This window comes from Neolamprologus multifasciatus, chromosome 11 (assembly GCF_963576455.1).
Source record: "Neolamprologus multifasciatus chromosome 11, fNeoMul1.2, whole genome shotgun sequence".
NCBI lineage: Eukaryota > Metazoa > Chordata > Actinopteri > Cichliformes > Cichlidae > Neolamprologus > Neolamprologus multifasciatus.
In genome coordinates this window covers 21,556,809-21,816,379 of record NC_140449.1, presented here as the reverse complement: position 1 = coordinate 21,816,379, position 259,571 = coordinate 21,556,809, and the positions used below count along the sequence as shown (strand labels likewise).

Here is a 259,571-nt window from a genome sequence, read left to right as displayed (position 1 = left end):
AAGGAGTGGGACTATAATTTAAATCTCTTTTAAATAGAGTGATTCAGATCACACGTGCAGGCTCTACAAGGTCCGTTTGACCATGAACAGCTATTGGGTGGCCCATGAGATGACCTCTACAGTCATGTGACCTAAAACTAGCTGAGATGCTTTGGAATTAATTGAATGGCACCTGAAAAGCCACCAGTGGGAATGCTTTCAACACCTGCAAAGCCTCCAGGTGATGATCTGAAGCAGACATAGCCAAATGTGAAAAACTGTTATAAAGACAAACAGTAGTTACTTTGAAACTTTGAAGATGTAAACAAAATATGAAACATATTTTTGTTTCTTTTCATTCCTGCATACCTAATATGCACATGTAACTGTTTTTGGAAACAGTAAAAATAAAGGAAGAAAAATGAGTGAGTCACAGTGTTCAAACCTTTTCACAGGTACTTGTTTATGGTGTGTTAATATGAGTTTTGAGAGGCGTTGGACAGTTTGGGCAGTGCATTTACTGATATCTACAAACAGTCAGATGATATTATGTTCTGTGTTTTTTTGTCAGTCCTGTGTAAGGCAACAGAAATAGCTTTAAGGGTGAGTTACAGTCTGAGCAAAGCCTTCTTGCACAGCTCATCCTGGAGCCACTGAACCTCCTGCTGGTGAAATGTGCAAACTACGACTCTGACGCATCAGAGGCAGATAGTGCCTAAATCAAACATAATCATTTTTGTGCCCTCTTGTGTAGCCCCTGCAAGAATTATTTCTATGTCAGCACGGTGGCTGTTATCTGCCCCTTCATACATCTCAGTGCAATAAATGTATTCACAGGAGGTTTTAAATATGAGCTGCGGAGCCCTTGTTTCACCATAGGAATCCAGCACATCCAGCAGTGATATAACTTTGCAGCCCAGACGATCTCGAGCTGTAAATTATACGAAAACAATTCCACCTTTTTCATTTTATTTAAAAGTGCAGCTGTCCGCTCCCAGTAGCACTGCATAGCCATACTGCAGCTTATATAACATCTCACAGGCAGATGATATGGGATTTTATTATACAACCAGTCTGTGTGCTCACTAACCTACTGAACACTAAAAGGGCCTTTTTATTTCCAAATATAGGAGGCGCTTTTAGTTTGATTCCTTATAAAACACCAGTTTGCCTTATGATTACTGTTATGATAACCCATATTTATTAACATACTGATGCTGAGCAAGCCACTGGTGTCAGATCTGGTTATTATCTTAAAAGTTTGACTCACAGATTGTTACAAATCAATAAATAAATACACTTCAGTGACAGAAGCAAGCTTCCATAGCAGTGTTTTATTTCTACTCCACTAGATTTGATCAGGTTACTAGATACATGTAGATTTTACGTGAGAAACAATAATCTGTCGCAGTTATATAATATATAGTGCAATGTTATACTGTAAATATGTCAGAGCAGATATTGTTTATGATAATAACACACTTGACATTTTCATCATCGAAGACTGTTTTTATATTGCACTATTAAGACATTCGTGCAGGTAAGAGCTCTGAAAACAACTGAAAAGTAGCTCGTTTATCTAAACTACAGAGCTCATTATTCACACCTTGTCTTAGATATGATTTCATTGTGCACCCAGTGAGCACACACGTCAATGTGATATATTGCTAAGTCTTAAATAGGGTTGAGAAAACAGGCACTCGAGGGTGTTTTGTAGGTATTATGAAGTGCTTTGAAATGCAGAGGAACAATGTTTACCTCGGGGATTAATAAAGTATCATTTGAAACCCAAGTGCGATGCTGATAACTCAGTTTACGGTGTTAATGTATTTACAAGGAAACTGAATGCTGCTCATCTTTAACATGTCCCATGCTGAGATGACTGGGAATGCAGATGTTTTTTTTTTCTTATGATTTAATGACAAAAGAAAAAGTTGGGAAGCACTTTAAAGTATGGTGCAGGTGAAGTCCTGAATTCACCCAGACAGAAGAGTTGAAAAGATGAGCATTAACGCAAGAAAAGAATCACAGTTTTTTTTCCCACCAACTTTATTATACAAATTCTTTGTAAGTCACTGTCGTATCCAAGGGGATCAATGCATTAAACAATAACAAAAGGGTCGTTTCGAAATTTATAGGCGTCAAAATAAATCCATGAATTTTTTTTTCCCCAATACTGGACACTGTCCCTGTCCGTTTCAGATGGCCATTAAAGAATCTGCACTCTAAATGAATTCATAATGGTTAAAAACACACACCATATTCATTCATTTCCTTCTGAAAAGGAGCTTTTCAGCTTCACTCGGCTGTCTATTCGCTCTCCTCTGTGAAAAAAGTAAATAACCCCTGTGGCCATCTAGGAGGGTGTGACGATAAAAAGACAACAAAATGTTATGAGTTTGGCACTGTACAGTTCATTAAATACTAACACAGAATTTTTCTGAATCTTCAAATTAATGCCGAAGAGATCACTTAAAATATTCTGATTGTACTAGCTATACAAAATACAATACTTGCACAAATTAGATTAACCATTTATAAAATTGTGATAATGAGCTTCGATGGATATGGCTTGTGAGATATTACAGACTTTGCTACAGACCTTTTGTGGCTCTATTAAAAAAGTCTAACACTACTGTATGTCACCTGTCCTATTTCCCTGAAAAAGACACTGCACTCAAAGCAATCAGGTTTCCATTAGACGCCTGTTTTGTCTCCAACCTGTGTAATAAACATTCATTCGATACATACATACATTATGGCATCATGGGTTCAGCGTGTACAACCCATTTTTAAGTTACTGGGGCAGGCTGCCGCAGAGGAGACAGCAGACTGCGTGTGATGTTAAAATCACTTCTGGCCCATCCCAAACTCATCTATCCCTCGCCGTCATCTACGCGTACGTTTAGAAGGCTGCAGATTATTCAATACCAGAGTGGAAACCTAAGTAATCACTTAAGATCAAGAAGTCATAAGGCCGATGTCTAGGCACAGTACATACAGCTGGAAAAATGGCCATAAAGGCATCAATGACCCTAAAATCCAGGCATCCTGTAAAAATGCCTCTCAATGAAATGGAGCTGGCATGCATCAAGATTTGGAATGTCTTAAAAACTCGAGTTTATGACCAGATGTATGAAAAACCAACTAGTCGCGAGAATGCTAGTTATCTAAAAACAATAAACACTTAAATCCCACCAAGTAAAAGAACATCACATCGTAAGATAATTGTTAATAATAACCATAACAGTTATAATAATTATTAATAATAACACTCCATCATATTCATAACAACTACATTTAGCACTGTGTGTAGGAAGATTGTCCAAATGTGTTTCTGTTTATCAGCATTTCATCTCTGTAGCTTTTCCACATGACTGAACACAAAAAAAAGAGAAAAAAGAAAAGAAAGCCGGCGCAAGTTCGTTCTTTGATCGGCGTTATTACCGACGATTTCTGTTTAAAAAAAGAAAAAGAAAAAAGAAAATCCTCTCTCAGTATAATACCTTCCATTGTTTGGTCACACGTTCAGCCGTGCTTGTACAGAATGTAAACCTTGAGGACACGATACAAAGTGTGCTTGTATCTGGTGCAAATATCAGGGGCTAGATTTGTGCAAAGTTTAGTCTCTGATTCTCGTTGAACTGTGCTTAAATTTCTCTTGTTTTTTTGTACACATTAATACTTAATACATCATGACAATATCAACACAAAATCAATAGAAAGAGATAGCATTTTATATGGACCACAGATATCACATACTACAGTATATAGGATAGCCCTTAGTATTGAAAAGCGTTGTTATTGATGAAGATTTTTTTTTTTTCCGTTTCTGTTTTTTTTTTTTTTTCTCATACTGGCTGAAGTGCGTTATGATACAGCAAGGTCTTTGTCTTGAAGATGGGAAGGGCTTCCTAACCATCCGAGTCTCTTATATGGCACACTGGAGCCGCGCAGGAGAGGACCTCAGGTCGCCCTCGCTCTTGACTCTGAGGGTTTCGGCTTGCTCTGAAGCCAATCCTTCTGTCTGTACAAAATGTTGCTGACTTTTTAATAATTTGTCACCTGGTGATAATAATTAAATGGTGATTGTCAGACCAGCTTCCTGTGTGGGATTTTCTTTGTATCTCCATAAATGGCTTGTAAGGACAGTTGTGTAAGTGCAACCTCTGCGTCATGGTCTATCGTTTGTGCTCTGTGGAGAAGCCTCTGCTCTTCGTTAGAGCGAGTTGCCTCTTTATTGGTAAACTGAACACATAAGTCTGTTCTTTTATCTCTTGATTTTGTATGTGTATGTCAAGAATTTTTGGAACGCCGTGACTGATGGCTCTATAATATTTGGTAGCCCGTCGTTTTTGTTTTTTTCAAACAGGTAGGTCCTGATCTATAGATGAAAACATTAAGAAAAACTCACCCATAATCTTATATCAGCTTACGCTCCCGTAGTGTAACAGTAATGAGATTGTGAGTTCCTCTGGAGGTTTAATCTAAGGTCACATGGAAAAGTAGGCAACCCATGGAATCAGATCAGTAATGTGGATACGTCCTCAGTTCCCGTCGGGCGGTGGCGTTGTGTCAGACTGCTGTGTGTCGCTCAGAAACAGAGCCTGTCTTGTCCTCTAGGTTATACAGGAAGCAAGAAAGAAAAAGTCAGTTCTGTCTCACTGCGTCAGCACGAGGTCGGTGCAGAAAAGTTCAACAGGCGCACAGTTCATCATTCAGCCTCGTCTGGTCCACCGGGCTCCTCATCTGAGAGTCAGTTTAATAAATCTTCGTCGGTGAGGACCGAGCGGAGTGGCAGTCCAGGTAGTTGGCTCAGTTCTTTGAAATTCTGTGACAGGATATTCCACACAGGCCTCCGCTTCCTTTACACTGTTTTTTTCATTAATATCATCTGGTTTCCTATCTAATATGGCTCCTGAGTACTTTTTGAAAAAAATATATAAAAACTAAAGTATGAACGGCATTTCTGTTGGTTTTATTTCACCCTCCCAGTCAGTCCTTCTACAAGTAATGGCACCTCTGTATATGGCAATGCGGCAAATTCAGATACAAAATATGGCTGATGTAGGCTATCACATAACTGGAACAGATGTCCCCTACCTAATTTTTAGTTTTTATAAGTAAGTCATATTTAAGCTATTTAGTTACAAGATAACACTAATTTGAATAGCCTAAACACATTATACTGTTACAATACTTTATACTTCTAGTTGTATTTCTTGTAGCTGAATGTCTAATAGTTAAATGCAGAAGGGTGATATATTCCTGTCCCTTTAATCTAAACTCTACATTAGGCACTGACCTCACACCGTCACCTCATTTTTACTCCCCGTCCTGATCCCCTGACTGCCTCCTCCCCCACTCCCTGCTGACCCCCCACCGCCCCCTCCGGGAATGAAATGTAGCTGCTCAATTGTGTTCTGCCGTTTTGCTGCGAAAGCCATCCTCCGGGCGCTGTGGCCCCCTAGTGTTCCCGTTCCCATGACTACTCCGGCTCCGGGCCCCTCCCCAGCCCAGCCCATGCCCCCGCTCATGTGCCCCGTCATAGGCGTGGTCCTCTCCTGCTCCCGTCCGGACGTGGGATGAGAGTTCATCTTGATCATGTGGTGCCGGTCGAGGGAAGGCGTTGCACAGACGTTCTGCTGGGACTGGGCCTTCTGCTGGCGAGGCAGGGTGGGGACGATCCCGCTTCCCGTGTGGGTGTACGGATCTACAACACCCATCCCACCGACGCCCATCCTCTCCTCCAAATGGTCTGGGGACATGAGCAGCCGTTCCTGTCTCTCCTGTCTCTCCTGTCTCTCCTGCCTGTCCTGCCTGTCCTGCCTGTCCTGCCTGTCCTGCCTGTCCTGGGTCTTCCTGGTGAGCGTCTGCGTGTTGGAGTTCTTATTGGAGGCAGCCATGGCTTTGTAGTACTGGTGTTGCTGGTTCTTGGAGAGCCGGGACAGGGTCCCGGTGTTTCCAGGGACATCACCCATGTTGAGCAGCTGGTCGGTGGACTTAACTTTTCTCGGAGGCTTGGAGAGAGTGTCGTAGTTGGGGTTGTGCTGGGGCTCCGGGGGATCCAGAGGGTAAGGATTGGGAGTGGGTGAAGCAGGCATGCCAGAGGGCGGCGGTGGGATCCAGGGCCGAGCCGCATGTCTGGGGAGGGTCCCTCGTCCGCTGAGGGTGTAGTCTCCACCCCAGTGGAGGTGGTGCTGAGACGACTGCAGGGCCGGCTGGGCTGTGTGAGGCCGGCGCTTGGTGGTGCAGTACCCAGATGAGTACTCGTCAAGACCTTTCTCTGCAAGCCAAACAAAAGGTCTCTGAATTGTTTATCACCACAGTAAATAGCGTGAGCACATAATGATGCATCGTGCATTTCACAGCACCCGTGTCAAGAGTGTCGCTCTGCTTCAGCACTTACGAAACAGCTGCAGAAAAAGCAGCAAAAGGGGAGCGCAGCTTAGACGGAACATGTCTCATTCCTGGAAAAGCGCGATACTCACCGAGCCGTTTGAGTGAGGAGTATCTGTTGAGCTCAGGCTTGGTGGCGCTCTCGTACGAGGGCGGCAGCTGGGCCAGGTTGTGCAGGGAGTGGTGGAAGGAAGGCTGCGATTTGGTGTTGTTGTGCTTACTGGAGAGCAGGGTGCCTCCAGCTGCCAGCTGAGCATTGTTCATCCGAGGTGTGCGTTCTGCAGAGACCAAAGGGAGAAGACGACGGTGTGTTAAATGAGATTTGCTCCTCTGGATATAGCGCGATGCACATAGCAGAGTGTGAATCTTCTAACATTCACTGAAAGCTAAGATTTGAACTTGCTTTCAGCACTAACACAAGCAACCAAAAATATGATAATCATTATTATTGTTGAAATGAATGAGTCTACTTTTGAGCTCCAAACGAAGCTGAATGAAGTAAATGAAGCATCCAAGTGATTACATGCAATTTACATGGGAGCCCAGCTTTCATCAGCTGCCTTACCGATAGTTGCAGTGTGCTTGGGACTGGAGCCTGATGAGTGGATGAAATTGTGTTGCAAATTGCCCACTGTAAGTGAAAAGAACATGAAGTAATCAGCTCACAAAATGGATGTCAGGCAGTTGAGCGGTGTCTTCAACTAAAAGGAATAAGGAAACTTTACGTGCGTATCAATTCATTTTCACATGATCACATAAGCACCCATCTCCACATTCTTGTGCAATTAACTACTTTAATACTGAAGTGGAGAATTAGAGACACAGAGGACCCCAAAAGAATCATTTATAGATGACCATGGCCCTCGCAGAGAAATTACCGAGGTTAAAGATTCATTTTTTAACACATCACTACTGAAAATTCTTAATTTATTCTCTCTCATAAACAGCGGCAAAGATATCTTGATGGAGGAACACAGAAAAAAAAAGCTGCATCCATTTACAGACGTGACGAGCACAAAGTGCCTCTGCATAAAGAGAGGACGCTGTTACAAAAGTGCACCTCTGATCGTGCTATTCACTAACGCGCTACGAGCCCTAGACTCTCACATCTGTTGTCTTTGCTGGGCAGCCCGGGGGCGTAGAGATTTTTCGGCGGTCTCCCCAGTGTCCCCTGGCCATCTCCTACAGCCAGAGCCACGCTGTTGTTTCTCTCATCCTGCTGGACTGGGCTCGACTGGTGCCGCAACATGTCCACCAGAGCTCTAAAGATGCCATAAAAAAAGCAATAAAGGAAACATGAGATAAAAATGGCAACAGGGTATGGGCACTAAATTCTTCCCCCCATGAATCCTGTTTTTGGATTGCAAATAAACAACATATCAGCCATCTATGTGAGGATGAAGGCTTAAATATAAATAAATGTGAATGTTAATCTTGTGGTCGGACATTAGGGTTTACACCGTCTTTCATAATCACCAGTTAACTGTGTGTATAAATTTAAGTACAATGATGAATAAATATGGAAAACATGAAACCAAAATAACATGCAGGGCTTCCCTGAGGGGATCAACCAACACTTCGTTTTGGTCTACAACTGTCATCTTCCATGACTGATGCAACTAGTAAAAACACCAAAAGGCCCATCTTTATTGCCAAGAGACGGCCCATATATGAGATAAGAAAGCCAAGAGGAAATCAAAACAGCCACGATTTCCGCAGCAGTCACTCGATGAAGATCAAATATGTTTCAGCTGATGACTAATAACATTTTTCTGGGCCCAGAATGATGAATGTAGGCCATTTATGGAGTCCTGAAAACCTAATTACATTACGATATTCATACATCAAAATATACTGAAGTACTGAATTCAGCAATGAGATGTGATGAAATTAAAAAAAAAAAAAAACGTGTAAGCCTCACCTGGGCATGTTCAGGTCCCTTTGGTTGGCTTCCTGTTGCACCTTGTTGAAGACCACCTTGATGCCTACTGCGACAGCCACCATAAACACAACCACGCCACCGATGACAAAGCCTGTGTTGTGGCTCTGCTGCTTCAGTGGATCAAAGTCTGGGTCAGAACCTAAGTCATCTGGTGTAATCATGGGCTCCGTCTGTGGCTTGGCCCAGTCTGGAGAGTCGTAGTTTTTACAGTTGTCCTGGTCCAGTTGGCGACTTCGGTCTGGACAGCAGAAGCGGTAGTGGCAGGTTCCGCAGCAATAGATGAATGTGTCCTTGGAACAGTTGAATGCGCTGTCAAAGTGTCCCATTACATCGTAATATCCTCTGCATCCATCCACCCATACATCCATTACAGGTGCCACCTGGGCTGCACCTAGAGGAGGTGCGAGGGCCTCTGCTGAAGTTACATTCTTGGGGAACATTACCTGGGGCAGGGGTCTCGGAGGAGTCTCTAGAACTTCCTCTGCGGTTTCTGGGAGTGTCCCCGGAGTTTTTGTCCTTCCTTGGAGAGCAGCTGGCCTGAGGTTGGCCTGGATGGCGAGGAGTATGAGCGAGGAGCTGGAACCAGTGTCGGGCTCCTCCGTGAACGGTCTCCCTGATCGGTCTAGGTGCTGAGGAGGTGGGGACGGAGAGGCCTCCACGACGGTAGCAAGAGGGGCAGTGAGGAGGGAGAGGAGGGAGACAGCGAGGACTCGGAGATTGGTGGTGGGCGGCATTTTTACATGACTAAGACATCTATTTTCTTTTATTGAGTCAATGCAGTTGCAACGGTGTATCCGCTTCTGCAATTTAACCCACTAAAATGGCATGTGATGCATTCAGCATGTACTGAGTACTGGAGTTTCATTCACTAATGCTGGCTGATGAAATCTGAAATTTTTTGTGTTGTTCGTATTTATAAGGTGTTATAATAATAGAAAAGGTCGGGAACAATAAAAAAAAAAACGGTACAAACAGTATCAAAATGTTTTTGTAAGTTTCAATAATTGGTGATAATGGTATTAAAATGTTTTTAATTTCCTGTTAGAAGGGAGCTCTGAAAGTGTAATGACTTCATCTCTTGCCCTCTAAAAACCCCTCTCGATTCGAGAACGCTCAAATGGATGCAGTTTTGTAAAAAGCACAGATTGAAAACAACAATCTTCATGCTTTTAGTCCTTAATGCCTCATCCTACATGCCCTACTGAACAAAAGAACAAACATCTCATTTACTACCAGGGGTGAAATTACGCATTGCAACCACAAAGTTAGGAGCAAGTATTTTTAATAGAATATGGCATTCCTGTACATTCCTGCGCTGATGGCACTTAAAGAATAGACTATGGCCAGTTTTTTGTTAAATGTAAACAAGTTTATCTGTTCTCTTCATTCCTTTTACAGTCTGGCACTACGTACATTCAGAAATGGCACTTGTTTAACCTGTAAGCAAATCTTTTCTGGGGGAAAAAAATAGGAAAAAGATATTAAATCTATTTTGTTTTTATATATTCGACACTTTTTGCCATAGTAAACAATCAAATGGAAATAAATGACTGCACCACTGATAAATACTGTCCATTAGTGTGGCCTAGTTTCTATAGAGTACCGCATTATCTCCACGTTAGCCTGTTCTCGGCACCCATCACATCTATAGATACACTGTGTACTTTATCTCAGTCTTTTCTATGGCTGGATTATTGTGCTCAGTACTCGCCTGGCACGGACCGTTACTGTGACTGGGCTTTGGGTGATAATGAGAATGGCTCTGGTTAAGTGCTAGAAGACCGCAAGCACTGAAAATTGGGAGTAATCATAAAGCAAAGAAACGATTCCCAGCCTGTAAAATACATTGCAGAAATGAGGCAAATGTCATGATTTTAAGTGCTCTGCCTTCAGCTTGTAGGCACAAAATGTTGCCCGTGTCACTCAACTGTGTCGCTAATTAGATATGAAGTGAATGGCACATTGCTTCTCCGTGTGACATGTCTCTCTAAGTAAAATTATTCCTGATTTGTCTCCGATGTTGAAAGAATATCACTTTTGTGGAGAAATATGTAAATGTGTGAAGTTATTGTGTTGGAGGTGTTGGCAATAATAGACAGAGGCAGATCTGTCTCCCACAGAAATTATAATTATATGTAATTATCAAAATGTCCCTATCTGTAGCAGAGAATGTAGGCACAGATGGGGGAGACAGAATGCTGAAATCACCGAGGGCTCCACTTGTTTCAGTTACATGCTCCTCTAACCTTCTGAGGAGAGTTCAGTGGAGGAAAAATGAGAAACACGAAGCACAGCAGCTCTCCCACTGACTAATGTTCCAAAAGAGTTCTCCGGGTGATTTTTTTCCCCCTTCTTGTCGTTTCTAAGCGTTCTGCTTGATTTCCACAACTGTCTTCGGGTTTACGTACGGACAAATCTGGAAAATCGTTGGCCAAATGTCCACTGCAATACAAATGAGAGACATTAGATTAGAAAGCAGCTCTGCAACCTCTTCCCCACACTTACTGACCCTCTTTGTGAGTGTGTGTGATCATTTAGGGTGCACACACGCACACCACAGTTATTTTTATTAAATGCGCTATGTGCATCGTGGAAAGCTGCAAGTGTGTGTGCGTGTGTTTTAGTGTGCCTGTTTGGTTGCAGGAGGAACACTCTCCTGAAAAGCCAGTGATAGAGAACGGGAGCAGAGGGATAAATGCAGGGTAGGGATTTAAATGAGCAAAGAGATTGTGGCGAGCGGGAAGAGCCAGAGGTATAGATGCAGAGACGACCATGAGTGGGAGGGCAGTGTGTGGGTGGCACAGAATCAAGTACATTTCTCCCAGCACTTACCAATACAACACATCACACAAACAGCACCACCAAACAGATCTGCAAACACAGTCCATGCCACACGCAAGAGGAGAAGAGAAGTGCTAATCAGAACTGCAAATCAACCGCTGTTGGAAGAGTAAGAGGGAAAGAATGTGAAACAGTAAAGAAACCCTTTACTGTGCGAGTGTGTACATGTGAGAGAATAAAGCTGGCATTCTGTAAAGCCCTCGTAGTCGGTCTCTGCCTCTCTCCTTTATTCCTCTTGCTCCCCTCCTTTTCCTCTTTCTGCCTTTCTCTCTTTCTCAGATTCTGTGCGTGGGTTGTGGCAGCTAACTCTCTCAGAATAGCACTGCAGCTCTGTCTGTGTGTGAGTGAAAGAGGCAGTGAAAGAGAAGGGAGGTAGAATCCAATCTAGACCCATTAGCCAAACCAGATTTCAAAGTCACATCTGCACGTCTCCTTCTCAACACGATGACACCTGATGCCTCGCACCGTCATCCGCCAACGCTGCCCAACTCTCCCGTCACCGTAATGTCTGCGCTCTGCTCTCAATCTTTCCACTGCATGAGGATTTTTTGACCAAATCCTTAAACCGCTCCTGCTAAACGTGCATATGCAGATGCCCAACATTGAAATTTTCACCTTGAATGTATTTAAACTACAGAAGACTGATCCATGGCAAAAAAAAAAAAAAAAAAACCCTGCTATTATTCATAAATCTGGTCCTCTAGATGTCTGTATAGTGTGGTGCTGAAGCAATGCAGCAGAGAGGGAGGGAGAGAGGAAGAACTGTACCAAAGGGGTGAAAGGCACACATTCACATGTGTGAGGAAGCAGCCCTGACTTGCATGGCCACAGGAGGGAGGACAACCCAATCACTTACAACTCCAAATTCCTAGATTTGTCAGTGTGTCAAAGCAAACGAACCTTGGGGCCTCTTTCACTGCAGGAGCTGTGCAAACGGCTGGGCATGCAATCATTTCAACAGGTGTTTGTTGAAAAAATTCAAACAAAATGGCCCCTTTTTTTCCCTTCTTCTTTTTTTCCTCTAGACGTGCTGTTGCAAAACGCACTGTGGTGTGAATCCTTTAGGGGGAGGGGGGAGAAATCGCGCAAACAAGTCGTGTGTTGCGTGTGCGCAAAAAGACGTCTAATTGCAGCGAAAGCCGCGCGGAGCAGCGGCTGCTTTTGGTCTCACCGGCGAATATATGCTGCGCAATTACTTTGCATCAGACGAACGGATGTGGACACAGACTCCTCAGACTACACTACATCCTTCATTGTGTTAATAAGTTGCAACTTGCAACAAACAAGCATGCGGGTTATGGACATGACTTGCATCTATCAGTAGGCTAAGAGTTCGTGGGTGTATCCGTGCCGGTGTGTGTGTAGTCCGGCTGGATGAGTCGGTGTGTGCGTGTGATATCAGTGTTCTTAATACCAATATGGTTATAATGTCGCAGTTTGCTGCCACTTGTCGATTAAAGTGATTAAGAGGTGGGGGAAAAGACGTGTTCGCGGAATAAAGCCCGCAGATGTTTTGTGTGGCGCAGATTTCATTCAAATGTTTTTGTTTGACAGCCTCCAGGTCAGCGGATGCGTCTAAACTGATGCCAAACTCAATTTTCATGCACGCACAAACACACAGAGGACTTATCAATCAGCTTTGATTGCAATTCCGTAATTGGCGTTGCATTAATAAAAGGTGCATAATGTCGTGCCTTACCTGTGCGCTGCTCTGGGGGGTTTGATGCTGAAGAGGAGCGCTGGAAGAGCCTGCGCACTGTATCTCAGCGGTTTCTCAGATGGCAGCCTGTTATTGTAGCAGAAGATGGTGAACTGTTGCTGGATGCGCCACTTATTTTAATTGCCCGTGTGTTTTAGAAGTGCAGCAAATCTCGATCGCGCTTGTTGTGTCTCCATCAGGCTATTGATAATCCATCATGACGGCGGAAAGACGAGGGGGGGGGGGGGGGGACGCGAGCGGGAGAGGAGGGGAGAGAGAGAGTCGGTGAACAACGAGATGTTCTGAGATTTTCTGATACATGTGACAAAGCACTTCATCTACACACTACGTCGGAAATTTCCGCCTGGTGTGCGGCACAAGTTAGCCTGCAGAGTAACTATCCCGGACAACACGCAAAGTAGCCGGATTCGCATGTCAGGTGCGCAAAAATGTGAAGCTTTTCACCAACAAAATATCCGCCAGGCTCACTTTCTCCATCTAGAAACTGACTGAGACTGGTTCAGTTAATCGTCTCCACGCGATAGCCTATAGGTTACACCGCCTAAACTGCGACTGGCCTCACGGAGGTCCACCAGTGGGGGGGACGCTGTGATTGGCCGGTCAGACAGGCGCTGATGAGACTCCGCGCTCCGCTCGGCGCTGATGGTCAATAGGCCCATTCAACTGGTGGCGTTCATCTTTACTCTCCTCCATTTAATTTCCATCTTTAGTTGCGCGCCCCTGAAGGCCTGCATACGTTTTACTGGCTCTGATAAAATATAATAAATAAACATACGCGGGGAAAAAAACTGTCGGATTTGACTGATGTTCTTCCCGAAGAAGTAAAAAATATATAACGAATGAAAAAAAAATGTATAAAAGCCTCCCCGAAAAAACGGAAGAAAACTTGCAAAATTTAAAGCAGCCGGTAAAGTGAGGGGAAGATCCAAAGTGTGTGTTTGTGTACGTGTGTGTGCGAGAAAGAGAGAGAGAGAGAGAGAGAGAGAAGAGAGACACAGACATGGTTGCCACAGCAACTGTGTCATTATGTTGGTGGCAATTATGAAAGCGATGAAAACGGGGAAGGGGAGATGATTGGCGCAAAAGCCTTAACACTGAAGCGTGAACGAAACTGTCAATTAGACTCAAACCTACACTGACAAGTCTTGATTTCTGTGAGTGTAGGACGAGCCGGGCAGGTGGAAATCCAGAGAAGAAAAAGAGAGGATAGTTGTATGAGAGGTAACGGTAGTTTGCGCCGTCTTACAAACCTCGCGATCCTCTGATATCACCACCACGCATGAATGAAACCGGGTTTAGGGTTGATCCCCGACGATTGTCCTCCAAATAAATGCAATCACTGACTGCACATCAGGCCTACAGGATGAGTCACGCACTTATGTGACAGAAACACCAGCATGCATTCATATTACACCTGACCCAGACTACATATCTCTCACACACGTCAAAATCTTGACTGTGTTTATGATTAATAGCACGGTGTGGGTTTTCACCGCATGGATGTTTATACCAGGTGTTGAAGGAGGTAAGCACTTCCAAAACGGGTCTTGAGGAAGGTGTAAAGGGTTACACGGAGCCCCAGGTGTCTAAGAAGGGTCTGATAATTACCTGCGTGGCAGGCTGCTATTTCTACACAGGTGGGTGGGCTGCTGCATGTTGGCAGCAGAGGCCAGTGGAGCCCTTCATTAGATGGCCCAATGACACTCTATCGGGTGCACTTCGACTCACTGGTTTGCTGGGGTGGATGCAATTACTCGTTTTTCCTCATAATGGTTATTCCATCACTGCGGAACAGGAGACCACTATAAACAAAATGTGCTAATACACGTCACTGGAAAAGCCTCATTTGCATTTGTTCTTAGCATTAATTTCAACATTGCAGGACCAAAGAAAAAACGCAAACAGTTGATTTTCCATTTCACTTCTGGTATTTCAACATTTTATTAATTTAAATAATTTAAAATGGACACAAGCTATCCAGCCAGACAGTGTGCACAGTAACAGGAGTTTCAGAGGCACCTTTTCCATCCAAATTAAAACAGCGCTTCAGTGTGTTTCCTTGGGAAATGTAGGCCCCGCATGCATTTAAGAACGGAAAGAAAATCTGCCCGAGAAACCCTGCAGTTGCCACGGATGGAGGGGCAAGTTGGTTCAAACTAGGCACTTGTCATCTCTGGTACCCACGCGGCTGGTCGGCGTGCGGTGCATCTGAGAGGACATGCTGCTTTTGTTAGGAGGCAGGGGTAGTTGAAGCGAGTCACACCACAGTATGCCTAAATACAGAGAACAGTTGAGGTGGCATGCGCATGCCATCTACCCTGTTCCCTTACAGCCACTGAGCTACATCTTCACACACAACCACAAGACAGCTGAATATGGACGTGTCGATTAAAAACAGCTTTTGAAAATACTGGTCAGTGAAACAGTTTTAAAAAGTCAGAAAAAAAAAAAACAAACAAAACAGCAGACTTCCTTTACTTGAAACAATCCATACCTTTACACCTTTACCTAAATTGGATCACAAAACAAAGAATACAATTTGGACGTTGCATAATTTTAGCGCCTTCTTCCATCATTTCCTTTGAGCTGAATTTAAAAACCTGACTTTAAGGTAGCATCGTGGTTCAGACTCGACAATGAGTCAGGCTGTGCAGTACACAGTACCATCACAGTTGCTTTTACCAAGAAACGCTTTAAAAAATGGCTGCTATTAAGTCTGAGACGACAGGAGCTATATCTCATTAATGGACAAACATCAGAGGCCGTGGTTTGCACAGTGAATCGCATTAAGTATCATTCATTCACAGTAGGCCAAAGGAAAATCACAACTGATGGCATGATGTTTTTTTTTGTTTTTTTAGACTGAAAGTGTATTCTTTCATTTCAGAAAAGCAACAATTTGTCACTGTCTTCAGGTATGGGAAGAATTAAACCCGTGACACCAACAGGACAAGACAGAGTGATGGAAAGACAAAGAATAAGGTATAAGTACAAAGTGGGAAGTCTGGATTTTCAGGGTATAAAGAGTCAAAGGGAACAAAAACATCATCAGTATACTTCAATATTTAAATTTACTCTCCCACATTCACACAAACACACACACACACCCACTGAGAATTTCTATGGAGGTATTAAAGTCGCCTCAACGCACGCTTTTTATCTGCTTTCTTCTTCCCTGCTACATTATTAGTGCTACTACTACTGTTGCTATTGCTGGTGGTGGTGCTGGCTCCGTTGGCTCCATTACCCAAAGCTGCTGGCACAGACGCCGCACTGGGTCCCGCTCTCTTCATCGGGTCACCTGCATGCTTCTTTGGCTGGGGGCCGTCATTAGGATCCTGAGGTGCCCCAGAAGTGCCGCCCATGGCGTGGATCTCTGTGAGCAGGCGGGCCCGGGACTCGTACTCAGCATAGTCCTCTAACAGCAAGCGGCCGGCCTCTTCGTTCAGAGCCGATTCTGGGTTCGGATGGATTAGAAGACACTTGATTGTCTGTAGGAAAGTGAAGGAAAGAGATGTGAAATTAGTGGCCTCAACACAAGCGATACTGAAACAAACACACAGATCATCCGTCTTACCAGTAAGACATGTTTGAGGCCGAGTTCTGCCTTCCAGTCCCTCTTCAGCACGTTGACACAGATCTCTCCCTTATGACCCACGTTGGGGTGAAAAATCTTGGTCAGGAAATACCCTTTGGGTGGAACCGCAGGGAAGTCCTTCCCGAGGACCAGACGCATTCGGAAAATGCCACCAGCAAATGGAGTTCCCTCTGTTGAAGTATAAAGAATTCATCACATGAACATTATGTCCTGACTCTGCCAAACTTCATCCAGAAAAAGAGGGTCACAGAGCTGCAACCGAGTCCTCTGACAACACACATTCAGCACATACAAGTCAGTCAGTCACAGAGCACATTAACTATCATTTCAAATCTGTCACATAACAGCAAATATTTCAAAGCTGAAGAAATACCACCTGACACTTTTCCTTGACACCTAGTCTTGGTTTAAAAAAAAAAAAAAGGTTCCAGAATGAAAACTGTGCCAGCATCGAAGATTTAATCTTACCATCTGTTAGACTGGTTTCTTAAAGCGAGGAGACTTTTTAAGGAACAGGAGATTTGTGTACAAAAATCATCTAATATTATCCTTTCATCAGTGGTAACAAAGTGAAATAAACACAATATTCTTTCGAGAGAGAAGAGTAAGGAAGTTTACGAGGCCATTTCAAATCCTTGTCACTTGCGTTTAAGCCAATTTCCTGCATTTATCAGTTCTATCAGTTTCCAATGAAATAATCTGATATTTGATCTGATATTTCTTGTTTGACCATCATCCCCATCTGTCTGTGTACGCTTCAGCTTAGGGCTGGGCGATATATCGATCTTTTAAAAAATATCGATATATTTTCATACGAGATATAAGATGTGACAATATCCTTTATATCGATATAGTCTATGTTACGTTATAATTATACTTGTGGAGCCACACGTTTGCCTCTCTTTCGTCCACTTTTGTCTCTACGCAACGTTACTCGGCCTCGCCCCTCCTTCACTGAACACAACTCCCCCTCCTCCCCCATAGCTTCACCTGCAGGCAGCGACACGATGGACACGGCAAATCTCCGTTAGCGAGTTGTGGGGCTGGACGGCGTCAACGTGTTAGCGAGCTAACCGCGCTAACGAGCTAACCGCGCTAACGAGCTAACCATGCTAACGTCAGCCCACAGGGGCTGCACGGCCTAGAATCCCTTCATTTTCTCAAAAGTTGACAGCGCGGCTTATGTATGAATTCTGGTTGTGCTTACTGACCGCGAACCGATTTTAGGTGGTACACGGCGCTCAGCAATCTGTCAAAAAATGTTTTAGTACGACTTTGGTAAGCTAAGGAGATGCAGCGCTTGATAGATTGTCGGAGCATTACGGCTACCGTAGTCTGGAGCCTCGCGGAGTGATACGTACTGTGCTTCAACGTAATATTACCGTATTGTGTGTATAAGGGCCATAAATGGCACCTGTTAAGAGACATGGTTACAAAGAGGATTTCAAACTCAAGGCTGTCAGTCACGCAGTAGAAGTTGGGAACAGAGCAGCTGTGAAATCTGTCTTTGTTATTATGCTCAGCGTCTGTTAGTTTACATTTTGACTGCACAATTCTGAGCTTTTTGTTATGCACAAAAACAACATTGTTTTCTTTTATTTATGGAGCATGATTATTTAATAAATGCTCATAATTTCTTTTTGAGTAATTTCTTTATGTAAATCTATGCTGTATGTAAATAAAAATGCCTGTGTGACATCTGGGACACAGTGTGACTTATGGCTTTAAAAAAATATCGAGATATATATCTTATATCGCCACCCAGCTAAAAAATATCGAGATATGAATTTTGGGTCATATCGCCCAGCCCTACTTCAGCTTTTAACCAGGTATGCCAAGTAGCAACGACAAAAATTTGACATTATGAAACACACTGCACTGCCGCTTTAACATAATAAATTACCTGATCTGAAATCAGATATAAATGTCAGTGCCCAATAAATGAAACTGATGCAGCGACGGGGCTCTGTGGAGGAGTAGAAAATGTGGACAAGTGTCTGGCTCTTCAAGGCCTACTTAAAAATAACATCTGAAGCAATAAGTGCATAGTGGCAAGATATCATGATACTTTAAAGTGACTTATGTGTCTCACATGACATTAACAACACCCACAAAACCCATAATTTAAGTGATTACACAACAGTATAAATTTTGAAAGCTCCACGAAGGAGGAAATAGAAATGTAAAACAGGCCTTGAGGATTTATTATTCTACAAATTAACAGCACAAAAACTAAATTATGTACAGATAGTAAAAGATTCCATCAAAGCTGATGGCTTCCATTTAAGCTTCAATAATACCTAAAAATCATGGAGCAGACAGCTGACTCAGCTCAGCCATCACCAGTCATGTTATTACCTTGAGCTGATAATACAAAGTTGGCTATCAATAAGAAACTCACAGACTTTAAATATTATTGTTTGAAGCTGTTTTTCTGGATGTGAAGTGGTGAAGTAACTAACACACTGTAAACGCACAGTTTGCTGCGAACATGACGCAGAGCTCGGGGTTTTTCCTGGACACTGGTGACCCTTTGATTAATGACTATAACACACTAGCACAACTGACTGGCACACAGTGAAGGCGGCGAGTGTCTGTCACCTTACTTAACAGACATCTGAATTTATTTCTGGACATTTTCAAAAACAAGAATGCATGTAATGTTGAAGGAAAAAAAACAGCCTAAAAAGAAAATGGGCTAAAATATTTTTGTTAGAAACCTAGAAATTTTTGCATGCAGGAAAAACCCTGAGAGATAATATATTTAAGAATACACAAAAAAACCTTGAAAATACAAGCTGCAAGGTGACTAAACTAGGATATTTTATCGCTGATTTTGAAAATAAATTTCCACATCAGTTATTCGAGGACAGAAGTAATATAATTAGTATGGATTTCGTTAAGTTTATTTTACTCATCAGTCTCTGACAATTTGTCTATTTAATGAAATATGAAATGCTCTGTACTGATCTTTTATGATAAAATATTTTAAGTCGGGACAAACTCGACAAATCTGGTTCAAACTAGAGATCTTAAAGAAACTTTTGCGACTCTAAAGCCCTAAATTATGCAAAGACCATACTGCAAATACACATGGTGAGTTTACTCCCAAGAGTTGTGTCGGTCCTGCTCTAAGTGTGAAGTGATGACACCATATCATAATCCTTACCTGGTCCCTCTATTGCTGTGTGAAGCTCTGTTATGTCTTCTTCGCTGGGATAAATCTTAATGCCCTCGGGTGGATCTGCTGCTAAAGCTGAAACTTCTTTATAGACCAAGCGAAGAACATGAGGGGGCAAATTCTCCACATTGGAGTTCTGGAGAGACATAACGATAGTTTAGCACAGCGCTAACAGGAATGACCAAGCTGTACTCTTACTAAGAATGAGGAAAAATGAAGGCTGTAACTTCACCTCAGGTACTGTTAAGATAAAGCTTTACATTTAAAGCATGTAAGTCAAAGCAGCTGAAAAAAAACTCAACAAATAGAGGATCACCAGATTCAGAAAAAAAGAAAAGAATATCTTTGTGTAGGACACTGGGACGTGTTACTAATGCTGAGAACTAGACTTAAACAAATTACGCAGTTTTGACATCAAGAAGTACAGAAAAAAATGAAGCACATTTCATTACACCCCCCCCCCTCCCCATTTGTTATGTGATAGTTTGTACAATGTAAATTTATTTTCCTTTTCTATAGCAACAATTGTCCTATATTATTCAGTGTTATTTCAGCTGACTTTGGGACTTAAAAAAAACCCCCACTAGTTTATATTTTTCACATGTTTTGACTTTTTATTTTTAAGCATTCAGCATTCATTTAATTTCCAGATTGGGTTCACTCATTTTAGTTCATTTTTAATCTTTGAAAATATTTAGTTTCAGCATTAGGCAGTTTATGTTGACAACCAAACTGGCTAAAGCTATTTCCTCTACATTCTGATTTTCACTTTTTTTTTTGTATTTCAGTCTACTCAAATATTTATTTCACACTTCGTTTTTGGCTTACTGCAAAAACCTTTGTCTCTGTAGATGTACACATTTTACAGCCACGTGTTTACTTTCCTAAACTTGGACTAACAAATAAATATGACACTGCCTCAACATGTTGGTCTGTTAGCACACTGGACACGTTTTCTTTAATATACAGCGAGTGTGAGTGAAGTAAATTTAACATATTATCAAAATGTTTATTATGTAGGTAGGTATCGACTCATTACACACTAAAACATATTTTTTGTATGGTTTTGATGATTTCGTTCCACACATTTTAATAATGTGTCGATCGGCCATATGGCAGAAGAAAAATCTATCATCGGCACCACCTGAGACCATCTACATTTTCCGCTGCGGATCTGCTGTCATTTTACACAAGCTTTTCTCTGTAATCTGCGCTTGCCAGTCATTATCTTCCTAATTTTAACACGTATTTACGTAATGAACATGAGCTGGAGCTCCTCTGGGGGAACTACGGTTTCATCATCGAGCCAGCGGTCCCCGCACCACGTTAAGCATCCTCACAGAAGTCAGATGAGTTATAACTTGATCAACTTGAAGTATGCTTTAAAGGCACAACAGTAGATAATTAATACCAGTTAAACAGTCGACGGGCAATGTTAACTTTATGTTACCGTTAGCATACCTAGCCTAGCAAATGCCTCGATTAGATTTCGTGTTAAAGAAGCTTTTGGTTTAGTGGTAATAGTTTCTATTGTGTATAAAGGTACATATTAATTACACCAATATACATCTGAAGACTTTAATAAACGCATTAACTTTCAACAAATAGACACAACCTCCCATAAAAATCGAAAAATAAAAAAAAAATCGACAGCTAAAATCGGTTAGAGCTAGCAGTGTCTCCCATTAGCTGTTAGCTAAGAGGTTGATCTTACCATCTTCAAAAAGGAGCTCTGCTTGGGTGGTGGGTGTCTGGCTGGTGTCAGATATAAAGAACCGTTTCTAATAGAGTCTAGAGGAGTGAAAAACTATATTTGATGAAAACTTAGCCGACTGGCTGATGATCGCCGTTCTTCTTTTCTTCTCTACGTTGACACAGGAACAAAAATACAATCCTCAGTTGAACCTTAAAGCACAGACCAATGACCGGCATAGTGGTGTGAAACGTCAGAAGAGACAGACCAATCGAAATGCAGCGATAGAGCTGCGTCACATCAAAAAGCCCTATCAGCCGCATAGAGTGAAATGTACATCTGATACACGCCAGCGATAGGTCCATTTGAAAAACTCACAAATCTAATCGATACTGAAAGATCAGCACCAGCTACATTGAACACCAAAGTTAAGAAACGCCCACTGTTTAAACCAGCCAGCCTAATTTATTCAATAGATAAATACTTAACTTAATAAGCGGGGTCACTTTTGTTACGTTGTATGATAGATTTATTTTAATGATGGTTAATTAAGTTCACTCTAACTGGCAATAACAATAACTGAATTAAATTACACTCAGTTTTTTTCGTATTCGTGTAGTATAGAAACGTGCCTGAGCAATACACCACCAAAAATAACAACACAATTAACATTTATTCATCAGACCCTCTTTTAGGTGACCTATGCCTTGTTAGTACTGCTCTGGAGCCGTTTTTGGTTTCAGAACTATTTTAATTCTTTATGACATTCAACAAGGTGCTGGAAACATTCCTCAGAAATTTTGGTTCAGATTGACACAATAGCATCACACAGTAGAAGCAGATTTGTTGGCTGCACATCCATGATGTGAATATGCCTTTCCACCATAGCCCAAAGGTGCTCTATTAGACTGAAGTAAACTGGCTGTGGAGGGCATTTGAGGACAGTAAACTAATTTTCTTGTTCAAGACACCAGTTTGAGATGATTTGAGGTTTGTGACATGGTGTATTATCCTGTTGGAAGCAGCCATCAAAAAATATGCACACCGTGGTCATGAGGGGATGGACATAATCACAGATAGGCTCAGTTGGTACCCAAAATTGGCCAAGAAAATATCCTCACACTATTACAACACCAGCAGCAGCCCTAACCATTGGGACAAGGCAGGATGTCTACTTTCATGTTTAATGTTATAGCAGAAATCAAGACTCACAAACTGGGCAACATTTTCCAGTATTTGATTGTTCAGTCATTGTGAGCCTGCTACGTCCACACTAGCCCGGATAGATCTGAAAACGGCGTTTTCGTCTGAAAACGGCGTTTTCGTCTGAAAACGCTCGGCGTCCATGCTAGTGTTTTTCAGTCGTTTTCACAGAGTTGCACCTCCACATTGAAACGGCTGAAAACACTTACGTTCCAGTAATGCGCATGCGTGAAACGCAAGAAGATTCGACCTGCCTTATTTCTGTCTGCTGCTTATTTACTTTCCAGCTCTTTGAAACATTGCTGCAAAATGTTAAGGAAAAGCACAGAGTTTTTTAAATGGACTAGCAATGAGGTGGAGCTGTTACTGCGAGTAACACAAAAATGCAAAGTTGCAAAACGCGAGTGAGATTTAAAGAATTTGAAGAAAAGCTATCTGAGGATATACAAACTGATATTAATCTTTAATAGGGCTGTCAAAATTGAGAGCAAACAAAAGAATTGCTTTATAATGCCCTCTGCTATCTTAGTTTAATTGGTCACATGACTGCATCACATGACTAACATGCGTCATCGTTTTAGAAAGTCTCTGTTTTCGCTGTCCACACCGTTTTCAAATGTATGCGTTTTCGAGAGCGTTTTCAAAACGCTGCGTTTTCCATGAGCGAAAACGCCGTGTGGATGGGAGAGAAAACGATGCGTTTTTCTTACCTGGCAGGAGTGGCACCCAGTATGATTGTAGCCCTGTAGCTTTAAGCATGTTGTGCTTTCAGAAATGCTCTTTGTGGCACCCTGAGTATTTTGAGCATTAAGAACAAGTCTCAGATGTGTTCCTTATCTGTGGGTAATGCTAGTAACGTTTGTATGCTAGCTAAGTCATGTTAGCCTCCTGCATTAATCTCTGTAACCGTGTTGTTCCATCAGTAATGTGAAAGGAAACTGTTAGCTGGTTTCAGTTAAAGTTATAGGAAATAGACCAGCCAGTATATGTTATGTTGTCTATTGTTTACTGGTCATTTTCTCTGTGTGTTAAGGGCTGATTAATACAGGGTCATTACACGTAATGCTACAAAAGTAACGCATGCCAGTTATTACAATGGAAGCCGCCAGTAACACTGAATTGTTTTGCTGTGTTTCAGTGCAATAAACCTTCATGTGCACCTGAATGAACCCTGTCGTCCTTCAGTGTGTAACATAATTTGGCGAGCCAGCAGCTAGGAGCATATTTCCTGCTCCAGACAATAACCTAGAACACATTAAATCAACATCTGGTAAAGATGGAACAACTACAGGATGAGATTAGCACAGCATTGTGGACACTTGGGAAACCCGAACTCACCAAGGTATGCCAGCATCTTAAGTGCAGCAAACCAGCAGGGGTGGGTTTTAAAGGACAGTCCCGACATCCTCTGATTCGGCTGGCAGAAAGTACTCTGGACGAGATTGAAAAAACAGAGGAATCTGAAGTGTTTCAGCAGTTCATCCGTGATCTCCAGTCATTCATACAGTCATTACAAGAACATCCTGTGACTGAAGTGGAGATACAACGAGCAGAGCTCAGTGAGATAGAAAGACTGAAACAAGAGTACAGTCAGCTCCAACAAGCTCAAGCAGAAGCACGACGTGTTCTGGAATAAAAAATTGAAGCGTTGGGGACAGAGTTTAGAGGTGCAGCTGGGATAAGTGAAAAACAAGTAAGTCAGCCTGCACCCTTTACTACACCAGAAGTGACACTGAGAAAAGACTTTTGGATCTGGGGTCAGATCGGGGAAGCAGGACAAAAAGACAAGTTATCTTTCACTAGCTTGACCAACCAAATTGATTCCGGGCTTAAGAAAGGCTACTCAGAGACTGAAATCATTGAAGCTGTGATTAAGGCAGTAAGCCCTGGCCTTCACCTTCAAGACTTGCTGGAAGTGAAACGTGACCTCACACTTCCCACACTAAGAACTATATTACGGGGACATTACAAAGTAGACTTGTCAGCTGACCTGCTTCATCAACTCATGAGCATATCCCAAGACCCCAAAGAATCTGCTCAGTGCTTTCTGTTCAGGGCAATAGAACTCAGAGAGAAATTGCTCTGGAAGTCTGGTGATGATGAGGAAGGGGAGCCGTTCAGCCCAGACTTAATTCAGCGCAAGTTCCTGCGCTCATTAGAGACTGGCCTCCTCAGCGAAGCCATGAAGTTTCAGTTAAAGCCTTATCTTAGCAACTACCAAGTAACATATGAGGTTCTAATTGAGAAGATAAATGAAGCAGCCAGCCTTGAATTAGAGCGACAAAATAATCTGAGGAGAAATACTACAGTAAAAACACCAAGGATAAATGAGGTACACACAGAGTCACAGCACAACCACACTCAGCCACCTTTGAACAGTGAACCAGACAGAAAGGATGAAACTCAGACAAAGGGGGGTGAAGGAGGTGCCACAAAGAAAAAGCAAGGACAGAATAAGGGCCTGGATTCAGAGACAGCTAAGCTGATTGAAGGCCTGAAAGCTGATGTGCTTGAAGTAAAGAAAATGTTTAATGAGACTTTAGAAGCAACAAAAGTAAGGTCAAGTATGGACAGTCGGTTCTCTCCTACAACAAGACGTGCTAGAGGTTGCCAAATGTGCAGAGAGGCTCAGCTTGGTGACCTGTGTAGACACTGCTACCGCTGTGGTCAGGAGGGTCACCTTTCCTGAGGGTGCAGGCAGGCTAGGATCACCCAGGGAAACGGGAGGGGGCTACTGAGCCACACAGTAGCCCACTCATCACCCAGGTCCCAGGTAAATCCTGTCTATGTGCAAAACACCTCGCATCAACAAGCACCACAAAATGACTCCACACGCACTGAAACTGGCCCCAAAGAGCCAAACAGCAACAAATTGACAAGTGACACATCTAATGGCTATATACCCTCATAACGGTAAACCAAGCTCATCAGTCTCATTGGGAAAATATGCACAGTTCAGTGCCACCTAGATAAGGTACCAGTAGAGGCCCTGTGGGACACCGGAGCTCAGGCAAGTCTGACTAACAATGAATGGCGAGAACAACACCTACCACACAGCACTGTCAGGCCACTTGCGGAGCTGTTGGGAACAGAACCTCTAGTAGCTTTAGCAGCTAATGGTAGTGAAATCTCATATGATGGGTGGGTAGAGACAGAATTCTATTTGGACTGTAACCCTGAAAATTGTCTTCTAGTCCCAATGCTTGTATCCAGTGAGCCCAATTTTGCACAACTGCCCATTATTGGATTTAATGTAATAGAGGAAGTTGTGAGTAAATGGGGCAAGCGACAACCAAGATCACGCAACGTTCGAAAAATCAGCCAAATCCTCTCAGTATCAGTACACACTGCTAAATCAGTACTAAAACTATTGCAGTCACCAGACCAAAACCAAAGTGTGGGCACAGTACTGGCAGGAAAGAGGGGACTATGTCTGGCTGCTGAAGAGATTACCACCACATATGTCCGTGCACACATTGGAGCCCAGTTTTCAGGACAGAATCTGTTATTTGTCCCGAATGAACCATCGCAGTTGCCTGAGGGTCTTGTCATTCAAGAGGGACTGGTCACAATAATGGAGGGCAGGTCAGTGTACATCCCAGTCGCGATAGCTAATACCAACAAGCGGGATGTCAACTTAATTCCTCACACTGTTCTGGGACATCTGGAAGAAATAAAAGCAGTGTACCCCATCACCCCTGAAAAGACACAAGACTCAGTGGAGCAGATTTCGTCACAGCCTCCTATACAGGTGAATGAGGTTATGAACACACCCTCCTCCAACCATAAGCCACCTCAGTGGGACCCTCCAGTTAAGTTGGACCATCTCAGTGAAAATGAACAACAAATGGTGAGACAGCTGTTAAGAGAGGAATGTCATGCTTTTGCTTATGATGATAAAGATGTTGGGTGCATCCCCAGTTTAAACATGCACATCACATTGCATGACACAACACCTGTTCGAAAGACCTACATATCTGTGCCAAAGCCTCTGCACCAAGAGGTGAAAGACTATCTTCAAGACCTGCTGAACCGTGGGTGGATTTCAGAGTCCAGGTCACCCTACTCGTCTCCAATCGTCTGCGTTCGGAAGAAGTCAGGTGAATTGAGATTGTGCTGTGATTACAGGGAACTCAACCGGAAGTCAGTACCAGACAGACACCCAATTCCCAGAATTCAGGATATGCTAGATTCCCTTCATGGCAGCTCCTGTTCTCTGTTCTTGATCAGGGGAAAGCATACCATCAGGGGTTCCTGGACCCTGAAAGTCGCCCCCTGACAGCCTTCATCACACCTTGGGGCTTGTACCAGTGGAACCGCATACCCTTTGGCCTCAGCTCAGCCCCAGCAGAGTTTCAGCGGAGCATGGAGGACTGTTTAAGGGGACTGCGGGATGTAATCTGTCAGCCATATTTGGACGACAACCTAGTCCATTCTACTTCATTTGATACTCATCTTGAACACATCAGAGCCGTCCTTCAGAGATACCAAAAACATGGTATCAAACTCAGCCCACAGAAATGTGACATCTTCAAGAGAAAGGTACGTTTCCTTGGTTGGATGGTGTCCGAAGAGGGATATACCATGGACCCAGCGGAAATAGTACCTGAGTCGGGTCATAGGATTCCTGTCCTACTATAGATCCTATATTCCAAACTTTTCAAAAGAGGCAAAACCCCTGTACCAGTTGCTGACACTGCCTCCAGATAAAGCACCGCCACCAGTGCCCAGGACAAAGGGGAAAGTGGTTAAGACAAAACTGAAAGGTCGACCACCGCCTAACACACCCATTAAATGGACTGAGAGCCATCAAAATGCCCTAAATTAGTTGACTGATTGTCTAACACAGCCACCTATTTTGGGTTACCCTGATTTCTCAGAGCCCTTTGTACTCCATTGTGATGCCTCACAACAGGGCCTGGGAGCTGTGTTATATCAAAAGCAAGCAGGCAAGATGAAGGTCAATGCATATGGCTCAAGGACATTAACACCCCCTGAGAAAAACTATCATATGCATTCGGGAAAGCTGGAATTCTTGGCTTTAAAATGAGCAGTCTGTGAACGCTTTCGGGACTACCTATATTACGCCCCACATTTTGTTGTCTACACAGACAATAACCCTTTGACATATGTCCTTACGACAGCAAAGCTGAACGCCACAGGCCACCACTGGGTGAGTGAACTGGCTGACTTCAACTTTACTATCAAATACCGGCCAGGGAAGAAAAATGCAGATGCAGATGGCCTATCCCGCTTACCGCTAAACATTGAGCAGTATATGGCACAGTGCACATCAGAAATCAAACAGGGTGTCACTAGAGCTGCTGTTGAAAGTGCAGTATTGCAGAGGGAGAATCTGCTGCATGAAACTGTTGTTGTCAGCCTGAGTGCCGTCAGTTTAGTGCAAGACGCGGTCACACTGTCTGCTGGAAAGTCTCTGTCACCAGAGGAAATCCGAGTGAGTCAGGAGAAAGATCCCATCATCGGTCGCTTTTTACAACACAAAATCAACAACTACTTACCAAAAGGTCGTGCCCTAACAGCAGAACCCCCTGATGTCAGAATCTTGCTGAGGCAGTGGAGCAGAGTGCACATAAATGATGATGGAGTCCTCTATAGGAGAGTGAAAGGCAGAGATCAGCTCCTTCTCCCTAAAGAGCATCGTGATACTGTGTTCAGGGAACTGCACAAAGAGATGGGACATTTGGGGGCAGAAAGAACTCTGTGTTTAATAAGGGACAGGTTCTACTGGCCTCGAATGCAAAGCTATGTGGAGCATTTTGTAATGCATGCCTGCGAATACCTCAAGAGAAAGCGGCCAAGTAAGATTACCAGGTCCCCACTGACCACCATTACAACGACATTCCCATTTGAGCTTGTGTCCATAGACTTTTTGCACCTTGAGACTTGTAAACAGGGATATGAGTACATACTGGTAGTGATGGACCACTTCACACGTTTTGCACAAGCTTATGTAACAAAAAACAAATCTGCAAAAACAGTGGTGGATAAGGTCTTCAATCACTTTGCTCTGAACTTTGGTTTCCCAGCACGAATCCACCATGACATGGGCAGGGAATTTGAGAATCAGATGTTTTCCCAGTTGCAAAAAGTCTGTGGTTTACGTGGCTCTCACACTACCCCATACCATCCACAAGGAAATGGGCAAGTGGAGCGTTTCAACAGAACTTTGTTGTCCATGTTGAGAACACTAACTGACCTTGAAAAAGCAGACTGGAAGGAATCATTGACAAAAGTGGTGCACGCCTACAACTGCACTCGGAATGAGGCTACTGGGTTTTCCCTGTACTATTTGTTGTTTGGCCGTACTCCAAGACTTCCTATAGACATCTTGTTCAACTTGCCTTCACAGGAACAGCAATTAAGCTTCGAGGATTATGTGACAAAATGGCAATCCCGAATGAAGGAGGCCTATGAGATTGCATCTATGGCAGCCCAAAAAGAAGCTTCGAGGGGTAAACAGTATTACAACCGTAAGATCTACGGAGCTCAACTTCATCCGGGGAACAGAGTCCTGCTCCGCAACCTCAAGGAGAGAGGAGGCCCAGGCAAGCTTCGGTCATACTGGGAGGATACAGTATATGTGGTGGTGAGTCAAAAAAGCCCTGATATCCCAGTTTATGAGATCAAGCCAGAGAGCGGAGGAAAAAGCCGCACAGTACACAGGAACCTGTTGCTTCCATGTGACAGTCTACCTGTAGAAAAACCACACAGACAGGAGCAAAACGAAAGAAGAAAAAGCCTGAGACAAAAGGGGGTAGAAGCTCAACAACAGCTACTACAACAAGACACAGACATAGAGAGTGAGGATGAGGGTGAGCTTGTGTGGAGGTTTCCACAGCAAAACAGTACCACCACCATTATCCCTCCAACCCTGGAATCGCTGGTGGGTGAACAACAACTGGGGGAGCCTCAAACAGCTGACTTCGACCCTTTCTTACAGGACCGCAGAGAGATACACGAACCTGAGTTGCAGACAGCAGAGCAACATTACAACCACCAGGAGTCACAGGATGAACAACAAGATGAGCAAGGAGACAGTGACTCCAACAGTGAACAAGGGTTGTCACCTGTCTTCAGACACCCCAAGAGAGAGCGACGTCAGCCCAAAATGCTGACATATGATATATTAGGACAACCCACAGTCAGACAAGCTGATATGGACAGTGTTAAGATGGGAGCTATTTGCACCCAGAGACTGTGGAGGCCTTGGTGGCCTGAAGATATACCAGCAAGGTGTGAGAGACAGTAATAAGAAACTGATCCAAAATGAAGACATTAACATGAACATTGTGACAAGCAGAATAGAGCAAACGTAGCACCAAAAGACAATGGATAGAATCTACCACTCCTTCTTATGGTGTGTGCTAACTTGTCACATGCTGAACATATGATGATGATGACCATCTGTAAAAAATGCCTTTATATGTAAACAAAGTTAAGTGTGGTAACAGACTAGTGTATTGTTGGCCGAATATTGAGTCTGGTTACAGTCAGAAATTCAGAGTAACATGATGAACTTGTTTACTAACCTTGAGGGAGAAAAATGGTTACTTGGCACAACATGATTCATGATTAGCTTCTACCATGGGGTGGCTGTAGCTCAGGTGGTAGAGCAGGTCATCTACTGATTGGAAGGTTGGTGGTTCGATTGGCTGGCTTCCCCTAGTCTGCATGCCAAATATCCTTGGGCAAGATACTAACCCCAAATTGCTCTCCGATGCATCCATCGGAGTGTGAATGTTAGCTATAAAGCACTTAGAAAGATGTGCGAATGGGTGAATGCACAAGTTATGTAAAGCGCTTTGAGTGCTCAGATGAGTAGAAAAGCGCTATATAAGAACCAGTCCATTTACCATGACTTTTAATTTGCTGAATGCAAATTGTTGAATTGCAATGTTTCATTGAACAGATGTCAGAAGTATGTGTAACCATAATTGTTACCCAGGGATAGGTGTACTAATAGTACATAAGAAATGTACTGACAACAGCAAACATGTTCAAAGAGTTTAGGAAAAAATAGACAGAAGCCTTTTTTTCCCCTCTTTCTTTCTTTTTTTATTAAGTAGGGGAGGGTGTGGCACCCTGAGTATTTTGAGCATTAAGAACAAGTCTCAGATGTGTTCCTTATGCGTTAGTGCCCACCCCATCATCTTTTTTTGCTATTTGTTGTGATAATAGTTTGCATCATAACACAGAGCGAAAAGCTCATTTGCTCCCACCTGATGTGATGTTAGGGCAATATTTAGTTTCGCCAGTAGGTGGCAGTGGCGGCTCAGCCAAACGGGTAACTGGCAAAATATTCCTTCACAAAAGTAACGCAGGCCAGTTATTACAATGGAAGCCGCCAGTAACACTAAATTGTTTTGCTGTGTTTCAGGTGAGAGCAATATACAAGCACTACATACATTTATGTAAAGTTGATGCTTATTTAACATGTTTGGAGTGTAATTCTTGTTTATATGGTGTTTAATGTGAGCGAATAAGGGAGTTCACCAGTACCTCCTGTTTGACTCCCATCACCCTCTGGAACACAAACTTGGAGTAATTAGGACCCTACACCACCGGGCAGAACATGTTCCCTCTAAGCCTGAAGGGAAAAAGAAGGAACACACACATGTAAAGGAAGCACTCAAAACGTGCGGCTATCCTAAATGGGCGTTCTTAAAGTCAGCAAAGAGGCACAGAAAAGAAGATCAGACACCAGCGAGGGAGGATAAGGACAGACGCAACAACATTGTCATCCCCTATGTAGCCGGTGTATCAGAGAAACTCAGGAGGGTTTTCTCCAAGCATGACATCCCGGTGTACTTCAGACCCAGCAACACACTCAGACAAAAACTGGTTCACCCGAAAGACAAAACGGCAAAACACAGACTTAACAATGTGGTGTATGCTGTACAGTGCAGCGAGGAATGCCCAGACCTCTACATTGGAGAGACCAAACAGCCACTTCACAAGCGCATGGCACAACACAGAAGAGCCACCTCCACAGGACAAGACTCAGCTGTCCATCTGCATCTTAAAGATAAAGGACACTCTTTCGAGGATGCCAATGTTCACATTTTGGACAGAGAGGACAGATGGTTTGAAAGAGGAGTGAAAGAAGCCATCTATGTCCACTGTGAGCGACCATCTTTGAACAGAGGCGGTGGTTTACGACACCAACTCTCTGCCATCTATAATCCAGTTTTGAGATCCCTTCCCAGACGCCTTAACGCCCACTCACACCCTGGGCCATCTGACCTCAGGAATTCGCATGATAAGGTGGGGCCAGGTTTCACAATGAACTCACCCGAAACTCTGGCTGATTGGGACCCACACCCAGTTCCACACCTTGGCTCAGGCGATTAGAGGATCATCAGGGGGTCCTTTTGTCCCTCTGTTGGGGGACACTCCCACTAGGTTTATATCTGGGACTCTCCACCATTTGACCTTAGAACTGAAGAAGCTTCTCGGATGAGAGGTGAAACGTCTTCAAGTAACTTAAAGAAGTCCAGACGCTTTTCTTTGCAAGCTCCTTTGACTACGATGACCTGGATGACTGAGAACCTTCACAGACGAATAAGGGAGTTGTTTCACGTTATCTGTGGGTAATGCTAGTAACGTTTGTGCGCTAGCTAAGTCATGTTAGCCTCCTGCATTAATCTCTGTAACCGTGTTGTTCCATCAGTAATGTGAAAGGAAACTGTTAGCTGGTTTCAGTTAAAGTTATAGGAAATAGACCAGCCAGTATATGTTATGTTGTCTATTGTTTACTGGTCATTTTCTCTGTGTGTTAAGGGCTGATTAATACAGGGTCATTACACGTAATGCTACAAAAGTAACGCAGGCCAGTTATTACAATGGAAGCCGCCAGTAACACTGAATTGTTTTGCTGTGTTTCAGCGCAATAAACCTTCATGTGCACCTGAATGAACCCTGTCGTCCTTCAGTGTGTAACATCTTCTGCATGCTTTTGTTGAGTTGCTATTGCTTTCCTATGTGCTTGAAAAAGTCTGGCCCTTCTCCTCTGACCCCTGACATTTGAGCATTTGAGAAGTGTCGATCACTAGATATTTTCTCTTTTTTAGGATCCTCTGTAACCCTACAGATGGTTGTGTGAGAAAATCCCAGTAGATCACCAGTTTCTGAAATACTCAGACCAGTTTGTCTGAGACCACACCACCAATCAATGTTCAATACCATGTTCAAAGTCACTTAAATCACCCTTTTTCCCCATACTGATGCTCGATCACACAGGTCATCATGACCAAATCTTGACCTTTTTGCCAAAACTGTCCCACTGTTTATAATCAAGTTTAGAGAGATCTTTTAAGTGATTCCAAAACACTGCCATATTTTATGAAATTTTGGGGTTGATACCTTATGTATGCCGCTAGAGGTCACTTTTTTTGGTATGGTGAATGTATTTAAGGTAGACACACGTAATTAGCGGCAAGTGTGTTGTTGATCGGAAGGAGGCAAACAGTTTGTGACCGCTGCGCTGCTTTGTTAAATCGTAAAAATAAAGAATCTAAAGGACAAGGTGAGTAAGGCTGGAGTTATTGGACTGTATCAAGTTTAATATATTCATGCATACCAGTGACATTGCGCGTCATCCCTGTCAACAAATACCTCAGTGGCTTCAAGCGTAGGCTTAGCCTCTACAGTAAGACAGAGCTTGGACTTTGTCACCCTAACAGTTACAGTAATTAACAAATCTATTAGATTACTTGTCATAAAGTCTGTCAAAAAATATTTCAAAAATCTGTTTAAAACTAAAAATTATTTTGTTATCTATTAGACACACATTAAACAGAATTAATTTTCCTACGCTGGACTTCTTTAAGAAATTATTCAAGTGCAACATCCAACCATTAAAACTTTTCCTGTTCAGGAATGCAAATAAATACATTTATCTCAATTAAAAAAAACAGACAGATTTAACATTTTTCTGTAATAATGTAAATTTTGAAAATGTACAGTTTTCAGTTTATGGATTATTTGCTTCTGTTTTAATTGTTTTAAGTTCTAACTTTCTTATTATAATATGGAGAATATTTATTAAGAGCTAATAATAATTTGCTAATAATTTCAGAATATATACATTTTTCAACTCCTTCCTTTAGAGGTCGTTACATCAGATCATCTGCCTTCATTTCACCCTGCCCCTAACATCCTCCTGTGACACACCAACGCTCTGCTTGCCCTCCTTCACGACATCCATGAATCTTCTTGGTGGACTTCCTGTTTTCCTCGTGCCCGGCAGCTGCACATTCAACATGCTTTGTCCAATACATCCACCATCCTTCCACAGCACATCTCCATTTGAGCCTTCCCTCTCCAGCTCAGCCTCCTGTCTCTTTGTCGGTGGCACCGTCTCCAAACTAGACATCACAGCAGGTGTCACAACCATCTTGTAAGCCTTTTTTTTTTTCACTCTTGCTGCTATCCTTCTGTCACAAATCACCCCCCACACTTGTCTCCAACCACTTAACCCTGCCTGTTCTCAACCTCTCTTATGCACTGTTTGTTATCTTGGATGAGACTCCAGGTATTTAAACTCATCCAACGTTGCAACCTCTGCTCCTTGAAACTTTACCTTTTTACCTGTCTAGTCTAGTTTAGTCATGCTTCTACTGACTTTCTTCAGCTCTTCACCCTACTCCTGGTTTTTACTACAAATCACAATGTCTTCTGCAAACATCATTGTCCACTATTTCAGAATAGAATAAGGCAGTCATGTAGAAATCTCAAGTCTCACCAAACAATGCATCAAAGCCTTAGTCGGGCAGGCTTTGAAAACAACATTTCCTACATATTTTTATTTATTTATTTATTTCGTTTATTTCAGTTTCGTGGTTGTACAACTTAATTTCATTTAGTTTAGTTATAATTTAGTTATTTTTTTCCTAGAATATAGTTTTTTATTTTTATTCGAGGCTTAGCTCACTTCATTAACTTCAGTCTGTATCACCGCAGTCAGCAGTAATCAGGCTCGTCACTAGGGGGCGCTTCAGCATCAGCTCAGTGATTAGACGCGGGGAAGAAGCGTGTGTGACACCATTGGTGAGTTGAAGATGAGTTAATCCTGACATTATTATTACTTTCCTCTATTCAGCATAATTAGACTGTTAAACTGGCGGGGTTTCCAGCCCTGCTGTGAAGGACGCATACGGACGACAAAAAAACCCAACACCATCTCAACAACAAAGGCTCAGCTTCCGGTTTCTGGATGTAGCTGTCAGGCTCCACCATCATTTAAACGGGGCATCGCTTTATCAGCAGGTTGGTAGCTTCGTTTAGCTATTGTTGATTAATAATAGTTTATCGGGGCGATGTTTTTCCAAACTGCCAGCAGTCATAAACACAGTGTATACTCAGATTTTTCAGCTTCTTCTACAGCGAGCAGCCGCTAGCCTGAATGGGCTACAAACTGCTAGCTAGCAGATGTAATATGACCGTTAATTAACGAGACTTCTTGTTTGTCTGTGAAGCTTTAGTATGAGCGAAGGAGAGGTGTTTCATGAGAAGCAACGATTGGAGCTGTGCGCAATTCACGCACTCAACAACGTGCTCCAGGAGCGGGTGTTTACCAAAGAGACAGCCGACGATATCTGCAAAAGGTAGGGCAGCCTCTGGGTGACGTGACGGTGTACGGAAATCTGTACACAAACCAGCGAGAGCATTCAAACGATCCATCTGCTAAACTCACCAATGATCTGACCAGTTTATAACCTCAACATTCCAGACAATACTCCTTAATTGGTTTACCCTGTGAACACACTGCCATTTTTCTGCAATGCAGCAGCTGCTTTTATCTTCTAAGGCGTGTGTGAGATGCTGAACATGACAGGTTTTCATGTTTAGCTTCAGTTATGGCAGTGCCGAGCAAGGCTTTTACTGGGAACTCCAAGACTCAAGCAGAAATGACTGAATTCCCTCATTCAGCCATCATGTCTTCCACCTAAAAGTGAAAAATGCCAAACATTTATTCTTAACAAAAGCTTTAATTTGATCAGGAGTGTGTGGGTGTTTGTTGGTTTTTTTACACTCACTGTTAGGAAAATTTAACATTAAGTTTTTGTGGGGAAGGAGCAGCGGGTGCTGTCCGTGTAGCAGAAACCATTGTTTTTCAGTGAGGCTGGCATGTATGTCAGCAGCCATTAGCTTAATTGAACATGAGGCCAGATGAATCATGATCTCTGTGGCTTTTGACAAACAACATTTATTTGAATGCAGAGCAGCTCAACCCCACAAAAACACAGCTTTTTCATATCGCTGTGGTTGTTTTGGGACAACAGTTATGCATTGTGATGATATTTATATGCAAGAAAGTAAAAAAAAAAAATCTAAACAGTTTTGTAAAGAAGATGCAGTATAACATTTGGTTTTTTAAAACTGCATTTCTGTGCTTTTTTTCTCTCGTGGCAGGCTGGCTCCACAGTGTGTCGTGAACCCACATCGGTCAGTGTTAGGGACGGGAAACTATGATGTCAACGTCATCATGGCGGCACTACAGAGCCGGGAGTTGGCTGCGGTGTGGTGGGACAAACGCAGGTAAGTGAGTCACACTGAAGTCTGTGAAATGAGAAAGTCATTTTGTGTAGAGGTCCTGCCTCTGTGCTCATAATGTTGGTGTTAAATTTGAAATTTACTTTTTCATTTACACTATGTCTCCGGGCTGTTTGTTCTACCTTTCTCCTTAATCTCACAGTCACGTTTTTTAAGCCATACCTATACAGCTGGTTGTTAATAAAAATATCCAATTAGACAATTACATGGAAGCAACTCAGTTCGTTTAGGAATTTAGGCATCAAAACACAGTCAGGATGACCTGCTAAAGTTTAAACTGAGCAGAATGGGGAAGAAAGATGATTTAAAGTGATTTTGAACGTGGCACGGTTGTTGGTGCCAGATGGACGGGGCTGTTTATTTCAGAAACTGCTGATCTTCTGGGATTTTCCCAAGAAACCATCTCCAGGGCAGAACACCATTTCTGAATGTGCAACATGTCAAACCTTGAAGCAGATGGGATACAGTATCATAAGACTAGACCGGGGGCCACTCAGGAAACTGAAATTACAACCAACCAACCCAGTTTTAGCAAGGTGTACCTAATAAAGTGGCTGGGACTGTATACTGCAAGGGGATCCAGAATATTGAGATAAGCTCTTAGTGCCAGGCTGTTGTAATAAAAGGAAAAGGGAATTCTTGAGACTATTTTCAGACACAGATGGGTTTTTTCCCCTTAAAACAACATCTTAATTTTAAACCACTTGTGTTGTAACCCTGAGGCGTTGTTGAATTACACATATAAAGCATATTGGCAGTCTTACCAAACCACAGCTACATGTGAAAAGGAATTTTGTGCTTTGATAGATTTACAGACTCAGTAAGTGCCTCAGAAGTAGGCTATCCAGGTCAAGGTCATTCATAATGAAAAATGCCCTGAGATGCACTGCGCGTAATAACTGGTTAAGTAAGACTATCTTAAAGTGGGTGATTTAGTGATTTCTTTCTCCCCTCTTTCAAACTGCAGGGAAGTTGAGAACCTCTGTATGTCAAAGGTCCAAGGCTTTATTCTGAATGTCCCATCACGAGTATCTTTGGGGATTGTATCCCTCCCGCTCCGACGGCGGCATTGGCTCGCAGTTCGGCAAGTTAGCGGACAGTACTACAACCTGGACTCTAAGCTGAAGAGTCCGGTCTGCATCGGCGGAGAAGCAGAGCTACGGTAAGAATTGTGCACGTATACATCCAATGTTTCCCGGACTCTCAGGAGCAGAGATGTAATCTCGGTGTGAGTGATTCTGCTCTGACTTCGATCTAAACTTGGCTTTTGTGTGCTGTTTGAACTCATTGAGTGAGTCATACCATGTGACTGGTCACATGGGAGTGGGGGTTAGCTCATTGTTTGTTTTGTGTTAGGACACTGTGCTCTATTAAAATCCCCACTGTCTGTTCTTCTAACCTTCTCTCTCTCCGCTTCTGTTTCAGCACATTTCTCACTGAACAGCTTTCTCAGGACGTGGCAGAGATGCTGCTCGTTGTCCGACGGGAGGTGGAGGAGGACGGCTCGTGGCTGAACGCTGACAGCAAGAAGTGATGCCTTGGAACAGAATATAACTTTGCAAAGCGTGGGGGGGAAAAAAAACCCTCCTCTGGGGAAATGACAGACATTTTGAAAGAGAGAAGCAAACACCTCGTTAAAAAAATATCTTCAGGGAATGCACTAAAATACATTTAATATCTACACAAACACACAAATTCCAAAGAGAAGTATAGGTGGGCGTTTAATCCTGAAATGAAGAACTGCTTGATTGTAACGGCTTAAAAAAGAAAACCATTGCTCTGGTATGACCCATCTATCTGCAACGTCAACTATACTCTTGTACTTTTTGTTTTAACTCTTTGAGTTGACAAAGTTGCAGGTGAGAGGCAAACGTGTGCTGATTGTGAAATGTTACTGTGTTTTTGGTAACTGGGAAAATTTGATTACTTAAAATGCTATCAGGATGAATTCGCCACTTAGGATACTGTTGTCTTAGATCCAGTTTGTTATGTGCTACGTGCGTTATGGTTATGCCAGAATGCGTTGATTATGAAGGAGCGCCATCTCTTCCTTCACCCTTGTTATTAACCTTCTATGCACTGCAGCGTTTGAGTTGTTTGCACTGTTTGACTTTGTTAGCACTCATGCAGGCACAGGAGCCTTGAATGCATCGCCTTAAAGAGGCACCAGAAGACTGCACCAGTGTCTTTGCATGTGTTCATCCATTTACTTGACTTCTTGCGTTCTTTTTAGTCTAGTTACACAGTTGTGATCAGAAGTTTACACGCACTCTTCGTGGGCACGAATGTTATGGTAATTTGGGGCTTTTAATGATTTCTTTGAACTTTTTTTTTCCAGGGTGGAATGATTGTACAGCATACGTCTTTAATGACTTTTAAAAACAAGAATTGGCTGTGCAGGTTTGAAACTGGATTTTCTCTAAACCACACAGGGTTAAATATTTGCATACACCCACACTAATATTTGGTTAAATTTCCCCTGGCATTTTGCACCTCAGCCAGACTCTTTTGGAAGCTTGTGGCTGAATAGTTGACCACTCATCCTGGCAGATATGATGGAGTTAATTTAAATCAGGCACAGAGACAGCGTTTAAGCATAATCCATAACTTTTCAGTAGGTTTTTGGAAGGCCTTTCCATTAGTGGATTTAAACCTCTGACCACAGCTGTGTTATAGTTGTGTGGTAAAGTTGTACAAGCCACACGCTGAAGAAGCTCCCTCAGTCCATTTTTCTTCTGTTTATCCAGTTCAAGGTTGGGGTAGTTAGGGTGGTTGGGGGGGGGGGGGGGGGGGGGGGGGGGCTGGAGTCAATCCCAACTGTCACAAGGTGAGAGGCAGGGTACACCTTGGCCATGTTGCCAGTATGTCGCATGGCCAACACAGAGAAACACGACCGTTTACACTGACAGTAAATTTAGAGTCAAATAACTTAACCCTATGCATGTTTTTGGACTTTGTGAGGAAGCCACAGGACCCAGGGAGATGATGCGAAGAGTAAAGTAGCTGACATCACGAAGAGTTAGCGAGTGAATCCAGGTTTGGGGTACAGAGCAGTGTTAAGTTCACTAATCTTGAAAACATGCAAAAACACTGGACACGTGACTGTATGTAGGCGCTACACTTGTGTTTTGTCTCCCCTAGTGATCTATGCATATCTGAAAGAATAGGAGCGCTGTCTCTGATACACACTAGTGAATAACTTACACATAAACCTAAGCTCAGAGGTGAATAATATTTTAATTTATTTATATTAAACATTGACCTTTTGTTTTAAGTACAAGTCTCTTGCAAAGTGTGCTGTGTGTGTTTTATTGGCATTGTGTTGACATGAAGATGAGGACCAGTGTCGGGTTATTGAAGTTATTTTTATTTATATTAGACTCTCGAGTGTAAAAGGATGCCATTCAAAAGGAGCATTGATAACCATACAAACTCAATTCAAGGGTTAACGGGGTCAGAGAGGGAGGGATTCGATGAAATCTCACACCGGTACCATATATACACAAAAACTTCTTGGAGAGATCTCAGAAATCCAACGCTATACATAGTTATTATTGCTAGTTATGGTAGGGCTACTGCAGCACCAGTAGCAAGATTCATATTGCTATGTACCTGCTGTCATGGCGTGGGATTTCTAGTTCTCCACCCTCAGAGATTGAGTGGCGGTTCTCCGTTCCGTCATTAAAACAGAGTCACGGCAGCCCTCAAGTTTTTTTTGTTTGTTTTTTTTAAGGAGCAAAGATTCATGATTATTCAGATATTACAGACAGTGAGAGATATACAGAGTACCATAAGGTAATACGAGGAAAATACAGAATCGCCACCTATAAAAAGTAATTTAAAAAAAAAATCATACCAAGTGAAGGAACTGCATAACCATTCACAGAAAAAAATGTGTCTTGTTGCTACGTGCCAGTGCTTTTCTACAACAATATTTATATAAAAACTCGAAAATAAAGTGGTGGTACAGATACATTTAAGAATATAAAACTACAACGTAGTAACGTCAATACCATTCTGACTTGGCTCACCACAGTTTACACAGTTTGGACAAAAGGGAGGGAGGAATTTAGGCCAAGCACACTTGGTTTAAAGCATAACCAAGCAGCAGAATCACTGTCGGCTGTATCTTTTAAGTGCTTTTAAAAATAATAATACTAGTAATAATGATAATACTCAGTGGTACTGACGTTACGCACTTTGACACCTAGCATTCATTTTATTTAGATTAGTTTCTTTTTCATTTCATTAAAGTGTCCATTCATAAGAAAACTAAACATTTTTTTTCTATACATTTCCTAACAAAAAATAATAATAATCAACGTGAATACAGGTTCCTCGAATGGGCGGGGTTGGGGTGTGATTGACTTCCCCCGTAACCAGTCAGCATGCTGGGAGAGTACTGCGCTTCCAGAGAACAGGACGGGGTTCAACAGACGAGAGGTCAAGATGGTCCGAAGTTTCAGGGAGAGAAAGTAAAAGAGAGAAAAAACACGTTTGTTATTCATTCATGTGAACATTGGCTGATCCAAAGCAGAACACAGCACCTATTACGCTCATTTTACTATATTAGGCGCATTTTACAGAATTTCTCAGAAGCTGAAGTCTGCCGAAACATCAAAGAATTGCTTAAGCTGTCATTATGAAAGTGAAAGCTTGCTCACTTGTTGAAATCGAGTCATACAGTCATGTACAAAGGAAAGCTTTCAAGTACCTCCCATGATAAAGCAGCTTGTCGAAGCACTTTTAGCAGCTCTTTCTGCATGACTTTATTGTTCCCTCACATCATTATGGAGCCATTTTGCCCCACTCTTCTTCACAGCGTTGTTTCACTTCATTGAGGTTTGCAGGTATTTGTTTATGCAAAGCTCTCTTAAGTTCCCACCACAGGCACCACCTAGATTCTTTCGTTTTTTTCTGTTCATTCAGATGTGCTGCTGTGCTTGGGATCATTGTCCTGTTGCATAACAGAATTTGGGCCAAGCTTTAGCTGCTTGACAGATGGCCTCACATTTGACTCTGGAGTACATTGTTATACAGAGTTCAATGGTCTGTGTTTGGAAGGTGTCCAGGTCCTGTAGCTGCAAAATAAGCCCGTATCATGCCACCTGGACTTTCAACCCTATCTTACAGCTTTTGCCAGGAAGATGGAGTCTGATTTGAATTTTCAAAGAATTACTTTTGCTGTCATTATAAAAAAAAGTCTGTTCACCTGTTAGAGCAAGGTTATATGATGGTAGAGATTGCAAGTCTGTACTCTGTGCGCTCTATAACTTAAGCAGAAACCTTGTCAAAACATTGTAAAACTGCTGAGCATGACTAACTTGTCGTGATCAAGGTCACTTAGTAGATTTTTGTGGCACCTTGATCTGCATCTCCTGGTCTTCCTTGACAGATAAAGGTGTTCAGGAGGTCACATTTGAGGGGGAGACGCTATTAAAGTCATGCAGTGTCTCTGACAGTATCATAAACCTGAAACCTTCCTGTGTGCGTTAAAATAACCAGAAAAACCTTGTGAATTGGTTTTAGTTCATTTCTTTTCCCAGCGTTGATAGTTTTTGTTGTCAAAATGGACAAATGTTCTTCCTGATATGCTTTGCACTTTTTAAAGGTTTTAAACTGTTGAAGTAAAAGTGAACCACGTTAGTCCGTTTGCTACTTGTTATCAAAGCGAGCGTGAGCACTAACAGCAATGAAAAAAATGGCACAGAGTGCGATGGTGTCACAGGTACAGAGGAACTCACAGAGGGGGGTGGGGACTGCCTGTCAGTCAAGGGTAGGCTCTCATAGCCAGGGTTGCCATTGGAGGAAACGTTTGGAGTCCTGTATAGAGATAGAAAGAGACAAGGACAGAAGAGAGCGGGAGAAGACGAATAGTGGATAAAGAAGAGAGGGAAAGAAGGGGTGAGACACATTGAGAAAGACAGAAGGGGGGTGGGGGGGAGGACCGCAGGATGACGAGACCCATGGACAGGTAAAAGGAAAAAAGGAGAAAGAACGATTAGAGAAATAGTGCAGACAACACAGCACTCAGCAGAGCTATTAGTACTACTGGCACTCAGGCAGGACACTGTGAGCACCAGTAGCAGGTGTACAGTCCACTCCTGACTGATGCACAACAGGATTTGCACAATAATCTGCAATTACACGCATTTAGGACTGGGTATGAATCGCCAGCTGCATTTCAGCCGTTATGTTGCTTTGTTAATGAATTTTTTTATCTGCACGATAAAACCCAGAAAGCTTTTAAAGCAGTCCTGAGCAGCTTCCATTTAAGAGGAGTGGACTGTATTTAGCTGAGTTTCTTTGTATTTGTGCGTTAATATCACATATGGAGTCAAGACGATCCACTGCATTAGGATAGTAAGTAAAATTAGTAGTACTAACTATACTTTGATTTTTGCATAAAGGAGTAAAGGGAGGGGGGGCAAAACAAAGTAAGATGAGAAAATTGAAGGTATGCAGAGGACTGAAACAGCCAAAAACAAATATAAATAAGGAAGTAAATATATGAGTATAATAATAATAAAAAAAAGAAATGCAGACACCGATTAATTTACAAAATGCGACAAATTGATGTTCATATTTCTATTATGTACTTTTCCTTTTTATCTATTTCTTTATTTTTCATTTCATTTATTTAACCAATTTAAAAAAAAAAAACATGAATTTCTCTTGCATTTATACATTTGTTTATGCCTACATTTCTCTTAAATATTCCTTTTGTATAATCATTGATTTTCCGAGTAGTTTATTTACTTCTTTATGCTTATTTTATTTTGGCTGCTTCAGTCCTCCATATAGGGAGAACTAATCGGGAAGCAGGAGGAATTATGAAGAAAAAAAAGGAGCAGGACAGAAAGAGAGATAATAATCTGAGGGGTTTGGACACCACAATGAGGTGAGAGATGAGAGTGATGCAGGAGGGTGTGTGTGGGAGGGGTTACCTATAGTCAACCTGAGCCTCACACCGCCGGAGTTTTTACGAGCGCATCCTCGTCAATGACACCCTGCCCCCCACCCAACACAGCAGCAGCGCACTGCTAGGAGACAGGACGCCATTTGAGACGAGATCTGTGAAATGACCGAGTGGCCTACGTCGTCTGTCCCGAAACACTCGACAGACGAATAGACAGACACACAGACAGACAGACCTCTGGAGTTGTGTCTGTTTCTCTGCCTACGCTGTAGTCCATAATGACCTGTCTGTGTGTCTGTCTGCAATGCATGTGCTTAACCTGACAGCTCTGTGGATTCAGCCTAATCCTGTGTGTGCATGTGTGTAAGGCAGGAGAGTTTGAACCTGGCTGACTGTCCTGCACTCATCAGTATAGCTATAACTGTGCTGTAATAATGTTCTGAAGGAAGGCGGGATGTGATTTCACACTTCAGCAAAAAGACTATGTGTCTGCACAAAAACAAAAACAGTGCTCCGCCAGTCTCTGAATTTACTCTTTTGTTTTATATTTTCTTGGACTTTTACAGTCTGGGGCTCGGGGGGAGACACCAGTGTAAAAAGCTTTTCATGGATCCAGATGTTGAAACAGAAACATCTGTTTCAGCAACTTCCTCCTCTTGTATTTAAAAAATAATAATTTTAAGGTGTGTGTGTGTGTGTGCGTTCTCTCTGTCTGTCTGTCTGTCTGTGTGTCTGTGTGTCTGTGTTACTCACGGGAGGGGCGGCGCGCTAGAAAAGGGGGGTGTCCACCCTGCCCCTGGGTAATTATAGAAGGGGGCCATGGCCCCTCGCTGAGACCCCGAGGACGTCTGTCTACGTGCCTGATGGGAAGTGAAGGGGTCCTCACTCTCGCTGTCTGAGTCTTCGTACTCCTCTGATTCACTGTTGGCAACCATGAAAGAGAGAAAAAGAGCAAAAATATGATGATACCAAGCTACTGGATTCTGTTTTGAACTTAAAAAGACATTTAATTCTCTCATCTTGCGATCCTGAAGAACTTTAGAAGCATTTATGACTTCTAGGCTGGACTACTGTGATTCATTATTAGCAGGATGTCCTAAAAACTCCCTGAAAAGCCTTTAGTTGATCCAAAAATGCTGCAGCGACAGTACTGACAGGGACTAGAAAGAGAGAGCATATTTCTCCTATATTGGCTTCTCCTCGTTGACTCTCTGTTAAATCCAGAAAGGAATTTAAAATATTTCTCTCACATACAAGATCTTGAATAATCAGGCCCCATCTCATCTTAAAGACTTCATAGTACCGTGTCACTCTATTAGAGCACTTCGCTCTCAGCCTGCAGGTTTACTTGTGGTTCCTGGAGTATTTAAAAGTACAATGGGAGGCAGAGCCTTCAGCTTTCAGGCCCCTGTTCTGTGGAACCAGCTCCCAGTTGGGATTCAGGAGACAGACCCTGTCTACTTTTAAGAACCTGTTTGTTACACTGTAACTGGTCATGACAGATGGTTCTTAAAAGGGAGTTTTTCCTTCCCACTGTCGCCAAGTCCTTTTTAACAGGGGGTTGTGTGTGAGGTTTTCTCTGTATCATTGTTCTTTACCTTACATTATAAAGTACCTCGAGGCAACTGATGCTGTGATTCGGTGCTATATAAATAAAACTGAACTGAATGGAATTGTAATAGGTAATGCTCCAAATGGATTTCATGTATTTAGAGAAAACCAGCTACCACTTCCACCATCCACCCACCCCTGCTCCTGTAGGCTTGCTAAGCACAAAAATACTAAACTGAACCTATCTGCACAAAAATAAATAAATAAAAATGAAGTTTTATTTAGCAGGAGAATAAACTGCAAAATGTTTCGTGCTTCAAATATCAAACAGCAATATTGGCTACAGAGAAACACTTCTAGAGGAAATGCATTACTAGGCAAAATAGGCAAAACTGAATGACAACACTGTGAATCAGACAAATGTAAATAACTTCTACTAAAGACCAGTTCTTAAAGACATAACAACAATGTACTACTTTTACTTGTGCTCTCAGTGTCAGTATTTATACCCCACATTTCTATTGTGTTATACTGGAGACGTGCACTTTACTGTTTTCTTTTCTCACCTGGGGAAGCTCCTCCAGGCACCAGGTAGAGAGCAGAGGATGGCAGTGAAGGCCAGAGCAGAGAGAAAAGAGTAAAGGGAGAGGTACAGCAATCCCTCCATCCCATCATAGCACAGGCCTTTCAGCGAGTCAATGTAGTCCTAAAATAAAATGGCAGAAAAATACAGAAATGAATAAATGAGAATAGAGCAGCACAGTAGCGAGCAGTGCCGAGTTCTTCTGATCACCTTATTCAGACCCCGGCAGTTCAGTAGTGCCACCAGCTGATGAAAGTTGCCCTCTGTTGAGTTGAGTATCTGTTGAACATCCCTGAGTGATTTCTGCAACGACATAGAAATTCCAGAATGTGAGAAAACCACTGAGGAGGCGGTCCACGTGCAGAAAATGTAGTATTTCATAAAAGTAAGTAGTCCACATACCTCAGCTTTGGGGAACTGTGTGAGAGCATTTCTGTCCAGACTGGAGAGATGTGTGTGAATGTTTGAGAGTGCCCTCTGTGACTGGGTCAGCAGCTAAAGCCAACAAGTCAATATAGTCAGTGGAAATCAGAGGTTTTATTTGGCATTGTTTCTCAAACATAGCATTAATGTGCTGAGAGTGTAGCTACTCGTCGAGGGACTAAATCATTTAAGGACAGGACACGTAGCAACAGCTGCGCATCCTGTCCTCAGTTTTTTTTCCCCCTCCAACTGCCCTTCAGAAACTTTGACATACTATCTGCTCACTCCCTTTGAATCACTCTGGGTCAGAGAATCAGCAAATGCCTGCAAATGTAATACGCTGACTGGCAGAGGTGGCATTACCTGCTGGAATGGACTGTTCATGCGCCTGTTGCAGGTCAGGTAATAATCCAACACGTCTGGGTGGCCAACAAAACAGCAGTGCACAAAAGATCAATGCACAATAGGAAAAAATGTGGAAACAGTCATCTGTCATTATATTGGATTCTGCTAGCAAAAGCACATTTGGGGCAGGGGGTAAATCAAGTGCATGGCAGGCATGGAAAACAACTAGATTTTCCAGAAAGTGTTGCTCAGAGAGGGAATCTGTACCTGAGCTGGTCCCACTGTTGAAGTGGGTGGAGTTAAGGACAAACGCGTTTGGATCTGAGCAGAAGTCACTGAGAGCCTGGCGAGAGTGACGGGGAGAGTGAGAGAGGATGACAGAAGGATAGCGAGAGTGAGGGAGAGGTGATGTGGAAGAGGGAGGGCAAGAGAAATGATCAGATAGGAAAACATTTGTAGACACAGTGACCAACTGACATACTTGTCTCTACAGATAACTGACAGCATCAGACAACACAGCAGCAAATATAGACACCCCCCTCCTCCTCCCATGCTCTCCTCTTCTGCTGTTAGATCACTCTTTCATTTAGCCTCTTTTTTAATATCATCTGTGTTTTTGAGGTTGGCGCACTTCGGTTCAGAGAGTGTACTCCCACAAACTCTCTCAGCCTGAGATCGCCCGACCAGAAGAGGGTGCAAGAGCCACACAGGGAGCCTGCTGACGGAATGAGAAAGCGACGATGGTGGCCAGAATAAGGTTGAGAGGCCCACAGCTGGCCTATTGTTTCCCTGTCAGTGACCAGGGACAGAGCAGCCCTGTGTGGACCCACAGGCCTTGGGACATCTCCCGGCAGCCCCACATGACACTGAGACTCTTAAACTGAGCAGCCATGCAGAAAAACACCCACCCTTTACTCTTTTTTCACACGCACACCAACAAAGTCTCCTCTTCAAAGAGAATGGGCGCTTTTAAAAGAGAAATAGTTCATATGGACAGCCCTCTGTTTTGGACATAAAAATGCTCTTTATGCTCTTTGTTACTGGTAAATGTCACCATCTAAAACTCGACTGCTGATGATAACAAATGGCACATTGATGCATTTTCTATACAAGTAAAAAGTAGACCTTCAGCCAAACACTGTCCATTTAAAACTTTATTTTACAGTACAAATTTTTTTGTGTATGCTCACTGTAAAGACTCGTGGATCCAAATGCCTTCGCAAGCTGACGGTTTCCCCACTCTCTGTCTCTCTCTATCACTTACTTGCTTGCTCTCGCTCTAAAAGTGATCTCAAGATGCACTCTCCTGCTCCTCCTCTCCCCTCCTCACTCTTGTTGAAAGCACTTCTCTATCTTTACTTCTTGAAGCCAACAACCCACACACTTGCAAACACACTTGCATGTAAAACACGCACTTTGCTGCATAAACACACTTTGTTCGCAAACACACTTTGTTCGCAAACGCACTCGTGCACACGCACATTGAATCTTTAATCTCTGCCCCATTTTCCTGCCTCCTTGGTCCTCTGCAATGACTGCAGCGTTCCCTAGGAGGCAGGTCTTTTCACAGTTTAGCACAATAGGCACGGAATTCACACATAAGCACATATATGCACATTACTTTGGCTTGCCATCAGGGGTCGGCCTCCTAAAGCTCTCTTCTCTCCACTATAGCCAGCCTGTATCGCAGTTTTACTGAGTCTACTCACCACCACAGTGGCTGTCTCCAAACCCAGGGAGCCCCAGCTTAGGAAGAGGGCCAGCCAAGCCAGCACTGTCATCCTGTGAAAAGGGGGGGGGACAGAAACTCTTCAACCAAGAGGACACCCATTGCCATCAATCCAGTTTTTGTGTGGTATGTGTCTAAAGATACAAATGTGTGTGTACTCACAGGATGAGCAGCCAACGGGCTTGTTTGGCAAGTCCCAGCAGGATGAACAAACAAACTATGAGGTCAAGGAGCAGCAGCAACACATAAGACAGCCACCTACAACACACACACATATTACTGTGTGTTAATTACAATATCAATCCTTGCTTAACAGCAACTTGACCAAAATTTTACTTAAAGTCCAATCAACATTTTTCTAATATGGGATATCTATCTATCCATCCACCCATATCTACCCATTTATACATTCATGTACCTACATCTGTCTATTTATATATCAGTGTATCATCTTTCCACCCATCCATAGATTCACACCCTACCTATCTACCCATGATCCACCCATCTATTTTCTATCCATCCATATACCTTTCTACATGTCTGTGTAAGTACATATCCATCACCATTTATCATCAATCCATGCTTGCATACAAGCTACTTAATAGAAAACATCACATCTTACTATCATAGCACAACTGCTATGTTGTGCCCATTAATCCCACAGAGTTCCTGAAAGCAAATTTCTGTTTTCTCAGTGGTTTTTTTAGTAGCAATTGCAATGTTTTTATGGATTTTGTATCCTCTGGCCATGATGATTTTGCCTCAACAATGGGGATAAATGCAGTAGCAGTGTTTACAATAGTGTTTACAACTAGAAAAAAAACATGTGGAAATGTTTTTTTATCTTCCTGGTAAAGTAATGATGCTTTATGAACTTGTTTACTTGCGATGGAGCTAGTTGCATTTAATATCTAGTTTTTAATTTAAAAGTCCTGGTTTTACTGGGGACGTGAATTATAAGATCATCAAGAAATAAATAAAAGTGATTTTCACTTTTATTTGAGCAATTTTTGAGGGTGAAAGAAAAATACTCTTTGAAAAATAAAATATAATAATTTAACCAATGTTATGTAAAATTCGTGAATGTGTCTTTTCCCCAAATCACCACTGGGCAGATCTGATCACATTTCGATTCTTCCGCCTGATCTGATCTTGGATAAACATTCAGTCACCAGCAATTGTTCCCAGAATCAAAACTGCTGCCTGTGTAAAATGAGTCAGGAGGAGCTTGAACTTTCCTTCCCCTCTCCCTGCAACAAGGGAACAATCTGCTTTGTTTATGAGGACATTGTTATTACTTGACTGACGTTATTTATCTAAGATAGGATATACTTGTTAGCTTTTATTTATCAACTGAAATGTTTCCAATATGGAATATAAAAGCAGCCCATCAACATAATATAACTGGGGGGGGGGGGGGGGATGGCATTACATCAACAAGCACATCTTAATAAACATGCAACATTTATGAGGGGCTGGGGCAGGACGTCTGGCAGCCTCTCACAGCATCGTAGGAATAAGAGTGTGGCTGTGTTTGCAGACAGCTTATGGAAGTTTGTAAGGCAAAGAGCTTTTTGCAGAAATACATAAACACCTTCCAACCCTGACAAGGTAACCTGAAAGGTAGCTGTTAATTTCTATTTTTAAAGCACTGGGTATAAATCTCATGGGCTTTTCTAACTGTAACAAATAATTCTCTCATAAACAAGTAAAAAAAAAAAAAAAAAGCTCACATTGTCACATTATCTCAGGCTGTAAAAGCACTAGTTTGGTATTTGAACTGGTGTAAGAACTGCTTCTTTTCACCCCGTGAAAATGCTGCATGAATAATAGATTAGTCATTCAAACTGATAAACTGTATTATTAATTTATATTATCCTGAACTGTGCAGCCTTACCTGTAGTCCTCATTGACCATCAGTGTGTTGGCCGCCCAGCCAGGTGAGAAGGGGCTGGCCATTAAGCCGCTGTTAGGCACCACTGTAGGCGCCACAGAGGGCGGTACCGGGGTCAGAGGCGTGATGGATGCCCCGCTGATACTGCTGTCATTCCCCAGCCCAGTGTCAATGCTGGACCGAGCCAGGGAGATGGAGGAGAGGAGGTTGATGACGTTCTCAGATAACCGCCGGCAGTTCCGCGTCGAAACCAGGAAGGGTTTGCTGCCAGTAAATAACTCCTCCATCGAGGCCAGTGGTCCAGAGATAGACAGCTGAAGTCCAGTAATTGTATCTGAAATCTTGAGGGAGGAAGGAGGAATGTGAGGGGAGTAAAGTAGGACTGAAACCACAAAGTGAACTTGATGATGCTCATAGGGTCATAAAATCCTGCTGTAGGAAACAGAGAGCTAAAGATGTTGGACATCCTCGGCGCCTCACAATGGCTCTCATAGTCTATAATGCAAATTTACACTTGTCAAACTTCTGAATACTTCACTACTTCTCATATGTGTTTGCTATCTTTATGTCTCTGTCTCCATATTTTAAGGTCTTTTCGGGACGGTTGTGGTTTTCATCCTGTTAGCAGTGATACGCTGCAGAAGTTGGAGTTTAATTTGAAGACCGTGCTGCTCTTTCATCATCCTTATCCTTACCTAATGTTTTTGGGACATCATCTTGCTGTAGGGTGAACTGATGCCCCAGCCTTACTTTACAAAAGCACTATTTCCTGCAGTACAGTACTGCCCTAATAAAGAATGAAACATCACATCAACATAGTTTATCCCTAAAAGTCTTTGTGCAAAGGTTGAGGCAACTGTAGGAATAGTTTGCATTATGTTTCTAGTGGTGAAGGAAAGCTGTCATGTAAAACAATTAGTGATTCACAAAAAAGAGTTTTTAAAGTTACTGCAGAAATTAGATTTTTTTGTTATTATCCAGGTCATAAAGTAATTAATTTTTTTTATATTAATTATTGAATCAATTCCTTTGTATTCTCTAACATCCCCACTTTGGTCTCATCCAAAGGACATTGTTCCATGAGTCTTGTGGTTTGTTGAGATTCAACTTTGCAAACCTAACCTCATAAAAAGACCTTCTCCTGCAACCCTCCAAACAAGCCACACCTGTGCAGTCTTTTTCTAATTGTACTACCACCAACTTCAACATTTAACATGCTATCTGATGCCTGTAGAGTCTGAGATATAGCTCTTTGGGGGTTTTGTAGTTTCTCTGAGCATGCAGTGATTCTGAGCCTGGAGGTAATTTGGGAAACAAACCTGAATTCTCCAATTTGAGGAAAACTCAAAATCGTAATTTTATTTTTTAACCAAAATCAAAAGATTTTGTAAGCCTTGAAACTTCGCTTCACTTTTCCACTGATCATATCAATCATCACTAGAAACACTGCTTATAAAGATTAATTCGTTGAAGGTTAGGAGTAGATTGAATAAAGTATCTTTCTCTTAACTTTCTTCACTACTTCTCTAAACAATTTCAAGTGTGTAATTCTTAGAAGTGTGGTTGATTGTCTCATTTTTTAACCACATATTGTATATATTTTTTTCCATATCTTCCTACAGTTTCTCAGGTGTTAGTTTAAGAGCTGATGTAACTCTTTATGTATATTCTTTGCATCATGCAGTGGTATTTCTCATGCAATGCAGCAAATCTGCCTTACAGAGAGTAATCTGTTCTCTCATGTAAACATAAATCTGCACTGTCACACCACGTTATTGCACTGTGCACTACACTATTCATTTAAATGGATTGTTTTTTTTAATGTGATAGTTTAAGTATTTAAACTATCACAAATAAGGTCAATTGTTTCAATTGACCTTATTTCTCAGCTTTGCTGAGTTTCTTTCTTGTATGCAGTTAGCCATGCTGTGTTGTATTGAACTATAAAATGCCATTTAATGTACTTATTAAAGTTATTTTGTTATAGGCTTTCAATTGAGCCAGCATTTAGAATGAATAGAGTATATCTTCTCTAATTCGTGTGTAATATGCACAGATTTGCTGGCTTGTGCCATTTAGTAGTTTGACACATAAACCACTGTCTGACCACAGAGATCAATGAAACAGAAGTTTGTATCTGATTTTCTTTCCCTCTCTGCAGACCTCATGAACAAATTCACCCCATCTGTCTTCCTCTCTCTCACACTCTGTCTGTCTCTCTCACACACACACACATATACAGGGTAGATACTTTGCATGACATTTTACTTGCAGAGAGCACCACTCACCAGCAGATCGATGGAAGCTAGCGTATAATTGGCTGTGAGAAGAGACGAGGTCAACTGATACATCCCATCATTAGCCTCACTGTTGCCATAGAAACCGATGCCTATGGCAACACTGCATGAGAGAGGGGGGGGGGAGGAAACATGAAAACATTGTGGGAGGGTGACAGGGAGAGAGAAAGAGGGGGACAGGAGAACAGATAGCAGAGGCATAAATGTAATGTTTAATTCAGCGTGGATGTACATTTTAAATGAATGTGACAGGAGGAGATAGAGCTGGTGAGGATGTCATATGTGCGCTCTGGATGAGCATACCACCAGTGGTGAGCAGGGGATGGAATAAACAGTTGATGGGAGAAAAAAAGATGACTCACAGCATCGGCAAGGAAAATATTCAAAATGTAAAACATAGCGACGTGTTTACACATTTCTCTGTTATTCAAATATTCAGATTAAGGCCCAGGCCAGATGTTCATCAAATCCCCTCAAACCCAAGAGGAATGGTATGACCCAATCTCCCACAAAGTATGTGACCCAGATTAGAAAGCGGAGGGGGGGGAGAAGGAATGCGTGGCTGTGTCTGTGTGTGCTTTGCATTTCAAACTGTCAAACCTAAATGCTGTCTAATGCAGCTGCATTTTAAAAATGACACACGCTTGTTTCATACTGGAGGCCAAAGGTTACCATCTGGAGAAAACAGGAGGACAATAAATATTTGTTAACAGTAAACCGCAGCACAATTTCTTCATTCAGTCCAGCACAGAGAGCCTTATTGAGCATCAGAGGAGACGATGACTATGACATCACATTATGCTCCATAAGGGGGAGACACGAACCAACTCAAACACCTACAGTCTGCATGTGCTGAAATCATTAAAGCAGCCGAAATCAAATCGGCAGCACATTATTTCCTGTGATGTAGTCTCAGTGTATATAACTAGGCAGGCAATGGACTGGAATATAATAACAAGTGCTGCTGAAGCTTTAAATGGCACTATAATTTTCTTATGCAGCTGGGATGGAGCTTCAGACTTAAAATGTCTGATGGGGAGCAGAGCTTACTCTGAGTGACTCACACTTCCGTTAAACTGCAGTGCTTTGGACAGATGTCAGGCAGCAATTTTGTGCAATATACACTGAACACAATGTACTGACTTGATGACTGCATGGTCACCGGAGCTGCAGGGAACACCGGTGGGTAAATGACTGCTGTACCATAGGTGGGAGAGCTGAGATCATCCACAAACACACTTTAATGCCAAAACACACACAGCTAACAGTGCAATTGTTGCCCTGTGGTTGGGAAACAGCAACGTCACATGACTGTCAGCTGCTGTCTGGGCCAGTCTTTATTATAAACACATCAGTGACTGAGTGAGAGACGGAAAGAACACATGACGATGGAGATGATGGAGGTGACAGCTTGTGATTCACAGCTTCACTGCTGTTGGAAAGCAAAGTACATTTAATACAGTAAGTTTAATTCCACGGGGAGCTTCATTTCAGTTTTCTAGTTTATTTTATCATATTTAAGGCAATGCAATTATTTGATATACTGCATAGAAGTGGATGTTTTCCCTAAAAAATGAGGCCAATGCACAAGCACTATAAATCTGCATTGTTTCTGATGGCCTGCAGGAGGCGATCTAAGTGGCTGCAGTCCAATATTATTTAAGACTGTGAGAATATTACCCTAATTCTAAATTAATTTAACACCTCAGGAACTTTCCTGACAACTTTATGGTCTCAATTGATATTTTCAAGTCTTCTTTAATAGAGCATGATTGCAAATTATGGTCAAATTCACACTTAAATAGACAATAAATCAGAGAGTGGTTTACTGTTGGAGTGGCTGATAGGATATCCTAGTGTGTATTTATAATTAAATAGCTGTGAAATTGTTTTTTGCAGTCTTAAACCTTTGGGTTCATGATGGTTAAAACATTATGGTTTAAAAACCAAAAGAAATATTACAGATTAATTCTGGTTTGACCCAAGTGTGCTGATCTATATACCGTCGCACAGATTTAACTGCTGTATTTTTAGATGGTTGAAAAACATGTTTTAGACTCCATAAATGTATCAATGAAATGTACAAAGTAGTTATGTGTTTTTATCTCCAATTATAATTAAAAAGTAGAGTTAACTGTTGTGAATTATTTCTCTCTAAAATGTAGTTAATGAAAAATTATGATGCATCAAAAATGAATGAATGACTATGTAGGTGTGCAACTTGGCTCTGTGCAATTATTTGATGTAAATTAAATATTAAATGGATGGATGGATGGATGGATGGATATAGATGAAAGAAGAGGGATAGGCAGACAGCTGCATGGATGATGACTAACCCATATCAATAAAGATGTGGTTTGATATCCATTAAAATAGTTTCTGGGTTTTTCAAAGGTAGCTGCAAAGGCAGAGACGACCCTCACTCTGACACAAACTGTTTAGTTCGAAAAGAGCTTCAAGGGTTACTCTGAAGCATTCAGAAGGTAAAGAGCTAAAGGGAAGGTGCCCTGAAATAAAATTACTTTTTCAATGAGAGGATGAACTGGAGGGCTGCACCAAGGCCCAGTTTTTGATAGATATTGGTTTGAGCTGTGAATGATGCAAACTGACTCTAGAGGAGTCTATAGATAAAAAAAATAATGAGCCAGAAATGAGTGTGATTGGTTCTGTTTGAGAAAAACATCCGAATACTTCTTCAACTACTGCCAAAAGGCGTCATGTGTACATTTGCCAGGAAGTACAGTGACGTCTAAAAACTCTTTCTCACCAGCAGAGCGTGACAGCCGCCACCGCCACCCACGTGACACAGCAGATTCCCCGCCCCTTCTTCCCACTGTAACCATGACCCGTGCTGCCATCCTCATCCTCCTCCTCTTCTTCTGATCCTTCGTTCCGGTCACCACGGTGACAGCAGCAGTAGTGTATGAGGAAGGAGAGAACCACCAATAGGGAGATAACAAGAGCGATGGCTGATAAACTGGACAAAACCAGCAAAGTCTGAAAAAAGGAAGAGGAGGGGGAAAATATCAGAGGATGAGTCAGTGAATATAAAAAAAAAAAGAAAAGAAAAATGGCACTTTGATTCCATTTTTACAAGAATACTGACTAATCCTGTTAAATTTCGGTGCTTGTCAGATTGTCCTGCCTCCACTAACAGCAGGAGATGGTTATAAAAAAGGTGTGAGGATATAAATCAAGGATAAAGACACATATAACGCATACCCCACAGGATTAATGCAACTTGTTTCAAAGATTTTTACCCCTGAATTCCCATCAGTCTGCGCACCTTGCTGGATTCTAATGTCACTGAGCCATTTCAGCCTTTTGCTTTTCATCAGGCTTCACGTCATAAAATCAACACAGCTGAAGCCACATATCAGCCACATATCTACAGTATTATCCTCCATCCATCTGCCCCATTCCTCCACCTTCCCTCCATTCTCACCTCATGTCCTCTGAAGCCCGTCCCCTTCGCTCCACTCCCCCAATCCCTCTTTCCCCACGTTCTCACTCGTTCCCACTCTCTTTCTCTCCCCCCTCTCTTTCTTTCTATCCACACCACTGAATCTCTATTAATAATCTGTGACCTACTTAAATACATTCACTGCCAGTCTCTCTCGTTCCCACTCTCACTCACTTTGCCTTCCCTCTCTCTGTCTCTCTCGTTCTCTCTCTGCCCGGCTTTCTCTTCGGAAAACCTTGCATTACTCATTCCCTCTCTGAGCACTTTCAGTTTCTTTTGTCTTTCTGTTCTGCAGGATAATTTGAGTCCCCCCCTCCACCTCCTCTTTGTACCGCAGAGAAGTCACAAACACTGTGAGACATGGCTAGCTGGAGCGCTTGCATGAGCGCTTGCTGGAAGAGAGGGATGAACCTTGCATTTTACAGCACAAACAGGACCATGAGCACAATAGCAGCTGTGGAAACCTTCCAGCAGGTTCCCGCCATGTTGAATATCTCGCACTACCTGATACCAAATTGCATAAAATAGCTCCAATCGATATGGTTCAAAAGGGGGATTAAAGCATCAAAATCAAGGTATAGAAATGAGGAATGACAAGATCTGACATACTGCACCAATAATTGTGCTTTTAAAGGCCTGTAAATGCCATTATCATATTGCTACAGGTTGCTCTGACATGTAGAAATTTGTGGAACAATTTATATCACAATGTGCCACAAGTTGTAGTAAAATATCAATTGTATCTGCAACTGCAAATTGAGTAACAGGGCTGTAATTATTATGCGATCTGGCACCTCAGACTGGACAGCCACAGCACAGCATGTGGTTACAGTGTGGCACGAGTGGCAGGTGTCGGTTACCTGCTGGTACTCCCAGCTGACAGGGACAAAGACGTTGTCCCTCATCTGCATGGAGAAGTCCAGCCGGGGCAGGCCGTGACACATTCTCACCCACAGCGAAGGGTTATAGCTGGGTACCGTAGTCATGGTAGCCATTTTCTGCTGCCACCAGTCCCCTCCTCCACCCTATAGGAGGCAAGAAAGAGGGGTCAGAATAACCAGGATGTGAAGAATGGAAGAGAGGAAAGAGGTTCAGGAGGGATGAAGGTCTTCCTGAGCACAGGGTGAATCTGAGAGGAAAGAGAGGTTACTATTAATGTCTTCAAGCATCATTTGCAGGTGATAACTAGACTTCATGACAAACGATTGCCTGAGATGAGTAGAAAACTTGATCAGTCCAAAGCAGCTGTGATTCCAAGCTGTGACACAATCAGTCTCAGCATCCGAGATATTCTACTTTTTTAAAAGAAACGTATGTTTCTAGTGTTGCTTTTGCTTAAGATGCCTCATCGTTCGTGTTGCTCTTAATTACCTCCTAACCATTGCTGTTGTTGGTTTTTAAATTGTTGCAATTTTATTACACTTTTATAATTTTGTTGATTAGTTTCTAAGCTTTGCTAAAGATTTTTAAAATGTTACTATTTTGTTGCCAACTTTCTCTTTTTTACCTTTTATGTTTAAGTTTAAAACATTATTTGTTAGTTTCACTGGTCTATTAATCAAATTAAATGTTAAATAATTCCATTAATACATGATTAGGAGATCTTTCTGTGTTTTATAACATCTTAAACTGGGTGGGATTAAATAAGTGTGTACTTCCTCCCACTAGTTTTTTGATCTGTAACAGTTGAAGCAATATTGAAATGCATTAGCTTTAATATGTATAGTATTTTTTCTCTTCTTTTCTTTGCTAAATAAACTTTGAATATTGTTTACATGGTCGAAATAAGATGAAATCAAATTTTCTTAATTTTTTTGCCTAGTTGCAAAGAAAGGGATCTTTCATAGGGCCAACTGGCAGTTGTTTGGTTAGCCACAGACCACATGGGCATAAATTCAGTCAGCGCTGACTCCCCGGTTCAATATCTGGCAGGCTAAACTTTTATGCATACTGACTCTCTTTCCTCACATTTATTTTGTCTCTCTCCACTTGTAATAGTGAATAAAGTGTAAAATACGATCAAAAAGCAAATACAATTACATTTAAATGCACTGACTTAAAGAAACATAGATATCACTGTTATTTATGCCATTCCTTTCTCTAATATAATGAATAATAGTATGTGACAAGCCTCTGCATGCAGGGAACGTATAGTTTGGGGTTTCTGAAGTGTGTTTTCTGGAGTGTAAAGTAAAGAAAAACCGCAGACAAGGTACAGTGAAGGCTATGAAAGAGAAAAGGCTGCACAATTCTTGACCATCTCCCCCACTGTTCAGTGCATCTTACTAAAGCTGGTCAAGGGGAGGGGGTGAAAGTAGGGTAAATACAAAGGGCAAATCCGGTTAGCTAAAACACACACTGGAATACTCATTACAATGAAGGAGCAGAGATGGAACAGAGGGCAAGACAGAGTCTGGTAGGCTTCTGATACCGGCTGCCCAGATTAAGAGACCGTCAGAGCTTTACTGTTCGACAAAGGAGCATTTTTAGGAGGCAGGAGAGACAAACATTCACAACAACAGCACTGTCACTTAAATATAGAGGCTATACAGAGCAGCTCAATGCTGATATCACAGACAGATACGACTCTGCCTCTAATCACTATTCAATAATAAAAAAAGAGACCCTGAACTGATGGCCTGTGTTGGATTTCTGTGTTTTAAAGCCACTGTGATTTGTCCAGTAGCTTCAGCTAGCACAATGTTCTACTTAAGAGAGACTTTTTTCACTCTTCCCACCCACACAGTGGCTCTGATTCTTACAAGCCACTGCACATAACTGTACTAAATACTGTGCGTGATAAAAGTTTGGATTTTGCCACATGTCACATTCAAAGCCCAAACAGTTTGGCCATTCAGATTTTTGCGGCCCAGAACGAGTTAACGGCTCACCCACGGGGCAGACAGGGCTTCTCTAAGCCCATTACAATAAGCCTGTTCACCTTAATGGTTCCAGCAGCCCAACTGTCACAAATCAAATCACAGCCAACACTCCATTTCCCTTATTAAAACTGTGCTGAACATAATGGTTCACACACTGTGAGAACTACATCCATCCAACACAAATCAGCAGTGTAAACAGACTTCTGTACTAAGTCGTCCAGTATTACATTTTCTACGGTACCATTTATCTTAAGTGTGTTTATTAGGTTATCTATATTGAAGCATGTCTATGAGATGCATTTATCAGACTTTGAGGGTAAAAGCTCTTTGAGATCCATAACAAGTAAGGGACTAATTCAACATCAAAGGAGAACCTGATGAGAAGTGGGTCAGTGTGGAAAAGCACTTCCTTTGACGAACAACAATGCAATGAATGTCACTGTGAGGCCCATCAGTGGTAACAGAAGCAGAAAACCTCACATAAATGCCATTGCTGAATAGTTAATGGTAAAGCGATATGAGTCAATAGCCTGAGAGCGCAGCTATCTGGATCAATTCATGCACAAAATTAAGCCGGTCAGGGTGTGAGAAAGAGGAAATGCACAGTTATGACAGATGTCTGGTCAAGGTTCAGGTAGGATTCTGCTGCAAAACCAAAAAGTAGAGGAACACCTAACGAGGCGCTGATGGAAGTTTGATGGGAGGGGGTGGGGGGTGGTTACAGTCCAGGAGGAGCTCCAGTTACTCAGCAGTTGTCATAGATAAAAACCCTCAAGTTGACATGATGTTTCCTGCCAGCTTGTTATTATGCCAGCTACCATTGCGTAACTGAAGGCAAATAAATGTGATTTTAGGCACAGTTGGTGGAGAGAAAAGATGAAAAAAGGAGAAGGAAAGAACACGAGAGACAATGAAAGAGATGGAGGAAAACCACAGATTCTCACCATGGCTCTTAGCTCTGAGAGATAAATAAATAAATTAATAAAACGAAAACAAAGCAGGAGAACAAATGTATTGTCTTTTGTCTGTGCAGAGCTCAGAAAACACAGAAGATGTACTCAGTTGGTTTATACGAGACTCCATGATGTCTGAATTTTTTTTTAAAAAGGGCCATTTTGTGAGGCAGCTAATGGGAATAAGGCTGAAGCATCTTCTGTCAGCTGAATTTAGGATCATCTTTAGCACGGGGAAAATCATTCTGCACCTTTTCTTTTTTTATGAGGCTACATCTCTTTGAATCACAAGATATAAATAATGCTGTTGGCTTGCTGCTGGAACTATGCTCGTTTGCAGTCTGGGCTCATAAAACCTGTTATCGTTCACATAACAGCCTGTGCGTGGAGCTTCTTAAAACCAACCTTGATAACCAGAATTTATGACACAACATTAAAAAAAAAAAAAAAACCCTCTTGACACTTCATCAGCCAGAAGAAATTCAGTAACATCTCTGTATAGTTGAATTCCTCTCCCATGTAAAAGCCGAGGGACAGTCAAACCTCAAAATAAATTTCTACCTCACATTTATGTTCAAAATTAATGTTCAGCTGCAACAATGAACCTTCAAAGTCAGCTGACCGAAGGTAAGCGAGTGCAGCTCGTACTCAGAAAGTCAGTGCAAATCAAAGCTTTGATGTGTGCGAGGGGTCCAGCATGGCATGAAGTTGAGGGTGACACAGTGTGTTCCCACTGATGACAGTAAATTATCCTGCAGATGGTGAAAATCATGAAAAAAAGAAAAGCTCCAAGTCATATGAAACTCCAATTAGGTGGAAAGCATAGGATTTCCCTGAGAAACTGCAATAAAACTCATTACAGCATTTTCACATTACTCTGATAGGCAGCAGACCCCTATTAAGTGTCGTGGTTGGAAAAGATAAGCATGGATCTCCTTTGGCAACACAGTCTAATGGTGTCATGATCATCCATTAATCATATTTGCCAAGATAAGCGTGAGCCCAAATTGGGAAAACACTGTGATTTGGTGTAATGTACATTTTTAATTGGCCAATCTCTGCATGTACATCAGCAATTAAGCCACTAATCGACAAAGAGAGGGGTCAGTCTCTTACCTCTGTCGGTTGTGTTGGGAGGTTTCTCTCTCCTTCTGTCTCTTCTCTCTGCCGGCGTCCGTGAAATATTTAACCACTCAGAGAGGTATACTGCCAGCCATCACCGCCTGATGCTCTTGAGAAAACATCATCCTGAAAAAATGGCTTGGAGACATGCCAAAAATATGACAAAAAGCACAAAAATGAAGACGGCAATTCTGGTAGTTATTTAAATATTAAATGGCCGATAAGTGTCTGGTCGTCTGATGACAGTAGAGAGGTGCTTGTGTTGATGGATGGGAGAGGATCTCTGAGTGAGCGCGAGTGAGTGAGAGTGGGAGAGAGTGAGATAGATGGAGAGAGGGAGAGAGAGAGAGAGAGAGAAAGGGGGATTAAGATTGAGGAGACACCCCTAAGGGACTCTTTATCGTTGCACTGTAGCCCTTCATAGCCTAACACCCGAGTGACTTCACAACACCGCAGTGACACGATATTACCCAAAGATAATTAATCTGTTAACGCGGATTAGCGGAGTCTAACCCCTCGCTGACTTCATAGCTGGGGCGCACTTCTAATGCCGACCCCCACCAACATCAACCTGACCAATCTCTCTCCAGAGCACCAGACTGAACCCTGACCAGATTAACAAGAGAAAGAGTAAAAATGCAAAGCTGCCAGCCAACTGTGTGCACTAAACAAATCAGGAAAAAGAGATTTTTAAAAATCCACTCACACGCTGGATACACAATAGTGAACTCCTCTCTCAGTCTGATGAGGGCTAATGAGAGGAAGAGATGCACAGAAAAATGGGGGAAGAGAGGCACATTGAGAAGAAAACGGGGAGTGGGAGATGCAGAGAAAGGCAACATGAAATACTGAGTAGAAGAAAAAAAAAGTGGGTTCCCAGGGAGTGATGCTGAGAGAAAGAGGAGGGAGGGAGCCAGAGATGGAGTGAACAATGAACAGAGAGGGGCAAAGCAGCATGCAATGGATTTGTAGGCAAAACCAGTTTTCAGCGGAGGCTGCAGGACAACATCAACAGTGATTCAGAGACTGGGAGGCAGCGGAGAATGTGCAACAACGTGACACAAGTGATGGGAGTGCACGGATGGAGATGTTCTGTTGGGTCGCGGGTGGGGGGGATTGGACTGGACTGAGAAAATGCAAATTGACGACATAATGTTGAATTGCAGCGAGAACGAGTTAAAAAAAAAAAAAAAAAAAAAAAAAAAAGAGTACGGTGTTTGTCTGCCACTGGAGTAAGGGGGGCAGAAGCAGGCAAGCGAAGAGGGAGGGGGCGGCGTTAGTTTTTCTGTGTCACTGAAAAAGAGTGGGGGAAGGGAGATAATGCAAGCGAGGGAGTGCAGACACGATTGAGAGCCAGAGAGCATACTCACTGACTCATATAGTCTATGTATAGTGTTTATGTATCTGGGAGGAAGAAGAAGGGGGAGCAGAAAGGGATGCATGTAAGATTTCAGCTCAGGGAGCGTTTCCACATCCTCGGCACTACAATGAAGGCATTTATAACGGCGCTGGCACATCACCACTCACACGACTTTAAAATAACCAATTCAATATTTAATCCACATGATAATCTAGTGGTCATAATCATTCGTAAAAAGAGTACAAAGGGATCATTCTGTTGGAGCGCAGTCCATGCAACATTCCTATAAAACCCATTGTACAAGTCCCTGAATTACGAACAGCAATTATTCAGGCCTATAAAAAGAACACTTTATGTGTCCATAATCAGCTTCAAATTTATTGTCTGTGCAGTAGTAAAACAGTGTAAATTAAGCATGCTTACAGGTCAAAGTTAACCCCAATCATTAGGCCCATCAGATATAAAGTATAACAAGCATTTCTGCACCAAGAAAAACAGATGACCAATTAAAACATTCTTAAAGTTCTTCATAGCAATAAAAACAATATTAATATTATCAAACTCATGGTCCCGAGTCAATTAGACATAAATATTATTGAGCTCCAGCTCATGTTTGCACAAACAGTTCTTCATGGTTTTTACTGTCTCTACATAAAAGGCTCTCCAAGCAAAACATTATTTGGCTTATTGATTGTTAAATAATTATGGATTCGTTTCTGGATTTTCCCAAATATGATTAGCTGTAGCAAATAAAACATCACAACCACCGAATTCACCAGTGAACCACAACTTAAGCAGGCTGATGACACTGAGGACACTATAACATGAAAACTGTGCAGTAAAGATCCATGGCTAAAAGAACCAGAGCTAACATTTTTAAAATGGACTGCTGCTCTAAAAACTTCAGCACCTTAAGCAGTTTTTTTTAAAATTGTGGATTAATTGTTTATATGTTGTATTGTAGCCAGGATGTTATTTTAAGCTTTAGTGATGTTTACAGCCCATCCTCGCCCTTTTCTTTCCTCTATATCTCATCTAGAAATATGAAACATGAGATTTAGTACCTTAACACAGCGGTCCCCAACCCCCGGGCCTTGGACCGGTACCGGTCCGTGAGTCGTTTGGTACCGGGCCGCAAGAGTTGAGGCTCAGGTGTGAAATGTATGGTTTTCAGGGTTTTTAAATCGGTTTTCAGCGTTATTTTGTTATCGTTTTTATCGTTAACTCTGTTTTCCTGGGTCTTTTCACGTGTGTTATGAATAAATCTTCTTTTTTTTCAGTACCGGTACTAGTTTTATTTTGTTGTATTTATCCGCAACACTTTAAAAGCCGGTCCGTGAAAATATTGCCGGGCATAAACCGGTCCGTGGCACAAAAAAGGTTGGGGACCACTGCCTTAACAGATTCAAATGCATTAAATAGGAAAACAAATATAACTTTGATCATATTTTTAATTTAAATGCAGTATTTATATCTAATAAATTTAACGAAATTCTATTTTTACACCTTTTACGGCCTTCATTAAAAAATGTGCATCTTATCTGAATAAACAAAACTTCTTATAAAGTTTAATTCAGAGGCATCAGCTTTGGTAGACGAGGCCACGTGGCTTATTGCACCCAGTAATGTCTGCAAATCTGACTTCTTTATCGAAGTGTTACCGAGCACACCCTCTCATAAAAGCCGTCTACTTTAGAGCCGCCCATGGCACAGAGGTGTAAGGTGTTAACTGGCAGACGCCCAAAGTTTAAGCCCTTTCCCACCCTCAGGTCCCCCACACCTTCAAATATCCTCTCGCCCTCCCTGTCCAGTACCCTGGCCAGACTGAGGTGGTAGCGTGGGTTGTAGGAGTCCCTGTGGAGAAAACCCTCTTTCCTGTAGGCCTCCTGCAGACCGCTGTTGAGCTGTTGTAGGTGGAGCTGAGGCTGAGGACTCAGGTACAGCACCTTCCCATTGAAATGTTTCAGCTTCACAGGAAAGGTCACAGCTACCGGCGGGTTTCGGTCCAGTTGTGCAAACCGTTGGAGGATCTCCCCAGCAGCCGCCACCTCAGCGGGGCTGTGCAGCACCAGGAGGCACAGGGTGACGTGAAGGCTGGAGGCGGTTTGCCAGTGAGGAGCAGAGGAAGGTATGAGGGAGGTGAGCTCCTTCTGCAACTGCTGGAAACAGGAGAGGATGGCAGGAGTGTTGGCCCGGAAGGTGATGAAGTGTGTGGGTCTCTTCTTAGGGGGGCGACCACCACGCTTCTCTTCTCTCTGCTCCAGAGGTACAGATGGATTCTTGCTAACTTGTTGGACTGCAGGATAACTCTGTAGTAGAAAGGGAACATTCAAATAACATAACATACAGTGTAAAAGCAAGATTTCATGGCAAGATGTGCTGTACTCACTATACAGTCTTCATGGCCTTCCCAGCTTTCCTCCCATTCTGGCAGAATCTCCCCCTCACCATCCTCTTTTACACCCGGTGCCTCCTCTTCGGTTGAGGAACTCTGATCTGCTGAAACCTGATGTCTGAAATCAAAGCAGGTGAGCAAAATCAATAAAGAGCCAGCTGTAAACACACATTTTGAAAAATCCATTCTCTAACTTCTAATTGCAAGTTCTTTTCATTCTCTTACAGCTTGTTACATACCTAACATGTGTCACAAAAGGGTTTTTTTGGAGTTTTTTTTATATTAAAAGCCCATGTTTTTTGGGGGGGTTTTTTTGTTTGTTTGGGGGGGAAGGGGGTATATTGCCTGAATGAGGTTGTTATTTCAGGAAGGCAAGCTATAACTGGAGTGCATTTCTCAGCTTTTCTCTTATTCTCATCTTCCTGATGCAGAGGTGTGAGTGAAAGAGATGTGGGTGGAGGTCCTCAGACCTCTAGATAGTAACATGCCATTTGAATGCTCCAATCAGAAAGGGTCTGATTTTAATCTCTTACTATAATATACCCCCACCCTTATATTCTGCCTCAAATCACTGATGCTGAAGATCCTCTAGCATCGTTTTCATTTTAAGTGTTTTAACATTTTGCACAAAGTGATTTGGAAAAACAATGTGTAGATGCTAACAATGATTTTGGGGGGGTGGGGGTTGTTTTACTTAAGATCTGTTCTGAGTTATATTTAAACGAGCAACACGAACACCAGACCTATCTGCAGCCTCCTCCTCAACACATGGTCCTCGTGACTCCTGTTGTTCCTGAGAAGTGTTTCCTGTACACTCTGGTGGTGGTGGTGCAGACTCAGGGGTGTGAATATTTGTCTCATTCTGCTTCTCTACCTCTGCAGGTGGCTGCTCGTTAGTTGTTTCAAGCACTGCTGTATTTTCTTCTAAAACAAAACGTAACATTCAGTCATCTTGCAGAATACATGTGGTCACATGTAAGGTCTGGCAGCACCAAAGCTGCTTGTCCTACCTCTTACTTCCTCTTCCCCTCCAAAGGGGGGAGCCAGAGATTGACCTGTGGAACCGAAAACTCGGTCAGTCCTGGTGTGGCGGTCCCAGACACGGTGCCCTCTGTAAGTGAAGTACTGGATCCTGTGTCTGGGCAAGGCCAGCTCAACAGTGTAATCACAGTCACACGGGTTGGTCTCCCAGTTGAAGTCACAGAAGGGGCGCTCCAGCACGCCGAGGAATCGATCCACATAGCCCACTACAAATTCTGATGCGTCCACCGATGGGTCCCACAGGATCCGGGAGATCACTTCATCTGCTGTGCGCATACGAGGCTTTTTGTTCACCTCTGCTGAAGAGAAACAGTTTAAAAAAAGTGAACGGACAAGTTCAAAGAGTATAAAGCGGAATTGGTCTCATGAAAGTTAAATAAATGCGTCACCTCTTCTCTCGTTGTGCTTTGGCACTTTATTCACACTGCCCTTCTTGTTCTTGTGTTTTTCTTGTGTCTTTTCTTCTTCCTGTTTTTCATCCACACCAGGACTCAGAGCCCCTGAATCATCCTGTAATGGGTCACTAAGAAAGAGAGCAGCAGTGGAAAAAATGCAGAGACAAGGAGATTGAGACAGAAATTTCATCAGTGAGAGTATTCATCATATCTAGCCAACTGTTCTGCAGATAAAAAAAAATGCAGACAAAAGGTCATTCCAAAGATATTTACATCCATGTCTCTCTGTCTCCAAACCAAGCTTCTAACATCTGTGATCTGAAGATAAACAGCAGCTATTCTACAATAATTTCCAAAGTCTTTTGTGTTAATTTTGAAAATAAATCCACAAAATGTCAAGAAATTATCTGGAAAAAAAACTATAAATCCTCATTTATGCTTCTGATGACTTTTCTGAATAAAGTAAGGAGAGCAAACCTGTGAGCTAAACGGCATCTGAGGCCAAAATGACATTTTCCTATCCGGAAAAACTGGCACACTTTGGCTCCATCCTTGCAACGTTCTGCTGACTCTGAAAGACAGGGCGCCAGAGGGAGAGACAGAACAAAAGGTTAAAAATAAAAAGAGCCAACGTTTAATAACACTGAACAGAAGTCATGCAGCATTTCACCCTTTCTTCTGCATTCAAACTATGTCAGAAAAAAAACAATGTAATGGCAGAAGAGATCAACAGGTTTTGTTTAAAGCAGTCCCAAGGCATGTTACAGCATCTTATATGGTCACTCGTAATTTTAGGTACCGGTCTTTGCTACAATAAGCCAGTACTCAAAATAATGTTTTTCGCCATTGGACCACTAGAACCGTAGAGCTGACTTTTACCCCGGCCCCTTGTTCATTTTCACAGGCCAAAAATGTCAATGTGAGAAACTTGTAATCTTCTGCTAAGATTGCTGCATAATTTATTAGCATAACTGACATTAGATTTATATTATGAATCTATATTTTTTTTAAATTGTAGCTGTAAAAAGGATGTGCCCCTCTTTAGATCTCTAAAAAGAGACAGTGTGGCTGGTGTCAGTCTGCAAGTTCACAAGAAATCTGCCAAATTTAGACAGACACCTTTCATTTTAGCTTCTTCCTGATTCAGTTGTGCTTTCTCTTTGCAAAACAAGCCAGGGTTTTACTTCACATTTAACCGATCCACAGAGGTGATGGTGTTTTAATGTTAAAACAAGTGAGTTTCATAAGAAACAACATCACTACCCAAATGTATTTCCTTGCTGACCCTGTGTGACTGGGTCATGGGCTACGCTGAATCCTACAAAAAGTCCAACTTCCAAAAACTGTGAGTTCTAAGATTGTATTTCTTCACATTGATCCCAGCTGTAAAACAGAGGAAATTTACACCCTGTTAGTTTATAGTAGTTTTCACTATCAGTGAAACTATCTGTAGTGACTGTAGTGGCTGTTAAAGTGTTCAGCAAAGCGATATGAATGATAAATTAACAATATCAGATCACACATGTGCTACTTATACCATACTTTTAGAAGATGTAGTATGTTTCTACTTAGAACAAAATCCATGAAAAATTTATAAAATTATGTGGTGTAATTGTAACCACAGAAAACAAATGAGACACTTTGGCCTCTGGTAAAATGACAAGTTTTAAGTTCATTCTTAAAGTAAAGTGGAAGAAAAAAATCTGAGATCCTGATGAAGTACCACAGGGTCCTTGCACCACATAATACTGAGCAAGTTCTCTTGGATTTTGTTTTTTCTACTGCTACCACTGATGAGCACCTGTCAGATCACCCATGAGAGCCGTGCAGTACTTTTCTTTCTGATTTTTGTTCATGTATATTTTCACCGTTTGCTTCTGCGTGTGTTTACATTTTGGCTGGTGTCTTATATGAGCTTCCGCATCAGTCTATGTCACCCACACAGACATCTGGAAAAAGGATTCCTTATCGTCTGTTCATTTATTAGAAAACCCTCTTATCATTCCCGTTACCATGCTGTGTCATAAATAAATGAGTGAGAAAGAGGCATGGGGAAAATGACGTGTACTGTCCATCTCCAGTCCACTTCCACTGAGTATTATCATATGACAGGTGGCAGTGACTCAACTCAGAGGACTCAAATGTCAGCCAAGTATGCTGTACATGACGAAGTTGCCTTTACACCCAAATAACACACATCCTGCAATACTATTTAGAGACAGGAGAAATGGATGTGACTCATGACACAAATACTTTACTCATTAGCTCTGAGTTATTTCTTAGAAAGGGAGATGGTTGTCTGGATCAGCCACAAATTTTGGGAGAGTTTTCAACTCTCTCAAATTGAATGCCTATAAGTAGGGATGGGTACCGGTATCCGGTGCCATGATGGCACCGGTTCTGACATAAACGGTAGTAACCAGACCGAAAAGCAGCGCACATTTCGGTGCTTTATTTCGGTGCTTTTTTTTCCTGAGATGTGATACACTTTGAATTCTAGCCAATCATTTTACGTTTCCGGGGATAGTAGGCGGGTCCAGGTACGTACGTTCTTTTAGAGCAGAGCTACAGATTAAAAATGCCCAAGGCGAAGCGGTTAAAAGTCTTGCTGTACTTCACAGCAAAAGATGCAAACTCAGCAGCCTGCAACAAGTGCTTTAAGGTGATACTGTGGAAAGGAGGTAACACCTGAAATCCGATGAAACACCTGGCGACGCATAGCGTTTTTTTTAAAAGCCGAAAAATGCGCCGTATTTGATAGCTTGCTGCGAGACCTCACACCGAGCGCATCTACTGCAGGTGTGGTGCCTGTTATCGGACGAAGAGTTAGCAACATCCCCCAAAAAGCTGAAGAGTAGAGTCCTGGCCCCTAGCCCTGCCAGTGTAGCAGAAATGATGAGGATGATGATGGCAGCAGCAGCCGTTCTTCTCTGCGTGAGTAGCTTAATGTTGTTCGTGTATAATTTACGTTGAGTAGGCTAACCACGTTATTACATTAATGTATCTAAGGTGAACTAGCAAACACCATCATAGCTACATGCGGCTGTCTTCTTGTTTGATGGCAGATACTCCCTTCACCCTGGCCAAAAAGGCAAAAATGACCAAATAAAAAGTGGGAAATAGCTGCAGAAAAGGCTAACATTGTTATCTTTTTACAAAAAAAACAGCTGAACATGAGAGGTTTTTGGACCAATTTTGTGTTCTCCATTCTTTAAGCACCGGTTCGAGCACCGTTTAAGCACCGGCACCGTTTCAAAAGTACCGGTTTGGCACCGGTATCAGATAAAACCTAAACGATACCCATCCCTACCTATAAGTAAATGTGTAAGCATAAAAATTAAACATTACAACTTTGAAATTCTTTAGTAAATATAAAGTTAATCCACAGATTAGTCCGCTGAAGCGGGCAGATCAGAGTCAGTCAATCCTGAAACATTTCCAGCTAAGCAGAGTGGCCTAGCAGGACGTGAAAAATGTAGGAAACAGTTCAATACAGTACTGGACTCCATCCTTCAGCCCCCCCTTCTGATGATAAGAGGCTCCGGCCACGCGATTACAAAACTAAGACCTGGCCAGAACTATTGCCCAGAGTAACACAGAAACACACCACAGACTGAACAATATGATTTATAAGTGGATTACTAGGAAAATAATAAGCTGGTGTAATCATATGAGTCAACCAGCAGGATTTTGATGTACATGTCTAATAACAAGATGTGTTTCAAATCACCTTAGGTTTCACAGACTCACTTTAGATTACATATAGTAAATGTGCGAAACTGATTTACCTTCTTTGGCTTTTGGGGTGTCTTTGCCACTCTGAGAGTCAGCGGGGACCCCTGCCTGTGGACTCGGTGTGTCATTCGGGTCGATGGGGGGAACTCCTGATCCACCTGAAGCCATCCTAAGATCTGAAATTTAAAAGTCAGAGAAATCTGCCGTGTCACTGTGTGCAAGTTATCTCTTTGTTGACCACTTAAGAGTGACACACCTATAAAAATTTCATGTTTTAATGCGGAAGTGACGGATTAACGTTGTACAGAGTTAAAAGAAAAGCTAATAAACCAGCTAGTCTGCTAAAATAGTATATTCAAACCATATATACGCTTATAAATCAACCGGAACATACCTTTTAGTACACAAACCTTCAATGAAAACAGTCCCGACTTTTTTTATTGCCCTTTAACCCGTTGTTTGTTATACCAGATTGGGTTATGGGTAATGTAGTTCCACTTTTTCGTTTGCCGAGGAATGCCTCGTTTGTCGAACATAGAGACTGATATTGGAACACAGAAAAGTCGAAAAACTATTAAATATGTTCGCGTGCTTTCGCGTCACTGGTAAAGAATTAAAGATGTTTTTGATTCGACGGATAAAACAGAGAAAAAGAGCAGCAGTTGGCAGCCACGCGTCATTTGTGCCCGAGCGCGTGACTCTGCATCATGTGACGAGGTCTGTTTTTGTTGCCTGCTGGCAGCTACACAGAGGACAACAAAGTGTAGAAAGCCTCAATTAAAATGTTAGGAACGATGGCTTTTTAAAATACAGGCTCGATGAAGATTTGATTTTGTTTCACGGCGCTGTTATTTTTTTTAACGGCACGGCTTTTTGAACACTACGTCCAATGAATGCCTCTTTGTGAAGTGTCACCAGTCATTTGTTGAACTTGGTTCTGCACTGAAGGTAAGACCCGTCTGATACTGCCAGCTGTACCCGTATTTTAACCCCAGTGGAATCTGGCAACGTCAGTGATTAACCAGAACTAGATGTGGGTGTCATGACTGTAGGTGTTCTGATCTAAATCAGACATCTTTAGCACAGTAAACATATGAAAACTTGTCTTGTTCTTTCAGATGAATGCTCTGGTGGCTCTCTGTCACTTCTGTGAGCTCCATGGCCCTCGAACCCTGTTCTGCACTGAGGCACTACACCCGCCTTCCCCATCCCCTTCATCCCAGGTAGGTGCCCAAATGCCAGGGGACCGAGATGGTGACCGTGATGGTGAAGGTCTAACCATGAAGGCCAACAGCTCAGCCACACAGAAAGAAATGTGTGAGGTGAGTAGAAGAGGCCTGACTGTGACCTTATCAGATGCTTGGATCCCTCGCTTTATTTGTTCCTTCATTAATTTTCAGCCTTAAAGTACTGATTTCCTTTTTTCTTTGTCTCATAGGGTTGCCGATCCTTGCCTGCATCTCACCCGGGCTTTGTTAGCATTGATGATGAAACAGGCATCCGCTTCCTGAGCCACCAGCACCCCAGACAGCCCCAGCTTTTCAGTGTGGTCCGACAGGCTTGCGTACGCAGTCTCAGCTGTGAGGTAATTAGTGACATGTTTATGTGGGTGTTGTCTGTGGGCTTTAATCGGCTGATTACTGACATACTTCGTTATGTTTTCTGTTTGTTTTGGTGTCAGGTGTGTCCCGGACGTGAAGGGCCCATTTTTTTTGGAGACGAGCAACATGGATTTGTGTTCTCACACACCTTCTTTATCAAAGACAGTCTCGCTAGAGGCTTCCAGCGTTGGTACAGTATTGTTATGGTAGCCATGGACAGAATCTACCTTATAAACTCCTGGCCTTTCCTGCTGCGTCACCTCAAGCTTACTATACAGAGTCTGCAGAGCACAGCTCTAAAGGTAGAGCACGTATATAAACATAATAAACTCAGCAGACTTATTAGTGCTTCTGATGTCTTTGGACTGTCCTTTCCATTAGGTGTTTGACAATGAACAGGGAGTTTGTCCCCAGCGAGCTGTGAGGATGAACAGCGCATTTTCACCTGCAGTTTTTCCACACCAAAGGAGTGGCAATGCAGCCCGATCGCTGACTTCGCTCACCCAGCATCCTAACCTCTGGGCCAGCCTGCACTCCTCCTTTAGCTGGTGAGTCATTAGGTTCAAAGAAACTGTTCTTCTTTTTCCAGTCAGTCTCTCACCCGGCTAATGAGTGGTCTCACATCACTTCCAGGTTACTTAAAGCTTGTGGTAGCCGTCTGACGGAGAAGCTCCTGGAAGGAGCCCCCACCGAGGACACTCTGGTGCTCATAGAGAGACAAACGGGTAGATGCATTGACCTCGATTAAGAGGCGTGATATTTATTTATGTATATACAGTTGTGATCAGAAATTTGCATACACTCATCATGAACATGAATCTCATAGTAATTTTGGGCTTTAAATGATTTGTTTGAACTGTTATTTTTCCACAGTGGAATGACTGTACAGCATACATCTTTAATGACTTTAAAAAGCAAGAACTGAATGTACAAGATTGAATTTATTTGGGATTTTCTCTAATCCACACAGTGTCAAAAGTATACATACAGACTCAAATATATACATACACTCCCTCTAAAATTTGGTTTAATGTTCCTTAGGAAGTTGCACCTTAATTGCTCAATAAGTATCTGGCATATTTTGGGGGCTGGGTAGTTGACCCATCTTCATTTAGATTTGTTGGTTCGTTGAACCAGCTCAGCTTATAAGCATAGTCCACAGATTTTCTGAGTGAGGTCAGGGCTTTGGGAAGGTCATTTCAGATGCTTAGTGTTAGCCTGCTTTATCCCTTCCAAAACCAGGTTTGATGTGTTTAGGATCATTATTCTGTGGGAATGCCAACTGCGTGGAGTTAGTCATCCTTCTTCATTATCCTATCCACTTTGTACAACATATTATTTGACTGTCAGTCAAAAGGTCTTACAGCACAATGCTTGACATTTCAAGGCAGACTTGAGCCTTGGTGCTTCCTGGCTCAAGTCTTCCAGTATCAACTGACGGTGACAGTTTGGGTCTTCTTACAGAACCTGGTAAAGTGGTGACATATCTGAACAATTTGTACTTGCATACAATGGTTTTAACTGATAACCTTCAAATCTGTGTATTTTCTGATCTGTTGGTTAGAATGGATCCAAGAGACCGTCCCAGCTTGTGTAAATCTGCAGTTCTTCTTCTTAGATCTTCCCTGAGTTCTTTTGACTTTCCCATTGTTCTGAGTAGTGGTTAATCCAATGAGTGCTGTCAAACAAATCTCTTTATGCTGGCAACGAGAGAAAATTAATAGGCCTTTGTCAAGTAAAGACTTTGTAGAACCTTCAGCACAACAGTGAATGTATGTTTATAGCCAAACTGGTGCACCCAGTTCTTATTTTTTAAAGTCATTAAAGATGTTGGCTGTGCAATTATTCTACCCTGGAACATGAACCGTGTTCCAGGGCAGAAAGATATTCTAACCAGCAAATTCTTGTGGTTCTCTGAGTGAATTATATGTCCCACTGGTGGGGCTCAGACAACCAGATGAACAATATGAAGTTGAAAAAATGCATTTAAAAGGATAATAGGCGAAAAGGAGTTTTCTGATGTAAATTGCTGAAGCTTTTAAACAAAATTCAACATGCATCCGTTTTTTCTTGTTGATGACTGGTTTAAAAAAATGTGCAGTGTCACCTTGACTCAGCTTCTGAAGTGGAACGTGTGTGAAAATGTTTAAAAACCACTTCTTTTAGATGTGGTTAGGTTCATTTTGTTCTTAAATTAACCTAAACTCATGACAGCATGTCATTAGTTTGAACAACATGCTTATGGTTTTTATCATCTGACTGAGAAAGCTCTGGTGAAAGTGTGAATCACCAGACGAGTCTGTGGAGAGACGCCAGAAAAACAGTGATTCACTAAAGCATCCCAACTTTCCAGAGAGTTTACACAATTCCAGTCAGTATTCAGTAATATCATGTACAAAAAAAGAAACCCAACATTTACAGTGAAACTTTCTCTGACAGTATTAGCTCTGGAATTTTAAATCCTATTCTGGGTCATATGACCAAGAATCTGTTAATTTATACACCAAATGGACACTCATTACATAGACTTTGCTAGGAGATGGTTGAGTCCTGTTTTACCTTTAGAAGTGCTTTAATTATTTGTGACAAAGATTCATCAAGGTGCTGGAATCATTCCTTAGAGATTTTGGTTCATAATGACATATGGCAACATCACACAGTTGCTTCAGATTTATGACAATGCCGATCTTTGCTGTGGCAATTAAATGGTGCTTTATTGGTACTAAGAAGTCCAAGAAAATGTGGGCCAAACCACAAGCAGCTGCCTGAACTGTTGATGCAAGACAGGATGGATTCATGTTATTTATTCCAAATTCTGACCCTACTATCTGAATATTGCAGCGGAAAGTGAGACTCATCACTAGGCAGTATTTTTCCAAGCTTCCAACTGGAAGTTGTCCAGTTTTGGTGATTCTCCTCTGATGTCAAAAAGGCATTTTCACCTAGAGAACTGCTCCTTACTGTATATTTTCTTTTCTTTTTTTCCTTTTTTATTTACTCTGTATTTTCTTCTTTTTTTTTCCATTCTCTGTAAACTCTGTGTAGTTGTGTGGGAACATCAGCAGAACTGCTAAGACCAGGCCATAGCCCACCATGCAACATTGAAAGTCTCATAAATCACCTTTCTTCCCCATTATGATGATCACTTTAAACGTCAGCAGGTCATGTTGACCATGACTACATGAATAAATGAACAGGGTTGCTATCATGTGAGTTGGCCGGATATTTGTGTTACCAAGTAGTTGAAACACTGTACTTAGTAATGTGGTCGCTATGCAGTGCAGGTCATAGGTGTTACTAACAGAGTCTGTTTTTTTTTGTTTTGGAAACAGTGGGTAGCTATCCTCATGTGTGCACTATGATGATAGTTGTGTAGGTATGACTCGTGTGGTGTATGAACCGCCGTTTATCACAGTTTCCTACGGAAATTCCCCACATTTGTAATGAACCTTTGCTTGAAAGCATTTGCTATTTCTGTTTTTTAATGTCATGTGTTTTAAAGAGCAAGAGGAGGAAATGAGCTGCTGGGAGGGAGCAGAAGGAGGTGCTTCAAAGACGCAGAGGCACCTGTCAGAGACCGAGCTGGCCCACAACTTCCTGAGCGATGATACAAAACTGGATGAATTACCTGGTCCAAAATTTAGGTCATTGAGGCATTTGAGACAGGTGAACTTAAGCACATTTGTAGTTTGCTAATGTATACCCAACTTAAACATGAACAGCAATAGAAAACTGAGATTGAATGAATAAAGAAAAATACGTGTTTTTGCAATCATTTATATGGTAAAGTGATGCATATTGGTTAAAAAAAGAGCTCATACACTGTATGTGTGAGCTGTTGCTTGGTAAACATTGTGGTTTGTTCGGCAGGTCCTCGGGGCTCCTGACTTTCGACAGCTAGTTTGGCACGTGCTCATGGGAAATCAGGTCATATGGAGAGGTGCAGATCCAGTTCTCATCCAGTCAGCTTTTACAGTGCTAAAGGTACTCTGCTCCAGTGGTGTGGCCTTTGTAGATAGAGCGTTGTATTATAATATGGGTAAACATGAACTTTTGGGGCAGGGGAGCGCGCCTACTATTTGTGTGAGGGTGTAATGCTGTTGTTATTGCACAGTTTTGACCTTTTCTTTTGCGACTACATGCTCTCCTGGGGTTTTCTTTGTGGTTATTTTTTTATTTGAATACTTGAAAGATATATTTTTAATGTTATCAGTATATAATTTTAAGACTAGTTCATACTGTAATGTTTGTGTTTCTTTACCACAGTTCTTTAGTAGAAAACTCATTAATGAGTAAGCAGAGACAGCGAGGCTGTGTGAATGTTAGCCAGATCAAACAGTGTATCATCACGGCCATTAACTCACTTCTCTATTTTCCCATTAGTCTTTGCTCCCGGTAGGCTGTGTGCGCTCCATGGCGTACAGCTCTCAGTACGAGGAGGCCTACAAGTGCAACTTTCTGGGTCTCTGCCCCGATGTGCCTATTCCAGCTCACGTCAGCTCCTCAGGTGCAAGAAGCTCTTTGAGATTTGTAGATCGCTGTGTGAGATTCTCTGTCAAAAACTGTAGATGTGTATTTGCAGTTTAAACTGTAATAATTTTGCTTTGATTTGCTCTTCAGAGTTTACGGTGCTCGTGGACGTCACTTCAGAGAGAAGCTGTCACATCCCAGCTGTAAGAGAAGACGACATCAGCTCACTTTATCAGTTCACCATCACCAGTGCCAACACACAACCTATAGACAGGGGTGAGTGCATCGGTCTTGATTTAATTTGCTGCATGTTTGTTGCCTCTGTTAGCGTTGCACAATTTACAGTCTGGGAACCCATCAGCTTGACTGCTGATTAATCTTCTGAGGCCAAAGGTAACGGCTTCCTATGTAGTCGGCGTTTTTCTGTTCGTTGCCTCCTTTTTCTGCTTTTTGCTCATTCTTTACAAAGTCAGGTAAATTAAAAGACCGATAATAAAAAGCTTCATTTTCTACGGCAGCCGATGTTTTCAGGTTTCCATCTTGACAAATGCCATCCTTCCTTTACTCTTCACACAGAAAGCTTACAGCCATGTAACCCCAGCCTGCTCTAGCCTAATTGATCGATACCACTTGGACTAAAAGCAGATTACAAATAGACGTCTTTATATGTAGAATCTATTTATAGAGATTACAAATTTACATTTATCATCACCTGACTCGGTATCAGTGAAAAGGATAGATTTTTTCCCCTCCTGATTCATTAACCCTCGTTTAAGTCAGAACAGCTGTTAAAGTGAAAGTAGAAAAATGCTCAGACACAGCAAGAGCGTTAAGGAATCCATTAAAAAAATTGAAGAATTTGCATCGAAAACAGAAACTAGTTGTTTCCACAGAATATATATCAGAGAATCCATCTCACACGCCTTCAGACTTTGTGCCAGTAAACAAACCAAACTGGTTCTGGGCAAATCGGAGTTCTGTGATGAACTTGGAGTCCGAAGGTCATGGCTACAGGTGTGTTTTAGGTTTTACAGGTGTACCGAACATAGTTTTTTACAGCGATTCCTACTAATAAATTTCTATTAATTCAGTAAAACATAAATGAAAAAAGTTCCCATTAATCACTATCTATTATAGAAATTTCTTGCCTTTTTTTCTTAACATTAGATTCCTTTACAAAAACAGGGCCCCATTACTTTATTATGTCAAAAAACTTATACCAACATATATCAGGGATTAAACGTGAAGTTAAACTTCTTCGCACATACAGAGAGGGGAGTTTAAGATCAAAGTAGGCTGTATGTCGCCCGCATTGTGAAACGAGTTTGACACCCCTCCTTTAAAGGGTTCTGACTATATAGGAACACACACACACACACACAGCAGAATACACAAAAGCAACAAACATACCAGCATACCTGAGAAAGGGTCAAAAACTAAATCCAAATTATAAACTTCAAAGCTACAGAAACCTAAAACATGATAATGAGTAACCGTTCGAGTAAACAGCAAAACATTTGTTGCGTAGCTGGTTGCAGCGACTGCTTGCAAGCTCATAAAGCTACTCAGACCGCGGCCTGTTTTTCCTTTTCGCGCTCTCTGCATCCTGTGGTTCATCAGTCTGATTTGTTGACGTTTTCTCACTGCAGACGGTTATACACAAATAGTTCAACCAATCACCTACTAAGAATTTTTAATTTTCTTTTGCTTGACTCTTTTCTTTTTTTTTCTCTAAACTTTCCCACATGGTTCTTCCACTGACTAAATCTTTGTCCTCTTTCTCCAGGTCCAGCATTACTGAACAAGCTGGAGGTCGCTCTGTGCAATGAGAACCTGTCGGTGGATGTTGTGTCTCACTGCCTGCTGTGTTTGAAGGAGGAGTGGATGAAGTGAGTAAAGCTCCTTTATGCCACGTTCCAGATACTTCAGAACTCGGATGTCGGAACAGTGCATTTTACAAAAAGCCAGCAAAAACAGAATTTGTTTAGGTTCTCATTAAGGTAGAGCCATTCAGGGAGAAACAGGAAAAACACATTAATGGATAGAGCTCGATCACTGCTCACTATTTAATGAGTCAAAAACACACAACACTTGCAGTACAGATTAAAAGTTTATAATTTTACTGTTGTTTACATTCAGTACTGCCATCTTGGATTGCTAACTTAGGATATTTCCAAGTGGGAAGTCTTATTGAGAGGGCGTTCCACACAAAGATTCCCACTGGAAACTCGGAATTTCCAAATTCTGTCTTCTTCAGGAAGGCATAATTAGTCTTAAGTGTGATCTATTTGTTTTTTCAGTAAAGTCAAAGTGCTGTTCAAGTTCTCCAAAGTGGACGGTCGAGGAAGAGAGGACACCCAGAAGGTTCTGGCACTCCTCGGTGCTACGGGGCCCGGGGAAGAGGACAACGTCAGGCTGCTCAAGTACTGGATGACTGGACTTAGCAAAACATACAAGAGCCATTTAATGACAGCTGTCCGAGGAGGGGAGAGGGAGCCCAGCCAGTGACAAAGAGGAGGAGGAGGAGGAGATTAGGATAAAGAAAGGGGAGCTGAAATGAGGGGGAATGCCATTTCTTTGACATTCCCCTTGTTTTGTTTTGTTTTCTTTTATTAATTTGTTTAGTTTTGGGGGTTTTTTTCTTGTCATTTAATGACAGTACTGTGAACGGATGACACAAAGGGTTTCGCTCGTCAATTATGGTTGTTTTCAGTAACTGTTGTGTATCTAACGATGATAATTATCTTGCTCACTAAACAAGTAGAATCAGTTTGGATAATGCATGAGGGCTTTTATTATTTGCCAAAGGGAACTCTTATAGGAGACCTTTTTATACAGATATGTAAAGCTTAGCTTATTACAAAAGAAGACTTTGCACTTTGTTTACTCCTGCTGATGTTTTAAATTAAAATAAAACCAATGTAAACTTTGAGCCTGACATCCTTTCTCGACCCATGGTTGGCTCCACCTTGTGGTGAATAGAAAGAAAATGGGAGGGAAAGTGAAGCGGAGGTGGAGACCTTTTGTTTCTCCATCACCTCCCACTCGTTTGAAGGCCTTCCTGCGAGCAAGCTTTAAGTGGTGTAAGACAGCACTTTAATTTTTTTTTTTTCCCCCAAGTCCTGAAACATACAAAAAGTGTTGCATAACAAGGACCCGGGACAGAAGACCACATCGGCAGGATTTGGGGCTTTTAATAAGCCAGTCACTCTGATCTGCTTTTTTGTTTTTTCCATGCCAGTTATATGAGCCTGTTGATGTGCTGAAGCTCGCAGACTTTACTCAGTAAAATGTGGCTTTGTTTAAGTTGGAGGTTGTTTTTGAATTTTTTTTTTCATGACCCCAAAATTTTAAGTTTCAAACTTGTGTTTTAGTCCTAATTATGAAGGAAAAAGTGAGTTTGCATATACTGGAGTGACTATTTTTTTTCCTTTTTAAAGGAATGCACTTCTTTTGTTTTTATTAAATCTGGATTTCATTTGTTGAGCTACGCTCCGACATGTGTGGACTTCATCTGCAGCAGCTTCACAAATTTTCTGCGTATTTACTTCCCTCTGAATTTTAAATGCAGTATGAACCAGGAAGACGGCACTCTGATTAGATATTTCTGTCTATCATTATAAACGTAGCATAAGTGAAGAGGTTTTGATTTAGTCATGCTTTGGGGAATATGGAGCCCTCGCTTGCTGCGGCTGTCTGGTTTCCTTTTCCTGTCAGTAGAGATACCTCTCTGGGAAATTTTCCTCTGTCCTTTGGCTTATGATCCAACAAACATGAAGAATAACGACTTCCTTCCTTTCATCATTAATCAACTCCTCTGTTGACATTGACTGATATCCAAAACCAACGTGATGCTTTGCATAACCTGAGGCCACAAAACAACACTTTACAGACAGGATGATGACAGCTGTGCACAGTGCTCCGCATCACAATCATACCATCCAACTCTGCAAAGCTAATTTTAACATTAATGACTAAAGAAAGCAGTCATGTTGGGATGACTTGCATCTTCTGGCAATTCAGTGTTGCAATCTTTCTCGTTAGCTCTTCGAGGAATGTAATGAATGTGATCCTTATTTCTAAAAGAAACTGACTGTTAATGGATGACTTAATGGGATGATACTGCGCACTGACTTACGGGACAGAGACTGATAGAATCAACAGGCAGAGAGGTGTGGGGAAGAATCCAAATGAAAAACATATGCTCTGACTGCATAACTAAGCCTCTTCGGCCCTGGTTGGGAGCGGGAGGATGGGGGTGGGAGCGGGAGGATGGGGGTGGGGGGTGTTGGGGAATGTGGGAAGCAGAAGGGAGGGAGACGGGTCAGTCAATAGTGAGGTAAAACGTGTGCCTGTGGGAGTGGCCGACGCATAAAGGGAGAATTGAGCGGAGCACTTTCACTTTGAGCTGTGCCTGTGTCTGAGTAGGATACAGAGGGATAGGGAGAAATCCAGGGGAAGAGGTCAGCTCTGGCACTTTATTCATTAACCACTTTTAAGGGACGGAGACAGAGTGGCTTAAGGTCAGGAAAATTCTAGGTCAGTAGTGAGAAAGAGAAAGGAGAAAAGATTTAGAAAGGAAAATAGAAAACAAGGCTTTCAAAGTGAAAGGCTGCAGCCACCCTGGCTTCAAGTGGGAAAACCCAAAGTGAGAGAGCATGTCGATGTGAGGTGACAAGTGGGGCATGTGCATGGAAAGTACCAAAGGACCCTAAGTAAAGAGAAGGGGATGATCTCAGGGATGTGAACAGGAAGACTAAATATCAAGCAGTGACGAAGAAGAGACAGAAGCCTGCTCTTTCAAAGACCTGTAAAAAAACCACAGGAGGAAGCTTCGCCTTTTACAGAGTGACAGTGAAGCTTGCCTGCAGAGTCACTGCTGTCAACAAGAGAAATGGACATGCAGTCAAGATAAAACGATGACACTGCGAGGTGAGAAACTATTATTTTCATGTTAAATTTTTGTCTGTTTTTCACCCTTTTTAAATGTCTGTGGGATTATAGTGAAACAGCAGTCCTGGTTAATGCACAGTGAGATTTAAATGGTGAATCAAAGTTGATTTTTTTTGCGCCACTTTGAAACATTACAGCCGTTTCTGGTGCCCTAATTAAATTAGAGATGTTGCAATCGTAGCCCAGTGTTTCTTGCTGTTTTCTTTTTTTAAAAAAGAAAGAAATGGCTAATTTACACAGGAAATGATGTCATGTTCTTTTTAGTAGCTATGCAGTTTGAACAAGCTACAAACCACAGAAAGTTTCCAGCAATTATGTGACTTGTTTTCTGTGGCTTTCCCTCTTATCATGTCTCCAACAGTTCTACTGTTGCTGTCATTACTAACTGCCCCATGTGGTGGATGTGAGTTTGACCTGGAAGGTGTGAAAAATATCAAAGGGACCATCGATTCGAGTTCAGCAGGCTTTGTAAGTGAAACTCTCTTTACTTTGTTTCTAAATATTTACTTCTATGTCCATGTAGACCTGTGTGGTCCTTCTGGGTATCTGGCTTCTCATCTTTGCCTCTTTTCTCCCTCCTTCAGCGCACAGTGTTTCCTAAGGATTACTATGTGGTGCATCGATATACAAGACACATGCTCTGTGACACCGATCCGGTGAGTTGTTTATATAGGAAGTGCTCATATAGATCTTATATATCCTGTTCATTTTAACCTTCTCCTGAAGCCCACTTGGGTTTTTTTTAAAGAGAATAATTACTTGCTTTTTTTCTTTGGTCGTCTTCCACTATAACAAGTCACATGCTCTGTTTAATAACAGTCTGTTGTCCCAAGTGGCCTCCAGCCTCTCTCGTAACACGGTTACTTGTGTGGCTCTTGCGGTGATTTGTCATGTGTTTTACATGCTAGTCCTAATTTTGGGGTTGTTGTGTTGCTCCGTTTTTCCTCGCAGTGTTGCGTGTTCCCTGCTGCGTATGTCCTCCATAATTCTTGGCAAGTGCTCCTGACAAACCTCTGGGAGGAACACTTAAATCACTCTCTTGTTGTGGAACTTACACGGACACTGGATAAAATTATTAGCAAGAACAGAAACATGGAAGTACGTATTCTCTTTTTCTTGTCGTGACATTGCTCGCTTCAGTATCAAGTAGCTGTTTCAAACATGACTTTGTTAGTCAGAGTTGTTGTCTTGATAATACTGATCTTTCTTTCTTGTTTCCTTGCTGCAGATGTTTCGGGAGGAGACAGACTTATCCCAGTTCTCCTGGGTGTCTTCCTCTCCAGAAGAACTCCTAAAGTTAACATCAGAACTTTTTAGCCGGTGGATTCAAATTGGGTGCCCACCTTCAATTGAAACATGCACCCTGCCCAACTTGCCACCGTCTGTTGAAAGGAAGGACTACAGCCCATCAAGGGCCAGACTTTTAACCACTAGAGCGGTAGACAATATGGAATCTGGCAGGATTGTAGACACACCGCCACTGTCCAGTGGGGTTCCCCCATCATATTCTGCATTTGTTTGGAGCTCCTTATTATTAAGACTCTACTGGTGTTTGCTACCATAGTTGTCAAAAAGGGTCTTTTTTATAGGCACTGAAGACTGTTTTCTTAAGTTTTTGTCTTTGTGTTTCGGTGTGGTAAGCTTTGTGAAACTCAAGTGTTACATCTGATGCACAAAATTAGAGCAAACCACCAGTCTCGCCGTCCAACAGCGCTCTGTAAGAGGTGATATCGCAGATGTAATCCAATAGCATCACTATTTAGAGCAAGCTATCTATGGTTTATGTTCTTCTTGCTAATGGGCATTGCCTGCCACTGTTTACAAATGGATGTATATGTATTTACTTTTGTACAGAAAAATAAATTAAAGACATTTAGATATATGCATCGTTAGCTTTTGGTGTAACTTGCCAGTATCCAAAGTCTGTGTTATATTTATTACAGTATTTTGAATGTAAATTTACAGTTAGGCTACTTAAGTAAATGTGCTTAAGTGTTGGGATATACATATTTAATTTTTTTTTTCATTTAAAGACACTTTTACGCCACATTTTAGAGGTAAATACTGTCATTTCTCTCCACATTTGTAAAAAATGATTATGCACTGTGGCACACTGAAAAACTCAACAGTTTATGAAGTTGTTAAAATCAGTGGACCGCCAATTACAGCTGTAATGCTTGCATAATGATACTGTAGCCTATGATCAGCACTAACTTATGATATTAATAAAACTACAGTTGCAGAGCAATCACAGGTACAATGCTTGCCAAATTTGCATTGGTAACTTTGCAGTGTGGTACTGCTATTTGCAGCAGCAAAGTATTTAATCAGTTGGAGTTATATGTTTACAGTTTTGTCCCTGCTGCTTTTAAGAGATTACGTTTTGTGTTTAATCTTGCATTCCAACTGCAAGAGTCTGCATTCGTGTGAACTCAACCGTAGATTTTCTTGTAAAGAGGCAGCCTTTGTGTGCAAACTCTTCAAATATATTCTGCAGCTTTAGTTTAAAAAAAATTTTTAAAAAATAAATAAAAAGTCTAAGAGATCAGTTGCAGATGACAGAGGAATGTGTGGTGGAACAGCCCGGGATGTTATGGCTCTTGTCAAAGACCTCGATGAGTATTAAAAAAGCACTTGTCTCTACTTGTACTCAGCTACACGTGAAAGAAACACCTTTGTCCTGACAGAACCCCCCGAGTAGTTTCACAATCTCTTAAATGTATATGTGAGTGTTTGTTAAAAGAGCAGAGAAGGTTTCAAGAGAATCTGCCATAATTTTAATAATGAAATTCAAACACAAATGTAAAAAGAAAGAAGGAAACACGTGCTTAGACAAACGTGTATAAGAGAAATTGCCCAAGTATTCTTGTGAATTTAGCATAGCAGCTTTTATGGCAGTTTCCCAACACCCTGATAGAATCAGTGCAAAACTATCTATAAATTATTGCCAGTGAGTAGCTGTGAGTCAAAGTCTGACTTCCCATTAGTGGTGCAGGGGCTGCTGAGCCCCCTGTCAGTACCAGGCTGTGCTGCGTAAGATGTAGTACAGCACATTCAAATAAATCTCATAAAATCACACAATCATGACTCAGAGGAGAAGACTCTTTACTGATCGGTGCATGGACACGATCCCAAATGTTCTTAAGCAAAAGGCTAATTATCTTTCAGGGAGGAAACAGAACATTTACATGTAGCTAACGCTAACAGTGTCCACGCTAATAATGTTCACGTGATCCTCTGGGCTTACAGTGTGAGACAAACAATTGCAAGCCTGGTCTTTCCTGGCAACAGGGGCTCTTTTGCCAAAGAGGTCAGCTGAATTCCCGTAAACAGGGAGAGAGGGGCGCCACTGGTGAGGAGGGTGAGCGGCGTTTAAACCACGTGGCCGCTGCCTGCACCGGAAGTACGCCACACCGTGCCTCTGCCAAGATGTCTGCGCCCGGTGAGCACGCCGTGGAGGAAAACGAGATGGAGGAGATGGACGAAGCGGGCAGCGATGAGGACGAAGGGGTGGAAATGGAAGAGGAAGGGGCAGAGGGAGAGGAGGAGAAGAAAGTGTACGTGCCCGGGATCGAGCCGCTTGAGCCCGGGGAGGAGCTGGAGATGGACCGCTCCGCGTACCGCATGTATCACGAGTGCCAGACAGGCAAGTTAAAGTCATCATTACTCCCAATGAAGTTCACGCTTCCACCATGTGGGATCTCTGGGCTTAAGTTATCTTGTTGTTTATGTTCAGGTGCTCCATGCCTGAGCTTCGACATCTTAAGGGATGGAGATGGAGACAGCAGGGAGCAGTTTCCCCTGTCCATGCTGCTCTGTGCGGGCACGCAGGCGGACACAGCTCTGAAGAACAGGTACAGGACCACTGACCTTTAACCCACATCTTCATTACTGTCGGCACTCAGCATTTAATCCGGAAGCACCATTTTTAAAGGTCCTGCCGAATGTCCTGCACCTCCGTGTGTTTATTTTGGTCGTTTAAACTGGTGTCAGTGGTTAGTTTCGCAAATATATTTTAGAATGATCTGTCATGTTTGGCCTGGAGTAATTTTACCCAGCTGACATTGTGCAAGAGGCAAGTTAAACCCATAAACTCCCCCCATCCCCCCATTTTTAAATACATATTTATTCGTAGCAGACGCATTCAGATGGCAGTTGCATAACAACATTTAGGCAAAGTTAAAATGAGCAAACACAGCACCAGAGGATAAAATAATGGCTTGCAAATATTATTTAAGAGCAAGACTAATTAAGTAAAGTGATTGCAAAAGGATATTTTTTAAATTTAACAAGAGCAAGTACAAAAACCATAAGCAGAGGGAAGCATTTTTGCAGTGGGACGTGTTCATTTTTGCGTGAGAGGTTGGACTGGACTGTTTTCCACTAATGCTAAAAAGCTTGGTTAGGAAGCTGCATCCATTTGTGTGCAACCCTCCCAGACAAATATAATTCCTTATTATTACTAATTGGGTACTTTGAGCCGCTCCATTTTTCCCAAGGGGTGTGAGTATGCATGCTGATTTGGTATAGCTTTTAGCCCGGATGCCCTGAGGTAACTTTCCAGTTTATCCAAGCTGAGGAATTGTGAGACCTGCAGGTTTAAATGTGTTTACTACTAATTTGTTCTAAATACTAGAATTTTTCTCCCTAAAAATGAAGCATACAGTTGTTGGACACTCCATACCACACAGCGGATTGTTCTATTAAAAATGTGCCAAATGGCACGAACAAGTTTGGCACACAGCAGCTGGCTGCAGCTGCTTGATCTTGGCACAGCTGGGAGTCAGAGTTATGAAAAACATCCAAATGAAATCCAAGTTGGTGAGTTATTAAATTAACACACACTCCTCTACAGCTGTTATAATGGGAGAGATTGGCTGTAGAGACCAGTATGTAACCACGGTAGCTTCATGGCTGGATTTGGGCATTTTAATGCTTTGGCTAGCCTGAAGCGACTGTTTGAGCACCTGTAGTTTTTGGCACTTCCATGGTTTTGTTTTTTTAGCTGTGGAAGCTACAGAGACAGACACCTATTCATGCTCATATTCACACCCAGCTTTAAGTCACCAGTTAACTGTAAGCCGCTCAACTGTAGGAGAAAGTGAGCTAAAAGAAAACACAGAGCAGCGCCACCCAGTCTGTTGGGAGGTTCAAATCCCTGAACCTTCTAGCCGTGAGGCCACAATTAATATTCCATTTTCTCCCTATTATTACTAGGACAGTTCACAGAATAAAGGCTGGCTTACTCTAATTTTAAAAGTCACATCACTGTAACGCAGCTAATCAGTAGCACAAAGTGAGCGCTTGGTCTGTTTACTCTGGAGTATTGAGTAGGGAGAGTTAAAGAGTTCAAAAAGCTGAAAGCAGGCATTAAGCTTCACTACATTAAGAAGCAACAGCAGCTCCGCTCTGCTTCAGCCATGTGCCGAGCAGTAGAGCTGAACACAGGTATTTGTAGTTGCATTTTTATCCTAATTCATGGCAAAGTTGTCCTAAGACAATGAGTTTGTGTAACAGATTAAGTTGGTCATCTATAGTCTGACTATAGTTTGATCACAGTGTGGGATAAAAAAAACAAAACGTGTAGATGTTGTAGAAACTCTGTTCACTCACACTTTCTCATTCACACAACAATAAAAGAATACCAATGCCAGACACGGTGGGCCACAAGCCAGGTTACTGCAAGTGCTGATCCCAAGCTCGAATAAAGGCTGAGGGTTGCATCAGGAACGGCATTCGGCAAATCAAATATGCAGATTATCAAGAGAGCTTTTTATGTACTGGCCCGGTCAAGGTCCGGGTTAATGACAGGCAGCTGGCGGAAATTGTGCTACTGTTGGGCAAAGAAAAAGGAGGAGGAGTAAGGAAGGTCTGCTTGAAGGCAATGAAAAAGAAGGAAAGGTACAAGCGAGGGTGCTAAACTGCCAGGCAGGAGGAAAAGAGGAAGACCACAGAAAAAGGTTCACGGATGTAGTGAAGGAGGACATGCAGACGGCTAATGAGATAGAGGAGGAAGCCAGAGATGGAGGCAGATGTGCTGTGGCGACCCCTAAAGGGAGCAGCTGAAAGGAAAAAAATAACCATAATTAACCTTAATAATAAGTAACAATAAGTAATACCTGTGAAAGATCCCTGCTTGGATGCCAGGAGGAGACACACATTCATTCAGGTTCAAGACCTCTAATTAGATAAGAGGATGGATGTTTTTACATTAGACCAGTATTGCAGGAGTAGTGGGCAAGATTTTAATTTCTTTAAATTTAAGACCTCCAACAACTTCATTCCTTATTTAAAAAGCTGCTTTGTGCAGGTGTCCCCAGCAGGTGTCCTTTCATCCAAAATCATCGCATTATTGCCACGTTTCCATGTGTAGTAATGTTAAATTCCCCTTATTTTCCCATTTTTCCTATTGTACATGTTTATTATTATTATTACCAAATGTGTTGCTTATAGCAGAGAAAAGCAAACTCTTTAATGTCTAAGGGAAGATTCTTTTCGATGCTAACATTAAAGCATTGACTCTCTTCACTATAGACCACGCCACAATGTTGTTTTTATTTGTTTGTTGGTTTAATTTTCCTGTGATGCACAGTTTCAGTTTTGTTGTGATGTCAGCTCTCGTTCTCATCCCCTGAAAGGTCTCCTTTCGGTGGAGACTTCAATGGTCAATTAAAGGTTATTGGAAAATCTCAAGCACTCAAAGATGAAGCACACTGATACAGGATAGTTTGATTTTTCTTTTTGGACCGGGGTATGTCCCAGAAATCAATGCCAATAAATTAACTGTTAATTAATTGTTTTTTGGCAGACTTTTGGTCATGCGCATGTATAACCTTCATGGAACAGAGAAGGACAAAGAGGAGGAAGAGAGCAGCGATGAGGAAAGTGATGAAGAGGAGGAGGATGAAGAAAAGAAACCACAGATGGAACTGGCCATGATGCCCCACTATGGGGGGATTAACAGAGTCAGGGTATGCAGATGTTTATAAGTAAATAAAATCAGTATCTTGTGCATCAGTTTTTCTTAATTCTCTGATGATTCGACTAATTTTGCTTCTTGGCGTCCAGGTGACTCAGGTTGGAGAGCAGTCATTAGCCGCTGTGTGGTCAGACAAGGGACAGGTAGAAATCTTTGATCTCCGATCCCAGCTGGAGGCCGTCCACAGTTCTGCTGCTATGGCTGCGTTCATCAAACAGCAGAAGGAGGCAGCAGCGCTCTTCAGTTTCTCAGGGCACATGACTGAAGGCTTTGCAATTGACTGGTCGCCTAAAGCTCCTGGTACGTGAGGCTTATCCTGTAAGTCTGCTATACAGATGTGAAAAAACAAAAGCAAAGCAAAACATGCATCCTTTCAGCTCACCCTGTGTGGCAACATTGTTTTGTGCAAGCAGCCAGGTCCCCGATTGCACCTGGACTACTTCGTTATCTGATTGACATGATAAAAACAGTCTCCACCTTGTGCAAGATATTTTTGTTCCCATGTTCTTAACACCGGTGTATACGTCAGAGAGTGATCAGCTACGATTAAAAACGTGCAGTAGTTTTAGTGAAAAGATGCCAGTGTGGGCTTTTATAAGAATAACGCTGGAAGGAAGTCCACAAAGAAGAACACAAGTTCCTCTTAAACATGTAAACGGGTTGTTTTTATTTGCATGTCTTTGAAAGCTGCGATTGACTGAGATAAAGAATTGCATAGATGTCTGTCAAAGATTAAAATGTTAATAGTTTTGTGTTTTGTTGGCAGGTCGGCTTGTCAGCGGGGACTGCAAGAAAAACATCCATGTGTGGGAGCCGCGGGAGGGGGGGACTTCCTGGCAGATTGACCAGCGACCTTTCAGCTCCCACACAAAGTCTGTGGAAGATCTGCAGTGGTCGCCTACAGAAGCTACAGTATGTTTGTACACCAACAGTGACGTAGTGGCACAAACTTTGGCAGATTGTGCTCGCTCGCTTGTTGCACCCTTAACCGCAGCGGTAACATTAGTAGGAGCGGCTGGTCTGAATCTTAAGAATTGTGATGTCTATACATTTCTAAGTATCTTCCACTGAGGTTAAGTCCCTGGTGATGTGTGGGTAATTCTTTGAAAAAATTGGGTGCGGTCACGGAGCAGAATTGTGGAAACTTGCTGTTAAATGGCACGTGGTAAAAATAGAATATGGTAACACTTGCTGTGTGGCACCACAGAGTTGTGACATAACAAATTACAGCCCAAACTATGTAAATTACGCGAGTCTTAGCGCAGCAGTTAGTCACCAAACCAGTTTGTGACATGTCAATATTCATCCTATAAGACTGGGTGTTTGCATTTATGAAAGTATTCTTTATTTATTTTTTGAATCTCGGGGCTTTTCAACTTGTACAGTCTTGTCTAAAACTTCTTGCTGCAGTAAGGATCATTAAGCATGCAAAGCCCACCAGAGCCCTCCCCTAGTAAATTCTTAAGAGGAAATAGTTCCTTGTTTGGGAAGGCTGTTGGATCTTATTGTGTTAATAGTTATTGTAAAGTAAACTTAAAGTATCTGGACTCTCTTTTACCAGGTTTTTGCATCTTGTTCAGTGGATCAGTCTATTCGGATCTGGGACATCCGCGCCCCGCCCAATTCAATGCTCTCAGCCAATGAAGCTCACTCATCGGACATCAATGTAATCAGCTGGAACAGGAGCGAACCATTCCTCCTGTCAGGAGGGGACGATGGACTCCTGAAAGTGTGGGATCTGCGACAGTTTAAGGTACAAAAGAATAAATGGAGGCAATACATCTAAAGATAATTATGCAAGTCTAATTAAACACACATTGCACTCACAATAACAGAGCTATTATCAGTGTGCCAACATGTCACTGTGACCCACGATTAGTGTTAAATGGAAAACAATCTTAAGGCTTGTGCCGTCAGATTGTCTCTCCTCTTAGTGTTCCTGCCCCACCTAATATTAGTTGTACAGTTGAGTAATAATAATAGCTTTAGCTGTTGCCTCCCTTCTAAATCAGGAAACTATTTTAATATATTTGGTGAAAAAACATTTACATGATTTATTACAGAGAGCTGAATGAAACTTTCACAGCACACGAAGTCCTAGTTGCACCGTATGAGCGACATATTTAACCCTTTCCCCCATAATGACGAGTTTAGCCACCTCTGTGTACATCGGTAAAAACATGAGCACAGATCACCCTTCTGATGCACACCCAGTCCTTTTGTTCTTCAAGCAGGCCCTGAAGCATGACAGTAACTGCTCGGTTCACAAAAAAGCTTCAGTGGTTGCTCCTAGTATGTTTTCAGAGTGAAACCCCACTGAGCTGAAACTGTATGAACAGCTGTCACACCTCACTGCTCTCCTGTTCCTGTAGACCGGGTGTCCCGTGGCCAACTTCAAGCAGCACAGCGCTCCCATCACCTCGGTGGAGTGGAACCCCGTGGACTCCAGCGTGTTCGCCGCCTCAGGCGCCGATGACATCGTCAGCCAGTGGGATCTGTCTGTGGAGTCGTGCGACGTGGGCGCCAGGGTGGAGGCGGTCAGGGACCTTCCCCCTCAGCTGCTGTTCCTGCACCAGGGTCAGTCTGAGATCAAGGAGATCCACTGGCACCCGCAGATGCCGGGCATGATGGTCTCCACGGCTCTGTCGGGATTCAACGTGTTCAGGACGATATCCGTATAGCATTTGTGCGTTTTAGAGACAAATGGATAGTTTTGCATTTACATGACTGATACATGTGTAACAAGCACTAAGAAACTTGTAATGTATATAAATAAGCTGTGTATGTAATAATTCAGCTTTTTGACATTTATTTTCCAACAAAGGCACCACATTATGGTCCCGTTTAACTTTCAGCCTGTATGTTTACAGACTTTTGAACTCTTTTAGGCATCACCTGCATGCTTAAAATACAGTTTTGATAACTTGACTGCTCTGTCATTTACTTTTTGAATTGCTAAAGGAAAAAGTGAGTTTCCTGTCAAACATCTCTAACCTTTAATATAAATGGAATCATTATGAAAATGATAAAATAAAACACTTTTATTTCAGTATTAATGTGTGTGAAATTTCACTCTCACCAGCAGCTACCTGCTATAGTTGGATCTCAGGCATTTAGCTTTTCAGCAACTTTCCTTGAAACAAAAGCCGAGGCTGGTTTCTATCTTTTTGAAGTCGCTTTATTCTTTTCACTGTAATCTTTGTGAAACCACAGGCTAACGAATGTGTTAACCAGCATTTTCAGCATGAGTTGAATGGTATTTCCCTTTTACAGCATTATGAAGTAACACAACAACAAAAAAGCAAAAATATAGCAAGTCCACTGCTGCTCCTGATTTAAAATCACATGATTGTCTTTGCATTTTAGTGTTAACCCAGCCCCACGGCCTTAAAGGAACAGCTGTGCTAAATAACTGCACTCTGATATCAAGTCGTATTTGGTCTGAGCCGTTGTAAGATTTGGAATGTGACACATTCACAGTAATTATTTATAGACGCCGTCTCTCGCAACCCTTTGAAGACCTTTTCAAAGACTTTAATAAACATGCAATATGATGAATGTAAGTACAATAATGTAAGTGTATAGCTCCCTTTAAAGACATCAAAGACAAAAGAAATTAATTATCGATGCAGTTTAATTTAGCTTCAATCAAACTTTCCGCTCAGCTTTGATTTCTAAAGCAAAAACATCCAGGAATGAAAAGAAATAAAAGTGTCGCAAACTTTTCACTTTCATTACCAAAACGGCTCACTAATTTTTGTTTTCTGATCAAATATCAAGTCTTCTGCAAATCTGTTACCCTGGTAGATAAAAACAATGTCTTTTCCAGTTGAGCAACATCGTCTCATTGAGTTCTGAAAAATCCAGTTTGAAGTCAGATATATTGTATTTAAACCTCCCATTCAAAAGCTACCGAAAAAGAAAGGTACTCTGAGAACGCAGTCCTCCACCAAGGCCAGCATCCTGTTCTGTAATTTGAAACGAGGTCATCTGGATCCATATTTGGTATGTCCTTTGCTCGTGTTCCAACTCTCCGCAAAGTTTAATAACATTCAGCTTTGTATTTTTTGCGTAATCTGGTTCATGGCCAAATCAACATCTTTGGTCACACATGGTATGTCCTTGGTGGAGGAATGATGAAATAAGGAAAATACAGTATACTTGATTTACTTGACAGCAAAGATTTGTTGGTGTAGTTTATCCCCTATAAACCAATTTCATCATCAAACTCATCTTCAAATGTGTAGCCTCGTCCTTCTTCATCCACCTCCTCCTCCTCCTCCTCTGAATCAGTCTCTGAATGGCAGCTGCCAACCCTCCTCCTGTCCAATGGAGTGACCCCTTCATACTCTGAGCTTTGTGACGAGGCAGGACTGGGCGGCAAATCTGCATTGTGATTGGTGAACTCAATTTCACCTCCATCAGCTGGACTTTTGCCTTTCTGGCTCTCACTCCTCACTGGGCTATTACATGCTTCCAGATCCTGATCCTCTTCCTGGAAGTCAAACCCTTGACTTTCTTCCTCTTCCGATGCCTGACGAATGATCTCCTCCCGTTTATCGCTGAATCTCACCTTTGGTCGTAACCCCTTTAGCTTCATCCCGTTCACATCTGGTATCCTGCTGTCTTCCACCTGGATTCCGTCATGCTCTGCCAAGTTCTTCCCATTCAGCTCTCTCTGCCTGTTCACAGACATCCCCGCAGCCCCTTTCCCCTGCTTTGTTTCCACTACCTCCTGATTAGAGTGGAGCCCCAAACCATCCATTACGCCTAGTACATCTCCAAGCATAGATGGACCCAGGTCCAGGTCTAGGTCCAGGTTTAATGAAGACACTGAGTCAGAGTGCCGAAGCTCATTGTTCTGCGGGCTTTCTGGTGCATCTGCATTAAGATCACTGTGGTAGGAAGAAGAAACAATCCCAGGACTCGCCGGGTCAGGTTTGGGTGAACTCGGGCCAAGAGTGGACAGGAAAGAGGTATCGCCAAAGGCGTCTCCTCCCCTGCCGATGTGCATCGTGTGACGAAAATCACCGAGCGGGGCTGAGATCATGGTAGGGTCCAGGCGAGAGGCCCGGGATGATTTGTGGAGTGGCATGACTGTGAAGAAAGGCAGGTAAAGGAAGGAAGAAGGCAAAAATTAAAAGGAAGGATGAATTATTCAATTGTTTTGTTATGACAGCACTTCCTGAATGAAGACACAAAAAGAACAACAACTAGTGAATGAACAAAAAGTTCAAAAAGCACGTGTACAATGGAGACTCCAGTGATAGGACAGGCCAGTCTGAAAATCCACCATGTTGTGCAATATTGTGGGAAACCAGTGAGCGTTTTGGCACTGGTGCAGCTGTGAAGGCCATGCTGAGACTTGTACTTGAAGAACACTATGCAAAGTTAGCACATACTTTTCTCTGCCCTCAGGGGTGTTTGTAGACGAAACCACGGTTAAACAGTTTCTACAAAAGTAGATCTCTAAGTTAAAAACAACCGGTGGACATTAGATTAAACCCTGCTCCTGCTGAGATCATTATAACATTATTTAATTAAAAAGAAGGGCTAATAATGGAATAAGCGCTAGCCATTACTGCACATTATATTTGTTAATCGCTCGAGTCACCTTTATAACATGTTATACACTCTGACTGAAGCGTCTCCACGTTTGGCTGCAGTTATGGGTTTTGCAGGGGAGGGGGGCTGCAGGCCTGTAAGCCCAACCCTCAAAGTTTTCCAATAACAATTCAAAGTAAATGTTCTTTAGATAAATATCCAGCTCTAAGAAGTATTGGTAATGGGAGATGCGGGTATTGATAAACCAATCAGAGAAGCGTGTGGATCAATGTAAAACTCAGCTTATCAACTGAGTGTGGGCGCCACCAAAACATGTAAAGTATTTAGAAAAAAAAACTTACTTTAAAGCGTGAACTCTGGTCTTTGGTTGGCTCCCTCTCCACTCTCCAGCTTTTTCATCTGGCTTTTCGCTTTCGCTTCCCTCTCAACTTTTCCCTCGCTCTTTTTTCTCGCCGTCGTCCGCCTGTGTGAGTTTTCTTTTTCTTTTTCTTTTTTTTCCTCCAAAGGGATGGGCACGGGCTGAGGAAGTGACGCGCCAGTTATTGGAGCGAGCTGGATCAAAGTGCTGACGACTCTATCGCGCAGTGTTAAATATAAACCAGACCCACGAACGTGACCTCTCTGCTGCCCGGTTTGTGTTCACAGTTAAACTGATTCAGAGTTTCTGTGAATGAGTGAGTTTAGTTACAAATGTAACGAATGGCTCCTGTCACGAGGTGTGCGTGTGTTTGATCTTTTTAAGGGAATGTTGCCAAAATTTAAATACTGCTAAAAAACAAAAACCCAAAAACATCCGAGTCCTGCTCACTAATCACACATTTTCTGAATTACTTCAATTTTGGGGTTCGTTTCTTCTCATTTTACTTGAAGGACCACCTAACTTTTTAATAGCTCGCAAATTGCTTCTGTAGCTTTATTTACTATTTAAAATAAATAAAAATGTAGAATATAAAAAATATGAACGAAATAATCGTTTTATCTTTTTTTTTTTTTTACATTTATTGTGTTTTGTGCTATACAAGACTATATACATTATATACAAAAGATCTTTAGTTATTAGCTTATTTATTTTTGTTTTATTTCACTTTTTTCTATTTGATTAAGGTCATTTGTTTTATTTATTTATTTATTATTTTTTAACAGTTTATTTATTTTTTTACCCTTATTGAGATTCTTTTCGTCATATTGAATTTTTTCTAATTTAGCTCTATATTTACTGATTTCAGTTCCTGGGTTATGGATTGTGTTTTATTTTTGGCTGTTATAGCACAGTATTTTCCAAACTTTGGGCATATCTTAAGTCTTTTCTCATCTTACTCTCTACTGTCCGACTTTCCAACCTTTACCATTCAACCCCAACCATCTCAACCTCACGAGACGCCAGCTCTTATTTGTTGTTTCCATTTTTCGTTTCTCCTAGCTATTTGGGATTAATTGGGTTTGATAAGTAGAGAAACAAAGCATCATCTAAGTAGTGCAGTTCTTTGGCTTCATTTCTTAAATGTGGCAGTTCTTTCTAGAGAAATCAGAAATTACTCATGAACGCAACACAATCCAATTAATAGACAGAGCTGTCTTCATATTCCCTGATTAAAGATGAAAAGCTCTTATTTATCAATGTAAGTGTGACATATGCTGCTGTAGTGCTCTGTCGACCAATTAAAAATTGTACAACTTTATCAAAAAAAACCTAAAATGCTTCAATTCCTAGACAAACAGCACCTCAGTTGTACCTTCCCTGTGCTGTGTTGACATCTTGCACACTGTTTTAACTCAGTTGAGCTACACTAGCAAACAAACAATTTTGATGTCATGCTGAATGATGTAGGGTGGACAGAATACCTGCAATTATGTCTTCAAAGGAATGCAGTCACACAGGCCGGTTGACACACTCATATTTTTTGAAGGGTGTCCACCTTATAATTATTTCACATAGCTAACCACATCATTTACATGTGCACTAAGTCAGGATTCCTCTTTTTTTTTTCTTTTTTTTTTAAAGGCCGGGCAAACCCTGACTTTGGGCCGACAACGGGAGTAGAGCAGAGATGCTTTTTAGGATAGTATCAGACTTCCTCCCCTGGGTAAAAGCAAACAGAAACATTACCACAGCAAGGTATTCATACAATAGGACCGGTTACTGAGTCATTGTGAGTGATTTCTCGTCACAAATGCCAAACATAGTTTGGTGATGATGTAGCCAACGAGCTGCTCACTCAGCCTTAGGCACATTTTCCTTCACTGTGAGAAATGAGAAGTGAGGTATTTGTTTTCAAAAGCTGCACCCTTAAAATGAGATTACTTGTTGAAGGCCTACTTTTTACTTTACATTTAAGATGAAAAGGAGCACTTCTGTTTTTTTTTATTCATGTGTCAACAATAAAAGCAACGCAGCAGCATGTCTTTCTTTCCTTATCAGAGTTTAATGTTTGATAGCGTCACGCCCCCAAGATTAACCCTATGATTTCTCCTTTAAAAGACATCACAACTTCATTGTATGCTGACATGTATGATGATTTTCAGAAATGTTCATTTCCGAAACACGTGTGTGTGTGTGTGTGTGTGTGTGTGTGTGTGTGTGTGTGTGTAGTGGTGGGGGGATTTCTGGAAACGACTAAGGCAGGAAATGACTCGCCTCCCCTCAGTAGTACTCACACTAGCACAAACACACATCCTGCAGCTGTGTGTGCTTCACGGGAAGTCAAAGGGGAAAAATGGATCATGAGAACTGTAAAAAAAAATAGCTATTGTTGCCCATCATTGATTAAAATAAGAGCTGCCCTCATTACTCATTGCCAGACACGGTCAACTGTGGTGAAACTTGTTGAATGTTGTGAATAAAAACTGACACTGGTGCTGATAATAGGATTAATTTTGGGGGCTCTGTATAAGTAATTGTTGATTGATATTAGCGATGACTTCTTCTTTCAGATGCTCCCTTTAGGGGTCGCCACCTCTGCCTCTGCCTCCATGCAGGGGGTACGTCACACGTACCCCCTGCATGTCCTCCTTCATTACGCGTCTTCACTGTGGCCTTCCTCTTTTCATCCTGCCTGGCAGCTCTGTATTCAACATCCTTTGTCCAGTACATCCAGTCCAGTGTTGCCTGAGCTGTCCCTCTGATGTGCTTGTTCTTTAACTCTGCCAACTCCAGCTGTCTTTGTGTTAATGACACCACCTCCAAATCACACATCACAGTAGGTTTGACCATCACCACTGCAAACAATAAGGGACTCGGAGCAGATCCCTGTTGTAATCAGCAAATGTAATCTGCTGTCCTCATACATGCCCTGCACCACCCTCACATACTTCTCTGCCACTCAGGGTGGCAGCAGGCCATGTGAACTGGACGGGTAACCGACTTTGACTGGTAGGTATACACATAGTACACTCACAGAAAAATGTTGCCACAGTTGTAGTGCAGAAATATCTGTTAGATTACAGAGACAAATAGGAGAGACTTTTCTGCAAAAGTGGGATCACTGAAGTCACCACAATGTCCTCAACAGGTTTCCATTTCATTTGTTTTGCAGTTTTCGATAGGCTCATGCTTTAAAACCTGCGTGCAAGCTCATGAATGACCTATTTATAGTTTCAAAGCAACATGAGGGGTACTTCCCCTCAGCATGATGGTTGCAGAAGGACTAAACTACTGTTAACTGAATAATTATACTGAGCTCACACTAACATCCAGTTAGTAATATGGATGTTTATGTTTTCATTACCAAACTATATGAATAAGTGTAACTCATTGTTGAAGTCAGTGACTTTAATGGACCCCTGAGACCTACTGACTCTGGTGACAGACTGATGTGTAAATGGAGTGGAGATGGACACAAACTGTGAAAAATGTCTCAGCTCCTTGTGTTGACCCTTACATCTATTTTATTTATAGCCTCTAGTACATTTAACCAATAGAAGTTAATAAAAAGTGCTTTAAAAAGTGCTTTAAAATAGGCCCATTTATATTTCAGCCCCCCCCCCCCAAAAAAAAACCCCAAACCGTTTTAAAATACATGCTGAAATATATGTTTTGCTGCATTAACTACCTTATGTGAGTTATTAAAACGTGTTATTAAAACGTGTTCAGAATTTGACACACTGCCTGTCCCTACATAAGCTACATAAGCTACCTTTATGGGCTAAAAGTATCTGTTATTGGTATTTACGTGGTGGCGGATCGATACTAAAATTCACAGTTTCGTACAGAATTAAATGAGAGTCTAACCATAATCCGGCTTAAGGTTTGATTGGTGTAGTTGATAGAGAAAAACGTTGCGTGTGCTCAGCACTGCAAGGCGTTACTCTTGGAAAATTCAACCAATAACAAAACAGCAAGGTGTCACGTGACTTGGCAGGTTTCGACTAGCTGCCATTTTGTATCTCCACTGTGCGGTCAGATGAAGTTGGTCGTCAACGAACGAGGGACGAAATAAGATGAAATTTATGTTATTTTATTAATTAGGACATCTTGCAGAAGTATATTTAAGTGTGATATATTTAGTTAGGTCGTGTTGTTTGAGGTCGACCGGCTGTTCTTCTAAGCGGACCGTTGGCCCTCGCCTCGGACTTCATCTTGTTTACATTCTACAGCGGAGAAGCTAACGCTAACGCCGTTAGCCAACCTGCTAGCTTAGCTGGCAGACAACTTTCCCAGCGTTAGCTTTCTAACGCTAAACATAGCGAAATGGCGGCCAACACGACACAAGCAGCCCCTACAACTAACTGGTAGGCAACACTCTTTGAACAGATTGTGATTTTAGGCTAACTTGCTTTAATGTATGCCTGAAATAGGTATTTGTACCCTAATCTTAAATTCGTGGGAAGGATGTTAGCTTAGGCCTGGGTGTTGGCAAGTACTAGCAGGCCGTTGGAGTAGTTAGCAGAAAGGTGATTTGTTAAGATGCTTGTTTTTTAATACATTATTTGTGAACGTGTAATATTTTTGATTGAACGCCGGGGTTTGTTGCAGCTCACGTTGTTGTAGTTGTACGTTGATGTTAGCACGCGACAGTTGAAGTTTTAGGGTAGGCCTTAATTCATCAGCTGTTTTGGCTGTTAGCTGTTGCTTTAAACGTAATGATTTAATCATCTGCTTGAGATGATCTAATTAGCTGATAGATATCCGGTGTTAACAGAGGGAGGGTAGACTTGTTGTGTAAACGGGTAATGATTAAATGGTCAACATTTTGAGCACAATAGTAATCGTCAAGTAGGCCTTCAATCTATTTTCTGAAGCGAGTAGTTGTCTAAACGAATATAAATCTCATTGCAGACGGTAATTGGGCTTACTTCTGTTTTTCTGCTGATTAAATGGGTTTGATCATGTGTTCTTATCACTAGAATAGACTTCATACTTGACCTTGTGTTGATGGCAGGTCCTATGGTGCTGCTGCAGACGGCCAGGTCCATGAAAATCCCGAATGGGAGAAGGCAAGACAAGCATTAGCATCCATCAGCAAGAGTCAGACCTCTGCTAAGACTACGCAACCTAACAGGACCGCTGCAGAGGTTTGTCTTTTTGTGCAGTCTGTTTGTTACACCTGAATATACCTGTACCATATCATATAGTCCCCATTATAGCTATATAAATTTCTATATGATACAAAAATATTAGAATATTCATATTCTGATATTGCCTTAGCAATCTCATGCAGTTATATTACCTAGTGAACATCAGTGAGACAAGCTCCAGGCACGTCTTGAGAGCCTGAGCTGCATGACAGCCTCCAGTGATCTAGCACCTACAAAGCGAGCCACTTAAACATCCTCCAACAAGCTTAATATTTGCAAAATATGCAAGGATATTTTTTCTTGTGAATTTGAAAGCTACAAATGTGTTTTATTGCTTTAGACAAAAATCCCAAGTTCGAGTTCAACCAGGCTGCGAAGGAAGATGTACTAGCAGCTGGACCATACACCCATTATTTTATGGTCTTCACCTTGCAATATAAAGTGCCTTGAGGCAACTGTTGTTGTGACTTGGCGCTATATAAATGAAATTGGATTGAAATTTAAATAAATGATTTCACTTAATAAAACAATTTTATTTTTCAGTTTTAATGTTGTGCAGCTCTTGAAGAGTTACAAGGCTGTTATTTTAGTTAAACCAAAGTGTTTAATAGTTATTTTATATCTTGTTGCATGCTCAGTCATCCATGTAAAGAAAATCCAGAAAGTTGATTCTGTCGCATTTTCATGAGGACAAATGTTTTGTCACTCATCCAAGTGACTTCCTCAGTCTCGGCTGAATGCAGGTTTCCCCCACCTTATAAACAGCACATTTGCATAATGACCAAATCTAGTGCCTAACAATAGGCTGTGAATTCAGTTGGCCATTGGACAAGTACCATTCAGACTTCACATGAGTTTGTCACTTGAGACTATTATCATGTAATTTGTGGCTGTTTCAAAAACCAGAAATGTATGTTAGGATGAGTAAAGTAAAATCCATTTTAGTTTTTGTCACAGTCCTATTGATCCTCCATTGGGGGGAGGCCAAAACCTTCCATTTTTTTTCATATGCAGGACAATCCTTGTGTAAATAAAACGATTGATGAAAAGTAAGTTTAGAGTGCCAATTGAAGGGGGGGGGGGGAATTCTGTGAAGAAGAATGGGGTATTAGCATGAATACTAGCAAGGATGTCCTAGGTTTTTAGGGTTACAGTGGTGATCACTGATAATGACCTAATTATGTTGTTCACAGCAGATAAAGCACTGAAACCTACTTACTGACCTAATCAGATTTAACTGTGAGTTTATGTGTTTATGTTGTGTTTATATATAGAAATACTTTCTACACATAGCAAAAACATGAGATAAGCGATACTAGATTGTAGTTCTAGTCTGACTTATGTGTTGTTAATGATATATTAGAATATATTGTTGGCTTCTGCATTTGCAGAAGCCAACAAAAATATTATATGCAAAAATATTGCTCCCTAGAAACAGTAATGGCCACAGTATTCATCCAGTAGCACAATCCTACTTGATTAATGGTCTTATTAAAACTAGACAACATAAAGATGTCTTATGTATGATGAAGCTTTCTTGTAGTACAGACCCCAGGTATTAACCTTTTAAAGTGTCTTATCAACTGTTTTATTGATTTCACAAAGGTGAAGTTTTATGTTCACACTGCATTATAATTGCTGTCTGTGTTGGACTGTGTTTTCTCAGTTCCTGATGGTAACACTGAAGCTATTTTGCATGTGTCTGTTATTTCAGGCTGGCCAATTCCAACCAGCAGCAACTGACTCTGCTGCTATGCAGCAGCAGCAGTACTATCCGTGGTACCAGCAAACTCAGCAGCACTATCCTGGATATACATACCCCTATAACTACTACTACCCCATGGGTCCAGTAAGTAAAGATATGAGCACTGCTGCTTTCAGTTGGAGACGTTTTGTACAGTTACACTTTTTACAAAAACTGAATTTAAAGTGAGAAATATTATAAAATGTCCTTTTCTGAATTTCCAGTATGGTGGTGCTTATCCTCCAAATCAGTATGGTGTACCCCCAGGGCCTTACCCAGGAACTCCTACGTCTAATGGACAGGTACAAATCTACATTTTCTTAGTAAAGCAGAATATTTATATTTAGAAATAATTAATATGATTCATGATACTTATCTGGGATTAAGAAACCTGAAAAATAAGCACATATTCAGGCACCACTGAAGATGTAGTAGTGTTACAGGTTATATGGTTTTTTGAAGTATTGCGTTTACATGTGATACATGTGTAGCTTGCTTGTGCTTGCAAGGTTTAATTTTTGCTGTAGTGCTGAAACAGGTTTTTCTGTATTTTTACAGCCTCCCCCAGTGCCTGGAATGGAAGATCAGTCCCCCAGCTACACCTCCCCAACTCAACCTCAACCACCTCCCCCTGCTACTCCTCAACCACCCCAGAGCCCAACCACCTCAGAAAACCCCCCTCCTCCACCACCCCCTCCCATTCCCCCACCACCCAACTCCCAGTACCCCCCTCCCCCATCACAAACTTCTTACAATACCAACAACAGTATGACATACCCACCTGGAGACCCCAACCAGATGCAAGTCTACAATCATTCACAGGGAAGGCCTAACTATGGGCAAAACTTCCAGGCTCAGAATGCCTATCAGGCATCTCAGAATAATTCCCAGCAGCAACAACAGCCTGCTCAGTATGCAGCTGGACTGGGCAGAGGAGAAGCCAACAAGAACAAAAACCAGAAGCAAGGACAGCAACTCTGGCACCGCATGAAACGTAAGGTTTATTCTCTTGCTGGGAAGCTTACATTCCTAACGTTAACTTTATTGATTTATTACAGAGTTTAATGGATGTGTTGCTGCTTTTGTTTTCATTCTATCCCCCTCTTTTCATTGTATTCAAGTGCAGTGTATAGAATGCACCATATTCAAACAAGTTAAAAACTTGTTAGGCAATTAAATGCAGAAATAGAGTAGGAGAGGAAGTGTTTGTGGTGATCAGTCTACCAGTGTTCATCCAAATTCAAAAATATCTAAAAGGAATAAGTTGCTATTGCTATTATGAGAGTGAGTTTCAGTAACGATTCTATGATTTTTACATCTTGTAGAGGCACCTGGCACAACTTCTGTGAAGTTCAATATTTCCAAGAGGACCTATCAGGTATCCCCAGTTTCCAATCAGGCTTTCCCTCCAGGCGAACAGCCCTCGGGGTTGAATCCAGCACCTTCATCTCCTGCTACTGCCAGTGCTGCACCTGGAGGTCCTCAGGCACGGTGAGAAAACTGCTCTGTCTACAGTAATTCTTGATGTGGGAATGACTTGATGACTTTAAATGTAAATGCTTCTCCTCCAGACCGCAGGACTGGCCGCAAGCCATGAAGGAATATGTGCAGCGTTGCTTCACAGCTTGTGAGACCGAGGAAGACAAAGATCGTACGGAGAAGGTGCTGAAAGAAGTTCTACAGGACCGCTTAAAAGATGGCTCTGCTTACACCATTGATTGGACCCGTGAGCCACTGCCAGAGTGAGTTCAGTAGTGGGTTGTGGTTGTAACTACTTTAGGCATTGGAATTCTGCTTTTGTTTTGTTTTTGTTGTGCATTCAAACTGTATTTGCCTTTCTCTTCTCCTTTTTTAGGTTAAAGGTTAAGCAGTCTCGTTGGGAAAGCATTGCACCTCAGAGGACAACAGATACCTCAGTTGGCTGTGGTGGAAGCACAGTGGCTGGAGCTTCAAGAGGCAGAGGTATTGGACACAGATTGGGCAACTACAGGAATATCTTTTCTCAAAGGAGTCCAACTTCTAGTTCATCCGATTCCTCCTCCCGCTCACCATCACCTTCGCACAGCCGGCACAGGGACCGGAGCAACCAAAGGCACAGACGCAGGTATGGAACATTTCTCCTCCTCTCTTTGGTTATTGTAGTTTTCCTGCATGCTCCCAGCTCAAATGTTCTCCTGTTTGTTTCCTGCCAGTGATTCGGACTCACAGTCAGATAGCAGCATCTGCAGTGACCTCCGACCTCAGCTTTCAAGGCGAGGTCAGAAAGGAGGCCGTGGTCGTGGCAATGATCGGGATAGAGGGCGTGGAGGTGGTGAGAGAGGACGAGGAAGAGGTGGAAAAGGAAGAGGAAGACGGTAAATTTATAAAGTCTTGTATCGTTGTTTAGCAGAAAATTTTTTTTTTTTGTTTTGTCTTTTTTTTTTTTTTTTTTTTTTTGTCTTTTTAAGTTGCTTTATGGTGCTGATAGTTAGTATACCTTATTTTCCCCAGAAACATGGATGATTCAGCTGTTGGAAAGAAGAGGAAAGGTGGCAGTGCTGGTTTGGATTTCCACGATCCCAACAGAGAAGCTAAGAAGCAGAGCCGAGCAGCCCGTTTCCAAAAACAGCTTCGCTCAGAGCCTCTGGTTCTCTCCATCAATGCCCTGGACCTGCCTGATGGAACACAAGAGGGCCTTAGTTGGGAGGACTGCCCCATTGTGGGAACATGTCAGGACATCACAAAGCACTACCTGAGGCTCACCTGTGCCCCTGACCCCTCCACTGTGCGCCCAGTGCATGTAAGTGTTAAGCTTTTTTTTTTAATATAATCTCATTCTACTTGTGCATTTTGCTTTTAAATTCAGATACAATGTCCATTTGCATTATAAAATCATTTTGTCAAGAAAACAAGGAATTCTTTTGAAATATATTCTTGAATATGGATTTTTTTTTCTTACAATATTGAAGAAAAATCTCCCAAGGACAGAGGAAGGGGGATTGAATCTGTGCACTACATGTACATACTCCTAAATCCCTGCATCACAGGGCATCAAGATTCAGGCTTTAAATAGTTTAACTGTCATTCTAGGTGCTGAGAAAATCTTTGCAGGCTGTGAAAGCCCACTGGAAAACAAACCAGGACTATACATATGCCTGTGAGCAGATGAAGTCCATACGACAGGACCTAACGGTTGGTTGTCCTGAAATACTATTTATTTTTTCAAAGTTAATTTATGTCTTTGTTGTTTTATTCGTTCATTCATTGATTTTATTCCTCTTACCTGCACCTAGGTTCAAGGAATTCGTACTGAATTCACAGTGGAAGTGTACGAGTGTCATGCGCGGATAGCTCTAGAAAAGGTGAATCTGTTCGTCCTCAGTAATTACAGACTACTTAAAAGTAATAAAGTGGGGTTTTTTTTAAACTGGTTGAATGCTTATCTGTTTGTTTATTTATTTATTTATTTTAGGGAGACCATGAAGAGTTCAACCAGTGCCAGACCCAGCTGAAGGCCCTGTATAAGGACAATCCCTCGGAGAACATTGGAGAATTTACAGCATATAGATTGCTGTATTACATCTTTACTAAAAACTCTGGAGGTATGCTCAGATCTCTTTGGAAGTCTTCACCACTGCACTGAACATTGTGGGATTTTTTTTGTTGTTGTTTTGTTTTAACTATATTTATAAGTTTCCCTGTCTCAGTTTCTGACACTGGCCATTCATTCATCTTCCCCATGCAGATCTAACCACTGAGTTGGTGTATTTGACCCCAGCACTACGGGCAGATGATTGTGTGGCTCATGCCCTCTCACTTCGTGCAGCTTGGGCATTAGGAAACTATCACCGGTTCTTTAAGCTCTACCTGGAAGCCCCGCGTATGGCTTCATATCTCATTGACAAGTTTGTAGAGCGTGAAAGAAAGGCGGCACTTAGGGCCATGGTCAAAACGTAAGTTATGCTCCAGTAACATGCTAATTGTAAATTTTAGCTGCTTCATTGCTGACCAGTTTCCTGACCCGTTTGCCTATTTTCTCTGTCCACAGGTTCAGACCCGACTTGCCAGTGCAGTATGTGCAGTCCACCTTAGCCTTCTCTTGTTTAGACTCCTGTATGGCCTTTTTAACCGGGCTAGGAGTCACATTCACACCTTCTGATCCCCAAAAAATAGACTGCAAAACCAGCACAGCCTCTTTGGCTGCCTCCTGAGAGGGGTGGAAGGGTAGCACAGTGAAAGGAGTGGCTAAGGGACCATCATGGATCCTTACATATTCAATGCACTGCACTTCAGACACCACAGCGAGTTCAGATAAGAGCAGTGGCAGACTAACACCCATATAGAAAGATACTGGCTAGTGTATTACTCTGTCAGGCCAAAAAATGCAGATCTGTTTTTCTGACACTAAGAACTGTTCTGAAAATGCACAGAACTGCACATACTGTCACTCACATATTCTAAGTTTAGCCCATCTCATTACATTTATGATGCCACATAAGTGAGGGAACAGATTAGACCTGAGATCAAGTAGTCTTAGTGACTGAGAAGTCACAGAACCAGATCACGGTTCCTGTTCCGTTACCACCTTCAGATTTCAACGCTAACAGTGTTGTTATGTTTTTTCCTTCCCCAAGTCAGCAGCTCAAAGACCAGAAGATTCAACTTTTACCAAAAGGGAAACGGCTTTTCAAGTCATGCATCCAGCTCTTCACTGTCTGAAGTCAGACCTGCAAAATCAAGTCAAGTCTAGTTTTATTCTTACAGACTCAGAGAAGATTGAGCAATTTACCTGAAAGAAGAGGTGGTTTGTATGCCCTTCCCGCATCTAGTTTCCTCCTCAAATCTACAGCTGGCTGTTCCTCCCATTTGTCTCTACAAGGTCTGTGAAAGAAACTGAAGTCTAAAGTCCCGTTCCTGATTTAGTATTATTCATCCACTGCTCATGTTTATGAATTGGTCGATCAGCACTTAAACAAGTCTCGGATACGCATTGACTTTGTAACGGATAAGTGTTCCTCATCAAGATCAAGTTCCATGACCTGGAAGCTGAGCTTCATGTTCCAGAGTAGCCCCACGCAGAGTGCAGTTCTGCTTCCATCACCCTCAGGTAGAAGTTCCTGCCAGCACCTGGTGTCCAGCTCACCCTGACAAATGCAGCAGTGCACCTCTGTATCCTCACCAGCTGTTCCTCAGAAAAGAATGGTGACGTCACAGCTGACACCTTGGATGTAGCTGAAAGTTAGTTGGGGTTTTTTTTTTTTTTTTTTTTTTTGAGGTGGAGCATCAAAGGAAGACCTGCAGCTTCTTCAGGAAGGCTTGAAAAGTGGTTTGTATACTACACGCAAGGCTGGTAAGAGAAAGGGACTCTTCTGGAAGGAGGTGGATGACCGCACAACAGAGATGTTGCCTCAAGTTTTTGTTTGTTTTGGTTTTTTTCCCCAACTTGTTTTACATCTTGTGGGTTTATCACTTATATCAGTATTTGGCATTGTCTTGTGCAAAAGGAAAAAAATTATGGCGGTGGAATCAGAATTTTATTTTTATTTTTTAAATTATATACTTCGTAATGATTTTTGGACAGTCCACGTGTCATTAAAAAATTGAACATCCTAAAATCCCAGAAATTTTACTGCACAGATGGAAGCTGCTGTCTCTGAGTATTACAATCAAAACATGAATTTAAAGTGGTACAGACAGCAGTGAAATAAAGAAGTAGTTTGAGTCCAGGCAAGTGCTTTTATGTCCATTTTTTCCCCCCAGAAGATATGAAATTTTTAACAAAAAGTTTGAAATGGGAGCCTCAGTTTAGTATTTAAAAAAACAAAAGATAAAAACAGGCTCTCTAAGTGGCCGTGGAGTTGATTCTCTGTATTTTGTGCTTTTTAGGACCCAGTGTAATATTGATGGTATATTAACAACCCTTTAGACAATGAGTGGGAAAATTCAGTTACACTGAAAATGGCGATTGATCAGCTCCTAAGTGTGAGGAAAATAATCCATGTGTTGCTTTTCACCAGCAAAACATCTGTTCCTAATTGAGTTGTGCTGAAAACGTGTAGGTGGTCAACATTGTTCCTCTTTTTTTTTTTTTTTTTTTTTCTTCTAAATTAATATCAGTATTAACCGCTGTAGGAACATTGAGTCTGACATTGAGTATTTAATCCTGTTTTGATTGATAAGAACAGGAATGGATTCAGGCTTAATGTAAAACCTACACGTTTACTTATCAACAAAGTATACTTTGTAAATACTGTATGATAATTGATGTGATTTCTTTTTAGTACACCGTGTAGGTTTTTTTGGTTTGTTTTTGTTCACACATGGGTAAGTGTGAAGTTGGTTTTTTTTTTCTTTGATTCATAAAACTTTTGAACAAATTTGTGAATATGTTTTAAAAAAAAAGTAGAATTTGATTGTATGCAGTGATCTCAGTGTGGCTATATCGGAGAAATGTCAGTTAGCGCTGTTTCCGAGTGCAGCCTGAACACAGTCGCACAGGTTGTCAAACCCAATTTTGGCTTGATGCTCAGACTCCATTGGTCCAAAAAGGAAAAATAAGTTGTTTAAATTTTTCCCCTTAGGTTTTGTGCCACATTTTCCTGTTTTGTGCTCTCTGATTGGTTCCTGCTGGTCTCGTATATATTCAGTGACAAATCAGACCAATGTGGCTAAAACCTTGCCTCCTGACCAATCATGTCGACAAATCACGTGTGACCCTGGATTATATATATATATATATTTTTTAGATGTGTTCGTTGTTGACCTTTGATTTCAGCATATGTTTTGTAATGACAAAGATCTCAACATGTTTCCTTTCTTTCCCCCCCTCCCTTCATTTACCTTACTCCCCTATCCTCCTTACTGCCCCCCTCCCCCCTCACTCCTTAAACCCTCCTCCCACATGCCGCCAGACTTCTCGTCCTTCAGCTTGCAAGGCTGCTGCATTGCAGGAGCACACGGAGGGATAAGTGGGCGAAACTCCTCCAGATGCCTGCCGGAGAGAGTGAATTGTGAGCACTCAGTCTCTGTTTGACCCGCCTGAGTTGAAGCCATACAGCTCGTAAAACACGGGAGCATCGCATAATGAAAAGTTGAAAATGTTGAAATGCTGCTAATGGGATTTGCTGCTAGCCCTTATTTAAAATGGTTTTGTGTGCAACATCGTACCTGTTCCAGTTTTTAAAAACAAAGCTCTTGAGTCATGTTTGCCTTGTGCTGTGGGGTTCTGCGTGTCCAGATGCATTTGCATAGTTGTTTGCTGATAAGACTTTTCATATTTGGTTAGGTTGGATTTTTGTTTTTTTCAATTCCTTTCTCTCCACCGATTAGAAATGTTTTAGCTTTTGTTTGTTATACTGGCAGGCTGCTTCAGAGTTGAATTGGCATTGAATAAAATGTCTGGACATGCAGAACATAGTGACCTAAAACTCACCAACACTTTTTTTTTCTTTCTATTTTTAAGTATAAAGTTTGTAGGTTTGTGTTCACATGCTAAGCAGTGACTCTTCTGAAATGATGTGATTTTTTTTTTTTTTTTTTTTTTTAATTTAATGCAGGCTTGTCTTGTATACATCTGATGTCTCAGATTTTCAGCACTGAAACAGCCCAGGATGTTTGTCTTTACATAGAAAAATCATCCAAATAACTAATGTACACATTTTCATTTAATACCCCACCCCTCCCAATTTTTGTGTATTTTGCTCCTATGTTGGCGTATACCTCCATCAGTCTTTGTAACTGCTTTTTTGACCCTTGAAGAACTCCCATCTCCCTCTTTCCCTCCACCTTTGGTCATTTTTTTTAAACTAGTTTTTCGTAGAATCTTCTCACTTTCTCTTCTTCACCCCTCCCTGCATGATGTTTCAACCTCTCTCCTCTCCCCCGACTCTCTAACCAGTATTTCTCTTTTGTCATTCTTACCCTTTTTTTCCTCTTATGTTGGGTATGTTTGTGACTGCCGTGTGCAACTCTCACTAGTAAGTATTGTATCCTGTCTGCAGTGCTTTTAATAGTTTGTGTTGCAGCACTTTAACAACTGAAGCTGAAGGTCTATCTGCAATGCGCCCTCCCTATCCCTCATTCCCATGGCTACATAGATCTCATAGGATAAACTGCCATTTTGTAAATATTGTGTACATATCTTTTGGAAAGACATCTAATAAAAAAAAATAGTACAGAGAGCACATACTGTCTTGTGTTTTTATTGGAGTTGATTGATTGAAATCTAGCAGTTCAGTGGAGCACAGAGTTGGTTGCAAACAGTTTATTATGAAGATGTTGAATGATGGCATCTGTGATAAAGCAGATCAGCTAGCTGACTAAGCATGATGGTTTAATGTTCATTCATATGGTGATAGTTTTTTACTTTAACCAATGCAGATTAAACAGCCTTGAGAGCAGCTGGAAAGAAAAGTTAGTGTGGAAGGTTAAAGATGTAGAAAGTGCAGCAGGAAAAAAAATCATTTTGTCATGCAAACAGCAGAAGGCATATAATGGCAAAGGACAGTTCAGTTTAAAAATAGCAAGAAAGCTGGCAAACGAAAAAGACTAAACGCTAAAAGAAATACTACTAAGAAGAAAAAAGGCAGAAGCAGAGCAGCAAAACGGTACAGAAGAAATTCACACGAAACAAACATGGAGTAAAGAAGTTGCATAAAACACTGAAAAGACTTGATAAGAAAAGATTAAAATGCATTGCTGATCTCACACATGAGGTGAAACTTACAAAGGAAATGAAATAAAGGCCAATAATCTGGAAGTTTAGAGAGTGCAGAAAATAGAAAACAGGCCCAGGACGGTTTTCATACATGTAGAGCATGAATACTGGCACTGAGTGTTAGAAGGAGGAGGGAAAAATACGAGAATGATGCAACTAAACAGTAAGCAGTGAAATCACACAAAGAAAATAAAAAGGGTTTGTTTGGTTTTTTCTATAGCATTGCCGATGTAATGCCTGATGGTATCAATCCAGACTCATTCCAACTACACGTGTGATTTTCACTTTACAATGTGTGTAGGTCATGTTGCCACAGAAGAAAAACCAGAAACCCAGGGAGTGAGGAGAAGCAGAATAAATAAAGAACAGAAGAGATAGAGGAGAAAAAAGTCTGATTTATTCAGAGGTAAACATCAAACAAAGCAGAAAAGAGTGAAACAAAGGCAAGAAGAACTAACCGATACAAGAAAAGAAGTCATTTAGCAGTAATGAAGGAGAAAAGAGGGAGAAAATACAGGACAGTGACCCTCCGGTCATCAAAGCTCAAGCAAGGCAGCGAGGAGTGAAGCCAGAAAACAGAAACTACACTGTGTTAGGATTCATGAACAGAAAGGTAGGAAAGGACTCAAGAAACTGCAATCAAGGATTAAATATAACGGCTGTATGAAAAGCTAAACATGTAGATTTAGAGGTAGATTGTTAGAAATAAAAATAAGTCCAGCTGATAAACATTATTTCTGTGTTTTTAGTTGCAATATCAGTGTCGCAGCCAAATCTCTCTCTTGATGTTGAAACTCACAGACATTCACACTCACACACACACACACACACACACACACACTCAGTAGATAAATGCCAACAAAAATAAATCATTTAAAATTGTACAAAATGTTTTTTGCACAGTTTGACCCCTGAAAAAAAATCCCAAATTACTAAACACAAGAATCTCACAGTATTTTTTAACCACCTATCCATTCTTAAAAAAAAAGAAAAAGAAAAAGCAAAGCATTAAAAGGTTTCAAGCGACAGCGTCTCCTACGTATTCTCCAGCAGAGCGGATGGTAAGTGGGTCCTACAGTATTTTAACCTTCAGTCTGTTTAGTCTCCCGAGTAGAGGTTGTGATGGAGACAGGAGGTGACACCACGTGTGCCACATTTCCGAGGTTGTTTTTAAGGATTATTGTAATCTGCCCTGCAGTGTCCCAAAGTTCAACAGAGATGCCCGACGACCCCGCCCTTCACCGGGCCTCAGTAGGGGGTGAAGCGGTTGTATCCTCCTCTGTACAAACTGGCCTGTCGACAGTGGTAGGGTGAAAGGTGCAAGTTAACCACCGTGATGTATTTTTCAGATTAAGCTTTGTTTACTCTGATAGCTGCTCACCATTGTACCGACCCCATATGCTGTTGGTCCGACTGAGTGGTGATAGGCCTCTGGAGCGTAAACCCGTCCATATCTGTTTAAAAAAAAAAAAAAAAAGCAGAAGCAGAAGCAGATACATCATAATATCACGACTCCAATTAAACTGCCAATTCTTTATGATTAATGAAAGCCAACTGAAGTCAGGCATGTATGTGAATTTTTTACATTATGTGAATATTCTGCCATGATTAATGTGAGCATCCAGCACTGTAATACGTTATGTGATGGAAACCAATCAAAAGCACATTTGGTACTGAATAATATCTGAAGTATCTTACAAAAACAGTACTTTGGGTGTTATTATGATATTGTTATCCTTGGAAGAGCCACACATCCCTTTGAGGTTGTGTTTGGAAGGCCATCCGGCATAAAAATCTGCCAAAACAAACATGTGGATCTGCCCACTGTGGCGACCCCTTGTGACTAAGGGAGCAGTTGAAAGCTTCTTCTTCTACTAGCAGTTTGTGTGTTATTGGTTAATTTAAAGCTGCTTAACAAGGCCCATAAAATCCTTGAGATAAAAACAAGAACGTAATCTCAGGTGGGACCTTTGAGCTACACAGGAACAAAAAAAAAAAGAGTTTTTTTTATTTTACATACTGTGTCCACTCACAGTAAATGTTACAAGATAAATTCCTGACTGTTTGAGAAAATCCAGATCTTTACTTCCTGGCACAAAGCAGAATATTTTCAAAAGCTGTGTTTATCTTGATAAAAGTTACAAAAGCCAAGTTTGAGTTCAAAGGGTGAGCTCTGTGTAGGTAGGAAGACATTTTCATGGGAATAGCCGAAATGCTCCAAATAAGTTTTGTGTGTCTGCTCAGGTAAAAGCGGTATATACTATTAGGCACACAGCTGCTCAGTGGTACTGCTGAAGCTCAAACAGAGCATCAGAATGAGCAAGAACATTCATCTTTGTGTGCATTGTTTGTCTGTTTACCCATCACTGTAGGTCGCTGTGGCAGCAGATGCTGACTGAGCCACTCTGTATGCTGCAGGGTATCCGCCCTGCATGGGAAAGATGAAGCAACAATAAAGCAGCAGCAACTGATTGACTGATTAAAAAAGTAAAGATATGAGTAGAGTTCAGCTGCGTACATAGACTTCTGCTCCATACAGTCCATCCTGATACACAACCCTGAAAAAAAAGAATGAAACATTATCAAAATGAAAGTAATTGGATATAAAGCGGACACCGGTGCTCAGAGTCTTACCCAGGGTAGGTGGGGACAGCAGCAGGTGTGGTTGCAGTGGAGCGAATTGTGTTGTAGACAGCTCGACCCCGACCACGCAGCGCTGAACCGCGGTAGGCCAGCGTAGGAGTCGCTACAGGGTACGGAAAACTGGCGACTAAAATAAAGGAGAGGAAAAAAAGCAGCAGGAGGAGTGAAATGGCAGTGCTGATCATCTCTTCAGAGCAATATGTCAGCATGAAAGAGGGAAACGTTTAGTTACCTGTATAGAGCTCAGGTGCGTACATGGCCCCCATGACCGGGTTGATCTTCCAACCGGAAGCTGCAAAAACAAGACCTCTATTAAACACAAGCTCCAAAGATTAGTCAGGACCCAAATATTAATGAGAAGTTTCTTACTTGAGATTTCACCGTTCACGAGAGGCGTTTGGGGTTTCTTGGTAACTACTCGTGCAGTGGCATTATTAACCTGGGGATAAAATAATAAGGATAATCATGGAATCGCAGGGATAATCACAGAAACAGAAAGTTAAACCTAGAACACAAAAGCTGGGTGATTTCCACCCACGTGATCAATAAATATCACTTAGGTATAATGTCCAAGGGAAGTTACAGGGTCATAAATACATTTATAGTGAGGTGGCCATTTTTTTTCTCTCTCCCACTGCTGTCACTCATTCAGGGAGACTCTGCCTTCACTGTACAAGGCTCCCATGTCCCTGAAATTGGTGGCCGGAAGAAAAAGATCCCAATTCCATTTTTTAAATTATATTTTATTAATGTTATTTATTATTTTTAAGGATTTTTTCCCCTCTAATTATTCCTTAATTTTTCACTAGTTTAAGAGCCGTTTTATAGTTTCCCCTCGCCATTATATGTTGTATGGGGGAAATAAAGAAAAGTACTTCAGTTTACCATGTATTATATTTTTGTGCCTGAACATATTTTTATGTTTTATTGAGTATATTATATTGGGTAAAACAAAACTGCACGTTTGTTTTCTAGTTTTAAAAAAGAAATGGGGAAATCTCGCTTTACCTCGATCTTCCTCCCTTCCACGATTGTCCCGTTCAGCTTTTCTCTCGCTCTGTCAGCCTCGGTAGCATTCTCGAAAGTGACGAATCCAAAGCCCTGTGTGTTTGCATGGTTATATGTTTACTGATGAATGATTCCCACGTTGGTTTAAATGCACTGATCATATTTCTGAGCTGCTCACCTTTGACCCCCTCTCATTGAAGATAATCTCTACATCGAGGATCTTGCCAAATTGCTGAAAGTGTCAGAGCAATTTTTACAGAGTGGAAATTGTTGGATTCAATATGAAAACATGGGCTCTGTGTATGTGTGAAGCTCAGAAACGAGGTGACTGTCATACCCCAAACATCTGGCGGAGGTCTGGGTCTCTAAAGCGAAAGGGGATGTTCGAGACGTGGAGGCGTTTCGGTTGGGTTTTACCTGACCCCTCTTCCTCGCTACCGCTTCCTGCCCCGCCCCCCGATGACACGGACACACTGAGAGACTGGGGGTCAGAGGTCACAGGGACCAAAGAGTCCTCCTGACAGTGAGAAAGCACGAAACAGGACAAGGAGGCAGAGGAAGAGGAGGAGGCAAGCAAGTGGATAGAGGAAGAATGGACGGGAAGAACAAAAAAAGATGGAAAACAAAAGATGGAGAGGGTGTGAATGAGGTGGGACAGATGTGAAGAAAAATTGGGAGAGGGCATCAGTAGAAAAGCAAAGAAGGAAAAGAGAAAAACAAACAAACAACAAAGTAAATTCAACAAATTCAACATGTTCCAGAGAATTTCATGTTCAGGTAAAAACTCCAGTTGCGTAAGCATCACATGGCATTAAAGCTCAAAGATCACTTTCATGAGATCAAGTGAACCAAACCAAGTTCAACCAGCATTCAGCAACCAGTGAACCTTCTCAAGCAAATGTAAGGAGGCGTGGAAGGGGCTCCAGTTTAGTGAGGCGTCGTTGAATACATGCCTGTAGGAGATTAGGACAGTGACGCTAACAATAAATGCCACATGTGTGGTATTAAAACTGCTCATTCCAGCCGTCGTGAAGAGTGAGAAGTTGTTTTAAGCTGTTTTCAGACTCTAACTCAAAGTTTCCCACAGTGGCTCTAACAACTACTTGTTTTACCTTAGCATTAAAGACATACCTGTGCTAGATTAACTTATATAAACTGCCCCATGCAGAAAAATTCAAGAACTAATGTGCCAAAACCAAAACATTCACTATCCCACAATGCACCACGATGCTAGTGTGTGTGCATGTATGTGCATATATATATATGTGTGTGCAGGTGTGTTGGCCAACCAGCATTGTTCAACCGTTGCAAGAAAAGTGGTTAAAATATATAGATTTGAAAGAAAATCTGCAAAAAGGGCAACAAACTAAAACCAGTGAGCTTCAGCAGCAAGAAACAAAAGGAAGAGGAGGAGCAGGGAGCACAAAAATTAACGTGAAAAAGAAAAATTACTGGGAGATGTGCTACTCTAATGGAAATAAGATTACACTCCCAAGCCCTGAGTATTAGCAGTCTAGTACCACGAGGCAGATAAGGAGTGAAAAAGGCTTCAGTAAACAAGGCAAAGAAGGTGCACAGAAAGTTTAAAACTGAAGGGTCAGTCTGGGGTGGGGGGTCACGGTGCTGCTTTTTTGCCAAAGGTTAAAGGTCGTTCGTCAGGGGGCATCATTAATAAGAAGGAGACAGACAGAGAGAGGTACAGAAACACATTCATACAGACATATAAATGCACACAGGCTACTAGTGGAGTACACTACACTGGCTCGATGTGGCTTCAACTGTAGACAGCAGACCCACACACGCACACACACACACGCACATACAGGCCAGAGTGGAGGGGGGGTACAGGGGGACAGAGGGTTGAGTTGGGTGGTGGTGTCATTGTCACGATGCAGGATTGAGTTCTGGACCTGAGCGATATTTCAGACGGGGGAAAGGGGGGGGAATCATCTGGTCAGCCTCACCCCGCCCCCCCCTTTTTGACCCCCTCCCTCCGTGGCGACGTCTCAACTTTCCCCGAAAATCATCACGGACCCGAGTATGTCTGGGACTCTAGTGATAAAATATATAAACGGGGCCATAAAACACCATTTATGAGAGGAGGAAGGGAGAAGCAGGACACAGAGCTGACCTGCCACACAGATCAGACGGCTCTGCGTGTGTCAGAGTAGATGTTTCCATGTCTGAAGGAGACTTCTGCACTGCAAAAACAAAACAGTCACACACATCTCTGACCACATAACTCATGTCTTCATGAATAAGAAAAAAAAATCTGTTAATCCGTTAAGAATATTTAAACCTGTTCCGAGGCAAAATCATATCTTCAAGTAACCACTTCTGCAAGGACCCAAAAGGTTGGTTCTGTTCATCTGGATGAACCGTTTTCAGTGGGAGAAACGTTTCATCACTCATCCGACTTCTTTAGTCTCAGTTGACTGCAGGTTTCCCCAACCTTATAAACAGTACATTTGTATAATGACTGAAACTAGCACCACTGAATAAACAGTGGGCTGTGATGTCAGTTCCTTGAGCATTAATATGCAAATTGTCATTGATCAACAACCACTGATCAAGGACGAATGATCAATGGTCATGAGTACCATTCACAGAGTTGGGGAATGTCTGCAATCACAGCCTGATGAATCAAACACTGATGCACTAAAAAAATAAAATATTTTTTATATTTTGTCAGGATGTTCACTAAACACTCCAGTTTTTAGAAAATAGAGTTTTAAGGGTAGTCAAAGGAGCTTGCAAAGAAAAGCGTCTGGACTTGCTCAAATGGCAGAGAGTCCCAGATTTAAACCCAGTGGGAGTTTTCCCCCAAAGAGGGACAAAAGGACCCCCTGATGATCCTCTAATCACATGAGCCAAGGTGTGAAAACGGGTGTGGGTCCCAATCAGCCAGGGTTTCGGGTGAGCTCATTGTGAAACCTGCCCCACCCTATCATGTGATTTCCTGAGGTCAGATGGCCCAGGATGTGAGTGGGCGTTCATGCGTCTGGGGAGGGAACTCAAAACTGGATTATAGATGGCAGAGAGTTGGTGTCGTAAACCACCGCCTCTATTCAAAGATGGTCGCTCACAGTGGACATAGATGGCTTCTAATTTTAAGGGTAATATTTATTTCAGGCTTTACACGGTTAAGATAAGTTTTTTTCAAAATAAAAAAATAAATACATTTTTTCAATTACAGACCTGGGAAGTGACAACAGGTCTCTGCAGGCAGTGTGAGTCAAAATATTACATTATTTAAAAACAACAAACTTTCTCTTGTGTGTGTTGCTGTTTTTTTAATCAATTCAGTGAGAGTGACATGGTAAATTTTGCTTTTAAACTGTAAAGCCTGGTTCTGCTGGTTGTCTCTTCCTGCTAAAAAGGTTTTTTCCCTCTCATATTGCAGGGTATTTAGCTTACAGTATTAAGGCCCTTGACGCAACTGTTACTGTGAATTTGTTATTGTAAATGAGCTTGAAATTGAATTCAAATTGCTAATTAGGAATAATGCAAGTAGCCTACAGCTTACTGGTGGTCATTATTCTGCAAGTAGGCTAACTTGTGCTCACGAGAAAAACATCACCTAACGAGACTTGGGGTCTTTCCTCTAATCAGTATGTCCTCTAAAAACCCCGAAGATTAGTAGCCTGTGAATTGTAACAACAATTCCTCATTGTTTTATCAAGTTATTTCATTCAAAATCAAGAGGAAACATCAGGCAGCTCATAAAGACTGAGGCCAGTGTGGCCTGTTTGTGCATTATTGTGTTCTCTGTTATTGTAGGGTCTTTATCTTACAATACAAATGGAAATTAAAGACGCTCCCACAGTGCACCAATGCTGAAGTGGTGCAGGCCACACGCAGAAAGAGATCAGCAGCAACCAGAGACCATAGGGTGTCAGTGAAATTCATCAATGTGGGGTAAAGGACACTGCTGCCACACCACCGGCAAGATTACACCGAAACATTTGAGGTAATAAACAAGAGGGTTATCTACGCAACCAGCCAGGAACAGCTGCAGAGCAATGACTTTAGATTCAACTGAGGCTAAAATTATAATGCAGGTTTCTTCCCTTGATTTAATAAAAGATTCATTTGGTTTTTAAAAAGAATATGTAAAGAAAATTTGATGGTAAACAGGTTGAAATAATCTTATCGCAGTAGCAGAATGAAGACACAAATTATCTATTAATAATTCTCTTTAGTTTCAAAAACCATTTGTTGATACATTTTTAAAGATGTAATCATTGTTTATCCTGTACCAGAAATGATTTCATCAGACAAATCACAAAAGCCTGACATGGACTTTATAAACATCCTTCAGATAGCTTAAACTGTAAAGTGTACGTATCAGCACAAAGTTCGAGCGGCGATCTGGAAAGGTGATCACTTTTATTGACACTTAAATGAGACCTGGGGAAGGGAGAAAGAAAAGTGGGCATTTATTTTCATCAATAAATCCCTTATCAGCTGCCTCGACATTTTGCTCCACAGAGGGTGACAGGCATTTCCATACAAGGACACCGCGGTGGACATGGGGCTCTAAATATAGAAGGAAACCCTATCTGGGCCTGTTGCTCTGCAGAACATGTGAAAGTGCTACCTGTCGACTTACTGACGATCATGTTTTATTGGCCTGGAACATCAACATTTGTCGCAGACCGCTCTTACCGTGTTGCCAGATGTCAGAGAGTCGCCCCCATCGTGCTGAGGGCCCTGATAGACTCTGAGCTGGGGATGTTCCTGGTACTCTGAGCTCGGATGTGCAGAGCTAAAGTCGAGAGTTGGCAGTCTGCTGGCGGACGTTGGGGGACCTTGACCTGGTGGGGGGTAAGAGGGAGGCGGGGCATAGACCTGAGGCAGGGCAGGGTCTGCGCTGCCTGGGGCAGCCTCCTGAGTGGGGGCCCCCTGAGGAAAAGAGGAAGAGGGAGACGAATGAGCCACTCATGCCAGAATATGACCGCGTAGATGTAAACAAACGAAACACAAGATGCTGTTGTTGATCTTCTGTTTTTACAATAAAACAAACTGCATAAACACGCTGCAGTGACACTGTGATCTTTAATGAAGATGACAGATACACAAATACCACAATAAATGATTGTTCCACCCAATTTTACACATTAGTTTAACTGTCAAAAGGAGTAAAATGCTGTGAAATCTCTTAAATAATCTGATAATAATAATCATAGCAAAAGATGTTTTTAATAGTAATAGTAAGACAAAATACAAAGTTAAATAAGCTTGCTGGTAGGTTGCGGTGTTTGGAAGATGTCACTAAATTACCTTATATATTTACTTTTTTAAAAAATAACTGTCTTTTGTGAGTTTGTTTTTTGTGTGTGGTAATAAAGAAATAGTAAATTATCCTTGAAAAATACATCTGATGACCAGTCCTAAACTCTACATTTCTTTTTGCTTATCCAAAGCAACATCCAAGTATAGATATAATTTAAAACATCTCTAATATTAAGACATTTCTCACAATTGTAATAACTGATTCATTCTTAATGCCAAACGTGGAGCTCATTGTTAAATTGAACTCTTTCTCTTTTTTCCCATTACAAATGACAGATTTGGCACTTGAAAACAATATTTATGTCCAAAATGTTGACTTTATGTAGTACAATGTCATGTAAAATCAGTAAAATTATTGGAATCTCATCAGATTCAACAGCCACAGGTATGTTTTAAGTCTCATAGACTTTAGAATCTCTAATATCCATTTTAATTAAACAACAAGCAGAGCAGACAAAAAGCACAGCTGTTTACTTAAAAACTTTTTTTTTTTAAAAAAGCGTAACAAATGTTTGTCAGGAGCACATTTCTACTAAATATAGGGACCGATAGTATGAAACAGACCTTCTAACCCGCTGCTTCATAAAACTACCTTTAATGAGAAAAACAAGATTAAACAGGAAAACAGGACCTCCTCCAAACCAAGTGTAAGCAGTGGTTTGGAGGAAACTCCTGCGCAGTTTCCATTCGAGTGAGGTAAAAAGCAGAGAAATAAAAGCGGTCTTACCCCCTTACTGCATTCCTCGATCTCTGATGCATTGTCTAACAACTGCCGCATGTTTTAATGCCAGCTGACCACCCGCCCACCACACCATAAGTTCTACCCATCCACCAATCACATCAAATGATTGCTAGATGAAAAGTGACCGGGGGTGGGGGGTGGCTGTGGGTGGGGGAGGTGTTCCACACCAGCTGTGGACATCTGTAACTGTCAGTCACCTTGTTGCTCCCACAAAGAGCCCAGAGGGCCCCTCTAACCTACTCATGAACACAGAAAGCGTACGGAGCTTCCCCCCCAGGATTAAGTATTTATGAATGTGTGTGCACCTGCTGAGGGTGCATCGCGCTAAATGTCGCCTCCGAGAATATCGGGCCTGACAGACACGGTTTTATTACCTCAGAGACATTTTCATGAACATCTACTCCTCTTTGTGTTGTGTGGAGTGGCTCAGTTGCCTTTTAAGAAACAGAGGACTTTACAAGCACAATAATGACATCAATGTTTGGGTTGGATGCGAGTGAAGTGCTTCGCTGATCTTACTACATCATGACCACACAACAGAAAAAACAACAAAGTGAACACATTTACCCAGCTGTCAGACTACAGCATACTTATACTGCTTACACTTGAATTTCTGATGTTGAGCTTGTTTTATACTATAAACCTACCGCCGCCTCGTTTTGGACCCAACCATGCTTCAGGAAGGCCGAGATGCATCAGTGATTCAGTAGTGTTAAAGATCCCACCACATCAACATGACAGTCTGCACTCCCTGACAACGTCTGGCAGGAGATATGAGTCCACGTGTCACACACCAAGAGACTAAGAAACACAGTCTGTGCAGCCTCACCTCTTCACACTGACTGTCTACGTATATGTTGTATATATGCCGCCTTCTGTACTGTTATATATGTATTTAAACTTTCTGATTTATTGCTTTATATCTTGTGTTAGGACTTCCAGCTGAAGCATTTAACACAATAGTTCTTGTATAAACAGATGAAATATCTGTGACGGGCCTTCTCAGACTTTCAGGAGACAGGGAGTTCTTAGAGGAGGGAAAGTTTTCCAAGGACCTCATTGCAACAGTAACACTGAGTGGCAGATTCTTACTATTGGAGCTGTTCGTCCTCTAAACTTTTCCATCTTAATACTTCAGACACATGTGACATGATATGTTTCAACCACATGAAAGTTTGTGCTGATCATGAAGATAATGTAAAGAGCCCGTATGTTCATTCTGATGGTGGACAGTCCTCATTTAAAGATGTACAATAACGCTGCAGCACAATGTTCAGATGAAATTATTTTGTCTTGGCTTCCGGATACAACTTCACAAATCTAAGAACATTTATTCTGGAAGACAATCCTGGAAAATACTCACATTTGTGAGGATTCCCCCACAGTAACTGGGAATATTTCTATTAGAGCACTGATACTTTCACTTAATCACCGGATCAGAGGATACTCTGAGTTGTCTCACAAGCAAAATACCACAAGTGTGTCAGCTGCCTTCAGGATTTAAAGGAGTCATGATTAAAAAAAACCTCTATCCCACGCCAGCTCATAATGGCTGGCATAGCTCTGCTGGCTGTTGTACTGAGAGGTGTGAAACATTCAGATTTGTTGACGCAAGATTTGAGATGAAGGAGAAACTGGTTGTATAAGCAAGGAAATGGTTGTCAGTCAGAGTCTTGTTGGCTTGGAGGATTTCATTTGACCATTCTCTGTTGGTTTGGAGGAGGATATTTAATAAAGTGTGCACTCTCAACAAACCAGATTTGACATTAAAGCAGGCTTCACCCTGATGACCGCTGAATGAGGAAAAGTTGATGGAGATGATTAATCTGCAGCTCTTACTCGTTATTCAAGAGAAATATTTACGTTTGAACCAGAGCTGAGAGATAGTGAATGAGGCGCCGTCCAACTCTGAGGCCGTTCTTAACTTTCGCACTGGAGCTGGAACATGTTTCCAAATATGTCGACACAACTTGCACCTGCACTCTGTCCTACTTATCAGAAGAAATGACCTGACCTGCTCTGATCCTCCTCCGAGATATAAAAGCGATGTTGAGCGAAGAAAATGCATCTGTTAGATATCACTGTCAACTCTCCCCCCACCTTACAGACTAACTAACTAACCAGCCACTGTGTCTGATTCAGCACCACAGTCTCAACCCGAGACTCCTCACGGGCTTGTTTTTTATTATCATTTGCCATTTGTTCCCCCTCTCTCGCTCGTCTCCTTCCTCAGCTGCTTGCTTGCGGTCAGAGGTTGACGGCTCGGAGCCAGGTGCTTGCTGGGACAGCTGCCACGGGATTTACACAAGACGAAGCTGACTGCAGATGTGGCCTTTTGGTGCTGGCCGAGTTACAAATGTTAGCAACATGTAGCTTATTAAAGTGTAACACAATATTCGTTTTTTTCATCTATCCATCTGCTCATTCTGCACATCCTCCTATTGAGAGACACGACAGGCTTTTTGTTTATATTGCTGATAAAAAAAAGAAGAAAAGATTGCTGATAATGAGGAGAGAGGAGTTTTACAAGCTGCCAAATGTTGTGTTAAAACAGATGCTCCACATCAGTCATAAAGGAATTTCCCCAGCACTTGGAAATATGACATTTTTAAAAAGGGAACAATTGCTGGATTGAAGTGAAGGATTAGAGCATTCCGGTACGCTGTATACTGTGTATATCGTTGTACTGACAATAAAGTTCTTGAATCTTGGAAGATCTAGCCGGGGCTTCGGACTATTTACTTCAGTGCCAGTCACCTTCAAATAACAATTCTTTCTGCATCCGTTTTCCATAAACAGCTCTCTGAATCTTATGAAATAAGTCAAGGTTACCCCGGAGGAGCCTAATATTCAACATTTAAATGCACAACAGGCTGGTTTCACACATTTATCTTAAGCACAGCTCACTGCAGGACACAAGACAGGTGACAGACCCTCTTCCTGTGATTATCTGCTCAAGAGAGGAGGGCTAAAAATACAGCTGGTGTGAAGCACAGAGACAAGGTAGAGAGATACTAAATGAGCTGTGGCATTAGTGGCATGTCAGGGACACTTGCTGGTGGACTAAAGATAACCACTAATATGTCCTTACTAGTGAATAAATAAGACATTTCAAAACTAGCACACTTCACACAGATCCTGTTGCATATTAAGCAACGCATCGATAGACTGAATTAGATTAAACTGTGACTTAGGGCCTTTTGGCTTCTTCTGCTCACTGGAAAATGTTTTAAGTTTTACAAAATACAGGCATTTTGTCTGGTAATAGGAATAAGATCTTTTTAGTTTAATCATTAAGCAAAATCATACAAACGTGCTGATTTAAATGTCCAATTATTTGATTATATTTCTTAATGTGAGTATTTGGGTAAATAAAAGAATAAATATAAAAACCAGAGCTCTAGAAATGCAAAATAACTGACACTGAGATTAAGAATTGTAATAATAAATAATATTATTTTGTTGCATAAAGTTATAGTTCCCCAGTAGATGCTTTCCGGGCTGTATTTATGTGATAATGTCTGCCCACAGAGTAAATCAAGAGGTTTACCTGAACTATGCTGGGGTAGCATGTGGTTGCCTGTGGGTAGACGGGGAGTCCATAAGGCTGGAGGATCACAGTGGGTGAGGAGAGCATAGCCCAAAAACCACACACGAGGAGATGAGGAACGGAGGAAAATGGGAGGAAAAGGAAAAGGAGAGCAAGGGGAAAGGAAGGGTTGATGTACACACAGAAGAGCAGGCGATCAGGCTGGAAATTTTTTTAAAAAAGGGAGGAAAAATCCCAAATGAAGGAAACAGAAACTCCAAGAAAGTGAGGAAGGTGGGAAAAAAGACCACGCTTAAGACTTTTGCTTCACCTCGAAAATGAAGTCAAGCAAGAAAACACAAGGGAAACCCCCAAAACACCCGGAAAAGATGGGATTTAGAGCAGTGAAAGAGAAAGCCAGTGAGCTTCTGTGTGTCCATCAGTTGATCATGCAGCCTGACAGACAGAAACACATGGTCAGGGTCCCATTTCAGAGTTATATAAATAGTCACCCATGTCCTTCTCTCTGAGTTTACCACCTTACCTCCCTCACTCTCACTTTGTAAGAGGAGATCTGTGACCACTCAGTCAAACCTCTGTGCAGAGTGAAAGAAGCAGGCCTTTTCCGCCTCTCTGTGCACAATGAAGCTGTGTGTTACACCATCTATGTAATGACATGAGGCCTGCTCGTGATTCAAGCGCATAAACAAACTTCATCTTAACTTCTTCCATGTGTTCAGGTTGTGCTCTTCGCTTTGACCAACAGAGAGCGACAAACCCAGCGGGCCCGACTTCCGTTTGGACGGTGAGAGGCATCATGGGATATGTAGTGTGCTCGTAGGCCCTATAAATGATTATGGACTTCCTTTAACTTCCTCTTTACTGCGCGAGCCTGAGCGAGACAGGTACGGTTACCATCCTCATCCTTACCAGCAATACAAACTTAGTGTATTTGGACCTCCACGTTGAGAAACAGTCATAGGACATGAAACTAAACTCATGCCTGTGTCGATTGAAGACCTGCATGTGTTTTTTTAACGCGTTTTTAAACGAAAAGCGGCTAAGCTAATGCTAGCTGCTAACATTAAACAACGTGGTGCGGTGTAGCTGCGGCCTAGTCCTACGGATGCCCGGTCTGTTAAACGTTTATACGCGATTTATTGTAGTTTCAGAAACATTTAATGAAGCATATCCGATGTATCAGTGTTTCTAGTCAATTCGGTCCTTACACATTACCCTTGTCTTCATAAACCATACGATCGTGTGGCAGATCTGACCGATAGAGTTGAAGCATGGAAGTAATAGTGACAGTTGTAGGACCCTTTAGCCTGGTAAAAAGTTAATGTCTTTTTTTAATTATTCAGTAAATGCTTTGAAAAACGAACTAGACTGACAGATGGAGAGCCTATTTGGCTTAATTGAACTGACTCTACTTTTTGAGGTTGACTTGATCGTCTTAGTTGTAAATTGTAACTTGAGTTATTGCTGAACATGTATAATGTTTGCCTTTAAAATGTCTTCTGTGCACAAGATTCAAATAACATGTCAAACTTGAATAACCTATTAAAAGTGTAAAATGGTATAAATCTTATATGTAGCGTCCCCCTCATTGTAATTTCTTGGTTTTGCAGGCACTTATAAGCCATCATGCCCGTTGCCAGAAGCTGGGTTTGTCGTAAGACGTATGTCACCCCCCGCCGCCCCTTTGAGAAGTCCCGTCTCGACCAGGAGTTGAAACTCATTGGTATGTTTTCATTTTCATAACTTCCGTCCATATATATATATATATATTTCAAGGTATACCCTTTAATGAGCTATACTAACCTGATTACGGCGTTTCATCTCCCTTTAAGGCGAGTATGGGCTGAGGAACAAGCGTGAGGTGTGGAGGGTCAAGTTCACCCTTGCCAAGATCCGCAAGGCTGCCAGAGAGCTGCTCACTCTGGATGAGAAGGACCCAAAGCGTCTGTTTGAAGGTGGGTAGGATGAGTTAAAGCTTGTTTGTGTTGGCCGATGATTTAAATATATAAAGTGTCAGACTTCACCATGGTGTCACGAATTCCTCGTCAATGAGGCCAATATTCCTGCTCTGCATAGATTTTTGAACACGTCTCTGTGGTTGTATGTTTAAATGACCTTTTGTGTATATGTGTGGTTTTCCAGGTAACGCTTTGCTCAGGCGTCTGGTGAGAATTGGTGTGCTCGATGAGGGTAAGATGAAGCTCGATTATATCCTGGGCCTGAAGGTCGAGGATTTCTTGGAGAGGAGGCTTCAGACACAGGTCTTCAAGCTTGGACTTGCCAAGAGCATCCACCACGCTCGTGTCCTTATCCGCCAGAGGCACATTCGGTAAGCTCAAAGCAACACTTAACAGGCTCAGTGGTTCGTTTTTTGTTTCGTTTTGTTTTTTTGGATGGACTCATGAGAACCTGTCAATGCTTCCTCTTCCATCAGAGGACCACCAACCTGTAACACACCCTGTTGACAACAGTTAAGATTTTCATCAAGGTCAATTCGGTATCAAAACCGTATACCTTGTCAGTAGACATTGCCCAGAGCCAATCCTGCCGCCGAGGGCGCAGACAGTGCCACGGTGTTGTGGCCGTCAGGTAAGGTATGGGGGATTGCACCTCGGGCAATTGTAGTATTCACTACAGCATTGGATATGAAGTACTCAGGCTGATGATTTAAGTCATAAGTTCAGATTTCCTGTGGTGTCAAGAATTCCTCGTCAATGAAGCCTGCAGTAAATTATACATGTCAAATATTAAAGATTCACACTTTTTCCACCCAGAAACCTTGTGCTTTTTCAGCTTTTAAACTGCAAAGATGACTCTTAAGTGCAACTGGAAGATGCATCAACATTTTCTAAAGTCCTCCTTTTATTGTCTGTCTTGGCAGTGTGCGCAAGCAGGTGGTGAACATCCCCTCTTTTGTGGTTCGCCTGGACAGCCAGAAGCACATCGACTTCTCCCTGAGGTCTCCGTACGGCGGTGGACGCCCAGGCCGCGTCAAGAGAAAGAACGCCAAGAAGGGCCAGGGTGGAGCTGGAGGAGCTGACGATGAGGAGGAGGATTAAGAAGGATGTTGTACAGGAGTGTTTCTTGATACCTTCTGTTGTGACAATTCTCAATAAAATGTTTGGTTTATCCAAAAAAAAGTAACTGACTCTATGCACTCTATGCAAACTTAAGTTTAAGAGCTTTACTCAAATGGTAGCAAAGTGCTGTACACAAAGAGTCAAATAAGGACATTAAATAGAAGAATACGTAATATTACAGGATACAGCTGACATGTTGTATCATGGTGATTAAAATGTATTCATATAGCACATTTCAGAAACAATCTAGTGTTTTTGTATCATCCAGAGAAGAAAATCCCTAAAAGTTGTATCTGTTCATGTGGACCTGTAGACTGGTTAGCTGAGCCTCAGCTGAAGATCGCGTGGTTACTAACAGGGGTATACTTCTATGCAAGTGTGAAAAGTCAGTGACAAAAAATCTTAAAATAAATTCTAGGTTAAATAGGAATAATACATTTTGGGGGTTTAGTAGAAAGTGTGGCTGCTGGATTTTTCAATCAAGATAGTGTATGAGATTCAATAGTATGTACTGACTCTAGATTTCTTTTCGTTTGAGCTAATTTTACTAAATCTCTTTAACTGTGTGAAACAAAACTTGACACCTGAACTGACATGCTCATTTATACTGAGGTTTGAAAAATATTTTAACTATACAGCGTTATAGACATAGAGCTCAGGTATGTAGCTGTCAGTGTGCTAGATGCCAGATTAAGCTGACAACTATTACTTCACTCTTATTCATATTTAGCAACATGGAAACAGGAAGTTGAGTTTAAGATTGTTACTGAGGTTAAAGAGCTGTAAAGCTTTGTGTCATCTCTATAGGATTGAAAACTCAAACTAGGCCTGTGGATGACAAGCTCAAGGTCATAGGTCTTATAGTTTTGTAATCTTAACATCAGACTTTAATGATCCTATGGTGAGGAAATTTGTGTTACCTCAGCTCAGGTACAGATGGCAGAAGAAAAGTACAAAAAATACAAACAAATACGAAATAAGTAAGATTAAACACTATATCCAACAGTAGCATACACAGTATGTGATTATGGATAGAGAGTTGTGGAAATATGCAAGACACAAATTTAACTATTCTACCACTACTATTACTATGTAAGTAATGAATATATATAAGTATAAACATGTACACGCACACACACGTACACAATAAATATACATATGGATGATACACATGCATGAAGTGTGACCGTGGATGTCAACAATGTCCAGTGACTCATGACATTGTGATTGAGGAGTTGCTGTTGGGATGAATGATCTGTGAAAGTGCTCCTTCCTGCAGCAAGGGTATTTCAGTCTCTCACTAAAGGAGCTGCTCAGCACACTCACAGACTCATGCAGAGGGTGATGTGGGTTGTTCATGATGGATGTCAGCTTTACTAACATCCTCCTCTCGCCGCCTCCACAGACTCCAGAGCACATCCCAGCACAGAGCTAGACCTCTGCACCAGTTTGTCAATCCTGCTCCTGTCCCTGTCCGTGCATCCGCTCCCTCAGCAGGCCACTGCAAAGAAAAAGGCAGATGCTACCAGAGTATCATAGAATGTTCTTAACAGAGTCCAGCAGACTCCAAAGGACCTCAGTCTCCTCAGCAGGTGGGGTCGACGGTGGCCCTTCTTATACAGGACGTCTGTATTTGTAATAAATGAGTTTTATTTTCTCTAGACTTTTTGTGAGTGAGTGAGTGAGTGAGTTAGTTTCTCATTTCAGTTTAGCTTTTATTTTTTCTTTGAAAATGTTTCATTTTAGTTCAGTTTCTATTAGTTTTAGTTTTTATTAATTATTATTTCGTGAAGGGAATATGTCAGGGGCCAGATTTAAGAAACGCAGTACAGGTAATACAGTAAAAACACAACTTTATTTTAAAAGCAGTTGACTCAGTCTTGTAGACATCCAACGTCTCACTAAGGCATCTATCAAAGCCTTATATAGCAAGTTTTAAATATATATTTGATCTATCCTTCAAGCTCAGGAGCTTGCGGGTCCTGCACAGAATCTTAGCTGCTCCTAAGACTGCAGTCTTCTGGACAGAGATCTCAGGTGTTGTTCCTGGGATCTGCTTCACTTGTCTACCACCACTATGTCCGATTGGTTAGCCTCCAACATTTTGTCCGTCTGTTTCTAGGAGTCCCACAGAATCTTAGCTCAGTCATTCTTGACCACCCATTTTGACCTCAGCACTTCCAGGCCATACACTCCACAGATGGTCCTGTGTACTACGCTGACCACTTGGTTATAGCTTTACATGTATGCCCTGCCTGCTAGCATCTTACACCCTCCTGTTATGTGCTGGATTATCTCAGAGGCATCTTAACACAGCCTGCACCTGGGGTCTTGCCTGGTGTGATAGACCCCAGCCTCTGTGGATCTTGTACTTAGAGCTTGTTTCTGTGTTGCCATGATTAGTGCCTCCATACTGGATTCCTCGATTGTCTGTAGTGCTGTATTGACCTCCTCTAGTAGACCCTCAGAGGGTGGTGGTTACTTCTACAAGATTACTTCACATAATCTTGGTAACCGGCTACCGAGGGTCCAAGTTTCCAGGTTGGCGATGATCCTATCTTTCAGGTCAGTTCCTCTTGCTCAGTTAGCATGTTAAATGTTAACATGAACTCCCTCGCTGAAACAGATCACATACAGTGGACTTGTTCCCCACCCTTCTTACTACTTTCAGTGTTTCTTTTTCATTCTTGCTTATGTGACAAAGGCTTCTGACTCTCAGCGCTCAATAGCCATGGGTCATACATACATACCGACTTCAAACTTTTCCACAATTTCTAAATAGTTTTCTTCCCTCTGGTCACATCTCAGAAAACTTTTGTTAAAACACCTTCCACACTTCCACTGATTTGTGGATGGGGAGAAACGCTTTGGGGAGAGACGTCGGGTGGCAGCGGCGGTACGTCACAGGCTTAAGGACTATGTCGGGAGGGTCTGAGCAGCTCGACGGTTTTTATGTGAAATAAATTATATTTTAGAACCCTATATTTTATATTTCCTTGGTACCGCCACTACTCTTCCCGTTTAAGAAGGGTTTCCCTTTTTAGACTTAGAAGAGACTAATAATTAAAAACAGAACATATATAGTCTTTATCCCGGGCCTGATATACTGATATATGACTGAGCGTCAGCATAGAGCACTCAGGTGTGTGTTAACAAAATGCTACACCTCTCAGGAGAGGATTTCCCAGCAAATTTATCCCAACGCCAAATGGTGCAATGTTCGGAGAAAACGGCAAAACACCTGATGGCTACATCTCAAACTGTATAGGCCCTTGGTGAACTGAAGCAATATTGTGGAGTATAGAAGAGTGGATCAAAATTTCTCCACAATAATGTCACAGACTGATATCGTGATAAAGAAAACTGGCTTACCGAGGTTCAAACTATATGTTCGGGCACCATGTCTCGCATATATTTTATTAAGGTTTCATTTTTAAAAAGTCAACACTTTAAATCAGGGGTCCCCAATGCCAATCCGCAAGGGCCGGTGTCCCTGCAGGTTTTAGATGTGTGCTTGCTCCTCACAGCTGATATAAATGGCTAAATGACCTCTTGAAGTGCTCCAGAGGCCTGGTAATGAACTAATTATGTGATTCAGGTGTGTTGACCCAGGGTGAGATCTAAAACCTGCAGGGACACCGGCCCTTGTGGACTGGGATTGGGGACCCCTGCTTTAAATGTTTTCGCTTTTAGTGGCATCTAAAGTAGGGTGACCATATTTTGATTTCCAAAAAAGAGGACACTTGGCTCAGTCATGAAGAACTTGCTTAAAGAAACATAAAATCGGCCAGGGCATTTTGACTAGAGACCGGCCCACCAGGTATTATAGGAAAAGCCATAAAGCCTTTGAATGAAAACAAACGCTGTTGTAACAGTGATGTACACTGTCTTGTTAGTATATGTATGATTTCTATACATTTTACATCAGATGAAAACTTTGGTTGTAAGATTCCCTGTTAATGCCCTACCTGGCCCCCCTGACACATCCATGCATTTCAGACTTATTTTACTTTGTATCACACAAACTGTTGTCTGTGAATTCACCTGTAAATTTCTCAAATATAGTAGCTGATCTAGAGTGTAGAAATGGTTAAAAAAAATAAATAGAAATAAAAACCTGTAAGCTTTAATTTCAGCCAGAAAGTGAAGATCACAGCACGCAACAGGACTCCATGTACATGTAGTCTCACTCCTAACTATATATGTCTGTTTACAAGGCACGCCCCAGCGCTGAGCCTCAGCTGGACCTTTCTCTACCTCCTCTTCTTCCGCCTGGTCACTAAGGTTGGTCTGCCATCACCAACACCTTTCGCCAACGCCGTCCAGCTACTTCTCACACTCAAGGTATGGAAAGTTAAAAACACTCAAGTGGAGAGATCAGTTTAAAATTATACTGCAGTGTATTTCAAATGCATGCATCCTTATCTTACTGTTAATGTAGATGGTGAGTCTGGCCAATGAGGTGCGCAGCTTCCACGTGGAGAAGAAGAAGGACGTGAGCTCCTTTGCAAAGTCCCCCGTCGTTGGCGGTCTGTCGCAGGAGCCTTCCATCTACGACATTTTGTCATATAGTTACTGTTATGTCGGTATAATGACGGGTAAATAACTTGTCTTAAATGTTCAGAAAAAAGGAAATTCTGATCTTACATGAACTGTTTTTAGCTGTAAATTGTAATTAAGTGTTGGTGTTCATTTGCTTTTGCATGAATTTTAACTGTTGTCTCTCTTTGTCTCACTTTCTGCTACTTGTCCAATATTGTGAGTCCATGCTTTCTTTTTGGTTGTAAGATTCCCTGTTAATGCCCTACCTGGCCCCCCTGACAAAGCTTTGCTAGACCCGCCCCTGCACAGTTACCAGCTGTCAGCTACATAGAAAAGGATGCTGGTGTTATTTGTCTCTCAGAAACAGTTCATAACTTCCCTTCAACTCATTCATGTCACCTAAAAGGTAAACCTGTTTCTCCATCACCTGTTCAGCTCTGATGATTCAGTAAGGACATCTCCTGGTTTCATCTTCATGTTTCCCTCTCACCAGGATATCCAAACTGACATCATGACGAGCAGCGTTTACAGCTGTGGCTCCAGCAAACATCAGCTGATACTAGAAAGTAATATTAAATACATTCTAACAACAGCTGATCAAGCTTAAACGTGCTGCTGTTGTTTAGTGCGACATCCCCTGGTTTCTTCTTTCTGGCGCAAAGTGGGCGATAAACAAACACGAGAGAAAAGCCGATCAGCTGATCATTGATCAGTTTCATGATTGAAGTAGCAACAGGAGAGGGAGGGGGAGAGAATGAGAGAAGAAGAGGCAGCTGACAGCATAAAGACACAGAATAACTCCAGCTTTGTGTCTTTTTCATTGTAGCTGAAGTCCGGGACAAACTGTGTTCATATTCAGCTCAATACGAAATATTGAGTAATATTTTCTCTGAATACGAGACGATTCTGTTTTTCTCTACTAACTAACCTTGTGAATAAAATAAAGTTCACTATCAGTAACATTATAGCACCCACCCAGCTGTATAGAAACTCTGTCATGCTAGCTAGTACGCAGTACGAGTTATTGTAACTGACTGTAAAAAGTCAGCCCAACGAAAATAAACTACACCTAAACTTGGTTTATATCTGACCCAGATAGACTCCAGGTCATAACTTTTTATCTGAAGTTCAGTTCACCTGACACTTGGACCTGCGGCCTCGGGTCTCTCCTCCTAATGCCTCCACTTTCCGTCATCCACTTGCTGGCCCTCTGGGAGCTCTGCCATAGCCACCACCAAACAACTGAGTTATTTTACACATTGGCCAGCATCTGGCCAATCCACCACCTTTCATTGTTTACACCAGTACAAAAACAACAACAACAAAAAATCAGTCCTTAAAAACAAAAAATCACCTTGCCAGGTGGGCCGATGGCCAGTCCAGCTATGGTCATTACGAGGGAAATTTCTAGAGATTGACAGACCACATGACTTTCGCGCATTGCATGCCGGTAACTCGTGGCAAAACAATCCAAGTACCGCATCAAATGCAAGCATTTGCAGCACGCAAAACGTTCATTCTCCGGTTGCAATACCTTCTTGCTTTTTCTTTGCCCCCCCAAAAAGGTTATGTACAAAACGAAGGAGAACAATGCCGGTCCGTACAAAGACAGACTTGATGAAAAGGCAAAGAAAAGATACGAGGAAAAAATCAAAGGAGTGAAAGGGTTAGACCCTTACGAGCACACAGAGTGGACAAAATATGTTAGCGTGCTGCCCAACTTTCACCACGCTCATATTTATAATTATACGGTTCTTGAGTGAGTGCATACACTCATGAAGTTCAGTAACTTCAGGTCACTGCAACAAGCCCAGGTACAGTTTACCGACGGATGGGTACAGGACCATGAAATGCACCGTGTAGAACGAAAGACCATCGTATGTATCATAAGTTTACCAGTCTCACAAATCGTCTTCATAAATACACATTCGTTAACCGTTTATTAATAGGACCTTTGAGCTCAACGGTAATTAATTAGTAGTGGAAATAATTTCTGGTTCGCATTACAGAAATGTAGCAGTGACAATAATATTGTATGCTGTAAACGTACTGGGCAATTAGTGATAGCATAGCGCCACAATTTCTGTTCAGCGCCAGACTTGCTTGTAACCTATATGAAATGCTTGGAGCAGACTAACCTGTGAGCTGGAGTGTTCTGGGACGTTATATTTGGTCTTTGAATGGCTGCAATCCAGGCCATCTGTCGCCTCTTTTTACTTCGGAAACATGGCTCGAATAATTTCTCTTCAACGACATAATCCGATAAAAAAAAAAACGATCTCTTTACCCGTCGGCTTCATGGCTGTCATGCGACCGGCTATTGCAGTTAATAATACAACAGCTTCTTGACAGTTTTTTGTGTTTCTTTTTATTGCTGTGTAACTGATTTCAATTGAAAACCTGCGTGCGCTAGTACCTCTTGCCACGAGTTCCCAGAATTCTTTGCGGTTTTACCCTTGAATGACGTCACATTTTCAATCGCTTCGGGATCTTTTAAACATCATTAGGCGCGTTGCTAAGCGCTGTCTGTCCTGTCTGTGAGCGCAGAACAAGCGGGGTGAATGACGTCACACACGGGTCTTCTGTCGGAATATAGTAAAACCTCAAAGTCCTCCTTTGATCGAATCAAAGGATCAAAGAGCTGATGTCACGGCTGATGTCACGTTCGCTGCCAGAAAAATCTTTAAATAGACCCCAGTTTCTTTAACTCAGTATTTTAAGAAACAGCTAGTTGTTTTTGCAAGCCAGGAATCCTTGGGAAAGAGAATAGTTTAACATTGAAATTATTCAGTTAACGATTTTGTTTTGTTTTTTGCATGAAACTTTTATAGAAATGTCACAGGAACCGTCCAGCAATTCAGTGTCTCACAGAGAAACGAGAGAGGAAGGACCGCCCAACTCAGGGGAGAGAGGAACAGCCCAGGGCATGGAGCCCAAAAAGAAAATTAGCATAAGCGAGATAGAGGGGGTGCCCGTAAAGATAACATTGCAGATTGGAGCACTTCAGCATGATGTGTATGAACTTGAGGAAAACCAACAGTTTCTCCTTGAACAGAACAACACCATTGTTGCTCAGCTGTCCAAGGTTGAAAGCGAGAAAAATGAACAAAAGGCAGAGAATGCAAATCTTCAGAAAGCTTCAGAGAATTTTGGGAAAGCTATAGAAAATCTTAATAGCCAAGTGGAAGGTTTATATCGTTTATTAATCCAAAATGCTGCCGAACCCGAATATGAGAAGCTGCGTGAACTTCAACAAAAAAAGCTAACGTTTCTCCTTGAGCAGAACAACAGGATTGTTGTTCAGCTGTCCAAGGGTGAAAGTGAGAGAAATGAACTAAAGAAACGGATTGCGAATCTCGAGAAAGCTTTGAAAAATATTCAGTGTCAAGTGGAAGAATTACAGCGTTCAAAAACCAAAAATGCTACTGAACCCGAGGGACTTGAGACTCCTGTTGCTCAACCACCTCAAGATGAGGTTCAGGGTACTGGTATGTGGCATCGTGGTGCCAAATGCCTACTTAAAGTAGGTTTAGGTCTTGCCACAGCGGCCCTTATTGTTCCTGCAGCTTTCTGGGTCTTCTCAAAGATGTTCACCTGACGTGAATGACCCAGCTGCTCCCTGTGGCATTGTGTTTATAATCAGGGGTGCACATAAGCGGTCTGCAGGTGCGCATGCGCTGTCAAAATAAAAGACGCGCACCAGATAAGAAGTTGCAACGCGCGTTTGTGTACACAAGATTTTCTGGAGGAGGACGGACATTTGTTTAGAACGCTCAAAGATGTCGAAGAAGCAAGCTCCTTTAAGCAATTACTTTGGTGTTCCTCCACCTCCAAAGAAATTTCAGAAGGAGTCCGAAGCGCGTATTCTCAGAAAAGTTGTTGCAGGAGGTGAGCTGGCTTCAAACAAATGATGAACGCACAGAGATGTGGTGCAGAATATGTGATGTAAAACAGTGCCTTTTATATAAAAGGCCTCCAGAAAATCTTATGTATGCAAATGTTGCAACTTCTTATCTGGTGCGCGTCTTTTATTTTGACAGCGCATGCGCACCTGCGGACCACTTATGTGCACCCCTGTTTATAATCTTGTGAAAGACGCACGACAGACCTGACCATGTACTCATGTTTTTCATCATCTACTTTTATTACTACAGGTTTACCACTACAGATAGCTGCAGCTTTGCAGCTCACAGCCACACACAGTAACAACAACAACACAGCAGGACCTAGTTCAGCCTTTAAACCAGCAAGGAATGATTGCAGATTGGCGCTCAGGTGTGTCCACCTCCCCTGCTTTCCAACCACGGTCCACCAACCATACCAACCTCCGATAACTATGCCGTGCTCTCCTTTAAGTTTTATTTTGCCCCTCACCCCCCAACCGGTCATGGTAGATGACTGCCCCTCCTTGAACCTGGTTCTGCCTCAGGTTTCTTCCTGTAAAAGGGAGTTTTTCCTGGCCACCGTTGCCTAGTGCTTGTTCATAGGGGATCATTTGATTGTTGGGGTTTATAATTTAAAATGTAATTTTATTTACATTTTTTCAGGTGAGGGGTTCACTTGATAGGGAGCACAAAAAGCTGCAAATATAAAAAAAAACAACAAAAGTGTATTTAGCAGCAAATCAAAAATAAAGAAAACAAATATTTAAAAATTCCCTACTGCTTTGTTTATTTACTTAAAAGAACAGTTTTAAATTTTGTGTGATAGTGTCATGGCCCTTGGTCAAGTGATCCAGGGTTTATCTTTTGGACTGTGTGAATCTGGTTTAATTTGTGTCCTGTGATTTAATAGTATTCATGGTTCTGTTTCTCGTCTCCCATGTGTCCATGTTGCTTTTGTATGTCGTGTCTCTTTAGCCGGCGCAGCAGTGGGCGGGCACATCCACATCATCCACGTTGCCGCCAACATACGCTGTATGTTTAGACCATTTATATCATTTGACATCCACAGGACATAGAGGTTCGAAAGACACTGAGTCATGCAATACCTTTAATGGGAATACTGTCAGTGAACACTGATGAGCTTCTGCTTCTTTAATGAGCCATAATGCTCATTAAAGAAGCAGGTTGGCTTATAAAGTGCTCTGTAGTTATCTAATGCAACTGCCATTTGTTTCAGGACATAAATAACAATCTGTAATCAACACAGGGTTTATTGAACTGTCGGGTGTGCAGACAACATGGCACGCATGAAAAATGGGTAAGGAGATTTTGTGAACACTCATAGTTGATGTCTTAATTATGGGAATAGCTACTATGTAATTGATGCTTCCTATTCTATCAGATAAGGTGCACCTTATGTGGAAGTGGGTTCCAGTGGACCCGTTTTTGTGAAACATCTGTTGAGGGTGATTTTTATTTTTTTTGGCCTTGCCTGTGTGTAAAGACCAACCATCTAAAATGTTTTGCATTTTATTTTATGTTCTGTGAAGAATATACTAGCAGTGATGTGTGATGAGATTTTGTTTTCCTGCTGAAGTCCATCATTATTGCAATCTAAAAATAAAAGGAGAAATTTTAACGCCATAACCTTCAGGTGCTCAGAAATAACCTGATATTTTATGTCAGTTTTTGTTTGGATGGATCTGCGTCTTACCTGAGCCCTGTAGCCCACCAGATCTTCACAGCTGTGTTGTAAATGGGTGTGTTGAACAACACCTGTCAAATAAATAAGTTACTCAATGTTACTTCAGTTGATTCTCATCAAATTCTTTCAACTGTTGAAATCCTGTAAAAACATAATAATAATAATAATAATAATAATGATAAAGTCATTAATTACTAGGGTAATTGGGAGCAATTCTCTGGTGGGTCGGAGGATCGTACATCATACTTCAGGTTCATTACGTTCTTCGTGGTCTGAACCTCAGACATGAACTGGTCAGAAGAACTGAGTCAGTTCTACAACAGAAAGAGAACTAAGACAGCCACACCATCTGACAGCTGTTAATGATTTGTCTTCTCAGTGTTTTCATAATATTTTCAGTCACTGAATACAATGAAAAGCAGAAAATTCTGAGTTGAATATTCAAAACTAAAGTTCCAGATCATGAAAAGTGACCCCAAACGGTATATTTCTTTTTTTCTGTTCACCAAAGTAAATATGATTCAATAGATTTTTGTAATTCCACTTGTCCAAAAAACAAATAAAGAAAATAAACAAAGATATTAAATGACAGTAAGAATGACCACAGTTAAGAGCAGGTCAGTTTGCTGAGTTATGTTTTTTTGTTTGTTTTTTTTGTTTTGTTTTTGTTTTTTGTTTTTTTTTTTTTTTTGGGGGGGGGGGTGTTCCTGATAGCAATCAAAAGTTCCCAGTAGAGGTTTTAACCTTCAGCACCACACAAAGCTGTGGGTTTGTTTTTATTTTCAATATCCTACACACCACTGCATATTGTAATTACTGTACTTTTAATTTCTGAAAAAAAAAATACTCTACAGCTTCTTTTAATGTTTCAAAGTCTATTTGGACAATTTGGACATGACAACCATTAACTAAGGTATAAAAATATATATTCCAAGGTTCACGTCCATTGCTCGACAGTTTTTAGTAAAATACAGTGAGCCACAGCGTTAAATGCAGATAATATGGAAATGAATCGCGTTTTAGACTGACATCCAATCCACACCCCTGCCGTTAAAGTGGTAATGGTACAATCCGAGCGCTTGTTTAGCTCAGTTGTTGAAAAGGCTGACTGTAAAGGTGCAGGTTCGAGTCCCCAGTCGAGGCTGTTTATTCCCCGTCTTCTTCCATTTTCTCTTTTCTGTCTCTAATAAAATAATATAATTTAAAATATAATTTAAAAAAATGGTACAATCCATCTCTGACGCATCGCTCGTCAACCAGGAAGTGAAAACTGATCCGGTGTTAAAGTGTGAATGGCTAGTTAGGTGTGTTACCAGTCTTCAAACGGACAGGTATCCCGCTGTATAAATGTAAGTAACAATGTCTACTGCTCTAACGGTGTTCAATCCGATATGAAACATTAATGTGGACTGATAGTTTTGCTTTCTGTCTCCTTCCTGCCTGTTAACGGTTGTGGAGCCATGGCTTAAGCTCCTGTTACGTGGGTTTTATGCGTAATCTTGTGTTTTTAACCCAGTTTATTCAGTAAAGCAGCACCGCACACACAGTGCTGTTACTACTCACTAACACTGCACCTATCTTGTTGAAGGTGTGCATACTGATGGTAACTGACAGCAGCCACGTTTTAACCCCGGAATATAATCAACAGTGGTTACCACACTAATAAAAAGAGAAGTGCGCTCTTGCACAAGGGGCTCTTCTTGTCTTGTCTTGTCACCGGACGTTACCTTAACATGGATAATTTCTCCTTCACATGGAGCAGATTTTCTTTTTTTTTTCTAACCATGTGAGGGGTGTTACAGACTACTCTTGTGTTCTCACAAGGGTTCGCGGACGTGTACAGATGATGTTAAAATGGCTTTTTATCATTATTATTATTTTAGACCCTATTGTGTTCCTGTGCAGCACATTTGTGGAGAATATAAAAAGTATATAAAAAATGAAAAAGCTGGGATATAAAGATTCAGGCATTCAGGCTGCATAAGTGCGGGCTCAATGTTTGTAACTATTCATTTTTGTTCAAATGGATAAACTATTACTGTACTGAATTTCGATATAAACTATAGGAGACTAGAAGGGCTGTTAGGATTACATTTTGAGCTGACACAAAGTATACCAGTGCATATGGCACCACAACCGCTGAAGTTCAAATTCAGCAAACCTAATAATTGCTGGCGAGATAATTTTACACAAGCACAAGTGATGTGTTGTTACTAAAATGCAGAAAATAAATCTGTCCTTAAAATGGTGTTTAGAGGAGGTTGTAGTATTTATTGTGTACTTTAGGCTCCTTTCCTACACCTGCATCTACAGCTAAACAACACTTGTTTAGACTTCCTGTTGCTAACCACTCTGGCCTCAGTGGTCTGTTTGTGTAATTCACCGCACTGTGGCGCCCCTTAGAAATATCCCTCACTCTCAGCACACAAACTTTATTTCTGAGTATTTGCATGGAGTGTTTCTCTCATGCTTTACTTTGCATGTGGGTTGCATTATAAAAGTGTGTGTGTGTGTGTGTGTGGTTTTCTGCATTAGTTTGGATCTGATCATTGTGTGTGTGTGTGTGTGTGTGTGTGTGTGTGTGTGTGTGTGTCAGCAGAGCAATGTCTTCTGATGAGCTGGTGTACCTGGGAGTCATTGCTGCTTCCATCCCTGTTGGGTTCCTCTTCCGGTACCTCAGTGAGTATTTCGATCAAATTATGAACACATTCATACATAATTTATATATTTATTTTTATCTAATGCTGCTTGCTGGTGATTGTTATACTATGAGATGAAAAACTGACACAACCATAATTTACTATTTAAATGCAAAAGGGAAAAAAAGTCTTACTTTGAGAGTTGTAATTATTCAAATAAGTCCAGATTGCATACATGATACTTGGTTAGTAAAGGGTTAAAACGGGATGAATTATGTTGATTTTCAGTGCTCTGTAAGTGCTCGGAAAAAAATATTGGCGCATCGGATCTTGATGAATAAAATCATGAAGATGAAAATCTTCAGTGGGGGGGGGAGTCAGTCCTTTGAAGACTGGATTCAAAGTCACACCAAAAGTCCAAGTTAACAAACAGCACTGAAGTTACAGCAGCACAGCAGTGTGTGTCACTTTGTAACAGGAAATCGTATGCATTCAGCTGGTGCTGCAGAAACCATTTTAATTATTTTATTTTTGGTTGTATTCTGCTGCAGAGTCTGCTTTACACTGCTGGTGTGTGATCAGTTAAATTTGTAGACCATTTATCTGCAAGGATATTGATCAATCAGTATAAGTTGAATAAAAAAGTGAAGAGACTTTCACGTCTCCTCCAATCAATAAATTATGTTTGCCCCAAAGGCAACCTTTACCTTAGCTTGAATATGTGAAAAAACGACCACATATTCAGGATAAACACATGGAAATCACAAAAAATGCTCATGTTTATATTTTTTTCTCTTTAAAGGTTGTCACTAATTAGCTGATGATTTTATTTTTATTTTTAATTTGCAAAAAAAAAAAATTACATTTCTCCACCTTTTATCAACAGGGGCTGACAGCAGTGGGTGGGAAGAAACAGACTTATGTAACATTATATTTTTCATGCTGTGTCAGGCACTTTTCCTGCCCCACAGTAGACACTTGTAGGTGGCTTCCACTCTGCAATTTTTCTGTCACTTCAGGTCCACCTGTGAAGCAGGGTGCAGCTCTTCTTCTCGGCCTGTCCATCACTATCGCCACCTGCCACATCCACACACTCCACTCCCTGGTGACCGTGATCGGAACATGGATTATTATCAAGAGCAGTTGGAGGTGAGGAATGAACATCCATGCATTTCAGACTTATTTTACTTTGTATCACACAAACTGTTGTCTGTGAATTCACCTGTAAATTTCTCAAATATAGTAGCTGATCTAGAGTGTAGAAATGGTTAAAAAAAATAAATAGAAATAAAAACCTGTAAGCTTTAATTTCAGCCAGAAAGTGAAGATCACAGCACGCCACAGGACTCCATGTACATGTAGTCTCACTCCTAACTATATATGTCTGTTTACAAGGCACGCCCCAGCGCTGAGCCTCAGCTGGACCTTTCTCTACCTCCTCTTCTTCCGCCTGGTCACTAAGGTTGGTCTGCCATCACCAACACCTTTCGCCAACGCCGTCCAGCTACTTCTCACACTCAAGGTATGGAAAGTTAAAAACACTCAAGTGGAGAGATCAGTTTAAAATTATACTGCAGTGTATTTCAAATGCATGCATCCTTATCTTACTGTTAATGTAGATGGTGAGTCTGGCCAATGAGGTGCGCAGCTTCCACGTGGAGAAGAAGAAGGACGTGAGCTCCTTTGCAAAGTCCCCCGTCGTTGGCGGTCTGTCGCAGGAGCCTTCCATCTACGACATTTTGTCATATAGTTACTGTTATGTCGGTATAATGACGGGTAAATAACTTGTCTTAAATGTTCAGAAAAAAGGAAATTCTGATCTTACATGAACTGTTTTTAGCTGTAAATTGTAATTAAGTGTTGGTGTTCATTTGCTTTTGCATGAATTTTAACTGTTGTCTCTCTTTGTCTCACTTTCTGCTACTTGTCCAATATTGTGAGTCCATGCTTTCTTTTTGGTTGTAAGATTCCCTGTTAATGCCCTACCTGGCCCCCCTGACAAAGCTTTGCTAGACCCGCCCCTGCACAGTTACCAGCTGTCAGCTACATAGAAAAGGATGCTGGTGTTATTTGTCTCTCAGAAACAGTTCATAACTTCCCTTCAACTCATTCATGTCACCTAAAAGGTAAACCTGTTTCTCCATCACCTGTTCAGCTCTGATGATTCAGTAAGGACATCTCCTGGTTTCATCTTCATGTTTCCCTCTCACCAGGATATCCAAACTGACATCATGACGAGCAGCGTTTACAGCTGTGGCTCCAGCAAACATCAGCTGATACTAGAAAGTAATATTAAATACATTCTAACAACAGCTGATCAAGCTTAAACGTGCTGCTGTTGTTTAGTGCGACATCCCCTGGTTTCTTCTTTCTGGCGCAAAGTGGGCGATAAACAAACACGAGAGAAAAGCCGATCAGCTGATCATTGATCAGTTTCATGATTGAAGTAGCAACAGGAGAGGGAGGGGGAGAGAATGAGAGAAGAAGAGGCAGCTGACAGCATAAAGACACAGAATAACTCCAGCTTTGTGTCTTTTTCATTGTAGCTGAAGTCCGGGACAAACTGTGTTCATATTCAGCTCAATACGAAATATTGAGTAATATTTTCTCTGAATACGAGACGATTCTGTTTTTCTCTACTAACTAACCTTGTGAATAAAATAAAGTTCACTATCAGTAACATTATAGCACCCACCCAGCTGTATAGAAACTCTGTCATGCTAGCTAGTACGCAGTACGAGTTATTGTAACTGACTGTAAAAAGTCAGCCCAACGAAAATAAACTACACCTAAACTTGGTTTATATCTGACCCAGATAGACTCCAGGTCATAACTTTTTATCTGAAGTTCAGTTCACCTGACACTTGGACCTGCGGCCTCGGGTCTCTCCTCCTAATGCCTCCACTTTCCGTCATCCACTTGCTGGCCCTCTGGGAGCTCTGCCATAGCCACCACCAAACAACTGAGTTATTTTACACATTGGCCAGCATCTGGCCAATCCACCACCTTTCATTGTTTACACCAGTACAAAAACAACAACAACAAAAAATCAGTCCTTAAAAACAAAAAATCACCTTGCCAGGTGGGCCGATGGCCAGTCCAGCTATGGTCATTACGAGGGAAATTTCTAGAGATTGACAGACCACATGACTTTCGCGCATTGCATGCCGGTAACTCGTGGCAAAACAATCCAAGTACCGCATCAAATGCAAGCATTTGCAGCACGCAAAACGTTCATTCTCCGGTTCCAATACCTTCTTGCTTTTTCTTTGCCCCCCCAAAAAGGTTATGTACAAAACGAAGGAGAACAATGCCGGTCCGTACAAAGACAGACTTGATGAAAAGGCAAAGAAAAGATACGAGGAAAAAATCAAAGGAGTGAAAGGGTTAGACCCTTACGAGCACACAGAGTGGACAAAATATGTTAGCGTGCTGCCCAACTTTCACCACGCTCATATTTATAATTATACGGTTCTTGAGTGAGTGCATACACTCATGAAGTTCAGTAACTTCAGGTCACTGCAACAAGCCCAGGTACAGTTTACCGACGGATGGGTACAGGACCATGAAATGCACCGTGTAGAACGAAAGACCATCGTATGTATCATAAGTTTACCAGTCTCACAAATCGTCTTCATAAATACACATTCGTTAACCGTTTATTAATAGGACCTTTGAGCTCAACGGTAATTAATTAGTAGTGGAAATAATTTCTGGTTCGCATTACAGAAATGTAGCAGTGACAATAATATTGTATGCTGTAAACGTACTGGGCAATTAGTGATAGCATAGCGCCACAATTTCTGTTCAGCGCCAGACTTGCTTGTAACCTATATGAAATGCTTGGAGCAGACTAACCTGTGAGCTGGAGTGTTCTGGGACGTTATATTTGGTCTTTGAATGGCTGCAATCCAGGCCATCTGTCGCCTCTTTTTACTTCGGAAACATGGCTCGAATAATTTCTCTTCAACGACATAATCCGATAAAAAAAAAAAACGATCTCTTTACCCGTCGGCTTCATGGCTGTCATGCGACCGGCTATTGCAGTTAATAATACAACAGCTTCTTGACAGTTTTTTGTGTTTCTTTTTATTGCTGTGTAACTGATTTCAATTGAAAGCCTGCGTGCGCTAGTACCTCTTGCCACGAGTTCCCAGAATTCTTTGCGGTTTTACCCTTGAATGACGTCACATTTTCAATCGCTTCGGGATCTTTTAAACATCATTAGGCGCGTTGCTAAGCGCTGTCTGTCCTGTCTGTGAGCGCAGAACAAGCGGGGTGAATGACGTCACACACGGGTCTTCTGTCGGAATATAGTAAAACCTCAAAGTCCTCCTTTGATCGAATCAAAGGATCAAAGAGCTGATGTCACGGCTGATGTCACGTTCGCTGCCAGAAAAATCTTTAAATAGACCCCAGTTTCTTTAACTCAGTATTTTAAGAAACAGCTAGTTGTTTTTGCAAGCCAGGAATCCTTGGGAAAGAGAATAGTTTAACATTGAAATTATTCAGTTAACGATTTTGTTTTGTTTTTTGCATGAAACTTTTATAGAAATGTCACAGGAACCGTCCAGCAATTCAGTGTCTCACAGAGAAACGAGAGAGGAAGGACCGCCCAACTCAGGGGAGAGAGGAACAGCCCAGGGCATGGAGCCCAAAAAGAAAATTAGCATAAGCGAGATAGAGGGGGTGCCCGTAAAGATAACATTGCAGATTGGAGCACTTCAGCATGATGTGTATGAACTTGAGGAAAACCAACAGTTTCTCCTTGAACAGAACAACACCATTGTTGCTCAGCTGTCCAAGGTTGAAAGCGAGAAAAATGAACAAAAGGCAGAGAATGCAAATCTTCAGAAAGCTTCAGAGAATTTTGGGAAAGCTATAGAAAATCTTAATAGCCAAGTGGAAGGTTTATATCGTTTATTAATCCAAAATGCTGCCGAACCCGAATATGAGAAGCTGCGTGAACTTCAACAAAAAAAGCTAACGTTTCTCCTTGAGCAGAACAACAGGATTGTTGTTCAGCTGTCCAAGGGTGAAAGTGAGAGAAATGAACTAAAGAAACGGATTGCGAATCTCGAGAAAGCTTTGAAAAATATTCAGTGTCAAGTGGAAGAATTACAGCGTTCAAAAACCAAAAATGCTACTGAACCCGAGGGACTTGAGACTCCTGTTGCTCAACCACCTCAAGATGAGGTTCAGGGTACTGGTATGTGGCATCGTGGTGCCAAATGCCTACTTAAAGTAGGTTTAGGTCTTGCCACAGCGGCCCTTATTGTTCCTGCAGCTTTCTGGGTCTTCTCAAAGATGTTCACCTGACGTGAATGACCCAGCTGCTCCCTGTGGCATTGTGTTTATAATCAGGGGTGCACATAAGCGGTCTGCAGGTGCGCATGCGCTGTCAAAATAAAAGACGCGCACCAGATAAGAAGTTGCAACGCGCGTTTGTGTACACAAGATTTTCTGGAGGAGGACGGACATTTGTTTAGAACGCTCAAAGATGTCGAAGAAGCAAGCTCCTTTAAGCAATTACTTTGGTGTTCCTCCACCTCCAAAGAAATTTCAGAAGGAGTCCGAAGCGCGTATTCTCAGAAAAGTTGTTGCAGGAGGTGAGCTGGCTTCAAACAAATGATGAACGCACAGAGATGTGGTGCAGAATATGTGATGTAAAACAGTGCCTTTTATATAAAAGGCCTCCAGAAAATCTTATGTATGCAAATGTTGCAACTTCTTATCTGGTGCGCGTCTTTTATTTTGACAGCGCATGCGCACCTGCGGACCACTTATGTGCACCCCTGTTTATAATCTTGTGAAAGACGCACGACAGACCTGACCATGTACTCATGTTTTTCATCATCTACTTTTATTACTACAGGTTTACCACTACAGATAGCTGCAGCTTTGCAGCTCACAGCCACACACAGTAACAACAACAACACAGCAGGACCTAGTTCAGCCTTTAAACCAGCAAGGAATGATTGCAGATTGGCGCTCAGGTGTGTCCACCTCCCCTGCTTTCCAACCACGGTCCACCAACCATACCAACCTCCGATAACTATGCCGTGCTCTCCTTTAAGTTTTATTTTGCCCCTCACCCCCCAACCAGTCATGGTAGATGACTGCCCCTCCTTGAACCTGGTTCTGCCTCAGGTTTCTTCCTGTAAAAGGGAGTTTTTCCTGGCCACCGTTGCCTAGTGCTTGTTCATAGGGGATCATTTGATTGTTGGGGTTTATAATTTAAAATGTAATTTTATTTACATTTTTTCAGGTGAGGGGTTCACTTGATAGGGAGCACAAAAAGCTGCAAATATAAAAAAAAACAACAAAAGTGTATTTAGCAGCAAATCAAAAATAAAGAAAACAAATATTTAAAAATTCCCTACTGCTTTGTTTATTTACTTAAAAGAACAGTTTTAAATTTTGTGTGATAGTGTCATGGCCCTTGGTCAAGTGATCCAGGGTTTATCTTTTGGACTGTGTGAATCTGGTTTAATTTGTGTCCTGTGATTTAATAGTATTCATGGTTCTGTTTCTCGTCTCCCATGTGTCCATGTTGCTTTTGTATGTCGTGTCTCTTTAGCCGGCGCAGCAGTGGGCGGGCACATCCACATCATCCACGTTGCCGCCAACATACGCTGTATGTTTAGACCATTTATATCATTTGACATCCACAGGACATAGAGGTTCGAAAGACACTGAGTCATGCAATACCTTTAATGGGAATACTGTCAGTGAACACTGATGAGCTTCTGCTTCTTTAATGAGCCATAATGCTCATTAAAGAAGCAGGTTGGCTTATAAAGTGCTCTGTAGTTATCTAATGCAACTGCCATTTGTTTCAGGACATAAATAACAATCTGTAATCAACACAGGGTTTATTGAACTGTCGGGTGTGCAGACAACATGGCACGCATGAAAAATGGGTAAGGAGATTTTGTGAACACTCATAGTTGATGTCTTAATTATGGGAATAGCTACTATGTAATTGATGCTTCCTATTCTATCAGATAAGGTGCACCTTATGTGGAAGTGGGTTCCAGTGGACCCGTTTTTGTGAAACATCTGTTGAGGGTGATTTTTTATTTTTTTGGCCTTGCCTGTGTGTAAAGACCAACCATCTAAAATGTTTTGCATTTTATTTTATGTTCTGTGAAGAATATACTAGCAGTGATGTGTGATGAGATTTTGTTTTCCTGCTGAAGTCCATCATTATTGCAATCTAAAAATAAAAGGAGAAATTTTAACGCCATAACCTTCAGGTGCTCAGAAATAACCTGATATTTTATGTCAGTTTTTGTTTGGATGGATCTGCGTCTTACCTGAGCCCTGTAGCCCACCAGATCTTCACAGCTGTGTTGTAAATGGGTGTGTTGAACAACACCTGTCAAATAAATAAGTTACTCAATGTTACTTCAGTTGATTCTCATCAAATTCTTTCAACTGTTGAAATCCTGTAAAAACATAATAATAATAATAATAATAATAATGATAAAGTCATTAATTACTAGGGTAATTGGGAGCAATTCTCTGGTGGGTCGGAGGATCGTACATCATACTTCAGGTTCATTACGTTCTTCGTGGTCTGAACCTCAGACATGAACTGGTCAGAAGAACTGAGTCAGTTCTACAACAGAAAGAGAACTAAGACAGCCACACCATCTGACAGCTGTTAATGATTTGTCTTCTCAGTGTTTTCATAATATTTTCAGTCACTGAATACAATGAAAAGCAGAAAATTCTGAGTTGAATATTCAAAACTAAAGTTCCAGATCATGAAAAGTGACCCCAAACGGTATATTTCTTTTTTTCTGTTCACCAAAGTAAATATGATTCAATAGATTTTTGTAATTCCACTTGTCCAAAAAACAAATAAAGAAAATAAACAAAGATATTAAATGACAGTAAGAATGACCACAGTTAAGAGCAGGTCAGTTTGCTGAGTTATGTTTTTTTGTTTGTTTTTTTTGTTTTGTTTTTGTTTTTTGTTTTTTTTTTTGGGGGGGGGGGGGGTGTTCCTGATAGCAATCAAAAGTTCCCAGTAGAGGTTTTAACCTTCAGCACCACACAAAGCTGTGGGTTTGTTTTTATTTTCAATATCCTACACACCACTGCATATTGTAATTACTGTACTTTTAATTTCTGAAAAAAAAAATACTCTACAGCTTCTTTTAATGTTTCAAAGTCTATTTGGACAATTTGGACATGACAACCATTAACTAAGGTATAAAAATATATATTCCAAGGTTCACGTCCATTGCTCGACAGTTTTTAGTAAAATACAGTGAGCCACAGCGTTAAATGCAGATAATATGGAAATGAATCGCGTTTTAGACTGACATCCAATCCACACCCCTGCCGTTAAAGTGGTAATGGTACAATCCGAGCGCTTGTTTAGCTCAGTTGTTGAAAAGGCTGACTGTAAAGGTGCAGGTTCGAGTCCCCAGTCGAGGCTGTTTATTCCCCGTCTTCTTCCATTTTCTCTTTTCTGTCTCTAATAAAATAATATAATTTAAAATATAATTTAAAAAATGGTACAATCCATCTCTGACGCATCGCTCGTCAACCAGGAAGTGAAAACTGATCCGGTGTTAAAGTGTGAATGGCTAGTTAGGTGTGTTACCAGTCTTCAAACGGACAGGTATCCCGCTGTATAAATGTAAGTAACAATGTCTACTGCTCTAACGGTGTTCAATCCGATATGAAACATTAATGTGGACTGATAGTTTTGCTTTCTGTCTCCTTCCTGCCTGTTAACGGTTGTGGAGCCATGGCTTAAGCTCCTGTTACGTGGGTTTTATGCGTAATCTTGTGTTTTTAACCCAGTTTATTCAGTAAAGCAGCACCGCACACACAGTGCTGTTACTACTCACTAACACTGCACCTATCTTGTTGAAGGTGTGCATACTGATGGTAACTGACAGCAGCCACGTTTTAACCCCGGAATATAATCAACAGTGGTTACCACACTAATAAAAAGAGAAGTGCGCTCTTGCACAAGGGGCTCTTCTTGTCTTGTCTTGTCACCGGACGTTACCTTAACATGGATAATTTCTCCTTCACATGGAGCAGATTTTCTTTTTTTTTCTAACCATGTGAGGGGTGTTACAGACTACTCTTGTGTTCTCACAAGGGTTCGCGGACGTGTACAGATGATGTTAAAATGGCTTTTTATCATTATTATTATTTTAGACCCTATTGTGTTCCTGTGCAGCACATTTGTGGAGAATATAAAAAGTATATAAAAAATGAAAAAGCTGGGATATAAAGATTCAGGCATTCAGGCTGCATAAGTGCGGGCTCAATGTTTGTAACTATTCATTTTTGTTCAAATGGATAAACTATTACTGTACTGAATTTCGATATAAACTATAGGAGACTAGAAGGGCTGTTAGGATTACATTTTGAGCTGACACAAAGTATACCAGTGCATATGGCACCACAACCGCTGAAGTTCAAATTCAGCAAACCTAATAATTGCTGGCGAGATAATTTTACACAAGCACAAGTGATGTGTTGTTACTAAAATGCAGAAAATAAATCTGTCCTTAAAATGGTGTTTAGAGGAGGTTGTAGTATTTATTGTGTACTTTAGGCTCCTTTCCTACACCTGCATCTACAGCTAAACAACACTTGTTTAGACTTCCTGTTGCTAACCACTCTGGCCTCAGTGGTCTGTTTGTGTAATTCACCGCACTGTGGCGCCCCTTAGAAATATCCCTCACTCTCAGCACACAAACTTTATTTCTGAGTATTTGCATGGAGTGTTTCTCTCATGCTTTACTTTGCATGTGGGTTGCATTATAAAAGTGTGTGTGTGTGTGTGTGTGTGGTTTTCTGCATTAGTTTGGATCTGATCATTGTGTGTGTGTGTGTGTGTCAGCAGAGCAATGTCTTCTGATGAGCTGGTGTACCTGGGAGTCATTGCTGCTTCCATCCCTGTTGGGTTCCTCTTCCGGTACCTCAGTGAGTATTTCGATCAAATTATGAACACATTCATACATAATTTATATATTTATTTTTATCTAATGCTGCTTGCTGGTGATTGTTATACTATGAGATGAAAAACTGACACAACCATAATTTACTATTTAAATGCAAAAGGGAAAAAAAGTCTTACTTTGAGAGTTGTAATTATTCAAATAAGTCCAGATTGCATACATGATACTTGGTTAGTAAAGGGTTAAAACGGGATGAATTATGTTGATTTTCAGTGCTCTGTAAGTGCTCGGAAAAAAATATTGGCGCATCGGATCTTGATGAATAAAATCATGAAGATGAAAATCTTCAGTGGGGGGGGGAGTCAGTCCTTTGAAGACTGGATTCAAAGTCACACCAAAAGTCCAAGTTAACAAACAGCACTGAAGTTACAGCAGCACAGCAGTGTGTGTCACTTTGTAACAGGAAATCGTATGCATTCAGCTGGTGCTGCAGAAACCATTTTAATTATTTTATTTTTGGTTGTATTCTGCTGCAAGAGTCTGCTTTACACTGCTGGTGTGTGATCAGTTAAATTTGTAGACCATTTATCTGCAAGGATATTGATCAATCAGTATAAGTTGAATAAAAAAGTGAAGAGACTTTCACGTCTCCTCCAATCAATAAATTATGTTTGCCCCAAAGGCAACCTTTACCTTAGCTTGAATATGTGAAAAAACGACCACATATTCAGGATAAACACATGGAAATCACAAAAAATGCTCATGTTTATATTTTTTTCTCTTTAAAGGTTGTCACTAATTAGCTGATGATTTTATTTTTATTTTTAATTTGCAAAAAAAAAAAATTACATTTCTCCACCTTTTATCAACAGGGGCTGACAGCAGTGGGTGGGAAGAAACAGACTTATGTAACATTATATTTTTCATGCTGTGTCAGGCACTTTTCCTGCCCCACAGTAGAGACTTGTAGGTGGCTTCCACTCTGCAATTTTTCTGTCACTTCAGGTCCACCTGTGAAGCAGGGTGCAGCTCTTCTTCTCGGCCTGTCCATCACTATCGCCACCTGCCACATCCACACACTCCACTCCCTGGTGACCGTGATCGGAACATGGATTATTATCAAGAGCAGTTGGAGGTGAGGAATGAACATCCATGCATTTCAGACTTATTTTACTTTGTATCACACAAACTGTTGTCTGTGAATTCACCTGTAAATTTCTCAAATATAGTAGCTGATCTAGAGTGTAGAAATGGTTAAAAAAAATAAATAGAAATAAAAACCTGTAAGCTTTAATTTCAGCCAGAAAGTGAAGATCACAGCACGCCACAGGACTCCATGTACATGTAGTCTCACTCCTAACTATATATGTCTGTTTACAAGGCACGCCCCAGCGCTGAGCCTCAGCTGGACCTTTCTCTACCTCCTCTTCTTCCGCCTGGTCACTAAGGTTGGTCTGCCATCACCAACACCTTTCGCCAACGCCGTCCAGCTACTTCTCACACTCAAGGTATGGAAAGTTAAAAACACTCAAGTGGAGAGATCAGTTTAAAATTATACTGCAGTGTATTTCAAATGCATGCATCCTTATCTTACTGTTAATGTAGATGGTGAGTCTGGCCAATGAGGTGCGCAGCTTCCACGTGGAGAAGAAGAAGGACGTGAGCTCCTTTGCAAAGTCCCCCGTCGTTGGCGGTCTGTCGCAGGAGCCTTCCATCTACGACATTTTGTCATATAGTTACTGTTATGTCGGTATAATGACGGGTAAATAACTTGTCTTAAATGTTCAGAAAAAAGGAAATTCTGATCTTACATGAACTGTTTTTAGCTGTAAATTGTAATTAAGTGTTGGTGTTCATTTGCTTTTGCATGAATTTTAACTGTTGTCTCTCTTTGTCTCACTTTCTGCTACTTGTCCAATATTGTGAGTCCATGCTTTCTTTTTGGTTGTAAGATTCCCTGTTAATGCCCTACCTGGCCCCCCTGACAAAGCTTTGCTAGACCCGCTCCTGCACAGTTACCAGCTGTCAGCTACATAGAAAAGGATGCTGGTGTTATTTGTCTCTCAGAAACAGTTCATAACTTCCCTTCAACTCATTCATGTCACCTAAAAGGTAAACCTGTTTCTCCATCACCTGTTCAGCTCTGATGATTCAGTAAGGACATCTCCTGGTTTCATCTTCATGTTTCCCTCTCACCAGGATATCCAAACTGACATCATGACGAGCAGCGTTTACAGCTGTGGCTCCAGCAAACATCAGCTGATACTAGAAAGTAATATTAAATACATTCTAACAACAGCTGATCAAGCTTAAACGTGCTGCTGTTGTTTAGTGCGACATCCCCTGGTTTCTTCTTTCTGGCGCAAAGTGGGCGATAAACAAACATGAGAGAAAAGCCGATCAGCTGATCATTGATCAGTTTCATGATTGAAGTAGCAACAGGAGAGGGAGGGGGAGAGAATGAGAGAAGAAGAGGCAGCTGACAGCATAAAGACACAGAATAACTCCAGCTTTGTGTCTTTTTCATTGTAGCTGAAGTCCGGGACAAACTGTGTTCATATTCAGCTCAATACGAAATATTGAGTAATATTTTCTCTGAATACGAGACGATTCTGTTTTTCTCTACTAACTAACCTTGTGAATAAAATAAAGTTCACTATCAGTAACATTATAGCACCCACCCAGCTGTATAGAAACTCTGTCATGCTAGCTAGTACGCAGTACGAGTTATTGTAACTGACTGTAAAAAGTCAGCCCAACGAAAATAAACTACACCTAAACTTGGTTTATATCTGACCCAGATAGACTCCAGGTCATAACTTTTTATCTGAAGTTCAGTTCACCTGACACTTGGACCTGCGGCCTCGGGTCTCTCCTCCTAATGCCTCCACTTTCCGTCATCCACTTGCTGGCCTCTGGGAGCTCTGCCATAAGCCACCACCAACAACTGAGTTATTTTACACATTGGCCAGCATCTGGCCAATCCACCACCTTTCATTGTTTACACCAGTACAAAAACAACAACAACAAAAAATCAGTCCTTAAAAACAAAAAATCACCTTGCCAGGTGGCCGATGGCCAGTCCAGCTATGGTCATTACGAGGGAAATTTCTAGAGATTGACAGACCACATGACTTTCGCGCATTGCATGCCGGTAACTCGTGGCAAAACAATCCAAGTACCGCATCAAATGCAAGCATTTGCAGCACGCAAAACGTTCATTCTCCGGTTCCAATACCTTCTTGCTTTTTCTTTGCCCCCCCAAAAAGGTTATGTACAAAACGAAGGAGAACAATGCCGGTCCGTACAAAGACAGACTTGATGAAAAGGCAAAGAAAAGATACGAGGAAAAATCAAAGGAGTGAAAGGGTTAGACCCTTACGAGCACACAGAGTGGACAAATATGTTAGCGTGCTGCCCAACTTTCACCACGCTCATATTTATAATTATACGGTTCTTGAGTGAGTGCATACACTCATGAAGTTCAGTAACTTCAGGTCACTGCAACAAGCCCAGGTACAGTTTACCGACGGATGGGTACAGGACCATGAAATGCACCGTGTAGAACGAAAGACCATCGTATGTATCATAAGTTTACCAGTCTCACAAATCGTCTTCATAAATACACATTCGTTAACCGTTTATTAATAGGACCTTTGAGCTCAACGGTAATTAATTAGTAGTGGAAATAATTTCTGGTTCGCATTACAGAAATGTAGCAGTGACAATAATATTGTATGCTGTAAACGTACTGGGCAATTAGTGATAGCATAGCGCCACAATTTCTGTTCAGCGCCAGACTTGCTTGTAACCTATATGAAATGCTTGGAGCAGACTAACCTGTGAGCTGGAGTGTTCTGGGACGTTATATTTGGTCTTTGAATGGCTGCAATCCAGGCCATCTGTCGCCTCTTTTTACTTCGGAAACATGGCTCGAATAATTTCTCTTCAACGACATAATCCGATAAAAAAAAAACGATCTCTTTACCCGTCGGCTTCATGGCTGTCATGCGACCGGCTATTGCAGTTAATAATACAACAGCTTCTTGACAGTTTTTTGTGTTTCTTTTTATTGCTGTGTAACTGATTTCAATTGAAAGCCTTCGTGCGCTAGTACCTCTTGCCACGAGTTTCCCAGAATTCTTTGCGGTTTTACCCTTGAATGACGTCACATTTTCAATCGCTTCGGGATCTTTTAAACATCATTAGGCGCGTTGCTAAGCGCTGTCTGTCCTGTCTGTGAGCGCAGAACAAGCGGGGTGAATGACGTCACACACGGGTCTTCTGTCGGAATATAGTAAAACCTCAAAGTCCTCCTTTGATCGAATCAAAGGATCAAAGAGCTGATGTCACGGCTGATGTCACGTTCGCTGCCAGAAAAATCTTTAAATAGACCCCAGTTTCTTTAACTCAGTATTTTAAGAAACAGCTAGTTGTTTTTGCAAGCCAGGAATCCTTGGGAAAGAGAATAGTTAACATTGAAATTATTCAGTTAACGATTTTGTTTTGTTTTTTGCATGAAACTTTATAGAAATGTCACAGGAACCGTCCAGCAATTCAGTGTCTCACAGAGAAACGAGAGAGGAAGGACCGCCCAACTCAGGGGAGAGAGGAACAGCCCAGGGCATGGAGCCCAAAAAGAAAATTAGCATAAGCGAGATAGAGGGGTGCCCGTAAAGATAACATTGCAGATTGGAGCACTTCAGCATGATGTGTATGAACTTGAGGAAAACCAACAGTTTCTCCTTGAACAGAACAACACCATTGTTGCTCAGCTGTCCAAGGTTGAAAGCGAGAAAAATGAACAAAAGGCAGAGAATGCAAATCTTCAGAAAGCTTCAGAGAATTTTGGGAAAGCTATAGAAAATCTTAATAGCCAAGTGGAAGGTTTATATCGTTTATTAATCCAAAATGCTGCCGAACCCAAATATGAGAGCTGCGTGAACTTCAACAAAAAAAGCTAACGTTTCTCCTTGAGCAGAACAACAGGATTGTTGTTCAGCTGTCCAGGGTGAAAGTGAGAGAAATGAACTAAAGAAACGGATTGCGAATCTCGAGAAAGCTTTGAAAATATTCAGTGTCAAGTGGAAGAATTACAGCGTTCAAAAACCAAAATGCTACTGAACCCGAGGGACTTGAGACTCCTGTTGCTCAACCACCTCAAGATGAGGTTCAGGGTACTGGTATGTGGCATCGTGGTGCCAAATGCCTACTTAAAGTAGGTTTAGGTCTTGCCACAGCGGCCCTTATTGTTCCTGCAGCTTTCTGGGTCTTCTCAAAGATGTTCACCTGACGTGAATGACCCAGCTGCTCCCCCTGGCATTGTGCTTATAATCAGGGGTGCACATAAGCGGTCCGCAGGTGCGCATGCGCTGTCAAAATAAAAGACGCGCACCAGATAAGAAGCTGCAACGCGCGTTTGTGTACACAAGATTTTCTGGAGGAGGACGGACATTTGTTTAGAACGCTCAAAGATGTCGAAGAAGCAAGCTCCTTTAAGCAATTACTTTGGTGTTCCTCCACCTCCAAAGAAATTTCAGAAGGAGTCCGAAGCGCGTATTCTCAGAAAAGTTGTTGCAGGAGGTGAGCTGGCTTCAAACAAATGATGAACGCACAGAGATGTGGTGCAGAATATGTGATGTAAAACAGTGCCTTTTATATAAAAGGCCTCCAGAAAATCTTATGTATGCAAATGTTGCAACTTCTTATCTGGTGCGCGTCTTTTATTTTGACAGCGCATGCGCACCTGCGGACCACTTATGTGCACCCCTGTTTATAATCTTGTGAAAGACGCACGACAGACCTGACCATGTACTCATGTTTTTCATCATCTACTTTTATTACTACAGGTTTACCACTACAGATAGCTGCAGCTTTGCAGCTCACAGCCAACACAGTAACAACAACAACACAGCAGGACCTAGTTCAGCCTTTAAACCAGCAAGGAATGATTGCAGATTGGCGCTCAGGTGTGTCCACCTCCCCTGCTTTCCAACCACGGTCCACCAACCATACCAACCTCCGATAACTATGCCGTGCTCTCCTTTAAGTTTTATTTTTGCCCCTCACCCCCAACCGGTCATGGTAGATGACTGCCCCTCCTTGAACCTGGTTCTGCCTCAGGTTTCTTCCTGTAAAAGGGAGTTTTTCCTGGCCACCGTTGCCTAGTGCTTGTTCATAGGGGATCATTTGATTGTTGGGGTTTATAATTTAAAATGTAATTTTATTTACATTTTTTCAGGTGAGGGGTTCACTTGATAGGGAGCACAAAAGCTGCAAATAAAAAAAAAACAACAAAAGTGTATTTAGCAGCAAATCAAAAATAAAGAAAACAAATATTTAAAAATTCCCTACTGCTTTGTTTATTTACTTAAAAGAACAGTTTTAAATTTTGTGTGATAGTGTCATGGCCCTTGGTCAAGTGATCCAGGGTTTATCTTTTGGACTGTGTGAATCTGGTTTAATTTGTGTCCTGTGATTTAATAGTATTCATGGTTCTGTTTCTCGTCTCCCATGTGTCCATGTTGCTTTTGTATGTCGTGTCTCTTTAGCCGGCGCAGCAGTGGGCGGGCACATCCACATCATCCACGTTGCCGCCAACATACGCTGTATGTTTAGACCATTTATATCATTTGACATCCACAGGACATAGAGGTTCGAAAGACACTGAGTCATGCAATACCTTTAATGGGAATACTGTCAGTGAACACTGATGAGCTTCTGCTTCTTTAATGAGCCATAATGCTCATTAAAGAAGCAGGTTGGCTTATAAAGTGCTCTGTAGTTATCTAATGCAACTGCCATTTGTTTCAGGACATAAATAACAATCTGTAATCAACACAGGGTTTATTGAACTGTCGGGTGTGCAGACAACATGGCACGCATGAAAAATGGGTAAGGAGATTTTGTGAACACTCATAGTTGATGTCTTAATTATGGGAATAGCTACTATGTAATTGATGCTTCCTGTTCTATCAGATAAGGTGCACCTTATGTGGAAGTGGGTTCCAGTGGACCCGTTTTTGTGAAACATCTGTTGAGGGTGATTTTTTATTTTTTTTGGCCTTGCCTGTGTGTAAAGACCAACCATCTAAAATGTTTTGCATTTTATTTTATGTTCTGTGAAGAATATACTAGCAGTGATGTGTGATGAGATTTTGTTTTCCTGCTGAAGTCCATCATTATTGCAATCTAAAAATAAAAGGAGAAATTTTAACGCCATAACCTTCAGGTGCTCAGAAATAACCTGATATTTATGTCAGTTTTTGTTTGGATGGATCTGCGTCTTACCTGAGCCCTGTAGCCCACCAGATCTTCACAGCTGTGTTGTAAATGGGTGTGTTGAACAACACCTGTCAAATAAATAAGTTACTCAATGTTACTTCAGTTGATTCTCATCAAATTCTTTCAACTGTTGAAATCCTGTAAAAACATAATAATAATAATAATAATAATAATGATAAAGTCATTAATTACTAGGGTAATTGGGAGCAATTCTCTGGTGGGTCGGAGGAGATCGTACATCATACTTCAGGTTCATTACGTTCTTCGTGGTCTGAACCTCAGACATGAACTGGTCAGAAGAACTGAGTCAGTTCTACAACAGAAAGAAACTAAGACAGCCACACCATCTGACAGCTGTTAATGATTTGTCTTCTCAGTGTTTTCATAATATTTTCAGTCACTGAATACAATGAAAAGCAGAAAATTCTGAGTTGAATATTCAAAACTAAAGTTCCAGATCATGAAAAGTGACCCCAAACGGTATATTTTTTTTTCTGTTCACCAAAGTAAATATGATTCAATAGATTTTTGTAATTCCACTTGTCCAAAAAACAAATAAAGAAAATAAACAAAGATATTAAATGACAGTAAGAATGACCACAGTTAAGAGCAGGTCAGTTTGCTGAGTTATGTTTTTTTGTTTTTTTTTTGTGTTTTGTTTTTTGTTTTTTTTTTTTTTTGGGGGGGGGGGTGTTCCTGATAGCAATCAAAAGTTCCCAGTAGAGGTTTTAACCTCAGCACCACACAAAGCTGTGGGTTTGTTTTTATTTTCAATATCCTACACACCACTGCATATTGTAATTACTGTACTTTTAATTTCTGAAAAAAAAAATACTCTACAGCTTCTTTTAATGTTTCAAAGTCTATTTGGACAATTTGGACATGACAACCATTAACTGAGGTATAAAAATATATATTCCAAGGTTCACGTCCATTGCTCGACTGTTTTTAGTAAAATACAGTGAGCCACAGCGTTAAATGCAGATAATATGGAAATGAATCGCGTTTTAGACTGACATCCAATCCACACCCCTGCCGTTAAAGTGGTAATGGTACAATCCGAGCGCTTGTTTAGCTCAGTTGTTGAAAAGGCTGACTGTAAAGGTGCAGGTTCGAGTCCCCAGTCGAGGCTGTTATTCCCCGTCTTCTTCCATTTTCTCTTTTCTGTCTCTAATAAAATAATATAATTTAAAATATAATTTAGAAAATGGTACAATCCATCTCTGACGCATCGCTCGTCAACCAGGAAGTGAAAACTGATCCGGTGTTAAAGTGTGAATGGCTAGTTAGGTGTGTTACCAGTCTTCAAACGGACAGGTATCCCGCTGTATAAATGTAAGTAACAATGTCTACTGCTCTAACGGTGTTCAATCCGATATGAAACATTAATGTGGACTGATAGTTTTGCTTTCTGTCTCCTTCCTGCCTGTTAACGGTTGTGGAGCCATGGCTTAAGCTCCTGTTACGTGGGTTTTATGCGTAATCTTGTGTTTTTAACCCAGTTTATTCAGTAAAGCAGCACCGCACACACAGTGCTGTTACTACTCACTAACACTGCACCTATCTTGTTGAAGGTGTGCATACTGATGGTAACTGACAGCAGCACGTTTTAACCCCGGAATATAATCAACAGTGGTTACCACACTAATAAAAAGAGAAGTGCGCTCTTGCACAAGGGGCTCTTCTTGTCTTGTCTTGTCACCGGACGTTACCTTAACATGGATAATTTCTCCTTCACATGGAGCAGATTTTCTTTTTTTTTCTAACCATGTGAGGGGTGTTACAGACTACTCTTGTGTTCTCACAAGGGTTCGCGGACGTGTACAGATGATGTTAAAATGGCTTTTTATCATTATTATTATTTAGACCCTATTGTGTTCCTGTGCAGCACATTTGTGGAGAATAAAAAGTATATAAAAAATGAAAAAGCTGGGATATAAAGATTCAGGCATTCAGGCTGCATAAGTGCGGGCTCAATGTTTGTAACTATTCATTTTTGTTCAAATGGATAAACTATTACTGTACTGAATTTCGATATAAACTATAGGAGACTAGAAGGGCTGTTAGGATTACATTTTGAGCTGACACAAAGTATACCAGTGCATATGGCACCACAACCGCTGAAGTTCAAATTCAGCAAACCTAATAATTGCTGGCGAGATAATTTTACACAAGCACAAGTGATGTGTTGTTACTAAAATGCAGAAAATAAATCTGTCCTTAAAATGGTGTTTAGAGGAGGTTGTAGTATTTATTGTGTACTTTAGGCTCCTTTCCTACACCTGCATCTACAGCTAAACACACTTGTTTAGACTTCCTGTTGCTAACCACTCTGGCCTCAGTGGTCTGTTTGTGTAATTCACCGCACTGTGGCGCCCCTTAGAAATATCCCTCACTCTCAGCACACAAACTTTATTTCTGAGTATTTGCATGGAGTGTTTCTCTCATGCTTTACTTTGCATGTGGGTTGCATTATAAAAGTGTGTGTGTGTGTGTGTGTGTGTGTGTGTGTGTGGTTTTCTGCATTAGTTTGGATCTGATCATTGTGTGTGTGTGTGTGTGTGTGTGTCAGCAGAGCAATGTCTTCTGATGAGCTGGTGTACCTGGGAGTCATTGCTGCTTCCATCCCTGTTGGGTTCCTCTTCCGGTACCTCAGTGAGTATTTCGATCAAATTATGAACACATTCATACATAATTTATATATTTATTTTTATCTAATGCTGCTTGCTGGTGATTGTTATACTATGAGATGAAAAACTGACACAACCATAATTTACTATTTAAATGCAAAAGGGAAAAAAAGTCTTATTTGAGAGTTGTAATTATTCAAATAAGTCCAGATTGCATACATGATACTTGGTTAGTAAAGGGTTAAAACGGGATGAATTATGTTGATTTTCAGTGCTCTGTAAGTGCTCGGAAAAAAATATTGGCGCATCGGATCTTGATGAATAAAATCATGAAGATGAAAATCTTCAGTGGGGGGGGGAGTCAGTCCTTTGAAGACTGGATTCAAAGTCACACCAAAAGTCCAAGTTAACAACAGCACTGAAGTTACAGCGCACAGCAGTGTGTGTCACTTTGTAACAGGAAATCGTATGCATTCAGCTGGTGCTGCAGAAACCATTTTAATTATTTTATTTTTGGTTGTATTCTGCTGCAGAGTCTGCTTTACACTGCTGTGTGTGTGATCAGTTAAATTTGTAGACCATTTATCTGCAAGGATTTGATCAATCAGTATAAGTTGAATAAAAAAGTGAAGAGACTTTCACGTCTCCTCCAATCAATAAATTATGTTTGCCCCAAAGGCAACCTTTACCTTAGCTTGAATATGTGAAAGACGACCACATATTCAGGTAAACACATGGAAATCACAAAAAATGCTCATGTTTATATTTTTTTCTCTTTAAAGGTTGTCACTAATTAGCTGATGATTTTATTTTTATTTTTAATTTGCAAAAAAAAAAAATTACATTTCTCCACCTTTTATCAACGGGGCTGACAGCAGTGGGTGGGAAGAAACAGACTTATGTAACATTATATTTTTCATGCTGTGTCAGGCACTTTTCCTGCCCCACAGTAGACACTTGTAGGTGGCTTCCACTCTGCAATTTTTCTGTCACTTCAGGTCCACCTGTGAAGCAGGGTGCAGCTCTTCTTCTCGGCCTGTCCATCACTATCGCCACCTGCCACATCCACACACTCCACTCCCTGGTGACCGTGATCGGAACATGGATTATTATCAAGAGCAGTTGGAGGTGAGGAATGAACATCCATGCATTTCAGACTTATTTTACTTTGTATCACACAAACTGTTGTCTGTGAATTCACCTGTAAATTTCTCAAATATAGTAGCTGATCTAGAGTGTAGAAATGGTTAAAAAAAATAAATAGAAATAAAAAACCTGTAAGCTTTAATTTCAGCCAGAAAGTGAAGATCACAGCACGCAACAGGACTCCATGTACATGTAGTCTCACTCCTAACTATATATGTCTGTTTACAAGGCACGCCCCAGCGCTGAGCCTCAGCTGGACCTTTCTCTACCTCCTCTTCTTCCGCCTGGTCACTAAGGTTGGTCTGCCATCACCAACACCTTTCGCCAACGCCGTCCAGCTACTTCTCACACTCAAGGTATGGAAAGTTAAAAACACTCAAGTGGAAAGATCAGTTTAAAATTATACTGCAGTGTATTTCAAATGCATGCATCCTATCTTACTGTTAATGTAGATGGTGAGTCTGGCCAATGAGGTGCGCAGCTTCCACGTGGAGAAGAAGAAGGACGTGAGCTCCTTTGCAAAGTCCCCCGTCGTTGGCGGTCTGTCGCAGGAGCCTTCCATCTACGACATTTTGTCATATAGTTACTGTTATGTCGGTATAATGACGGGTAAATAACTTGTCTTAAATGTTCAGAAAAAAGGAAATTCTGATCTTACATGAACTGTTTTTAGCTGTAATTGTAATTAAGTGTTGGTGTTCATTTGCTTTTGCATGAATTTTAACTGTTGTCTCTCTTTGTCTCACTTTCTGCTACTTGTCCAATATTGTGAGTCCATGCTTTCTTTTTAGTATTATTTCTATTTCTAACAGTTTTCATAAATCTCTACTCTATTTTTGTTCTCTCACTTCCTTTTCCTACTCAACTGCACCCTCTGTTTTTTTTTTTTTTTGAACCACACTGCCCTCTAATGTTCCTCTCTATACCTTGCATCATCCTTGCCCAATTTTTGTCTGTCACTGTCTTCTCAATCCTGCATTTATCCCTCTGTCTCATCCCTTCATGTCCTTAAAGGCCCTTTCTTCCGCTTCCAAACATACATTGACTGGGTGAGGCAGCCGAGCCGCTGGCCCTCCCCGGTTTGACGCCATGCCTGCAGCGCTTGAAGCTGGTTCCTGTCTATGGCGCTCTGTCCTGGCTGTCAACTCTGTCTTTCCGCTGGCCTACGTCGTACAGAGGACTTCTTGGATCAAAAACGTTTTCTATAGGTATTGTGACAAAGAATCAGCACAACAGCAATACGCTTTTGGAAATTAATAGGAGGAGTTATAGATTAATTTCATTTTGTCATATTATCACTGGAGAGTTGTTTTAGTTTTTTTTTTTTTTATCAGTGATTAAAAGTAGACTAAAGTAAGACAACTGTAAACAAAGCAATTTTTAAAATTCTGTTAGAAGAATTCATTAGAATGATTTTACTCAAAAATAACATTTATACTCAGTAGCCACTTTATTAGGTACATCTACAGTGTATCGTGATGTCGTCATGTTCAAAAAAACAGTTTGTTGATTTTAGCTTTTTGACGTGGTGGAAGCAGCCATCAGAAAATGGGTACACTGTGGTCATGAAGGGATACAAGGAACAATACTCTGGTAGACAGTGATTTTTAAATGATGCTCTGTTGGTACTAAAGGGCCCAAAGTGTGCCACACCATTACACCACCCCTGCCAGTCTGAAACCAGTGGCACCCAGTGTGGTCTTCCACTGCTGTAGCCCATCTGCTTCGAAGTTAAATGTGTTGTGTGTTTAGCGATGCCCTTGTGCATACCTTGTTTGTAACAATGGTTATTTGAGTTACTGTTGACTTCCTATCAGCTCAAAGGAAATGGCCATTTTCACACAGAGAACTGATGCTCGCTTGATATTTTCTCTTCTTCAGACCATTCTCTGTAAACTCTGGAGAAGGGTGTGTGGAGAAAATGCCAACAGATCAGAAGTTTGTGAAATGCCCAGTCACTTGGACCACTGTTCTTCCTCATTCTGATGCTCTGTTTGAACTTGAGCAGGTCATCTTGATCATGTCTACGGGTTTAAATGCAATGAGTTGCCACCGTGTGATTGTCTGATTTGATATTAACAAGCAGCTGAACAGGTGTACTTAATAAAGTAACTGTATATATATCAAAACGTAATTAACTCTTCAGTAAAGGGCACTGAATAGATTTGTCACATCTTATTTGTTTCTTAAGACAGAGGTGCGTGATACACTTTGTCTTTGCTTTCATCCTCAGGATGTTCTACATGGTAGCAATATTCTTCGTATTTAGAATGCGTTTCTATTCAGCGTGGTGCGGCGCTGAGGCTGTCTGTATCAGTGCCAGCCTGGGCTGCTATCCAGAAAAGGCTCTTTCTAAACCTGGAGGAGGACCTACTGTCGACTACAGGTACATAATCACAGGAATAGCAAGCATATAAGAAGAGGATGCATCTGTGTACATAAACGAATATTCTAAAAGTGTATGGGTTTCATATTTTTGGTGTTAAATGCTGGTTTCTTTTCCTTCTTCTCTCCAGTCCTGATCCCACCACGGAGGAGAAATATGACTTCAAAACCATCCAGAACATCGACTGTTACAACACTGACTTCTGTGTGAAGGTCCGACATGGCATGCGTTACTGGAACATGACAGTGCAGTGGTGGCTGCATCACTACATCTACCCCAACGGCCCCTTCAAAGCCTACACACTCAGGTATGTGAAGCAGGTTCTGCTTATTCTACAGTAAGAGATCCCTGTGTGGTTTATATGGGACTTGTGCAATAAGTTCTAATGTTAGGAGGTACATGTGAGAGGTGGCAGCAGTCTTCTTTAATATTCTGTTTATATTCAGCAGGGATCCCAGTGAAGCTTCATATCTCATACAGAAGTAATAAGTCCTAAATGCAGTGCTGTTGTTGACTAATAAACATTACAAGGCAACAGTAAAATTCCAAACTCAGTACGTGGCCAAAAGGGAAAAAAGTAACCACCTGGATTTAAATAAGCAAATAAGTAACAGCTATGCACTGAATAACTGCTTCCGGGTATTGAAACCTAACTGACGACATGAGTAGCTTCTCTCTCTCTCTTTTTTTTTTTTTTAATTTTTTACATTTTTTAAACAACCGCATTAGAAGACATATCTCATGCTGTGTAAATTATATTATTAATTTACAGAGGTGTCAAATTGTTGGCCGGCATCAAGCAAAGAAAACTACTAAGGAGATTACTGAAACTATTAAAAACTGTCCGACGCATTAGTGAAACCTGGGAGGAAAGTGGTGTCTCATCTTCCTCAAAGAGGAAATGTGGTCAGAAACCACTTAAACTTTTACCCAAAAGCTTTACCCACTGAAAACTGACTAGGGGTAACCCTCAAAGCTCAACTGAGTCGTAGGTCGTATTTCAGACATGCTTATATAAAAAATAGCTGGGTGTACAGATTAGTAAAATCCCAGAACCGGTTTTAACTGGTGCCAAAACACGTGTTTATTTATATGTACTGAGGTGTCAAAACCTGTCAATAAGTGTGCTGGGGAGACTGTCAAATGTTGTCTTTATGGAGGAAAGAATAAAAAAAAAAAGTGTTTTTTTTTTCTCTTTTCATTTATGAGTGAGGCTAATTGGGAAGGAAATGTTTAGTAAGGAGCGTCCAAGATTGGATTCTGGGGCAATGGAAAAAGGTCATGTGGTCCAAGTGCAGATTTAACCTGCTCCAGAGTGATGAAAGCATCAGGGTGAGGTGAATGAAGTGATGCACCTATCATGCCTATTATGTACTGTGCAACGTCGTCCAAAAGATGTTTGAGTGTCTTCCCCCCCCCCCCCCCCCCCCCCCCCCCCCCCCCCCCCCCCCCCCCCCCCCATTTTATTATTAATAACAAATGTCCCATCTTTTCTCTTACTGTCATCTTTCTTAACTGGCTTTCTTAACGTTTCCAAGTGTCTCTGTCGCTGCCGCACATGCACATTTTTAAAAAATGTGTCTCATTTACACAATGATGAAACATAACAGAAAAGAAAAGCTTGACACTTCAGTTTGTAGCAAACATGACTCACTCAGTAGTGGATTTTTTATTTTTTTATTATTTTTTTTAAATAGCCTCTTTTCAGCAAAGCGTTCTGTTCTCCAGGAGTGTGTGTGGGTGTGTGTGTGGGATTGAATCAAAAATAAACTACACTGCCTGCTACAAAGAGAGTACACAGTGTTCATTGTGATAAAAGAACATATCAGCCAGTGCCACAACCCAGCTCACATGTTTTTGTGGAAGTTTATAGCACACAGAATCATGAATATACTGATACATATTAATAATGTGGGTAAAAAAGCAGGTTTGTGTTTTGTTTTCTTACAAATACACTTACCACAGACTTTAAGTATCCCATTTATGTAAATGTGCGAGTCAAACCTTTAACAATTCTTCTTTTTTTACACTTAACATCGTGAGGCGTGATAAGGGTGGTTTAACACCTCTAACAACTGAGGACAGAAACTCACCTCGTGTTTGGTGTGCCTCTCTCCTGTGTCTGTACCTCTCAGGGCTGGCTGGACCATGTTCATCAGTGCTTACTGGCACGGACTGCACCCTGGCTACTACCTCTCTTTCCTCACCATCCCCCTGTGCATCGCAGCAGAGTCTGCTATGGAGGCTTCGGTCCGAGCTAAACTGGGTCCACGTGGGCAGAACATCTTCGACTGGGTTCACTGGTTCTTGAAAATGAGGGCCTACGACTATATGTGCATGGGCTTCGTGTTGCTGAAAGCCACTGACACCATCAACTACTGGATGTCCATCTACTTCATCATGCATGTCATTGCTGTTTGCTGTATACTAGTGGGCAGGGTCTTAAAGGGAGGGAAGAAGGAAGGGAGGAGAGGGGACAAAGAAGAGAAAAGAGAGGGCGAAAAGATAGATAATGAAAAAACAAAAGTGGAGAAAAAACAGACTGAAAGGAGGTGCAAGGAAATAAAAACTTGTTAGATCATTTTTGGGAGAGGAGGAGGAGGAGGTTGCTGCAAGAGCAGAATTTCAAACGCTGGTTTCACCAACACTTATCTTCCTAACAAGAAAGCTCACACAGGTCCAAGACAACATTTCAAATCTAGTTTAGTTAAAAAACAAAAATAAAAGTGCATTTCATGTAAACATATTCATACAAATGCTGTGAACAGCGGAGGAGGAATCCTCGAGCTCCGTGAAGGCTTTTAGAGTGTGAGTGGCAGCTGGTCTGTAAACGGTTACAGTGCAGCAGATATCTTAACATTACTGAGGAATCTTTCACACGTGGATACAAACGCCCAAACATCACAAACTCTTTCTGTTTCTCTTTTGATAAAGCCTGTTAGCAGTTTCAACATTATTTTTTGACATGAAATCAAACCGAGAAACCCTTTTTCATGGCGTAGAAGTCGAAGAAGTGCAGGATCCCAGTAGTAGTAGAGTAGTATCATATAAGGAAAGCTACTTTTGGCGACTCCCTTATTCATGAGAGGTCACCACAGCAGGTGTCTGATTGGCGGGTTTTTTTATACCGGATTGCCTTTCTGATCAACCAAACCACAATTTGTACCATACATCCTTTGTTTTTCTTGTTCTTCAAAAATATTGTGCCAACAGGCGTATAGGATTGCAGTAGTAGTAGAGGTAGATTCTGGGTGGACTCCTTGCACTCCTCACTTACACAACCACTATCTATGAGTCCACGACCCTGGCTGGGCCAGGGTCGTCTAGTATTAGAAATGTCTGGAGACTCGATCTCCAGCTCCTCCAGTCCACACGTTGACAAGATACTGAGCACAGATGCATCCATCTACGATTCCAGATCTAAACGTGAAATGCTTGCAAGGTTACCTTTACCTATTGCAGTTAAACCTATTACTATAAGAGCAATGAGTACCTCGGACACAGAGGATTGACTAAATCTGTTTCTATATGTAGCAAAACTAACGTAGGTAAATATTCATACTTACCAACTGTGTCTGTAAGACATGGAAGTGGTTTCAGTCTCCTTAGTATCCATATGTCGTTGTTATAAGTATGTTACTGCAATTATCTTTCAAGTAAAATGTTGAAAATCTGTGGTTTTAAAAAGAAAAAGAAAAAAAGACTGCTGTTTCCTCACCTGGAAGTGATGGATAATACCAGTGGTGCATGGGGTTTTTAAGTTAAGGGCACCAAAAGGAGCAAACACCCAGATTTCAGTGCTTGTATCCACATCTGAAAGATTCTTACCATTACCTGCTGCACCAGTAATCCACTCCTGTCACCTGTACGGTGGTCTTGATAGTATTTTATGACAAGTCCAGGTATAAGCAGTCTTGAATTGTATTTCTAATCAAACGAGGTGCATGTCACGTTGAGATCCTGGCTACAGCCTGTATTAGAATGATGAATGACTAGTTTTATGATAGAGATAACCTAATGAGTGTGTCATTAGGTCAGCTATTTTGGTCTGTTTGATAAGAATTGACCTTTGTATTCCTGCCTAATTAAATTAGGACCTCATTAACTGTTTTAGGTAATATGTTATATGTGTATATATATGTTATATACACACATGCACACACTGTATGTTCTGTTATTTTTGTATGCCAAACATTACTGTGTCCTAAATTTGAATTCTCTAAATTCCTTTTTTTTCTTTTATCTTTTTTGCATTAGTTCCCCTCATTGTTCTGCTCATAGCTGTAAGCAGTTTAGATCATATCAGGAACATGTCCACTGCATGCTGTTGTATCCAGTGAAAGGTGTGCCATGTAAATGATAGCAACAGTCCGTTCACTGCCAAAATGTCTGTACTGCCATCGTGTAACATTCTGGGTAGGGACCAAACATTAATGTGAAGACTTACAATTTTCTATAAGCTGCCAGTGTTTGTCATTGAAAACAGCACAGCTAGGATTGGGGGATATTGTCAATAAAGCTCCTAAAATAAATTCAGGAGCCAATCTCAGCTGACTGCAAGAGGTGGGGAACACCCTGAGCATGTCTCAACTGTTAATTCTCTTTAAGGCAGCGATGATGTTTTAGAGAGGCCATATTTTCATTTTTTGTGATACAAACATTTCTGTAACATTGATGTAAAACTGTTTGATCTCCTCAGTGCACTTCAGCAGAAAGTTAATACATGATGTTATTGAGTTATCGCCATTCCTTCACTGTTAGTTCGCACTGTATGTTCTTGAGGTTATGAGAGTTACAAATTAATTTTTGTGTTGTGCTTGGCGTGTGCCAAACTTTACCATTAGAGAAATGTTTCTGTTGTCACACGTCAATGACTGCGAATACAAGTCCTGCTCACCGCTTTTCTCCGGAGTATTTATTTTACTTCTTAGTCTGTTTTGTGTTTTTTTGTTTTTGTTTTTGCGCCGGCTGTAACGTTCCCTGATTTGTAACAGTGTTGAAAGTGCAATACATCTCAGCATTTCCTCTGTGAAGATTTAGTTTGTTATAAAGGTCATATTAAAGCCTCTGCAAAGCACTGGGACGCGGTGCTTTCTCTAGGTAAATGTTTGTTAACGACATCCTGTTATTAAAAACCTTTTGTTGCTTTTGTTGTACACAGCAGCGTGTTGTATTTCATTTCCTGGCATCCCTGTCCGCTGTTAAAATGCATTAATTTCCTCCCCTTTCCTGTAAAGTCAAAGACATTTATGATTTTAGCACTTCAAGACAAAATATCTGACATCCTTGTTTTCAGTGTGCTTTTCCCTTCTGGCTGGGTAAAGCTAACTCATTAGGTTGAAGCCGATAAGGAAGTGCATGTGCAGTCATTTACAAAGGGATTAAAGTCCGTGAAAGGGGACAACAAGGAAGCAGCTCATGGATACGCAGATTATCCTCACCAGGAAGTGTTTCACTTATTTGTTTGAGTCTGGATTTGTTGCCGGTCAGCTAATAGATGTGATTGTAGAGGAAAACTGTTAACATTCGTCAGAGAGATGGCCGGTGAAATACAGAGACAAAACTCTCATATTTACGATTACACTGGAGGTGATCAGATTTACCTGCTTGTATTTGTTGTTTTGTTTTAAACTCTTAGACGATGTCTGAATGTCTTTCGCTCACAGGAAATGGTTATGACGGTGAGCAGCAGTCACTCAGGTGTCGGCGGGTTTCGTCTCCAGCTCCTGATCAGAGTTATCCTCACTTCAACTGGGACTCAATCCCCGAGGATGAAGATGAAGACAGCGATGGTGGACCCAAACGGGACATCAGGTGTATTCCCCTGCCCATGCACCTGAGAAGAACTATAAGGTATGAAACTTTCTACTGAATGTTTGGTGGGGACGTTTCAGTAATTTAGTGGAAAAACTGAGAAATAAAGAGAAAGCTAATGGAGAGCCCAGATTTGAGGTCATGGACTAAATTAATGCGAGTAAATTAATGACTAGAGTTTAAAGGTCAGGGAGTCAGCAGTGTATTGCTGGTAAATGATAGCATGTTCCCAAATTTAAACGCTGTCTTAAAGAATGAGTATGTGGCTGATATGAAGCAGAACATTCATCCTCTTACAAATGAAAAACATAATCACCCTTCATCACACACTGTTACTTATCTCACTGAGTTCTGTTACAATAGTCTATATTGGACTTTATAACTTCACTTGTGCTTGGGTTTTAACTTTTAGCAGTATATGATAAAAACTTAAGTCATCTAAATAACATGAGTCTTGTAATGGAGCTGGGATAATGTGGATCTGCAAAACACACACAACATAATTTCCAAGTAGATTTCTGGAAGAAAAATCATTCAACACATAGCTTCATTTAAACCCAATCAATTTCATTAGCTAGTTGTTATAGACAGCTGGTTGTTCATGTATATTAAACTGTACGTGTCTGCCTACAGTTACATCTATAAACCTAAGGACATGGACACAGTTTGTGTAGGTTTCATAGGTTTCTACACCCTCACAGTGATTTCAAATCAAACAATCAAGACATGATTGAAGTGCAGACTTCCAGCTTTAATTAAGTGGACTTAACAAAAGAGTTGCACTAACTGTTTAGTAATTACAGCCATTTGTATACACAGTCACAGTAATTGCACAGTTGATTGATGAGCAGTCTCATGGCCAGGTGAGGCCTGTTCACTCACTGTTTGATTACAAATTAAGCAGATAAATGATAGAGTTAATTTCCAGTGTTCACCTTGTATTCAGTAGTCTTTTAATTGAATTCCTAATATAATGTTCTAAGAGATGTTGATATAGGCGAAGGAGGCAATAATTAGGCTGAAAATTCAAAATAACCTTTCAGAAAAATGAAATATACTTTAGAAGTCAGTAAACTGGTTCATTCCTAAAAAGAAGGATTGCATTGAGCAGCTCAGTAAAACCAAAAAGGCCTGAAAGAAAATAAAAGCCAGCTTTTATTATTGTGGTTAAGAAGAAAACACCTTTATAACATCAGCTCTAGTAAAAACAACTTTTGAGGAGGTGTATCATTGTCAAAGTCCACAATCATGAAACTTCTTCATGAATGTAAATGCACAGGGTTTACAACAAGGTTCAGACCACTGGTCACAAGGAAGAAGGCGGTGGCCATCTATGGGAAAAAACTGTTTCGACAGATGAAACTGAGACGTATCAGAATGATGGGAAGAAAAAGGTTTGGAGAAGGAGAAAAACAGGTCATGTTTGGAGACAAACCACATTATCTGTCACACATGGTAGAGGAAATGTAGCATGCACAGGTATGGCTGCCAGTGGAACCAGTGGTGTTTTTAGCCCAGTTCAGTTTATTGTTAATGTATACTCCGAGGTATTTATAGTCCTCGGTCTTTGCCACGTTGAGCCTCAGATGATTCTGCTCATACCACGTGACAAATCAGTTAACCACAGCCCGGTACTCTGTCTCATCATCCCTGCTGATGCATCCAACCACCGCAGAGTCATCAGAAAACTTCTGAAGATGGCAGGTCTCTGTGCAGTGGCTGAAGTCTGTGGTGTAGAGGGTGAAGAGGAAGAGGGAGAAGACAGTTCCTTGTGGTGCCCCTGTATTGCTGATTACCTTGTGGTCTTCCTGTTAGGTAATCAGCAATCCAGGACACCAGAGAAGCATTCTCCTGCATCGCTGTTAGCTTATCACCAAGGAGGGTCGGCCTGATGGTGTTGAAAGCACTGGAAAAGTCAAAAAACATGACCTTCACAGTGCTCGCTGGCTGGTCCAGGTGGGTGTAGACATGATTGAGCAGAGAGATGACGCAATACGTCTCTGAAAATACGTTTCTATTTATCAAAATGGCTTTAAATTCACAAGCTGTCAATGAAAACATTTTTGATAAAGCCCCTAAACTAAAGCTGAAAGCCTGCACTTTAGTCACATCTTGATTATTTGATTTAAAATCCTCTGTGGTGATGTGCAGAGGCAGAATGACAAAAACTGCTTGTTAATGTATGTATATACTGTGTAAGTGCTATCTAATTCATGTTTATTTAATAATTCTCCTATATATAGTTTATTTTAAATTACTTGGTAATTGTGAGGGAATTTTGAGTTGTTGTAATATAATTTCTTTATTATGTGTCCTTCACAGGGAAGTGCAGCAAATGCGGTCGCCCGCATTTTCCAGAGATGTGTCCTGGAGAGGGAGACAGATGCTGCGTAAACTCAGAAACAAATGCAAAGAATTTCTTTATTTTTTCTCATTGTGGAGGAAGTCGGTGCAAATGATTGGAGGTACACATGCAGTAAATTAATATAAAAGGACAATAAAGGAAGCAGCTCAGTCCCACGTGTTAAGTTTACATTTTAAACAAACCATGTTTCTTTGCCCTCACAGGGAACTTTGGAGGTGGTGTCCAGTCTTACTTCGTGTTCCTTCGCTTCTTGGTGGTTCTGAATTTTGTGTCCTTCTTTCTGATTGCTGGGTTTGTCCTCATTCCCAGTGTTATCTTCAGATCCACCAACCACCACCAACCAACCACCAACAGCACAGATAACATCACTGTTAGCAATAACTCGAATGAAACAAATCGTACCGGTGCGTCCTGTTTCTTCATTTCCTCCTTTTTTCCTTGTTTCTCATCTTTTATCACATTTCTTTGTAATTACAACAGGAAGCCTTCTTGCAGTTTGCTGCAACAGTTTCCAGGCAACAGCCCTGCGTTTGTAGGAGTAAGAGTAGAGAGAGTGGTATTCCCTTCTGGTATTCCCTTCAGAAATAAAATGTGGGCCGCTTACCTGTGGATGAGCAGAATATTTATACAAAATTCCACATCTGTGACATTCAAATATATACAAAAATGAGTTTATCCCTAATATCATTTATCATCTCCAGACCTGAAATCCTTTGATTATTTTAAAGCCACATGAGAAACAGATCTTATTTAGACGTTAAATAGTCTCCACTGCAGCTGCATTGAATCTCCCTGTCTCTTTCTGTGTATTTAATTTATTTACAAATATCATAAATTCTTGAGGCAACAGCATGACCTTTTATGTTCAGAGGAAGCTTTTTGTTTACTGTGTTTTATTTTTTCAAATCCAGATGAATGCAAGGTGTATGAAGTTAAGAACACGACGGAGATCTATCAGTACCTGCTCGACTTCCTTTCGGGAACGGTGAGACGTTGAGAGACTTGCAGAATGTATATAGACCTGCACTTTAGTTTGAGGCACTTTAGACTTTCATAGAAGTGTCATTCCAGTTTCATTCTGCAAAAAGGTGACACCGAGAACACATATAAGGTACAGCTGGAGTAATAATGTCTTTTTGTGAGTGGTGGTTTGAAAATAGAAAGTCATGGGTGTTACTGACACTATGTTGGCATGAGTATGAAAGAAGGCAGCACACGCAGAACCACAACACTGAAACTAAAGCAGCTAGTTTGAATGAGCCGTGACTCATTTTAGGCTTTACACCTGTGCTTTTCTGCTGCACCTTGTCAAAGTGTTTTATGTGAATGACACCGGTTCATTTATGCTTTTAGGCTTCACGTTGGAGCTGAAATATAGACCTAAATGATAAATCTAGCCCTATATTGTAGTGAAGAAATTGCACAATTCTCCTGCTATTATTTTTAGCCGGCAAAATTTAATTGCATCTTGAGCTGGATATTCTTCTCTCCTTTACAGGGTTTTATGGAGTATTCATACCTGTTTTATGGCTACTACAACATCACAGAGATGCCGAACAGGGACTTCTTCTACAACATTCCTCTTGCCTACATCCTCACTGCTGTCTTCTACTTTGCCTTTTGTCTCATCTGCATGATAACACGGTCAGTCCCACGACTGTAACGGCCAGGTTCTTGATTAGACAGCAAAATTGGGTTGGTTTTACTGAATTCCTGGGGTCTGGAGACACTATAGTTTGTGTTAAAACGGATGCATTATGTAAATAAAGGCTGTGTGTTTGTATGTTTAGCTTAGAGTCCTGAGTTCAGTCAGCCTGACTTGTGTCTGTATCCTTTTCACTGGCTGTTCACACACAGGATGGGGACTGCAGCTCGAGTTGCTGTGGCAACGGGAAGCAGCACTGGAGTGAGCAGTTACAGCATGATCGTGTTCACCGGATGGGACTATAGTTGCCTGGGAGACAGAGCTACCAAACTGAAGCAGAAAAACATCCTCTACCAGCTACAGGTCAGAAGGGATCTATCCTACTTAACAGGATGAAGTGCTGAAAAAGAGAAATGTGACCCACACGTGGCAGCTTTGCTCCACAGTTTCATGTACATGATGTGCCTTCAGGTGACCCCTCATCTCTCTTCTCTCCCTCGGCCAGGTGGATCTGGAGGAGGAGAGTCGAAAGAGACACGAGGCTGATCTGTCAACATCAAAAAAAGTGATTTTATACTCTCTGCGTGTTTTAATGACTTTTCTTTCACTTGGGCTCATTGGAGGAGCTTTCTACGGCATCTATGTGACCACACAGTTCAGCCAGGTAAACGATGTAAAAATAACGATGCCAACATGATCTTCTTGAAGCTCTGGGTGACCATCTCCCATTTCTGCTAAACAGAATAGGGCTGATGAGCAAGGGATCCTTGGCTTTATTATCCAGTATCTCCCGTCCATGGTCATCACTGCTGGAAACTTTGTGGTACCTCTGCTGTGTGACAAGATCGCCTTAGTAGAGCAATACTCCCCCAGCACTACTATCATATTGGCTCTCTTAAGGTTTGTGAGAAAAGGATTATGTCACATGCATTTAATTTATTTGTGTTTGTAATGCTTGAAAAAAAAAAATCTGATCAGTCGCTCCAAGCCCATATCTTCTTATCACAAATACACAATGAGATATGACAAACTCCAGCAAATGTGGAAAATTTTTATTGTAAATAAGAGAGTAAATGCAGAATTATAACACTATAACAACTATTGATAATGATGCTGCTGGACCTATTTTAAAAATTGACCAGAATATTAAACACAATAAATATTTTACTCACTTTAATCATAGTACAATAACTAGGCCCATAATTATCAAGACTGCCTAGCTTGCCAGGTTTATCCTTAACGACTGGCTCTAACAGAGCAGACAATAATGGGTCTAGTCACAAGCCATGGATCAAACAAACAGCAAAATGATAAATGCCTGATGATAAATATGATCTAACCCACATGTTTTATTATCTGCCCACTATGGCTATACACAAGCTGCTATAATGCTTTTGCCATGATTCTCCAATATAGTGTGCAATACAAAGGAAATTATGTTGCAATCACCACCTTACCTGTTCTACAAATTCCAATTTCAGCTCAGGTTACTTCGTGTGGCACGTCCTTCAGTTTTTTTTAAATACTAGCTCACCCTGGCTCCCACATAGAGAACAACTTACATCAGCTAAAAACCTTGTTCATGGGGCCCTCAAGGTAAAATAAACACAAAAAGCAGCTTAAAACCTTCCCTGCTTTAAACCTGGTCATTAGTTTTATGTAACAAATTTTTAAATATGGTAGTGTATCCTTATCTGTGTTGAGTTATCAAGTAAGATTAGTGTGAAATTAAAATTAGATGAATGAAAATTACCCATTTCTCTTCCACACCCAGGGCAGTGTTTCTGCGTCTGGTGAGTCTGGGCGTCCTCCTCTACACCCTGTGGAGTCAGATCACCTGCTACCCTGATGAGCTCAAAGGAAACTGTACACTGTGCGAGTACAACTACAATGAATTCCAAGTAATTATATTACTGATCTTCATTTTCAGAGTGTAACAGCACGGAGGGGGTCCTATAAGACAGACCTTCTGTTGTTTGTGTTTAAGTTGTCTGTCATGAGAAAAAGCAGTGCTTTCAGTTTGTTTCTGGATCAAGACTTTGCTGGGTAAATTAAACAGGATCCCTTGAAGGCTTCCACGTGCAAAAGAAAAACTGACAGAATAATTGAACTGGAAACTCATTTACACTCCGTTTGTATTTTAAAAAGTCATAAACAATAATGGTAAAGCATGTCAGGGTTTTTCAGTAAATATTTTTTGATCTCTTGGGGAGAACAGTAGCAGCTCTGCGACTGCCTCGTTCTGCTGACGGAGGCTTGAGTAAAATACAAAACACGCTCTTTAACAGCTGCTATAACAGCCTGTGTGTGCAGACAAAGAGGTTAACACAACAGTAACATCAGCTTTGAATATATTCAGCATGTCCACACTGAAAGACAATCTTATCTTTTCTTATTGGTAGTGCTGGGAAACACGTGTGGGGCAGGAAATGTACAAGCTCACAATGTTTGACCTCCTCATCAACGTTGCTGTTTTTCTGCTGGTTGAATTTCCACGCAGGTACTTTTTATAGCATAAAGATATGAGTCGTATTAATGCACATCATGCAAATGCATGCTGTATATTTGAATACTGGTCAATCAGTCTTGTGTTCAGCTATGTAGTGTTTTTTTGTGTATGTGGTAGGCTTGTGGTGGATAACTGTTCCTGTAAGCCTGTTCAGTGGGTGGGGCGGCAGGAGTTTGTGGTTCCCTCCAATGTGCTTGGCCTGGTTTATGGTCAGACTGTGGTCTGGGTGGGAGCTCTTTTTTGCCCTCTGCTGCCCGCCATCAACACCTTGAAGTTTGTCATCCTATTTTACTGCAAGAAGGTGAGGCTCTAGCTTTAACACCGCCAACACGTCATACATTGCTTGGTGATTGTGTCCCTAATCCACTATTAAATTGCCACTTTTCCCCCCGCAGATAACACTCTTCCAAAACTGTCGGCCAGCGCTGAGGACGTTTCGTTCTACCACCTCCACCTTCTTTTTTCTGGTGGTGCTCCTGTTTGGATGGGCTTTGGCAACAGTTGTCTTGATTTACAGTCTCTCTGAGTGAGTGTTTCATACTTACCTGTAACAGTTGCAACACAACTGCTTTTTCTGCATCACTGTAAGAAAACTTGCTGGATGCTGTCACTGCTATAAACTTTGCATGAAAACATTTTTTATGTTATTTAACATTGTGTGTCCCTCTTCCTCAAACAGGATCCGTCCCTCTTACGGTTGTGGTCCTTTCCATTCCTCCAGTACCATGTGGTCAACTGTTCCAGACTCGTTCTACAATCTCTCTAACGTCACACAGGAGTTTCTCTTCTTCGTCGGCTCCCAGGCGTTCTCCATCCCTCTTTTTGCATTATCAATGTGCGTGACCTCTCAGTATGCTATTTGTGTAATGATGACCTGCATATTAAATAGTCCTTACTGTGCATTTCATGGAGTAATATTATGTCTCTCTTCTCCCTGGCAGTGTGGTGATGTGCTATGTCGTAGCTTTAGCAACTGTCTATGGGAGAAGCATTGCACTGCTAAAAGCTCAGCTTAAACTGGTAAACTGCTTTATTATTATTATTATTATTATTATTATTATTATTATTATTATTAGATAAAGTCATGTACTTAAGGAAAAAGCCAAAGAAGGAAAGTAAATACACCCTCTTTCAATTGTTCAGGACATAATAACAAAAAAAATCATCTGGTCCTTATCAGACTCTAACATGATGTATTACACCATGTGATTACTTAACAAAAATTATGCCAAAATGCAGAAGCGCTGTGTGACAAACTAGGTACAACTAGGTACACTTCCCGATTCAGTAGCTGTTAGAACTACCGTATTCTGTATGACTTTATTAGTCTCTCACATTGTTGTGAAGGAATTTTGGCCCACCACAGCTTTTCAATATGTTTAAGGTCAGGAATTTGACTGGACAATTGCAGCACCTTGACTCTTTTCTTTGTCAACCATTCAGTTGTAGATTTGCTGCTGTTCTTGGGATCACTGTCCTGCTGCGTGACCCAAATTCAGCCAAGCTTTAGCTGTCAGACAGATGGTCTCATAGTTGACTCTAGAATACTTTGGTATACAGAGGAGTTTAAGGTTGACTCAATCACTGCAAAGTGCTCAGGTCCAGTGGGTGCAAATAACAAGGACAAATCATTACCCCTCCAGCACCGTGCTGGACAGTTGGTTTGAAATGTTTGTGCTGATATGCTGTGCCTGGTTTTCACCAAACATGAAGCTACACATTATGGTCAAGGATCGCCACTTTGGTCTAAACTGAACAAAGGACATTGTTTCAGAAGTCTTAAGGTTTGTTGAGACTTAAACTGTGTTGCCATGATTTACAGTAAATAGGCTTTCTCCTGGCGACCTTTCCAAACGAGCCAGTCTTTTTCAAACTGTACTATCAGTTTTACACAACTGCTTCTTGTTTCAGTATTTGTTACAAAATGAAACAGTCTAATATATAATAACTTTCTGCTTGTGTGTATTTGCATTAACTTCATTTTAAAACCTGCTGAGGTTTAATATCATGTGTTGATAGGTAAATCTTGGAATTCAAAGAGGATGTATTCACAGGCACTTTACAACAACTACACACAGTCCAGTCCAAATATACAAACCTATCTGCATTAATTATTGTTTATAATGACCTTACCTTACAGTTTATAATGACCCTACAGTCCTGAAATTAAATGGTGATCTTTTATATACGTCATTAGGCTTCACTTTGAAACAGTAAGTTAAATGGTTTCCTGATTCTCACATGGACTTATGAGTTTTTGGTTTACAGGAGAGCCGTGACAAACAGTTCCTGATCAAGCAGATTGAGAGCCTGAGTCGGCAAGCTCATATACCGACACATCATGCAGGAGTACAAGATTGAACACGACATATGGGCAAGGATTTACCGTCTTGAAAACAACATAATAAGACTTGTTTTTATGTTTAGAATTTAATGCAGGCTGTGTTTTACCACACACGCCTGCACGAAGATAACTGTATTAAAGGTTGTGATTTTTTTAAAGGAATACATAAAGAAGGAGAATTAAAACTTGATCGTTATTAGAGTATAACATTTCCACTATGTAAATAGATTAGTGCCTTTTCTGTCTGTCCTTCAAAGCAGATATTCTTTTCTTTGCATAATAAAATAAAATCAGAAACACAACAGCCCCCTCTGCTGTCGCCATTGTGTTATTGCTTCAACATGGAGCTACTGTTTACTTCCTGTTTGGGTCTGCCTGTTCCTGTGAGGTCCTGCTACCTGTCCAACAAGAGAAATTCTTCACTCAGCAATTAAAAATGTACAAAATATTGCTAAATTGGCAAAAATGTGATATCTCTGCGTGGTGCTGAGTCTTTAAGGTAAAGTAGATGTGGAAAGTAGCAAACATCGGCTAACGTTACCTCGTTAGCTCTGCCTCTCGGGAGGTCAGAGCTGCAAATATAAAGATTTTTTTCTGTTATTATTTGTTTTTGTATATTTATATATTTTCCTTCTATTTTTCCACTTTGGGGCATTGACGCACTTCCTTCCACAACTAGCGGCTTTAATTTGAGCTGGAGCTCTGTACTCTGCTGGAGCGGGGCTGATCTGGAATGGCAACCTTATAGGTTGTTTGTCCAAGTTTCTTCTGGATCTCATATAGCCCTGGCCATTTTTGCTAACAGCTTACTGTCATCACTTGGAAGAAGCACCAGCACTTTCTGACCACGACTGAAGGATCTCTGCCGAGCTGACTGGTCGTACCAGGCCTTCTGGTGCTGCTGTGCTTCTGCTTTGTGGGGTTGGGCCAACTCTGTCATCTTCTCCAGCCGTTCCTGCATCTAGACAACATAAGAGACAACATTGACAGCCTGTGATCTTCCTCAGAAGAGATGGGGCCTCGTACCTCATGGCCATACAATAGTTCAAAAAAAAAAAACCTGTAGAAGCCTGGGGTACTTCTCTATATGCAAAGAGGAGCACATTCCAGGCCAATGAAAATATTTTCTAATGTGGGCCATGGTCTTGTGCTTTCCCAAGTGGCCAGCCCATGGAATGGAGAGCACCACCTTCTGGACTTCTCTAGGAACCACCAACTGTAATGCTGAACCTTGCTGATGATACAGAGTGCCATCTTTCAGCAGAAATCCCCTTCTTCTGTTCAAATCTTGCTCAGTTCCTTGGTTCCTCTCTGCAGCTTTCTGGAACTAAGATGGATCATCATATTACTTTCAATCATGTTAACAGGGATTTTAAATCCCAAAGGCAACTCAGGCTCAGTAATCTTAATCTGGAAAAAACTGCATTGATTTCTTCCACTGAAATGGGATGTATTAAATACTTATTTTGAGAGTTGAGGAGTGAAGGTAATTCTAGAGAGCTAAGAAAGACGGCAATATAATTCTCCTCAGCGGCATTAGGTTGTGAATACAGTTCTCTAAAGAAGGCCTCAAAGCATTTCTGAATGTTTTCTAATTTTGTTTCCAGAATATTAGTTTTGGGGTCCTTAATTTTGTATATCGTACTTTGGTTGTTTGCATAATTTGTGTGTCAGGTATGTTGTGGATTTCCCTCCTCTCTTATAGTATTTCTGCCTCAAAAAAGTTAAACTATTTTGGGCCTCCTGTGTGTAAATATCATTAATGTCACCCTGTATTTTCCTGATTTCCTGCTTTACAGTTTATATCTGTTTATATCTTCCTGTTGTTTCATCTTTAAATTTGCCTGTAGATCTACTAATTTTTGCCCTTTCATTCTGTTTAAGTGGGAGGCGATAGAAATTAATTTACTTCTCATTACCGCTTTAAGCCTATCCCAAAGAATAGTTGGAGATTCTTCGCCTGTTTCATTAATTTCTAGAAACTGTTTAATGTCTTCCTTTATTTTAGAGACTTTGGTAGGCTCATTGAGTAAGTGCGAATTAAATTTCCAAAGAGTGTTACGTTTTTTTCCTAGCCACCAATAAAGATAGAGAGATAAGACTATGGTCAGATAAATCCCTCGTTAATATGTCACTTTCTCTGATCCTAAATCTATCCACATTAAACATAAAAAAGTAGTCCAGCCTGGCATAGACTTTAAATGAGCCCGAATAGTGAGTGAAATCTCTGATAGATGGGTAGCCATCTCTACCATAAAAGAATGAACTTTTCTGGTAAGTGGTCTTATCTTATCTTATCTTGTCAGGTTGGAGGAGTCTAGTTTTGGATCAAGCCAAAAGTTAAAATCCCCCCCAGATAACTGCCCCCCAAGAGTCCACCATTAAATCAAAATTATTCCTATAGAATAGCCAATCGCTCGCAGGGGGAGCTTAAGCATTTAATATTGTGATTTCAGACTCCTATATCCTTCCTGTTATTCTAACAAATCTGCCTTCCTTGTCACAGACTTCTGATGTATTTTCATAGTTAAGTGTACCTGAGATAAGTGTAGCCACACCCCTCTTGTGTTTAGATTTGACAGAAGAAGAGAATACATATTAAAAACCCTTTCTTTTCAATCACAAGTGATCTGCTTGGTTCATGTGTGTCCTTAAGTAATGCAATCTGGGCCTTCTCCTTCCTTACTTTAGACAGTATCCTACTCATCTTAATCACATTCAGAACTCCGTTTACATTAAAATAAATAATTTTCACTGACTCACTTCCTATGGAGGTATATTAACTGACCACACAGCAAACTCAATAGCAGCAGGCAACACCCTCTTAAAAGAGTAAGTTCCGTCCGTCACTTCAGATTTAGAATATTAGGCCATATCAGAAAAATCTAAATAAGCTTTGAGACACACATACCAATGTAAAAGGCACTGATGGTGAGAGGAGCCGCAATCAGCTGATCCACCACCACCTTCCCAGTCATTGCCCTTACTCTGCCTCTTGGCAGCATCTCCAGCCCTCTGAGCCAGTGATAGTTGAAGCTGGTGTGGAAACAAAAACCGACGGTTACCACCCGAGCCGTCTGATGCTATTTGACTCCTACTAAATCCTCTGATCTGAAACTTACCTTTCAGTGTTGCTCCTCTCACACTCTTCTGAGTCTCCCCAAAGCCAAAAAGACACAAACTACATTTCTCTGGACAAAGAGGATCATCAGCAGAGGCAAATCTACATGTGACGAGATCTCACAGGGTCAAAGTTCTGCTCCTGTTGCAGGGCATGTGTGATAAAGCCTTATCATCCCCCTGGAGAGGACTGTGAGAAAACACAACATGCGAAGCGTGAGACTTGACTGAACACACACTAACAAACTCATGCTGTAAAGCTTAAACAGCTGAATGTATGTGCATGCAGATTTGATAACAACGGTTGAATGTACTCATTGCACTCGTCCTATAATGTCACTATGTAAGCAAATCCTGGTAAGAAAATCTCTCAGGCACTATGACTTACCACGTTATTCTGGGCTGGAAGCACATGTAGTTTTACTATAGATGCCACTCCTGCAGCAGTGGTTCCCTCCTCTGAGTGAACTGCTTGGCTTTGAAAAGGTGCCAAAATCAGATAGAAGCGATTTGTAAGATTTTATGGCTTGTTTTGAAGTAAGTGAATGAGTTTACACCTCTCACTTGTGTTTTTCTTTCTTTTTTTTTTTTTTTACTGTGAACATTCTCACAAAATCATTGACATCTTCTGAGTAGTTACTCTGTGTCCCAACAGCCAAATGAAAGCATAAAGGAGATGATGCCATTGCATTAACTGCTCCTAAATTTTGCCTCTGCATATCAGGACCTCACCTGCATTGGGTGATTTTTGCTTTTACTTGTGCTGTATTAGTATATATTGAATGTTTTTGCTTGTTTAGCTCTGCAGGTCAATAGTTAAAATGTGTTTTGTTTAATACGCTTAAACACATTTTCTTGTTTTATTTATTGAAAAACCAAAAGATCTGCAAACTTGTCAGTACAGATTAGGATCGAGCAATATGCTCACTGGACAATTTATTAGGCACACCTTGCTAAAAGCAGGTTGGGGCCCTTTGCCTTTTTTTTACTTTCATAACTGCTTTGTTTGTGTGACAGAGATTCAACAAGGTGGTGGGAACAAAACTCACACTCAAAGCTTTTCAGTCCATATTCTGCTTTTGGTCCATATTGACACGACAGCGTCACACAGCTACTGCAGATTTGATCTGATTCTCCAATGTGAGCCTCCCGTTCTGTCTCACCTCAAAGGTGCTCTACTGGATTGAGATTTGGTGACTGTGGAGTTCATTTGAGTGCAGTGAACTATTTGTGATGTTCAAAAAAAATAGTTTGAGATGATTTGAAATTTGTGACAATGTGTGTTATCCAGCAGAAGACACTGTGGTTATAAAGGGATGGACATAGCCAGCAGCACTGATGCTTAATTGGTACTAACAGGCCTATAGTGTACCGAAGAAGTCCCTCACACCTTAACCCAACCACAACCATCCTAAACTGTTGATAAAAGGCTTGATGGGGCCATGTCTTCATGTTCTTTACACCAATTCTGACTCTACCATCTGAATATTGCAGCAGAAATTGAGACTCGTCAGGGTTTTGTCAGTCTTCTGTTATCCAGTTTTGACAAGTCTGTGTAAACCGTGGCCTCAGTTGACCATTCTCAGCTGACAGGAGTGGATGATTAGATATTTGTGTTAATGAGCTGTGTAACAGGTATTTAGGAACTTCATTTCTGAGAATGAATGTGTCAGTTTTTGGCTTGAAGTGAAATAAGTCAACAACTTTTTACCAAGTTACTTTTAGGTAAAAATTTCTGAAAAATTTCAATCTGGTTTTAAATCACTTCATAGCACTGAGACAGCACTTTTAAAGATTTTTAACAATATTCTTTTAACTCTGGACTCTGCCCTTTTATTGTTGGACCTGTCAGCAGCTTTTGATCATCCTGTTATCACGGCTAGAATATCATGCTGGCCTAAAAGGATCTGCCCTACAGTGGTTCTGTAGTTTTCTCTGGTCCCCTCCCCAATCAGACCTGGAGTGACATGTTTAGCCGCATGTTCTCCTTAAATTGCTGGCTGTCTGAGTGGTGTCCCAGAAACGATGTGGGCTTCATAGATAATTGGCAAACCTTCTGGAGGAAACCTGGTCTTGTTAGGAGAGACGGCATCCATCCCACTTTGGATGGAGCAGCTCTCATTTCTAGAAATATCGACAAATTTATTAAACCCCCCAAAATATGACTATCCAGAGTTGGGACCAGGAAGCAGAGTTGCAGTCTTACACGCCTCTCTACAGCTTCTCTCCTCCTGCTACCCCCCCAAAAACCCATCTCCATAGAGACTGTGTCAGCTTCCAAAAAGACAAAAAACAAACTAAAAACCAGAAACAAACAACTTAAACATAAACAATTACAAAGAAAGAACAATACACTATCCACATCTGAACCAAAGAGTAAAACAGTGAAATGTGGATTATTAAATATTAGGTCTCTCTCCTCCAAGTCTCTGTTAGTACATGACTTAATAATTGATCAACAAATTGATTTACTCTGCCTTACAGAAACCTGGTTGCAGCAGGATGATTATGTTAGTTTAAATGAATCAACACCCCCGAGTCATTCTAACTACCAGAAATCTCGAAGCACAGGCCGAGGGTGTGGTGTGGCAGCAATTTTTCACACCAGTCTATTAATTAATGAAAGACTAAGACAGACTTTTAATTCATTTGAAAGCCTGATGCTTAACATTGTCCACCCCAGCTGTGAAACTCAGAAACCAGTCTTACTTGTTATCATCTATCGTCCACCTGGGCCTTACACAGAGTTTCTGTCTGATTTCTCAGACTTTATATCTAATTTAGTTCTGAGCTCAGATAAAATAATTATTGTGGGTGATTTTAACATCCATGTAGATGCTAAAAATGACAGCCTCAACATGGCATTTAATCTGTTATTAGACTCAATTGGTTTCTCTCAAAATGTAAAAGAACCCACCCACTACTTTAATCATACTCTAGATCTTGTTTTAACATATGGCATAGAAACTGAACATTTAACAGTGTTTCCTGAAAACCCTCTCCTGTCTGATCATTTCCTGATAACATTTACATTTACAATAATTGATTACACAGCAGTGGAGAGTAGACTTTATCAAAGTAGATGTCTTTCTGAAAGCGCTGTAACTAAGTTTAAGAATATAATCCAGCCACTGTTATCATCGTCAATGCCCTGTACCAACACAGAGCAGAGCAGCTATCTGAACGCTACCCCAACAGAGGTCGATTATCTTGTTAATAATTTCACCTCCTCACTACGTACGACTCTGGATACTGTAGCTCCAGTGAAAACTAAGGTCTCTAATCAGAAGTACCTGACCCCGTGGTATAATTCTCAAACACGTACCCTAAAGCAGATGACTCGTAATCTGGAGAGGAAATGGCGTGTCACAAATTTAGAGGATCATCATTTAGCCTGGAGAAATAGTTTGTTGCTTTATAAGAAAGCCCTCCACAAAGCCAGAACATCTTACTATTCATCACTGATTGAAGAAAATAAGAACAACCCCAGGTTTCTCTTCAGCACTGTAGCCAGGCTGACAAAAAGTCAGAGCTCTTTTGAGCCAACCATCCCTTTAACGTTAACTAGTAATGACTTCATGAACTTCTTCACAAATAAAATTTTTATCATTAGAGAAAAAATTACCAATAATCATCCCACAGATGTAATATTATCTACAGCTACTCTTAGTACCATTGATGTTAAGTTAGACTCTTTTTCTCCAATTGATCTTTCTGAGTTAACTTCAATAATTACTTCCTCCAAACCATCAACGTGTCTTTTAGACCCCATTCCTACAAAACTGCTCAAAGAAGTCCTGCCATTAATTAATTCTTTGATCTTAAATATGATCAACTTATTTCTAATAATCGGCTACGTACCACAGGCCTTCGAGCTGGCTGTAGTTAAACCTTTACTCAAAAAGCCATCTCTAGACCCAGCAGTCTTAGCTAATTATAGGCCAATCTCCAACCTTCCTTTCATATCAAAAATCCTTGAAAGAGTAGTTGTCAAACAGCTAACAGATCATCTGCAGAGGAATGGCTTATTTGAAGAGTTTCAGTCAGGTTTCAGAGTTCATCACAGCACAGAAACAGCTTTAGTGAAGGTTACAAATGATCTTCTTATGGCCTCTGACAGTGGACTCATCTCTGTGCTTGTCCTGCTAGACCTTAGTGCAGCATTCGATACCGTTGACCATAATATCCTATTAGAGCGATTAGAACATGCTGTAGGTATTACAGGTACTGTGCTGCAGTGGTTTGTAGCATATCTATCTAATAGACTCCAATTTGTGCATGTAAATGGAGAGTCCTCTTCACACACTGAGGTTAATTATGGAGTTCCACAGGGTTCAGTGCTAGGACCAATTCTGTTTACATTATACATGCTTCCCTTAGGCAGCATCATTAGAAGACATAGCATACATTTTCACTGCTATGCAGATGACATCCAGCTCTATCTGTCCATGAAGCCAGATAACACACACCAATTAGTTAAACTGCAGGAATGTCTTAAAGAAATAAAGACCTGGATGGCCGCTAACTTTCTGCTTCTTAATTCAGATAAAACTGAGGTTATTGTACTCGGCGCTGGAAAGCTTAGAAATATGGTATCTAACCAGATTCTTACTCTGGATGGCATTAGCTTGTCCTCCAGTAACACTGTGAGGAACCTTGGAGTCATTTTTGACCAGGATATGTCCTTCAACGCACATATTAAACAAATATGTAAGACTGCGTTCTTCCATTTGTGCAACATCTCTAAAATTAGAAATATCCTGTCTCAGAGTGACGCTGAAAAACTAGTTCATGCATTTATTACTTCCAGGCTGGACTACTGCAATTCATTATTATCAGGATGTCCAAAAAACTCACTGAAAAGCCTTCAGCTAATCCAAAATGCTGCAGCAAGAGTACTGACAGGGACTAGAAGGAGAGAGCATATTTCTCCTGTTTTGGCTTCCCTTCATTGGCTTCCTGTTAAATCCAGAATTGAATTCAAAATCCTGCTCCTCACATACAAGGTCTTAAATAATCAGGCCCCATCTTATCTTAATGACCTTGTAGTACCATATCACCCTATTAGAGCACTTCGCTCTCGCTCTGCAGGCCTACTTGTTGTTCCTAGAGTATTTAAAAGTAGAATGGGAGGGAGAGCCTTCAGTTTTCAGGCCCCTCTTCTGTGGAACCAGCTTCCAGTTTGGATTCGAGAGACAGACACTATCTCTACTTTTAAGCTTAGGCTTAAAACTTTCCTTTTTGCTAAAGCATATAGTTAGGGCTGGACCAGGAGACCCTGAATCCTCCCTTAGTTATGCTGCAATAGACGTAGTCTGCCGGGGGATTCCCATGATGCATTGAGTTTTTCCTGTCCAGTCACCTTTCTCACTCACTATGTATTAATAGACCTCTCTGCATTGAATCATATCTGTTATTAACCTCTGTCTCTCTTCCACAGCATGTCTTTTATCCTGTCTTCCTTCTCTCACCCCAACCGGTCGCAGCAGATGGCCGCCCCTCCCTGAGCCTGGTTCTGCTGGAGGTTTCTTCCTGTTAAAAGGGAGTTTTTCCTTCCCACTGTCGCCAAAGTGCTTGCTCATAGGGGGTCATATAATTGTTGGGTTTTTCTCTGTATCTATGAAGCGCCTTGAGGCGACTTTTGTTGTGATTTGGCTCTATATAAATAAAAATTGAATTGAATTGGTTTCAGTCCTACTTGTCAGAAAGGTCTTTTTATGTCAATATGGGCCCCCATAACTCCAAAATAGCCGCTCTTAAATACGGTGTACTTCAAGGCTCTATTTTGGGTCCTGCCCTGTTCGCACTCTATCTGTTGCCATTGGGTTCCATCTTCTCGCGGTACAGCATTTCATTTTACTGTTTTGCTGATGATTTGCAGATTGATCTACCTTTAAAAGCAGGGTCAGACCATCGCCAGCTCTTATTACGCTGCCTTGAAGACATCAAAAAGTGGTTGTCATTCAATTTTTTAAAGCTAAATGAAAATAAAACTGAAGTTGTCATGTTTGGCAACATTAATCACATCGATAGCACTCTGGGCCCCCTTTCCTCCTATTGTAAAACACATGTAAAAAACCTCAGTGTCTACATTGATGGTTCTTTTAAATTGAATAAGCAGGTGAGTGCAGTAGTTCAGTCATGCTTCTTTCAGTTAAGACAGCTAGCCAAGGTAAAGCCATACCTTCCGGCTAACGTCTTTGAACGTGTTATTCACATTTTCCTTACTTGCAAATTGGACTACTGCAATTCATTGTATTATGGTCTAGATCAGGCCACCATCCATCGTCTTCAGATGGTCCAAAATGCATCTGCTCGCCTGCTATCTGGTACCAAACGGAGAGAGCATATAACCCCAGTTTTAGCTTCTTTACACTGGCTTCCTGTCTCCTACAGGATCCAATTTAAACTTTTACTTTTTGTTCTTAAGTCCCTTAACGCCCGAGCCCCTCCTTACCTGTCTGAGCTTCTCTCTGCTTATGCTCCAGGAAAAACCATGAGGTCTAGCTCAAAATTAATGCTGTCCATCCCACGGACTTATCTCAAATCTCGTGGTGATAGAGCCTTCTCTGTGGCAGGTCCCAGACTCTGGAATAGTCTCCCCCTAAATATTAGATCTGCATAAACACTTGAGCAATTTAAATCACTACTAAAGACACATTTTTATGCCCTGGCTTTTAACACACTATGACCCAAGCATTCTGGTCTTATTTTAAATAGTTTTAGTTATTGTTTTAATTATTTTATTGTCCTATTATTGTTTTATATTGTTATTACTATATTACATTGTTGCTTTTTAATGCCATTTTTATATTGTTAAGCACTTTGTGTAGCATCGGCTGTTTGAAATGTGCTATATAAATAAACTCGACCTTGACCTTAAGGTAAAAGATACCACAAAGTAACTTGACTGTCTACATGTGGTCAAATGTAGATAGTCAAATACCTACTCCTTATTTGCCTTTTTGTTCTGCGCTGTGTTGGATTTGCATGTTGCTCTCACATCTAAAAATCCAATAATAATGGTGAGCTGCAAAAAAAGAGAAAAGTTAATAATCTTAACCTTTAAATCTTTGTAAAGTTAAATGTATTTTCACATATAAAAAAATTTATAAAAAATAAAGCCTAGCTACACACCTGCTGCATAGATAGCACGCCTCCTCAGCCTTCAGTGCAGTTTGTAGAGAGATACACAGAAACCTGGAGACAAAACGGTAGGCAGGCTTTTGCAGTTATTTTTATATTAGTTAGTTATGCAAAGTTATGCAAATCTGCTGTTTCCATAGTACAACACATTAGCTGTAACAGCGTTTTTATTGACATTTTGTTGTTATAATAAATATGAGTTACAGCCTTTACAAACAGGTTTATTTAAACACTTATTGCTTAATCTGTGATTTTTACCTGCAGTTTGTCTTTTCTCATCATTTAATCATTTTATTTTTTAATAATCATTCATCCTGATCACTTCCTATTAGGAGTGCAACGATACTCGTATCGATATTGAACCGTTCGATACAGTGCTTTCGGTTCGGTATGCATATGTATGAACAATACAAAAAATTGTATTTATTTTATCAACTTTTCTTCTGACGATGCTGTCTGTGTTGAGCGCTCAGTGGATCTGCGTTCGACTACTCTGCCTAGGCTGCACTGTCGAGTGCAGATCCACTGAGCGCAGCGCAAGCTAGCAAGACAGAAGCTAAGCTCGTTACAACATGGCAACTGGCATTGAACCTCCCCCAACCTCATTCAGATCTGGCGTTTGGAACTATCTTGGTTTTCATGTGAAGCATGACCCTGATGGTAAGCGCGTCAAGGACAAAAGTAAAACAGTATGTCGGATGTGCCACGCAATGCTTAACACCGCGCCGCCTTCTGTGAAGCCGTCACATCACACTGTGCTGCCTGCGCGTTTTAACTGGCAGCTCGGTTTAACGGGTATCACAGTTTCATGGGTAGCGCATTTTCACGGGCAGCGCGGTTTCACGGGCAGCGCGGTTTCACGGGTAGCGCGGTTTCACGGGTAGCGCATTTTCACGGGTAGCGCGGTTTCACGGGTAGCGCGGTTTCACGGGTAGCGCGGTTTCTCGGGTAGTGTGGTTTCACGGGTACCACAGTGTCATGGGTAGCGCGGTTTGTCACACCCGTCAAACTGCGTAGTCTATGAAGGGGTATGTTGTTCGTGTGAACTGACCATGTGAGATCCTCCGCCAGATGTACAGCTAGGAAACGGAAGTTGTTCAATCTTTCCACAGCAGCGCCGTTGATGGTGTTCGGGGTTATGCTTTACTACACCTCTAGAAGTCCACTACCATCTCTTCTGTTTTTGTGACATTGAGGGTGAGATGGTACACCCCTGACGTAACACCGCACTGCCGTCTGCTAAGGCTGAATGACTTAACACCGTGCCGCCTTCTGTGAAGGCTGCGTGACTTTGCACCGGTCACACCTTACTGCCGTCACACTGGTCACACCCGTCACACCACTCAGCGTGACGTAACAAGGTGCTGCTGTCTGCGAAGGTTGCATGACGTCACATCGGTCATACAGATTAGAAACACCCTGCCGTCACACCTGACACACTGTCCGTCACACCCATCACACCGTGCTGCCTGCGCGGTTTGACTGGCAGCGCGGTTTAAGGGAGAACAGACGCTTTTTGAGGAAAACAAATTTCTAGTGCTTGTGTTCACAATCTCATTCTTTGAGTCACTACCCACTAGTTGAGTGTAGGACCAAAACAGACCCGTTAAGCATCTGGACTAATCTGTCAATCTCATGCTCCACTCTTGCCTGATCCAGAAAGAAACATGGCCTGAGATTTGTAGGTGCTAATTATCATCCTCTGCAGTCATCAGCTCCAAACAGCAGACATAAGACCCACTGACAGTAACAGCTGCCACCCCTTGGCTGCACGTAGAAATTCTATCCATGAAAGTTTTGAACATAATCTTTGACAAAGGACAGCCCTGGTGGAGACTAACACAAGGAACGAGTTTTGCTGGCAATATTAATCAACCTCTCACTGTGGTTGTACATTGAATGGAAACAATTAAAAGCAACTACAGATAAACACACCACCAGCAGATACAACATACAAATTTGACTTGTGCTTCGCTCGAGGCATGTTGGCATATGACAGGAGGGGCAAACAGTTGCTACCTTCCTGTCTTAGTTCCCATAGCAAAGGTAACACCTTTTTCAAGTAGGTGTTGGACAGTCACATCAGCCGGTGGGGTTTTCCTCACTCTTGGAAGTCTCATTGCTGCTCAGTTTGGGGCTTTCACTGTAGTATAAGCTCTCTCTTTTACGTGTAGCATAACCCCAGTGGTCTCAGGTAGATCTAGTGAAGTCTCCAAAGTTTGGATAACTTCCAGGCTGGGAAGCTTCCCATCGACATGACAAATAGAATCTTTTTTCTTAAAGATGACTGACAGTGGCCCTACTCCCTTATATGCTGTATGATGTATGAGCGCGTTTTCACGAGTAGCGTGGTTTCATGGTGTTACGGATTCAAATATTGGGGATGGATACAAGAGGAAAACCAAAATAACAACACTGGTCCGGCCGGGTCGAGTCAAACGATGATTTAATGAACACACGCGTGGGAGATGGACACCATACAGCAGACAGCATCAGATCTCAAAATGGTGGAGCCTTGATCAAACTCTTATAGCCTCTAGTGGCCCCCACCTAATCATAAAAGCCTAAACATTCACATTCTTTCTCTCACACAGCGCCTAAGCTACGACCTCGGCTCCCTGTTTATCTGCTCCTGCTGAGATGGGGCAGAATGCTCTGTTCTCTTCTAACCAGACAAATAAGGCGATGACTTTCTGGAACAGTATTTCTTATAACTCACAGTATAATGCATCATAAAACAATATCATTCATTCACAATAAATCAACAGTCTAATGTAATGCAAATCAGTTTACCAAATGTAATAGTTATCACCTTCTTCTAATTCAGGAGAATAATGCAAACTAAAACTACATAATAATTCACAATCTTTAATTAGGGGTCTAACATGGCATAAAATAATATTATAATCCGACAATGGGCAGCATGGTTTCACGGGCAGCGCGGTTTTACGGGCAGCACAGTTTCGTGGGCAGCATGGTTTCGCGGTTACTGCAGTGTCACAGGTAGCGCGGTTTGTCACTCCCGTGAAACTGCACTGTCTATGAAGGGGTATGTTGTTCGTGTGAACTGACCATGTCAGATCCTCTGCCAGATGTACAGCTAGGAAACGGAAGCTGTTCACTCTTTCCACAGCAGCGCCATTAATGGTGATTGGGGTATGTGCTTTACAACACCTCTAGAAGTCCACTATCATCTCTTCTGTTTTTGTGACATTGAGGGTGAGATGGTTCTCTTAACAATAAAGTTTAAAGGCACTGAGATCCTCCTTCACAATGAAATAAGAGATACCAGTGGCCATGCAGTCGTAGGTGTAGAGTGAGGACAGGAGAGAGCTCAGTATATGCCCCTCACGTAACACCGCGCTGCCATCTGCAAAGGCTGCGTAACGTCACACCAGTGACATCGGATACACAGGTCACACCTCGCTGCGGTCATACCCGTCACACTTCACTGCGTGACGTAACACTGTGCTGTCTGTGAAGGTGTATGCTGTTTCTGTGAACTTACCATGTGAGATCCTGCGCCAGATGTAAACCTAGGAAACGGAAGCTGTTCCCTCTTTACACAGCAGTGCCGTTGATGGTGATTGGGGTATGTGCTCTTCTACACCTCCATAAGTCCACCATCATTTCTTCTGGTTTTGTAATATTGAGGGTGAGTTGTAGTCTTAGCACTGGAGTATAAAGGCACTGACATCCTCCTTGTAAACTGTCACCCACCATTGCTGTGTCATCCGCAAACTTGAGAATGAAATTGTAGATTCTAGTGGCCGTGCAGGCGTTGGTGTAGAGTGAGGACAGGAGAGAGTTCAGTATACGCCCAGTTCACACTGCGCTGCCGTCATACCCGTCACACCAGTTGCACCTTGCTGCTGTCTGCGAAGGTTGTATGACATCACATCAGTCACACAGATTAGAAATACGCTGCCGTCACACCGGTCACACTGCCCGTCATGCAGTGCTGCCTGCGGGGTTTAGTTGGCAGCGCGGCTTAACAGGTATCACGGTTTCATGGGTAGAGCGTTTTCATGGGCAGCATGGTTTCACAGGTACCGCAGTGTCAAGTGTAGCGCAGTGTCACTCCCGTCAAACTGTGCTGTCTATGAAGGGGTATGTTGTTCGTGTGAACTGACCATGTGAGATCCTCCGCCAGATGTACAGCTAGGAAACGGAAGCTGTTCACTCTTTCCACAGCAGCGCCATTGATGGTGATCGGGGTATCTGCTTTACTACACCTCTAGAAGTCCACTATCATCTCTTCTGTTTTTGTGACATTGAGGGTGAGATGGTTCTCTTAGCAATACAGTTTAATTGGTGGGAACTAGTGCGTTAGCGCAGTTAGCTTGTTAACGTGTTGACGCCATCCAGCCCCACGCACAGGGCGATCCGCGGTAATTCGTTAACGTTGATTTGCCGCGTTATGGCGTTAATGTCATTTTAACGAGATTAACGCCGACAGTAGTGATGTGCCCTGTGTGTCGAAGCTTCGAAACCCGTGTCCGGTAATCTCGGGGAGTTTTTGAAAGCGCGTATCAAAGCTTGCTTTGATTACGTATGCAGTGACGTATGAGGCCTCACGGATAGTCCGTACCATGTGACTGATTCAGGAACTGTCTCGCCGGTTTGCGCCAGATTCGAAATAAAGTGGGCAGCAAAACACAGCTGATTCCCCCATCACATTGTGTTGTGGAATACATAGTTACTTGAGCATTTCCTCTTCGATGGAACCAGCAAGGAAGAGATTTTTTTTTATCTCATCTCTTCTAATAAAGTATGCACACAGTAATAAATATCATAAATGATAAGCACCATAATATAAATAAACAACACTACACATCCTATAATCTGATTTCTGTCTTTTAGTTTATTAAAAAGTGAAGCACCACAAACTAGTTTGTGTCATTATCCAGATGTACATAAGCATGATTAACTCAAATTTCAAATATTTGAGGTTGTGCTGAAAATAATGATACCAAATAAGCCAAGATAAACAGTTTTTAAAGGTGAAATATAGAAGTTAAATGAACAGTAGTCAAAAATCGACAGTTATACCCTGGACCTCAGAGGGTTAAAAGGAAAAAGCTGAAAATTTAAATAGTTAAAACTTAAAATGTAAATAGTTGGTTTTTGTATTATATGATTTATTTATTACATTTTATGTGGAGTGAATAAATAAAAGTATATTTACGGTGGCCGCTAGAGACAAAGCACGTACAAACCCCGACGCACGTACAAACTCCGAAACACGTACAAACTAGTGATGTGTCGTTGCGAACGAAATGGCTCTTAGAGCCGGATCTTTGATGTGAATGGCGCGAGCCGGCTCCTTATCGTGAGCCGTGGGTTTTTTTTTTCTTTCTCTCACCCTAGCAGAGTGAAGCTGATCCCCCACCCACTTGAACGTAAAGGCAAATAGGCGGAGCGTTTAGTGCTACGTTTGTGCAGATTTGTGCAGGTAAAATGAGCATTTGTGCTGCTACGGTTTTTGAGATATTAAACTTTATTTTATAGGTCATTCAAAGGTCACCATCCCCCTAGACTGCTCCAAAACGGTTTATTTTTGTAGTGCTACGTTTGTGCTGATTTGTGCAGGTAAAATTAGCATTTGTGCTGCTATGATATGAGATATTCTGTTATGGTGTTACTGCTGAAAAATGTCTTTTTCAAATGACCTTTCGCTTTGTGTGTTCACTTGTTCAATAAAGTTCTGTTAAAAAAACCCTCTTATTGTATTTAATCAGCTAAATTTGTAATGAGTGTATTTTTTTTTAACTTCAATTTCTTTACTTCAATCACTTTTCGTTCATAAAATCATGATGCAAATGCTTGAGTTTTTTTTTTTTATAGAGTGGATTAAAAAAACTGTATTGAAAACTACATTTGAACATTTTACACTCCCATGAACACTTTTTGAGAAACAAACAAGCTAGCAGTCTTTTGCATCAAATACACATTTTCTGGCAGAAAAAACTATTATTTGGCATTACTGTGTCTGAAGGATTCTTAGAACAGCGTGTTACATCTGATTTCTGAACAAGGTAAGCTTACATTTAAGATACTGAGGTTTTAGTTACTGAGTTAATACATGATATAGCTAACTGTCTGGATCAAAGGGAGTTCTTTTCAATGTTAAACATTTTCAAAAATACAGCAATTGCAAATTTGCAAATCCAAGAAAAAAGTTTCTAAAGCACTTTAAAAACATTTAGTACACTGGACTAAAGTGCTGTACACAGTACATGTTAATGGGTTAAACACTCAGGCTCAATTTAATAAAACTCACAAATTCAATAGCTTCATCTTAAAAACAATAATTCCACAAAATATGAAAGTGTAGATTGGTGGAGAACTTGGGGGAGGGGTTGCTCCTGGCTGTATATACAGGTCAGAAATTGTGTTTTGACCCATCATAATCATAGTTTTTTTTTTTTTTATTTAGATGCCTCGAAAGCCATCTGTAGACAAGGTTTCCATTTTTGCAATTCTTTGCAATTCAAAAGAGGCCATAGTCCAAAATGGCAAAATAGCCACTCCAGCTGCATCAGTCTGGAAAGAGCTGAATCAGCAGCTAGAAGACAAGATGTCAGCAAAGGCCCTGTACACTTTTGTGAAGCTAAATAGACACAACATCTGGTCAGCTTTGGAAATCAGTGATCAGGAAAGTAATAGTGAAGGAGAGTTAGATTCACATTGCATTTCTCCTGGACAAGAAAACTGTCAAGCTTTTGAACTAGAAGTCCCTTTTGAGGACTGGGTTAAATTTATTCCTGAAAAGGTTGAATACAATGACAAGTTTTCTCCTACCCAAAAAAGGGAATACACAATTTTGAAACCTGGCACTTGGACTCATATCATCAACGATCTTATATGGAAGAAGATCAAAAATACATGTACACTTGTGTTCCAAAGAGCAAAGGTCCATCCAGCTGTCACCAATAATTATCTGGATATCAGAGGCGACTGTAACGGTGTGTTCACACCGAACGCGATGGACGCGAATAGAGCGTCAGGTTTACATGTAAAGTCAATGGAAAAGCGCGATGACGCGCGATTGCGGGTCCCGCGAAAATTCGGAAGCAGATTTGCGTCGCGAAAACGCCAAAACGCGTGAAACGCGCGTCAGTGTAGCGCGTCTGGCGCGTTTGACTCGCGAATAAAACCACGCGCGTGAGTTTTTGTGTTGCATTTTGTGCATACGCGCGTTTCGCGTCTACCGCTCGAGTTGGAAAAATCTGAACTCCAGCGTCAAATCGCGCCGCGACAACCAATCAGGAGCCTGGTGACGTGGCTCTGACCTAGGTCAAAGGGGCAGATCCAGCCAAAGCCCTTCATTCTTCATTCAGTATGGAGGAAAAGCTAATCAGTGCCGTGGCTAATCACCCGGAGCTATACGATGCTAGCTACTACTTTTACCGAGACAGGAATAAAAAGGACCTAGCTTGGAGACACATAAGTGAGGAGATCGGGCAACCTGGTAAGTTCATTCCTTCTTTTTAATTTTCAGACTGACCCGATGAACCCGCGCAAAAGCTAGCAAGCCCGCCTACTGTCCCGCTATTTTCCCACTGATGTACAAATACCTTTCCGCTAACAAGATAATGCGTTTATTCAGAGGACATCTGCAGGAGAAAGTGGAAGAGCCTCAGGGACACTTATAATAAGGAGAAGAAGGCAGAGAAGGAGAAGAGGAGTGGGTCTGCAGCAGGATCGGGGAGAAGATGGAAGTTCTTCGCGGTCATGGGGTTTCTGGACCCCTTCCTCACCCCGCGGGAGACTAGCGGTAATATGGTGCGGACCGTGGAGAACTTCTCCCCCGAGGACCAGGGACAGCCCGAAGAGGCAGCAGGGGAGTGTCAGTCAGAAGGTATGTTTACATTGAGTTAATGTAGGCAGTTAATTTATGCGTGTTGTCATACAGGAACATATTTTGTTTATTAATAAACAGTATACAGTAGTCCCGCTGTTCATCCGTCACTGCCTCGCCTTTTCGCTGAGTTTTTTTTATTGCACCGTACAGCTTTCAACAATGCGCATTGCATTCTGCAGCCCAAATGACAAATCTCCTCCATGTCGTGTCTCCTGCGCTTGCCAAACTTATCATGTTTGGTTTTGATAACCATCACGTCCAATAGAAAAAAACAGCACAAAAGCACTCATAACTATGAGCCTCATTCGGAAATACACACCTGCACCGGGAGCAAAAAAGGCGCACAAAAGTGGCGCCGCAGACGGAGAAAAAGCGCGGCATAATACTTTTACGTTTTAAAATCGACAAAGGTTTTCACTTTGAGAATCAACTTGTGAGAACTGTGACTACTGTTCATGTGCTGCAATAAATGAGAGACCACTGTATATAATAATAATAATAAGTATATAATAATATAATATTCTCTATGACTATTGTCTTCAACCTGTTAACATCTAATATTGTCTTGATAGAGTCAAGTAATCATGCAGCAGAGTCCTCAGCTGTCTCTTCTCCTGGCTCCCCAGTCCCTGGTCCCTCAGCTCCTGCTGCTGCACCCACAGGTATGAACATCAAGCACTGACAGCTTTTTACTTGCTTGAATTCCCTTGTGATCACCTTTACTAAATATCTACAACCAATCTGTTTATATCATGTTTTTTTTTTCAATTTTGAAAATGAAAATCTAGTAGCAGCCTTCTCATTACTTTGTGTTGTTTTGTGCTGTGTTTTACAGGCCCACAGAGGAGGACAGCTCGAAGGCGGGCGAGGGACGGGTCCCAGGACGGTCCATCGGCGGTGGAGCTGGCCATCCTGGAGTCCCTAAAGAGGCCACGCCCGTCTCCAACTGAACATTTCCTCCTCTGCCTTGTTCCTGTTCTGGAGAGCATGCCGCCTCAGACACGAGAATTCGTGAAATTTCAAATTTATAAATTAGTTTTTGAAAACAGCACAGCTGTGTTAAATTTGGAAACATTGGACCCTAATGATCAGTAGTTTTCTGATGAGGCAGCATGCTCTCCAGGGCAGAAACAATGTTCTTATTTTTCTCCTCCTTCTCCCTGAGGCTCTTCCACTCCAAGCTGGGTCCTTTTTATTCCTGTCTCTCTGTAAATAGTTACATTTCATATATTTATGATAAATGTTTTTGTTAATGAATTTATATTTTTTCAAATAAACATTTATAATGACAAAATGTCTCTGTTCTACTACACAGCAAATATTGGCACCCGACTTGACACAAGTAGAATTTATTTCATATTATACTAATGACAAAACATACTAATACAGTGGGATGCAAAAGTTTGGGCAACATTGTGAAAAGTAATTATTTTCTTGTACAAATCATTGGTTGTCACAATAAAAATAGTCAAATATATCATATAGGAGACACACACAGTGATATTTGAGAAGTGAAATGCAGTTTAGAGAAAGTGTGCAATAACTGTTTAAATCAAGCAGGTGCATAAATTGGCAACACAAAAAAAGAGAAATGAAATAAATATTTAGTGTATATCAATGTGTGTGTCTCCTATATGATATATGTAAGTGACATTTTTCATTGTAACAGCGATTCATACAGGAAAATAATGACTATTAATAAGGTTGCCCAAACTTTTGCACCACACTGTATATAGGAACATAGTGAAGACAAGTTATTTAAGAGAGTAAAAAGAGGTTAGTTTATTTTGGAGTAGAGCTCCATTTATTAAGAAAAATTTAAAAAGACAGGAACACTCTTTAGAGGTTTGTGGGTGGCTCTTAAAAGAGCCGTTGTGGGGAAGTCACTCGGACTTCAAACAGGCTACTCCTTTGGTTGCCAAGACACAGCTCCCTCCACCGAGAAGTGAGCCATGAATTTCTCCCTCACCAGGACAGCCTCTCTGGAGGAGTTGTTTGCTGGCAAGGAACCTGGACAAAATTGTTTAAAATGAGTATTATGTGTACTGCAGTTACAAAATACATTATTGAAATTCCAAAATTACAAATTGCAAAACATAAATCTTACATAAAACCTTTTGTAATTATAAGGATAATTACATGATATATATTAGATATAATCTAAAACAGTCTGCGGTGATTATATACAAATATTCAACTATCCCAGAATTAAACCAGGTCTAAATAAAAAGGAGTGAGCATCACTACAAAGGTTAACTCAGTGGTCCTAATGCTACAGTTTGATATCAGCAAACACCGAGCGCATACATTGATATGACACCACAGCCATGCTATCATTCAAACACTGATAACAGCATAAATCGAATTAAATCGGGACTTGATGAGACCTTCTGAGTATCACTAGAAATATTATAAACAGTCGTCTCCGTACCACAGTTTGCTATCAGTAAAAACCGAGAGCATTCACTGTTAGCATAGCACATCCATGTTAGCAGTGTATAAATGGATGGTTTAGCATGTATTAGCACAGGTATCAATATATGGAACACCAGGACTGCCATAATGAATTAATTAAATACACCATTAAATAATTAATTAAATGTGTCAATAATTAATTAAAATGGGAAATAATTAATTAAATAAATAGTTATGACACATGTAATTAATTAATTATTGACACATTTAATTAATTATTTATGTATTTCACATTTTAATTAATTATTGACACATTTAATTAATTAATTATTGACACATTTAATTAATTATTTATGTATTTCACATTTTAATTAATTATTGACACATTTAATTAATTATTTATTGACACATTTAATTAATTATTTATGTATTTCACATTTTAATTAATTATTGACACATTTAATTAATTATTTAATGATATATTTATTTATTTCATTTTGGCAGTCCTGGCGCCTGGCTCTCATCATGAAATAATTTTATCTGTCAACCTCACCCATCAAACTCAGGGGGCGGGGTTAACGCTGATCGACTCAAAACCATTGCTTTGGCCTGGTGGCCATTGTTTTTAGCACACAACAACCAGCATGTGGAAACTAACAGAACTGAACTTTGAAAAACCCTGTTTGTGTGTGTCACCAAATACAGTTTTAATATTTTTTTAGCCGAGAATGTAGTGGTTTAATCTTCATGTGTCTGGTCGGTTTGTCAAGATACAGCCTCTTTGCAATAGTGCTTCGATGATTTCGGAGATGTCTGCCCAGTCTCACGGCAAAGCGTGGGATAGACCCGCTCGCCTCGCAAGCAATCGAGCTATTATTACCGCCGACAAAGCGCAGGCCCCGGTACACAGCTGTAATAATCCCCGCTGACACGGACTTATTTTACTGAGGTTATATTTATCGGGGTTTTATTTCCTGATGTTCTTATGTGTCCTACGTGTTTCAGTCGCCAATTCTGAATTATAACTAACATTAAAAACATGTTTAAGGAGGAGAGAGAGCAAATAAATTCGATTAACAGCTGATTTTTGGTTTTTTGTTCAGTCATCAGTGTGACCTGCGTATAAACGCATAAAAGAGATAACGTTGGTGTTTCCTCATGTAGTAACTGCTGGCTTTAACTGTACAAAGGTTGTTCGACACTATGACACACATACAGACTTCATGATATTCGGCTAATATTTTTATTGTGAATATTAATCATGAGGGTAAACGGACCTGTACACCACGGAGCAAGATCAGCATGTCCACGATATCTTCAGCTCTCTGAGTTAACCCAGAGTTTCCCAGCTGACTAATCTAACGGTCATCTACGAATATGTCACGGCTCATACCAATATAATTTTACAGAAAATCATCCTTAATACTGCCAACTATTCCAGAGACGTGAAAATCTACAGCATAAAGAACACAAAAATATAGCAGTCTAACGCAACACTGTAACGGAGATGAACCGTCAGTTTGTCACAGATCAAAGTGGAATGAAAGCGATTGGTTGAACAGGTGTTCGTGATCTGTGTTTTCTGCATTTTCATCAGCGTAAGAGACTCAGCAGTTATAACAGTTATACATTTAATAAATTACCAAATGAACGCAAGAAACGAGCAAACCGGTTCCGACAATTTGAGTTTGTGTTCCCTCAGCTGCAGACTCGCTGCTGTTTAAATGTTTGAGAGGAAGATTAGATATAAAGCTCAGTCTGCGTTCACATTTGATATGAGGCCAGGACGGATAATGGCTGTGTCCTGTTTTAAGATCATACATGTAAAATTGTTGTCTGACCTCCGTCGATCCAGCCGCTCAGAGTTAACTGAAGTTAACTTGGATAAATTATAGTTAAGGAGTATCACAGATAACACCCACGTGAGCTCTGTGACTGTTCACCACTACACGGAAATCAGTAGGCTGTTACTGAAATACACGTGCTATTTCATAAACTATGATATAAATAGGGAGGTCCTACTAACATGTTTATAGTTTTAAAGGACACCTTCCTGCCTTTCGTCTCATTCATGAGCAGTATTAGTTTTCTTCTAACATCCAGAAGTCTGCACCATGTGTTTCATAGTTTGTAACAAACCTTTGACAGCTAAACATAACATGACCGAAAAAGCAAAAAAATAAATAGAGAGAGAGAGAGAAAAGAAATCACATAAATTATATGTTAACCTCATTCATTTTTAGTTAAGTAAACTCTAAAAATTCTAACAGATCGCTGGTGCTTAGAATACAGTTGAATAACTATTAAAAAACAGATGATATAATATTTCTGTCCAGGTTGCAGTCTGCATTATGAACATGTAGTTGGAAACTCTGCTCCTCTCGGTGGAAATGCGCCTTCTCTTTCCTCTTTGTATAAAAACATTTTAAAAGTCAGTTTAATCTCAAACTTCACTGTTAAATCCAAAACACACCAGATAAATAGTTCAGTCTAACACATGTGCCAGTGAACCATTAAACGTCTGTTCTGAAACGTAACTTTAACCTCAGCCAAACCGATTTGCTCAGTTGTAAATAAAACAACGAAGTAAACGTGACCCGACAGACAAAACCTGAGTGAATTAAGTCCAGCGTTTAACCACTGAGAGCTAAAACTCAGGTGAGGTTTCAAAGCTGTGTGCCGGTGATTGGACATCAGCCGCTGATAAAGTGGGTTCGCCTATAAAGTGCTCTGTTGGAAAACGAGCTCCGGCAGCTCTGCGCTTGGGAAAAACTATATTTACTTATCTTGTGCAGAAAAATGTGCTGACATTGCGTAATATCGAGCACCGGCTGCCCAGTTAAACTGTGACTATCACCAGGTAACGTGGGCGTGTTTCTTGAATTAGCAGCAGGTGTTAAACAGCTGACAGGTGAGGAGGAGGATGCATGCAGGTAAACTGAGGGTCTGTTGAGCTGATCGCTGGTTTCGTGAGAAAAATGTCAGCTCGTTCTTTATGTTACAGAAGCACAGAGACACAAGACCAGGTGGAAAGAGACGATCGTTCGGTGAAAATGAGAATCTGCGAATGCAACATGTGGAACACGGAAAGTGGAATATGTAAACAAACCGGTTAACGTAACCCCCTTGGTGCACTCTGCATGCTGACTGTTAGCAGAGCAAGTGACATCTCTGAAAACATCTGAGCACTTTTGCAAACATGTTCTATGTTGACAACCTGACCAGACATGTGAAGATTACAGCGCGACATTCGAGGCTAAAACACTGTTAAAAGTGTAGTTGGTGACAGAAAAACGGGCTATTTTAAAACTACACCACCACCATTACTGCCTGTGATTTGAAATGCATTCTGGGATACCTGGCTGCCCCAAGTCTACACAAGCAATCGATTATCTAGGATCGACCTGTTTTGACTTACTTTGCACGGCAACCAATCAAATGTTAGAGAAGCTGCATGGGCAGCGTTAACCCCGCCCCCTGCGTTTGATGGGTGAGGTTGACAGATAAAATTATTTCATGGTGAGAGCCAGGCGCCAGGACTGCCAAAATGAAATAAATAAATATATCATTAAATAATTAATTAAATGTGTCAATAATTAATTAAAATGTGAAATACATAAATAATTAATTAAATGTGTCAATAATTAATTCATTACATGTGTCATAACTATTTATTTAATTAATTAATTCCAATTTTAATTAATTATTGCCACATTTAATTAATTATTTAATGGTGTATTTAATTAATTCATTATGGCAGTCCTGGCGTTCCATATCAATAAAGGACTACCGTATTAAATACTTTTACTAACCTCAGGCAGATGGACAGGCGCTCTGCAGGTGGGATTGAGCGCCTGTAATTGGTGTCTAGGCGGGCGGTTCTGGGACCGACCCGGGGAAGCAGGTCCTCAAACTGGCCGAGTGAAAGACGGTGATGTCGCTGGAATCGGCCGTCATCCAGGCGCAGCTCCTGGAGCAAATGGTGAAACTCACCAAACTGCTCATGCCTCTGGAGGACCTGATGGACCCAGGTAGGGCGAGGGCGTCTTTTACGCCGCTGCTCTGCTCTCCACAGTACATAGAGAAGGGAGACTCTCTCTTCAAGCGCTAACTCGACAGCTGCCATCTTGCAAAGATACCGGTCTGGCACAACTTCCTCCCACATCCCTCCCACATTTCCGGTTCACGCGCGTCAAAATATCATATTTTGAAGCGCGATGGATTTTTCTTGGACACGCGTTGAGACGCGAATGTGCACGAGTCAAATTAGGGGCGTTTGGGGCGTTTTTGTTCGCGTCCATCGCGTTCGGTGTGAACACACCGTAACGATGGACGCGAATAGAGCGTCAGGTTTACATGTAAAGTCAATGGAAAAGCGCGATGACGCGCGATTGTGGGTCCCGCGAAAATTCGGAAGCAGATTTGCGTCGCGAAAACGCCAAAACCCGTGAAACGCGCGTCAGTGTAGCGCGTGTGGCGCGTTTGACTCGCGAAAAAAAACACGCGCGTGAGTTTTCGTGTTGCATTTTGTGCATACACGCGTTTCGCGTCTACCACTTGAGTTGGAAAAATCTGAACTTCAGCGTCAAATCGCGCCGCGACAACCAATCAGGAGCCTAGTGACGTGGCTCTGACCTAGGTCAAAGGGGCAGATCCAGCCAAAGCCCTTGATTCTTCATTCAGTATGGAGGGAAAGCTCATCAGTGCCGTGGCTAATCACCCGGAGCTATATGCTGCTAGCTACTACTTCTACCGAGACAGGAATAAAAAGGACCTAGCTTGGAGGCACATAAGTGAGGAGATCGGGCAACCTGGTAAGTTCATTTCTCCTTCTTTTTAATTTTCAGACTGACCCGATGAAGCCACGCAAAAGCTAGCAAGCCCGCCTACTGTCCCGCTATTTTCCCACTGATGTACAAATACCTTTCCGCTAACAAGATAATGCGTTTATTCAGAGGACATCTGCAGGAGAAAGTGGAAGAGCCTCAGGGACACTTATAATAAGGAGAAGAAGACAGAGAAGGAGAAGAGGAGTGGGTCTGCAGCAGGATCGGGGAGAAGATGGAAGTTCTTCGCGGTCATGGGGTTTCTGGACCCCTTCCTCACCCCGCGGGAGACAAGCGGCAATATGGTGCGGACCGTGGAGAACTTCTCCCCCGAGGACCAGGGACAGCCCGAAGAGGCAGCAGGGGAGTGTCAGTCAGAAGGTATGTTTACAATGAATTAATGTAGGCAGTTAATTTATGCATGTTGTCATACAGGAATATATTTTGTTTATTAATAAACAGTATACAGTAGTCCCGCTGTTCATCCGTCACTGCCTCAACTTTTCGCTGATTTTTTTTTTTTATTGCACCGTAAAGCTTTCAACATTATGAAGAGGTTGGAGTTGACTCTGTTGATGGAGAGGGAGATGAGGAAAGTGAGGAGTAGGTTCATTGCAATAAAATCATCAAAATTATGCAAGTTCACTGAGAAGCACTGTTACATTGTTCTCATGTTACACATTCCTGTGGAGGAGAGTGCATATTTTTCATCTGTGAATAAATGCGTATGAAAATTAAAATGCATTGTTTTGATTTGACATAAGAGTGTAACATGGAGACGTGACGACTTCATTTTGTAGTTTTATTCCTTCAACGTCATCAGTTTTTTTTCTTCTGGGTGCTGCTGATCTTTAACAACGAGTACATGAGCAATTAAAAATCAAACTTGATATCTACTTGACTAGCGATTGAGATTAATCATTTTAATAATTTCTACATCTACTCAAGAGCTCCAAAGTATTTTACAGGTTTGCTTTACAATATAAAGAACCGAGGTATTTATTGTCTGAAAAGCTAAACTCTTAACGAGAGTGTAACAATGTAAGGTGGCTTCTGATTGTAGATTGTATGACTAAAATAAGACCTGAAGGTCAGGATCAGCCCACATACCGTCTCAATATGACTTCTGATGTCATTTAGAGGAAAACTGGAAACAAACCCTCCCGAGAGAAAAATAAATGGATAGCTTTGGAACTTGAGATTAAGTCAATTTAATAAATTTGTACTGCCACTGACTCATTTCAACAGACTAAACTGTGTGCCAATAAATTATCAGCGACAAACTGAAACACGTTTTTTTTATGTAGAACTAACCAACCATAAGAAAGATTTAACAGTATTAGATCAAAGTAGTCTGTAACAGTCTTTACTTAAAAAGAAGACACAAGACAAGTCAGCTTCTCTGACATGCTGATCATTTCTTCGTGCTCTATCAAATTGAATCTAGTTTCATTTAATTATGCATTTGAGGCCTGGTGATGAAATTCAGTCACATACAGTCTGCATTTAAAACCAATCATGATATTTATTTATTCAAAATGTGTCCTTTAGCTAACTGAAATGTGTTTTGCTTTGTTAGCAATAAAAACATTAATGCAGTTTTTGAAAGCATTCTTTCTGTTCAATATTTGTCCCAAAACATCTACCTAATAATAATAATCAACATCATCATCATAGGGCAATTTATTAAATTATGATTTTATTACTTACTCTTAAAAAAAAACAAAAAACAGAAGGTATTCGTAAGTCGAAATGTTAATAATCGTAACTAAAAGCAGGTACTGCCAGCCGAACATGTTCAGAGGCTGCAGCGGAAGAGGTTCAACCTCCAGTTCTGTCTCAACGGTTTCTGGCATCGATTGTAAACACATGTGCCAGGTGCAGCACACCGTTTCTCCATCAATTATTCAGGAACGCAACGCCTGCCTGAGATCACCTTTCCCGTCTCACAAACACAAACCTGTTTCATTTAGTTCAGTGTTTTCTACACTCTACAAACTGTATAGCTTTCCTGCCGCCAATGATCGCTACCCGGACCACAGCTGCCGGAGAGGCTGTTGCTATAGGAACAGCGGCACACAAGGCAGACAGACAGACGGGAAGATGTCAATTAGATTATTGCCGGAAGAAACATGGTTCTCCCTTCAAAATAAAAGCGGGTCCCATCGCAAAGGAGACCCAAAACTAAAAGGAGTGTCATGGCCAGTTAGAAATGTCATGTGACAGACAGCCAGCAATTAATAGTCCAATGGTGCTCCAGTGTTTCATGAGAAATACAGATCTCTCCCTGCAGACTGGCCACTCCAAGCGGTTCATGTCTGGAAATCTGTGTGAACAGATCGCTAAAGAGCTGTGTGAGGGCAAAATGGAACCGGCTATATGGAGGTCAGCGAAGGCAGCAGATGTGATGGATGCTGGAGATCCTGAGCCAAGCCACCTTCCAAATTTGTTCACTCTGCGAAAAGCCAAACAAGAGAGAAAAGACTTGGAATTAGGAGATAAGGACCCCATTGCATCTCTGCAATTGTTAAAATATAGTGTTCCTTACAGTGGTAGCATCCGAGATATTGGACTGGACAGGTTTTTCTGTCACTACTGGAGTCAAACACAGATGCATGTTTACAAGACATTGTCAAAAAAAATCTCCCCCAACTGTGTGTTTTGATGCAAGTTGTGAAAAAACTGCTGAGACCAAATGGCAAATCTGGCCATATCTTCCTTTATCAAGGTATTCTGAAAGAAAACAATTGCCCCAGTGTCCCAGTGGTGCAAATGCTGTCAGAGAAACATGATGTTAATGCCATGGTAAACTGGTTGACAGAATGGATTCGTGCAGGTGCACCTGTGCCAAAGGAAGCTGTGAGTGACTTTTCTCTGGCATTTCTGGGAGCTCTGGTCAAGGCTTTCACTCCTCATCCTTATCTAAAGTCCTACCTTAATGAATGCTTTTATGTCCTTCTTGGAACCCAGTCTACCAAACTCCCCCCTTGTTTTATCAGGGTTGAATATTCCGCACTGCATCAAGATGATATGCCAATGGGACTGCCTGAAGAAGAAAACACATTGTGTTAAAGATTTCTTTGTCAGGTCATTAGCAAAACTTCTTCAGTCTCAATGCTTGGACCATGCAAAACAGCTCCTACATGCTATCACTGTTGTGGCCCTCAGTGAGGCAGAAGGTGGTGACAGTTCTGGAGCCCCTCTTCCTTCAGAAAGGTGCAAGAAATACCTGAAAGCCCAAATTGCTCAAGACTCCATCATCATTCCAGATGAACAGACAGAGGAAAGTGAGAGAGTCGATTCAGTTGATGAGATCCAGACTGACCTACGACACTGGGTAACAGAAACATGTGAGGAGAGCAGGTCACCTGCTGCAGCAAACGGGGATAGAGATAACATTCACTTTCTCCCTGAGATTATTCCTCATATAATAAGACTGGCAAGTTACTTGCCACTCTGGACAGGAAAAATGGTCCCTCTCTTCCAAAGAACCAGCATCACAGCAAGTTCAGCCACTGTTGAAGCTGAGTTCAAAAACATAAAACATGGCCTTTTCAAACATGAAAACTTGCCTGTTCGAGTCGATCGCTTTCCTTCATCGAGGGAAATATGCGGATTTGTTCTGCAAAAGAAAAGGTCAAAGATGAGGCAACAGTGGGATCACTGAAAGTCACAGATGCCAATTCTGGATCCATGACGACTCACAGTGCAGAAGACAAAATAAAAATGGATGCCCACCTGTTTGTGGTATCTGATGCTGCCACAAACATTCTCCAGGCTGATGAAGATGCAGTTGAGAACTGGAGGAGCCTAGCTGTTCCACCCAAAAAAAGGAAGAGGACTTCCTACCTCTCTTCATGTACCGAATGGCTCCATGCAGATGAAATTTTTGGGGCCAAAAGAGTGAAGGTGGGATTATTAAAAAATGGAAACCTTCATCAGCCTATTAGATTAGGGGAATCAACAATCTCTGTGCTCAATACCTGTGCATCTGATGCATTTTTTCAGTGCTTATGTTGTGCCTTCTGTGACAGCTCAACATTTCAAAATGCTGTTCTGAAGGACAGTGAAAACCCAGTCCTGCAGCTGGTGAAAGCCATTGCCACAGATGGTGTGAGCCAACAAACCTACAGAAGGAGAGCAGAGCTGCAGTTCAAAAAAGCGCCCCTCCGACAGCCAAACCCATCTGTTCTCTGATTGGATTGTTACATTTGTGATAGACATGACATTGACCAATCAGATGAAAGGAAGAACAATAGGGTCAAAATTCATACTTGTAACTTGCAGGGTTTTTTTGGCTAAGTCCACAGACAAATCTTTTTTACGCACACACAAATCTTTTTTACACATACAAATCTTTTTTACGCACACACAAATCTTTTTTACGCACACACAAATCTTTTTTACACACACAAATCTTTTTTACCCACACACAAATCTTTTTTACACATACAAATCTTTTTTACGCACACACAAATTCTTTTTACACATACAATTTTTTTTACGCACACACAAATCTTTTTTACACACACAAATCTTTTTTACCCACACACAAATCTTTTTTACACATACAAATCTTTTTTACGCACACACAAATCCTTTTTACACACACAAATCTTTTTTACACATACAAATCTTTTTTACGCACACACAAATCCTTTTTACACACACAAATCTTTTTTACACATACAAATCTTTTCTACACACACAAATCTTTTCTACACACACAAATCTTTTTTACACATACAAATCTTTTTTACACACACAAATCTTTTTTACACATACAAATCTTTTTTACAAGTACAAAATATTTATGACCACATTTTGAGCCCATAGAACAGTCTTTAAAACACACAGAGAGTATAAAATCACTTTTTTTTGATGTTGACAGATCAGCCTCGTGTGTCTTTCGACTCTCCTCCAGATCCACCTGGCCAAGGGAGAGAAGAGAAATGAGGGGTCACATCGTGCAAACGAAACAGTGGAGCAAAGCTGCCACGTGTGGGTCACATTTCTCTTTTCCAGCACTTCATCCTGTTAAGTAGGATAGATCCCTTCTGACCTGCAGCTGGTAAAGGATGTTTTTTGCTTCAGTTTGGTAGCTCTGTCTCCCAGGCAACCATAGTCCCATCCGGTGAACAGGATCATGCTGTAACTGCTCACTATTGTGTATTGCTCACTATCCTGTACTTTGTTTTCAAACTCCATTACAGTTTACTTCACACCACAAACCCTTTGTAAAAAATTAAAGAAATAAAAGTAAACTGCAATAAATTACAGGAAGCAATACAATAAAATAGCCTACTAACTCTTTTACACTACGTACACACGTACACGTTTTTGTTTTGTTTTTTGCTGTCTTTTTCTGTCGGTTTGGACCTTTTGTCCACATGTAAACTGTGTTTTGGATGATAAAAAAACTGAGATTTTTAACCATGTTTTTATTAGCTGCATTATGTTTTGGCTTTTGTGTTTTGGTTCTATCAAGCTTCAAATCCCCCTACATTAGCAGTTTTTCACGTATCCACGTAAACATTTTCCACAGTAAAAAAAACAAAATTTCAAAATGTTTTTAAAAACCTAATTTCAAAAACCTTTTTCAAATTACAAATTAAACTCATTTTCAAAATGCTTTAAAATAAAAAAAGACAAAATTAATTTAATATTACACTTTAATATTACTTTAATATATACTTAGCAAATAGGCACTTGGATTATATTTTATAACAGTATTAAACAAGAGCAAGTTTCATTTTCCCTGGTTTTACTACCACACTGGGGCACATGTTGTCGTGGAATTTTGTAAAAAAAAGTCTGCAACATGGAAAGAGCTGTGATCAAGCTATTTATTACTATTTATTACCAAAACACATCTAACATCATACTTTACAGTCATGCAGGCTCTACCGTTTTGGGGGATGTAATGGGGGTGAGGGAGGGGGGCGTACAGCCCAACCAAGTGCACTGGAAGTCTGTCAAAAGAGGGTTTGAGTTCACATTAATGGTTGTAGGTGAGTCTGGTCTCGGGAAATCGACTCTCATCAACTCCCTTTTCCTGACTGACCTCTACTCTAAGGACTGCCCTGGCCCCTCCTGCAGGATTAAAATGTCATACCTCTCATCGCAAAGGCTGACACACTCACCCCAGAAGAGTGCCAACACAAAATTAAAATCTACGAGTTTCCTGATGTAGATGAGGATGACGACAATAAGCTGGTCCGGAAGATCAAGGAAAAAATGCCGCTGGCAGTGGTCGGCAGCAATGTCGTGATCGAAGTGAACAGCAAGAAGGTCAGAGGTCGTCAATATCCATGGGGTGTGGCAGAAGTCGAGAATGTGGAACAATTCGACTTCACTGTGCTGTGCAACATGCTGATCAGGACCCATATGCAGGATCTGAAGGACGTCACCAACAACATCAACTACAAGAACTACCACAGTAAGAAAATTGCTTCACGATGATTGAGCAACCACAAACCGCGGTTCCCAGCATCGCTCAGCAGAACTTAGAGGGCTACGTGGGCTTTGCCAGCCTCCCAAACCAAGTACACCGAAAATCTAGTCTTGACAACAAAGGATAAAAAGACGGTCCTTCTTAAACTACACAAACAATTTGGACATGCATCAGTTGACAGACTGCAAAAACTTCTGTCTTGCTCAGGCAATAGTGATGATGAAAGCATTACAATCCTGAAGAATATTATAAAAAACTGTGAAACATGCATCCGATACAGTAAACCAAAACATAAGCCTGCAGTGGGTTTACCCATGGCTTCAACATACAATGAAACTGTTGCAGTGGACCTGCATGAGCTTGATCCAGGACTGTGGTATCTACATGCCATTGACCATTTCACAAGATTCAGTGCAGGAAGTATCATCACCACAAAAAGACTCAGGGAGATAGTGAAGCACTTTATCCACTGCTGGATAAGCATTCACGGTCCACCGCGCAGACTATTCAGTGACAATGGCGGTGAATTTAATAATGAAGAAATAAGAGACATCTGAGAGAGATCTGCCTTCAGTCCTTACTGACAGACCCCCAGCTTTGGAAACTGAAATGAGTACATGGATAGCCCAGCACACTACAACGTTGCATGCCATGAGACGAGCTTTTACAGAGGCTGAAACCGCGGTTCCCAGCATCGCTCAGCAGAACCTAGAGGGCTACGTGGGCTTTGCCAGCCTCCCAGACCAAGTACACCGAAAATCTAGTGTGTCAAGAGAGGGTTTGAGTTCACATTAATGGTTGTAGGGAGGTAGGTGAGTCTGGTCTTGGGAAATCGACTCTCATCAACTCCCTGTTCCTGACTGACCTCTACTCTAAGGACTACCCTGTAAGTTCTCGTAAGTCACCTAAAAAATACATTTTGAGGTCTGTATAGGAATTTCTTTTATTCATGTGTTATTGTTTAACAAGTGAATTAATAGGTTAATGTGTTGGTGTAAAAACAATGAAAATGGAAAAAACTGAGTAAACAAAGGAGAAAAAAAAGAGTGTAGAAATGTGCGTCAGAGGAATAGTCTCCAACTAGTATAAAGTTTACCTTAAATAGTACTTACAGGCTTATGTTCACTGTTTAATCCGTTTACTGTCACTTGGATTTGTTGCTGCCATGCTTTGCATTAGTTCTCCATTTGGTGTGTTGATAGCAATTTTGAATATTCTTACACAGTAAAAAAAAGTTTTTAATGTAGAGTTTGAAAATGTTTTTTTAATTAGATTTTTTTAAAAAGCACTTTGAAAATGGGTTTTATTTTTAATCTGAAAAAGCACAAAGCAGATTTAAAAAAAAAAAGGTTAAAAAATCTCAGTTTTGGGGATTTTTACGTGTGGACGAAAGGCCCAAACCGACAGAAAAAGACAGCAAAAACAAACAAACAAAAAAAAAAACCTGTGTACATGTGTACGTAGCGTAAAGGAGTTAGTAGACTATTTTATTGTATTGCTTTCTGCTATTTATAGCAGTTTACTTTTATTTCTTTTATTGTTTACAAAAGATTTGTGGTGTGAAATTAACTGCAATGGAGTTTGAAAACAAAATTAGCTTTGGTCACCACTATGGTAATGTTTTTCTAAAATTAGGTTTTTAATGAATGATGAAGGTCAAGGAGAAGAAGCAGAAACTGAAGGACTCAGAGGCTGAGCTTCAGTGACGCCATGAGCAGATGAAGAAGAACCTGGAGGCGCAGTTCAAAGAGCTGGAGGAGAAGAGGCGAGTGTTCGAGGAGGAGAACAGTAATTTGTCTCTATCCACCAAATTTGAAAATGTTTTTTAAAATGAGGTTTTTAAAAAACCATTTTGATAATTAGGCTTATAACTCTCAGTGAAAGTGTGGTCATAAGTGACGAAAAAAATTAAAGCGTGACATCTGCTATTAAAAATATGCCCTTGTCAGACGGTTCAAATATTCGTAGAGTTCTGGCTTCAGACAAGTTTGAAATGCTGGTGGATGACCTGAAGTAAACTGATGTAATGTCTATAGCAGAAGATGGGTTCCCACACAGAACTGATAATGCAGTTGTGTATATATGTCCATTTTTTGGATGGCAAATTGCTCGGCTTACTACTGTTAGAGGGACACACAGCTGACAAAATAATGTTTGAGAAGATTTCAGCTTTTTTTGAGGAAAATGGTCTGGAAATGAAGCGCGTCTGTATACTTGTGATGGATGGGGCTCCATCCATGGCAGGAAAAGTGTGTTGAGTGTGGTCAGCAAAATATTTATTTTAATTTGAAAGGGAGTTATCAAATGTTTATTTGTTATTATTTGAAATGTGCAAAAAAAAAACAACCAACGTTTGGTTATAGCTCCCTTTTTTTAAAATGGATCTTTTGGTGTGCATTTGTGAGCGGTCACCAGATTTACAGGGGAAAAAAGAATAAAACATTACTTGTTTTTCAATACACTCTTGTGGGTTTGAAATTGATCACGATCTGCTGATTACTGGCTGCAAAAAAATATCTGGGCCAGATAAATTCCTCGGTTTGAAAATCTGTCCCAACTAACTTTTTAGTTGAATAGCCATGGTGTAGACTCACAACTTAGGAATGAACAAAATGCATACAGAAAACATGAATTAAATTTTTTTTTTTTAAAGTAAATTAAGTATTCAAAACAAATATCGGGATTTGGGTTGTGACAGCGGCTGTGTTGAATGTGGAAGCCACGTCCGAAGTTCCCATGACGCCTCTGTCTTTCTAAATGGATGGACAGTAACTAGTAGTGATGTGCGGATCGATCCTGAAATATCGATTCCTCCGATACCAGTCATTTATGTTCTAGAATCGATTCTCACATTAAAATATCGATATTTTAGTAATTTAGGGTAAATTGGTAGTTTATCATTAACAGGAACACAGTGGAAAGAAACTATAATATTCGGATTGTCTACATTCAAAGGAACTACTTCCTCTTCCGCCTTTCATAGTCATGTGCGAAATACGGCTGCATTATAACTCGCAGCCCCTTGGCGTGCGCACTCACAACAATGACTGAGCGTAATTGTGCGGACGTATTTTACCTCAACAAACAGCTGAGACGTGGTTTGCAATACATGTGGCAAAAAAGTGAGGTGTTGTGGCCATACATGCCAACCTTGAGACCTCAGAATTAGGGAGACATTCAAAAGGGCTGTTGGGAGGGGGGCGGTGATAAATACATTTTACAGTGTTTATTTATCGGATAAAATACGTTAAATGTCACCGTTATTATTGGCCGGCCCGGAAACAGCGGGGGTGTCCAAATTCAGAGGCTGCTTCCACCTGAGGACCCGGCCTTTGCGGTCTAAAGGAAGCCGGGTAGTACGTCACGAGCTCCCTCGGCGGAGTGAAACTCTGCCGTCTGCTCCTTGCTATCTAAAATATAACCGGGCGCTGACGTAAACTCTGACGGAACCCTCCCGAGGGATTAGTAAAGTTAGGGAGACAGACACTGTCTCTACTTTTAAGATTAGGCTTAAAACTTTCCTTTTTGCTAAAGCATATAGTTAGGGCTGGACCAGGTGACCCTGAATCCTCCCTTAGTTATGCTGCAATAGATGTAGGCTGCCGGGGGATTCCCATGATGCATTGAGTTTTTCCTTTCCAGTCACCTTTCTCACTCACTATGTATTAACAGACCTCTCTGTATTGAATCGTATCTGTTATTAATCTCTGTCTCTCTTCCACAGCATGTCTTTATCCTGTCTTCCTTCTCTCACCCCAACCGGTCGCAGCAGATGGCCGCCCCTCCCTGAGCCTGGTTCTGCCGGAGGTTTCTTCCTGTTAAAAGGGAGTTTTTCCTTCCCACTGTCGCCAAAGTGCTTGCTCATAGGGGGTCATATGATTGTTGGGCTTTTCCCTGTATCTATGAAGCGCCTTGAGGCGACATTTGTTGTGATTTGGCGCTATATAAATAAAATTGAATTGAATTGAATTGAATTGAATTTTAATTTAATCTAATCTAATAACTTTATTCTCAGCCAAACCAATTTACTCCAAACCGAGGGTTGGCATGGTTGTGGCAACATCACTAACCTTGTCAAACACCTCAGAGTAAATCATATCACAGAATATGACGAGCGTATGTTGAGGCAAACTGAAGAGGAGGAGAGGGACAGGTGCTGCTAGGGTGAGACAGACGTCTCTCACGGAGTCCTTTAGTGCTGCAGGCAGGCAACGTGTTCAAATAGCGCACAACTTCAGTTTTTTATTTCTATATGATAACTCTGCATTATTAAGTGATAAGAACAAGAAATCTGATGTCCTGTAATCATTATGATGCTATAATTTGAGATACAATAAATAAAATACGTTTTTGTACAAAGTATCGGTATCGGATCAGTATCGTCGATGCCACCCTGAATATTACTTGGTATCAGATCGGAAAGGAAATCAGTGGTATCGCACATCACTAGTAACTAGGTGTGTATAAACACAGATAGTCAGATTAATAACAACGGTATTTTGTCTCCGCCACTGTAGAAGTAATCTCATGTAAACAATAACGTGGCGCACAGCGTCACGTCAAAACTGGCGCACACCTTTGGCGTTGCATGACTAAATATCCGTTTTCCTTGTCCACACGTAAACTACGGAGTTTTTGAAAATCTTCACCCTGGCAGGAGTTTTTAAAAAATCACAGGTTTCAGTGATCGAAAATGCTGTCTATGTTATTATCAAAACTGATGGAATTATAGATGGAGAAAAGTACCATCACATATTGATCCACCATTCAATAACATCTGGAAAGAGTCTGGTTGGAAGCGGCTTCAATATTTGGCATGACAATGATCCCGAACACACTGCCAATGTAGTAAAAGCACACATGACATCAGTCGTGGATCGGCCTCTCCAGACCCCGGACCTCACCATTAATTAAACCAGCGTGGGATCAGCTTGACAGAGAACAGAACAAAAGGCAGCCAACATCCAAAGAAGAGCTTTGAATGATCTTCAAGAAGCCTGGAGAAATATTCCATATTCCATATTGCAAGAAAGCTGCCTGAGAGAGTTCAGGCTTTGTTAAAAGAAAAGAAAAATAAAAGGATACACAAATAAATGAATAATGACCATATTTAAAACAAAATTGCCTCATTCTGACATACTTTCATAGTCCTCTCTCTTCCTTCTTTAAATGTAAAAATAGGTCTCCATCTCCTGATAAATACGTCTTTCTGAAGTTATTTGTTCAATCAGATAGATTTCCAAATCCTATTCAACCACACGTGCGATGTTGGAGGCTCGGGTTTCCACCATCAAATTATAATGCATTTAATTTCTCAACAGTAATCGTTACAGATATTTACTAGCTGCAGGAATCTTATTTCGATGTATATCTAACTTTAGAAAAGACCACAGTATGTCCAACATGAGCCTTCCGGGCTCCATATGTGTATTTTATTATTTTGTGTTTGATTTTGATAGTTTTTTTTCTTTGCTGTGTTGTTTTCTGTTTTACTTCCTGTCTGTATGATTGTTTTCTTCCTCTCTTGTTCCCAGTCTCCCAGTTAGCCTTCACTGTATATTTATACACTCCTCTTTGTCACATTGTCTGTTTGCATTCCTGTTTTTACTGGTAAATATATCGGGGGATCAACAGACTGACAGACTATAAAAATTAATAACCACCAAGCAACTTGCAGTTATTTTATAATGTACCTAATCTTTTTTTCTCTTCCTCAGGTCACCCGTCAGTCTCAGCTGTTACGAGGCGTGTTTCCTGCCCTCTTCCACCGTCTGCCCGCTCCTGTGTGGGCTGATGATGTGGACAACAGGGTCAACTTTGGCATGGAAATTGGTCAGTCTGTGCTCTGTTCAGCCCGCTTGCAGTTCTTATATAATATAAGCCATATTACTCACATGCCCTTATCTCTCCAACACCACAGGGAAAGCAAGAGGGTTCTTCAAGTCCGGCGACATGGTGATTGTGGTGACAGGCTGGATCCCAGGGTCTGGTCACACCAACATTATGAGGGCAGTGAATGTCCCGTAACAACATGAGCTCACTGGACTCTAAATCTAACAGAGTTGCTGGAGGTTCATTAAGAGAGCCTTTAAAATCTTTTAATGCACCAAAAAGCCAAAGAACCACGCCTAAAATTGAAGCAATAACCTCTGTCGAAAGCAGCAGAAACACTCTACTTAAAATTTGAGGTTATTACACTTGGTCTAATAACCGCTCATATGAATGTACCCATGACTCCCTTCAAATAAAACTTGACTTTAACGTTAATACGTTGTTCTCCAGTTCTTGTCAGGACACAGGCTTCTGTAATTGAACTGTCCTGCCTCCTGTTTTTATATTGAAAGTGAAAGTATTGTCTCTGTGGCTGCCATTGTTGATGCACATTGGTGCTCTTTATAGAATTTGGAGATAAGGCTTTCATTCCTACCCAGAGTCTCAAGCTTATCTCTGTGCAGCGGCAAATTTTTGGCTATTATGAGCAGCAGCCGATGATGCAGAGCTGACACCCCCTTTGTCAACTGAGATGACCCAGATGGCCACATCTGCATATTGCTCACCCAGAAAGTAATTATATCTGTTCCTGTGTGGGTCTTCCTCATGTCTCATAATCCTTTAATTTGTGACATCCTTGCTTCCTCCTTCTTTTTTCCTTTTGAGCTATAATGTGCATTGAATCCTCCCGAAGCAGTTTATTTCTCTCTCTTTCTGCCACTAATAGCCACTTTTACAGAGGCTGACTCACTGTAAATATTTCTGTGGTTAGTCTAATAGCGTTTTATCTTTCTGGGACAATTGGAGCACTTACAGAGTTTATGTCTATATTTGCAAAAGTCTGTTTTCCATAAGCCTGCGGGAATAAGATATGAGGTTTTTCACTTATTCTACATGTAGATCTATTCAAGTCAACTGCTGAAGTAAAAGTAGTAATACCACAACAAAAGAAAACTGAAATAAAAGTATAGATATCAGATAAATTTATATTTAATCTTTTAAACCACCAATTTGACCTCTTATTGTGCAAAAGCCACATGTCACTTCTTTATATTTTGCTACGGAAATGGGAAATAGGTGTAGAGATTTATTAACATGATTTATTTATTAAAATGTGCAAACAATGGATTTATAATACATAAAGGAAAGTAGAATCTGTATAATACTAACAAGCTTGAAATATTCAATATTTGGTTTGAACGAATTTGTTCTTTAAACTCCTAGGACCTGGCGTCCATATATGTGGACATCCCTTTTTGGGTTATTTAAACCAAAATGCTAAATTTTGCTCTGCAAGGGCCTGATATCCACTTACAAGGACATTATACTGCTACTGTTCTATCGAAATTTTAAATGAATATCCTCATATGCGGCTGTCATTTTTCTTAGAAACAAAAATCAGGTAAAAAGAAAAAGTCTGGTAATTCTTTATTTCACATTCATCAGGTCCCAATCAGCCCAAATATCAAAGAGAAATAATAATAGCTTCAGAGTTTTTACATGTTTTAGAGTTTTTACGTGCTTTGGGGTTTGTACGTGCTTCGGAGTTTGTACGTGCTATGGACTTTTTTACGTGTTTTGGAGTTTTTATGTGCTTAAGGGTTTGTACTAGTGATGGGATTTCCGGCTCTTTTTAGAGAACCGGCTCTTTTGGCTTCGAACCGGCTCTTCGGGTTGTTTTGTTGCTTTAATTAATTTATTATTAACAATAATATAAAATTATGCACAAAAGGAATTACTAATGTAAAAAAAAAGAAGTTGTTTTATTTATATATGTTTATATATAAATATATGTGTTGGCCCCTAGAGACAAAACACGTACAAACTCCAAAACACTTTTTTAAGCTTTAACTGAACTTCCAAAACAGAGCTACCTAGATCACTTAAATTACACAATGGAAAGCATATGTGTATGGTTTGTGTATTTATACACAAGCACTCATATATATTCAAATAATTTAAAAAAAATAAAAAGTTCCTTAACCTGTTACTACCACACACCAAATCCGGTCGTTGGTACTTGCTGGCTTGTGTAACCACTAGGTAAAAAAAGCCTCAACAGTGCGCCCTGGCATCCTGGAGCACTTCTGTTGTGTTTTGTACGTGTTTTGGAGTTTTTACGTGATTGTACGTGCTTTGTCTCTAGGGGCCACCGTAAATATACTTTTATTTATTCACTCCACATAAAGTGTAATAAATAAATCATGTAATACAAAAACCAACTAGTCACAGTTCAACTTTTAACTATTTAAATTTTCAATTTTTTCCTTTTAAACAAATTTAAAAGGAAACAACACAAAACACTGCAAACCACAACACAATTATATATAAATTACAATATGAAAACAAAAAGAACATGCATATTCTCTGTCATATGGGCCTGCATGAATAAACTTTCTGAATCCTTTATCATTTGCAACTGAAATTAGTTGTGGATGATTACTACAACTTTCTAATGTGAGGTTGTTGTCCCTGGCTCTCTTTCTAAGTCTCTCCCTCCCGCTCTGTTCCTGTGCTACTGCCAGTGTAACTACCGCCCCTCCCCCCTCTGCCCAGCGCAAAGCACAAGGCCTTCTGGCGGAGTAAAGCGGGAAAAAAGTGCAAGAGAGAGGGTGAGAAGCAGAGTGAAGCTGACCCCCCACCCACTTGAAACGTAAAGGCAAATAGGCGGAGCGGTTAGTGTATGGGCTCAAAATGTGGTCATTTTTCTTGCATGGCCTCCACAACAATTCTGACCATACTTCTCCTGTCCTCTGGATGAGCTCTGCTCTTGTGATTGCATGCGACAGTCGGAGTGGAAATCTTTCCCAAGGAATCTGGAAGTGTGAGACCCAAGAGCTGGAGTAATGGTTGTACATAGTGGTGGACGTGGAGGAGGAGGGGTGAGGTGGATGTCCCCAGCCTTTAAACATCTGTGTTGGCCCACAGTTTCACAATCGGTTCATCCCTACAAATACCCACAAGTTAAGTCTGTACAATCAGTTTCTGTTGAAATACTTGTTTACAGGAAAAGTTAAAGTATATGAACATTTAACCTGACCTTCAAATGTGTATCAAAGTAAGAAAAGGACAAGGCATTAACGAATCCTTTGTTTTGTTTTGGTTTCGAGTGTACCTGTTAAACCAGTATCAATCAATTTGTTTATAAAATATCTCCGGGATCACCTGTTGAGAGAAAAAGAATAGAAAACAAGCAAAAAACAAACAAAGCAACATACTAAACACAACACCATCGCATTAATCTAGCTAAGTGTAAACAGCAGTAAATACTAAATATTGAATGTTGTTGTGCAGCACGCAGGACAGACAGCGCACAATGTGCTTTGAAGTAGCAGCCAAGAAAGGTGTGATTTAAGTCTACGAACAGTGAACACCCGTGTGCACACCTGTGTGGATCGGCGCGCTTGTATTCAAATGGTTTCCCCATCTAATGGTCTGCAAGAGGATGTAGAGAGCCATAGCCCTGTCCCCCAGGGCATGAAGCAGGCATGGAGGAGATCCAGGCCCCAGACATCCAGAGGCCCCAGAGTGCAAGAGCCCAAGGAGGACCACCGGAGGGGCATCCGTGCCACCTTCATGGGAAGGGCTGAGGATCCCCAGACGAGGGGTTACCCAGTAGCCACCAGGCAGAAGCTAGAGGGGGCTCCGCCGGCAGCCAGCTGTGCCAGAGTGAACCGAGCCGCAGGCACAGAGGCCGGAGGCCCGAGGGCGCCCCGGAAGAGGCCTGACCGAGCAACAGGCGCCAGGCCCCGCCAAGTAGCCACCGGGAGTGAGCTGGTACATACCTGAGCGCCCAGCCCCGGACACCAAGAACCACCAATGCACCGACCCCTGAGGGCATCAGTCACCGGGAGGGAGTGTGGTGAGGGGAGATAGGCCTCCACACTTTGGAGGGCCTTGGAGTTCCCAGGGAGGTGGAGTCTAAGACCCGACCTGACATATAGACACAGACAAACAGGCACACACAGACACAGACATGCATTCCCACCCTCATGCACACATATACAAACACTCAGCACTCACCCAACGTAGGGATAAACTTAAATGGACACACAATCACACTCCCCAAACATACTCTATACCCCGGGTCCAGGTACCCTCGCCCCCAGATGGGGAAACGGCACCCAGACCCAAGAGATGTTACCCTTCCCTCCGGGGTGGAGGCAAGCAGACCATCCCAGGCTCCGCAGCAGCAGGGAGGCCAATCGGACAGCCAGCATCTCCTCCCAGCCCCCCCGCCCCGATGGCTAGTAGAAAACGGGGGTGTGTTAAGACCCCATACCTCCCTCCTCCCGCTCAAGTGTAGTGTTGCTGCGTAGTGCCAGCAACACTACACGGCGGAGCTCCCTAGGGCCAGCTCCCCCGCTGACCCCAGTAGGCACCCCCGTCCTCTGGTATCCACCAAGGCAAGGGAGCCCAGGCCCATCCAGACCGGGGCCTACGGCAACAGCACCGCCAAGCCCCACAGGACCCGGGGCAGCCCACCCTACCCCACCGCAGAGGAAACTGTACCCACCCCAACATTCAATCATCTCCCAGACTACACAAGACAACAGATACCCAGGTTAAGTTTATTCTCCACCTCTCCTATGTCTCTCCCCCACCTGCAGAGTGGACTCCTGCAAGGATGGAACAACCTCCCTGCCAGTTGAAGAGCCCCCCAGTTAGGCCGATGCACAAGAGGCCCCCTGCGCCAGGGCTGAGCCCCCGTGCACCCACCCGCCCACAACCTCGGCAACACACCGACGAGGACCGAAGCCCCCAAGGCCCAGCCAGAGCCCCAGCACGGAGGCGAAGCACCCCCGAACCCCAAACCCCCACGCCTGCGCCGGATCCACTCAGGGGCAGCCAGGCCACCAGGCCAGTAACCTATGTCCGCCAGCACAGACCATCCTCCAGCCCCGCTGCACGCAGCCACGAGGAGAACAACCTCTAAGAGCGACCAGAGCCACTAACCAGGTTATGAACACAACCCCCGGGTTAAGCCCTCCAGGGATAACGTCTCTAGGGGTCCTCCAGGTGCCCTAAGCCCGTCCCAACCTCCACATCAACCACAATAGCTAAGGCGGGACCAAACCACGACCCCCTACCCCCGCTAGGTGATGGAGCCGATCAAAGGAGCCCAGAGGGATTGATCTAATGTGGTGGCAGAGGCTATATCGAGACTAATGTGATCTATTAGATAGTTTCTATATTGGCTAGAATTAAGATTATTTTTATTTTTCCAGTTCATGAGGACCGTTTTCTTGGCGATGCATAGGGCAGTAAAAACCATGTGGACTGGATTAGTTTCTGTAGTGACATCATCCAAATTTCCCAACAAGCATACTAAAGGGGAGGTTGGAATTTTACATTTCAGACACTTTGATAAGTCTTCACATATCTCGTGCCAAAACTTCTGCACTGGTGGACAGAACCAAAGAGCGTGGATGTAATTGTCTGGTGTATTGCCTTGACAGTGTGAGCAGTTGTTGGCGGATGTAAAGCCCATCTTGAACATTGGATGACCTGTATAGTGCACTCTATGTAGTATTTTGTATTGTATTAATTGCAGACTGGGATTTTTAATCAATTTAAAGGTTTTTAAGCAAATCTGAGACCAAGACGTTTTGGTCTATTTTTTTCTACTTTAAATGAGTCAGTCTTTTAAAACTACTTCTGCCTGAAATATTCATATCAAGTTTCAATTATATTTCGGGGTTTTTAACCCTTTAAATCCCAGTTTCTTTACATGAGCACACCGTTTTTTTAGCCGAAAGTAGTTCACAAACACTTCTAATTGTGACGTATTACACCTGAAACTTTGGAGAACTTAGTTCTTTATACAGAAAAGTTACAGGAGGATATAAATAATTATCAGGGAAAATGTCCTTCGTTTATTACAATGATCCCGTCCGAAAGTGAGAACACTAAATATAAAATGCTCTTTTGTAACCCTCAAACTGAATGGTAATGTAACAATACTATTTTCCATGAAACAAAAACCACTCCCTGCTAGGGATGGGTATTGATAAGATTTTCACAATTCCGATTCCATTTTCGATTCTGTTTAACGATTAGATTCTTTATCGATTCTCTTATCAATTCTTTTAAAAAAAGGAGAACACTAAGGTCGATTAGCTTAGAACTTTGTTTTATATCTTCTCTTCGAACAAGATAGAAATTTAGGAGTAACATGGCCTTAAAAAACCCAACAGTGAGATCTTAAGAGATCCACAGCCTATGGCTCTTCAATGGGGTGTCACAGGGTCCCCAGAGAAAAAAAATTGTAAATGTAAAACAATAAAATAAATATTCTTCTGTAGCAATAACAAAGTATAACCTAAATTATTCTGTAGCAATTACACAAGAATATCCAGTAATGTCCCTGCCTACAATTAAACACATTCACTTACCGAAAATCGGGGGCATCTGCTGTGGCAAATGGGTGCAAGCCTTTGACCACAAACTTAGTCACTGCTCGGTGACATTCGTCTATCCTGGCCTGAAAGGAGACGCTACCGGTAGACTGCAGCGACAACTGCCAGCGAGCGCCAGCCAGACTCTGTCTCTCTCATCATGGTCACCTAAATGCAGCGCACAGTAATGGCAGGTTTTGTAATAAGGCAGATTGCGCTAACATAATATGCACTGTTAGTTGATTATTTACCTGCCGCATTAACGGGAGAGGACACTCGTTAAGCACACCATTGTTTTTCTTGTGACATTACCAATAAGTTTGATGTGTCACATGTCCCTCTTCCTATTGAAAAAACAAAAGTTGTATCCAAGATGGCCGACTTCTAAATGACCACCATGGTCACCACCCATCTTGAGGAGTTTGCCCCCTCACATATACTAATGTGCCACAAACAGGACTTTAATATCACCAACCATTCCCATTTTATTACGGTGTATCCATATAAATGGCCCACCCTGTACTTACCATTGCCTTATTTGCCTCTTGTGATTGAAGAGCTGCCTCTGCATTGTTTAGCTCCTCAATGTTGTGCAAGGGCAAATCCAGAGGCAGTACCCCAGCATCTACCGATTCATTGCAGCAGGGATGGCGGATGGCTCTGACCTCCTCATGGAGTTCGTTAACTGCTCTGGTCAGGTCTGACAGCATAGTTAACATCTTTTCTGAGGTCGTATCTGTTTCAAAGAACAATTCTAGAAAGATTAATGGCAGTGAGAGGCGAAAAACTAATATATCCATAAATGATGGTGTAACATTCTGCATTCAAGTATAAGTTGTTCTAACTGCTAAAAGTGTTTGCTAGTTTTTGCCTGTTACATATATTTGATATTTGTATATGTAGCTTGCCATCACCAGTGTGTGAATTGTGTGTGAATGGGTGGATGACTGAATGTGTAAAGCGCTTTGGGGTCCTTAGGGACTAGTTAAAGCGCTGTACAAATATAGGCCATTTACCATTTATACCATGTAAAATCTGAAATTCCAAGATTTTCGAACTTGCCTTGTAATAGTGGCCTCACAGAGTCTCTGGAATCTACAGAAAGAAAATCACAACAAGACAACATTCAGGAGTATAAATTGGTGTTTTGAAGATAAGAGTACAATGACATTGTGATTCAGCTTTAAAACAATTTTAAAAGCATACCATCTATAGGGAAGGCCTCGACATCATACTCTGCATGCTGGGGAGATCGCAAAGCTGTGTCGTTTTGTGTGTTGTGCCGGAGTGGTGAAAGGTGCCGGAAGCTGGGCGGGGCATTATGATGCCTGCACACACAGATATGTACATAGACACTAGACAGTATTTTATTACCTGGTATTTTCACTCGAGGGGCCTGGGGAAACCGTTTTTTTTTGTGGGCTGCTCATCCTCTGAGTCAGTATACGTGTACAGGGGATTTGGTCTAAAGAAAAGAAGTTAAAAACGGTCATAAGTAATTACAAATGTGCTTTTGGCATATTTTTTCCTAAAGTTACAGTTTGATTTCTAACAACACACACAGGAAACAGAGACGTGCAAGAAGGTACAGTATACAAGGAATTTTTGAAGTGCACAAGTGTACACGGCTTTGCATTTTTAAAAAGTTTACAAACTTCCACTTTTTGGACTATATTATGTGGTGATATTGCAGTATGCAAGCACCACAGATATGTATAAAAGACAAGATTATAAATTCTTAACAATCAAAGATATGTTTGTGAATAAAAAAGTTTTACTTGTGCTTTCTTTTATGACTGGTCTGTGTTTCTGCTTCGGACTGAAGGTCAGACATATCACAGTGTTCACGTAGATATCTCTGGAGACTGCGTTCTGCTTCGTGAAATGTGTCTGGAAGTACAAACACAATGTATGGCCAGACATAAATTAGGACACGAAAAACTTGTTAGTGTTACATTTATACAACACCAATCCAGATGATACCCACCATGGCTTATGAGAAGCCGGACTGGTGCATAGGTGAGCCATGTTGCACCAGGATGAACTCTCCTCTTTACTGCGGCGTGGATCCTGAATGTGTCTCGCGGAGGATATGGAGGCCATGACAATTTCTCCCCATTTATCCATGAACTAGGGACTATTTCTGTACCACCAGTGCTGAACTGCACAATGCACCAGTCTTTCATTTTTATCTTTTTTTTAATTTGGAGTCTGTTTTTTTGCCCTGTCTAGGATAAACGGGAAACAGATAATTACAATATATTTCATAGTCACTACAAAACTTGATCTGTTGACTGAACTAAATAATAAATAATAGCTTAAAATGTATATAGGCAACAATTACAAGCAAACCCGATAAAACAAACTCTTTTTTTTTTATTGACTATGCACTGTGCACGAGAAAATGCTAACTTCCTGGTTTGAGACCGGATGCGGGGTTGTACATTTCCGGTAGCTTTACTTTGCGGTCAATCGCTACTGCGAAGATATACTCCAAAATTGATGTCCAAAACTCGAAAACGGAAAGATCGCGTTAAGTTACAAAGAGCAGAAGGTGGGAACACTCACCACTGTTGTGTCATAAAAAAATCTAATGATCAATTTTGACGTTTAAAGAGTTTAAATTGATCAGTTGTTTACATCACTCAACATAAGCAGAACTGCATCACTGCAGCAGAAGACACATCGTCCACATTCAGAAGCACATCTCTGTATAGTGACTGGTCTTATGATTTAAACAGGCAAATGTTCAGCATTCAAACTACAGGTGAAGAATAGTCAAACCAGATGTTTCCCGTTACACACCCACACAGCATGTTAACAAACCGTGAAAAAAGCCACACAAAAAATGAACGATTGCTGGTAACGGTTTCTATACATTAGTATTTACGAAGGGTATGTTGTGACTTATCTTCAAAATTACAGCGGTCCCCGTTATAACGCGGTTGACATTTCACTTCGCTGTTTCGTGGATTTTTTAGTGCAAGTTTGCATGCTTTTTTTTTTTTTTTGCGTCACATTGTGTCCTGCGTCCTGATCGCTGCAGACGATCTCCTCCATGACGTCTCTCCTGTACAGTACAGAATCGCTGCATCCATTGCTAGCAGTGTGACTCTGAAGTGCAGTGCTGTATGTCCACGAAACGTTTTGCACCGTCAAAAAATAAAATTGGCTACTTGATTTCACCTATCGCTGGTTATTTTTAGAACATAACACCCGCGATAAAGGACGGACAGCTGAGAAATATAACATTTGAATCCCTTTTCTCTTTTGCCCTGAGGCACGGGGATAAATATCGACAAGTCGATGAACATCATTTATAGATATATTGGGTAAATGCCCGAGACATCTATAGAAATGTAAATCGCCGCTTAATTTATTCATTTGCTTAACTTGATTTGGACCATAAACAGGGCGCGAATAGGACACCGGAAACAAAGCTCCCCACAGGAGTTTCCGCACCGGAAGTAGCATATGCTAACGTGCACATAGTCAATACCGACACATCATGCAGGAGTACAAGATTGAACACGACATATGACATAACAACATAATAAGACTTGTTTTTATGTTTATAATTTAATGCAGGCTAGGTTTTACCACACACGTCTGCACGAAGATAACTGTATTAAAAGTTGGGATTTTTTTTAAAGGAATACATAAAGAAGAAGAATTAAAACTTTATCGTTATTAGAGTATAACATTTCCACTATGTAAATAGATTAGTGCCTTTTCTGTCTGTCCTTCAAAGCAGATATTATTTTCTTTACATAATAAAATAAAATCAGAAATACAACAGCCCCCTCTGCTGTCGCCATTGTGTTATTGCTTCAACATGGAGCTACTGTTTACTTCCTGTTTAGGTCTGCCTGTTCCTGTGAGGTCCTGCTACCTGTCCAACAAGAGAAATTCTTCACTCAACAAGTTAGTGACAGTGCCTGGGCCCTGTTTTAGAGAGTAAAATGTTAAAAATATTGCTAAATTGACGGAAATGGCATATCTATGCGTGGTGCAGAGTCCTTAAGGTAAAGTAGATGTGGAAAGTAGCAAACATCGGCTAACATTAGCTCGTTAGCTCTGCCTCTTGGGAGGTCAAAGCTGCAAATATAAAGTTTGCTTTTGTATATTTATATATTTTTATTCTATTTTTCCGCTTTGGGGCATTGACGCATTTCCTTCCACAACTAGCGGCTTTATTTGGGGGAACTTATTCACGTTTTCCTTCCACTTTTGCCGCTGCTAGCCGACTGCTAACCTACAGTAGTAACAGTCGCCAAGGGAACAATGAACATCCTTCCGAAGAAGAGCTGGCATGTCCGCAACAAAGACAACGTCGCTCGAGTGCGGAGGGACGAGGCTCAGGCAGCAGAGGAGGAGCGCGAGGCCAAGCGTCGCGTGGAGCGCGCGGAGCAAGAGGTGACTCCGGATGGATGACCGTGGCGTGCTGTTTCTGTACCTACTTTTTGCTCTGTTTCCCATGTAGTTTGAGCAGGATACCTCAAATTCAAACCAGATATGATCAGAAGCAAGGTTACTAACTTGAACAACATAAAAAAACGTACTCATTTATAATAAAAGTGTACAGTAAATGTCCTTTTTCAGTAGAGCCTACCTGAGATGCTCTTAGTCCAACCCTAGTTACAAAAAAGTTAGAATACTGTGTAAAGTGTTGCTGAAAACAGTGAGGTCAAAGGAGCTTGCAAAGAAAGCTCCTTTGCAAGCTCCTTTGCAAAAAACAGTGAGGATTTTTAAATTAAGTAAACCTAAATATACCTTGAAGCACTGATGGTACCTTTCCAGATTTGCAAGCTGCCAGTTCCATAGGCACTAATGCACACCTTGTACCTTGAGAAACAGTTGTCTACTGTGCCTCAGTCCATTTTGAATAGGCTTTGGCCCAGAGAAGGCAGCGTTTTTGTATCATGTTCACATATGGCTACTTCGAAGTGTAACAGTAATTTCTGGAAGTGTTCCTGAACCCATGCAGTGACTCCATGACAGAATCCTGCCTATTTTTACTGCACTGTTGCCTGTGTTGCCAAAAATCACAGGCATCGAGTATTGATATTCAAAGTCTTTGTAACTTTACATTTAGGAGCTTTATGCTGAAATTGGTACACAACTTGTAGACACAGTTTTTGCATACCCAGTCATGTTACTGAGCGGTTGGCAGTTAACTTATTCCTCTAGCTGTTTCCTTTTAGTTAAGCTTACTTTTCCAGCCTTTTGTTACCACTGTCCCAAGTTTTTGAGATCTGTTGCTGCCAACAAAATCATTTAAAACATTGGTTATGTTTTCAGTTGTGAATAAAAATTGCAAAATGCAAATTAATGCATTCTCTTTTTAATTTACATTTTGCACAATAAATAAATATCTAGAATATTAAAGCTTTTTATAATGGGATGCAAATCTAAAAAATAAATATATTAAAAAGGCAGAATCTTTTTGAAATCAAATGTATTACAGAAAAGTTACCCAAAAAATTTAATGTCAGTACTGTACATTAAAGTAAAGGACAGGAAACGTGAGATGACATTGAAGTAGCTCAGTATCACAGGGGGTAAAATGTAGTGGGCCGTGGAGAGCCGGAATAAAATGTTATCATGCGAGAACAGATTGTTCTCTGCTACACTTATGTGTTGCATTGCAGAGATTATTTGGGTTTTTACTGTATTTAAAGAAGCTTTGACCCCATCAGTGAGGGGTTTTGTTTTTTGCCATCCACTGTCACTAAAAATATTTTTAACCATTTTATTTAACTTACTAAAGCTTAAAATAAATTTCTGTTGATCAAATAGACAAAATGTATTGGAAAACATATAGACCTTTGATACGTTAAGTAACCCAGATGTCCAGAACCCCTTAAAAGGCCCACACTGAGACGGGAAACACCCTGTTTTTATGAAACAACAGAGTGAAAGCAGACTAAATATTAGCAACCACGTATGCATTATAATAGGTAGAGTGTATGAGCATCAGATAATGTCCTTGTTGACTGCTGATTAGCATTGTTTCTCTGATGTGTCAGCTAACTTTTGTGCTGACTAAATGTTCAAACGGTGTAGTGATCTTTTCTTTATTTCCCCTGCCAAAAAAGGGTGGATAGTTAATGGTAAAAATATGTAATATACTAATTAAAAAACAAACAAGTTGTTATTTTAAACATCAGTATTGGTCCAGAGTTTTGCAATCACTGCATCCCTAATAGATCTCTCACTAGTGCACGCCTATCCTTTACAATTGTAAAAAACAACACATTTACTGTTGTATGCTGTCTTTTTTTAATATTAAAAAAAAAAAACAACACCTGGAAATCAATGCTAACATTTCCTATGTGTTACTATTCAGATTGCTGTAAATGTACTGTACGTCTCTAAATTGGCACCAGTAGAAAACTTAAGTATTTATGATTTGAGCTTATTTAACCTTCATAAGAAAAAACTAAGCTTTGCTGTGCCCATGAATGTCCTTTAATTGTTGTTCATTGTTTACAGGCACGTACAGAGTATCTGAGAAGGAAAGCCCGAGCTGCTCTTCAGTCAACAGGAGGAAGCAGAGATGATGGTGATGAGGAACAGGGTGGAGGAAGTGGAGCTCTGGAGCATCTCAATCTTTTCCCCCTGGAGGAGTCCTCGGAGAAGAAGGGGAATGAGGAGTATCTCAGGGAAAAGAAAGAAGAAAAGGTGTCCGTGCTGCTGCTTCTGTCAGTCTTCTCTTTCACGCTTTTCTTTTGCTCTGACGTAGCAGCTGAATGATAGCAAAGCTTTTGCTTGTTTGGTACCACATCTGGGTTCAGTGTCCTGCATGGTCTGTGGTTGCAGGTCCAGTGCTGAATACCATTTACATTTTCATTTTTTCCATTAAAAACCTTTAGTAGTTAGGAGTGGATCTGCAAAATCTTGCTTTTCAGCTCAGTCACAAAAATGCTAAATGCTATGTATGTTTTTGAAATGTTGCCAGAAAAGATCATTCTTATCTTATCTCATCATTAGTGGGTGTAGTTTTCTCAGATGTCATTTGAATGGTTTGTTATCACCAGACTTTAAAAAGCAATGCAATCAGTTTAAATTTTGTCTTGTTGTCGTCATACCTGCTGAATCTATTCTGCAGCCCAGTGCCAGTATGTATGCACGCAGCGTAAATAGATGCAGCATGAGACGGTTGGGGGGGGGATTAATTCAGACAGACAATATAAATACAAGTTAAAGCCCGTGGATGTGATCAAGGCTTTCCAATCACAGGTCAGAAAATGTCAAAATGCTGCTGATGGCAAAGCAGAGGCACTTTAGTACCATTTACATTTATTTAATGATTTGCTGAAGTATATTAGTTTATTGTGTGTCCTGTTTTAATGGCAGAAAATATCCATAACAGTTGTTGTGTTTTAGTTCATTTAAATTTTTTGCTTCAGTAAATTCAGAACTCAACAGGAAGTTGAATTTTTGAAGTGGTGTGGTGGGAAACACCTTAGTGCCTAATGAGATACGCTACACTTAGGCTACGTCCACACTAATGCGTTGTCGTTTGAAAACTCAGCTGAGCTGACATGGACGCACCAGACAACACAAACTCAAATACTTCTTAGTTTGGCATTGCCAAGGTCTTTAGATTAAAGTTCTCTAAGAGGAGTTTGATAAAGTGTACTGCCTGAAAAAAAGCATTTTACATTTAAAACAGTGGACTTTCTGTTGGGTTTAGAGCATGTCTCCAAGAGGCTTTTTTTCTAAATATTGCGGGTTTAAGTCAGGCTACAGAATTTCATACATGTAAGTGAAACTTGTTATTGTTTTTTTGTTTGTTTGTTTGTTTTTTATATGTAGCACCAGAAACTATTTTTCCCACACCCACAGGCCAAACCTACAAAATACAAAAACTTTTACCAGTTTCATACCTTTCAAACTTTCCAACCCCATCAACAACTTCCTGTTTTAACAATATGAAGCTAAGATCGAGACAAATCAAAAAGCAATTCATCTGCTCTTCTAGACCTTTTCGACTTTAGCTTGGAATACGGTCGAGAGTATCAGGTCGCATTTTTTCCCACTGTTTTCCTTTATCACTCAACAAGAAATAGTTTGCTTTTGACATCTTCCCACTGCTGGTTTTATGTGAGGGACCTGCTCAAATAGCACACAGCATGCGGCACACATGATGCCTCAGACAGTTAGCTCTGCTATTTGCACTTAGAAACAAGTACTATGGAGCTCGTGGAAGGTTAAAGACAGGTTAATGTCCCGTCTGGCTACTCAGATATTTACATTCTCCTATCTGTTGGGTATTGTATTAAAAAAAAAGTGTGCTACAGTAATGAAAAAATAACACAAAATATTTGTTTCATGTTGTTGTTTTTGTGGGGGGGTTTTCTAGGAGAAGCAGGAAAGAGCCATTGGCTTACTGGTGTCATTGGGACCCCAGCCGGGGTCTGAGGTCACGCCGTGGTATCTGAAAAGCAGCAAAGACAAAGAGGAGAGCAAAGAAAAAGAAAAGAGAAAAGGGATAAGTGAAGAGGAGAGAGAGAAGAAGGATCGTAGACTGAAGGATAGTTTGGATCCTTTGAAAGATATGAAGAAAGCTCTCGGAGAGAAAGACAGAAAGGAGCACAAGAGCAAGAAAAAGGAAAAAAGAGACAAAGGGGAAAAGAGGAGCAGCGGAGAGAGGTAAGAATACCAGTATTGATTGTCTGGATATTTTATCCCCCTTAGTATTTTACTGAGGCTCAAGTCAAATTAAAGCGATCTTGTGGTGAATATCAAAGCAGGTCGGTAACAAAATGTCTGTCTGGTTTCTTCCAGCTCGATAGAAAGGTTACGTGCTGAGCGTTTACAGAGGGAGGCTGAGGAAAGGAGGAGAGCCCAGGCACTTCTGGAGCAGAGGAGCGGCAAAGGAAAGGAGCCTGGGAGGGAAGTGAGCGAGAGGGAGAGGCCTTACAACAGCGCATACTTCCCAGAACTAGCCCGAAAGCGACAAAGGCGAGACCGGGAGAGCTGGAGAGATGAGATTTTAAAATCCTGAGCTCTCTTTGCTGTTTACAGACTCCAAATAAAGCTAAAGACATTCACAGGACAGCGTCACTGTGAACTCACTATGATACAAACAAAGTCTGAGCCTTCAGCGTTGTGATCGTTTATTTTTATTTATTATTTGTTCCTCGCATGAGGGGCAGAGGTCAAATTTATCTGCAGAGTTTTACCCATGAACGCATCAGCAGGGCAGATGGCCCATCACAGGGGGCTTGATGCTCAGCACGCCAGCAAAGACAGCGCTGTGTGAACAGCTGTTAGCAGGACATATACAGTAACAATCTAAAGAGTCTGTTAATCTAAAAACATTTACATTAAATCGTCTTCAGCGATGGTTTGAGTTACTAGTTTTAGGCCATTTCCATACATGCATACATCCACCTCTTGCAGGTCTTCTGAGGGAGAGACCGAGACATTCCCAAGACAGAGAAAGAGGGATATAATGATTTAATTTCTCCAGCATACTCCGGGTCTAACCCAAAGTTTTCTCATGGTAGGACATGGCCAAAACATTTAACCTAGGAGGCATTATATTCAGATGACCGATCCACCTCAGCAGGCTCCTTTAGATGTGGAGGAGTAGCGGCTGTGCTCAGAGTACTTCCAGAATGACAGAGCTCCTCACCCTGACTCTAAAGAAGCGCTTCAGAGGAAGATCATCTCCACTGCTCGTATCTTCGACAACTCTTCTCTTCACCGATCCAAGTCCCTTATAATGTATGATTATCAAATATAAACAAAAATCATAATTAATATTTTCAGTATTCTGTGACACTGTTGGTTTAAAGAAACACTGTAAATGTCGATGGCAACAATAAAAGTATTATTATTTCCAGGAAAAAGCTCTCTCTCTACTCGTCTTTGAAGCGAACTGACCGTTTCTTTATTTTGTGTATGTGTTTAATGTATATCATGCATCACTCACAGAAAAAGAAAAAGCACAGGTAGAAATGTTGAAATTAATGACGACTGCTTCAGTTTCGGGGTCATGCCGCTGTGCTGACTCACATTCACAGTTTACAGGATGCTCGAATAGAGCAGAGCCATCGCTAACGTTCATAGTAACACTCGTGCTTTTCCTAATAGGAGAACACGGCTGTGAAAAAATGACCTTTTGTGTGTGTGACGGTGACCAGAACAAAGGATTTGAGATTTTACAGGCATATGCTGTGGAAATGTACCCACCCTGCAATACAAAACTACTTTTATAGGTGATATAACTAGTTTGTGGTGGCATATGTGCTGGCTCTTTTTGCTAAGTTTATTAGACCTAGATTGGCTGTAATAACCTCTAAAAGGTGAATTTATGGCTTTGTTTCTGAGGTTATTTTATAGGATGCCAGAGCACAAATCACATCACACCCAAAGGTCATGATATGAATCCTTAAGTGATATTATGTGGATTTTAAAAATCCAATCCGAGATCGATATAAGCCGCCTCGTTTGCTCCCCTGTGGGCGCATTATCACGGGTGTGTTTTGATACTATGAGGCTGTGGTGAATGATCAAGCCGGACCATGACAATGCGCGCCGTGCGAGGCTGACGTAGGCTGGCGGAGGAGAAAAACACAGACACCCTCCAACACCGTGAGATGGTGGGAGGAGGAGGAGGTAGAGGGGTATGAAATATATAAATATAACGTCACAAATAGAGGATGGTTGTTTTCAGCGGTGCTTGTGACCGAGGCAGAGCAAAAATGGATGCGCAGCGAGAGGCGGCCTGAGGATGCACAATAGAGCATCTCACACACCGTGTTTAATTGCGGATTAGAGCGGAGGGGAAGAGGAGGGGGAGGGGGAGAGCACAACAAGGAAGGCAAGGAGACGCTCTTTATTATTAGGAGAAAAGCGGAGAGGAGGAGGGGGAGACGGAGACAGCGTGAGCCCGGAGACGGCACAGACCGTGGCGGGGGGACGGGAGAGAGGAGGACACCGACGCTGACAGTCGGCAGCGGCGCTCGGATGCTGTTGTTGTTGTTGCTGCGGACGCGGCGACGATGCGGCCACACTGCTGGGTGATGGTAGCGTTGGCGGGGATCATGTCGTACTTCAGCCCGGAGAGAGCCCTCGGAGCACCGCAGAGGGAAGGTGAGCGGAGTCGGAGAAGGAGGAGGTTTGAAAAGCTGTCAGGGATGCTGGAGAAAGGAGAAGAGGATTTTGGGGGGTGGGGGGTGGTGGTATAGTCATTTATGAAAAGGCCTCTGCACACTGAGGTGAATATTGCATTATCAGCCAGTTAGGCTGAGACATAATGCGAATTATTAGTGCTGGCTGACCTAATCACAACAGGAGCGAGGCCGACTGGGTGATGGGTTGGGTACCGTATTTGCATGCAATGATGAAAATATTTCGGGCCTCACATCGATGCCTTTTTAAAAACAACATGTACTGTATGCACAGCAGGGCTAAAATCGTCGGTCAGTGCTGGATATTTAGTCTAAAAATAGCCTCCACTTGGCTCTTGAGACTATTTAGCCCAGTAACCACTGCTGGCATCTTTACTTTTTGCCGTAAATTTGAATATGCCTTGTTCCCTGAGAGCTGGCAGACTGTTGTGTTTGTGTAATGTGTGCAGTCATTGTATTGTGGTGTATTGTTTTGATAGAAGCTGTTGGCACAGAGGCTGGTGGAAAAGGCCCTGTGCTGGGTTCCTATTTATATGCAGTGTCTGTCTGGACATCTGTCTAGGGAAAGATGAAAGAATAGCACTGCTCAGGAATTGTGCATCAGGATTTGTGCCACTACTTGTGCTGCTGGTGCATGTTTTTAGGGGGGGGCGAGAGGGCCATTCAGACTTTACAATGCTCCACTGCTCTGCAGATGTGATTTGAGGTTTATATGACCAATAATTAGCTATCTTTCCCTTTTCTTGGATTATCAGTTTGGTGCAATCCAGAGTGACAGTTTTCTTTTATTAGCCACAGATTGGGCCACAGCAGCTTTCACTTCAGTACAGAGCTGGTTTTATATGCTGAGCACATCTTCACTTACCTTTTCTCTGGCTGCTTCTGCACTATGTTGCAACTTTATGTTGAGCACAAAAAATAAAATAAAAGTTGATAAAAGTCTACATTAGGTGCTGTGTAGAAGTCACAGAAACAAAATATTATTTCATTTCCTAGATTTAAAAAAAATGTTTTAGTTTTTTTGTCAAGTGTTGATCCTGTTCTTACAATTTTTATCAAGCTGTTCAATTATTAAATGTACTTTAACATTTATGCATGCAGTGTTTACAATATCATGACCATGTTGAGGAATGTACTTTGGGATTTTTATGAGGGACACAGACAATCACACTGTGATATCTTCAGACTGCACATATTAAAAAAACAGCAATTTATCTGCCAGTTATAGTTACAGTATCAAGGTTTATATGTGCCTCCTTTCCCCTATTATATTTTGTATTATATCTCTTAATTTTTTCTTATGATCATAGTTATTTGACCTTGTATATCTGCTTTTGACTGCCTTATTTACACAGAAAAGATGTAATTTAATTATTAATGGTTACATTTCATGTACAGTTTAAGTGTGAGTTTGGCACCTCGTGACTGTTTCAAGGTGTCATTGTTCCTCTTTTTTGGTCATCTGTCAATGGTAATAAAATGTTTTGGCTGCAGAAGTGAAATGAAACCTATAAACAATACCTGAAGGGTATTTAACCACGCTGCCCTGCCCCTTTTCTTTTCTACAGATGGTTCACTTCCCACACTCGACTACATTGAGGTACAAAAATCAAATGTCCCGACCCCTCCCTCTCTCACCTGAGTAGTAAACCTTCCTGATTTGAGTAATTCTTCTCCAATTTCTGATCCCTTCCCGAGTTAGCGCTCCTTTTTTTTACCTAAATGACAACTCCAGCCACCCACCTCCCCTGCTTCTTAACTGTGTTTCCTGAGTGGAATGCCATTTCTGATATTTCCCCCCTTCCCCCCGAGCTTTTCTCCTTACTGGAATGGTATACTCTCCCAAACTTTAATTCCAGTCTCTATTTTCTTTTTACTGACTCAGACAATGTGTTCTTTAATCTTCAACTTAGTTTGTTTTCCTGCTTATTTCTCCCCAACTCCCTGATGCAAACCGTCCATTGGGGTTCTCCACTGTGTCTCAGGCCTGCTTCTAAGAAAACGCTCCAATGGTTTTTCTGCTAAACACAACACCTATGTAACAAGATTTCACACCTTTCTGCTTCAGTGAAGTCTCTCCTCTTTTTTTTTTCACTGACTCAGACCTAGCATTGCTCCCCTTGTAGACGCACAAATCCCCTGAATTTCTACATTAAACCTGTCCTCCGTTGTATTTTTCTTCCTGTCGTCCTCTCAGTTTCTCAGTCCAGGGCTGCATCCCTCTCTCCTCCACCCTACGTCGTCATCCTCATCTCTTGCTCGGGGCTTGTCTCTTTTGTTCTGCTGCTCCTCACCTGCCTGTGCTGTAAGAGAGGAGGAGTGGGGTTCAATGTAAGTCTTCAACATGTAAGAGATCTATTCACCTCTCTCTGCTTTCTTTTGCTTCTTTTGTTTGTTTTTTAATGCTTTTTGTGCACGTCTGCATGCTTTTATATGTGTCTGACTTGGTAAACTGCACAAGTATTTGTTTTGGAAGTGTGAACAGTTAGTAACTCCAACTTAATGAAGCAGAAGGGGTCAATAATCATCTCTCGGTCTAATTTTGACTTGGTGTTTTTGTTCAGCTGGCAGACAGAGTACCATTTGTTCAGAATGAATGATTTTTCATTGTCTGTCCTTGGTGGTTACTGCTAAACTCAGCTTTATTATTAAGTGGAATAATACATTTTATTTTATATTCATAGCTATTACAGCTTAGTAATTTTCTTTTATGTGCTGCTGTGGTTCAACCAGGAGTTCGATAACGCAGATGGGGAGGAGTGCTCTGGAGGCTCCAGTCCCATCCAGGAGGACAGCCTGTCGTCATGTCCCTCCCTCCCTGAGGTCTACACCTTGCCAGTCAGAGACCGCCCCAGCTGCCCCTCCCTGCAGGATGGAGCAGGTAAAAACCTAAAGTGCTTCTCACTTTGCTCAAACTCTTATTGAGCTTCCTACCTCTCAAAATAAAGATGAACTCCTGCACTAAACTCCCTCAGGATCTGTTGCCTGAATCACTGATGCGGATCCACTAAAGGTCTCAAACTGAGTGCACAACCAGAAGGATTGGACTCCCTACTGAACCTCAGTGAAGTGGAAACTATGATTTGTGACAATTTTGCATCAGGGCTGTAATCAGGACACAGGCAGGGATGTGTGGAGTTGATGTATTTGGTTCAGTTCAGTTTTATTTATATAGCACTGCAATATAACCTGCAAACGCATTCAAACTATACAGTAAAGTGTCATGAGTTTTGCTATTTAGTGGTCTCACTGACCGTTCACAGCACTTTACACTGCAGGCCACACTTATAGTGCACACAGTTCTATTCTATGCACATAAGAGCTTTATCTACCTTACACTCACACCTTTGGACTTGAAAAATCATCAATTAACCTAACTGTAGACTGTGGAAGGATGCCAGAGTAGCTGGAGAAAACCCTCGCAGGCACAGGGAGACCATGCAAACTCAACATTATAATGAGAGACTCTGACTTCCTTTGAGCAAGCTTTCTTGAGTTGTATGTTTGAACTCTGATGGTACAGATTCTGATGATGAAAGTTTTCAAAAAGTAGAGAAATGTTTCTCTCTGCTTAATTCAGGTTAAAAAGCTGAATGTATGAGCATGAACAATAATCAAGTTTATTGTGGAAACATTTAACTCTCTCTGCACGATGGCATGAGCTGATGATTGTTTTCATTATTGATTAAGTTTCTATAAAATCACAAGAAAAAAAGGAACAAAAATCTGTTAAAGTTTCTTAAGGTGATGTCGTGAAATTTGTGATTTTGCTTTATCAACACTCCAAAACATGAAATTATTCATTTTGCTGTAAAATGAGAAGGAACAAATCCTTACATTTGAGAAGCTGGAATGAGAGAAGTTTTGACCTGGAATAACAGCTTAAGCAGTCAACTGATTATCAAAGTGGCGGAAGATTATGTTCACTGATCATCGCAGTTCAGATTGCACATGCACAGCAGGAAAACACAACATGGAAAACCAGGGAAAAATACAGCGAGAGTAGATTTCTCAATGAGTTAAAATTTTGTCCATGACTCTGAATTTTCCAGCTAGATACATTTTTATATGATTTCGTATATGTTTAAAACATGGTTGGGGTGGATATGTCATATTTATGTGTTGCTACAGGGCAGAATCTGAGTCTTTTTGTTCTGTTAATAAATTGTACAGCTGAAAGAACATCAACTGCTGACGTCTGTGTGACCCTAATCTTTTTTTATTTCTGTTTTTTTTGTAGATCCCAAATCTCAGTGCTTCAAAAGGCACGCTTTAAACTATCTCCAGGAGATAGGAAATGGCTGGTTTGGAAAGGTAAGGAAATCTGAAATATAACCATCCCAAATCATTGATTGTCTTTAATACAGCATCGCTTGCTTTAATTCTGTCTAACAAACAGATTACAGATGCTAACTCAAAGTAGTTCTTTTAGTACCCATCTCTTCCTGTGGGAACTTTCCATGTTATTGTCCATCAATCTCTTCTAGGTGATTCTGGCTGAAGTGCTGTGTGACTGCAGCTCCTCGCAGGCTGTGGTTAAGGAGCTGCGTGTCAGTGCCAGCCCTCTGGAGCAGAGGAAGTTCTTGGCTGAGTCTGAGCCATACAGGTGGGAGAAACAGCTTAAATTTTGGTAGCCATATTGCAGCCTTAGAGTGAGATTCTGTAAAATTTGCATAACAGTAACCACTGGAGCCACAAGAGGCAGGTATGGAGAAATAATAAATGTAGGATATCGAATCAGGTGTGACTCTCTTATACTTGCCAGGACTGCACAGACTCCTGTGAAAACCTAAGTGTAACACTACTGTTTCCATTCGACTTAAGAAGCAGCCAGGTACTGCTTGACTAACTGATCATCAGCAAGTGTGAGGAACTGTATAAAATCAAAGGTTTTGGTGGTTTGCTGGTTTAGAGCATTGTGTTAACGCAATGCTACATTCTGAAAGGTCTGACCTTGGTTAGACCTTGGTCTGACAAGGTTACATCTCAGTCTCTATAGGCCTCAGTTAGCATTTTCATGACAGTTGAAGTTAAAGGTCATGCCAGTACAATTACAAAAAGGCTTAAAAACTATGGCTTGTTTGGAAGGATTGCCAGAAGAAAGCATCTTCTCTCTTAAAAGTTGCAAATTGCATCTGAAAAACCACAAGATCTCTGGAAAGATGTCCTTTGGGTAGTCAAGACCAAAGTAAAGATGCTTGGAATAATGTACAGTGCCACATTTCATATCAGCACAAACACTTCATACCAACTGTCAAACACGGTGGTGGATTGGTGATAATTTGGGCACCTTGCACACACTGAGTCAACTATGAACTCTGTATACTAAAGCACTGTAGAGTCAAATGTGAGGCCATCTGTCAGCTAAAGCTTGGCCCAAATTGTGCATTGATGCCAAGCACAGGAGCAAATCTGAGAAAGAAAAGAGTCAGTGTTGCAATCAAAGTCAAATCTGAAATGCAACTCAGTGAGCTGAAGCAGTGTTGCAAAGAAGCGTGGCTCATAATTCCTCAACAACAATGTGAGAGATGGATAAAGTCATACAGAAAGTTAAACTGCTCCTAAAGGTGGTTCTACAGCCTGCTGAATCATGTGGTGTGTTTAGGTGAAAGTCATGTCTTTTGTTACGTGACTTTATGTTCGGTTTCAGTGTGTTTGTGCAGTTTTGTGATATTTTGGCTTGAATGATTGAGGATTCATTGGTTTGTATGTGAGTGTCTGGTTCTGTGGATCGGTTTGTGCTGTGATTGGTGTGTTACTACTAAGTTTTTAAGGGTGCACTTACAGCTATAGCATACATACTCAGATTCACTAAGGCTTGTCTGCTAGCTCTGCATGGTTTGCATTTGTGATGTGAATCATTTATAATTCATGTGATGAAAAGAACAAAAGATTTATTTTACTAATAGAACTATTTGTATAATTAATGTGAAGATTTTTAGTCACTTAAAGAAATGTAAGTAGATAATGGTGACAGCCCTGATTAGCCTGTGTGGTCTGAGATGGAACTGAATTCCAGTGTTCAGGATCATCTAGCTAAGGTTTGCTCACTTTAAGTCTCACTGTTAAGCATTTAAACGCAGCGTATAAACATTTATCTATCTTCTGTCTGTTCCTGTGTCCCTCTTATGTTTCCATCCAGGAGCCTTAAACATCCCAACATCCTTCAGTGTTTGGGGCAGTGCAGTGAGAGCATCCCCTTCCTCCTGGTTATGGAGTTCTGTCAGCTGGTAAGTAACTGAACATAAAAGGAGGCGGATGAACTAATAATAGGAATCACACAAATGAGAGGTGCATATTTTTAGTTTAGTATAGCGTGCAATGTTTTTGTTGTGCTATGCTTGGGTTTTTTTAGATAATTTGTGCACAAATTGGTTATGGTATATCGGTGATGTCAGTGAGAAACACATGAGAAATCACAGTCGAGCAGCATCTTTACATCTTATTTTAATTTCATATAATTTGAGGCAAAATTGTTTTTTACAGTTATCGATGCTCCGCTGTCACTAAAATCTGTTTTGCTTCGATACAATCAATTTGTTTTCCTTGTCTCGGGCGGTTTAATCACCAGCTGATTAAGAAAACCACATGAGCGGACTTCCAGGCCAAACAAAGATACAAGCAGATCAATTACAGCAACACAGTGAGAGGAGCCAAACAGCACTGGAGTCCTCACTGACTGCAGTTACCCTCTTTGATAAAGTCTCCTATTGTCCTTTCCTTGCAGATATTTTTCATCCCTTTATGTTGTCCTCATTTTATTTCCTTGCTGTTCCAGGAGCACAAATGACTAACACAAAGGCTGCCAGCTCATTACTAATTCCCCTGCTGCTTTTGAGGCGCTGTGATGTAAAATGCCTAAAAAAAAAGGGGGGGGGGGGGGGGGGGTATTTGCTGCAGAAGTAAAATATATCTTCTTTGCCTATATGATGGTCCTGCAGGCTTTATCTCTGTTTCAGGAGAAGGACGAACACTCTGTATGCACTTCACTCAGCCATAATTTTCGATCCACTGTTTATATTTTTGTTGTGATATACAACGTAGGGTGACTTGAAGCGGTATCTGCGAGCCCAGCGTAAGTCAGATGGGATGACTCCAGACCTGCTGACCCGGGACCTCTTAACCCTTCAGAGAATGGCTTTTGAGATCACCTCGGGTCTGCTCCATCTTCACGAAAACAACTACATCCACAGGTCAGTTGTCGCTTTCACTTCCACTGTTGCCACGCCTCCAAACGTGAGGATCTCTACTGAGGGTAGCTGCTTGTTTTCTCCCTGCAGTGATCTGGCTTTAAGAAACTGCCTTCTGACCTCAGACCTCACTGTCAGGATAGGGGACTATGGCCTCTCACATAACCATTATAAGGTTAGGATTTTTTTTTTCCTCTGAAAAATGAAATCCAAAGTCAATTCAGTCAAATCCATAATAATTTCCGTGGCGTGTCTTTATGAAGGAGGACTATTACCTAACTCCAGACAAACTATGGATCCCTCTGCGCTGGATTGCTCCTGAGCTGCTTGAGGAGTACAGAGGATCTCTCATTGTTACGGACCAAACCAAGACCAGCAATGTGTGGTATGTTTTAAAGCTGCTCTGTGTTAACACCGCTGGGAACAGATCTGAATTAACGAGTTAAGCCGATAAGGCTGGTGATAAAATATTGATGAAAACACAAAGGGTTTTTTTTTATCTGGGGTCCAATTTTAAGCTACTCTTAAATCTTTTCCTACCACCATTCATTCCTTTAATCAGCGTTGCTCAGGTTAAATCCCGACAGCACAGATTAAAAGCAACTTAAATGATGCTCTCTGGATGGACAACAAAGAAAATCTAATTTCTCCTAACAGCTGTGCAGAGATTAAATGAGGATTGAGTGCGTGGACAGTCGGCTATGTGAACATAATCTGAAATGCTCTTTCTACAGTCTCAGTTATATTACAATATGATACAAATGCAGCTTGTTGTGGATCCATAAAAGAAAATAGTTCCTACATAAAGTTGCTGTTTGTGTTATGATTTGTGGGAACACCAAACTAAAGAGCAGTTTGATCTCACATTTGCTGGAGTAGAGTCCAGCTCAGTTTGTCAGCAGTCTTAAAGCTGTAGCCAAGCCCGGTGATGCCAGAAGGAGTGCTGAAGAAATGAGAGTAAATCCTTTAAGCTCTAATATTACAACCTTCCCTTTCATGTGCTTTTTTTTAAATGAACCAACAAGAAAACAACCTCCTAACAAAACACATGAGTGGAGCAAAAATACCTAAGAGTATTTATTCTTCTTTATTCTTTCTGAAAAAACATAGTTTTCCTTAAAAAATGGAACAAAACAACTCGCATAACAGTTTTTATTCTCCTCGGTTAGAAAGTCAAAACTCTGTGGGTGTTGGAGTAAATGCTTTTACTCCAACACCCACAGCAATGGTGGTGTTGGAGTAAAAGTGTTATATAACAACAAACCTCAGAGATTTTTTTTTTTGAAGATTCACCTTCTTTCACTTCTTCAACTCATTTTTTCCTCTCAGGTCTTTGGGGGTGGTGATATGGGAGCTGTTTGAGTTTGGCTCTCAGCCCCACAGACACCTGAGCGATGAAGAGGTGCTGACCTTTGTCATTAGGGAGCGACAGATCACGCTTGCCCAGCCTAGATTGAAGCTCTCCCATGCAGACTACTGGTCAGTACTTATCCACTAATTAGACTGCATTGATCCAAGCACAAACTGTGTCTCTCCAAACTTTCCTCTTGTTTTTCTCCCTTGTCTGCAGGTATGAGATCATGCAGTCCTGCTGGCTACCTCCGTCGCAGCGCCCTTCAGTGGCTGAGATATTCCTCCTTCTCTCCTCCCTCTTGGCTGCTGAGCGAGGAATAGCGAGGGGGAGTGTTGGGGAAGAGGATGAAGAGGACGAGGAGTATGAGGAGGGAAGAGGAAGGAGAGGGGAGAGTGAGGAGTCATTTGAAAGACGCTGGGACTTACTCCGTCCACCTGCCTTTCAGACTGCAGCAAACGAGCGCCAAAGGGAGAGGGATTACGCCAGGGAAGACAGAGACAACTCCTACCCGCTACTGGACCCTGTGGGGAACTGTATTACCCCATCCACCTCTGAACTGGATGACATCCTGACAGTCACCGAAACTAGCAAAGGCTTGAACTTTGAGTATTTCTGGGAGAAGGCTCATGCCAGACGAGGCTACAAACCTCTTCCTCCTCCTCAGCCAATCCCTACTGTGAACAATAACCATAGACAGTCTTTAGACACTCCTACTGTCGTCCCAGTGATAAGCGCCCGCAGCCCATCCCTCGCCAGCGAGTACTATATCAGACTAGAGGAGCACACTCCCCAAGACAAGTCGCCGTCTCTCAAAGGGAAGGTACATTCCTCTTTCCGCTCAGATTGCCCTGGAGACATGGAGCTCATGGAGATCCGCAGCGGGATGCTGGGCAAAGAGCGAGTCCCTTATTGTTCATCTGACAAGTGCGGAAAGGGCCTCCAGACCGTCCGATCGAGCGAGGTTCAAGTCCAGTTGCCCAACACAGGCGTGGCTGAATTCAGAGACACTTCGAGCAGAGTGACTGACTTTTCCATAGTTGATTTAGGCGATGATGATGAAGTGGAGAAGAAAAAGAGCAGTAAGGCGGATAAAAAATCCACAAGCTCTCAAGCTCCCATCCTCCCTCCCAAGCCTCGTTCTATGTCCATGTCATCAGTCAATCCTCTTCACTCGCGCCCTCTTCCCGCCCCTCCACTCAGATATAGAGGACTGCCCCACTACACTATCAGCGGAAAAATTGAGACAGACCCCCATCACATAAGCACCTGCCCACCATCTACCTTTGATCACCTCGGGCTTCACCGAGCCCGACAGACTCTTCCCCCCTCCCCGTCCCTATCGCCCTCGCTTCCCCCATCGAGCCATCCAATTTACCCTCAACCTCCTCAAATGTGTCCTCCTCCTCTTCCTCCCCACTCCAAACCACAAAGGAATTGCCCCATCTACAACACAGGGGACATTCACTTGAGATATAATAAGCCCCAGATGCAGAGATCCAACAGAGACCCGCTAACCTGTGATTTGTCCGATAGAGAGAGCATGCTGCACACTTATAAGGAGACTTCTCACTCGCGTGCAAAAGACTTTGACTCTCCCGTACGTCGAGAAAACCCTTTGCGCCCTATTTATCGAAATTTACCCCGCCCTGAGCTCACAAAACCCCAAATTGAAAGACAGTCTTCATCGAGTCCAACTTACTCAGATGAGGATGACTCTCCTTTCATGTCCCCCGAGAGACCTGGCTGTGGGACGACTGTCACTCATTCCAGTCTATCTGAAGATGCAGACCCCGCCACTACAGAGCTCTTCTCCAGGGGAATGAAGAGGACTCAGTCACGCCTTGACACCATCCTGCCTGCAATTTGGAAGGAAGATGCTGAGCAACAGGCAGAACGTGTCGCTGCAGCCAAGAAATCCCCCATGCATCTGTTTCTGACGGAGATATCTAGTGTGACAGAGTTGAGTGAGTCCAGGTCGGAGGGCTCATACGCAGCGGAGAAGGAGGAGAAAAGAGAAGGAGAGAGATGGGGGAACTTTCTGGTGCCCAACAGAGGCATGCGCCGCTCCCAGTCGCTGATCACAGAGCTGGGATCAGCAGGACAGTCATGGGGACCAGAGAACCATGTCAGCAGGTCAGAAGCTGAGGAGGAGGATGCTGTCACTAAAGAGTCATTCCAGAGGGATCTTTTTCTCACAGAGATTGACACAGGAAATATGGAGGCGGACATAGAAGGCCTACCAGAAATCGATCCAGTAAAATACCTCTATCCTGCAGGATCCAGACTGAGGCCCTATGTCTGCGCCCCAGGCCTCCCCTCATACACTGAGGCAGAGGAAGCCTACTCCAAAGGCATACGGAGATCCCGCTCTCTCCTGTCTGAGATCACAACGGAAAAGCACGATTCTGAAATACATTTTACCGAGAAGGAGCCGCGGAGAACTGAAATCACCAGAGAGGAGTTCCTGAAAGAGATCCAATCAGCAGAAACCTTTCTCACCGAAATCATATCGAGACAAAATGCAGCCGCACATAGGAAGGAAGCAGATTCATCTTACTCCCCTACTCCAGTGTCCCCTGAATATGAGTCCATCTGCATTGACCCAAACTCAGCTCAGACCATCAGATTCCAGTCAGAAAGCTCCATACGAGCAGCCAACAAGGGCAAAGATGATACACAGACTGAAGCCATCTATGCCCAAGTGACCAAGCGTGCTAAGAAGAGTGAGATCAAAGTTTCCTTGAAACCTGACATCCCTATTCTTCACATTGGTTCAAACAAACCGGACAGCCAAGTAAATAATGCTGACCACTGCCAATCCGGTGAGTTTGTGTTTTCTGAAATCATGCCTAAAAATGGTTTACTACATAACCAAACACCCGTGTCTCAGAGAGAAGAGGAGGAGTGTTTGGACGGCCCTGCCTTACCTGCCAGAGGAGAGCAAACAGATCTGCCAGAGCACTTTCCCCCTGAATCCAGAGAGAACGTTCAGGAAGTCAACACTGTGAACCTGCGTGAGAGCCAATCACTCACTACAAATGAAGCTGTTATAAGCAATGGCGAGATAACAGAAGATGACCTACAGACGCACAGTCCTTTGAGGGGGGATCAAACAGACGTGTTTTCTCATGATCCTGAGAAAACAGCTGATTTGGAGAACTCTAAAAACGTTAATGAAAGTTTTGCAGAAGCGGAAACGGAAAATTCACTTCAGCACAAAGACGAGCGTCACACTGCCCAGAAGGTACCCACTCCCGCAGCCACTCCTACCACGCCAGACTGGGACCCTTCCTCCAATTTTTCACTCGTCACCCCCACCGATTCAGTGCTATCACCTTTGACTTCCAGCTCGGCCGACTGCCTCACGCCTAGTGACTCATGGACGGGAGGTGGCGGAGGAGGAGTGGGAAGCGGCGGATGGCGGGCTCTGGGAAATGAAACACCACATCGAGACTCTGCATATTTCTCAGACAGCGACTGGGAGGGTGACGGGATGAACAGGAGGAGCAGCAGCGATGGACTTGTTGCCTCCAGGCCTGGCAGCGGGAGAGGAGGTGATCGAGGAATACTGACAGGGATAGAGGAGAAAACCGAAGAGGAGGGTGAGACTGGAGAAAAGAGTCCATTAAGAAATAGTACCCACATGTCAGATAGGACAACGGAAACTGGAGAAGGGAGGACTATTGAGAGTTGTGAAGAGAAGGGTGTACTGTATCCTGAAAATTACCCGATCCCTAATTTAGGAAATGACAAAGATATTCTAAACAAAGCGCTGGGATCTGCTCAGAGAGACGATTCTGGCATTTTCCATAACGAGAGCAAAAAGTCAGCCCTGCTGTGCGATGATCCACAGAACAAGGACTGTGTGGACTTAATTGATAAGTTGTTTTCAAAATTAGATGATGAGCCACTTAAAGGGCTTTCACACAGCAGTGGGTACATGATAGACAGCCATTACACAGATGGCATAATTTCTCAGATAGCAGACTGCAAATACCAGGACTTTGAAGAGAGTGACTTAAATCTATATTCCAAGAGTCCCACTGAGACAAATAGCTTGATCGAGTATAAATCTGGCAGCAACTCAAAGAGTTGCATGTTTGGACCAAACAACAAAGATTATAAAAATGTTACAGAGACAGATAACGATCTCAGTCAGCTCAGTTCTCCCACGTCTGGGAATGAAGCTGTGGACTCTGCAGCACCATCCCAAGTTGACAGCACCATCGAGTCCAGATTACCTCAACTTGGTGATATTCAAACAAACAGCGTTATACTTGGAGATGAAAACCTGCCAAATGACGATGGGAAGGCTGCTGATGTAAAAGCGAGCGGTCCGACGTGTCTTTGGGCTGAAGAGCCTGAGAAATGTGGAGAGAGGCCCTGTGTGGACCACAATGAGCTGGGCTTGAGAAACCTTCGCTACTCAGATGGCGAGGAGGAGAGCGAGGTCACAGCAGAGACAGAGGAACAGAAGGTTGCTGCAGAGCTGAGTATTGCTGTGAAGGAGAAGCCACCCCTCAGGGGAGCAGCAAGTGGCATGAACTCTGTTAACGATGTGGATAACAACTCCTGCGAGGGTCTAAATGCGACAGCTAAAGAGTTATGGAGTGCTCTGGAGGAGGATGAAGAGAGACCAGGATCTGGGGCACTTAGGGACGAGTTTGACTGCTACCGCTTTTCACAACTAAGGGACTTGCGCTTGTGGCCAGATGAGAATGACCAGTGGGCCTCCCCGGAGAAGAGGTGTCAGGGAGTCGACTTGAGATCTGAATTTTTCTCCGGGTTTGGTAATAAGGCGTGGGAGGTGGGTGAGAGGCTTGTTGTAGGTCAGGAATATTGGGAGACTGAAGAAAATGATGAACTGGCAGGAAGTGAACCTCACCCTGCTGTCTTGGAGGGCTGTGAGGAAACCTGGAACAATGAAACCCAAGGGCTAAGCGGCAATCTTTGCATTAAGGAAATGTGGGACACAAAAGACAGAGAAAGCCAACAGACGATAGCAGACATACAGCAAGAGGAAAACATTGAGAACCTGGGGGAAATTGACAGCATTAAGAAAGACATAAAAAGTGACATTTTGCATGTGGAAGTAGAGAATATAGAAATACCAGAGGAAGAGACCTTGGAGGAAGGACAGAGGCAGAATGCATCATACACAGAGGCAGCCAGGGACAGGGAGGGTCGGTTAGACTCCACAGAGACGGCACAAAATCAAGATTTTAACACATGGCCCCAGAATCAACTCTGTAGCAGAGTGGAGGTAGCGATGTCGGCTGTGCACGCTGACAGAGAGGCAGGCTCCAATTTAGAAAACTGTTTCAGCCACACTTTGGAAACCAAAAGCTCAGATATAACCATCTGCATCGCCGAGGCTCCTCATGTGACGTTTTCAGAACTGGAAAATTTTAAATCGGGCTTCAATTCGGAAGCAGAAACGAGACCGTGTTTTGCCAGGCAATACATAGAAGAAGGAATAAACACTATAAAAGTGGAAGAGGATTACAGAGATGTGCCCCTGCCAGCTAATACCAGTGATCTTGATGCAAAGGAGGAGATAGAGCAGTCATATCCACAAGAGATCGACAATTTCAGCTCAGTAGATTTTCCGAGTCCTCCACCGAGCATAGACCTTGATATGCAAGATGATAAACTGGAGAGTTTAGACGACTCTTTTCCTAGTCCACCACCATCCGTCATAGAGGGAGAGGACTTTATTAGTCACATTAATCTAGAAGACTTTATTACCAGTACTGCGACAGAGCAGCTTATTTCCCCAGCACACAACACAGATGTTTCAGAGACACCTCTGCAAGAATCGCCACCTGCTACAACTCAAAGTAAAGGGATCTCTGTCAATCTCAGCCTCCCCTCTATACATATAACACTGAGCGATGAGAGCAACCTGACGTCCAGCATAGAAAGCAAGGATGGTCATAATAACCTGCCCCAGAAATCATCCCCTATAATGCCTTCTGCACCTCATGGTCCCCTGAACAACCTCCCACAGCTGTTGATTTCTGAGTGGAAGGACTTGGATGAGGAGCCTCTGGAGGACTTTGAAAAACTGGAACAACTGTGCTACATATCTGGCGATGAAGAGGAAACTCTGGGGGACCTTTTCTTGGGCAACCTGGAGCTTCTGGAGTCTTTAAAGAAAGCACCTGATCACAAAGTTAGCAGTGGTGACGGGCATACAGTCAGCGAGACATGCGACTCCTCTATACCCGAGGGTAGCAGGGTGGACGAGATGTCTGATGACTCTGACAAATTGGAATCTGTACAACCGATGATCCTGGATTCCCAGAACAGTCTGCCGCCTCAGGATGAGAGGAGCGACGGACAGAGATCACCGGGTCAAATTTCTGATGTCAAGGACCAGCGGCCTCTGAACAAGATGACAACCAAGAACGGCCTCATGATGCAGGTCAGCATGATCTCTTGTGGTTTGCTGTGCGTGTGAGCAGTGCTCCTTGAGTTTGCTCGTGCTCTTTACTGCTTTGCTTTGTTGCTCCAGGTGTGCGAGGAGAGGCTGCAGTTCTCACTCAGTGAAAATGTGAAGACAAATGTGCTTTGGGGGACGACTGTTAAAGACACCGCCATGCTCCGGACATGGGGGGAGGAAGTCACAGGGAGCAGCGGTGATCTGGTCACTGTGAAAGAACAAAGAGAGGATGAGAGGTATGGATGCTGCAGAATTAAAACACTGGCTTCAGATTATTCTTTTTGATGCATCCTGTATTTCTGGAGGAAATAGATCCAATAAAATATATTCACACAGAGTTCAAATTATTTGTTTTGTATTTTTACTGTTTTCAGTTCAAGTAAACTCAAAGGCAAGATTTGATTCAACTAGATGGACGTGACAAGATGACCTGTTGTTTTATTATTAATATTCTGGTGAAATATTCTTCTTTCTTTCTTTCTTTCCTTCCTTCTTTCCTTCCTTCCTTCCTTCCTTCAGTCAAGAGGAGCAGGAAGCTGTCCCTGCCATTGAGCCCCCCATCGAGTCTGATGAACCTAAAGCTGAGCCGCTCACTGTGATCGAACAACCTGAGGTCCCATTACCTCAGCTTACTGCAAACCAAGCGATGAAAGGTATCAGCGTCTTCCACGTTTTACAAGTACTTATCAATTATCCCTGATTATACTGGGATATCGCTGATAAGCATTTAGCATACAAGTAATTTTTGACTGTCTTAGCTAAGTACATCTCTCTAAGCCTTTTTATTTGTTTTCTTCTCCTTTGATTTGGGCTTCCACTTCTTTTAACCTCACAGATCCAAACCTTCTCCCAGATAAAAATTGTGGGCATTTTCTGACTAATAGGTTAACAGATTAAATAAAATTAGATGTGATATGTTAGTCTTATTTTACAGAATTTAATTTTCTCTACTTCAAATAGAATATTTGTGCTAACTTTGGCAGGTATTTACTTCATTGCTTTTGTAATCAAATTTGTGAGTAGGTTTGCTTCTAACATTTCTTTTCTGCTCTCGCTTTCATAGCAAAGCTAGCTCGCCTCTCGCTCACCCTCCCACCTCTCGCTCTGAGTCTTCCCCTCACCACTACTGGAAAAGGAGGATTTGGAGACGGGGCCATCGGAAACCGGATTGGAAGACGAAGAGGTCTTTCGTCTGGGAGCGACCCCGATGAGGAGGAGGAGGACGAGCAGGAGGACGAAAGCTCCCGGAGGGTGATTGTAGTCACAGAAACGGACGTGGACAAACGTGTTGGGCTCCGCAGTCTGCTGAAATCACCCAAGGAGCCAATGGACAGAGAGAAGGACAGAGGACGAAATGTGTCCTTTTTTGATGATGTCACAATCTATCTTTTTGATCAGGTACGTCTCCTTTATTCGTTCACTTTTTTATGACGGGTTCTTTTGCAATAAACCTGACTATTTCTTTCATCCCAACAGGAAACTCCAACTAATGAGTTGAGCAATTCAACTCCCACAACTCCAACTGCGGTGTCCATCAAAAGCACCAAGCTGGACTTGCATGGTAAGTTAATCATTTTCTTTCAGTCATGACGAGATGCAGAATAAAGAAGGTCAATTTTAAGTTGTGTCAGTAGCAGTGTTGTCCTGTAGGTCAACATGTCTCAGGTCTAATTGTGAGAAGACGATTACAGCAGAGGAGCAACACTTGAAGCCTAATCGGAACTCATGGTACTTAAATAAATCTGACGTTTATTGGGGATTTACATGACAGTAAAAGGGGTTATAGGACATTCATGGCTAAAAGATGATCCTAGTATTAAAATTAAGAAAAAAAATTTTTTTTTTATGCTATAGCTTGTTTTGACCAGCCACTGATCCCAAATGCTAAAATGACAAAGTTTTCCTTACATTAAGTTTTCCCACATAATTTACCAAAACGTGTATGCTATTGTTGCTCAAAGATATAAAAGCAGATTTTGAATGGACAGCACATACTGACGATAATTTTGGTTGCACTGCAGTTTGCAACTGCTGTTATCCTTAGTGTCATCAGCACTAAGCAGTGCTTTCTGATCTGGCTGGCTGGCAGCCTCTAGCCAATCAGTAAAAAACATAAAATATGTTCAACACAGAGCCAACTTATAATATGAGCTTGTCAGTTTCTTCAGAGGTGAATCAATCACCTCCCAAACACACCCAGGTCTATTATGACCACGTATCCTAGGAAAGTGTACTGAAACACTGGAAGAAGTAATAGTTTTTTGAATGTTAGTTTAAATGTGAGCCTCTGTTCATGCTGACATTTGTGTTCCCAGAAAATGTTTATTTCTTTTATTTAATTAATGAATTAATTAATTGATGACTGAATAATTATAAAAAGCCTCAGCTGTTCTGTAGGGTGTTTGTTGCTTATGCTGGTCAAGTTTATTATAGCTAACTAAACCTAAAGATAAAAACTGGAACTAGATATGAAAAAACCCAATTAACTCAAACAATTTTGTGAACTTGGAAAACTAACTAAATTTAAAAAAATTATAGAGGAAATAGTCTTAATTTTGCCATTTGGCAATTTGGCAAAGTTTGTTATTACACACTGCCTGGTGAGGCTTTTTTGGACGTGTTTATTAAGATTTTGGATGCTTACAAGACTGTTGGTAAGCTGCTTTCAAAAAATATTTATATTGTATTATCTGTACTGACTTTCCTAAATCTTGCCTCTGTAATTTGGTATAAATACAATAATAATAATAATAAGAAGAAGAAAGACTAAAGCTAATGCTGGAACTAATAAAAACTAAACATAAACAAGCAAACTCACTCTGGCAAATAAAAACAAAAACTCTAAATGACATAAAATGAAAGCTAAAGAGAAAAGAGAAAATACAAAACTAATAATTACTGATGCTGATGTTAGCTTTCAGTGCAGCACTGCACCACACAGCTGTTACCATCACTGCTGGCTTGTTGGACTCTACGTGCATCAATGTCTGCTGCTTCTTACACAGGGATTCAGTCTCCTCCTTGAGCTGCCTAATGATGTAACAAAATGTGACAGCCACTAGCACATTCCCAGCTAAAATGGAAAACCTCAGCTCAGCCCTCTCCTCTGCAAATATGGAGCCAGAGTTAATCTCCTATAATTATGTCCCAGGATGCTGTGACATGTTGAACTGAGCAGGGATGTTAATCCCGCGCTCAACAATGCAAGCCCGAGTCATGTTTCTCTGCACATTTTCAGCTGCTCTCGCTACTTTCCACTCTCCATCTCATGCACTCAACACCCTTTTTCACAGACTAATGAAAGTTGGGGCTCAGAATTTCCTTTCGAGCTGTGTCACATACAGAAAAGGCAAAATTAGATTCCTTAATGATCTTTCAAGCCTTTCAAGACTTCAAAGTTTTGAAAGAGGTCTGTGTTACTTTTGAGTTATTTTAAACTAAGAGTGTGTTGCCTCAGTGTGGTTGTTGACTGATAATCTATATCTATTAAGATATAGATTATCAGCTGATTTTCTCCCCTGTGCTTGGTACTGTTTTTTTCTTGTGCATCTTATAAGTGAGTAAACATGTGTCCCAGTCACAGATGGATCATCTTTCTTCTCCTCAAGGTCACACTGGTAATTTTACAGGTACTTTTTCTCAGCATAACCTTCAAGCAGGTAAAGCTCGCCCTGATGTACTGAATGATATTGATAATATCAGATTCTCAACGTTGGTGCACAAAACGACAAAGACAGAACTTGGTGGTAAATGGATTGGTACTTCAGGCACCTTCTACTCAAGTTTGAGCACTCAAAGCAAGTCTCATTCAAACAGCCTGTTTATACCTTATACATTCACACACTCACATCAGTGCACTGGGGGCAACTCAGGGTTCAGTGTCTTGTCCAAGGATGCTTTGACACATGGCACAAGAGGAGCCAGGGACTGATCCTTGATTGGTAGACGACCAGCACCACCTCTTGAGAATAAACGAAGTGGTAGCTTGAAACATCGCTTTGTCAAACATGCTTCATATCGCTTGTATCCTGTTAGATGATGATGATAATGATGATCTTATTAGTTGTGATGATGGAGGGAGTGGTCCTGTTGGAAGGGCCGGGCCTGCCTATTAACCATCATGCTGATATAACATGCTCAGTGCTATGACACACTGATCCTTTTATATATTTTCATTGCTTTTTATGGCAGAATTAGGTCGTTCTAGTCCTCCAAGTTTGACAGTTTGCAAACTTCTTTGACTTCTTAGTGGATTCTGATTTGTTGTGCAATGCAGCTAACAAACGATCAGAAAACGTAATTGTTTCAGTTGTGATTGTGAACCGGGTTAATGTTTTGGTTTAATTCCAATAAAAAGACTTTCCTTTAACTTTCCCTTACAGTCAAACACATGCTTATTGCCTGGGAACATCCTGTCCCTTTGGGCTTCCATACATATGCCTGGTGCACTTGTTCTGGTTTTAATACCAGCACAATCGTGATGCTGATGTTGTTTTTTGTCTCTTTTAGGGCCAAAAAGCAAAGAATCGAAAAGGAAAGAGGATTTATCAGTCAAACCAAGGTCGCCTGTCGGGGTAAATTCAGTGACTTCATCGCGCTTCACTGTCAGCCCGGCTGACGACCCACACCTGGTGTGATGTTGCACATCATCCTGGAAACACTTTAGAGCTCAACCCTCTCGGACTGGCCCGTGAATTAACCCAACAACCAGCCATTCGCCCAGAGGATATTTTTTTATTGAAGAGGCAACTGAAAGAAGAGACTTCGATTCTAAAAGCTGGAAACATTCCAGGTTTTACTAGTGACGTGATTTTGTACGACTGGGGGTTGCTGAGCTCCGGCCTGCCACTGTTTACAGAGATTATACATAGCCTTTGGCTGCAGAAATCTTTGTAAAAGGCAGCATATGCTAGACGAAGAGGAGCCGGGAGCTTTGTAAAATCTGAAACAGATTCGACAGCTATGCAGTGGGAGTCTTGCTGTGTACCAGCTTACCTTCTCTTTTTCTGCTTTGTTTTGTTTTGCCCTGGGAGTGCAGGGAATGCACTTTCTTTAGTCATTTGTCTGTCTATGTAAACGCTTGGATCCCGGTCCTCTCTTTATTAAGGACATTTTTCATTGCAGTCAGTCAGTTGTTCTTGTAGGCAGCAGTTTGAAACAGAAATTGCTTGACTCCTGTATTTGACAATACTCCTCAGCATTTGTACAAACATCATAATACAAGTGTATACAGTATCATTTTAGAGCTGTTTACTTTTAGATGTATTCTTAGACTGCACGAAAAATGAAACAAGCAGTTTATTTTTACTTTTATTTCTGAAAAGCTTTAATTTCTATATTTATTTCTATGTTATTTTACTTATTTATGTAAAGTCAGTTTCCATGCAATATCTTATTTATTTAACCTATTAAGTTATGTATTTATTTGCTTTGGTGCAATTGCATATATGAACTTAGCTATAATTTGTTTGGGACAGAAATGCATCTAGGTCTATAACTTCTCCAAGATCTTCATAACAAATAAATCAAAATATTTTCCCAAACGTCTTAATTGCTAAACAAAAAAAAGTATTTTGTATAATTTTACTTGTTAATATATGCCAATATGTATGGAACAACGTCCTGTAATGTTTCATTATTTTCCGATGTCTATGAATTTTTAGCTGTCTCGTCATTCTTTTATCTTAATTACTGACAGTTAATGTAGCTTAGCATGAAAAATTGAAGGCTTTCATTAGTAAATAACTCCCATTTGTTTGTGTATCTGTTAATTTATTCCATTTTCTACTAATAACAGTCCATCATGCAGTCGAGATCCAACTAGTCAATTTGTTTAGTCTGTTTAAATGTTGGTTTAAACTTGTATTGTTTAAAGAATGGTTTTCAGGGGGCAATGTATAAACAAGGGGGAAATAAAAACTATGAAATGTGAACCTCTTATTTGAACTGTGTCGTATAAATAAGCTCGATTGTTGCTTTTATTTCATTCATGACCAAGAAAAGTTGCATGCCTGTCAATGAGGGGTAAGTTACAAACTATTGAAATACTGGAAATTTTTCTCAGACACTTATGGGCCATAAGAGCAAGTTATATATTATAAATCAATTAACAATGCTTCAGAAGGCACTGACATCACAGATACAGTTAGTGAAAATTAGATGGATTGCTCCAGCTGTCTGTGCTGGGAAAACATGTCAGCCAGCACAGCCATGACCCCCAACTCCATAATCTAGGTAGATACAATATAAAAATGTCACCTCTCAGCAAAGGTGAAGCTGGGAAACATGGAAGTTTTTTTCTGCTACTGATTATCATTATTATTATTTTATTTATTTTATTTATGTATATTTTTGATGTCCTTAAATCAGGGTTAGGTATCTTGAAATTTTGACTTAGTAACTCCACATTAAGGTTAGTGTTGTTGTGAGACTAACTCAATATGCTAACATTTTTTTCCTAGCTTCCACTAAATTATCCCTAGGTTGTAAAAGCGGAGGTAGGTGTGTGTGAGGATACGTTAATTACAATTATACTTATGAAAAACATAAAAAAAAAAACAACTTTAAGTGGTTAATTTTACATTTGCAGTTACACCCAAAAGCATATTGTAATAAATAAATATAACTCATCATTAGTATTCACCAGTACCTATATTTGCTAATTACACATATACATTCAGATCAACTTAGACCATCGTATTTAGCATTCAAACATATCTTAATCCATATTTTCACTGTACTGTACACCGAGTTTATGTGTGTATTGTATATATTTCACAGATAGATAGATAATCAAACTTGTGGCAAAAGGCAAAACAAAACAAAAAACACCCTCTGTGATTGTGAAGTGTACTGACACAGTTTCCCAGAAAGCTTTGCGATTGTACGTATTTAATCTGCGACCAGCAGTACATCTACGCCACACAACCGGATTGCAAACAGTCAAGAAAACAGAGGGACAAATCATTTTGTATTTCTATTCAAAGCGACTGAAACCTGCATTGGACCTCTTAACAATTTTCTTAAACCAGTAGGACTCTGAAACTCTGAGGTATGTCAAAGTTACTGAGAAATCGCTCAGTAACGTCGGACCAACGTTCGATAATGCTAGCTAGCTAACATTGGTTAACTCCAAACACAGCCAGCGAAAACCCAAAGATGCAAGCAGACTTAATACTTCGCAGTTTTTATGTGGCGGTGATGATGTGTGAGGAACTGAACACGGACTCGATAGTATTTCAAACGAGTCTGAGAAGAGCTTCTTTGTCAGAAACACAAAAATATGTCTACAGATGGATTTCTCTTTCAGGCTTGATAACGCAGTGAGGTCCATAAGTTTTTGTGTTGACACACTTTTTGTATTTGATTTGTATTTGTATTGTTTGATAAATGAGTAAAACTAGTATTAAGTATCTAGTGCTCAAATAATATTATTAAGGAAGGGGATATTAGAGACGTTTTTTTTTTATTTTTTTTTTATAAGAATAAGAATATTGTTTTAGTTGCTGGTCGTGCGTCTGCAGTGATTGCTTTATAAGCCCTTAGAAAACAGTCAAAATGGGATCCTCAAGTTATGTAACCAGACCATTAATAAAAAATAAATAAATTCAGAGTTACATCAACAGCAGCAAATAAAGAACATATACCCCACCAAACTCAGTGACAACCTCATGTACCCTGTGGGAAACTGATCCTAGTTGGCTTTGCCTGTCCTCACAGTTTTTCCATCGATTGCAGATGTCTCTGGCAGATGAGCTCCTGGCTGATCTGGAGGAGGCCGGAGATGAGGGAGAGGATGGGCTGTACCCAGAAGAAGAGAGGGACAGCGATGGAGAGCCGAACCAGGGAAGTGCAGACGGAGGGCTGGAAGACATCCCAGAGGAGATGGAGGTGGACTACAGTAAAGCTGAGAGCGTTGCGTCTATTGCAAAGCTTCGCAATAGCAAACAGGTGAGTTGTAACATACAAGAGCTTTACACATGTTGAGATTAGCAGTAAAATGTCTGCTCTGTTCTTCCCAGAGTGACTCTTGTGTGTTTTACAGTTTTCAGAGATAATGGACAAAATTTCTGAATATATTGGGAAGCAGCGTAAGAACTCAGAGGGTGAGTGTTGTTATCATTATTTAAGGCTCTTCTCACTATCAGTTTCCATTCATTTCTGTTTTACTCTGTAAACACATTTAATTTGAACTTTATGGTAACCCAGAGTCATCATGGAGTTGTTATTATTTTTTTTGTGTTTGCTTTTAGTCTCAGGCCCAGTCGAGGCTGACCCAGAATACAGACTGATAGTCGCAGCTAATAACCTCACAGTGGAGATCGACAACGAGCTCAGTGAGTTGGCTTCTTCTCTCTGGTGATCCATAATGCTATGTTTTAAGATTTAGCTCTCTTCCTTATAACCTGAGATGTCCTCTGTGTTTTTGATCTGGTTCCAGATATCATCCACAAGTTTACCAGGGACAAATACTCCAAGAGGTTTCCAGAGCTGGAGTCTCTGGTGCCGGATTCTTTGGATTACATCCGTACTGTCAAGGTGAGCTAAACTATGTATTCATTCAAAAAAAGAAGAAGCTCCGAGTTGACTGTTTCTGTTTTTTAGTTAGATTTAGGATTTCTCATTTTAACAAAACTGACATGATTAAAGAGTTTAAAACTGCACAGATTGAAAATTATGTTGCAGTTAAAATTTTCAAATTTGGCTTTCAAATTTCTCTGTTTAACTGCAAGCAAACCTGTTAAAAACATTGTTTCCTGTAGTTTGTTTGAACATGATGTTTTCTCCCCTAATTTTTCTTTTTTTTGTGGTTTGTATCTAGGAGCTGGGAAACAATCTGGAGAAATGCAAAAACAATGAGACGCTGCAGCAAATTCTTACCAACGCCACCATTATGGTTGTCAGTGTCACAGCCTCAACCACACAGGGGTAAGTTTATAAGATTTAAAGGCCCCGTCTCACCAGAAGAGTTTCATGTAGTTCACTGTGAACACTTCCTTTTAGAATCACCTTAAATCACTTACTGGAAAGGAAAAACTATGGGGTTGCTAACACTGGGGGGCTGGAGCCTATCCCAGCTTAATGGGGAGAGGTAGGGTACACCCAGCACAGGTCACAGGGCTAACACACAGATGGGCAACTGTTCACACTCATATTCCTACCTATGGTCAATTTAAAATCACAACCATGAATGCATGTTTTTGGACTGTGGGGGGAAGCCTAAAGAGAACCCACACAGACACAGACGGCATGAAGGACCCAGAACCTTCTTGCTGTGTTGACCACAGTTTTATTCCAGTTTTCTTCACACTTAAAGAAAACTGGAATAGGCCAAGGAAATTGTAATCAGTGCATCTCAAAACTAAAGTGTTAAGCAGTTATTTTATAATAATCAGTGACAGTAGCTCATAGGAAAGGGATGGGGAAACTAAGTTAAGTTACAAAGCATCAATAAGACGTTCATTTTTTTCTTTATTAAAATAAAAATCATTTACAGATTATTTTTAAATAATAAGTAAATACACTCAGTATCACTCTTACTATTACATATCGAGAAGAAGTGGGAAGAAGTGCACAATCTTACCCCTTCTCCATAAGTTATCAGTTTATATTTATCCAGCTTCCCTATTGATATAAACCTCAGTAATAAGAATACACATTTCTAATAACAGAATATATGTGCTACATAAAATTAAAATTATTATCATCATATCTTATTTTTACAACTGGATAAAAGCCAAGTACTTCCAATTTTGGAATATTAATTGTAAAATCTGAATAGGTCTGAAACACAAACTAAACACAGACTTCTTCTTTGAGTCTCATAAATGCCATAACTTTTATACCTCATTTTGAAGTGATTTATATTTGAACAGTTGCAAAATTAAAACTTCCTTCAGTCTTAAAAAAGTTACTTTGAATACTTCCTGTTTTCAAAGTTTTCAACCTTTCCTTTTTTGCTCTGAACTACATTTCTGCTCTTTTGAATTTCACTTGGTCTGTAAATTTCAGTGTTTCAAGCTATAAGAATAATGAATTTGTGTGATTGCTATAACCTGTGTTATAGCAGAGATCACCCTCACTGATTTCTGATGCACACCTAGTCCTATCGAAGTTGACAAGAGAAACAAGGGTTATCGATAGTAGAGCTTCAAGGAGGAAAGAGTTTGTGTTGTTATGTATTTTTGGTTATTATTATAACTGAACGGCGACTGTGCCACTTGTGCCTTCAGGTCGTTGCTGAGTGAGGATGAACTGAAGCAGCTGGAGGAGGCGTGCGACATGGCCCTGGAGCTGAACCAGTCTAAACACAGGATTTATGAATATGTAGAATCCAGAATGTCATTCATTGCACCAAACCTGTCCATCATTGTTGGAGCATCAACAGCTGCAAAGATCATGGGTGAGAGAAATCTACTGACTGCACAGTGTTTACAAATGTACATCATCTTCACTGAGGATTGTTTCGGTGACTGTCCGGTCTCTCCTGTGGATGCAGGTATCGCCGGAGGCCTCACTAACCTGTCAAAGATGCCAGCCTGTAACTTGATGCTGCTGGGAGCGCAGAGGAGAACCCTCTCTGGCTTCAGCAGCACCTCTCTGCTCCCTCACACCGGCTTCATCTATCACTGCGATGTTGTGCAGTCATTGCCACCTGTCAGTGAATATATGAGCACAAACTGCATGAATGCATTCTGTTCAGCGTGACGGTTAACAGTGTCCTTTCCTCCTTCAGGATCTCAGGAGGAAGGCAGCTCGTCTGGTGGCTTCAAAATGCACTCTGGCCGCAAGAGTGGACAGTTTCCACGAGAGTTCAGATGGCAAGGTGATTCTCTTAAAGGAACACCTAAGTCTTATAAATGCCTTGTGTATTAGAGCAAGAATAAATGTACCAGCAGATACAGAGATTATGATTTCTCTTGTCTGTTGATGTATATTTGGTTGGATTTTTCATATTTACATGCAAAATTATTTGCAACTGAGGAAATAATCAAGTTTATTTTTGTTTCATTTGGCTTAAAAATATTTGTCACTGTTTGCAGGTTGGCTATGATCTAAAAGAAGAAATCGAAAGGAAGTTTGATAAATGGCAGGAGCCTCCACCCGTGAAGCAAGTCAAACCACTGCCAGCCCCGCTGGATGGACAGAGGAAGAAGAGAGGAGGAAGGAGGTAAACAATCTGTCAGCTACCTGAAACAGGCCTGCCAGAATAGACTGCTAAAGAGGATTGCAGTCTGGAGATGGAAATTGATGATTATTGGAATCTTTTAAGAGGGAGAAGGTTACTGAGATTAAACTGATCTAACATTTATTTAAAAAGGTTAAAAAAAATCAGCAGAAACAGAACAAGGCATGACACAGATCAGCATCCTGGAAGACTGCAAGAAGCTTACGTAACTTTCATAGCCAAGTTTAGACTACCACCAACGACTATAAATATCCAGTGAATGGCATAACCAAGCTCTGCTGCTCTTTTCTTGCAGGTACCGAAAGATGAAAGAGCGTCTCGGGCTGACTGAGATCAGAAAACATGCCAACAGGATGACCTTTGCAGAGGTCAGTACATATTTTCTCTGCTCCTGTTTTTAAGATTTGTTTTTAATCCAGTGATATTTCATGTTTCATTATTGATGTCTGACTATGATCCATAATTCATTTAGCATTCTTTTCTTTTATTCAAAGAAGATGCTCTTAATGAAGGAAAACCGTACAAAGTAGTTAATGTCCCGAATTCCAAATATTGAGGATGAGAACAAACAAACACTGGCCCAGAAGAGTTCAGTCAAACGATGATTTTATTGAACACACACGTGGGAAGATTGATACTGTGACACAATCAGCATAGATCTTCGCCCAAAAGCTCAATTCAAAATGGTTTTAATATGTCAGGGTTCAGCCCTGACATGTTAAAACCTTTTATAATTATTTGTGTTTGTAAGCGTGTATGCATTAACCTTCTACTGCTCAAAGTCACTTGCACAATGTATCGTCGGGACCATCACGCCAGACGAAGCTTACGACCTTAAATTGACTGATCATCAACTCTTTTATAGGCACAAATTGTAATGTGTATATAAAATCACTACAGCCAAACCTTTAATAGAGGTTTTAATAAAATGCTCATAATGCAAGCCATGTTTAGCAATGATATATTTTTCTTTATTCCCACATTAACACAAAAAATAATAATATAGTAATATAGACCTGTGCTAAATATGAAGACATGCAGGAGGAATCTCTTCTCTTCCTCTGGTTAGTAGTAATGTAGGGATTTACACATTTGCCTAATAAGCAAAGGAGGAGACTGCTGCTATGGGCGATCCCTAATGAATAAGGAAGCAACTGAAAGCTTTTAGTAATTTCAGACCTGGGATGAATGACGACTCAAAGCAGCCTCACTTTTGGCTCGCACCAGCTTTGTGCAGCAGAGCCAGTGTAACAGGATGAGGTGTTTGCGTAGGTTCTCAGTTATCCAGGTCATGGTAGTCCCGAGTGCTTGAAAAGAAGGTCGCTGTACTTCATAGGAGAAACCAAACAACAAACAGATGACACGATGTACACAACTGTGGCTGTACAGGTTACATGTTTTATGACTGTTTACATCCACTGCTGCCATCTTGGATTGTGCAGTTGTGACTGGTGGGGCTGCTCTGAATTTCTGAGTTGGAAGTCCGACGAGAAGGGGGTATTCCAGTTGAAAATTCCAACTCAAATAGAAGCCACAATGAAAACCTGGAACTCTGTCAGCTGTTCTGTTTTAGAGCTGAAGAAGTCTCTTGGATGAGAACATCTTCACAAACTTAAGGAGGTCCAGTTCCTTTCTTTTCAAGCACCCAACAAGATGAGCTTTTTTTATTTTATTTTGTACTCACCGAGACTTCCCCCAACACTGTGAAGGAGCTTCAGCAAGATGACTTTACTGCAGTACAAACAGTTTCTACTCTGTTCTGTTAATAAATGTGCAGTTTCTGAGCTGCTTATTGATCTCTGTGGATGGAGACTTGGCTGTTATGAATGTGTCTTCGTTACCTTAAACCACTGTTTAAAAACGGTCCTAACAAGTATGAAATCCAGTCCTTTAAAAAGAACTTCACATTTGAAAAAGTCTAAAACGTATTGAATATTTTGCTAATAAAGAAAGTAAAGTCCTTTGATGAAATTTGAGAAAACTCTTACAGTAAAGCAAATTAAATTTGTTCATTGTTATATTAACCCCTGTTGCGGCGTGTTCTGTAATCCAGGCATGGACTTCATTGATATTTCAATGGTTAATTATATTACAAGGTGATCCTGCTCCAGTTAATAGTTTTTCCTGTGTTGTGTTGCA

At 41.4% G+C, this 259,571-nt stretch overlaps 21 protein-coding genes and 3 long non-coding RNA genes across 45 annotated transcripts in view; 15 read left to right on the top strand and 9 right to left on the bottom strand.

The window, feature by feature from the left end:
- Window positions 1-4,331: 4,331 nt before the first annotated feature.
- Window positions 4,332-13,779, bottom strand: shisa7a (shisa family member 7a). Of its 2 annotated transcripts, none has more exons than XM_085176155.1 (6): window positions 12,861-13,779; window positions 8,300-10,762; window positions 7,486-7,640; window positions 6,944-7,009; window positions 6,471-6,656; window positions 4,332-6,265 (listed from the first exon to the last, which is right to left on the bottom strand). In XM_085176155.1, the coding sequence occupies exons 2-6, from the start codon at window positions 9,052-9,054 to the stop codon at window positions 5,286-5,288; spliced, it is 2,142 nt and encodes a 713-aa protein (XP_085032281.1). In that variant the 5' UTR covers window positions 9,055-10,762; window positions 12,861-13,779; the 3' UTR covers window positions 4,332-5,285. The 2 variants fall into 2 exon arrangements, with proteins under 2 accessions (XP_085032281.1, XP_085032282.1); XM_085176156.1 differs by lacking the exon at window positions 12,861-13,779 and adding an exon at window positions 11,153-11,556.
- Window positions 13,780-15,341: 1,562 nt separating this feature from the next.
- ube2s (ubiquitin-conjugating enzyme E2S) lies at window positions 15,342-21,589 on the bottom strand. The gene is made up of 4 exons (XM_085176174.1): window positions 21,375-21,589; window positions 19,649-19,796; window positions 16,459-16,649; window positions 15,342-16,372 (listed from the first exon to the last, which is right to left on the bottom strand). Exons 1-4 carry the CDS (start codon window positions 21,375-21,377, stop codon window positions 16,013-16,015), a joined length of 702 nt encoding a protein of 233 aa, XP_085032300.1. The 5' UTR covers window positions 21,378-21,589; the 3' UTR covers window positions 15,342-16,012.
- Window positions 21,590-33,858: 12,269 nt separating this feature from the next.
- josd2 (Josephin domain containing 2) lies at window positions 33,859-39,414 on the top strand. 2 transcript variants are annotated; one of them, XM_085176177.1, is made up of 6 exons: window positions 33,859-33,962; window positions 34,681-34,847; window positions 35,057-35,185; window positions 35,994-36,119; window positions 37,102-37,296; window positions 37,560-39,414. In XM_085176177.1, the coding sequence occupies exons 3-6, from the start codon at window positions 35,064-35,066 to the stop codon at window positions 37,666-37,668; spliced, it is 552 nt and encodes a 183-aa protein (XP_085032303.1). In that variant the 5' UTR covers window positions 33,859-33,962; window positions 34,681-34,847; window positions 35,057-35,063; the 3' UTR covers window positions 37,669-39,414. The 2 variants fall into 2 exon arrangements, with proteins under 2 accessions (XP_085032303.1, XP_085032302.1); XM_085176176.1 differs by lacking the exon at window positions 33,859-33,962 and having other exon boundaries at window positions 34,461-34,847.
- ttyh1 (tweety family member 1) lies at window positions 38,007-60,638 on the bottom strand. 6 transcript variants are annotated; one of them, XM_085176158.1, is made up of 15 exons: window positions 60,290-60,638; window positions 56,199-56,363; window positions 54,643-54,872; window positions 51,867-51,978; window positions 49,582-49,919; window positions 47,847-47,942; window positions 47,665-47,737; window positions 46,223-46,298; window positions 45,974-46,029; window positions 45,590-45,682; window positions 45,398-45,490; window positions 45,171-45,310; window positions 43,807-43,974; window positions 41,879-41,957; window positions 38,007-40,541 (listed from the first exon to the last, which is right to left on the bottom strand). In XM_085176158.1, exons 2-15 carry the CDS (start codon window positions 56,331-56,333, stop codon window positions 40,518-40,520), a joined length of 1,713 nt encoding a protein of 570 aa, XP_085032284.1. In that variant the 5' UTR covers window positions 56,334-56,363; window positions 60,290-60,638; the 3' UTR covers window positions 38,007-40,517. The 6 variants fall into 6 exon arrangements, with proteins under 6 accessions (XP_085032284.1, XP_085032283.1, XP_085032289.1 ...); XM_085176157.1 differs by having other exon boundaries at window positions 38,007-40,536; window positions 60,290-60,633; XM_085176163.1 differs by having other exon boundaries at window positions 43,914-43,974; window positions 60,290-60,624.
- A 2,193-nt stretch (window positions 60,639-62,831) lies between these two features.
- Window positions 62,832-69,743, bottom strand: leng9 (leukocyte receptor cluster (LRC) member 9). Of its 3 annotated transcripts, none has more exons than XM_085176166.1 (8): window positions 69,616-69,743; window positions 69,275-69,397; window positions 65,964-66,057; window positions 65,481-65,614; window positions 65,061-65,390; window positions 64,794-64,974; window positions 64,045-64,168; window positions 62,832-63,964 (listed from the first exon to the last, which is right to left on the bottom strand). In XM_085176166.1, exons 2-8 carry the CDS (start codon window positions 69,387-69,389, stop codon window positions 63,302-63,304), a joined length of 1,641 nt encoding a protein of 546 aa, XP_085032292.1. In that variant the 5' UTR covers window positions 69,390-69,397; window positions 69,616-69,743; the 3' UTR covers window positions 62,832-63,301. The 3 variants fall into 3 exon arrangements, with proteins under 3 accessions (XP_085032292.1, XP_085032294.1, XP_085032293.1); XM_085176168.1 differs by having other exon boundaries at window positions 64,794-64,971; XM_085176167.1 differs by having other exon boundaries at window positions 65,061-65,387.
- Window positions 66,486-69,268, bottom strand: LOC146508387 (uncharacterized). The gene is made up of 2 exons (XR_014876669.1): window positions 68,797-69,268; window positions 66,486-67,837 (listed from the first exon to the last, which is right to left on the bottom strand). It is a non-coding gene; the product is annotated as an uncharacterized LOC146508387 (long non-coding RNA).
- Window positions 69,744-69,928: 185 nt separating the features above from the next.
- Window positions 69,929-78,218, top strand: flcn (folliculin). 2 transcript variants are annotated; one of them, XM_085176165.1, is made up of 12 exons: window positions 69,929-70,169; window positions 70,340-70,543; window positions 70,660-70,806; window positions 70,903-71,124; window positions 71,204-71,370; window positions 71,456-71,547; window positions 74,325-74,488; window positions 74,693-74,806; window positions 75,206-75,329; window positions 75,443-75,568; window positions 77,079-77,181; window positions 77,593-78,218. In XM_085176165.1, exons 2-12 carry the CDS (start codon window positions 70,340-70,342, stop codon window positions 77,798-77,800), a joined length of 1,671 nt encoding a protein of 556 aa, XP_085032291.1. In that variant the 5' UTR covers window positions 69,929-70,169; the 3' UTR covers window positions 77,801-78,218. The 2 variants fall into 2 exon arrangements, with proteins under 2 accessions (XP_085032291.1, XP_085032290.1); XM_085176164.1 differs by having other exon boundaries at window positions 70,660-71,124.
- Window positions 78,219-79,667: 1,449 nt separating this feature from the next.
- Window positions 79,668-82,761, top strand: LOC146508384 (uncharacterized). The gene is made up of 5 exons (XM_085176175.1): window positions 79,668-80,224; window positions 80,607-80,713; window positions 80,830-80,901; window positions 81,197-81,343; window positions 81,474-82,761. The coding sequence occupies exons 1-5, from the start codon at window positions 80,212-80,214 to the stop codon at window positions 81,807-81,809; spliced, it is 675 nt and encodes a 224-aa protein (XP_085032301.1). The 5' UTR covers window positions 79,668-80,211; the 3' UTR covers window positions 81,810-82,761.
- Window positions 82,762-83,626: 865 nt separating this feature from the next.
- On the top strand, window positions 83,627-90,273 carry grwd1 (glutamate-rich WD repeat containing 1). Its single transcript, XM_085176170.1, has 7 exons — window positions 83,627-83,891; window positions 83,982-84,099; window positions 87,054-87,216; window positions 87,314-87,524; window positions 87,991-88,136; window positions 88,786-88,977; window positions 89,597-90,273. The coding sequence occupies exons 1-7, from the start codon at window positions 83,675-83,677 to the stop codon at window positions 89,903-89,905; spliced, it is 1,356 nt and encodes a 451-aa protein (XP_085032296.1). The 5' UTR covers window positions 83,627-83,674; the 3' UTR covers window positions 89,906-90,273.
- A 705-nt stretch (window positions 90,274-90,978) lies between these two features.
- On the bottom strand, window positions 90,979-93,415 carry cdc42ep5 (CDC42 effector protein (Rho GTPase binding) 5). The gene is made up of 2 exons (XM_085176173.1): window positions 93,131-93,415; window positions 90,979-92,321 (listed from the first exon to the last, which is right to left on the bottom strand). The coding sequence occupies exon 2, from the start codon at window positions 92,317-92,319 to the stop codon at window positions 91,429-91,431; it is 891 nt and encodes a 296-aa protein (XP_085032299.1). The 5' UTR covers window positions 92,320-92,321; window positions 93,131-93,415; the 3' UTR covers window positions 90,979-91,428.
- A 3,733-nt stretch (window positions 93,416-97,148) lies between these two features.
- leng8 (leukocyte receptor cluster (LRC) member 8) lies at window positions 97,149-106,140 on the top strand. Its single transcript, XM_085177467.1, has 15 exons — window positions 97,149-97,517; window positions 98,168-98,300; window positions 100,018-100,152; window positions 100,272-100,349; window positions 100,606-101,041; window positions 101,373-101,538; window positions 101,619-101,789; window positions 101,903-102,151; window positions 102,240-102,401; window positions 102,538-102,826; window positions 103,117-103,218; window positions 103,320-103,388; window positions 103,499-103,628; window positions 103,772-103,979; window positions 104,075-106,140. Exons 1-15 carry the CDS (start codon window positions 97,477-97,479, stop codon window positions 104,235-104,237), a joined length of 2,532 nt encoding a protein of 843 aa, XP_085033593.1. The 5' UTR covers window positions 97,149-97,476; the 3' UTR covers window positions 104,238-106,140.
- Window positions 106,141-109,117: 2,977 nt separating this feature from the next.
- Window positions 109,118-122,653, bottom strand: rbfox1l (RNA binding fox-1 homolog 1, like). Of its 3 annotated transcripts, none has more exons than XM_085177469.1 (12): window positions 121,981-122,653; window positions 117,062-117,298; window positions 112,731-112,910; window positions 112,572-112,625; window positions 112,394-112,486; window positions 111,755-111,824; window positions 111,618-111,680; window positions 111,377-111,512; window positions 111,261-111,300; window positions 111,103-111,170; window positions 110,124-110,196; window positions 109,118-110,035 (listed from the first exon to the last, which is right to left on the bottom strand). In XM_085177469.1, exons 1-12 carry the CDS (start codon window positions 122,065-122,067, stop codon window positions 109,991-109,993), a joined length of 1,146 nt encoding a protein of 381 aa, XP_085033595.1. In that variant the 5' UTR covers window positions 122,068-122,653; the 3' UTR covers window positions 109,118-109,990. The 3 variants fall into 3 exon arrangements, with proteins under 3 accessions (XP_085033595.1, XP_085033596.1, XP_085033597.1); XM_085177470.1 differs by having other exon boundaries at window positions 111,618-111,677; XM_085177471.1 differs by lacking the exon at window positions 121,981-122,653 and adding an exon at window positions 118,416-121,752.
- A 75-nt stretch (window positions 122,654-122,728) lies between these two features.
- On the top strand, window positions 122,729-125,120 carry rps9 (ribosomal protein S9). The gene is made up of 5 exons (XM_085177472.1): window positions 122,729-122,864; window positions 123,591-123,703; window positions 123,813-123,935; window positions 124,123-124,309; window positions 124,862-125,120. Exons 2-5 carry the CDS (start codon window positions 123,607-123,609, stop codon window positions 125,037-125,039), a joined length of 585 nt encoding a protein of 194 aa, XP_085033598.1. The 5' UTR covers window positions 122,729-122,864; window positions 123,591-123,606; the 3' UTR covers window positions 125,040-125,120.
- Window positions 125,121-134,956: 9,836 nt separating this feature from the next.
- Window positions 134,957-135,772, bottom strand: LOC146508378 (uncharacterized). Its single transcript, XR_014876871.1, has 2 exons — window positions 135,387-135,772; window positions 134,957-135,262 (listed from the first exon to the last, which is right to left on the bottom strand). It is a non-coding gene; the product is annotated as an uncharacterized LOC146508378 (long non-coding RNA).
- Window positions 135,773-136,406: 634 nt separating this feature from the next.
- On the top strand, window positions 136,407-144,948 carry LOC146508377 (membrane-bound acylglycerophosphatidylinositol O-acyltransferase mboat7-like). Of its 3 annotated transcripts, none has more exons than XM_085177473.1 (5): window positions 136,407-136,540; window positions 137,791-137,870; window positions 138,850-138,979; window positions 139,226-139,352; window positions 139,450-144,948. In XM_085177473.1, the coding sequence occupies exons 2-5, from the start codon at window positions 137,795-137,797 to the stop codon at window positions 139,612-139,614; spliced, it is 498 nt and encodes a 165-aa protein (XP_085033599.1). In that variant the 5' UTR covers window positions 136,407-136,540; window positions 137,791-137,794; the 3' UTR covers window positions 139,615-144,948. The 3 variants fall into 3 exon arrangements, with proteins under 3 accessions (XP_085033599.1, XP_085033601.1, XP_085033600.1); XM_085177475.1 differs by having other exon boundaries at window positions 136,424-136,540; window positions 137,727-137,870; XM_085177474.1 differs by having other exon boundaries at window positions 136,435-136,540; window positions 137,788-137,870.
- A 1,097-nt stretch (window positions 144,949-146,045) lies between these two features.
- LOC146508376 (membrane-bound acylglycerophosphatidylinositol O-acyltransferase mboat7-like) lies at window positions 146,046-150,713 on the top strand. Of its 2 annotated transcripts, none has more exons than XM_085176608.1 (5): window positions 146,046-146,486; window positions 147,711-147,793; window positions 148,774-148,903; window positions 149,150-149,276; window positions 149,374-150,713. In XM_085176608.1, the coding sequence occupies exons 2-5, from the start codon at window positions 147,718-147,720 to the stop codon at window positions 149,536-149,538; spliced, it is 498 nt and encodes a 165-aa protein (XP_085032734.1). In that variant the 5' UTR covers window positions 146,046-146,486; window positions 147,711-147,717; the 3' UTR covers window positions 149,539-150,713. The 2 variants fall into 2 exon arrangements, with proteins under 2 accessions (XP_085032734.1, XP_085032733.1); XM_085176607.1 differs by having other exon boundaries at window positions 146,050-146,486; window positions 147,714-147,793; window positions 149,374-150,712.
- A 5,555-nt stretch (window positions 150,714-156,268) lies between these two features.
- Window positions 156,269-166,370, top strand: mboat7 (membrane bound O-acyltransferase domain containing 7). The gene is given in 11 exon segments (XM_085176600.1): window positions 156,269-156,387; window positions 157,628-157,707; window positions 158,681-158,810; window positions 159,058-159,184; window positions 159,281-159,437; window positions 159,843-159,884; window positions 159,887-159,958; window positions 159,961-160,036; window positions 161,062-161,214; window positions 161,345-161,521; window positions 163,350-166,370. Coding segments are annotated over 10 exon segments (1,452 nt in total). The 5' UTR covers window positions 156,269-156,387; window positions 157,628-157,631; the 3' UTR covers window positions 163,792-166,370.
- Window positions 166,371-166,489: 119 nt separating this feature from the next.
- Window positions 166,490-175,927, top strand: tmc4 (transmembrane channel-like 4). Its single transcript, XM_085176597.1, has 16 exons — window positions 166,490-166,803; window positions 166,881-167,067; window positions 169,351-169,493; window positions 169,597-169,797; window positions 170,305-170,378; window positions 170,892-171,037; window positions 171,251-171,401; window positions 171,544-171,702; window positions 171,781-171,938; window positions 172,813-172,939; window positions 173,441-173,538; window positions 173,665-173,848; window positions 173,943-174,073; window positions 174,227-174,382; window positions 174,489-174,567; window positions 175,816-175,927. The coding sequence occupies exons 1-16, from the start codon at window positions 166,752-166,754 to the stop codon at window positions 175,906-175,908; spliced, it is 2,139 nt and encodes a 712-aa protein (XP_085032723.1). The 5' UTR covers window positions 166,490-166,751; the 3' UTR covers window positions 175,909-175,927.
- Window positions 175,928-176,354: 427 nt separating this feature from the next.
- leng1 (leukocyte receptor cluster (LRC) member 1) lies at window positions 176,355-229,971 on the top strand. 4 transcript variants are annotated; one of them, XM_085176603.1, is made up of 5 exons: window positions 176,355-176,390; window positions 224,297-224,524; window positions 226,604-226,792; window positions 228,477-228,766; window positions 228,902-229,971. In XM_085176603.1, exons 2-5 carry the CDS (start codon window positions 224,393-224,395, stop codon window positions 229,119-229,121), a joined length of 831 nt encoding a protein of 276 aa, XP_085032729.1. In that variant the 5' UTR covers window positions 176,355-176,390; window positions 224,297-224,392; the 3' UTR covers window positions 229,122-229,971. The 4 variants fall into 4 exon arrangements, with proteins under 4 accessions (XP_085032729.1, XP_085032731.1, XP_085032728.1 ...); XM_085176605.1 differs by lacking the exon at window positions 176,355-176,390 and adding an exon at window positions 223,514-224,032 and having other exon boundaries at window positions 224,352-224,524; XM_085176602.1 differs by lacking the exon at window positions 176,355-176,390 and adding an exon at window positions 223,514-224,133 and having other exon boundaries at window positions 224,352-224,524.
- Window positions 189,389-196,557, top strand: LOC146508373 (uncharacterized). Its single transcript, XM_085176606.1, has 4 exons — window positions 189,389-193,631; window positions 193,770-194,021; window positions 194,597-194,686; window positions 194,860-196,557. The coding sequence occupies exons 1-4, from the start codon at window positions 193,502-193,504 to the stop codon at window positions 195,117-195,119; spliced, it is 732 nt and encodes a 243-aa protein (XP_085032732.1). The 5' UTR covers window positions 189,389-193,501; the 3' UTR covers window positions 195,120-196,557.
- LOC146508372 (transcription factor Adf-1-like) lies at window positions 201,119-202,005 on the top strand. Its single transcript, XM_085176609.1, has 2 exons — window positions 201,119-201,253; window positions 201,395-202,005. Exons 1-2 carry the CDS (start codon window positions 201,124-201,126, stop codon window positions 201,664-201,666), a joined length of 402 nt encoding a protein of 133 aa, XP_085032735.1. The 5' UTR covers window positions 201,119-201,123; the 3' UTR covers window positions 201,667-202,005.
- LOC146508371 (uncharacterized) lies at window positions 219,476-222,902 on the bottom strand. Of its 2 annotated transcripts, XR_014876729.1 has the most exons (4): window positions 222,096-222,902; window positions 221,887-221,998; window positions 221,315-221,573; window positions 219,476-221,203 (listed from the first exon to the last, which is right to left on the bottom strand). It is a non-coding gene; the product is annotated as an uncharacterized LOC146508371 (long non-coding RNA). The 2 variants fall into 2 exon arrangements; XR_014876728.1 differs by having other exon boundaries at window positions 219,476-221,573.
- A 108-nt stretch (window positions 229,972-230,079) lies between the features above and the next one.
- lmtk3 (lemur tyrosine kinase 3) lies at window positions 230,080-252,177 on the top strand. 2 transcript variants are annotated; one of them, XM_085176594.1, is made up of 16 exons: window positions 230,080-231,217; window positions 233,453-233,586; window positions 233,989-234,136; window positions 235,496-235,569; window positions 235,743-235,861; window positions 237,398-237,485; window positions 238,300-238,448; window positions 238,536-238,620; window positions 238,709-238,830; window positions 239,775-239,924; window positions 240,016-246,226; window positions 246,317-246,480; window positions 246,764-246,897; window positions 247,308-247,642; window positions 247,721-247,805; window positions 250,754-252,177. In XM_085176594.1, the coding sequence occupies exons 1-16, from the start codon at window positions 231,127-231,129 to the stop codon at window positions 250,879-250,881; spliced, it is 8,217 nt and encodes a 2,738-aa protein (XP_085032720.1). In that variant the 5' UTR covers window positions 230,080-231,126; the 3' UTR covers window positions 250,882-252,177. The 2 variants fall into 2 exon arrangements, with proteins under 2 accessions (XP_085032720.1, XP_085032719.1); XM_085176593.1 differs by having other exon boundaries at window positions 233,453-233,601.
- Window positions 252,178-253,115: 938 nt separating this feature from the next.
- prpf31 (PRP31 pre-mRNA processing factor 31 homolog (yeast)) overlaps window positions 253,116-259,571 on the top strand; it is an 8,106-nt gene continuing 1,650 nt past the window's right edge. The window contains exons 1-11 of one of the 2 annotated variants that reach the window (XM_085176598.1): window positions 253,116-253,295; window positions 253,982-254,194; window positions 254,289-254,349; window positions 254,497-254,580; window positions 254,685-254,782; window positions 255,066-255,172; window positions 256,477-256,646; window positions 256,743-256,900; window positions 256,980-257,069; window positions 257,287-257,414; window positions 257,728-257,800. In XM_085176598.1, the coding sequence (XP_085032724.1) occupies window positions 253,982-254,194; window positions 254,289-254,349; window positions 254,497-254,580; window positions 254,685-254,782; window positions 255,066-255,172; window positions 256,477-256,646; window positions 256,743-256,900; window positions 256,980-257,069; window positions 257,287-257,414; window positions 257,728-257,800 (1,182 nt within the window). In that variant the 5' untranslated portion in view covers window positions 253,116-253,295. Of the gene's footprint in view, window positions 253,296-253,331; window positions 253,572-253,981; window positions 254,195-254,288; window positions 254,350-254,496; window positions 254,581-254,684; window positions 254,783-255,065; window positions 255,173-256,476; window positions 256,647-256,742; window positions 256,901-256,979; window positions 257,070-257,286; window positions 257,415-257,727; window positions 257,801-259,571 lie in introns of those variants that run through there. The other variant, XM_085176599.1, reaches the window with a different exon arrangement.

Bases quoted from the DNA above. Each gene is read 5' to 3' on its own strand.
- shisa7a (XM_085176155.1), bottom strand. From the start codon at position 9,054: ATGCCGCCCACCACCAATCTCCGAGTCCTCGCTGTCTCCCTCCTCTCC. The intron at 7,641-8,299 runs GTGAGGCTTACA...TGGCATCTTTAG, and splicing joins AGGGACCTGAACATGCCCAG to AGCTCTGGTGGACATGTTGC. The intron at 6,657-6,943 runs GTAAGGCAGCTG...TGGTCTCTGCAG, and splicing joins CAAGCACACTGCAACTATCG to AACGCACACCTCGGATGAAC.
- LOC146508377 (XM_085177473.1), top strand. From the start codon at position 137,795: ATGTCTTCTGATGAGCTGGTGTACCTGGGAGTCATTGCTGCTTCCATC. The intron at 137,871-138,849 runs GTGAGTATTTCG...CTGTCACTTCAG, and splicing joins GTTCCTCTTCCGGTACCTCA to GTCCACCTGTGAAGCAGGGT. The intron at 138,980-139,225 runs GTGAGGAATGAA...TCTGTTTACAAG, and splicing joins ATTATCAAGAGCAGTTGGAG to GCACGCCCCAGCGCTGAGCC.
- LOC146508376 (XM_085176608.1), top strand. From the start codon at position 147,718: ATGTCTTCTGATGAGCTGGTGTACCTGGGAGTCATTGCTGCTTCCATC. The intron at 148,904-149,149 runs GTGAGGAATGAA...TCTGTTTACAAG, and splicing joins ATTATCAAGAGCAGTTGGAG to GCACGCCCCAGCGCTGAGCC. The intron at 149,277-149,373 runs GTATGGAAAGTT...CTGTTAATGTAG, and splicing joins AGCTACTTCTCACACTCAAG to ATGGTGAGTCTGGCCAATGA.
- LOC146508372 (XM_085176609.1), top strand. From the start codon at position 201,124: ATGGAGGGAAAGCTCATCAGTGCCGTGGCTAATCACCCGGAGCTATAT. The intron at 201,254-201,394 runs GTAAGTTCATTT...GCGTTTATTCAG, and splicing joins TGAGGAGATCGGGCAACCTG to AGGACATCTGCAGGAGAAAG.
- leng9 (XM_085176166.1), bottom strand. From the start codon at position 69,389: ATGGCTTCAGGTGGATCAGGAGTTCCCCCCATCGACCCGAATGACACA. The intron at 65,615-65,963 runs GTTTGCTCTCCT...TCTCTTTCTTAG, and splicing joins AGATGCCGTTTAGCTCACAG to TGACCCATTACAGGATGATT. The intron at 64,169-64,793 runs GTCTGGTGTTCG...CTTTGATTTCAG, and splicing joins GAGGAGGAGGCTGCAGATAG to ACATCAGGTTTCAGCAGATC.
- cdc42ep5 (XM_085176173.1), bottom strand. From the start codon at position 92,319: ATGCCACTCCACAAATCATCCCGGGCCTCTCGCCTGGACCCTACCATG.
- LOC146508373 (XM_085176606.1), top strand. From the start codon at position 193,502: ATGGAGGAAAAGCTAATCAGTGCCGTGGCTAATCACCCGGAGCTATAC. The intron at 194,022-194,596 runs GTATGTTTACAT...TTGTCTTGATAG, and splicing joins AGGGGAGTGTCAGTCAGAAG to AGTCAAGTAATCATGCAGCA. The intron at 194,687-194,859 runs GTATGAACATCA...TGTGTTTTACAG, and splicing joins TCCTGCTGCTGCACCCACAG to GCCCACAGAGGAGGACAGCT.
- lmtk3 (XM_085176593.1), top strand. From the start codon at position 231,127: ATGCGGCCACACTGCTGGGTGATGGTAGCGTTGGCGGGGATCATGTCG. The intron at 235,862-237,397 runs GTGGGAGAAACA...GTTTCCATCCAG, and splicing joins GCTGAGTCTGAGCCATACAG to GAGCCTTAAACATCCCAACA. The intron at 247,643-247,720 runs GTACGTCTCCTT...TCATCCCAACAG, and splicing joins CAATCTATCTTTTTGATCAG to GAAACTCCAACTAATGAGTT.
- rps9 (XM_085177472.1), top strand. From the start codon at position 123,607: ATGCCCGTTGCCAGAAGCTGGGTTTGTCGTAAGACGTATGTCACCCCC. The intron at 123,936-124,122 runs GTGGGTAGGATG...GTGGTTTTCCAG, and splicing joins CCCAAAGCGTCTGTTTGAAG to GTAACGCTTTGCTCAGGCGT. The intron at 124,310-124,861 runs GTAAGCTCAAAG...CTGTCTTGGCAG, and splicing joins ATCCGCCAGAGGCACATTCG to TGTGCGCAAGCAGGTGGTGA.
- rbfox1l (XM_085177469.1), bottom strand. From the start codon at position 122,067: ATGCTCTCCTCACCCACTGTGATCCTCCAGCCTTATGGACTCCCCGTC. The intron at 112,911-117,061 runs GTAAGAGCGGTC...TCTCACTGTCAG, and splicing joins CTCTGACATCTGGCAACACG to GAGGACTCTTTGGTCCCTGT. The intron at 111,825-112,393 runs GTAAAGCGAGAT...TTTTATCCCCAG, and splicing joins TGGAAGGGAGGAAGATCGAG to GTTAATAATGCCACTGCACG.
- flcn (XM_085176164.1), top strand. From the start codon at position 70,340: ATGAATGCTCTGGTGGCTCTCTGTCACTTCTGTGAGCTCCATGGCCCT. The intron at 74,807-75,205 runs GTACTCTGCTCC...TTTTCCCATTAG, and splicing joins CAGCTTTTACAGTGCTAAAG to TCTTTGCTCCCGGTAGGCTG. The intron at 75,330-75,442 runs GTGCAAGAAGCT...TTTGCTCTTCAG, and splicing joins AGCTCACGTCAGCTCCTCAG to AGTTTACGGTGCTCGTGGAC.
- leng1 (XM_085176603.1), top strand. From the start codon at position 224,393: ATGAACATCCTTCCGAAGAAGAGCTGGCATGTCCGCAACAAAGACAAC. The intron at 224,525-226,603 runs GTGACTCCGGAT...CATTGTTTACAG, and splicing joins TGGAGCGCGCGGAGCAAGAG to GCACGTACAGAGTATCTGAG. The intron at 226,793-228,476 runs GTGTCCGTGCTG...GGGGTTTTCTAG, and splicing joins GGGAAAAGAAAGAAGAAAAG to GAGAAGCAGGAAAGAGCCAT.
- leng8 (XM_085177467.1), top strand. From the start codon at position 97,477: ATGGCGGCCAACACGACACAAGCAGCCCCTACAACTAACTG. The intron at 101,042-101,372 runs GTAAGGTTTATT...TACATCTTGTAG, and splicing joins ACTCTGGCACCGCATGAAAC to AGGCACCTGGCACAACTTCT. The intron at 102,402-102,537 runs GTAAATTTATAA...TATTTTCCCCAG, and splicing joins GGAAAAGGAAGAGGAAGACG to AAACATGGATGATTCAGCTG.
- grwd1 (XM_085176170.1), top strand. From the start codon at position 83,675: ATGTCTGCGCCCGGTGAGCACGCCGTGGAGGAAAACGAGATGGAGGAG. The intron at 83,892-83,981 runs GCAAGTTAAAGT...GTTTATGTTCAG, and splicing joins GTATCACGAGTGCCAGACAG to GTGCTCCATGCCTGAGCTTC. The intron at 84,100-87,053 runs GTACAGGACCAC...GTTTTTTGGCAG, and splicing joins GACACAGCTCTGAAGAACAG to ACTTTTGGTCATGCGCATGT.
- ube2s (XM_085176174.1), bottom strand. The intron at 16,650-19,648 runs GTAAGGATTATG...ATACTTCAACAG, and splicing joins CACAGCAATAGAGGGACCAG to AGGGAACTCCATTTGCTGGT. The intron at 16,373-16,458 runs GTAAGACGGATG...ACTTTCCTACAG, and splicing joins GCCTCAAACATGTCTTACTG to ACAATCAAGTGTCTTCTAAT.
- ttyh1 (XM_085176157.1), bottom strand. From the start codon at position 56,333: ATGGCTACCATGACTACGGTACCCAGCTATAACCCTTCGCTGTGGGTG. The intron at 46,030-46,222 runs GTACAGATTCCC...TTGGCCACCCAG, and splicing joins CAACAGTGGGACCAGCTCAG to ACGTGTTGGATTATTACCTG. The intron at 45,311-45,397 runs GTGATCAGAAGA...ATTTTATTTTAG, and splicing joins ACTGCCGGGGTCTGAATAAG to GACTACATTGACTCGCTGAA.
- josd2 (XM_085176177.1), top strand. From the start codon at position 35,064: ATGAGCGAAGGAGAGGTGTTTCATGAGAAGCAACGATTGGAGCTGTGC. The intron at 35,186-35,993 runs GTAGGGCAGCCT...CTCTCGTGGCAG, and splicing joins GCCGACGATATCTGCAAAAG to GCTGGCTCCACAGTGTGTCG. The intron at 36,120-37,101 runs GTAAGTGAGTCA...TTCAAACTGCAG, and splicing joins GTGTGGTGGGACAAACGCAG to GGAAGTTGAGAACCTCTGTA.
- tmc4 (XM_085176597.1), top strand. From the start codon at position 166,752: ATGGCCGGTGAAATACAGAGACAAAACTCTCATATTTACGATTACACT. The intron at 172,940-173,440 runs GTAATTATATTA...TCTTATTGGTAG, and splicing joins ACAACTACAATGAATTCCAA to TGCTGGGAAACACGTGTGGG. The intron at 173,849-173,942 runs GTGAGGCTCTAG...TTCCCCCCGCAG, and splicing joins TCCTATTTTACTGCAAGAAG to ATAACACTCTTCCAAAACTG.
- LOC146508384 (XM_085176175.1), top strand. The intron at 80,714-80,829 runs GTAAGTGAAACT...TCCCTCCTTCAG, and splicing joins ATTCGAGTTCAGCAGGCTTT to CGCACAGTGTTTCCTAAGGA. The intron at 80,902-81,196 runs GTGAGTTGTTTA...TTTTCCTCGCAG, and splicing joins TGCTCTGTGACACCGATCCG to TGTTGCGTGTTCCCTGCTGC.